The 286,232-nt window shown below is 41.7% G+C and overlaps 3 protein-coding genes across 3 annotated transcripts; 1 reads left to right on the top strand and 2 right to left on the bottom strand.

Annotated features, from left to right (window-relative positions):
- The first annotated feature begins 15,192 nt into the window (after positions 1 to 15,192).
- On the top strand, positions 15,193 to 177,645 carry FBXL7 (F-box and leucine rich repeat protein 7). Its single transcript, XM_088528146.1, has 4 exons — positions 15,193 to 15,291; positions 52,330 to 52,419; positions 170,952 to 171,563; positions 176,455 to 177,645. The coding sequence occupies exons 1-4, from the start codon at positions 15,255 to 15,257 to the stop codon at positions 177,189 to 177,191; spliced, it is 1,476 nt and encodes a 491-aa protein (XP_088384272.1). The 5' UTR covers positions 15,193 to 15,254; the 3' UTR covers positions 177,192 to 177,645.
- A 30,662-nt stretch (positions 177,646 to 208,307) lies between these two features.
- MARCHF11 (membrane associated ring-CH-type finger 11) lies at positions 208,308 to 235,037 on the bottom strand. The gene is made up of 4 exons (XM_088528150.1): positions 234,804 to 235,037; positions 233,744 to 233,899; positions 215,544 to 215,736; positions 208,308 to 208,960 (listed from the first exon to the last, which is right to left on the bottom strand). Exons 1-4 carry the CDS (start codon positions 235,035 to 235,037, stop codon positions 208,638 to 208,640), a joined length of 906 nt encoding a protein of 301 aa, XP_088384276.1. The 3' UTR covers positions 208,308 to 208,637.
- A 40,622-nt stretch (positions 235,038 to 275,659) lies between these two features.
- Positions 275,660 to 281,437, bottom strand: ZNF622 (zinc finger protein 622). The gene is made up of 6 exons (XM_010227293.2): positions 280,828 to 281,437; positions 279,081 to 279,335; positions 278,197 to 278,359; positions 277,471 to 277,583; positions 276,807 to 276,950; positions 275,660 to 276,192 (listed from the first exon to the last, which is right to left on the bottom strand). Exons 1-6 carry the CDS (start codon positions 281,435 to 281,437, stop codon positions 276,065 to 276,067), a joined length of 1,413 nt encoding a protein of 470 aa, XP_010225595.2. The 3' UTR covers positions 275,660 to 276,064.
- Between the last annotated feature and the right edge of the window lie 4,795 nt (positions 281,438 to 286,232).

The following is a 286,232-nucleotide window of genomic DNA, read 5'->3' on the forward strand; positions in this document are numbered from 1 at the left end:
GGCTGATAGTGCCTTTCTGACTTGCCTTTATACTGAAGTTTAAGAAATATTTGTTGAGTTTACAAACTCTGTGAAGTTTCAGTCTGTTGACAAAAGAAAGAAAAAATACAACTGAACCACATGCAATTTTGAGTCATCTGCTAACTGACTATAAATCTACAACAGTCCATTTATCATTTCTACCATGGCTACAGCAGTTTCAACAGGCAAGAGAATACAGCTGCCTGCGCCTGCATGCAGGGGCTAGAGCAGGGTCAAGAGCTGAGCGTAAATCAACAGTATGTGCTCAGAGGGACAACGGGGAGCGATGGCGGTGTGAGAAGCATCCTAGCCTATTCTATCCCATCCTACCTTACCTACACAGGAAGGCATAGGGCTTTAGCAGAAGCCGTAGGGCTTTAGCTGGACTAGTGTACCTAGTGCTGGGCACTGCGCTTCAAGAAGGTTATAGACCCAAGACCACTAGTGAGGATAATCAGGGATCTTAGAAATGTTGCTCACAAAGAAAGACAAAAAAGAAAACCCAGAAATGGGAAGACTGAGGGGGAGATACAATAACGGTGCTCGAATTTGTGAGAGTCAGCGCTTCATACCTGTGGTTGGTGCAACAAATGCTAGTGAGGGGCAGCAAGAAAGGTTCAAGTCAGGAATTAGGATTTAAAAAAAAATTCCTCATGATGAGCATGTGAAAGCACTTGAGAAGTTGCCTTCATCACCAAAAGTGTTTAAAACTGTACTAGAGAGGCATGTTCTAGGGATAGTTCATGTAACCGTTGTCCTTCCCAGGTGACCTTCTGAGACTCTTAACAGTCTTGAGACATTAGTTGGGAGGTGCTCTAAGCAAGCTCCTCCTTTCCCGACCCACAGTAATGCTGCAAGTTTTTCGCAAAGCTTTGCAGCAGAATGTTGATGTGTATAAAACAATGTATCAGGATGGCCTGTAAACGATGCTCTGTATCTCAGCACCCAGCCCCACTGCACCTTGTCCAACTATGCCAGGTTGTTCTTCTGTGAAGTAGTCTGAATTATAAAAAAAAAAAAATCTAGAATTTTCTTATTTAAAGATATACACTTACCAAAGTTTTAGCAGGATCTTCAGGTAAAGCCTGAGGCAGACACAGCCATTCTTAGTAAGAAGAGATGTGTCTCTAGATGCAGCTGTATCTTTTCCAGGCATGCCAGTCCTGAGATGGCTTGTGGGACTAGTCGCTTTGCCTCCATCAACCTATGTGCTATAAAGAAGTTCTGGTAATGCTGTCTGAGTGGTTATATTCCCTTGTGCTTTCCTAACTGTTTAAATTGAGACTTGCTCTTTTATCTTTCAAGGCAAACACACATATATTCTTCAAATTAATAACGATGCAATAATGAAGCTGAGCCTTGTTGATCTGATAACACGGGGTGTAAGCGTGCTGGGTGAGGAGTCCCGGGGTATTTGGAGAGCGCGCTCTTCCTTAAACTGCAGGGGCCTCATTGCTGGCTGATAGCTCAGGGTGCCAGGTCAGTGGTGAGATATCTTCTTTAAGTGTTAGCCAAAAGTTGTTGGCAGGCAGTAGGGATATGGATGGAGGACTTGAAGATCAGATGTTGTTCCAAGTGTGTCACAAGTACGGATGAAGGAACAGTTCTGTGGGGGTGGAAAGGGCTGAGACACTAGAATTAAGCAGGAGACTGGCGCCTGATAGCAGCACAGACAGGAGTGTGGATAAAAAGACATGAAACTGCAATGTTGTTTTTCTTCAGATTTCTGAAATGAAATAACTGTAAGACTGCTCATGATAGATCAACCTTACCCGAGCTCTATCCTGTACAGAAAGCACGATGGCATACTTGAATAGTTTTGAGGTGTATCTGCTGAATGTCATACAGATTTCTGATGAAGCAGTTAAAAGCAGAACAGATGTTAACTGCCTAAATATAGAAACAGAAGTACTCTAAATACAGAATCAGACCAGCGGGCCATCTCATCTGGTACACTTTCTATCTAACATCATGAATAACCATAGTTCCTTTTTAGTCAGTCTGGCTGTTTCCTCTGGACCATTTCACTTGCATTGCCCCAAGCCACCATTGCTGGTTTAGAGGCATTCAAGGGAATTCAGCCTATTGTCTTCCTGCTTAACCCTCATTCCCCTTCTGCTTATGGACCTCTTTTCCACAGATCTATACGATCCCTTTCCAAGTGAGCCGATGCTGTCTGTCCCCCAAATCTCCTGTGGTAGCACGAAATTTACGTTAGGTTTATTGTGAGTTTTCATGAGAGGGACCCCAAGCCTACCTTCCTGATCTCCTCTGTAGCAAGTTTTGATTCCTGCTTCTTAGTCACTTCAGAACTCTAGCTTTGAACCATCTGGAGCTGGAGATGGGGTTTTCCTTGTGCCCATCCATTTACACATATTTGTAGACTTCCTGCTGCTTACCGCAGAAGCAAAAGCATCTTCTTAGCCTGTTATCTATTTTCTTCCATAAGTTTTATCTTTAAGAGAATGTCCGTATTTCACCATCCAGTAGCAAAATTAGACAAAATATTAATTAAAATTGAAGCCTGTCCTGATTTCTTTAGATGTTTGTGGGGTTTTTCTGGTATTGCAGTCTCACCATTTAGTGTTACTCACATACTTGTAGCTAATTCAGGTCAGGATCACATCCTCCTACAGGCAGCTGGTGGACGGCAGCTATATGAAAGGAAAGAAGCAGTGAAGGGTTCTCCTCCTGGTATGTCCCTGTCTCTTTCAAGGAGCAGTGCAGGTGCCATTGCCCCCAGTGCAGGTGGAGGGTTATCCTCTCTTTGGTAAAATTCTGGGTCTCTCTGGTGACTGAAGGCAGCCACAGATGTGTCTGGCCTTGCCATGATTGCCCTGAAGCTGTGACAGGAAGAAAGGAAGGGTAAAAAAAAATGATGCCCTTGACCTTGGAAATTTGAGCAAATTAATTTTTTTCTGTGTCTAGCAGATATTCAAGTGCTTTTCATGTAACTGTTACAATGCTTTTCAGACTGTACCATAGCATAAACTGTGGCATAAGGTTCCTTTAAAGCTCAGATCTGGAGCTTGCAGCTGATTACTTAAGTGCATTTTGAGTTGTGGTGGGAGTTCTTTTAGTATTACTGAAGCCTGAAAAGAGATTAAATCCAAGAGATGGTAGAAAAAAACTCAACATTTGTATTTTTTCTGTAATAGACTCTGGTTTCTCTAATCTGAACAGGCCAGGTGTGGGGATGCAGACTTTTGTTTTCTACTGCCATCATTGACAGGTCTTTAAGTGTTCCAAGAAATAGTCAAAACAAGGAAAAAAATGGTATTAGAATGGTCAGATTATTGATTTTAAAAAGTAACTAAGCCTGATCCTTGATATGGCTTTATCCTTCCTTTTGATTTAAAATACTTTTAAAGTTAAAAAAAAAAGATTTAGTGGAACATATATGCCTTTAAATACACATATAAATATTTTTAAAGGGTTGTGTGTGTATGTGATATGTGTTTACATATGTGTATCTGTATAGAGGTGCACATTTCATTTGACTTGTTGATTAGTTTGTAAGGCTCAGAGGGCAAAATCTTAATTTTTTTTTTTTTTTGGTGCACCTCCTAAAGAGACCTTCTTTGCTTGGAAGCCTTTTTCAGCAAAACTGAGTAATGCACAGCTGGAAATGCTGCCAAAAGAGATGACAGCAGCGCTGTGTCGCAGTGGAAAGGCTTTGCAGCGTGAATCCTGCTATGCTTCTTCGGACGGGTGAGTAATGCGTAGTTGCTTTTGCCCCTCACTCCCTACTCAGAGCTTTCCTGAAATAAATGCCTTTCTCTAAACATGGGGAGATTTTTTGTTAATAATAAACATATAGCTCCACCTACTTCCTTTTCTATTTTACTCCATTTCTGCTTTCCAGTACTATTTAAGCATAAGATACCATATATTACAGAGTGCAATTCCTCTAACATTTCTTTAAATGCTAAATTGTTCAGATGCAAACTTAATGCTTTTATGCCTATTGGAAAAGCCCACATATGCTGAAATATATTGTAATTGTTGAATTTTAATTATGGCATACCAAATTATTATAATAAGACCGTGCCGACAGATTCCCTCTCCCCTCTTCTCAGACTCTTCAACCTTACCAGGAGTGTCAGAAAAAAAGAAGGGAGAACTGTGTGATACCAGTTGCATTGCTTATTTATGGTCCCACTCTTTTACTGTTTTATTTTGTGTGGATTCTTTTTTTTTTTTGCCGTTTTTTTTTTTCTTAGTTCCTCGCTGAAATAGCAGAAACATCTGTCTCTCTCTCTTCATTGAGGAGAATCATTTATGAGTCCCAGATTTACCAACAGTATCAGTTACATCCAGCAAACCTCACTCTTGGTCTTATTAATTACTTTCCATCTGCTTTTCCCTCAGGCATCTTGGTTAGCAGAAAAATGCTGACAATCAACAGTAATGGCTTCTTAAGTTAGTTATTTATTAAGTCAAGCCTTTTGCAGACACAGTTGCAATAAATACATGTATCTTTTTTTAGAAAAAGTCGTATTTGAATTTGTCGTAGTTGAAAATGAAAACGCAAGAATTGCAGAAGTTGGGAGAGGTGTGGGGGGTGATTATCTTTTCTATCTTTATTTTTTTTTTCAAGCTAATTAATGGTCTTAGTTTCTGCTTTGACCTTTCTAGCTGCAGGAAACCACAATCTGACTCAGTAGTTGCATTCTCAATCCATGGAAAAAAGTAGAGTCCCAGCAAATGTTGTTAGATCAGTTACTGTGGGTAACATGGAATGGTCCAGCTAAGGTTTGGGGGTTTTGTTGTTGTCTTTTTTTTTTTTTAAGTGAACACTTATATTCTTTTCCCATGACTTTTCTCTCTTTTGGCTAGGTTGCTCCCTTAGTCTCCTACCGGGAAAGCAGCATTGAACTTGCAGTGCTGAAAAGATGATTAATGATAGGCAAAACTGTATACAACATGCAGATTACTGCAGGGGGAGGGAGGGAGCGCACAGCATTTGAGAGGTCTGGGCAAATGGTGTGTGAAATTGCTGACAAATTGCCCTCATTAAGCTCCCTAAATGAGTGCTTTCATGAGAACATTGGCTTGATATCACCATGTGCAATGTAGCTTCTACTTGAAATTGCATGTGGTGCTATTCTGATCTTTTAAACTATTGTAACAGCTTGAAAGTAGCTACAAGGCTACCACTGAAGCTGTCTTCACTGCTTAGGACTTTGGATATAATGGAAAATTGCTGATGGAGATTTCCAGCTGTGGGTCTGAATTTTCAGTTAATTTATTTATTATTATGTACTATTATGAGTACCAGAGTTGTTAAATGCCAAGAGATGAATTTAGGAGGGCCTTAAGTTTCTGAGATTCTGTAACTGGAGCCCTGCCAATGACAGAGGAAGTTAAAGGGCAGCAGTCACAGAGGCCTCTGTTTTAGAAGATGCATCTTCAGATGCTGTTTAGCCTTGTTGATGGTAGAAAATCTGCAGAAAAAGGCCTAAGCATGATGGTGTTTAACAAACCAGTATGTTCACAGGCATTTGGGTATCATCATCATCAGCGTGCACTACAGACTTGCCTTACCAAGCTGAATTTTGGTCATCAGCCTGAGTATGGATAGAGCTGCTGGGGCAAATAATGATATATGAAGCCATTGCAGGGAGATTTGCTGAGACCTTTAAAGATGAAGGTGAGGCCATAACCTGGCATTAAGGCTTGTGCCATACTGTGCATTTGTTGTCAGGTTTTATCATAGTATAAAGGGAAAGCATCTGTGCAAAAAAAAAAAAAAAAAAAAAAAAAAAAAAAAAAGAAAAGGTGCCGCTAATATCTCTTGCAACTCTTTGGCAGATCCAGGCAAAATAAATAAATAATAAAATTTAAGTATTTTTTAATCTGTGGGCAAGTGAGCACAGCTAGTAGGAAAGGGAGGAAGATGGGAATGAGAGCTACCAATGTGAACGTTTTACCTTAGAGTAAGCAGTTCCCACAAGGAAGAAGCAAGATCACAATCAACTCATATTATATATATATATATATGTATATATAAAATCCATACAAGGAAATGTTGAAAAATCCCTGTCCTAAAGCAAATGTATAGCGTATAAGAAATGGCATGAGTGTAGCTACAGTACTCTCTGTGCTGAAGACTGCTGGTCGCAGTAATTTTGAACAGGAATTATAGTACAGGAAAAAAAAATGTGGCATGAATGAATTGTGAGCCACAGGTTTGCTTGGGGTAAAAGCAAATATAGCTGGTGCTTCCTACAGGTTTTACTGAAAGGAAGGCCTGGCTGTAAAAAGCTGTTCATACAGGAGGAAGAGGAAAAGTAAACAAGAGAATGGGGGAGTAGTTTTTCCTCATCTTCCTTCTCTATCATAGAATATGACTTCTCAGCTTGTGCTCTTACATGGCTCCAGGAGCCCCCTTTCCTTTAAGTATTGCTAGATAAGAGTGTGCAGGAGCATCTGGGAACCTGGGAGAAATTTCCTGCCCCTAACTTGGTCTTCCAGCCTGGAAAAGGCTGCATTATGTTGATTGGCAGTGCTGTGAACTGTGCTAGGAAATCATGTAAGTAAGTCTGGGCACAGCAGGGTTTGTGTGGGTGTCCTGGAGTCGGCAAACCAGTGGTTTCACTTATGGTACCTCTGTGGGTGCTAAGCCAATATTGCTGGCTTTAAACTCAGGTATCCTAGGGAGTGTACATATGATGCCTTTTAACAGGAACACCATGGCTGGCACAAGCAGATTGCAACATAAAGGTCAGTCTACATTTTAGCGCAGCTTAAATGGAATAAAGTCACCTAGCTCTCTCAAACTAGAGAGCTAACCCAAGTAGGGAGCTAACCCAGCTGGGTTAGTTGGTTTAATCAGTGCATTTAAATCCTTGTCTTCTGAGTAATTTTCAGACTGAATTTCCTTCAGTCCTTCAGGATAGAAAAAAAAAATATCTGAAGAGAAAACATTCAGGATGAAAAATGTTATATTGCATGCTCCTCTGCTGGTTGTTACCACCATCTGCTTTATCTATCTGCTCTCCTGCTCAACAGAAAGATAAGTTATGTACTTGATCTCAACTCCTGTAATTTGACAGCTCAAGGCCTTCTCTTCATTTCCCTCTATCACATTCTGAACAAAGGATCTACTTTCATCTGTTGTGTTCTTTGAAGTGTCACGAGACGTGTCTTGGAGCCAACTTTTGTGGTAATGGATAGATTTCTAGAGCTCTCAATGAAAGAAAGACATTGTTTGATGAAAAGGTGTCTCACAAAACAGGAATATCAATGCAAATCAAATTGAAAACCAATACTTCAACTGTTGGCCACTAAGAGATAAGATCCCTATGATATCTGTCTTGGCTGTGGAGGACATGTGCAAGTGATTTAATATGTATGAGCAAAAATATTTTGAATGATATATGTTGATGTTCAAAATGAAGCAATGCTACTTTGTTGTCCAGAAGCAACTGACTGATTTTAATTAAGACAGAAAGTTAATACATCAAGACAGCCTGTTAGATGATGGTTTATAAGATTTTGGGAAATATTGAGTGCATGCTAATTGTGCTGGCTTCACACGTGGACACTGTCCTAATGGTAGACTTCCAAATTAGTCATGGACGCATGGTAAAAGGCAGGCTCTTTGTGGGGAGGATGAAAGCTGGAGCAAGCAGTGGGATATTTTACTGAACAGGGATGCGCTGTGTTGTAGTGCCGCTCCGTTGGGATTTTTGCCCTGCTCTACTATTACCTACAAGCTCTCTTCTCTCTATGACTGGGAACGGCCAACGACAAGATTTTACGACAGGCCTGCGGGAAGTTCTTAGGGCATCAGACACTTTTTTTCCTCGGTAAACCTAGTTGTGAGATAACTGTGAATCCCCCATTGCAAAACAAGAGGAATCAAAGCTGAATATGAAGAAGTCCAGACTGGCTGTGAACTCTTGCAAAGGAAGATGAAGCATTCTGGCTATAGGCTGGTCTGCTCAGAAACCTTTGAAACAGAATGAAACTTTTTAACAGAAGAATGATGGCCCCACCCCGCTTTTGAGTCTCTAACTTGTACTGCCTCCATGAGAGGAAGAAAGAACTGGGAGGAAGCCCTTGAGGGCTGAGCTATTCAAGACTCAGGACCTGCATTTTCATAGGATATTATGCATTAACAGCAGTCTGGGGCAGAAGACTGCAACCAGATAAGGAGAGAAAGAGATGAGGAAAAGAAAGCAGTGGCCACAGGAACCAGTGGTCAAGACTGAATACAGAGAGAAAAGTTAGTGCTGAGGAGAAAAATTTTGTGGAAATGGGAGAGAGGCAGCAAAGGAAGCAGGATGACAAGACCAGCAGGGTGACAGGATATTTTGCTGAGCAGGGTATCTGAGGTAAATAGGGTTAACTGAGAAGTTGAGACTACAGCTAGGCACATATGAAGCGCAGGGTGTGGAATGAGGCATCGGTGGGTGTATGGAGTGGAACTGTTCCTCCTAGGAGAGCAGGCCACAGTGTGGGAGCATCCACCATGTGCAGCCCAGGCACAGATCTCATCCTGCTCTGTTTTTCTCAGAAAGGAAACCTGGCCACAACAGCTGAGCAATAAGCCACAGGCACACTTCAAAGAGGGAAGTCAATGTAGACGTAGCCATGGAAGATAGAAAACCTAGTGTTGTCATCAGTTCTTCTCACATAACTAACAGCAGTCTGTTTAGCAGAGCTTAGGTTTCCAAACCTGCAAATAATCTCTATAGAATCAATAGGATGTGTAAATATATCTACATGAGTTTGTTCTTTGCTTAATTTATTGGATCTTGCACCAGCCAACCCTGTGTTCAAAACACACAAACAAAAAACTAAATTAAAATTGCAAGGTCAGACATAAGTTAAGAAATGCCAGGATTTGTTTTGCCTGTACAGACTTACTATATCTCCATCATGAGTATGCGTTATAATGCCATGAATCACATGGTCACAACCTGCTCTGGGAATGGAGTGTTTTTGCCATGCTGGTTGTAGACCTCAGTTTTGTTTGCTGTGGAAGGTGAGCAGGGCAGGGAAAGTCAGGACAGCAGTTCTCGATTTGTACACAGTCTTCATTCTTGTGTTTTCTAACACTTACAAGCTTGAATTTGCAAGCTTACTCTTCGACCAGTTTTGTGCATAATGTGAAACATATTTCCACATAATCTGCAGCTTATTTATTGTTTTTTGTTGTTGTTGTTACTGGAAAGAGAGAAAAATCAGATCCAAGTGGTTTTTTCCTCCTTTAAAACTGAAAAATATGTTGGTAAACAAAATTTGTTTAAGATTTGAATTAGTTGATTTTCCAAACAAAACTGGATCTTTATTTGACTGAAGTGTACTTCATCTATTCTGCAATTCTCTCAGCACATAGCATAAGATAAACTCATTAAAGTCAAAAAATTCCTAAAATGTGAGCACCTCCTTGATTTAATGCATGTTAACCAAATCTCTTGAAGTCATTGCAGAATTAGAGCCTTCACTTGGCTTGGAGCAGCCTAAGCTCATGTTAGGGTATGCTATGAGAGTTCCTAGCCAGAAGAACAAACTCTGCTGAAGCTGTCTGTTAAAACACAAGCTAAGCTCTCCTTAGATCCTGTGGCATTTTAGCCATGCAGATCAACTCACTCTTAATTACAATAATTGCACTCTTAATTACAGTAAGGCTACTAGCAAATAACACGGCATATACTCCCCCAGGTCGTATGGAAATCAGGCCAAAACTTTTGTCCGTAATGTTAAGGAGAATCTAGATATTATTTAGATAATAATAATGAGTCATTTTGTAGTTAATAAAACAATATGCTTTGGATAATTGCTTTAAGTTGCCATTGACTTGTTAGTCAAATTTCTTTTGGATTCTTTTCCACTGTAGAATGCCCAAAAGCAGTCAACATAGATATTATCATGGAGTGCTCACAAAATATGTGCAGCCATATGAACATCCTGATTTAAAAGTAGAAATAATTAGAAAAATACCACTTGGCTTCTGCTGTCTTAAAAAAAACATACTGGGTAATGCTAATTTTTTCATCATTTTATTTAAATACAAAGTGTGAAAACAAATGCTTTAAATGTCACAAGTATGAAAAATCAAAGCTTCCTACACCAAATAGGAAACCACCCTTAGTTTTGTGGCTAGAATTTGAAGGCCTGGGATATAAGAGACTTTTTAAACTAGTTTTTTTTTGAGAGAGAAAATTTCAAATAAGAAAACTTCAGTCTAAAACTGAAGCAAAACAAACAAACAAACAGAAACAAAACAAAAAATAATGTGGCAAAAACTCCAGAGCCAAAATATCTAGTCTTGGAATTGCTGTTATAATGCCTTATGGAAATAGTTCAGTTGCTCTCAGATTTTCTCTCTCTCTCTCTCTCTCTCTCTTTCTTTCTTTTTTTTTTTTTCTTAATCCAGAATCCTTTGTTTGGCCACTTCTTCAGAAATTTCTGTGGTTTTATTTGTGGAACAGAAAAAATGGTGCATCATGAGACATGTAATGTACCACAAAGAGAGGCCCATCATGAATAGAGATGTAAGACAAACACTCTCAGGAAGAACTACAGCAACACATCCAGAAACATTTGGGCCCACAGCTTTTTTGTCCTTCCTCGGCTCTGATAATTTCTAAGTACCCACCCTTGACATGGGATGCAGATTTAGGAAAAAGGCAATGGTGTCTCCTGATGAAGAAGGAAAATGACAATATAGGAAAGCACATGTCATATAATAACAAATCTTTTCTATTATTGCAATAACAGTAATTGATATTACTCCATCCACTCTTCCCCTAGAAGGTGTCATACAGATCACATTAAGAGGCAACAGAATAGAAAGTTATTTTCATCTGTAAAGGAAACACTACATCCCCTTTGGTTGGTACAAAGATGACAGCAGGACTGAGATGCTTTCAGATTCTTTGTTCCATTTTGAAGACTAGTGAATTTTAAAGGGTTGTAAATAAAAATCATAGTTTCACACGGGAATTACATGATGTGGTTCAGGGAGTTGAACTCAGTCACACCCATAGTATTCCTTTTTGCCAGTCCTTCCTCTGTGTTTATGTGCAAATATATTTGTATTTCAGGCTGAAAAGTCTCAACATGAGCTGCTTACTATGAGCTGCTTACTACTAAGGCTCTGACCAACTGCAAGATGAGAGGGGGGAGAAAAAAAGAAAAGATTAAAAAAATAAAAGAAAGATCACTACATAACTTTGGCAGGAAGGAGCAAATCATCTCTGAAATTGCTCACCAACTAATATCTTCCTAGCATACATCCACGGTCACCAAAATTGTACTAAGCCCCAAGGCATATGCCTATGTGTAACAAGCCTGCCAGACTCCCACAGTGAATTCCACAGTGAACCAAAGGTTTGGTGAGTACTGAATGGCTTTGGGATGAATCTGTCCAAGCTGAGACTAGTAGGTCCTCTTTGAACTAGCATTTCCCAATTTTTCTGTTCATTTTGACACTTTGAGGCTTAAGAAGCTCCAACTTGGACTGTCCTAAATGCCTTGCAGAAAAGAGTTGCGTGTTTTCAGTAGTAGCAGCTGTGCCAAATGTGTTTGCAGAGATTTTTATGCCTTCCTACTTACGAGTTTGGTACTTTACTACTTCTCTGTATGGCCTCGGTTTCATTCTTCTCTGCAAAGAGTGCAATGAGATGTGCAGTAGAAATAGTCACTCCTTTATCTGAAAGCTTAATTCAGATCTCCTAAAACAAGTTGTTCTTTCCACTATTTTTCTTTTGGTCAGAATGTCAGAATACTCCTGGGCTTTATGCCATTAACTTGATAGGAGTGGTGACTTGTGTTATGTCTTTATTCTTCACAAAGCTCCACCTATGGGTGAACTTTGTGTCTCGCAAAGCACTCTGCTGTTCCTAAAAAATGTTCCTTGACAAAGGGATTAATTCCGATTGTGCAGCATTAAGTTTGGAATTTGGAGGGAAACTGCTGCTTTCCTTCTCATGGTGGTTCTGTTGCAGAATTCTGTTGCACCATTTAAATACATTTATGCACTCAAGTCTACATGAGATGCTATTTCCAATCCCAGGTCTTTCCTAGAAAGCTCCTCTCTTACATACAATAAAGGCTACTGGAATAAATGAACTACTTCTCAGGAAGTAGAAGAGGGTTTGTTAGCCTTCCTGGCCCTATGACCTGCACACTGAAACCTTCAGAGAGTTGGCTACCACAGGATGCACATCACATGACATAAGGGTCTGCCTAGGGAGTAGTTTGCAATGGCTACTCCCTTCTCTCCATTTCAGGATAAGATTAAACACAGCTGGGTTGCACATGGGGCTGGGAGGCAGCAGTGCTGGTTTCAGCCTTTCTGTGCTTTCCTACAGCTGAGGATTCACATCGCCCAGCAGCGCTAATGCGCCATCCATAGGGCGGAGATGAGTCTGAGTGACACTGCTAGGCTGTGTGTGTGTGTGTGTGTGTGTTTGTGTAGGCATCCTGGATCAAGACCAAAACTTCTTCATAAGGAGAACCCTTAATGACCTGTATTTGATGGGGTTAGAATCTAATTAATTTGTCTGTTAGTCGTGCTGCTGGTCCTCATTTCAGCTTCAGCTAGTTAGTCTATTCCTTCATGAAAATGCACATTTCTTTTCTTTCTTTTTAAGTTAGTTTAAGAAATACCCAAACTTCAGGGTTTTAAAGTGGCCTTAGCAGCACTGTCAGCATTGATGCTCTTTGTCTTCGCAGTCCCATGCACAATCTGCATATTCAGACAAAGATGTAACTTGCTGAAAACTACCTGTAGATGTGGTCCTTGCCTGGTGCAATATTTTTGGGAAGGTTGCCTTTTTGCTATACAAGGTTGTAGCAGGTTGGAGAGAAAAACAATCAACACAGATGCTTTCAAGCAGACTACAATTGGAGCATCTATTTATTAATGTCATGTAATTAGCTGGCAATCAGCGAACTATACAAATACTTGCAAAGTGTTAGTAAGCACTAACAGCTTTCTAAAGGCTCTTCTGTAACTAATCCTGATGAGTCCTAATTACATACTGCCCCAGTTACCTGTGCGCAGCTGCTATGGATTACCAGCACATATCCCCCCTTCCTTTGGGGCCATGTCTCCAGGGAGAGCCTAGGCTGCTCTGGCTTTAAGTGCAAACTCCGTGCACTGTCACTGGTGTGGGCTGCTGCTGGCGATGGCCAAGAGGTGACATCCTTTAGAATCATAGAATCATTAAAGTTGGAGGGGACCTTTAGAGATCATCCAGTCCAACCTCCCTGCACACGCAGGGTCACCTACAGATTGCATCCAAGCAGGTTTTGAATATCTCCAGAGAAGGAGATTCCACAACCTATCTCGGCAGCCTCTTTCAGTGCTCTGTCATCTTCACTGTCAAGAAAATTTTCCTTAAGTTCCTGTGGGACTTTTTGTGCTTCAGTTCCTATCACTGGCCACCACTGAAAAGAGGTCGGCCCCATCCTTCCCACTTCTTCCCTTGAGGTATTTATATACGCTGATCAGGTCCCCTCTCAGCCTTCTCTTCTCCAGGCGGAACAGGTCCATCTCTCTCAGCCTTTCCTCATAGGGTAGGTGTTCCAGGCCCCTGATCATCCTCTTAGCCCTGAGCTGGACTCTCTCCAGTAGTTCCACATCCCGCTCATACTGGAGAGTCCAGAACTGGACACAATACTCCAGATGTGGCCTCACAAGGGCTGAGTAGAGGGGCAGGATCACCTCCCTTGACCTGCTGAAGATGCTCTTAACACACCCCAGGATCCCACTGGCCATGAGGCACACTGCTGCCTCATGGTCAACTTGTGCACCATGACGTCCCAGGTCCCTCTCTGCAGAGCTGCTCTCCAGAAGGTCAGTCCCCCGCCTGGTACTGTCCCCTTGTACTGGTGTCTGTAGTTATTCCTCCCCAGGTGCAGGACCTCGCACTTGGCCTTGTTGAATTTCATAAGGTTTCTCACCTCCCAGTGGTCCAGTCTGTCCAGGTCCCTCTGGATGGCAGCGCAGACCTCTGGGGGTATCAGCTACTCCTCCCAGTTTGGTATCATCAGCAAACTTGCTGAGGGAGTACTCTGTGCCTTCATCCACATCATTGATGAATAAATTGAACAGGACTGGACAAAGGACACCGCTAACTACAGGCCTCCAACTAGACTCTGCGCCACTGATCATCACCCTCTGGGCTCTTCCATCCAGCCAGTTCTCAATCCACCTCACCATCCACTCATCTAACCCACACTTCTGGAGCTTGCCCAGGAGGATGCTGTGAGGGATGGTGTCAAAAGCCTTGCTGAAGTTGAGATAGGTGATATCCATCCCTTTTCCCTCATCTACCAAGGCAGTTATTCCATCCCAGAAGGCTATCTGGTTGGTTAAGTATGATTTCCTATGCTGACTACTCTTGAGCACCTTCTTGTCTTCCAAAGAACATTAGGCCATTAAGCACACTATTATTAAACATAAGAACGTGTTGTGTGTTGGGTGATGTAAGTAAAGCTGTGTGACCAGGTGCCTAGGAGACGTTTCTGGCCTGTGCCCTTGGCACCGACTGCTCATCCCCTGCCAATGTCCAGAGCCCGTGCAAGGCAAGAGGCGTGCAAACCCTCCCGGGGCAGGGAAAAGCAGCAGTTTGCTAGGAGAATGGAATTAAATAGAAGCATCATCTCAAAGCACAGGCCCTATGGGAAGCCCAGAGAATGCATTTGAAGGGGGGTGTAAGATTTGTTTTGTTTCTCCTCTCATAGGTGGTGATAATGCTGGGCACGATCCCCAGACTCTGCAGGCAGCCAACGGGGAAAAACAGATGTTTAATGTGATTTTATTTCTTCTTTTTCCGAGTCCTTGGTCACTGTGTTCCGCCTCTGGCAGGGCGGAGGCCGGGACCAGGAGCGGGACAGGGGCCGGGGCCGCTGCGCGGGGCGCCGGGAGGCGGCGCCGGCCGCTCAGAGCTGTGGGCGCCGGCGGGCGGCTCCTCTGCCCTCCCCGCCGTCCTCCCCTTCCCTCCGCTCCCGCCTCCTCGGCCGGGCGCGGGCAACAAGTGGCTGCGGCGGCGGCGCGGGAGGCGGAGCGGAGCGGCGGAGCCCCCGCGCCTGCCGCGGGGCGGCCGAGCCGGCGCCCGGGGCCCTCCCGCGCGTGGATTACAGCGGAGCCGCCGCGCTCAGCCCCGCCGAGCGGCGCGGAGCGGCGAGGCCGGGGGCGGCGGGCATGGGCCGGCGCCGCCGCGCTGGGGACGGGGCGCGCCGGCGGCGGCGGGCATGAGGCGCGCGCCATGGGCGCCAACAACGGCAAGCAGTGCGGCAGCGACGGTGAGCGCGGAGCGGAGCGGCGCGGAGCGGGCGGCGGGAGCGCGGGGCGGGCGGCGGGAGCGCGGGGCGGGCGGCGGCTCCTTTGTGGCAGCGACGTGGCCGGTGGGGCGGCGGGGCCGGGGCGCTCGCTCTCCTCCTCCTCCTCTGCTCGTCTTTATGTCCCCGGAGCTCCGCTTCCTGCTGGAGTGGGGGGAATGTGCGGCTCGTGTGTGTGTGTGTGTGCGCGCAGGGCGGCTGGAGTTAATGCTCTCCAGCTGTTGAGACTCAACTCCCGCAATTTCGCCCCGGCGCAACTTCGCGGGGTCTGGCCGGGGGGATACGGGGCCTCGTTCACCCTTGCGGAGACGCTCGTTTGCCCTCAGCTGCGAGCTTGGCCCCTTGTTTGGCTGCGGGGTGTCCCTTGTGTGCCTTGCCCTTGCAGTGTGCAGGCATCCACGTAAGTGTGCCGTAGCCGCCGCTTCTCTGGGGGTTTGCGGGCGGAGAGGGATAGTCCCACAACCGGCCGGATTCACTGGGAGTTGGGAAGGCCACTGCCAAAGAACACACCTCTCTCACATACAAAGTATGCGCGGAGATGGGGGAAAGGGAAGGAAAAGCATCGCTTTTGTACCAGATTCTGCGGTTCCTTTCATTTATTGCCAAATGAGTTCCGCCTTTAAAAGAGTTCAAGAAGTCAGGCTCTTGAAGCTGAATGTCTTCACGCTGTCATAGGGTTTAACTCGCTTCATGCCATCAGTAGGAGAACTTGTGAATGGATGGGCTGAGCCAGGAAGCTGTGATCACAAACCTATCTGGATTTCCCCTGCGAGGGAAAATCCTAATCTTGTGCCAGAGCTGAAAGCATAAGTATTTATGAAAGTTCTGGTTGTTTGCGGAAGTCACCGTGCTGAGGGGTGTTGAGCATGATGACAGGGAGCCCTGGCTGCATCCTTCAGCTTTCTCATGCATTCAGAAGAGTGCTTGCTTAAATTAATATGGAAATTCTTGGGATGGAAATGGTGGGTCCTGGCTGTAGCCCTCTGCAAGTTGGAGACAAGCCTGACTATTCCAGAGCTACTTCATAGTCAGCATGAGGAAGAGGGGGATTGCTGCAACTGGGATATTTCTACTTAATCCACCCGTTCTCTCTTGGAGTGGAGATCAGGCCTCAGAGGTTGCAGGCTAGTTGTGGTACATGTGACAAATTAATTTTTGCATTGCAGAGCATTCCCCGGCTTGGAAAATAATAGGCAGAATGTTGCCAGAAAACCCCAAGTCCCCAGTGCTTGTGGCCAAAACTTTGATCTTTCAGTTTAGGTACCTTGTTTCATGCATCATTAGTGTGCTGGTAGATCTGGCTTTCCTGGCAGCTTCTGTGTATCATCAATTATTGTGAAACTTGGACTTTTGTTCCCTGCTTTCTTTCTGCATAATGTGGAAGAGAACAAATCTATATCTAATAAAAAAGAAGTCTTTTTTTTTTATAAGGTACTTTGTATTCCCAGCTGGGGCCTTTGGTGCCTTTGGCAACTGAACTGTGTAATTGCTGTAAAAAGTTGCTTTTTAATAGGATGTGATTATGATTCCCAGTGGGGAGGTAACATTGTCCATCTCCAAGAAAGTGCATCCAATTCTTACATGCACCGAAAGCAAACCAAATGTCTGGGTTGAAATTCAGAGTGGTGTTTGTTGTTGGGTATGTAATTCTCAGCACTGGCTCTTCTCAGTCATTGCAGTGCTGTAGTCCGGGACGTTGTTTTATGGATGGAGGAAAGTACTGCTGTTTAGCTAAACTTCTTGACTAGTGCTATTTTATTAACTGCTCATTGATGTTTTACGTGAGATTTCAGAAAAACAAATAATTTTTAAGATGTTTGTTGTTCGTACATCCTTCTGTGTTATTTATCTTGTTTTTGTCCAGGGCTTTAGTGAGTGGAATTGTATTGAAAAGCTACAGGTTGCCATGTTAAGTGGGAGAGTTGGATGAGAATTGGAGTCTAAGCACAGATGGCTTTCAGATCAGATGAATAACTCTTGCTCTGGATGCCTCTCTTCACCTTTGAAACCAGAAGCAATCTGGGCAGACAGAACTGCAGACGGGTTGAGGTTGGAAGGCACCTCTGGAGATCAAGACCAACCCCCTGCCCAAGCAGGGTTGCCTATAGCACAGGATTGTGCTATAGGATCCTGTTGCCTATAGCACAGGATTGTGCAACACTTTCTTGTCTTAAGTGATCCTCCTTAAGGTCACTGATTCAAGCCTTTTTTTTTTTTTTTTTTTTTTTGGACTTTAAGAAGCATGCTTTGCTCAGTAGAGGAGCTGTGCTTTGTAGAAGCTGTTAAATATGTTTTTCAAGATTAGACAGGTTTTGAATATCTCCAGAGAAGGAGACTGGGTTGCTCTCTCTGAGCAACCTGCGCCAGTGCTCTGTCATTCTCACAGTCAAAAAGCTTTTCCTCAAATTCAGGTGGAACTTCCTGTTGCTTGACTTTGTGCCCTTTGCTTCTTGTCCTGTTGCTAGCCACCAGTGTAAAGAGCCTGACCCCATCTTCTTGACACCCTCCTTTAACATATTTGTTAAGATCCTTCCTCAGTCTTCATCAGGCTAAACAGGCCCAGCTCTCTCAGCCTTTACTCATATGGGAGATCCTGCAGTTCCCTGGATAATCATGTCGCCCAGACATCTTGTCAATATAACTGTTCATCTAGGTAATCCAAGTGGTGTATGAACAGAACTCTTTCTCTCTCTCTCTCTTTTTTTTTTTTTTTTTTTTTTTTTTTTTTTTTTTTAAGAAACAAATGACAACTTACCAAACTTCTGTCTGCGGTTTACCTATTTCTTAAGAGTCAGTTACTAAATGTAAGTTGATGTTGCTAGTCATAATGTTGCCTTTTTAAATGCTTCTCTAAGGGAGGTGATTTGTGAAATCACCCTGTAAAAGACTAGAGCTTGAGATTTCAGGTTTATCATACTGAATTAAGTATTATGGCTTAAAGTTAGTCTTTACAAACCTGTCCCAGTGGTCATGTTTGAACAGTGCAACTGAAGCTAATAGGTTACTGAAGTGAGAATTCTGTTTGATCATGAAGTGGTGTTTCTAATGCTTGCACCTGTGTAATGGAAATATAGAGGTACCTTAGCAACAGCACTTATTGTTCTTTCTTGTCTTAAGTTGTTCTCCTTAATGTCACTGATTCAAGCCTGTTTTTTTTTTTTTGGACTTTAAGAAGCATGCTTGGTTCAGTAGAAGGAACTGTGCTTTGTAGAAGCTGTTAAATATTTTTTTCAAGTATCACGTCAAAATATTTTAGAGGAAAATTGCAGCTGAACGAACAACAGGCAAAACTCATCTTATGGATGAGTTTGGATCGGGGTGTATTTCCCTTTAACTGCAGGCTACTTGATTGGTCTCCTAAATAGTTACTGTTTGCACTTCAGTACCTGCTGTTTCTGGAACAGGTCTGTGCAGAACAGCTTCATGTTTCCTTGCTGAGGATCTAGACCGGAGGCTGGTTATGGGGCCTGACACTGGAGTAAGGAGCAGCATCAGTCTACCCTCTTTCCTTTCTATGTACCTTTTACCAAGCAAGAAATCTTTGCATCCAAAAAGGGGAGGGGAAGACTTCAAAATTTCTGCTTTCTGTTTTGTGAATCTTGGTTTTGGGACACGAGCCAGAAAAGCAACCCCTATCCCGTCGGACAAAAGGAAACTGTGGCATCTGAGTGAAATGGCTGTTTTGCAGAATAATTTTTCAACACTTGTCTTCCTGTCCCAAATGACTTATTACTAAATTGGGAGAATTGGGAACCAGTCAAATTTGAGCGCAGCTAAGTGATGTTTCTTTTTCTTTTTTTTTTTTTTTTTGACAATGAGCAATGTTTAAACCTTATGTAGAAATATCTTTAATAAGTCAGCTGCCCCTGTGCCTGCGGTTATTCCTCGATTTCTTTTGGCACCTTGTGCCCTTTCCCTTTTCAGAGGCTGGATTTGAGATGGTCAGCTGCAGTGTGCAGCACCTCTGTTTGCTTGGCCCAAAGGCACCAGGAGGGCCTTGGTATGGTGGGGGGACCCGGCGTGGTGGAGAGCACAAGGAGGGGACAAGATGACCGGGCAAGGGCATTGGCCTCTTCCTGGGACTTGAATTCTTGCTAGCAGTCTGTAGTTTTGCTTCTTGGACTGGAGTACTTCATTTTGGGATGCAGGATCCAGCCCCAAAGCAGGGGCAATGTGTTTTCTGAGAGATGGCTTTAGTTACGATGGGGTGTGACCTGGGGCATGGTTAACTGAAGCCTTCTAGGAAATACACTGTGAGTCAGCATGCAGCGCTGTGGCAGTCTGTGATCATTTTGGTGTCCATCCCCCTCCTAAAATCCCTCTCTTCAGGAAAGGAAGAAGATTAACCCTGTTTTGCAGACCTAAGATTTCATACTTTCTGTCCTTTCTTGACAGTGCTTTTGGACATAGTAGTTACTTGTGAATGTTGCCTTTGATTTCAAGCTCAATCTCTCTGTTAATTTGATAATGGTAAGTGTCCAGATATGTGACATGCTCTGTACAGAAGTCTTCTACTCCCCAAACTCTGTTATTCAAGATCTATAGGCCTTGTTCTTGTAGGATTTATTTCCCCACAAACTGGTGGTAGATTAACTTCACTAGCAGTGTTTGTCAGGCCTGAAAAGCAGTACAAAATCACCATCTTGCACTAGGAAAAATTACCAGTATTAGCAATGGATGAGCTATTTTATTTAAATAGTTAGCCTTGATACTATAAAATGATATTGGTTCTTATAATCTGCAGAGCCTTGCAGGTATTTAATGAAGCTTGGGAGAAGGGAGAACAGTAAATTAGCTTTCATTTGAAGACTTTAATTACCCCATTGAGAATCCTGCTCTGAGGTATTGTATTCTCTAGGCTCTGCATCTTTGAAAGCAGAACAGTTTTTATGGTATTTTTTTTTCCTTTTTTTCCTTGCTTATGAGATTCCCGCAGTAGTGTGAAGGGCCTTGTGAAGGTAGGTGCCGCATGACTCTTGTGTTGCGCAGCGCACTTGCTTTGATGCCTGAGTTGTGTTTATGCATTAATATCTCATGGTCCACAGGAAGTTAAGCATGTAGCTTTCATCCTGTTCTTGCCTACCAGTCTGACCATTCACAGATAATATATATCTATGTGGTCTTGGGAAAGTCTTTGAATCTTTGGCCTCTTTCCAGTGGGGGCCACCGACAGAACTGGAGGAAACGGCCACAAACTGAAACACCAAAAGTTCCGCAGGAATTTAAGGAAAAAATTATTAGCAGTGAGGGTGACGGAGCACTGGAACAGGCTGCCCAGAGAGGTTGTAGAGTCTCCTTCTCTGGAGATCTCCAAGGCCCACTTGGACGCAGTCCTGTGCCACGTGCTTTAGGTGACCCTGCGTGTGCAGGGGCTTGGACTAGATGACCTCTAGAGGCCCCTTCCAACCTTAAGCATTCATGATTCTATGATTTGACTAATCCCTCTCTTATGTCCCCCCACATGTAGTTGCTGTAACTGAATGGTAACACCTTCCACAATAAATACTAATAAATATGATGATGCTACTTGGTGATACTTTGTGCACTGTGCTTACTTGTACTATGTTTTGCTTTCTGATGCTTGGCCGCCAGTGATCTTGCATTTTACTCATAGCTGGCTTTCACTTCTGTCCGCTGTAATTAAGAGCTGTTGTCTCTTAACAACAAGATTTGGGCAGGAAGGATGGTAAAACTCAAAATGTCAATCCTTTAAGCCATGTTGATATTTTTTTTTTAAAGTGAATATGATGAACTTGCACTCAGATGGTGGCCAACTGCTGCTGAGCAAGAATAACCTTCATAAACTCTGCTTGCGAGATTTTATATATATAGTGTGTATATATATATATATCTTAAACATAGCTTTCTACTGAGTGATGCAAACAGATTGTGTGTGTATGTTTACTCAGTTTGTCTCCAAAAAGTAAATTAATTCTAAGCTCAGTGCTTATGTTGCTTGTTGTCATCCCAATCCCATGCGTGGTGGTGGGGTGGGGTAAGGGGTCTGGCTATGGCAGTGAGCTCAACTGCTGTGCTGCTGCCAGTTTCCCAGGGTCTAGTACTTTCTTTCTTAAAAAATAGTGAACAGCCTATGTGCCTGCCTGTGTGCGCACAAATGTGTGTGCCCACACATATATACATACACACACTTTTTAATATACATAAATATGAAGTGTCTTAGTGTAAAATGGGAAGACTCCTGCAGATCGCTTTCAGTGGAGGTGCTGGGGGTCTATGCCAGGCGTATGTTGGACCTTCTTTCACCCCACAGGAGGCAGTAAATGAGATTGCTTTGACAAATTTCCTTAACAGGAATGGTATTTTTGTAGTCTTAAAAATGTGCTTCTGCTGAACTGGAGCTCATAAAATCCACATGGAAATTGATACTGCATCATTACTTGTAACAAACATCCGCATTTATTCAAGATTGGCCAATTGAGTTGAAGTCTAGCATTAAATTGCTACCTCAAAGATCTCCTTTTTTTTTTTTTTTTTTTGGCATTTTCAATCCTTTGGCTACTTCTGGGTTCCTCACTTCTACTAACAATTCCTAACTAGGAATTGTTTCGGCTTTTTGTGGGGTCTTGTTTGTGCTGGGAGAGTGATTGCCAGAAGGAAGTGGCTGACATTTAAAGGCTGAAGTACATAAGTGGTTTATTTCTGCTCTTTGTTAGATACTTTGTCCACATTTTTAATACAGGATGCATGCTTTGCTGAATTAGGGTGGCTGTTTCGTTAAGGAGCAGTAAGCTTGGAAACCTGAAAAATGGTAGTGGATGTCCTTAGAACATGTTTCTTTTCCATAAGAAATATAAGCAACAAGTCTTTTCCAAGAATTTACATGTGCAACCTTGTGACTGGATAGACTTACTGTGCAACTGTTCCTTCAAACAGCTTTTGGATGGAGTACGAGTCAAGTGTTGCTGTAGCCAAACTCAGGGAAAAGCTATTAGTTCAGTCTCACTATATCCCTCACTTAAGTTTTAAGGCTACCTGTGCCCTTTAGCATTGGACAACACATCAAAGACAGTTTTATACAGCAGACCTCCTTGGAAGATGTGACACATAGGGGAGCTGCAGTCACTTCGGTGCTGTATGCTGCTGGTCATTGAAGAAGCACAAGCGAGACTAAGTTGTACTGACCAGAGAAATATTTTCAAGTATTTCCTCTAAGGTGGTGTGACAGTGCTGCTGTGCTTGTGTTGCATAGTCTGAGCTGGAGAAAAGCCTAAAATATGCACGTTTTGTCCCTATATGTTTTTTCTGACTTCTACCTTAAACAAGTAAGTGAGGAAAAATTTGCTGGCTGCTCTTCCTGATAACCGTGTTCCTCCCGCCAAGTTGAAACCTGTTACGCTCCCATGTGGACCGACGTTTAACACGCGTCTGTATTTAGGCTGGATAATTACTACAGCAATGGGAATGGGAATCCTTTTCCTTCCAGAGCTCAGCAGAACTGCTTGCTGAAAACTCAGCCCCAGTTTTTATGCGCATGGGCTCGGAAGCGGAGGAGTCTGCAGTGGCATATTGGGTATTGCTCTGGTCTAAGCAAAGCAGATTTTTTGCTGTGTCTCAGGGGGTTGTCCTAGCACATCTGTTTTCAGAATCGAGATGTGAAGATGCATAGCGACTCAAAGCATTCAGAAACTGATGGTGTAGTGAAACTTTTGAGCTGGAGAGTCATGTATTTGGAGTTATGTTGCCTTGACATCCTTGCTCTGCTAATGTACACGTTAATAGAGAACTTAACCTGAGCTGTGTATTCCAGGCAATTAATGGCATGCTGTAGTAGTAAATCCTAACGGACCTTTCTGGAGTAAAGGGAGAAACAGGAAGTTCTCTTTCATGCTTGTGTTTTGAATCAGGAAATTCCTGTCTGCAAGACATAAATCTGTCATTTTAACATCTTAAATCACACAGCATTTTTCCTTCTCAGGGATTTGTGTACAAGCGTGTATGATAGCTGAAGGACTACTAAAGTCTTCTCAAACAATGTACTAGCTTAGAGGAAAGTGTTGTAATCATCTTCTCAGTAGACATATTCTAGAAATTATCTCCCTTAATTTCTTGCATTGCTCCTAGAGGAACATGAAGTAAACTCGCAGGTGATGCAAAAGGAGTAGTTGCAAGGTCAGCTGTCTTGTAAAAAGTGCAGAAGAAATGAGAAATACTAGCATAATAGCAGTGATAATTAACTAGGAAAATCCTTTCTGATCAAGAGCCAGGTGGACTTATATGACAGGGAAATAAAAATCTGGGTAAAGATGTCACATTGAAGTGTGATCTTGTTAGTTCATGAGAAACCCTGAATTTTAGCACTTCTGTACCCGCATGCATTGTGAAGAAGTCCATTTATTTAAAGCTTTGGTGCTATTTTAGTGTCACATTCCACATAATCCTCTTTCTGTGTAGGTCCAACTGGACAGGATTGAAGGATTTGACCTTTTTTTTTTTAAAAAAAATGTGTTTAAAATTACTTAAAGAACAATTTCAGTGAAAGAATATTTCATTGAAATCCTGCCCTTGAAACACTATTGGGGGAGTTGACCAACAGAAATTGCATATATTTGAGAGTTTACTTTGAGGGTTATGAGCTTCTATCATGAAATATATTGTTTTTGTCACTGCATGGTGGTGGTAGTACTTGATCTAACTCACTACTGGAGTGTAAGGCAAAAGGCAACAGCTGCTCTGCAGTGGAAGTACTGAACAGATAGTCTATTCTATAATACCTAGCAAAATATATTTCTACTCTCTTTATTATATTTGCCTTTTCTCTGACAGTTTATAAGAAAGTTGCTTGTAGCGTCAACATGACTCCTTCTCCCACTCCCAACTAAGATGATGGAAACAATAAGCTATTGCTGAAATATGTGGTGAAAACTGTTGATGTTATCCTACGACTCATGCTTTTAGAATTTTTGGAACCTTAGTATTTACTAAGAGAGGTATAAATAAAAGCCTTGGAGCTGAGGGGTTTCAATTCCAGTTAGCCGTGCTAGCATTAAGTTGATGCTAACAATATGCTCTTACATGTCAAGAAGATCTAGCAGCTGACCTTCCTCTTTGAGTTCATGTTTGATTGTGCTCCTCTGTAGCAGGCTCTCTTGAAGGCCCTCATCTGTTCTTAGCAGGACCTTGAACATAGGTGATGCTGCTGCAGGGCCTCTCACTGAGGAATTGTTTCCTTGCTCTAGAATACTCGACTGCCAGTGGAGCTGTTTACAAGCAGTAGGAGAACTTCCTTGGAGCTCTTTCTAATCAACCCATGGCCATATCTTGATGTGTACTTTGGAGCCTAATGTATACAGAAACAGGGAGTTGTTGAGCATGGAAGGGACCTCTGCAGATTGCCTAGGCCAACCTCCTAGTCAACGACAGCATGTTGCTCAGGACCTTGTCCAGTTGGTTTCTGAGCATCTCCAGGGATGGAGACTCCCCAGTCTCTCTGGGCAACTTGTTGCACTATTTGATCAGCCTTTTAGTGTCCCTTGTCAAGTTCCTTAATAATTTTTGTGACCCTTTTACTGAAATTTGTCCAGTACGTTCATGTTTCTTTTCCCAGATCTGGACACAGCACTCCAGATATGGTCGCAGGAAGCCTGAGTAAGGGGAAGGGTAGCTTTCCTTAACCTGCTCATTACATCCTTCTAATGTAGCCTGGAATGCTGTTAGCTTTCTTTTCTTCAAAGATGCTTTCCTGGCTCATGTTCAACTTCTTGTCCGTCAGTCCCCCATTTTTTTCTGCAGTTTCGTTTCAGCCAGTGGGCTTTTAGCCTGTACTAATGCATGGGATCATTTCTTCTCAAGTGCAAGACTTTGGATTCTTTTTTCAGTATCTACAGGAGATTCTTGTCAGTCCATCTGTAGCTTGTTGAGGACCCTCTGAATGGCAGCAAATCCCTCTGGTGTATCAACTACTCTCCCTGTTTTGTGTTATCTGCAGGCTTACTGCGGGTATGTTCAGTCCCACTGTCAAGGTCTCCTGTGATCTCCAATTAGACTTTGCTGCTGCTGATCACAACCCTCTAACCCTGCAGTTCAATCAATTTTCAGTGCATCTCACTGTCCACTTACCTAGCCCATACCACAGTAATTTTCCTATGAGAGTGTTACAGGAGATGATGTAGACAGCCTTCTGGAAGTTGAGCTCTCTCCTCATCCTTTCAGGTTGATCAGGCAAGACTTTTCCTTGCTAAATCCATCTTGTCCTTTATATGTTTGGAAATGATTTCCAAGAAGATTTGGCTGCATTGTTTTCTCAGGGATGGAGGTGAAGCTGAGAAGGCTGTAGTTCTTTGGATGTTCGTGCTCAACCTTCTGAGGATACTGGTGATATATATATATATTTTTTTCCCAGTCCTCAGGGCTCTGTCCCCATTGCCATTCCCTGTCAAAATGGTAGTGGCCTCACTTTGACATCAGCTGGTGCCCTCAGCACTTGTGCATGCATCTCATCACATCTCATGGACTTGTGTATGTGTAATTTGTTTAAAAGTTCTCTAACTTGATCCTTCTCTACTTCTGCTGGTTACTTAGATGTTTATGAAAGGTGCTACCTGGCTTTCAGAAGCAGTACAGTTCAACTGTAGCAGTGCTCCTTGGAAAGCAACGCTAGCACAGGATCACATTTTGCTATCCTAGAAAATAAAGATAGTTGCTCTAGTTAATGAAGTGAAGAAGTTATTTTTGTATTTAACACGGAGGGAAATCTTTTCTGCAGTTTCAAAGTAAATGTAGCCATGACTTCATCAATTCCTAGTTTAAAAGCACTGGAAAGTAACCCATATTATATTGGAATAAAGACTTTCTTCTTTCCATGTATTTTTTTTCTAGAATTGGATCAAAAAACGTTTAAATACCTCACTAAATTTCAGTGCCAGGTGTAGGGTAATGTTAAAGTTCAGAAGCAGCAGCCTAATTTCTCTAATGTTAAACTTATGAAATATGTTTAATTTTAAGCAGAAGATGCTAAACTGAGAAGGATCTAGTGCTGAGAAGGATCTAGTGGAGCTTTATCACCAAAAACTGACTATGCCATCTGGTAATGCGTGTTTTTTTAGAAAACTCACACAAAACAAAAACCTTTTTTTTTGTATTGCTATGTGTTGTATTATTTGGGTTATTTTTTGTACCAAAAAACTACCTTTAGATTTAACTCACCTTGAACATCTGTTCTGTGTGGGAGGGGAAGTGACTTCCCAGTAAGATGGGGTCAGATCTATGAAAGACATTGAGGCCAAAACTACATCCACAGTGCCTGAATTCAAATGCTCAGACATGAAAAAATGTTGCCCTAAAGTGTTCCTAAAATATTTCAAAATAGGTTTTCTTTGAGTGCATATGCACAGAGTATATAGTGTAGTCTGGTATGGAGTTTTTGTTGGCACCCATTAGGCACGGTCAAAATATTTTGCTTATGCCTTCATTCCTCTTGGGTAATTATTGGATTTATTCTCTTGTGGATGTGCCTTTTGTTACATTCTGTGTTTGTCTTTATGGAGGAACATGGGTGCTTGATGTAGGTGTTTCTCTCCAGGAAATGGAACAAAGGAACAAAAGCAAAACTTCCTTGCCCACAAACAGTTGTTAATCTTTTCTGTTTTTGCTTTGGTTTCTCATTGCTTCTTACAAATAGACCTTTTCTCCAATTGCCAAACTGTGAACAGGCTTGCAGGTTTTAGTCAAGTATTTGCCCAGGTAGTGGAAGCAAATGGAAGGGTTAATTTCTGCTATTTTGTCCAAAACTGTATTGTTTGCAAGTATTAAGCTTTAACACAGGGCTTTGGTGATCTTTATTTCTCACCATGAAATTATGTGATCTGTTAAGTTATATTTCTCCAAAAGCTGAACTGTAATCACTGTCCAGGATCTTAAGATTGACCCTGTGCTTCCCTAGTTAGTGAGTCAGTTAAGGAGGAGGACTCGAAGCATGCTACTGCTTCCGATTTTTGAGCATGGGAAGAGTGTTGGCAGGAGACGTTGGGCAAAAGTGAATGTCACAGACTTGCTCATTTCTGGGTTTCCTGCCTTCATTTTGCCAAGCCTCATTTTCTAGACAAAATTCATGCCCTTCTGAGAAAAAACTCTCCTCTCCCTATCCCCTACTGAAGTCTAGGGTTTCTTAATTAACTCTCTACACGAGCAGCGACATTCCTAGAAAGTGAAGTTAAACTTCCAGAGGATTAGAGTCTAAACCAGAGCGAGTCTAGTCAGACGCAGGAGCTTTTCAAGTAGGAGTGTCTGCTCCCGGGCGTTGTGTGGTTTGTCTGTTGGTGCTTTTTAAACACTGGTTATCCTATCTATGTGTTCTTTAATATTCCTCCTAACAGATACATCATCAGCACTTGCCCGAAGGGAGTGGAAAGGAGTTTTAAAGTTTTTTTTTTTTTTTTAAAAAAAAAAAAAAGAAAAGAAAAAGCACAGTCTTGTGAGGCTTGTTGTTGACTGGTTTGTTCCTGACATTAGCTCTCTGTGGTTTTGAGTAAATGTGGGCAGAGATGTAGACAAATTGTGAAGGATTCTGAATATTTAGGAGGTGTTTTCATCCGAAGGCCAAATCTCTAACCCTGTATGTGAGGAGAAAAATCGTCATACATTTTTCCTTTAACCCTGTAGATGCTGGCTTATGTGTTGCAAGCAGAGAGTGGTTGAAATACTAGTATAAGCAGTAGCACTCATTCTTTTCCATTTTTCTTTTATGATGTTAGTTGAGAAAATCCTCTTTTTAGACAACCCTGTGAGGAGGGTCCTCAAGTCTGCTGACTTGTATTCAGAACTGCCTGTTTAAGTCCTTAATGCCTTTTAGTAAAGTTTCTCAGTAGGTAGCATTCTTCAGAAATGAAGAGCTTAGCCCAAAGCCGCTCTGTTTCAGATATGATGCATGAGCCTCACTCTTTGGGATGCAGTTATCTAACCCCATAGTCCAAGATGGATAGTGAGGAAACCTGTTGTATGTACCCAAGAAGGGGAGGATAGTGAAAAGAGAGGTGTCTTTGGGTTTCTACATTTTTTCCCCAAAATCCTTAGCTCATAGGTGGCATGACCACAGGTCTGCTTTGTCAGTCTTGCACGACAAATCTAGTTTTGGTCTTTTTGTCATCTGTACCCCATTGGTAGTATAGGATGATCTATTTGTGAGCTGAAAGACAACTGATCTAAAAAAGTTACAGCCAAATGAAAACCTCAACCAACCGAAAAAACCCCAGGGTTATAATTCATTTGTAACCTGTTTTGATTTTAGCATGCTATCCAGAAGGTGTATGCTAATAGTGTAATCCTGCTCTATCATCCTTGTCACCTTTTACTTTCAAGAGCTTTCCTTCTTTCCTGCAGGAAGAAAAAATAAGCATCCTTCCTTCTTCCACTGCTCTTTGTGCTGTATTTTACCTACCTGGTATTTGATCAGTCTATATCCATTCATGTCAGATTCTGTAGCATCTAATGAAAAGTTTTTCTTTTTTCTTTCTCCATGAATATGGAGAAGTGCTGCTGTCTCGTTATTGTCCTCTTAGGGAGGCTGGAAACCAGACTAACTGTGCTTGAGACTGTCTATTCCACATCAGATACATAGGAAAAAACACTAAATCTTGTCTGTCTTCTGAAATGCATTGTTTGAATCCTGATAATTCTAGTAGACAGCAGATGAATAACAAATCAATTGTATTTTTTCACAGTTTACTTTAATATTTCCATAGCAGGAAAGGGATTTTTTTTTCTTATTTTCTTCTTTTTTAATGTGAGATTAAAAGGAAGTGTGGAAAAAGATTTGTACTCTTCAACAGATGAATCTCTGACTCTGGGTTTTATATAGTTTCTGCTATCTTCACCAGCATGTGCTCATTGCTGAAATGAGTTGGTGACCATCACTTGTTTGCACAGCAGGGGTGTCTTTAGCAGTATCCTTAGGCAGTTCTGGTCTTTAAGCATTCTTCTTACTTGATGTTAGCCTCTTTGGAAAGTTGGAAGTTAAAAGTTAATTCACCAGTGAAGTGCATTCCTTGTTTGCTGCCCTTGTGACAGGGCTGAAATGAGAAACTGTATTCAGCAGGCTGGATATTCCCTGGTGACTTTGGTGGGTTGAGTGTTCTGGATGGAGGAGATGGGCAGGCTGCATATACTCCTATAATGTGTAGCCGTGCTGTTGCAGCTTTTGTAAACGTATGCAATTTTGTTCCTCTCTTGCTTTTAGTAGGGACTTTTCCTCTTTCTCAAACTTGTACAGAAACACTGAAGGACTGCCTGACATGTCAGATCCCTCAGGTTTATTGGACTAAACCAAAGCAAGATAGGAAAGATATTAAGTTACTCCATCTTTCTCTACCTCTTGGGAAAGTATCACCAGTTTGATTTTCTTTAAGATTAACTCTTTGCAAAAGATGTGAGAAGACTATCACCTGTGAAAAAGATATGAGTAATGGGAAATAAATGGGCAACTGTTACTATCAAATGTTACGTAGTTGCTTTGCCATGTAATAGAGGGTTGATTCTGAAATTTTATTGCTTGTATTTTACTTGAGATATAACGTTGTACATATAGATGTATAATTTAGATAGCAGTGGCAAACAAGGTTTCTTTTTGTTTGTTTGTTTTTCATTTTTCTTTTTTTGAAACTTAGAATATTGTAATTGAAGCTGTAATTGAAGTTGTATCTGCCGTAAAGCTCTGGGAAGATGTTGGAGCAGTTAAGATTAGGTAAGTGAGATGTTCTCATTTTTCAGGTAGGGCTTTAAATGTGTATGAAGCTGAAAAAATAGGTGAAGGATCCATCTCAAAGCTGTTTGAAGGACTAAGGCTTGTATTTTGAGGTTAAATCTGATTAAGCACTTCCGGTGGTTAAGGTGTCCACCACTTGCTTGATAGTGCCGTTGCCTCTGAAGAGGAAGCAAGCATTTCTTTTCTGGTGTGTAGCTTGAAGGGAAGGTGAAGAGTGGGCACTGCGAGTGCTTCTGTTGTTTTGAAAATGCTTCTTGGGATCCAGACAAAAAGTAATGTCTGGAATATTTCTGTTTATTGTCTGTGAGAGGCAGAGGAAACAAGAAAGGCCAGCTAAACACAGCAGCGAGCATGCTTCTCTGAAGCAAAGGGAAAGCGACGAGTGACGGACCTGGGCCTTGCTGCTCCATCAGTCTCCGTGGCAATTTGTCATAAAACTAGTGACAGGCCTAGATCGAGGCTCCTTCATTGCAGAATATCTGAGGGAAAAACGAAGCCAGAGGTTCAGAGCTGGATTGCCAAGTCTGAAAGGGAGCGCCTTCCCTGCCCCACTTACACCTCTGTTTTTTGGGAAAGTTATCAAGTACCAGATAGAGGTAAATCTGTAGGTAATATTTTCTTCTGTTTTTCTTGCCGGGATAGAGCCTTGATTCCGGCAAATGCACTTCTCTCTGTGGAAAACTTACTGCAAGTTTCTCTGCCAAGATAAAGCCAAGGGAGTTGCTACTTATAGCAGACCAGGCCAATTGTGTTGTACAGAAAAGTGTGAGGTCCACCTTGAGTTTTGAGTTCCTGAATTGTGGTTGTGCAAATGGTCTCTCACAACAGCAGAACAATTTTGGGCCCATGAGTGAAGACAGGACGTGGGCTTTTTTGGTGATATTGTTGAAAATCCATTATGTTATGAGCTTGCTGGAGGATGTAGAGGTGTATGAGTGAAGGTCTTGAGTAAAAGTCTGTTTCCATGTATATCTCCTGGCTTTCTAGAGGCTTCAGTAGGCTTCTCTTCTGAAATAACTGTGACCCTTTCGGGTTAAGACTCCTTAGGACTGATCTGCTGGTGGGGAAGCATACCTGAGTCAGCTGGAAAGGATATTGTGAGCAAGCCTTCTCATTTTGCCTTTTGGGAGGATAGTGTTGCTGTTGAGGGGAAAAAATATATGTGTGTGTGAGTGTATATATTATATCTTTTATATATACACATACACATATTTTATATTCATATATATAAAATATGTGTTATCCTATATGCTATATATAGAGTATATATAATCCTATATATATATATTATATACACACACATGTTATCTTCAATTCTAACTTAATAAGAGGATACACTGGTGTGTGTGTGTGCGGGGATATACACACACACATGTATATACAAGGACAGTAAAGGCTGATGTACTATGTCAGTGTGCAGAAACGGATACAAAAAGAATTGAACAATTCTCTGTTGTCTAAGCTAATTGAGAATCTTCAGGTTTGGCAAAATTTCAGCTCATTTATTGTATAAATAAATAACCTGCCAGGTTCACTAAGTTTTCTAGCCTCAAGGCAAAGTTGTTCCTATTTTTGACTTCTGTTTTGTTGCAGCTGAAACTGTTCAGTCTTTAGATTAAACAGTAGCATGCGAAAGGGGAAAAAAAAATTTAAATCTGGGCATGTGGCCATAGTAAACAGACTAGGAGTTGCTGCTTCTTTGTATGTTTAATGACAATAAAATAAATTGTTGCAGAGTACTTTATGCCTCATTTGTAGCGGAAGTACCATTTTTATCACAAAATGCTGCTTAAACATGTGTAATGTGTAAATGTTATTTAGACTCAAATGTCTTTGGTTTTTGGTTGACACTGTTACCTCAAGTGGTGGTTGGTTTCTTGAGAATCATTAATATGCTTTCTGCTAACATGTACTTCACTTGAGGGTGCGCTGCTCCGGGGCTCTTTGCCTCTTTCTGTAATACGGGCACCTGTGAGCTTGTCCTGCAGAGCAGCACTCTCACGTGGAGTAGGACTGCATGTGTTGCACTGTTGTCTATCTGTCTGTTTTGCTGTTTAGTACTAACTAACTCTTGGATCCTATCCTAAAAAATGTTGTGTGTTGTGCAGATGACAATCACCTATTAAGGCTGAGAGCTCGAGGTTTGCCCAGGACCATGTGTCCATTGATTTATGATCTGAATTAAAAATCTTAGGGACAATTAACAACAGTTGTACAAGTAGGTATTTGAAGAAAAGGATCACATGAATTTGATTACTTTCTCTAAAGGGACTTTTAAGAACTGTCGTCGGACAAAGCATAAGAATGTACTGGGCAAGACCCAAGGCCTGGTCTCTTATCTTCCACTGGAAATGCAAGTGGATTTGGAAGAAGAATAGTGGTAGATATAACTAAATCTCATCTTAGGACATCAATTCTAATACTGGGCTTTTACATAGCGTTACATGAAAGGATTTTCCTTTAAAACTGTAAACTAGATTTTTTGTGGGAGTTATGACTAATATCTGAAGCAGGAATGAGTTGATGAGTGTGCTTTTCTTGTTATGTCTTCCTTTCTCCTTATTTGAATTATTACTGCATATTGAATATTGAATAAAAGTAAAATCTAGTCATATTTTTTGTTTAAAAGTAAATTCCACAAATTGTCATCATGTGTCATGTTTGTGTTCCTGACACCTTGTGGTTGAGCCCCAAAGCAGCAGCAATATGGGAAAGCTGTATTGCTCCACTTTTACTTGCTTTATAGCTCTGCTCTCCTAGTGCTACCTCAAACATGCAGTCTTGCTGTATGCAAATGTATTAACCTAGTTGTGTAAACGCCTTCTTCTCAAGATGAGCAAATTAACTGAAGCTCTATGAATTTGTGTTGAACTGTGGAGCAACCCTTCTAGCATTCTGGAAATTCAATTTTGTCACGTGTATAGTACCTCCCTAACTATTGGATTTATGGACCATAAGAAATAAAGCTGCCTTTTTCCAAGCTTTTATTTTTCCTGCATAAGCATTTTTATTGTTCATCTGTTTTCAATAGCGCTCAATAAGGGATGGGTTTTCTAAAACATTTTTACAATAAAAGCCTTGAAGCGTATCGTTTGAGTTCATCTTACCCTGAAATAGCTTTTTCCCCAAATACTTTCCTTGTATCATATGGGACTGTTGTAGCTCCAAGCCTTGGCTTTGACTTCATGGACCCAACTAGGACACCTTTCACTGCAAGTTGCTCTGTCTGTGAGTTGCGACCTACATTTGCATGCCGAAGGTACGCTTATCCCTCTGGAAGGTTCTCCTCTACTTGAGAAGAACTTCGAAGGGAGAGTGAATATATAGCAAGAGCTAATCTATCAAATGACTTTGTTGGCTAGGTAAGCCAACCTAAGCCCTCTTAGTTTTGTTTGGCCTATACTAGGAAGAGGCAATTTCTGATTTTCATCACTTGAGGAAAAGTACCATTGTTGGCTTGTATAATTGTCCAAACGGAGGTCCTGGTCCATGTAGAAGCTTTGTATGGGAAGACAGGTTGCTACTAATGGATGTTACTTTTTCAGTCCAAGTTTTTGACAATGGTCTTGCCTGTGGATTTCAAACAACGTGGGTAGAGCTCATTTATGGACTTGGACCCCTTCCAGAGGTTTAAGAAGAATAGGATTGCTGGGCCTATGTTTCATTCTTGGTAAGAATAGAAGACTGGCAAAAGGATACTTTTACTATCTGTGATTATTGGCTAAATCTTGTAAATAGTGGATTTTGTAGCCTGATAACAGCTCTGATTCAAAGCTGTGTAACTTGCATGTATCTGTTTGTAATCATCTGATCCTCCTTAGCCCTGAGTGCTGGTTTCTGTATAGTGGTTTAATGGTTTCTCTATAGCTTTCTGCAATATTGGACTAAATTAGCGAACAGCTCTGGTAGGTGCTTCACACTGGGGGACCTACTTTAAGGAAACTTGTTTTGCAGAGGTGTGGGCGGACAGGGAACTCGGGCATGAGAAGTCCTTTGACTTACGCCTGTGGAAATTTAAATGATCATTGTTGGTCAAGTAATTCTAGAAATAGAGAAGCTATCTGGCTAATTTAGTTAAATGTCAGGTCATCTATTTTTAAGCTGTTATTATTAGTTAGATATTAGTATTTGGGTTATTAGGTTTTTTTATTATTATTATTTTCTGTAGCAAAAAAATGCTATTGGAAATGTCAAGGTGTCAAGGTAATTGACCAATAAGAGCTGTTCCTCACTTTCCTCACAAATCAAAAATGGTTAAGATGACATGGGAAATTGAGAGCCTGAGTGGATATAATGATTTGCCCCAAACGCTTAGGTCCTCTCTTTTTTTTTTTTTTTTTACCCAGGTTTCTAGACCTCCTTTTGTTAGGCCTTCTTGAAATAATCAAGGTAAATATTTTGCCTTGCTTTTTTTAAAAGTAATATAAATTCTACCTCTTCCTTTTTACTTAGTTGTGCTATCCATCAGAGGGCCTGTGAGTTGAGACTTGCTATTGCCATGAGTTTGCTGTTCAAATTCTTGCCTAAATCATAGGATGTGCCAGTAGTAGGCCCAGGAGTTTCAAGACTCAGTGTTGTTGTGGACTCCACTAGTTGAGCTGGTAGCAGTCTACATTGGTCCCTAGTAATAAATTGGTATTCCCAGGCATTTGCTTGATTGCTACATAATTAACAGACATGTCAAACCCTGACCAGTTATTATGGATGATCCCTTTTTTAAACGTTATTTTGCCTGAAGGGCCATCTTGCAGTAATTGGTGTATATAAATAACTCGGTTATGATTTATAAAAGCCTGACTAAAAGTTGCTGTGCTGCTTTAATGAAATTATTGGAACCTTGAAAGAAAGATAAGCTTATAGTTTCCTTATGTTAAAAAAAAAATCATTATAGATGTATATTTTTTGCCAAATGAATACAAATAGCCATTGTTATTGCTTCTATGAGATCTTAGAAATTACATAAGGAATGCCTGATGTTTTGTGTGTGTGTGTGTTTTTATAAAGCAATTCTGACTTATGTTTAAGTAATAATCAAAAGAATGTAGGTGTTACTTGCAAGTATATATGTAATTACCCACTTTTGAGGTAAACAGACTGAGAAAAGAGGAATTTCCAAGGTAAGATCTGACGTCCCTACGTTGTTTCCTCTGACTGGCATAAGCTTTTGGAGATGCAAAGGTGGCTTCTCAGTTTTCCTTCCCCTGTGCTTTATTTTGCCTACTTGCCACAGTACTTCTCTCTGCTACAGACCTGTCAGGCTATTAATGGTCATTGGCCTCATACAAGCACAAGTATTTGCACTGGGTTATCATCTGTTGTCTCCTGCTTAGGTAGAGTGGAAGCTACTGCCCTAGCTATAACAGGAACTGTGGAAATACAGTTCGTATTGGTTTGAAACAGATGCAAGAAACATTCTCTGCCATTAATCCTGACGTTAGATTTTGTGTTCACGAAGTGTACCATCTTTCACAGTGCTTCTCTGAGGTTTTGAAATCACTTGCAATTTTATGAGTTTTGACAGCCTGTAGCTAGTTGAATTTCATGGAGAATTTTAGCTTCCATTATTAGATGGATACTTCTTCGGAGGTAAAACAACTGTGCGAATAAGAATTTCAAATCTTATTTGTCATATGAGATTAAATTTGAAATTTAGTGTTTGCTACTGTGTGACCTGTCGAAATCTAGTCTTTGCACATGAAGAATTTAAGAATGTTGCACTGTGGCTATTGCATACAGCAGAGATTTCTAAAAGGAGCCTAATTCCCATAAATAACTGAACATGAAAAGTGCTTTTAAAGACAGTCCAGCCTTGCATCTTCCATATAAGGTATTTCATCTGGAAGCTACCTACTATAATAGGTTCTTGTGACCAAATATATAAAGCTTTTTGAACATTTGAAACACTGCAGTGTTTATATACCCAAAATTGGGTATTCTTGAGAATGTGGCCTAAAGACAGTAATTTGACTTTCATAGTGTTTCTTCTAACTTAGATGCAGTAGTTACTACTTGTATTGATTTGTGTGTGCTTAGCTTTTCTTTTTTAGATATGTGAGTATGAATCTCAAATCTCAAAATTCAAGGTCATTTCCAAAGGGCTTGACCATAAATCAGCCCTGTGAATGCTCAATTGGTTTTTTTTTTGTTTGTTTGTTTGTTTTTTGTGGCAACCATTACTTTTTTCTTATGAAAATAATTTGGTAAAGGGAGAGGAGAATCCTTTGAATGGGTCTGTCATATATTCAGGGTCTTACTTTTTCTCTTCTCTCTACATACCATCAAAGATTTCTTAATAATTGACAGTACAAAAGTTTTGAGGTTCCTGACCTGTGAAGTCACCCTTTCACCCTATATGTGTTTATATTGAAAATGATTTTGCTGAATTGTATTCTCAATATTTTCTTTGGTAAGTTGAATTTTAAAGTGTAAAATCACCATCACCAGTATTCCTTGTGAATCTGGTTCTTGGCAAGCAGCATTAGAGTCTGAGCATGCATGTGTTAGTGCATCTGCTGCATTAGTTTGTCCATGTGGACATAGTCTAGTCCTCTGATATGCTTCCCTACAGGGGAAAAATAGGGATTGAACCAGGACTTGTCTTCCAGTGAACAAGATCTTGACTCATGTGAAGAGTATGACAAGCTGTTTTCAAGAGGGAGTTACCCCAATGAAGATGTTGCTAATATGCTCCCTTAGAGATATGTCTTGATTAATATTTTCGTTACCAGTTTTGAAGGAGAAGAACTGTAGTGGGTATTTGTGAGAGTGGTATAGCTGGAGATGGGGGGAATTTATATTAAGGAAGGTGTTTTTCAAAAAGCGGAAGTATTAGAACCTGTGTAAGAGAGCCTGTGTAGAGGGCCAGAGTCGGTCTGAACCAGAATATCTGTGGGAAAGGGCACTTAGAGTGACTCTCTAGAGAGAATGTGGGACCTCCACCTTCCACAGGGGCTTTCTTTAAGAGCGTGGCATGCCTAAGACTATAAAACCGGGAATGTGGCTTGATTCCCAGGGGTAGAGCAAAAGCTGTGAGCGGATGTGCTTGTTCAGTATATGCCTTTGGGGAGTCATCCTTAATTCTTCTAGTAAAGTGTGGGGGGATATAAATCAGTCATGAAAAAAACCTTAAACCAGAAGTTGTGACACTTGAAGTTTATCTTCCAGATCTGTGAGGAGGGGCAGAGGTTTGAAGTTAGAGCCAGGAGTTCTTAAGTTGTTACAGTGGTGTTGGTCATATAACCTGTGGCAAGAGTTGCTTTGTAGGTAAAAGTGCCTAGAGAATCATGACCATCAAGCTTGCTGTTGTGTCCTCTGTAAGTGTGTGAGGAAATGTGCCTTGGCTACTTTGGACCCTTTCTCAGAGAAAAAGAGGCATTAGGAAGGGTCCAGACTGTGTTTTCCTATCTTGGCCCTACAACTCTTGCTTACCTAAATGGGGTTCAACTAGTTTTCACTGTCTTGTAGGTGAGAGCAGCTCTTGGAGTCTGGATAGAGACTATCCTCTGCAGCCAGTGTACCCAGTGATCTGAATATTACTTCCCTGGTGTAGCAGGGTTGCTCACAAAGTCTGTACTGAGCCACAGGGAAATTGCTGCTGTGAGGCACGTAATGAGGCCTCTATATCTCTTGGTCTGGCCCACTGACGTTTTTGCTTCAAAAAAATCATGTAAATATATATAATGTAAATATCTTTGCTGATTTGGTTGGACTCGATCTTGAAGGTATTTTCCAACCATAATCATTCTATGACTTTTATAATGTTGTTCTGAAGGTTAGTCCAGTTCAGACTGGTGTATCAGTGCAAACTTGTTAGATGAAGAGTGGCATGACCACCTACTTTATCCCCTGATTTTTACAGCTTATTTAAAGGGAATAAATCATTGTGCAAGATAGTGGTATCACGACATTCCTTTGCAGGAAACCTGTTATATGTCACTTGGCAGTTTGTTTTCTACCCTGTAGTGGATATTTGACAAACCTGAAGAGAGATTTTTATTTTCTCTTCAGTAAAAATTAGAAGATTAACTGCTTGCTCTTATCAGCCAAAGGAGAAATTGAACTCTTGCAAAACTGAAATGTTGATTGAGGTGGTTGCTTCTGCAGCTGGACTGCAGTTGGACTAGTCTTCAGAACTTGTTGCCTTAAATGTGAAATGAGTTAAATGGGTATAGAGACCATGGCAAAGAGTATCTAGTATTAGTTGACATCAGAGATACCGGCCTATCTGTTGGTAGATGCTTTAGGCAAAGGGGAAGATCCGGTGGGCCTTGAAGCAGGAGGCAGCTTTGCAGAGATTTCATGAACTTGAGGAGCATCGTGGGGCAACGACTGGCCTGCAAACCGAACTGAATCCTGTGGAGAAGGAGCTGCTCGCTGTTGGGGGAAGAGCGGGTAGGACGGGCGCAGATGGCGCGGATGAGTCGGAGAGGAGGAAGGCGTGTGTGCCGACGGCCCTTTCTGCGGGACGTACGCCTTCCCCGCGGTCGGGCGCGGTGACCGGGCCTTCCCCGCGGTCGAGCGCGGTGACTGCGCCAGAAGGGCCTCACCGTCTGCTGCTGTGAGACGGTGCTCGGGGAGGGATTGACCTGTCTGCCCAGCGTGGCCGGGGCGCTGCGCGGTGTCTGTCTGCTCTGCTCTGTGCCAAAAGCACCTTGGCAGAGGCTTTTTGAGAGCTGCGGATGTTTTTAAGCATTCCAGATATTAGACTTTAATTGTATTCACAGTCACTATTGAATGGACGTATTTACCAAAGATCTTTTGGGGCTTAATTAATGTCTTTCTGTGCAATTTTTAATTTTTATGGGCATGCTTTCTGAAGCTGAATATAACTACTATGGCTAAAATCAAATTGTTTTTCACTTCAGCAGCGTGCAGTATTGGAGGCAAAAGTAAAGGAGCACTGCAGCGTAAATAGAAGTAGCATGTGAGAAAGCTTGCTGTGAAATGTGCACTGACATCTGAAATACAAATCACGAATTTCAATGAAGTGAAACGGGTGCAAGTGTAATCCTGCAAAACTTAATGGAAATGCTATTTCACTTATTTTAGATGCATGTTTGCTGGTAAGTGTTTGTGTGTGTGTGTACATACATGTGCAGAAATAAGTCCTTCAGAGTCTTCAAATGGGCATGGATGTTTGAATAGAATTTATTCTTTGGTTTTAACTGTGAATCATTAGCTCTGCAATACTACTTGCTCTATATTGCAAGACTTCTTGCCTTTTTGGCTGTGTATCTAGTAGAGCTGTCACAGAAAGAAATTTTCTAGAAAAGAAACAATAGTATTTTTTCTGTTTAAAAACCATAATAGTATTTTTGCCTGTTTAAAATTCTTCTCAGTGATTTTTTTTTCCAGCTCTTCCCCCATGCCCCTCAAAGCCACTTCCTTGGTTTAGTATGACCATTCCAATAGTAGGAGCATCTGTTCCACATTGTTGCATGTATAGTGTTTTTTTTTATTATTATTATCTTAGGAAAAAAAAAAAACAACTTGAATCATGTTATCTCTCTCCCCAACTTTATTTTATATATGTACCAACTATTTTACATCTATGTTAGAAAGCTAGATTTTTCTTGCAATCACCCCTTCACATTCTTTTCACCTTCTTTCATATATACCCCACTAGCAACTCTTGCCTTATCAATGAAATGTTTCATGCTTTTTAAACTGTATTTTGCACTAGTGTAGCTGCAGAGGAGTATCTTGAAATGTTCTGAAGTTGTAGTGTGATGGTGGGGATCAGAACTATTTGTTGTCACAGAACAGATGGTTTTTTGAAGTCTTCATTTTAAGAGGAGTATGTCAGGTTCTTGGCATGTCATGTAGCCTTTCTCAAATTGTAATTTTATAGTGGCATTTAGTCAAAACATACATTAGAAAAATAATCGTATGTGCCGTTAGCGCATACTCCTAAGTGTAGCTATCAAAGCATAAGCTGTCCTTTTAAAAGGATAATGTGGAAGTGAACACTGGAGCAAGCTTCCTGCACCTGGCTCTCTTTGACATCATTTGTGTTTTGCTCTGAGGTGCAGTCGTGGGCACGCCAAGACCAGAGAGATGCAGATGTTTCCCTCTGGCTCGTGTAAACTCTCCGCTTCCCTGGAAATTAAATGTAGGTTGCTATTACCTACAGCTACAAGAGTAGTATTAATGAAGGAAGTGCTTAGGTGTGACATGTGCCAAATGTCCCTAGACAAGACTTTTCAGAAAGCTGGGTGCAAAAGGAATTGCACAACTATGGTTAAATACCAGAATGTAACAGGACATAACTCCATAACTCTGCTCCATCATCTGCTCTTCATACAGAAGTCCTGGCTTGCTGTGGTCTCTAGTGAGAACTTGTAAAGTTCATGATTTTAGTAGTAAATTTGGTCTCTAGAAATCAGTGCACAAGTGGGCACAAACAGAAGAAGATGCAGGATAAGCCCCAAATAGCTAAATAGTCAGACATCTTTAATTGGCACTTGAAAGCTGCTTTGAGATGTTGTCTTGTTGGACGATTTTTGTTCGGGAAACAGAGCAGCCTTCCGTGGGATGGAGTTAGCAGTGATGAACTCCTTCAGCAAAAGGAGAATAACCAGGGAGCTGGAAAGAACTGGAAAATGAGTGCTTCTATGGGTGTACATTTTTGTCTTGTAACAAAAATGTTCACTCAGACACGGATTCTTTAGCTTCACAAGCCAGAGCTGCTGTTCCAGAGCCTGCTTTGTTTCATCTGGTTCATCAGGTCACCATCCTCCAAAGCCCCTAGGAGCGAGATGCTGACCTTTTGCCAGAGCCCACTGGGGCATCTCCCTTAAAATTGAGCTGCCCTTCGCAGGTGTGCCACACAACACAGCTGCTGTTAGGATGAAGCCAAAACCATTCAAATGATTAAGTGGAAGATCATGCAAGGAAAGCACCAGCCGGAGTGTGCCTAGACATTAGCCTAGTGACCACAGAGCTTGGCCTGTGATTGCCTTAAGCTTAGACCACTGTCTCAAAGCTAGTTATACTTGACAGCTGAGTTTGTATTTCCAGTTTCACTTGCAGGACACCAACCCCCTTCATTTTCACAGCACTTCATTGGTATAATGGGCTGTCTCTTGTGTTACCACTGCTGTTATATGCTCACTATCAATATTAGTAGCATTTCATATGCTAACTCTGAACCTGCAATATTCTTTATATTTGCTACATAATTTAGCAACCTTTTTTTTTTTTTTACTGGAGCATTTTGGGGAATATCTTTTTCATTTAATTTGAGGGTGGCTTTTGTTAGTGAAAACTAACAACCAGTGCTACTTAATTCCAGCACTAAATAGTGCTACTTAATTCAAAGGTATGTGTTAAAAGTAGGATCAAGAAGCAGAAATGCCTACTGAGGTTCCCCTGAGCATTTTGGGGTGCTGTTATAGTAGGGATGGTGAAGATCTGCAGCCCCATGATGGGGTATTAATGCAAGCTTTACGTCTTCCCCTTTTCCTCCTTCTGCTGAGTTGCATCAGAGGAGGAAACTTGCATTAATAAATGAGCTGCAAGTTACCAGGATGTCTGGCAGAGGATCTGGCACTGAAATTACATACTGTTGCATCTGGAGGATGTATTCTGACAATAACAAGTAATTTCTGTGTTAGGTTTGAATGGTGTCATCATCTTCATACTTAGTGGTAATTCCCAATGTTTTTATGAATATTCGAGTTACGTGGCTGGACAGAGGCAGGTCTATAGTGTGGCTGGAGCCAGCACCTCTGCAGTGGTGTCTGCCCCATGACTTGATAGTAATGACTTTCTCTTGGGTGTGTTGTGTGTTTGGTTTTGATGGCTTTTCTTCGTCCAGAAGAGCCAGTTGGTTCTTCCATTCTCCCATGGCTCTTGCCATTTACTTGGACTTAATCTGCTTCTCATTCTCTTGTCTGTGCTTGTCTTCACTTTATGAAGTCTAGGCTGGTTAGAGAAGAATTGCATGAACTATGCAAGCTGCAGCAAATTAAGGATAAGTAGTTGCTGCCAGTTGCCTGTCTTGGGTCTGGCTATTAGTTACTGTCCTCTTATTCTGCTGAACCTAAGTTCTGGTGCGGCTGTACCCTAGTGTGTGTTTTTATTGCTGATCTACTGTGATGCCTTGGAGTATGTATAATATAGATGAAGAAGTTCTAATAGCTTGTGGTTGATAATGTCTATGCTTAGCTTTTCTGAGATGTTGAGTGCCATACCGTGCCCTCTGAAAGGCAGATTTGTGTGGAGGATACCTTGGACATTGATAATACAGCAGCAGAAACGAAAAGGCTGAATCAGCTTTTACAGCCTGACTTGATCTATGGAGAATTACTGTCCCGCCTGTGTTTTGAGGGGGGTAGTTGAGCCTTTGGAAGGGAACTTATTCCCGTGTTCGTCTAGTAGTAGTGACAGCAGCTGCAGCAATTCGTGAGCACAGGCTGTGGGCAGAGTAAGCCCAGAAGAGAATTAAGCTTTGTAACTGGAACTACAAAGTGAATTTCCAATGGGAAGAATACGTTTGCTTCCATTGTAATCAAATAATCACTTATGACACAGCTTCGTGTTGCTGGCAACTTGCAAAATATCTGATAGCTTTGCAACTGATGCTGGATATATCATTGAGCATTTTTTCTTTTTAAGAGGAATAAGGTGGAGCTGGTCTTTTTATTGCTTGTTAATGTGGCTAGACATTCTGTGGTTAGTGCAGCTCCAGCTGCTTTAAGCTTCCTCCATTTTCCTTTGCCTTGTCTGCACAAATTCAAAGTTGACTCCCAAAAGTGTGATGTGAAGCCTTAATGTTTGAATTGCCATTGTAAATGCTGCTTCTTTCAGGCTCATGATTGGTTTTATTCCAGTTATAGATGCTCATGAGATGGTTTTTGAATCCACAGATATGCGGCTTGTATCTTTGATAGACTTGATTGCCAATAGAAAAATGTAAAGATATTTCCCAAGCATGCAGCCTGCCTCCTTTTAACTGCCTGAGTATACATTTTTTGCAAATCTGTCTTTTTGTAGTCTCATAGTCTTTCAAGGTCTACTTCTACTTGCAACCTCAAGTCACCACTTCCCTTTCCCCTTTTCCCCTTCCTGGTATCCATCAGTGAAGAAGAGGTGAAAGTGATTTTGCTTATCTAATGCAGTAAAGTGATGTGTGCCTGCTTCTTCCTCCATGCCAAACTCCCGGGTTCCTTTTCCCCAAAGCAGTTTTAGGTAGTCATGCCTGTACTGTGATGTGAGAGACTTTCATGTTGCTTTTCATGGCATTCACTTATACCTCAACTTTTTTCTCTGCTGTCTTGGTAATAATATTTTGCTTTTTCATTCTCTTACTGTTGACTGTAACTTAATCCACGGAGGTTATTTTATACTTGCTTACTGTGTGGTGCTACTGTGTACTCTGCCAGCAGAGCTGTTCTCTCACCACCAGCGCTGCAGCCATCCCAAGCCAGGGCTTCCTCCTGCTTCCCTGATACCTGGCGTATGTGGCTTAGCAGCTGTGCAGCTGTGGGAAGAATCTGCTAAATTTGCTGATGCTGTTTATAATGAACATAGAGGAAGTAGGAATGGCTTTCTATCATGTCAGCAATCTGTGCTATAATCTAGTCATGCCAATTTAGTGTCAGTCCAGAAAAGCAAAACACTGTAAGTGGCAGCTTCTACATGAAACTTTTGGCATGGTGTGCAGACCCTGTTAGGTTTCAGGTGACAATAACACGAGCAGTTGGTGGGAGTTTTCACATCCTGCAGAAGTGTGCAGGGATCTGTTACCTGGCTAAGCACATGCAAAGTCACGTATTTGACTTGCTTTGGCTCCAGCCCTGAGGAGGGAGCAGAGCTGTGCAGCCAGATTGCCTGGGTTGCTTTGCTTTTAGACCTCCTTTTGGGCATGACTAGCAGTGCAAAACTGTATTCAAGGAAAAGCTCTGCATTCCCTATATCTGCATCTTTCAGTGCTGGTTAAAGCTTGACACAAACCAGGCAGTGATTTATATGAAAGCTGTAAGCCAATGATTCAGGCCTCAAAAGGAAGTGAAAGACCAAGCTAAGGTGGTGAGGGTGAACTTTGGAGATGGTCTATGTGATAAGGAGGCTGTAGAAATCTGTTTTCAGAAGGATCTTGGTCACTGAAAACGGAAAGCTCACAGCCACTTCTGAGTATAGTGTGCCCATGCAGGCAACAGTGATCTATACCTTGTCTTTCAATTAAAAAGGGATTGAACCATAATTGCTGTTTCAATTGCCCTCAGAGTGGGTAAGGATGAAAGTTTTTTCTGGAAATAAGAAGACCATGCTACAAACAGCAATACTGCTGTCTGCTACTTCTCAGGCTGTTGCTTCTGCCTTCTGTTGCCACTTGTTCAATACTCTCCTTGTCTTGCTGTTACCAGTAAACAGAAGGATCCCAGTTCAACAAGTAGCAATGACATCCTTTCCATATGAATTAAGGTAATATATAAGGGGTCCTTGTGGAGGACAAGGCAGGAGCTTGGATCATTGAGACCACCAACTGGCGAAGGTGGTGGTGGCCTTCTGGAATAGACCACAGCCCCGAAACATTTAGGCAGCTCTGTTTTTGATACTGAATATAGCTTTCAGAGACCATGTGTGTTATTTAATTGAAACAGAACCTACTGGGCGATTAACCTTTAGGTTAACCTAAATGCTATGTGCATATAGGTTTTTGCAATGATTTCTTACTGAGTATTAGGCTGTAATGGTTCTTCCAGCCTCCCTGCTGTTAAAAGGAAGAGTCACTTCAAAGCTTGCTTTCATACAGGATTCTAGATCCATAGTGCATGCACTGCATAGAATTCCAATAAGTAGGTAAAAATTATTCCTGAGAATTTGTAGCTTTGGTGTTTTAAGAGAACTGAGCAGTAAAGATGGTAAAAATTAAAATTACTTAGTGCCTTCAAATGCCCGTAGTACTTGTCCTCCACTGGACAGGCAGTGTGCTCCATTTAGTTGTGCTGCCTGCTAGGTGCTATTTGTTAATTGATAAGCTGATCCCTATAACCGTCACGCCAGTTAATGGTGGACATTGCTATCACAAAGATCTTGTGCTAGTGAATCAAATCAGGCAACTAAAGCCCACTGGCGGTTGCCCCTCTGGATTATTTTACTGTCTCCTTTCATAAGAGAGTGCCACAGATTGTCACTGTCAAGCAAAATCCCAACCCGTGCCAAATGCCTGATGCATTCCAGTGTAGCAGTGGGCTCTGCCACCACTTGGGGATCACTGTAGGCATTTATCCCTTCTGCCCCGCTGTGCCCATGGGAATGCTGCTTGGGCATTGTGCAAAGGAAGGCTCTGCCAGCTGGTTTGGCGCTCGGCTGAAGAGCTCTTGCCTTTTCAGTGTATAAAAAGCTCTCCCGTTATTTAAATTCCAGTGGAGCTGGGGCGGGGGAACAAATTTGAAGCCTCTGTTAGCGGAGACCTTGGCAATGAAGTAACATTCTCAGAGATGGCCTGAAGCCAAAGGGAAAAAAAAAGAGTTTTCTTTTGGCTCAATCATGTAGATTAATTTCTTGTATTAGTTTAGTGGTTAATTTGGCTGGTTAATTGAATTAAAAGACCCAGTTAGGGTTAGGGAGGAAGTGTTAGAACAGTGTGTGCTAAGGAAACCAAAATTCAGAATGCTGTACCCTGAGTAAATACCTTTAAAAAGTTATTGGTGGCCTGAAGACAAATTGCAATGAAAACCCCAAATTTAATAAGTGAAACATTTTTCTAAGCAAATGATGTGATTGGGAGAAAGGGCAAAGTTTCATTTCTCCACTGCTTCTGGGACTCAGTTGAAGGCAACATAGTAGGACCAGCTTTTGGAGTATAGGCTAAGCCATCTCAGTGGAAGGTGAGCTTTGAGTTGTATTTTAAGACTTAACGCTAGTCCTGTCACCTCTATTTGCACGGCCACTTTGATAATTAAAAGGGGATGTTATAGATATCTGATCTTGTTTTCCAATTTGAAGTTCATAAACACATTTGCATTCTTTCCTACTCAGGCAGCGTTACTGAAAGAATAGGCTTAGTCTAGACTAAATTGTTTGTGGGTGCTTACCAGCCACGGAAAACTAGATCTTAACTCTCAGGGTGGGTGCAAAGCTTGGCTGCAAATTTGTGTTGCCTTCTGGCAAGCAGACTGCTTGGTAGACTTCAAAGAGAAGCCATGTACCAGAATAGTTTATGACACATTATTGCTTTGTTTGTATGTGGGGAAATAAATTAAACAAAGGTATTTTGCTGTTTGTCACTCTATATTGTGAAATGCTTTTATAAGCAAGAAGAGATCTATTATCTTCAAAAATGATGCAAGTAATTTTAGTTCTGTTAAACAGTTCCATCAAGCTATGGTGAGTAGTAGTCTGCGAGGGGTAACTCTTTCCATACAAAATAAAAAAATCTTACTTAGGTTTTACATTTTTAACTCAGCCTTGCGGAACAGGTTATCATGGTGACAATAAACGTTTATCTGGTAGACAGTTGTGAAGTATGTGTGTGCATTCCTATGCATATTTTTCAAGCATGTTGTAGTGAATAAAGCTTTGTGTCTTGCTAGTTACAGAATTTGCTCAGTCGTATTTGTCACACTTACTGTCATGCCTCATGGTCTTTGGTTTTACAGCCTTGCAAGTGATTTGTTGAATCTTGTAGCATTGATTAACAAAAGACAAAAATAGGCAGTTTCCAAGGCTTTACTAGTCTGTGTTGGGGATAAGTATTATTTTATTAATGTATTTTTTTTTTTTGCTTTATGGTCTTTACAAATGTTTCATGTTGGGGGATCACTAACTCCTAGTCGGTTGCCTGGCTGTCAAGAGCAATTTGCCTTTTATTGATGCTTCATATCCACTGCCTTGTGGCCTATTTCAGGATGTCTTTCAGATGGGAATCTCTAAAAGCAACTTCAACGAAGTGGTCAGAGTGCTGCCAGCAAGGGCAGATGGTAGATCTATGCAAACTTGCTCAAGGAGAGCTTGCCAAGTGTATGGGGATGGCAGTAGGAAGCAGGGAACGTGGCTGCTTCGGCTTGTGCTCCCACAAGAATACAGTGAATTTGAAAAGCAGCTTTTTGTATGCTTATGCATTCTGGTTTGCAAAAAAATAGTGTGGCTGTGGAAACCCTGTCCTTGGTCATCTGGCTTGGTGTGTGGTATGTCGACTATGTCTCACCTGAAACGGTTCTTTAATTTTTAATGGATATTAAGGATGAGTAAGGTGGCTGAGACCATTCAAGCGATGCTTTAGTGCATAACTAAAGCCACTGTAGCCACTGTAGAGTAATTTGACTTAGTGGAAGTATTTCTGAACTTCAAACTGAAGGTTGCCTACCACTTTATAGGATTTGAAATCTGCTGACTTGCTTAAACACCGTGTCCTGAACTCCTCCACTGAAGACAGGCAGATTATTAGATGTTTCTGCATTGATTTCTCTGACAAACTTCTCCAATTCTTTCTTACAGTGTAGCAACTGTAATAATTAACTTAATTACTGTCTCTTTTCCCATGCAACCGTGTTAGCAGTGTGGAGCATAACCATTTGGCTCTTATCTTGCCAGCTGGGTCCCTGTGTTGTATTTTGTGACTCTCCAGTGCAGATTTGTCTGTCTCTTTGGAGTATCTTTTGTATGCATTGGCAGTGATGTTACTCATCCTATGTTTGGGTGCAAAGTCTGTCATAATCCTCTGTATTAAGACAGATTTTGCACGTGTGTTTCTTTGAAAACTGATGTTTCTCTCCAAATCTTGGACAGTTATAGGTTGTATTTTCCTAAGTGAATTTAAACTGCATTACCTCTACCTTGAAGGACTTCTGATGTCCTTGGCCCTTTTTGCCACAGTGTGTGATGGACTGAACCCAAAGTTTGTTTTTTCATTAATTCCAGCTGTTTCCTTCTGAGTGTTAATCAAGTCCTTCCAATTTGGCTAACATGGCTGGTGTGTGTCGGTCTTAGTGGCAAGTTAGCAAGTTTTTAGTAGTCCTATATCCACTGAGTGAGGGAAAATGTTGCTCTACTAATATGTACTTGAAAAAAAAAAAAGCTGTAACTGCTTATACAAGGAACTGGAAAAAGCTTTTGGTTTTTTGCAGCAGTGATTAGAGAGTGAGAACAACCAAACCTTCTGGTAATGTTTCACAGCACAATCTGTAGGTTTTTTTTTATTATTATAAGTATAATAAAAATAACTGTAGCTATTCTGATTTGATAATTTTTAGAAAAGTTTTTTTGCATTGTCAGTTTTCCTAATGTTCTCATCAATATAACCATCTATAATAAAAAGAAAATGGAGATATTAGTTGGGTTTTACGAGGGGACCACATAGCTAGAGTTATCAAGCACACAGGCCTCATTTATGACCAAACAAATTTCTTGTGCTAAAAATGGAGGCTGAGAACCGTCGGAGCAAGTGTTGTGGCAGAAAATCTCTGTTTTTTCTTTCCCCAAAGATCAAAATCAAATATGTAGAAAACAGGATGCTGGACTGGATGGGTGGAATCCTGTTCCTGTGACGATGGTAGGGCTTTGGCACTAGTGGATGGAAAAAAATATCCATACTGCTCTTCTTTCAGAAGCAGGTCAGAGACCCAATTTGAATTGCAGTCGTGAAAGTTTGTTTTGTTTTTGCAGGTGTGGTGAAGTCCCTGCTATCCTTGCTCTTGTTAAAAAATAATATTGTATTTTTTAAACTGCTTTCGAACACTGCATTTACCTATTGCTTGTGCAGTGCAGTTTGCTTTCGTATGGAGGGTGTCTACTGGTTTCAGAAGCAAAAATTGCGAATGCAAAGTTAGGAGCATCTCAAGTCATGCTAGGGAAATATTTGGCAGGCCTTTAATTAGTATTATGAAGAATCACATAAAGTAAGATGAGGATTAAATATGATCATTACTACTTTAATCTCTGGCTCTACCCTCTGTTCAGTCCTTCTAGTTGTCATTCTGAAAAAACCTCTGCCACGTTATATTTACTTGCTGTGACTTTCCCCACATGTCTTCTAAGTTGAATAGTTGAGCTGACCTCTAAAGATTAGTGTTTTGTGGTGCACCAAATATTTGTGGTGGTGGAGAAATGGGCTAGCTTTGAATTTACAGGACCCAGGAGGCAGAAAATGCTCAAAGTGCTGCAGAGGGATCTGCTTCATATGACCTTGGGTCAATGTGTGACACCTGGGAATTCAAGCCACTTAACTGAATGCTTGGCAGTACTGGGCTGGATCATAATTTGCCTTTTTCCTTCTCCTTGCAGCATGCTTCCTGAAAGGGATAATGTGTTCTGGATTTGGGACTAGTGTCTTACCTAGCCCTGAACTCCTGCTGAATATGTTTTCTCTGAAACAGTCCCTCTAATTACAAGCTGTTCTTGATGTTGATTTGAGAAGTGATCTCTAGATGACAGTGAACTCTGAACTTTCTTGCATTTCCTTTTGCCTTTGGGGAGTTCAATTTAGTGGATGTTAGTTATGGATCTTGGATAATGGTTTTGACTAACTCCTAGGAGTCTGTTCCAGTCTTTGACCACCCTCAGAGTGGTGTGTGGGGGTCCGTTTGGCTTTGTGCTTTTGGGGGAGGAAGTTTTTGTTGTTTGGTTTTGCTTGTTTAAGTGCAGTTTCTTGCATTACGATTTGTGCTTCTAGCCTCTTGCCTCGTCACTCGATATCACTGACAAGAACCAGGCTCAGGTATTTATACCCTTTAAGTCCCTCCTGAGCCTACTCTTCTCCAGGCTGAACAGGCTCAGCTCTCCCAGCCTCTCACCAGGTGTCAGGTGCTCTCGTCTCTTAACCATCTTTGTGGCTCTTCTTGGACCTCTAGTCCCAGTGTGTCTATGTCTCTCTTGTGCTTAGAAGTTCCTCTCTACCCATCTCTGCAGCCCGCTGAGATGTCTGAGCATCAGCACAACCTTCTGGTGTACCAGGCCCTCCTCTGAGTTTTGTGCTGCCTGCAAACTGGCTGCAAGTGCTCTCCGTCCCTTCACAAAGTTAGTTAGGAGAATGCCTCCACGCTCCGAGCTGCTAGCCCCTACCATGCACCTGAGGTGGCAAGAGCTGTTATACCTCATCCATTGGAAGGGAAAGGCTTTGTTTTGCACTGCAAGAATAAAAATCTGCTAATGTATTTAAAGCACATGCTGAAATATGCTAAAAGCATCCTATGTATGAACACCTTACAATGAATAATGTATTTTTGGTTGTGCTCTTGGTGACTTGCCTGTCTATAGTGTAAATGTAAATATTCTGATGCTAGCAGGGGAGGTGTGTAGCTGCAGGAGGCAGTCACCATGTGAGAACAGGCCACAGATGCCCACCTGGCAACTGTGCTGTCTTTTGGCATTGCTGACTTCCTTTTTCCCCAAAAAAACTTTTTTCTTGCCTTACAGGAAATCCTGTTTATTTGCTTTGAGGAAATCACTCTTCTATTCTTTCTTGCTCCCCTCTCCCTCTTTAATTTTCACTTTTTTTTTTTGGTTACAATGGTATGTGCCAGTAGTCCTTGGATGCTTGGTTTTTGCCTCTGCCCTTGCAGTTCTTCACGTGTGGGGAGGTGCTGGCAGATTCAGTACTGCGAAAAACTCTTCCTCACTGTAATGTTCCGGTTGCTGGCTGTCACACATGTTCCCATTTCTGACTTCTTCTGGGGCACTTGCATTTTGCATCTATTCCTGCTCTCTTCTAATCTGCCTTTCTTCTAGCACAGCCCTGGCTGCCTTAGCTGGAAGGCTGCTTTGGGGCGATCATTTCTGTAAAGACCACAGTCCATTACTCCAACTCATATCACAGCATGAGAGCAGCCGAAGTGATATTCTAGAGGCATGACTCCTTGGGTTTGTTTAGCTTTGTAAAGCAATGTAAAAAACAGTTAGTGAATCACAGAACGTGCACTTTTTTTTCTCTCCACCCCACCCAACTACTGGCCTTAACCATTTATTTTGTACTTCCTTATGGCCTCTTTAATATCCTTTCACTTCACCCCCATTTCTCAGACCTGAGCACATTAACTTAAGCAACTTTTTGTGGAGAATGATCCTCTAGGGTTGGCTGACGGATTAAGTGGCAATACCTTGGTTGTGAAGCAACCTACGTTTGCACATTCTCCAGTCGTTTCCCATTAAAACTTAAATCCTTGTTCTGCTGTGGCACCTTTAAAAAGCAGACCTCCTCCTCACATGTAAATGTTATGAAAACCAGGCACACTGTAACCCAGAACCCCAAGGAATGCCTGATTGAAATAACAGATCAGAAAAGTCTCTTGCTAGCATTCCTATGATTATAGGTTTACTCAAGTGACAGAAACATGGTGTCAGCTAGCTTTCTGCATACCGTCTAATTTTGGTTTAAGAAGAAACATAGTTTTTAAAGGCTTCACACAGCACTGGAGATGTTAACAGTGGTGTTTGTGGGGATGGATAACTTCTCAAAATGTAGTGGTATTCATTGCCTTTCCTCCCTCCCGAATTATCGCATGTATTGCTGGTTGATGGGGTTAGTCCTGTGGAATAGAGTCTATCCCTCGTGGTATAGAGTAGCGTGAGTGAAGGGAAGGGAGTTGTTCATAGCTCCTCTGCTGCAAACAAGCAGACAGCTTTTGTTTTCTCCCGCAGCTCTTCCGAGGCACCTACTGGAGTTGGTCTGTCTTTGTAGTTGTATTTCCTCTCATGCCTGTCATAGGGGTCTGACTCACAGGAGGTAGGTGTGGGGCATTCTATGTGCAAAGAAGGCAAATAAAAAGCCTATTGTTCTGATTTCCAATTAAAAAAATGACAAGTAAAGGCTAACAAAGCATGTTAAATTCGGAATGGTATATTGTTACAAGCAGTGCTGTGGTGGAGGAGGAAACAGCATTTACCTTGCATATGACTTGAGCTCACTTGAGCATATATCGAGAGATAGAAATGCCTGCTTCTTTAAAGCATTTGTCTTGAATTAACCCTTCGTATTGATAATGGTCGGTGTTTCTTTCTCCTGATCTGCGAGTGGGGTATTTAAAGGAAAAATCTGATTATGGAAGTTCTTATGCTGTTAATGATAAGTTTTCCTTTTTTGGTGGCGCCTAGCAAGTACTTATGAGAGCCCCTGTGACACAAGAGGTTGTTTGCAACTTTAATACATAAAAAGATGTGTGTGCTGTAAGTTATAATACAGTTAGCTCATACCCCCAGTGTGTAGAAAATGAACATCAGCTGCTTTAAACTTAGTTTAAAGCTTCCTGGCAGTGTTCCAGGTTCTGATATGGAAGGTCTTTCTCCTTTGCTGTTAATACTCATGTTTGTTCTCCCTCCCTCTCCACTTCTTTCTCTTTTTGCAGGCAAAGGCAGCTCAAGCATCTCATCCGACGTGAGTTCAAGTACAGATCACACACCCACCAAAGCGCAGAAGAATGCAGCTACCAGCGAAGGTAGGCATATGGTATTCATTACGAAGGCCTCCCAGCATAATGCTAGCTCTTTCCAGAAAAGGAACCCCTCCTCCTTGTTTCTTCTGTGTACAGCATCATTGGCATACTAGAAATAGAGAAATAATTTTTTTCTCTGTGGATTTTTCACTTTTACCTGTGCACTATTTCTTCTCAGCTTGTGACCAAGAGTCAAAGTGTTTAAGGCAATTCTGCAAAATACAAAGTAGGGTCCTGAATCATTTGCATGCGACTTTTTTCATCAGAGGTTTTGATTCTTAAGATTGAATGTAATCTGATTTTAAACTTATTCATGAAGGGTATATTAAATGGACACTTTTTGGCATCAGTTGTATGTAAACCTCGACCTCATGTCTTCATACTATGAACACTATGAAAATGTGAGTTGTTTGTATGGAAACTTGTGCCAAGTTTCCAGAAGTGCAGCTATGGATGTGAAGAGCTGACAAGGATTTAATTAGATTGATGGATCTCACCTGCAGTTACTAGACTATGTGATCATCTGAGACTAGATGTTTAATGTCTTAGGGAAAGAAGTTTTGTGTGTCAGTATTAATATACTGTTGTATTCACTGGCCAATGAACAGAGAAGTGCTGCCCCTTCCCTGCTGCCTGATTATATGTGAGTAGGTGTGTTCTGTTAAATGAAAATATATTGGCCTTGGTTTTTACCACAGTGTCTTCGAAGGCTGAGAGGAAATGATTAAATTTAGTAGTGGGTAATTTAATGATGTAAGCTGAAATATTTTTATTTTTTCTTAATGGTGCATTTATGCCTTAATGGTGCATTTCTGCACAACTCAGTCATAAGACATCATTTGTACTTGGTCATTAGCAAATAATGATTCTGATTTCTTAGACTTTAGTCATGACAAATAAAATTACAAGCTCTCGTTGTTCTTGATCAGGCTTTATTTCTTATAGATTGAAGAAACCATAGGGTTTGAATTGTTATAGTTTGGCAAGTCTGGTTATGACCATGGAATCTGTGCAGTAAAAACAGCTTATATATCTAATAAATGACATCATAAATCACGAGAGTTTATTGTTATACATAATTCCATATCATAAAGGAAGAACTGGCACCAGTGAATCAAGAGAAGTTCTGGATTAGAATCTCTGCTTTTTAGTCTGAACAACAAATTTAACGGTAGATGAATAAGTGGTTAACCAAGTTAAGATGAATAGTAGACTTCATTTTTCTTTAAGTCGTAGATGAAAACATTTTAAGGTACCTGAAGGGGATGAATTGCCAAGAGAAGAAGTAAATTTAGGAAATGTATAAAAGAATCTTAATTCCTTTGTGTGACAGCCAGGAGTAAAGCAGAGGAGCAGTGGAAACTCTGAAGTCAGTATTTGACAATAGCTTGAAGTTTCTGTTTTTCCTCAATCTGTAGAGCACAGTTTTTTTTATTTTCAAATCAGATAATGCAAAATAATTGTTTTATTAGTCTCTTGGATTTGTGTTCTTAATCTAGTCCATTGCAGAGCCAGTGAATACCAGTGTTGACCTTGACATCTTCAGCACTGGTGTGCAGCTGACTAACTCATTAATAAGGGAAGCCTAAATGCAGACCAGCAGATGCTGAACATGAAGATACGTTTCCTGAGCTCTCATAAGGATTCAGAAAGACTTCAGAGCAATTGAGTTGTATGTTTTATACTCAGAGGCAGTTTTGGGTTTGAGCTTATTTTTGTGTGAGTGTGTGCTCTAGGTCTGTTTTAGACAAAAACATCCTTTGGCAGCAGCAGCAGCAGTCTCTTCCTCAGTTGATGCTATTGCTGCTTTGCTACCAAGTTTTCCTGCTGAGAAGTATGTATTAATGCAGATCAGTTTATTGTAATTGCCATAAGAGGAATTGCTGTGTAATATGACAAACTTCTTAACCTGACCTCACTGAAGAGGCTGGTTAATCACCCTGCTGCAAGACAAGTAAGGTGATGTGCTCGCAGGACTGAGCACTTTCAGACTGCTCACTTGTCGAGTAGCATCCGAGGGCTGTCTAAGAACAAGAGTCTGGTTGTGTTAGATGCTGTACAAACAGTAGCTGCTATTATGTCTTTTTATTGGCGTGTTTACATAACATTTTACAGCTGTTAGTTAATTCACCTTTAAAACACTCCATGCTCCACTATTTGCTTGCCACAATATAGTAGTACCTGCCTGCTCTACAAGCCAATCCTTATATATATATGTATGCTTTCCTTGACCTGCCTTTTCATGTGGGATGATCTTAATAGAGCAAGTGGAAGGCACTTCCTTTGTACCTCTTGAATTTCTAGTGACAGTTCAATTCCTGAGTGCCCAGCTCTGTGGAGAGCATAGGAAAACTTTGCTGTGAAAGCCTCCAGCCTCCCCAAATCCTGTTTTCCAGACTGGCTTCCAGCTTTGCAAGCAGATCTCTCTCTTTTGAGGTCTGCACAGTGTCTTCTCTTCCCTTCCTGTAAGGCCATTGTCACACCACCGTTGAACTTACATCAGTAGTAAGTGTTGAAACCACTAGCAAGGAAAGCTGTAGGACTGATTCCTGGCAGCCTTATGGTATTGCACAGCAGAAAGGCTAAAAGATTGCCAAGGAGGTCAAGCAGAACCCTTACCTCATGGGCAAGACGCCTTGGGCACTATCTCATTGTGGGTATTAGCTTGGTATCTGTATGAGTTATTGTGATCTGTCTACTGTACACACTTAATTTGTGAGTTTTCAGGGTGTTTTTTTTATTATTTCTGTGTAGGACGGATACCAGAAATGGATTACAAGACTCCTTGACTGCGTGCTCATGCAGTTTCCGTAGATGATGCTGTTGAAGCTAGGGCAGCTACCTCTCCCAATGGGAATGTTGTACGGCCAAAGTACAGCAGTACCGGTATTCGCTGCCAACGGTGGACTGTGAGCTTGGTTGGGGTTTCATCCCACATATACACAACATGGGCCAGCACAGCTGCATCTGCAGCACTGTGGGAGGAGGTTTTGTTTCAATGAGCCAAAGTTTCGCTTCTGAACGTGCCTGGGGAGACGGCTCACCTTGGTCAGGGAGCTTTCTTGTGGCGCTTACCTGCGATGCAAGGAGTATTACATCTGAGTTGGATGCTGCATGGGAGCTCAACTCTGTTTTTTAAACAAAGCATCGGTGCTGCTTGAGCTTTGCGTGTATATGGCTGTTAAATGGTAATCTAGAGTCAGCTTTAAATTAAGAGCTCATGTATAAGGTCTAATTTATTTGCTAGTTTCTGTAAAATCACATTGAAGGCCTAGGCCAGAAGTGAAATGCAGTTATAGCAGAAAGGTTAACTGCCGCAGTGCTCTCAAATGTATCCTGCAAAGTATTTGTATTTTTAATTTCGTGGAAATCCACTAAGATGAACTGCTGTATTCTGCAGAGGTTAAAATTATGTCTGCTTATAGTGGTGCTGATGACTCTTAGGGACCTTGAAAAATAAGTATTAAGCTGATTTTTTTTTCCTCCTTATGTTTGAGCATGTTTTTTTTTCATTATATGATGGCAATCTACCTTAAATTTGGTTTAAAATGATAATGTTTGGAAAACGGGCTAATGAAGAGATCACAACTTTTCGCATATCAGCTCTGACATGTATGTGTAATGTGGAGACTGAATGTTTTGGCAGTGCCTCTTCATACACATTTTGACAGGAGAACCTTCCGTTTGAAGGTTAGGTCTTGGTAGATGCTAGGAAAGTACCCAGGCATAGTTGTAAATCTACACTCTTCTCTGTTATATTTGGGCTTCTTAGTACTTCTGGGAGAAGCAGATCCTGTAGGCTGGTTGAACTGACAACATTTGTTGTTGTTAGGAACCCTTCCATCCATTAAATAATGCACCTTGTGGTCAATTATATGAAAATGCAGGGGTTTGTGAATGCAGAACGTTTCAGCTGTTCTCATAAGGGTGTTGCCTCATAGCCTGGGTGCGGTGACATCAGGCTGTGCTCCTCAGCATCCTTTTCTGATGGGTCCTTGGCCCCAAAACTTACAGAGGCGGCAATGGTTCCTTGACTATACTGCAGATTTTTTTGCTCTCCATCCTCTTGCCTCTCTGCACACATTCAATTCCAGAGAAGAAGGATGGCTGTGAATTAGGAGCTACCCTTGGCTATGTACTAATTTTCGTTCTGCTTTGTCCAAAGTTGCTTTTAAAAAAATTAAATATTGGAGTTCCAGCTTGCCTGAAGCTTCCAGCTTATTGGAGTTGAAGCTAGTTTCAAGTTTCATGAGTCTGAGCAATCAGTAAGACTTCTGCTATTATGAATGTAGAAGTACAGGTGTTCACTGATGTGTCTTTTAATTACAGAAATGCCAGCGACTCAGGGAGCTGAAATTGGTTTTATATTAAACTTAACAAAAAGAAAAGTGTAGTTGGCTCAGCTTTTGTAAGAGGAGTTAGCCTCTATTTATCTAATAAAGTCTTAACATGCACTTTGACTGTACTCTTATAATCATTGCTTACAAAAGTAATTTTTGAGTGACATTTATAAGTGAGACTTCGTCTGCTTCTACTACATTTCTTTATTCTACGGGTCTTAAGAGTATTAGAATGACTAATATCTTACTGGCAAAGCTAGGACCACAATGTTTGGTTTTGGAAAGACAGTCTGAGCTTTATCAATATGTGAAATTTCTCAAAGCAGAAGTTTTGCATCCTGCTTATTTGCTTGAACTGACAAGGAGATATCTTTATCTCTGGTTTTCATGTTCAGAAGCATAAAAAATAAACTGTAACTTGACCCCCTGAGAAGTTCATTTTACTATACAAAAGTGAGATTTATGTCAGAAAATTTTATAATGGTTTTACAGAATAAATAGGGTAAGTGGCAATACTTGAATGCAGAAAGGTTTATTTGGGTTGCTTGCTTTTCATATCACCTTAAAAGTGAGGGAACAAAGAAGACAAAAGTACCTATAAAGGGTTATCTATGGTAGAATGCCATGCTGCAACCCATTACAAGATATGATCCAGTAGGATGCCATGCATGATACGTGCCATGCTTTTATTATCTACTTGCATCCTCTATAAATGCATTTTTCCAAAAGGCAGTGCACCTGTAGACCCCAAGTAACCCTTAATCTATTCCCTGGGCTTGAGAAAAGGAATCTTTGCACTGAGCCGAAAGGTAGAGTGCTAAAGCTGGAAATAAGGAACAGGTCCTGCACTACTGAGTGCCTCTTATTTTTAAAAGAGCTTCCTGGTGGAGTGGCAGCTGAACTTGAGGGAGCTCAGAGGGAGATTAAAATCCCAGAAAACCAGCTTGCAAAGCAGGCAACAACATTATGGCTCAGATAATAAGGGAGATATGCTTGATACAATGGAGTTGAGTTGGAGCTTTTGAATTATTTGTGGATCTTTTCAGGATCTTTTGCTAATTAAGTGTTGTGGGGAAAAAGATTTGCTGAAAAGAGATACTGTTTTCTACCCAAGTTGTTTCCTGGCTGTCCTTTGGGCAGAAAGAGCTCCTTTGATTCCTGGCTGTGTCTGATACTTTTTAAGGAATCTTTTCCAACTTTGGTTCATTAATATTTATCTTTTCGTTTTCTTTAAATATTAGAAATTGATTAAGAGAGTGCCAAAACTGAAAACCTACGTGATTTTTTTCTGGATATATGTGAGCATGTGTGTAATCACTAACCCTGTTGATGGTGCTTGTCTCCCCACGGCTGTCCGCGCATCGCTTGGTGGGAGTTCAGGCAGTGCAAGTGCTGTCTCAGCAGATTCTCTGTGCATCGAGCCCTGTCTGGCTTTGATGGGAATTCATGAAATTGCCCCTGCTTGCTTTGAGCTGGGCGGCGAGTCAGTTGGCTTTGAGTGCGCTGTCGCTGGTTTGAGGTGGTGATGAAACTGGAGACCAGGTAAGTTCCTAGGGTTTTGTGTTGCTTTTCTAACAGTGGAGTTTGCTAGAAAAGTGAAATGCTGCATTACTGAATGTGCCAAAATGCAATCATTGAAGCCAAAAAGCCAGGGAAGGAATAAGAGGGTTGGGAGGCGTGACAGTTTATAAATCCAAAACTATAAACACTTTGGCAGAATAAACAGAACTCACTATTTAAATTCCTCTAACCAACATATCTGAAGGCATATGCAGATATAATCACCTCAGGCAGTTTGTGGAGGTATAAAGTAGCATGGAGGCTTGTTCTTAGGTACTTACTATTTTTGTGTCTAACCACATCTTGTTATGCTTTTGCTATCTAATAGGCAATGTTCCTGCAAAGCTGTTCAGCTAATTATAACAATACCACCGCAATCGGCATTTAAATCGCAGTTCAAATGCAAGGCAAAAGCGGTGGGGACGCTGGCAGGGGTAGAGCTGCAAATTGAAACCTTACGTTATTCTGGCTAATTTGTACTGAAATGCTATAGCCAAATGTTTAAAACTTGCCCAAACAATACTAGGAACAAATTGGAAAGGCACATAAAACTGCAGTCTTATTTGATCTGCTGCCTGAAATGTGAGACCTACCAGAGCAAATGCACCAGCAGTGTAGTTAGAGAGAAATGACCCCAATTTAAAAATCTGGTGTTACCTTTTCCAAGGTAAGGTATGATAGGAGTGCTAGGAGTGATTATATTTTACTCGATTACTCGTAAACCTGATTTTAACAAATCTAAGCATCCAAATGTATTTTTTTTTTCCATAAAATACTCTTCAGAAGTACTTTGTATGGTCTTATCACAGGCGCCGTGTGCTAGCCACTGTAACTGTTTTCTTCTCTGAATAAGGAAGAGTCATCTAGAAGAATCTTATTCCCCAGTGCCTTCTAGACTGCAAACCACCTTTCTTGAATGCTAGACTAAGTCTCTTGAAGGTAATTTGAAGAAAATATATATATATAAAATTCAATAATGAGTGCTTAACTATGTCAGGTTACCTGTTTTTCAGACTGAGACTAGTTACTCTGGCACAATTCAATTGTTTATTGACTGAAGGAATGAAATAAATTGGAGCAAGTTTTCGACTTTAGTTAGATAGTTCCAGTGAAGATGTTGAACTGTAGTTAAACTTATTGCTCACAATTTCCCATCTCCATTTTCTTGTATCTTACTATCTCTTTAGGTTGACTTGTCAAACAACTGTATAATTTTTAAGAAGGATATTACCAACTGTCCCAAATCATCAAAAAACTTGAGAAACAGATTTTCTGAGTGCTGGGTCACTCTGTTCTTCTGGCTCTTGTGTTGCCATTATTCCTGGTCCTGGAGGGTTTTTCAGTCACCAAAGCTGTGAATTCCCTTGTTTCTGCCAACATTTCTCAAATTTCGCTTAAAGTATGTACTGAACCTGGCAGCTAAAAATGGCTATTGCAGAATGGCTAATGGTAATTCTTATGGTGCTGTTAGTTTTGACTGCTGGATCATCATAGGTTTGGACAATTGAGGTTGACTGGGCTAGAAATAGAAGCAGAAGTTATGAACATGGGTATAATCTGGTGCTTAACAGTTTACACGTTTGCTGGGGCTGTAATTGGCCAGAGGTGGTGGCGTCGTGCCTGCTGCGTGTTCAGCAGCTATCCAGCCTCATTCCCGCTCTCATACTTACGTCTTACTTCTGCCTTGAGCCGTAGTGATGGATGGAGAGTTTGTCCCTTGAACCTCAAAATGTAATTGCCATTTTAATGTTTTTTTTTTCTTCTGATAGAAGAAAACAGTTGTGTACTTGGCACAAAAATGAGCTGTTATAATAGTCTCCAAGATCAAAACCGAATGTGACCTAAATGACAAAAGTGTAAGTGGGCTGTCTTCAGTGGGCTCCAGCTTGGCAAGCTGGTGTTTACTTGGCACTTTTTTACTGTGGGCTGAGAGAGACCATTAGCTTGGACTCTGCACTCTGAAATCACTGTACTCTTTGCTGCGGACCCTTTTGCTTTTGGCACGACACCGTTTTAGTCATTGTTTGTAAGATGAGGCAAAATTGCAGTCCAATCTGATTTCATTCTGAAGCAGAATCTCTTTGCCATTCCAGCAGCGTTAACTTTACGAGGTGTTTTTTGTTTGTTTTTAATACACTTAGATCGAGTTGTGCTGCGTGCTTTATGTCCTGCCTTGCACTCGTGTTTGGATGGTTCTTGCAGCATTGCAGAGCTGATGTGCCTGGCCCTGGCAGGAGGCGGCTCCGGCTCCGGCTGCATCTGCTTGGGCCGCTCCGGGATAAAAGTGCTGACATCAGTAGGTGGCGGTTGGCACTCTTGGTTTGTGAGTCCAGACAAATGCATTTTAGGGGGAGATTTCTTTAGAGGAGTCTCTCTCTTTTTTTTCTTCTTTCTTTCTTTTTTCTTTTTTTTCCTCCCTTTTTTTTTCCTCCTTTTTTTTTTTTCTCCGTTCTCTGCTGTTGCATTGGATTATTGAGGAATGTGCTTGTTTCCTTTGAAGTTCAGTGATGCTCATTTCTGTCAGTTTCTAGCTGTGGAAGTCAGGTTCTCACATCATTTTATATATAGTTATTTCGCTGGGCTATGCTAAGAAAATGTGACCCCCAAGTAAATTGCACCTGAAGCAGAGTAACCGCGCTACCACTCAGTTCCTGGCTTCAGATTATACCAATTACATGACTTGCTGCCATGAAAGCTCTAGTGCTTTCCTGTATTGGTTTCTTAATTTTGTACAACTTTTGTTTAGAGCATACACTTGTGTATGATTAAAGAAGAAATAAGCCTTTATGCATAGAAAATATTAATTCTTTGTTGCTGTCATTTTTAACTGATTTTTCTATGTTACTATTATGATACTAGTCTTTTAAAAAATATTTTTCCTAAGGGGGAAACCAGGAGGTCTTAGTGTTTTACCATTATAGACTCTGATTTGCAGAGCAACTCTATTAAAATATGTAATGTTCACTAGTGTTTGAAGGAAAAGAATTATGCAATAGCAACTAAAATACTGTCTTGACTAGTCAAGAAAATAATGTAGTTGACAACTGCAAATAGTAAAATCAGTAAAATGAAAGAAACGAGAAAAAGGGAACATATTTGTTGCAAAATCATAAAAGTACATGGTTAAAAGTGTTAGTGAGCAAACCTATCTATCCTACTTCCTATTGCTCAGTGATATATATGCTATGCTTAAAAACTAAGTAACCTCAGGTAGTGCAAAAAGAATGAGGTGTTTCCTTTGGGCCCCTTCATAGGGATTGTGCTTTTTGTCTGAATAGTTAACCAGTTCTGGTCTGAGAAACAAGCATTTTGTGGTGGATGGTTGATCCACCAGTGTAACAAATATATAGCAAATAAAACACTGGAGAATCTCTTGTGAAATTTGGTCATGCCTGGGAAAACTGATGTATCCTTTCAGGTCATAGCAGGTCAAAAAGCTACTCCTAAAACTTACATTCAAACATTAAGTAAATTCCAGAATTTCTACAGAAAGGAAATAGATGAGGCTTAAACAAAAGTCTAAGGTGTGGTTATCAATTGGTTTCAGTCTAAGGACCAAGGTTGCTTTTTTATGAAGTGTAACAAGCTACCTGTATTGTCAATAGTTCTGGTCTGTGTCTCAGCACACTGCTCTGTAGTAGATGACTTGTAGGTGATGCTTATGTGTTTGTATTTATTTATTTATGTTCATATTCACTGGTTTGTGTTGAAGAAATAAATTCAAAATCTATATGAGCTTCAGCTCTTCCTGTTTGTGCATGTATTGAAGATTTTAACAAAGTTGGCACGGGAGGATGGTCAACCAAAAATGCTTTGTAAGCCTTTGCCTCTTGCATTGTGTTGCAGCAGTCTGCAGTACATGTGCATTTATAAGGTTAGAAAGGTTGTGTTGCCTTGGTTGCTTTTTGAAAATAAATAACAGTAATTTTGTTCTGAGTCTGTTTTAATGAATAGCAGATCAGATATGAGCTGAAGTAATTTGTTTCTCCTTGGACTGTGATTTTCTTTTCACTTCTTGCCTAGCACTGTAGGCACATCTGTGGTGTTCTGTAAACAACTTCACGCTGCTGAGGATTAGATCTTTTACCTAACCCAGAACTTCTTATTTTCCACTTCTGTTTTATACTGGCTCACCTTGGTCATTCATTCCCACATTAATTTGATCCAAATGTAGCAGCTCGCATTTGTCTGGGCATTTGCCTAGGCAGAACTCCATGTGTGACACGAAGCCTCTGCTCGCCAGGTCAGATGTTTCAGATGCGTTCATCTTGATCAGGTATCCTGGTCAGAGCTCTTGCTGTCCTGCATGTGAAGCAGTGGAAAACTAGCCATTTTTTTCTCCTTGAGGGAGAAATGTAGACTCCCAGAACAGGGCCAGGGAAATCCAGGTATATGTTAATTGTGTCCCACCATCTGCTGAATCCTGTCTCCTTACTCCTCCATTCTATAGTACTCTTTGTATACTGGTACTCACAACAGCGATGTTCATAGATATATGTGTGTGTGTATATATAAAATAATAAAAAAAGTTTTTATATTTACCCTACAGGCATTGAAATGCATTGTCTGATGCTCGTGTTTGAGAATTGCATGGGGCTTTGTTGAAATACTGTTTAAAATTTAAACATTGATTAATAATTGCTTGTGCTCTTTTAGTTGTGTAAGTGCTCTTAGGTGCTCTCTCATTCATGCTTTTGCTCACTTAGTAAAGTGTGTGTGAACTTCTGCTGGCTCTGTGATTGAATCTGGTAACTCAAATCCTTGTATTTAATTTTGGAACCTGGATGGAACAGGTGTACTTAATAGTGCTACTCAGCTTGTGGCTAATGAGTCTGAAAGCACATTTGTTTATTTTTCTTTGCTGTTTCTTTGGTAAATATTTTGAATTTTGTTTTGAGGAAAGAAGGGTCCAGTAACTTGAAGACAAATCGCTTTGGAGCTAGACTGGGAAGAGAAAGCAGTGATGCTGAAAGATAATCGAGGTGGTAGACTGTAGCTTAGAAGTAAAACTTCTGTGCATTTAATTGTATCTCCCTACAGAAAGATTGGAAGACTTGATGAACTAATATCAGATAGTAAAAGGAACTTTACAAGTCAGAGGTAACGAGGAAGATCTGGAAATGCTAGTGGACCAGTACCTATTGGCACAAAAGCTGTGCTATTGAATAATTTTGAGTTTGTGCTCATTGGAGAATCTTTAGTTTTCCCTAGGCTTTCATAGAAACAAGCTCTGTATCCAGATGGTTAGGCTGTTTTCCTCCAGGCAAGAAGAGCTTTATGAATTGGCTGAACCTGGTGACTGTAGGTATAAACACAGGCACTCCGTGTCAGACGCATGCCCTCATGGATAGTCTGCTACAGAACGAGGAAACATTTGTGCTCTTCCAGTCTTTTAAGTCTTAAGATATTTGCCAAAATCCACTTTCTTAGCATTTGAATCAGTTAAACAAATGCATATTGGCTATGAAAAATGGCACGGATGAAATAAAGAGAAAGTCTTCATGTTTGCTTGGACTGCAGAAGTTGCTTTCCAGTGTACACAGAAGTTACACGTTCAGTATTACTACCACTATAATCTGCTCTTCATGAAGAACTGTTGGACTAAATTGATGTTGAGATTGAAATTTGTAGTACTTGTCTCAACTTTTCATTAAAAACTATAGTTCAGCATGAGTTCCTAGTTTTCTCATTGAAAAAAAAAATCACATAGGAAGTACTTAATAATTTCTTCAATGTGCTGCTCAAACATGGCAACCAGCTCGGCAAAATCCACTCTATTTCTTTCTGCTTTCCTGTGTCTACTATACCCCTTTGCAGTGCCTTAGTTTTAGCATGGGTTTAGCAAGCTCTGCAAGATGTTAGTAACCAATATGGTGATTTCCACTGGGTGACAGGAAACCCCTTGATTGAAGAGCTCTGTACCTGCCTTCTTCTCTATTTCATGACTGACTCATTTTTTTGTTGGGGCCTGTGCTCCCTTGGTCACCTGGATGATATCAGGCTCCATTCCTTTTAAGTGTCTCCTGGAAATGTGTTGCCATTCCTTATTCCTGCACTAGCCTTCTGCTTTCAGGGTGTGAGATGAAGCTATCCTCACTGCCAGCTCATTGTTTTCCTGAAAACGCTGGTCAGGCTGAAATGATATATATTCATTATATTGGAGGTTCCTTGCTGCCAAATTTTTGTCACATATATTGCTCGAGCTGAGAACCTCCAAAGCAAACACAGAGAGGAAATCAAAATTAAATTAATCCTCTCCAAGGATGTATAAAGTGTGGCTGCACTGTGGTTTACAAGCTGAGGGTGAGAGGGACCATTGGTTGGGTGGGAGTCAGAAGCCACTGGTATTTGCAGCCTCCTTCTATTGCATTGCTGCCCTGGGCTGGAGCAGCTTAACTTGAAGATCTTAAGTTTTTTTAATGATAGGTAGACAAATGACTGTGCAAAACCTTGGTTAACTATAGAACCATGGGGTATTCTTGGCAGTTTATCTTCACAGGATTAAGGACAAATGAGTCACCAGTTTCTGTGGAGCCCTCAGAGCTGTGTGTTCACTTTATGTAATGTAGTCAAAGCCTCTTAATTGAGGCTGAACAGGTCTCTGTAGGATTTGCTTTTTGGACATGGTGCAAGAGTTGCATTGGAGACCTACTTTCTGCTGTTCTTGGTTGAGAGAGTTGGGTTAGGGATAGTGCTACTATTCTGTTCCTACTGTCCCATTCCTCTGTGCTGTGTTTGGGATGGCCAGCATGAGAAATCAGTGTCTTGTGAAGATTTTGAAACCACTTTTCACCCAACTGGCATGACAGGTTAATAGTGTATCAGTGGAGCAGAACGACAAGTGGTTGCTCATAGCTTTCTTAAAACACCAAATAACTATACCTAACATGCTGTTGGATGAAATGAGTGAGTGGCTGTCTCAGGGAGCTTGAAATTAGCAACAGATCTTTGTACAATTGCAAGGTAGGCTTGTAAGACTTGTATGCTGTTTCATTCAGAATAAGTATTTTTGATGATTTCCTCTGATTATATCAACAGATTGATAGTTCTTGTTGTATAATTATTGAGAAGAATACCTTAACAAGTAAAGGCAGTCAGAAAGCACTTACTCTGTAATCTGTTTTTTTCCTAAAAGTTTTAAAGGACTTCAAGACTGTGAACCTAATACAGAACGTCCTCAGTGATCTCCATGACTTAGCCGCTGTTTGTTCTGAAATTCATTAATTTATGAAAAACAGTTAAGCTGTTGTCTGGGCTAACTTAAATATCTATTTAAACTGTTTTGAGAAATAAAGCCATAAAGTAAATGGCCTGATCTCGGTTGTTCTGGGGGAAATGGCCACACCTGGAATTGGTGAGTTCTGGAGTTGACAATGTTCCGTCTGTCCTGCTAATACATCTGATTGCACTCTTCCAGGGTTTTCTGTTGTCCGGGCTTTGTTGCACCTGCCTACTGCTCAAGACAAAAACTGCAGAGAGAAACAGCTAAGCCTTTCCAAAAGTGCTCCTGTGGTGGGAAGTTACCAGTGGGTTTTTTTCCTGTGGCAAATTATCAGTGTCCTCCCTGAGTTTAATCTTTGTAGAAGTCCTCCTCAACTAACTTCTGCTGATATGCAAACAGTTTCTAACGGCTATCCTACTAAATATGTCAATTTTGCTTACTGGTGAAATTCAGAAGTCATTAATCAAGAATACAGTGAAAGATTATGCATGTAGACCTGGAAGAGTCTGGGAGAGTATAAAAATTACTGTTCAAACATCTTGGTGACTGCTTGCCAAAACAGTTAATAGGGTTGAAGTAACGTACTGTGAATGTAAACTTGTTGATGTGCAGACCTTAATTTTTTTTCTCCATGGAGTACAGAATCCAGTGTGAATTTAAGCCTGTTGACAATAGACTTACTTTTCTTTGTTACCGTTGATGCTGGAAAAGTATGAGTCTGCTGGGTCTCTGACATTTCCAAATTAGGAAGAAACTTTTGATGTAAGAAGACCTCTGCTAGAGAAAAAAGAAAAAAAAAAAGTGTTATAGGGAGAGTCATGGTACTTGATTTTATTTATTTATTTATTTTTTTATAGGTCATCCTTTGGAGTTGTCATTTATTATCCCAGCCCTTCTCCTGGCACAGGAAAGACTGGAGGGCAGCTATCTGCCGTTGACAGAAACTTTAACACCATGTAAAAAAGGAGGTTTTTAAGTAGTGGATGTTAAACTTTAAAGGACTTTCCTATCTACTCTGTGCGGTATCCTGTAGTTAGTAAAGTTGTTTCTAATTTGAATAAATAGATATGAAGGTTACCTCAGCCTAGAACTCATGGAGGACATGGGCAAAGGAAGAAGGGATTGGCTTCAAATGCAGCAACTGGTCGGAGCTAAAGACTTTATATGATCATGGGCTATGTTTGGGAATTTGACTGTGTAGCAGGAGACAATACAGTAACAAGGGTGACATGTCCTACAGCAGTACGTAACTTATGTTCAATAGCATTGTCCCAGCTGCTTTAGGATCTGCATGAACATATGAACGGAGCTTCTTCCTTCCAGATCTTTAGGCATAAACAGCAAAAGTTATTGCAAGACAAGATCATTAGCGGAGAGAATTTGTGAGATGGCAAAAGCCCATGTCAGTGGGCAGGCAATGCTGCCCCATGCTTTTCTATTCTAGCACTTGCTTGTTGTAAGCATGAGTGCCTGCCAACTAGGCTGTCATGTGGAAGTCAAGGTCAGCCTCTAGTAAAAAGGGACTGTATAATTTTGAGTGGTTTATTTTTAAATTAATGAGTTAATAAAAGTTAATTAACCATAACTCCACTCTTTGTGACAACTTGATTGTGCTTTACTGAAATATCCATGAATATAATGGAAGCTGAATTTGGTCAAAGTTGAATTCTAAAATAGCATGGGGATTTCACTTCTGATTTTCAAGATTCAATCAATGACAGTGGTTAGCAAATTCATGTTTAAATTCTTTTTTTTTTTTCTTTTCCCACTTAGCTATTAAGACTTTTCTTTTTCTGCAGCTGGGAGATTTTTTTTACATAAACAGATTCCTGCCTGACAATTTGGCAATCATTTCCTGGTGGCATGCAAGACAAGCATATGCTTCTAAAAAGGCATAAAAACTAAAAACTTGGAAGGCTATAAAATGAAGTGTTCAATCACTGCATTTTATTTTATTTTTTATTTTTATATTTTATTTTTCACATTTTATTTTTCTATTACAGCATAGATGCTATTACCCCTTAGTAGAAAAAAGTGTGCACGCCTGGAACGTCTTCAGCAATGTTAGCAAATATGTCTGTCTTGGACGTTGTAATGAAGCCCTTAAGTGTGAAAGATGAGCGTATTTTCTAGACTAACCTGGAAATTATTCAGAGGTATTGTTTTTATTTTGTAGACAATTTCCTCTCTTCCTTCCCTCCCCACCTTCCCTCAAATAAATCTTCATATTTAGCTGTTGTCTTAGCACCTGAAGTGACATGGTTTGAAAGTAGTTTTGAGTCTTCAGATTACATTTTTTTTTCCTGTCTACCTTCTACTTTTGTGCTGCATACATAGAACTATAGTGAGAAAATTGTTAACAGTATTGAATTGCATTACTCTTTTCCTCCCTGTCTTATTTTAGAGGCCAACCTAATACTCCATCTAGGTAGACTTGATAGATGGAGTTGTTCCAAGTCTTGTGTGTGTGAACAAGGCAAGGATAGACTAAAGGGCTGAAAATGTGCCAAAACAAACTTGGGTGGAATAGCTTAGTTCATCCAGCGCTGCACTTTCTAACACCATGGGGCTTTTTTAAAGGTATTTCCGTTCTCAGATCTATATGTGGCCCATCGTGTATCGCAAGGGGCGAGTGCCTTTGTAATGAATGAATTCCATGTTCTGCGGCACTTAGGTGGGATTTCAGTCATTTTGGTATGGAAGAAAGGACTGAGGTAGGCCCAAATATACTGTTGGACACCACACAAGATTGTTCATTTTTGAAGTATTAAAAAAAAAAAAGCAGCTCTTACAGGGTATCTGATCATAGGAAGAAAAGTTAAAGCAATTAAAGTTCTTGTGTGTTGACCTTACTTCCAAAGAGAAGCTTGCTCCCACCAGGGAGCTTGCTCCTGCAGCATGTTAAGTATTGAAACTGAATGTACATTTTTTTTCTGGATTGAATAGAAAGGTTTCTTTTGAGATTGACTTCAATGTATTCTGCATTTTAAATTGCATGCCTTCTTTTAGGGAGCATCCTCGTTGTAGTGGTGAAGATTTATAGTTATAAATATATATAGTTCCATCAAAAAAGCACAGAGGCTGAATAATCTTTCTGGGCAACCTTCTTTTCCTCCTAAAAGTATCTCCTTTTGTATGCTGTCTCCTTTAAACGGGTGCCTCCTAGCTTCTCATTCTCTCAGCGTGTCCTCCTGAGGAGCCTGGGCCTGTCTTCTCGGTGACCTCCTCATAGGCCCTGGCAAGTTGCTGCTAGGTCCCCCTGGAGCCATCTCTTCTCCAGGCTGAACAAGTCCTGATCCCTCAGCCTCCCCTCATGGGGCAAGTGCTCCAGCTGCCGCTGCCAACTGCCTTGAGGGGCCTCTGCCGAGCTCATGGCAGTCAACTGATGTCCACCCTCTTCTGGGGTGCCCCAGACTGGAGGCAGTTTTTTAACTTACCTGGTTATCTATCCATCCAGACCTTAATGCTTGAACTTGGATATAAGGTAATTGTGGGAGATGGAGTAAAGAGCTGCTGAGGTAAGTGGCCTCCACTCCTTTCCCCACTTTCCCTCCCACCAAAATGCAGTCATTCAAACCCAGAAGGCACCAAGATGGGTTCATTTATCTCGGTAAATCAATGCTGAGTGTTTCTAATTACCTCTTTCAGTGTCCAGAAATGCGGTAAAGAGAACTTGCTCCCTGAGTTTCCGAAGGACCAAAGTGAGATTGACCAGCCTATAGGTCTCCAGGTTGTCCTTTTGGGCTTTTTTTGATGATGGTTGCTATCTTTCAGTAGCTTTTTTCCAAAATATGGCATTATTCTTGGTAAACTGATAAGGCTGTAGGCTTAGTGTAACAGATGAGATCATTAACAAATGTTCTGTAAGCAGCATTTTTTAATAAATATGTTGAATCTGCTAAGCCATGAGGATAACCTGTATACCATATAAACAAAAGCATAACAAAGAAGTTGAGTTATATCACTTCTTTTGTGTGCTTGTGGTATGAGCTGTTGATTTTGAGGTATTTTGGGGTAGTTTTTTAAGGCCTTTTTCATCCGAGCAGATTAGCTATTTCTTAGGCAGCTGACCAGGAAGACTATTTTATCATCATATTAAAATATTTTGTTTATTATTTATCATTTATTTCTGTAGCTGTGAAGAATGAAATTCCTGTCTTGGAATTAGGATAGTGTCTGTCAAAAACATATTCTTGGCGTGTCTATTGTGAAGTTTTCATTTGTTTGTTTGTTTTTTAAGACCCCAACAACAGAAAACATGGAAGATTCAGTTTCTCTGTGTTTTCTAGTAGTTTGCATTTCAGAGGTCTCCTGCCTCTTATCAGTGTAAAGACCAGGGGGTGCTCGTTGCTCAATGAGCTGCTGTGGGCCTGTTTGTGGTGGTGGTGGTGTCATTCTGACTGTGGTATCATTACTTCAGTATAGTTGAGATGTAACGATCTTGGCCTATTTTACTGATGCATTAAGAAAACTCTGGGCAGAATCAAAGCAAATCAAGCTTTGAGTGATCATTTTGAGACATACAGACATACACTTTTTGTTTTTTTTTTTAAATGAGAAACAATTTGTGCTTGAAGTGTAGATTCTAGTGGCCTGAGCTTCTGGAAATTAGACTAGATATCAGGCACCCTGCAAATGGAAAACGTGCAATTTGGGATCTTCTTGTAGAAGGATTGGTGTTGGGGTGGGTTGCGCACAAGGACTCTCCAGGTAGATGCCTGAAAAAACTTAGCAGTGGTCCACAGGGCCTTGCAACAGTGTGTTATTTTGGCATTACGCATCATAAGGTTTAAGTATCCTAAGTTTTGCTTTATGCATAAAAATGTGTGGCTACGCATTTTGCATACATATAGAAGGGTGGTCCCCAGCTTTTTGGACCTTTGGGGGCTATCTAGACTTTTGGTGTTGTGATCCTGACTGTTCCAACAGCAAATGCCTCCTGTGGACCTTGCTGTCAGTACAGCAGCCCCTTAAGAGTCTTGTCACAGTCCTCTTGGGGCAGTGTGCCTTGTGCATGCCCTGGGCAGGCTTCCTGCTTGAATGGTGAGTGTGAAGAAAACAGTATTTTCTCCTGTGAACTAGAGCTCTGTCGTATAGACCCACAAAGGAGAGGGGGAGACAGATTGACAAAGCACTCCTACTTGTTTTCTGGCTCCTAGGTGCTTGCCTTTACACATTCACTGGTATTTTTAAATGGCAAAAAAAATGTCCCAATACTGTTTTGTTCAGTCCTTATGGCAGTAGTAAAGCTAAACCTGAGCTTCAGGCATCTGAATTATGCTCTCAGTTTTGCTCTAAACTAACTGATGTCACGTGGTTTCTGCAACTCTGTTCTGTTTGCAAAATGTTGTATGCTCATTGAGGTAGCTTTTAATGTACCTTTTTAAAAGAATGTGATCTGTGTTTCTTATATGCTACATGTAAAGGTTTCTAGCTACTTGAATCTGTCTACTCTAAGTGATATGTGTCCATGACCAGTCATCAAAGTCCTATGTGTGAATACATTCTTATGGTGTTGTGCACAAACAGGAAATAAAATCCATCTGTAAGCTTCATGGCCATCTTAAAAGTGGTCCTATACTGGGAATTCTTCGGTAATTGTTTTATTTTCCCTCCAGTTCACTATCCTTTCCATAAACCTAGGATCCCATTTGCTGTGACCTCTATGGGTAGGAGAAAGAAACTAGATTGTAGTCTGCCCTAATACTGAACTTAAGCCAAGTAGTGACTAATGAACACAGCAGATGTTTCTACTTTTGAAGGCTTTTTTTGGAAGGAACTTCATTGACCAATTTATCCTTCCTCCCAGGAGAAAATGGGACAGCAGTGTAACTGAGATCTGACAACTCATTACATAACAGCAGAATATATTAATGCTGACCCTCGCTATGTTGACCGTAGGATTTGAATGTAACCTTCTGCTCTCTTTGCCCCCCTGTCCCTCCCCCCCCCCAAAAAAAAAAGAAACCCACATCCAAGCAGAGTTTTCTTCAAATCTCTCGGCTACTGTGATGTGCTGTGATGTCAGCCATATTTTAAGCAACTTAAAATATAATGAGCTAAACTTTTTTTTTTTGTTGTTACACTTGTGTGTGTGCAAGTGCACTCCATTGATTTCATAGCATTACTGCAGATATTTATTCACCTTACCGAGATTGCAATTTGACCTCTGGCTTTGATGAACAAACAAGCCGTGTTTGATTTGGTTTGCCTTTGGGATCGAGGTCTGTTGAGCTGGAAGGCTGAAGCGTATTCCCTCTCTCTGTTGCTGAGTGCTCAAAGACATTCATCCTGCATCTTAAGCAGGATAAAAGATTGCTCTGTTGAAGTTTCTTAGCAGAAAGTGCAAGACCTCTAGAAATGAAGTTGCCTGGAACAAGTTTTTGTGCTGTAGTGGGTGATCATCTACCTTCTCTTCCCTGCAGGAAAGTAAATAAAGCAACTACGAGGACTTCTTAGACAGCAAACAGCAGATGACTCTAGTTGAGTTGTTCATCTGGGTTAATAGTGAGAATTAAGCAAAGAGAAGAAAACTAAAGTGGTAACTAAAGTAGCACATGTAAATGGAATTGCTAATTGATCAGTAGGTATGCTTTAGGGTTTACAAAATTTTCAATTAACAGTTGTCTGGAGAGATAGTTTCAAGCTTTAAAGATGGTTTCAAAGAAAAATGCAATAATTTGACACTACCCCATCTTACTGTTTTCACTTTATCTGCTACTGAGATGGGTTTTCCCAAATGTTGAAAGTTGATTCCCACTATGTGAAAAATATAAAGAATTTCACATTTCAAAGGGACTAGGTTGTAATTCTAAATGAGTATTGAAATCAAATCTGTAGACTGTTTGACAAAGTTCCCTTAACTTTTAGTTAAACCACATAATTTTCCAAGGATACATTAGTAAAGTGCCATTCATGGATTTGATGTGTCGAAAAAGGGATAGTGTACACAGCAAAACTTATGTGTAAGGTTTAGAATGGCTACAGTTGAACTCCTTGTGTGAAGGAGTGTTTGTAGAACAAGCCTTTGGGTTCCATGTAAATCTCAGAAGCAGTTTCTTGAGAAGGACTTTCCACGTGCAAGCTCCTGAGTGAGCTTGTTTTGAGTCTCAAGTCCAAGAAGGCCAATGGGATCCTGGCTGCATCAGGAGGAACGTTGCCAGCAGGTCAAGAGAGGGGATTCTGCCCCTCTGCTCAGTTCTGGTGAGGCCTCACCTGGAGTACTGTGTGCAGTTCTGGGCTCCTCAGGAAAGGACGCGGAGCTTCTAGAGAGGGTCCAGCACAGGGCCACCAAGATGATTAAGGGACTGGAGCATCTATTTTATGAGGAAAGACTAAGCGAGCTGGGCCTGCCTAACCTAGAGATCAGAAGACCGAGAGGAGATCTGATCAACATGTACAAGTACCTGAGGGGAGAATGTAGGGAGAATGGGGCAGAATTCTTCTCTGTGATGGCCAGTGACAGGACGAGGGGTAATGTGTACAAGTCGAAACACAGGAAGTTCCACCTCCATATGAGGAAGAACTTCTTTACTGTGAGGGTGACAGAGCCCTGGAACAGGCTGCCCAGAGAGGCTGTGGAGTCTCCTTCTCTGGAGATCTTCCAAACCCAGCTGGATGCCACCCTGTGCCATGTGCTCTGGGTGTCCCTGCTGGAGCAGGGGGGTTGGACTAGATGATCTCTAGAGGTCCCTTCCAACCTCAACCATTCTGTGATTCATCTCCTGAGAAGATGCACTCTCCCAAGATCTGCTTATGCACAGTGAGGGAGCAGGGTTTTTCTAGAGGAAAAGAGCCCCTAAAAATTATTTTTTTGCAAGCTGTTATCCTCAAAGTCTTTTCTTCCATGGGAATCTGCCCTCCCTAATACTCCCTGCACCCTGCTCTTACTTCATACTCTTCAGTTCTGTCACCCTACACTCAAGAGTTAAGGATGCAAAGATATTTTGAGCAAGTCATGTTGGTAGTCTGTGCATTAAGGCCTATTACCTCACAAACAAGTTCCCTTTGATCCTTTTCTGTTCAGGAAATCTGCTCAAGTGCAAAGAGTGAATTCAAGAATGAGTCATCAATGTGCAGCCATTAATCAGCGAAGGATTTTCCAGGTGGGAATTAGTAACTACACTTTGTTATTCCCACATCTGCCTAGAATATGTACAATAAATTATGCAGCAAATCAAACACCTAAATGAATAGCATTATTTGGGGCATGCTTCCAGGGGGGAAAAAAAAATCAAACCCATTTCGTAAGCAGGTAGCTGCATCATTTTTACTGATTGCTTGCAGATTTCTACCAAGTCAGAGGACTGGATTAATGTGGGCTCCCAGACTGATTTGTTGTCTTGAGGCGTACAGATAGTGTGAGAAGAGTTGGCTTGGAAAGCCATTTTCTGTGAGTGTACTTAAAAGGTCACCAACTTTTCAACCTTGATTTTGCAGAGATTCAGCCAGTCCCACACTGAGATGAATGGGCGAGTTCAAAAGTTGGGAATGAGCTGTACTTGCATTTTTTTTTGAACTACAAAGTTTAAACGATAGACTGTCATTTGTAAAGTACTGTGGAAGAAGAGGCTGTTATCAGTGTTCAGATGGATCTAATTCAGTCCATATAATCCATCCATACCTCTGTGGGGCAGCATAAACTTCAAACTGGCTGAAGAAAGGAGATACTAGAGCACTCAGAGGACTCGATTTTTAAACAGAAGGGTGGTTTGCTTTAATACCTGGACAAGTTCTTTTATGTTTTATGTAACGATCCCAGTTACAATTTGTGTGTGTGCTGACGGCTCTCATGTGCTACGTGGGCTGGACTTCTTTCCAGGTGAAGACTTGGGAGCTTCCTATATATGCTGTTATTTCATGCAGAAGTTTCGTCTAGAACCAAGTTGATGCTTGGGGAGGTGAAAGGGCAGTGACTGACCCTTTTGTCTCGGGTTTTAGTGGCAGAATGCTGTAGCTCTGAGCTGGAAAGGCAAGGAACAGAACGCAATTTGGCAAAAATCAAGCCTGAAGGTTCATTTTGAGGTCATATTATATAGAGATAGCTTCAGTTTAGGTGCCCTATATGCCAGGACACATTTATATCTTTTGCTAAGCTATGAATCTGAGCCTTCAATCTCACTTGGGCCTTATTTTATGGCCTTTTTATATGTAAGGGGCAATAGTGATAACTTACTGCAGAGAGCTTTCAAGCTGTTGCTGTTCATGTGTGGCTTTTTGTTGCTTCATGTGATTTAGCTAAGAAGGAGGCTTCTGACCTAAATGCTGTGTTAATATTTCACTTGTCTGGCTGGTGTCTTCCTATGGTTGTAAGCATCCTGGAAGAGAAGAAGATAAAGATGAGCTCTGCATTCTCAGATTGTTTAGCTGAGCTTGGAATCTCTCTTGGAGCAATACAGAGGAGGAAAGAATAGTGGAGAAAAAAAAAAAAAAGAAAAAAAAAAAAGGCTGCAACTGAAGGGGGAAAAAGCTGGATGGGTTTTACAACCATAAATGGTAAAAGTAACCTTGCTCCACTGCCAGCGAGTAGAACGATGGAATAAGGTTTTGATTTACAGGAACAGCTCAGCAAGGGCCTTGTAGAGTGCTTCATGCCTGCTATAAAAATGTGATTAGCTATAAAATGAAAGAGATTTAACAAGAGAATTTAAGCATCGGCAACAGCCCTGTTTTGCACAGATTGTGGATGCCTGCATTCGGGATTCTGGGAATGCAAGCTGCTTGGAAAATGTCATATTTTCCAAAAAGTCAATGTTGGATTATTTTGACATCTTACTTGAGCATATAAAATCTTGGTTATTTGACCATTCGCTATGAAGGCTCAAAAATTAGGCAGCATTTATCCGTGTAATTAGTTCTTCAGGTAACTGTCTCCCAGGAACTACACTTGCGGTAAGCAGCCATAAGGACATGCATAAACGTATTGGAAGCTTTCCCTTAATGTTGCTGTATAATCCATACGGTCTGCCCTTACCTGTATGATTACAGGTTTATTTTAGGAAGGTAGTTTTGTTAGTTTTAAACTTATGTGGTCAGCTAAGTGGTAAAACTTCCCACCTCTGGACGGCAAAAGCTTTCCCCACTTCGGTGTTGCCCAGGCTCTGGCCCTGGAGCAAAGGAATCCTAAAGTTCAGTTTTTCAGAAGAGAAGGTACTAGAGTGAGCAATCTGTCTCCAAACTTGCCAAGAAGTGGGAGGGCTTGGGCGGAGATGAGTTTTTATGGATCTCTGATGTGATTCCTTGAGGGGACTCCACAGAGAGGTGCTTAGTATCATTGAGAAAAGTGATATATTGAATGGGTTGTGCAAAATTAGCTGTCCTTTCTGCAGATTGAGCCAAATGTTTCCTTTAAAGGACTTGCCATCTTTTTTTTTTTTTCAAAGACGTAAGAAGGGGAGACTCTGTGTTTCGCTGTTATGACTTAGGCCGAAGCTGAATGCTGAGATATCTACCTGTTACTTTTAATTAAGGCAAGCTAAGCACTCTGTTTATTGCCCTTGCACCTCCATAGCATTACTGATGTTTCAGATAGCCCAGAAATAGTTGGTTTTAGACTAAATACATACCTGAGAGAGCGTGACAAGCAGAGTTTCATTATTACTGCCACTTATGTTCTTTATATTAAAGGTCGATTGGGAATCAATCCGAAGATAGTGGGGACACCAATGTAACAGAATATGTGTGCCTATGAATTTATGGATATCATAAAGTATCATTTTTCTTTTTACTCTAATGAAAACTTTGGCTTTTCATTAGAGGTCAAGAAAAAAGTGGTTTTATGTTGGTTATTTGTGTCGATTGCCTGAAGACCATTGATGTGAAAGCCATAATATTTATAGGAACTTAGAGATACAGTTTAAAATTTGGCTTTGCATTGAGGATTATTAAAATTAAACATTTGAACTAATGAATTTAGAAGTCCAAGCATAAATTCAGAGTTGCAGTATCCTGTTAAGTGTGTGCAACGGAAACCTAGCAAATACGCTAATAACTTCAATATAAATATGTAGTTTGTGTACCTGTTGGTATGGTTATCCTAAACACACTCTTCTAAAAATCTGTTTATTCATTTAAGGACTCAATTTTTTTAAAGAGTTGTCATAGCATGCATGAGAAATAAATGCAGAGACCCTGTGTGTGACAATACACCTTCTAGTAATTTTACTCAAAAAATATTTGCTTAATCAAAGTAAGATGTTTTAAAATTTCCTTCTGTATATATGGCATTACTAGTTCAATAACATTTTTTTTTCCAATCACTAAGTCGTATAAACTCCTTGGCAGTAAAGAGTAATTTAGATCTTCTGCACAGGGTCGGAGGTGTGTTTGCTTTTGTAATACTGATGTACGATCACTTTGCTGGAAAGGATTGCTAAAGATTTCTTTCTGGGGGAAAAAAACAACAACAACAAAAATCCCATACCTGAAATAAACCCCATCCCCCTTCCCCAAAATCTCCCCCCAAAGGCTTTTTTTTTCCCTACTGCAAATTCTGTATTGTTCATTAGGATCATCATATACCTGGACATTTTTGCAGAGTATCAGTTTTATGACTTTACAGGTATGCCTGTGTCAGGATCAGAAGTTAGGACACACATGCAGAATGCAGAGTTGAATTTAGAATATCTTCTAATTTGGCAAAAACTTAGTTTAATTTCTCTCCCTCTGATCACATGTACAGTTTAAATATCAAAGTTTCAACATTAAAGCTCAAAGGTGCAGAAGTAGCTACTGAGTAATTATTTCTTAAAATGGCCATTTTGCCATAGGTTCTGAATGCACTTCTGTTTCTAATCAGGAGGAATGTTGTGATTACATACAGTGTGTTCACCCTCAAAGGAGGGATGTATTTCTTAAGTTGAATTTTTTTTTTTTTTTTTTGTATTTCAGAAGCAGGGAGAGAATAAAAATGCCGATAGTACTGCAACTCTGGAAGCTTAATTTATGGTTGAGGTGAATGATGCTCTTTTTGGCTTTTTCAAAACGTTTGGCTAGTCACTCCCTTGTGGAAAATGATCCTTAGAAACTGAAGAACAGAGTAAAACTGCTTTGGTGCTTGTAAAGTTGTAGCTGGACCCAAGCACATCCAAGATCCCATGGCCTGAGTGCATGCACTCAAGCAGTAACATCTTCGAATCAGATACTTGGGTGGAAATGCACGGCAATTTTGTTTTCTCTGATAAATTTGGCGGAGGGAGGGAATCATGTTTTAATTTTGCCTTTAAATGCACAGTACCCAGCATAGCAGACTTGTGGTGCTGCAGCCAAGCATCTCCTTCCTAGTTTGTAGGTGTTACTTCTCCCTGCTGTGAACGTTATCTGCTGGGTTCTTATATCTGTTCCCAATAGAAATATCAACCTCTTTCTCAAGGGAAAGTAGTAGATCCAGTTACTTAGCAAACATGTTTTTTTCCTGTCTTATTTCAAGTCATTGACTTTAGGATGGCATCAGGTCATTGAGGTCAGGGTAAAGAGGTGCCTGTTAAAAATCCTGGCTGCCTCAAGATTCAGCAGTTGGGAGATGTAAAAGGGAAAATGTAATCCCCAAACGATAATAACACCTCCATTTTCCCCCTTTAGACTCATTTCTTCTTTTTGCTAAGAAATTAATTGCTAGGCATTTCAAAACCTGACATCCATCCTTACAAGACAGTAGTCAGTTAATCAGTTGTTTGGGTTAGCTGACTGCTGTTGTGCAAGTGTTTATCCTGTTCCCTGATACTAGGGAGGACTTAAATGTCAGGGGCCTGCTGCTTCTTTGCACCTTTGCAGATGTTCAGTTAAATGTTTTGGGACTACCTCCTCAGCCCCAAATGCATGTCTTAAACGTGTTGAAGATAGGAGTCTTAGTCCACAGAATCAGTTACTTACATAAATCAAAAATGGGGTCATGCTTGGCATAGTGGTCCTACTTAGGATTTGATTAATGATGCTGTTTCACTGATAACAATCTGTATGCTTACAACAATCAATAGTAACAATCAATTGTTTTGCTGACAAATAGTAAAATGTATTAATATAGGGGATGAAAGAGGGATATCTGTGATCTTCTTTTATAAAAAAGACTTAAATGTAACAGTTGAACAATAGAAAACATAGAGCAACGAAGATGATTAAGGGAGTGGAGCATCTGTCATATGAGGAAAGGCGAAGTGAGCTGGGCCTGTTTAGCTTGGAGAAGAGAAGATTGAGAGGGGATCTGATCAGTGTGTACAAGTACCTGAGGGGTGAATGCAGGGAGGATGGGGCCAAACTTTTCTTGGCGGTGGCCAGTGACAGGACAAGGGGTAATGGGTATAAATTAAAACACAGGACGTTCCACCTCCATATGAGGAAGAACTTCTTTGCTGTGAGGGTGACAGAGCCCTGGAACAGGCTGCCCAGAGAGGTTGTGGAGTCTCCATCTCTGGAGATCTTCCAAACCCACCTGGATGCCACCCTGTGCCATGTGCTCTGGGTGTCCCTGCTGGAGCAGGGGGGTCGGACTAGATGATCTCTAGAGGTCCCTTCCTACCTCAACCATTCCTGTGACTCTATGAAATGCCAGTTTCACACAAAGATAACAGCATAAATACGCCATTTTATTGTTTTGTCATATGCTTCTTTTGCATGGCTTTGCCTCTTTTATTCATTTGTTCACATACTTAGCTCTATGAATTTAGCCTTTGCCTTTAACAGAGCATACTATTCTATAGTGTAGCATATTGAATTATTTGAAATGCTTCATGAGCTATACCACATGACTAATATGAGGTATAAATTACTGAAGTGCACTAAGAGCATGGATATTGCTAATTCATCATCTCTGTCTTTTTTTCAGAAGTTAAAAAGGACATGCCCCCTATGCTAAAAGGGGAGAGAGCTTGATAATTCTCTTGCTTCCTTTCCTCCTCTGATAGAGAAAAGACTTCTCAGGGGAATCTTAAGTAATTGCAGCATGTTATTTGAACATGCAAACTGAACTAGAGAAGGACTTCATTATTCACCACTGTAGTAAAACTGGACCAGAGATGTTTAGCAGTGTTGTTCCAATTTCAGAACTTTTTCCTATGCTGACTATGTATTACCATCTTTTGCTTGTGTCACAACTTTGGGTATCCTGTGTATTCATATTTAGACTTTGGTAATCTGAAGAAAATTAGGGTTGCTTTGTGGTGTATGGGCTTGTTTTTTGCTTTGTTGGTCTCTCTCTCTTTCTTCTAAGCGCCCTAACAATGTTTCACTTTGAAGGTAGTCCCATTGGTAAGTATTAGCGGGTCAGTGCCTTCACTGCCACTCAGACTTGCCTTTCTTGAGCATATTCTCTACTTCTCTAGTCATTTACAAGGAAGAGGAAGAGGCTCTGGATGCCAGCTTAGTTTTGAGCCCAGGATTATTGGCTCAGTACAAGGTGGGGAATTGCTCTAGTAGACTTAGCAACTCCTGATCAGTGCTATGAGAGTCAACCATTGTGCAAGAACATTACATTTTTAGGGTGAGGCATGGTCTGTCAGCACCTTTGCCTACCAGAGGGCATCTTTTGCTGGTGTGGGTGAGCATAGCTTCATGACTGTGCTGCAAAATGGACAGTTAGTACCCCTGGCAAAGCTGCCTAGTTTACAAGGGAAAGAACAGGGGTGATGAGCTCTTTCAAGCCTCAAGAACGTTCACCTGGAGAGAATGGAGCTTGTGCTGAGTTCCTTAATCCTAGAGAGAAGTTGTTACAGGACGAAGCGGAGGACACTTAAGTCCAGCTTTTATCCTAACCCAGTTAGGATATGTCCTCTGGCTAGTAACCTGCTTGTAAATATGTTGGAATTAATTCCACTGGAGATTGCATAGGGTACTTAGGGTGGGGAAGACCATTATCTACTGTGTAAAACTGCTGAATGGTTCTACATGTTGGACTTTCCCTTTTCATTCACATCACTACCAAAAGTTCTCTCTTGAAAGCACACCCTTGCTTTCAGGTATTTAAATTTGGCTCTGAGAAGTATAATGTAACTTTCTTTTTCACTGAATTTCTGTCCTTGCCTGTGTTTCCTTGTCCCTTGTATCTCATATGCTTATTGAGCTTAGCTGAGCCCTTTTGAATCCTTAAAATTCACAACTTTATTTATTCTTGTCCACATTCCATTTTATACCCATAGAAATTAATTTAATTTCCTGTGCATACCTGCCCCCCTTCTTTTTTTCCTCAATCTGCAACCTTGTGCTGTTTCTCATTATCCTTTGCTGTGAGGGCTGGTGAAAAGTGGAGAGGGTTTAACTAACTCTCCTGTTATCCCCTACCCCAGACACCCAGCCCTCCTCTCCCACTTCTTAGCAGATGTACAAACTATTAACCGTGATCTATTGTTGATGCAAAAAGACTTTTCTTGATTCTTTAAGCTTTGAATTTATCAATAGCGGACATTTGCGTAGGAGGAGTTTTTCTGCTGTACTGTTTTTGCTCCTTGCCTCTCTTTTCGTGTAACCATTGTTCCTTTTATACAGGAATTTGTGAAGCTACGGAAAGCTCCATTTCTCAGCAGAAGGGCAGTGATGGTGTTGCCTCATTTTCAGTGTTTTGCTTGGTTTGGTTTGATGCTGACAGTTTTGTGGGTTTGCATGGGGGTACTGCTGGGTAAAACTTGAACATTTTCTTAACAGTGCAAGCTTCTGAGTTGGCAGTCCAATACAAAAAGCCTTCACTGTAACATATGGGGGCTGTTTTTCCTTGTTTTTCCTTTTGATCCTTTTTTTTTTTTTTTTTTTTTTTGGTGCATGTGTCTCTGTGAATTAAGATGGATCTTTTAGGAAGCAAAATATCTGCAGAGTATGTCAACAACGTAGCTGCAGCCCAACTTGAAAACCCCTTGTTTGATAGTTCAAGGAGACAAGTAGGATGTTTTGACTGTGAAGCAACTCCACACAGACCTGATGTTTCAATTACAAACTCACATTTTCCAGTGGTCTCCTAGAGAAGCCTTGTCCTTTTCATGCTTCGGGGTGGGTGCTGCTTGCAAGTTTATACAAGTTCATTATTTACCCTATATTTGTATAAGTTTACAAAAAAAAAAGTAGCCCAGAACTTTAAATCTGGGTCAGTTGTGGGTAACTGCTGAGCCCACACAGGAGCCTGTTTACTTTCCAGTTTATTTTTGGAGAGAGTAGAATATGCAGAAGCACAAAAAAATTAAAAATAAATAAATAAATAAATAAAAGCTAAGATTACCCAAGGTAAATTCTTTGAAGTAAGAATTTGATAGTTACAGTTCCGTGTTGCTTTGGTTCTCTCCAGTCATCTGAGTCTCATGAGGTAGGTAGTGACCTACTGTGTATTTCAAACAGGTACAGACAAATTGCTGGTGGCAAATTGCATTTCGTGGCTAATTAAGGGCTACCTCAAAGAAGACAGCACAGCTTTGTGAAGAAACATGAGTCAGTGTCTAATGTCTAAAGTTTTGTGAAGTTTGATTCACAGATGGGTTTTGGGCAAAGCCAAGTGTGGAAATAATTGGATCCTCTCAGGGAACCAGAGTTGCTGTCAAGAAATGGATAAAATCCCTAAAAGGCTTAGGCAGACATGTCTCATTGCCAATGGGAGTGTTGGCCATAAAGCTTGACTGGCAAAAAAAAAAAAAAAAAAAAAAAGCCTACCATGTTTTCTATCTTTTTAAAGTTATATTTTTGTCAATTGGTCAGTTGTCTGCTTCTGGGTAGGTTGTTACCCCTAGGATTTCAGGCAAAAGAGCTCAGTTCATCATTTGTCTTGATGCTTCCTGAGGGAAAAATCATGCAACTCTTTTCCCCTCAGTTGCTACTGCAAATGAGTGACTAACCGCCCTTTCTGTCCTCCTTCTACCTGGCTACGTCTGGAAAGTACCTGGAACTTGTAAAAACCTTTTGTGAAAATAGAGTTGTGTTCTTCACTACTGTTTAGGTGAGAAGCAACCCTTTGTGATTATGTTGGTTGTTACTTGGAATCTGTTGGTTGTTACTTGGAATCTGTTGTTTATCATTCCATTCAGTTGATTTTGGAAAATCAAATTTTAGTTTTTCTAGCAGATAAAAAAAAAAAAAAAACTGTCCTTGCATTTTAGTGAAACACAAAGCAGTGAAGAGAGCACTACTTAATGAAATCTCCTGAACATTTTCTGAAGAGCTGCATGTACTATGCTTTTTCCTTGGCATTAATTGGTCTTTGTTTTTGTGATCTTCTGTGCTTTTCTTCACCAAAAATATTGCCATCCTTCTAGCCCTTATCTTTGATACCTGCTGACCAAGTTATTCAGGCTTTTCAGTTTTGAAATGATGCTGGAAGTTTTTGCAATTGCTTTAGTACAAGTCAGGTTCAGAATATTTACCTCTGAGTGGGCCCAGGATTTGTGAAAAATATCTGACCTATTCTAAGTCATCTTTAGTTATATCTTACTTATTCTAAGTAGTATTTAGTCATATGATTGCTGCCTGTTGGTAGCTAAAGAATGCCTTTGGGTCAGCAAAGGAGGAGTCCTGTTTAAAACCAGCACTACTCTTTTTGGTTAACAGAATCCAGTCTTTACGAATCTTCAGGAAGAAAAAGTTGTTTTAATATCTAATTTTTTAAACTTATTGAGAAAGTGTGATTGTTATTGCTCAGTAGATATGATTTTGAAGGATGCTTATGCTCCTCTTCCAATTGTTAAGAGTAAGGATATTGTTTTCCCCTCCTAGGTAGAACAGAGCACTGTTAGGGTGTCAAATGTGAACTGTATTAATTATGTCTTTGGAAATGTGTAAATGCTTTGAAGAGATTTTTTTTTTTTCCTATAGAAATGTCTTCGCTCATATTTACCTTCTTTGGAGGTGATTGTTTCACAAAACTAACAAAACAGTTAATAATGGTGATGATCAGACGTCTGTCATTTGGAAGTGTTTTTGTGTATAGAAATTATTGCTTTCAGCTGTGAAAATAGGAGGCTTTCTCTGCAAAGAAACAAGAGATGATGCACTTAAGTTTTTAAAGTAAATACCAATCTGTTTAATGAATTCTGAAAAACAATGACCTCTGTTTTAAGATCACACAGGGATTGCATAAATATTGCTTGCACTTATGGATGAATTATTTCATTAGATTAGGCTGGAGAAACATTTCTTGAAAAGAGAGCTTTTAATGTCAGTGCTGAAGCTGTGCTGATGCCTTTTAAATGCAACTTCTTCACCCCCCCAAAAAAAATCTTTGAGGCTGTACATATACAGAAGCCTCAGATTAAACTCTCTTATTGGTTGTACTGACATAATCTAGTAGTGATAATTATCTTGGAGTTGACAAACTGCCCAGTGCTTGGAGACACTTGCTATTTTTGAGCAGAAGCCTGCAGTCTCTCAGGGTGAAGAATGTTTCAAAACTCTGGCAATAAGGAGGTCTGTCTGGTATCTCATCCTGTGGCCTGGCATAAAAGTATCACTGCACTTTTTTCTCATGGTACCTGGTCTTGGTGTCCTGCTCCTCTGACGAGAGGAGTTCTGCGTTTTCCCAAGGTTTCACAGAAGTGTATTGTGACTCCGTGAAGGGAGGCATGAAGAAAGGCATGAGGAGAAGTCCTTCAGTGAGCGTGTGGCACTGGGTAGCTGACTAACACTTCTTGTTGGCATGTTGCTTCTCAGTTACTGAAGTGTTATTAAAGGAGAGGAACAAAGCTCTGTACAAAAGGGCTGCATGTGCCACCCAGTGAGCATTTTAGGTCTCTCCATGGGATAGATTGTTTTTCTTAAGAGCAAAGGTCAGAGTTCCATTTGCTTGGATTCTTCAGCTCTCTCCCCTTCCTCAGAAATGGCTCAAATTCAGTTGGAAATCTTGATGGCAGCACTGGGAGCTAACGCTGACCTGCTGGGCATCTCTGTTGTGACTTTGAATGCCTCTGTCCTGGCTGGGAGGGTAGTTTTCAGTCAGGAAGAACCAGCATTAAGTTGGTTTTGAGATCATTTCAGATGGCAAGGATGCAAACACTGTAATGTAGGGGTTATTTTGAATTGCAGCCCTTTGACTATGAGCCAGCAACGTGCCCTTGTGGCAAAGGCAGCCAACAGCATCCTGGGCTGCACGAGGCAGGGCATTGCCCACAGGTCAGGTCGAGGCAGCTGATCCCTCCCCTCTGCTCAGCCCTGGTGAAGCCACATCTGGCAACACCATTTCCTCATCCCAGGCCAGAAATTCAAAGTTAGCCCGGGCTGCAGCCGGCTGAAGGTTTCAAGGAGCTGTCTCCTCACAGCGCCTAGCACCAAGGACTGCCTTTGAGCTTGGCCTAGGTTCCATCTCAGCAGGCGCTAGCGGTTGAACGGAGTTTCTCTTTTGGGATGAAGTTAAAGCAGGCTTGAGAGACCACGCCTGTTGTATTTTTCTGTGGTCAAAGACTTGCAATAAACCGGTAGCAACTATTAACATACTCTGGTTGCCTAGTAATAAAGTTTCTGTTTATACTGTTAGTTTTAAATGGTGAATAACAACGTCTATGGTTGCTATTGCTTTCCCAGAACAGTGTTACCAAAGGGTAAGATGTGGGCCAGGGGAAAGAAGAAATGAGTACCAACTAGCAAAGGTTTATCTGCATGCTGCTTTTAACTGTTGACAAATTCTATGGCAGAGGTTAATATTACTAGGAAAATACCCATCAATCACTATCCTGTTTGCATTATTCCCCTACTTTTAGTGCTGTGGTTCCATGCAACTGCCAGCTGCTTTCCGCCTGCCTTTGGTTTCTTTTGGGCTCGTTTGCTTTGGACGGTGAGCAGGTCGCAGTAATTGCACAATTACGTTGTCATGTCAAGTTGTGCTTCCCATTGAGGTTAGGTTCAGATCCATGGGTGGTAACGAACAAGGAAGCCTGCATGCCGGGAAAAGTAAACTTTTGAGCAGCTCTGATGTTGAATTATGAGCTGTTCTTCTATTGCCCATTTCCTAGAGGAGACCAAGAGATACGAGAATCTCAGAGTCAAGGACTTTTCAGTCTGGAAGCCATCAGTTCTTTCTGAAATCTCTCTCCAGGTAGTGTTTGTATCAAAATAAATGGGAAAGGAGCTCATCTCTTGCACTGGATTTCAGATAGAACCCATAGATTGTGTGTGAACTTCTGGGGTTTCAGTTCAATCATGAGTCTGAGATTTGAGGCTTTTTTTATTGAAAAGGTTAATTTATTTATTAGTGCAGATTCTAATGGATACTGCTGCTGTGGAAATGTTGTAGCAAAATTTTGATTGTATCTTTTTTTCTGAGGTAATTCAACCTTGCATGGACCTGTCACGTTGGGTTTGACCTTCCCTGGGCTGAAGTGTGCCAGCAAATCCAGGAGCAAGCACTTAATGAATATTGCAGGCCACAAAATAACTCTCTACTGAGTGCTTATTCTTTTGCTTAGATGGAAGCTGAAATTGAGTAGCTGGTTTTAAATGACTCTTTGCCTAAATCAGTTCACAATCTTTTTAATGGCTTTTACTAATAAACTCACTAACCAGTGTGTTCTTTAAACTGAGCAAATTGAGCTATATGTAATTGTTCATATTTTTTTTCTTGTATTAAATGACTGACAGTCTTAAAATCTTATGAACTAAGTGTAAAGATGCAGCTTTACTCTATGACCTTACTTTGTGTTTTATAACTTGAAATTAAAAAGTGTGACTTTGAAGTGCAAAAGCAGAAGTGATTATTTGCCTTTATTTTACTCTGGGAAGTCATGTCGCTGATTCAGTCATTTCATTTTACTGACGTCACAAAGTGTCTTGAGATATGACATCAGAACGTGAACCGAAATAAAGCAAAATACTTGTTTTTCAGCATCGTTTCTTGCAAGTAAACCTCATCTTGATCTAACTTTTCTTCAAGTATTGGTCAATGTTGCCTCAAACAACGAAGCTGTGTTAACGTGGAGACCTGTGTTACAGTATGTGCAGCAGCTGGATAATGCGCTCTGACCATATATAGGCTGCCTAGGAAAATGTACTGTAGGGAAGGAAATATAAAAGCTACGGAAACTTAATCCTCTGGCTTCAAGAGTCTTGCTTTTCATGTTGAGAGGTCATACCTGCACACAACCTGGCAGAAAACTTACTTTCTTGCAGTAGTCGTAAAGATTTATTTACTTTTCTTGATCAGCACAGTGGACAAACTATCGGCAAGTTTCCAAAATACAAAGCTACATATATATACATGTATATAAATATGTAGATGTGTGTGTGTATATATATGTTATATACATAAAGCAATATAAAGCTCCAAAAATGCCTCAGTTTTGTTCAGTGTCTCCTGAGGCATTGCTTTGATGAGAGAGCAGAGTTTGACCCGTCCCCTCAGAGTGATGGCATGCAGTCTGCAGGAATTAAGGCATATCAAAATGTTGGCTCTGAATCTCATAACTGCATACGAGATAGGAACCATGAGTGATGAATACAGTGGTGCATGAAAAAAAAAAAAATCTGCCCAACAGCAGATCCATTCCTTCTAGTACATGGCATTTTTGCTTCTTGTGGAGGCCGAGCGCCATGACTCAATAACGAGCTGTGATTTATTTAACAAGGACATTAACTCACTGTCACAGGTATTACAGGCCAGGGGTGGTCACAAAAGCAGAATTCCGTGTGTAACGTTGTTCATCCAGGAATTTCCCAAGGAAATGTGTGCTTATTGGTCACTTGGAGCTGTCCCACACCTCTTAAAAGAATACAGAGTATATTCAGTTCAGACTTGAAAAAGCGTTGGTGAGCATTGGCCTTTTTTAATATAGTAGGTGTGATATTCCAAGTTGAGTGCTGCTTTCTGTGCATAGTGATGTTAGTGTGGTTCATCAGCTGATGCAGGGTGTTTTGCTCTATCCCAGTGGAAGATTGAGAGTGCTCTACTGTGTAAGTAGGTTATGGATCAACTGCTGGACCTTTTTGTTTTGTTGTTTTGCCCCTCCTGACTTTTCTCTAAAAGTTATCTGTATCTTTATGAAGGCAGTGTAAAGCTGTGATGTTGAGTACCCTTTTCAAGTCATTTTGCAGAGGTGCCAGAATAATGGGGGAAGAAAAAGTGTGTTTTATTTTTCTTTTTGAGACTTGAATATTGACTGAGTTTAAAGCAGTTTAAAGCTGCATTAGAAAGGAATTTTGTTGTGTTAAACTGGCGAACTTCCTAGCAGCTACTAGGAGACTTCAAAAGGGTTTACTGACAATAAACTGAGGAGTAAATGAAGCACATCCGTTCAGCAGTGTGCTGGCTTTTTTGGTGGGGGGGAAAAAGATTAAAAAAAAAAAAAACACATTTTAATGTGTTACTTTGCTGAGTCATATATAAGCAATATGTGTGTGAGAAGGGAAAGTTTTACTCAGTTTAAAGGCTGTAAACTCTTGCATTTGCAGTTCCAAGTCTTGCTTTGCATTATATGGTCATTCTTATTCTGTAAAGGATGTTTTTTCGAACCCATCTTTTATCTTTTTGAATACTGTTGGACTCAGTGGATTTTTATACCTATAATTCAAAATAACCAATGACTTCTTCAAGGGATGTAACATATCTACAAGTCTGAATGTTTTAATGATCTTCTAAGATATATATCATTAATAAACATAATTATTGCAACTTCAGCCTGTCTTCAGCAAATAAAAGGCAGTGAGTCTGCTCCAAATTAATGTCTACATTTAAAGCAAAGTTAGATTTCCTGCACACTTTTAAAAGTAATTATCTACAGGCAACAATATAAACAGTTCAGAGGAAAAAAGAATTGATTATAGCAAGTTTTTGTCTCCCTATAGAGCCTGTGATGTACACCTGACAACTTTGAATGATCCTTTTCTGGCTTGACCACTTGTGATAGCCGGTGAAGACATCAGTGCCACAAAATACCCTTTCAGTGTTACTTTCAAAGTGGTAATGTTTCTGTTTGTGTTCACTTGAGGAATATTACTGACCATCTTTCCATTCATGGAGACTCATGATTTCTCACAAACTTAGAGAATGGTACTTGGACTTCTCAAATGCTTCTTGTAAATGCCTTGCCTTTGTATTGGAAAGAGGCAGGCGCACCTCCAGACGGGTCTTAAAGTGGGAGAATGCTGCAAGACAAGTGCTTGGTCAGTGAGAACAGACGCAGTGGCATGTTGCTTCATAAGATCATCTAAATCTTGTCTTTGGAGCGAGTTAGTTTTTCTGCAGTATTGCCTCCTCGGGCTAGTCAGTAAGAAGTGTAGCTCTCTATATCCTCATCCCAAACCTTCCTTCTGCCCCTGGTTAATGCAGCAAAAAGGAGAAGACCTGCTACAGTGCCAACCAGTGTATTTTGGTTCAAATAGACTTGTTTGGTCAGTTGTGAGCCTTCACATTGAGTTTCAAAGCACTTGATTCACTTATGTCAAAAGGGAAATTCTTAACATATGTTTGCAAACATGCATCCAAGCCTCACTTTATTTTTAACTAACATAGACAAAAAAAAAGTGTAATACAATGCCTTTAACATTTGCAATTAGCCTTGTTTTAAAAGCCTGTTGCATAAAGCCTTGATGATGATAACTCAACTTAGTGTTTGTTTTATTACAGATTTTTGTTATTTCTTGGTCTTGTATAGCTTTGAAAATACTGGCCCAAATGTGCTTCTGCTGTATAGGGTTAAGTCATCCTTTTAGAAGTACCGTTAGTTCTCAAATACTGAAGCATGGTTAGTTTCTACCCCCACCTACACCTGTTTTCCTTTGCTTTAGAAAAACTTTTCCTTAAGTTTTTATCTGTCAAAAGGTAACTCTGGTATATCCAGGCAGAACAGCTTAGGCACATTTAAGACAAACTGCTGGTAAGCCTTTCCACTCATCCTCTTAAGCATCATGGTGCTTCAGTGAGTTTGTGACTTCATTTGCTTATTGATGGTCAGTAAGTACGAGAGGACTCTGATTTCTTGGCTCCTCTCGTACAAGGGGAGCAGGGCTGGGGGTAGACAGAGGGAGTAGGGCTTAGGGCAAACGGGGAAAAATACTTGTTGTTTTGGGGAATTAGTGTCTTTTTGGCTTTGTCGTTTTTTTTTTTTGTTGTTGTTCTTAATAATGTGAGATGTAATCCTAGTTCATTAGGTTATGTAGATAGAGATGCTCAGTGGCAGATTATCCCTCTCTAGCCAGAAACATGTTAAGAGAAAGCCAACTGAAAGCCCTTCACATCCCAAGACAGACTTAGGCTGTTCGCTTGAAGCAGAACAGCTGTCTGGAAATGTGCAACTGATTGAAATGTGAAGCGAGGGAGCGGTTCTCTTCTCTGCCTTCCAGGTCCTTTCTGCCTCCCTCTCTCAATCTCTCTGGTTCTTCTTGTGCTTCTTATTTTAAGGGGTAATGGGGTGCTGCCCTTGAACTTTACTCCTCTGCTGGTTCAGTGTTTGTGTGGGGTTTCTAGTAAGAATAGTTCTCTACCATGTTCTCCAGAAACGTGTCCATGTCTCTACTGCAGTATTATGTATCTTTGCCCATTTCTACGAGGGAAAGCTGGCATGTGAGCTGAAGCATAGGGCAAGTGATGAGATGAATATAAAATCTACATCCTAGAAAAATGTTTTGCATGTATTAGAGACCTTGCTGAAGAACATAATGGTGTGCTGCTATTTACCTGCCTTTTTTGTGTTAGGGGTAAAAATAGATAAATAATTTAAATATTTTGTAATGAGGTTAACATCCCAGTAGTAAATGCCACTTACCCATTATAAGGAAGTAGGTCCCAAGGACAGGATAGTATGGCTGGAGTTTAAATACATGCCTATCTTTTAAAGTCTTTCCAAGCATACTGTTAGTGTTCCACACTGCCTGTTAGTTTGTGGCAGCAGTATTTTAAATAAGCAGTGTGCCTGTTCCCGATAGCTGCAGCTTCTTGGTGGTGGTTGCTTAGAAGTAGTATCATTTGTTGTCTAGCTTCATTAAACATGACGTTGGAAAGATGGCAGATCTACAGATCTGATGATGAAATATTGCAGGAAAGCAAGCTGGGTCATAAGGAGAAAAATGAAGGACTTAAATTTGCTAAACAATTTGCAGATGCTAGGAGCAGAGGGGATTAAAATGAGAACAGCAAACTGAAGACCGTAACGAGTATGTGCGCTGTGGGCCAAGTTGCAGAGGCCTCTGCTTGGTAACTTACACCCACAATTGACTTATTGAAGCAAAATTGGAGCCACGGCAAACAAAACCTGAAGTCCTCCTTCTGTGCCCCTTGCAGAGGCAAATAGTGCTTGTGCTGTAAATCAGGTGTTTAATCATCTGAAGTAACTTGAACCTGTAAAAGCTCCCCCGCTGCTGGCCGTGCATTAGATGTGATGAATTTTTGATGTTTTTGTGCATAGAGTAGCCAGTTCTGAAATGAAGGTGCCTTGTCAGCTTACAGAATAGTTAAATGGCATTTCTGAACTGCAGCTATACAGTGTGGAGCTGAAAGCAATAGTGCAAAACAGTTGTGGCTATTCTCGCCTGTCCTCAAAACTGCAGCTCAAGTCCTTTCTCTGGTGAAATATCTGGAAATGGGCTTTCAGACTCCTAATTTAAAGCAGTAATTTTGGAATTCTAGGAACAAGCACTGAAGAAGTGTGAACTATAATGTTGAGCAGTATTAACAGCATGAATTTCTATGAATTTGTATAGTCAGGTACAGTAATAGAAATATCTTGCGTTAAAAACGCAAGGCACGTTGATTGCCCAAGCCAAGGGACAAAGTGCGTTTATATCAGCAGTGCTTTGAGGCTTGCAATAAAACCAAGTTATTAATGTGATGTTTTCTAGCTGTGGATATCAGACTGATGCTACAGCATTTTCATTTGTTCAGATGTCTTTCTGGGAGATTAGCGACAGCTGGAATATTCCAAAAGTGAGTCACTTATATAGATAGACTCCAAACCGTGGTGGCTGGCCAAAGATCCCAAATGATGAAGATGGAAAGACTACTGATTTAGGAATTTTCTGAAGGCCTTTAATGTGGTTCTTATTCCTTCCCCCGCCTTCCAGTAAAAATAAAACACTACTATTCTCCTCCACCAAGGCATCGCTTCCGCAGTGGAAGTGAAATATGGTTTTCTGTATTGTAGGATTGGTTGGATATGTTATGCTATACGAAAAAAAAGAAGAAAATAGTGGTCTATTGCTAATGGTAGTAAGAATCAGAACTATATTATATCTATCCTACTATGGTACACAAGAGTTGGATGAGACATGCAAATAAATGCTGCAGTCTGTTTCAGACTGTTCCAGACCATATGGTTTGACTTGCTTTGTATTGCCCTTTGGCTTCTAGAATGAGGACTTACCCTTGGTGACTTGGTGCTCCATCATATATGCTTTAAGCATTCTTAGCGCATGGATGTTGAAATATTTGTAGTGTGAAGTTTGTACAGAGAACATCTTATACTGGTATCTTGGGCGATTGGGACCTGACTGTTTCATAGTTGGTAGACTAATAGTAAGGCCTGTTAAGACTTCTGCGGATATTACCGCTCTGGGTAGAGCTGGCTGTTGCACAGGGTGAAGCACATGGGATCCTATGGGTTGGTGAGGGAGACGTGGGAGTCCCATCTGTGGCTTGCAATATGGCTAGGGATGGTTCATTCTTTCTGCATGGGCTATCTATGCCTGTAGGAAGGGCTGTTTGGATAAGTTTGTTGTTTATATATAACTAATATAAGTATGTCCTAGCAAATCTGATACACAGTGCAGCAGTGACACTCTCCTTATAGTGATCATTTTTGTCTAAAAAACAAATAATTCTGCAGATCAAAGAACAGTTCAGGTTGGAGGGCACCTTGGGAGGACGTCTAGTTCAACTGCCTGCTAAAAGCAGCATCACTTCCAACTGTTTTGTCTCCCAACCCTTCCTCTGCCCATTTGTTTGTTCACCCGTCCAGACCTTTATGACTTTATGTTCAAGAATTTTATGAACAGTATTGAAATCCTTGCTGAAGTCGAGGCAAAAGATATCCAGTGCTCTTCCTTGTCCACAAATGCAGCCTCTCAGTCACAGAAAGTAATGAGGTGGATCAGTGTGACTAGTCCCTATCCCTTCTCTTGCAGCATCCAGAAGTGTGTTACTTGCTCTGGTTAGACTCGCTCTAAATTTGAATTTCACATCACTTTCTAGTGGGAGAAGGAACTTGAATGGTGTCTGGATGGGCTCAGGTCAGAAGGTTGCTGTTTGCAGCCAATTATCCTGCTGTGGTTTCTCATACCAAGGACTTGCTCTGCAAAGATCTTCAGTGAAGCCACTGACAGCACTGAGAACTCGCGCTGTAGGGCTCCTCTCTGCCAGGAGCAGCAGCCGGGGCCCCTGGCAGCTCTCCAGGCCGGGCTCTGCCCCTGCGCTGATGCTCCTGCCCATTCCCCATCTGCTCTGGCCATCAGGACTCCAGCGCCCTTGCCGTTTTCACCATGGCCTTGTGCACCCCAAAGCGTGACTGAATGTTTCTAGCAGAGATGAGTAATTGGCTTAACCTGGCTCCTCCACAGGCCTTGCAAAGTCTGGGCGTTTTTATTATTCGTTTTTTACATGCAAACGAAAGAGAACTTCTAGTTTATGTGTGTGTGGTATCTTTTGCTTTTTTTTGTTTGTTTGTTTTTTAAATGCTTGGGTTTGCTGTTGGCATTGCATTCGCAGCTGCTGCCTAGACACCGCAGTTTGAACAATTTTTGCTGTGGTTTATACAGACTGACGTATCCAGGCAAGGAATGTAAGCCACAGAAAGCTGAAGATGAAACCAAGCAGGGACTATTAAACTGGTAGCAATGAGCAATTTAGCTGCAGTTTAGAAGAGTATTTAATTTATGGAGGCTTGAGTTACATTGTTCCCATTTTCACTTGACACTCCAGCAGCTGAAAAGGAGCCTTTTTCTATATGGGCCGTAAATCCCCAGGCCCAGCTCTTGCCGCTCCCAAACTGGCGTCACGAGTGCGTGTCTGCAGCGTTTTGCCATGACAGAAAAAGCGGTGCATTCCTGAGGACTTGCTCCACTTCTGCTTTTCCGCTAAGTTCTGCGGAGCCTGCGAGAGTCGGGTTTCTTTGCTGCGGGAGGAGAGACTTCGCGTCTGCTCCGTTCCTAATCTTCTTCTAGAATAGCTAGAAAGCTTTCAGGAGAGCAAATTTTATCTTAACTTTTTACAGAGGGATGATGCGCAGCACATGGTTAGAAAAATGGAGGAGGGCTGTTGAACAGTCAAAGAATATACTTAATATAGCAAGGTAGGGGTCAGAAATTTGCTGTAAGGAGGATTTACAGAATAAGGCTATTCCCAACAGGGAAAAAATGTATTTTTCAGATTTTTGAAATCTTTTTCCTGTCAGTTGCCTTCTAACATTGAAACAGTAATTTCACAAAGAAAACAAATTGTTTTTTGCAAATGTACTTATTGTGTAAACTTCTTCCTAAAATTGGGCAAAGGATGGAGTATTATTTCTGGGGGAAGTATTTCCAGAGAACCGCCTCTCACCAAAATACTTGCTGAAGCTTTGCCAACTGCCTGTCCGTAAACCGAGTTAGCAGGATTGGACACGTGTTAACAAACTGTGCCCTGTGCGTGTTTGAAGCACCAAAAATTCCATAGGAACTTAAGGAAAAATTTCTTAACAGTGAGGGTGACAAAGTACTGGAACAGGCTGCCCAGAGAGGTTGTGGAGTCTCCTTCTCTGGAGATCTTCAAAACCCGCTTGGATGCAGTCCTGTGCCACGTGCTCTGGGTGACCCTGCGTGTGCAGGGGGGTTGGACTAGATGATCTCTAGAGGTCCCTTCCAACCCTAAGCATTCTATGATTCTATGATTCAGAGTTGGGACCAACACTGTTAGTGATGGAGGAAATGCTTCTCGGTGTCTTTTCGTTCGCGGAGTAATTTAGGGTTTTAGCAATCTTGATTTACTGCCATGCAGATCCATTTTGGAACTGGATCAATTACATTTGGAGGGGAACAGGCTATGCGGGCTAATTTGTCAAGGCTTTTGTTCTTCAGCAGTAATGCTCGGTTACTATTTCTTCAGCTGGATTTTTTTTTTTTAACTTTTGTTCTGCATGTAGTGGTGAAATAACGTTTTGGAGGCTGAAAAAGGGTTGTAAATCACTACAGGGTGTGGATGTCATGCTGTTGGAATAAAGGTGGGCAAGGAGGATAGGCTTTGTCTGGAGGGGAGCAAGGCATTTGAAGGGACGTTGAAGCAAGGGCATGATTCAATCAATCTCTCGTTAACTTGAGCCCATCCCGAAAGTGCTTTGTATGCTGCCCTCCGTTTCTGTGGCAGACTGTTTCAAAGCTTTATTTCTCTGAGGATACAGAGTATTTCTTTCATTCAAAGCCTGAAATTGTTCACGGCCAGAAGGCCCATTTATTCTTAAGCAATGCTCTTGAGTTAAAACAGCTCTTCTTTCTTACTCTTACTTAACTCGGGTGCTCCTAAATGATTTTCTTCTGCGTTTCTTTCCAGAGAACATCCCTGCTTGCCTTTTCTTATATAGGTTCCAGAAGAGCCTAGTACTAGATGTCTTAACCTTTCAAGGTCTCGTTAAGCTTGTCTTTTGTCAGTTGCTGCCTTATGCTTGTGCTGCTTGACCTGTCATAGTTTTCTTTGCTGATTGGTGATTCCTTGAGTGTTTGTCCTTTATTTCAAGCAGATACCCTGATGCTGCTTCAGAAGGAAATCAGTGGTCACTGCTTACAGACCAAGTTTCTGTTACGGACTGAGTTTAATGAGATCCTTTGGTTCAGACAGCATGCTTGGAGCTCAGCAGATACTCATTTCTCGTGATACTTCATTCACTGCAAAGCTTTCAACTCCCTGACATTATGAGATTTTTTCTGGATTTCCTGTAGTCCAAATTCCAAGTCCTGAGTCTTCAGCAGCAGTTCCAGAGTACACTCACACTTCCACAAATCTAAGTCTCTCACAAGAAACTCATGGAAGACAATAGTATGTGTTGTGTCCTTTGCCTATTCTTAAAGAGTAGGGTTTAGCTGTCATCTTAAAAATATATATATATATATATAATCTTCAATTTTATATCTGTAAAACTGGTAATGCTTTTTTTCCTGTTGGTTTTGGTGGATATTGTGGTGTGAAGGTTACAACTTTTAACAATTAGTATACAGCTAAAACCATTAAGCTAATTCTGTTAAGGATACCAGGAGTTTTATTATATCTACTTTAGCTTGCCCTGCTTTGAACAAGGGGCTTGGACTGGATGATCTCTAGAGGTCCCTGCAGTCGTAATCACTCTGTCACCTCAATGCACCTCACTAAATAATGCACTGCTAAATAATATTAATTCCCTAGAAACAAGGATTTTCTATTTTATTTTTTTGCCTGTATCTAGGCAAAAAAATTAAAACATATTCAAACACAGTATTTCTAATTGGTACTTCAGATGCCAGTGGCACCTTGTAATTCCTGTGATGAAATTAGCTACCTTCTTCTAATTTTAAAATGCAATTAGTGATATTCCTCATACAATTTTGTGGACGAATATGTTCCTAGTTTTTCCAGTTCTGTAAAAGCTACCCTGTCATAAGGGTCACTCTTCTAGTGTCCCCTGAAAGCCAAGGAAAGAGACATGTTTCAGAGGACAGGTTGCTCAAACTTCCATAAAGAGTAGTTGTTTTCTCCAGATTGAATAAGAAAACGTAGATAAACGTCCCTTTTTAAAGGAAGGAATTGTTTTAGCAAAACTGAGACAATAACTTAAATTGCAAGTGACCCCTGCAGATCATGCTGTCCTCCTCCTTGCTCAAAGCAGGCTCAAGTGGATCATGTTACTTCCAAAGATGATTTCACAGCTGTTCCTGTGTCTGCTCTCATGGTGTCCGTGGCATCTCATCCTGTCACAGTGCGCCTTTGTAAAGGATCTGTCGGCATCGTTCCGTGAGCCTCCTGGGGCAGCTGGAGAGAGCAGGAGCAGGATGTGTCCCCTTGGCCTTTCTTCAGCAGAGTCACCTGAGGCAGCTGTGGCAACCTCTCCGTGTAGGTCCCGGGCTCTGTCTGTCTGCTCAACTTGCCAGTTGCTCCCGCGTGCCCACTGCAATGCAGTCCTGTCCTTGCTGATGCAGGGAGCTCACTATGGATCCTGTCCTGATGGTGGGCTGGCTCCAGGGTGGGTTGGAGCGTGCAGCAAGGGTGCAGCCGACTTGCCCCACGAGTGTTCACCGTGCTTAACTGGTTGTGCATTGGGCTGCTCACCTCCTTTTCGGCAAAGCTGCTTCACAAGCCATAGGTGATGTTGTCCCTGATGCCAGACTTGGTTTGTGTGTGTACTTGAGATTTGTTTTGGCCCTTTTCACTTTTAATCTCAAAACATGAACCAGTTTAAGAGGAGCAGTGGATCTGCTTCATGAGGTACATATGAAGCATAAGATGAGCACGTGCTGAGTGACTAAACTGCGTGATGCCATCTGAGCTATCTGGTTGCCAAATGCTACCTTATTTTTTGTGACAGTGCAGCCAAAAGTGTTTAAGGAGTGAATGCAAGGTACCTCCTGTCCATCTGGGATTTAGAGGAATCATAGCTGTAGCAGGTGCTGCTTACATTCCTTCAGATGAGTTGCGACTTTGCCTTGTAATTTACTGGGAAAGCTCCAGGCTTCAACCTCGGGGCCAAAAGGTATGTTTTTACTGCGCTGGTGTGAGCAACCCTCCTGCAAAGTCCTCCTCGCCCCTCAGTGATTTTTGTTGCAATTCGAGGGAAAATCGAATTGGGTCAGCAATCATTTGTGGCTCACCTTGTTTCGAGTCCAAGGCTACAGCTGGTGTCTGCAAGTGACTTTATTTTTTAAAATCAAAACAGTCACGAATTCCTACGGATGCAAGTACCTAATAATGGTTTTATGTTACAGCCTTACTTTTTTCCTTCCATAAATGTCTTCAGTTTTTAACATGCTGCTCTGAGACTATCAAAGTGTTAAGGCTGACCCTGGGCATTGTTAGGGAGAGCAGAGGTTGCTTGTATCCATGGGAGAAAATTAAATGCTGAATAAAAATGTGGGTAGATTTTTCTAACTTTTTTTTTTTTTTAACATTCAGAATTTAGGTACACTTCAAAATAGTAATTTGGGAGTATAAGGCATATGTGTAGGTGTGCACATGTGGTGTGGTAGAGGGTCATATCTGAAGGGAAGATTAACCTGTGCTCTAACAAAGTCAGTCTGTGGACGGTACATCCATGCAGTATATGCCTATAGGAAAATTAGTGAGATTTTTTTTTCATATCACCTCAACCCCAGTTTCCTAAGGTGAAATAGCTTAGTTAAAGTTTAAGTGTTTGAATAATTGTATCAGTTGATACAAGAGAAGTGCAAGAGTAGGTATTTGAAATAAATTTTAAGATGGTAATACATTCAAGTCCCTTCATATGCATTGCCTCAGCAATATATATTCTCTCTATATATTTTCTAAGATAACCTGAATATTTTTATTGTCGTAATTTTTGTCAGGCTTCTATAAAACTAGATTACATTACTGCTCTGAATGACAATTGTATAGGGCTTGGAATATGTGGAGAATGTCAGCAATGCATTTAGAAACAAATGAACATAATCTGTAATAGTTTTCCAGTATAAATGTAATAAGTCTCGGTGCACCACAAATGCCTTCCAGCACTTGGAAAGGGGGGAGTGTCAAACCTCTTGACAGTTTAAAAGCAACCCTCATGGTTTGCTAGGCCTGGTGAGTCAGAAACAAAAGCAGAGAACTATGCAGTTTAGGGCTTCAAATCCACGTATATTCATTTACTTACTCTGTTAACTTGTTTGTGAGGTGCTTGGTGAAAGTTTCTTCTTTGCCTGCTGTGAGAAGTTGAAGAGCATCAGTTGTGCGTTAAACAGCAGACCGCAGTTGGGGCTTGCACGGGAGTGTAGCGAGGATGTGCCACGAGGTCCCCAAACCTACTCCTGAACACCTCACTAGGAGCTGCTGACTGTGGGCCCTGCTCGTACAGGGCTGTTACTTGCTCTCCATCCACTTTTAAGAGCAGCGAGGAGATGCGTGAGGATGTTGAATGAGAGGATGTTCAAAGGAAGGGCTTAAGTCTTGAAGGCAGTTACAGAGAGAGCACAACTGCAGGTCTTAAAAACCACCCAGTTTTTTAGAGTCTTTTCTTTAATGGTTGCTTATCTGTCCTTCAAGATGTCATGACAGAAATCGGTCCCACTTGGTTCAGTGTTTTGAGAAGGTAGAGCGGTCGTGGAGGAAATAGGATGTTAAGCATGGGCGCATGTTGCAGTGACCTTGGATAGAACATGATTCCTCGATTTCCTCTCCCTTGGCTCAGCACACTGGTGAGTAATCTGCAGTATTAATTTTTTTAAGAAGGTAATTTCCTTTTCTGTCCTTCTAAAAATAATTGTAGCAGTGCCTGCACCAAAAGCCTAAGGTAGCGATGGAAGATGACAATGATGTGCCACAGCTGTCCAGCTCGGTGGCAGCAAGAATTCCTCGTGTGTATATGGGAGTGTGTATATGGGTTGTATGGGAGCTGGTTTTCTGCATCAGAAATAGCTCGGATTGTCCGGAACGTGCAAACATTTATTTTTCTAAACAGCCTATCCAATTGACTTTGTAGTAAATCAGCTGCCTACCTCATGTTGGATCTAGGAGTGACTTTGGCCTACTGTCTGGGAGAGAGCCCTGTAAGTCTTTAATTCATGTGTGTGTGTGTGGTCCGAGCAGTAGGGGTTTCTCTCGTGCGTGAAGTTGCGAAAGTTTTCCTATGAAATTGGGTTTTGACTGTTTCAGAAGCGAGCTTATAGGCTGTTAAAAGTAAGTAATTTCAAATAAGGAACCAGGCCCACTCTTCTGCAAGCAGCGAGCATTTTTCTTATGTGGCTGCTTAAAGGAAACAGATATTTTTGTAATAATTTTATTGAAATGCCAGGTGGTTTTCCTCAGATTAATAGGAACTAGGAAACTTGTCCTTGAGACATACTTTTTGCTCTTGATTTTCCTGAGCATGGAGTGAGAGTGGTCTCACACTTAGGAGTATTATAAGCGGCGTTAAAAATGAATAATTAGGTGTCTTATTTGTGGTTTTGTTTTCAGCTTTTTTCCTTAACAAGTGGCTTGCAGTACTGAAACGAGTGGTCTGTATGTTAAGACTTTGAGTTCACAGTAAAATTGGGAAATCAGGGCTACTGCTCAGAAGCTGACGAGAGTGAGAATTCTTTCTAGTGCTGTAGTAAAAGATGAACTCTTGTTACACATAACAAGTTTACTTAGGCAATGAAAGTAGCCATTTATTTATTTATTTATGAATTTTCTGTTTTGATATTTGGTAGATAACTGATATAAGGGGTGAACATCCAGGCCTCTATTGATGTTCAGTTAATTTCTGTTGCTCCCTCAAACCGCTACATGAGGAGACCATGTGAGTAAGCTTTTGTACAAAGTCAATAATGGCTGAAGGCTTGAGGTAACAGCTTGCACCGTTCTTGAACGTGCTCTCTCAAGATATTAATGGGCTAACATGTCCTCGTGTGCTTTTTTTCCTCTGGCTTAATATGCCAAGCACTTAAGGAGTATTATTCCCACATGATTTGGAGGTATGTTTGCATAATACGATTTTTCTTTCTAAAGTAGTGTGCTGTTTTTGTGTATGTGTGTTATTTTGTTTTTTGGCGAAAGAGGTCTGGATGTGAGTAACCAACCAAGCCTTAGCATCTCCTGTTGACTGGTGCCCATTCTCCCAAGACTTGTGGTCGGCTTCCACGGCTAGAGAGCCCTTCGAGCCCTGCTGTGTCTCACAGGAGAACTCTGTGTAGAGAGGCACTGCTTGGGTTTTCAAGTCTTTGTAGTATTCATGTGTGAGCAGCATGCAGCGCTGGCAATAGACACCCTTGGAGATTAGTGATCACCATAGTGGTATTCAGCTGGAGCCACCCTTTCCCTAGAGCAGCTACAGGAATCAGAGCTTTGTAAAATGTTCTTCTGTGCCATGTTCTCTGCCTCTTTTGAGGTCATAAAATGGCCTTTTCGGGAAGTGTGGAATTTGCTGCGCATCTTCTTTCTTAGGCTGCAAATTTAACATCCTTGGAAAGAAAGGAGAACAAAAAAAGGATTTTGTTACCATGCTAGAGTAAGCACCAGTTACTCTGTGAACTCTGCTCACAGATGCATCTAGAGGGCATTGCTTTGTACCAGGAGAGTAGCTACTAATATATTTTATGTTTCTTAGGCAGACAGGAACAGCCGTCACCTCAGTGAGAAAAACGTGTAATAGTTACAGTAGGAGAGCACATAGAAAAATTATCGAAGACATGTGTCACCATTTCCGAATATAGTGAAACAGCTTTGTTAGAGGGGACTGAACTGGTGGTAATTCATAAGAAAAGTCAGCCCTGATGGCGCTGGAATTTTCAGTTGGTTTATCAGGTCCGTTGATGTGTGTAAAATTTCACCATCCTGTTAAAGAAAATTTCTTGGAGAAGGTGGGCTAGGATGGGAGTGAAGAATAAACTGTGGATGCCAAGGCAACACTTGGCAGCTGGCCACCTAATTTAATCTTTAATTTTCTTCATGACCTGTTGTTGTCTGCTTGACCTTAACTTGAGCTCTTGGACTCTGGCAGCAGTGAGATCAGATTAGCTTAACTGCTTTATTGTTTAAAAATCACTAGACCAACATGCACAGCAGTTCTCTGTGCAGCTTCCTAACAAGGTTTTTCAAGCAAGATCCAGCCCGATAGCCCTGAACAAAAATCCTCATAATGCTACTCCTTGCTGCTCCAACAGCATAAAACTTTCAGCAGATTTCAGATGCATATTTGAAGGCTAAAAATCCCTGACTTGCCCTAGGCACCACTTCTCAATGTCGAGCACTGTTTAATAAATTTTATTTATCTCTTTGCTGAAAATTAAAATGCTCTCTTTCAGAAGGTATGGTATAGAGATTATTTATCTTGTTGCATCTATATTAAAAATATACTAACAAATTCTTCATTATTACTCCAGTGAAGTTACAGGGTTCAATTGCTTTGATATAATTGACAGCAGAACTTGGTTGGCAGCAAGTTGCTGGCACTGCTGAAGGCTGAAATTCCATGAATTTCCAGCAGCACTTGTCTCGTTGTTATGTGTTTTTGCATAGTAAGCTTCGTTATGAGAGATAAACATGTGCTAATGAGCCTTGCAAACGCCCAGCATGATGAGTTGTGTTGCGTTCTGGGGTCTGGGAGGACCTTTCAGCGAGTCTCGCGCTGTTCGCCCTGGTGGTGGTGCTGGCCCCGTCCTGTTCGCTTGGTGTCGCGCTGCAGCTCCTCCGCGACCCTCGACCGCCCTCCGAGCGCCCACCCTCTGCCCCGTAGGTTTTGGGGATGAGAAGGGCTGCCACGATGCAGCCGTCAAGTCTCAACCCCTTCAGTTAGGGTTCCCTCCGGAGAAACGTCCCTCCCGAGACCATGTGCGTGTCCTGGCTGCCGGAGCGAGCGGCTGCAGAGAACGGACTCGCGGGAGGCTCCTGTCGCGGGTTCTGGAGGGTCTGACCCAAGACAGGCTGTTGTGCCACCGGCGTAGGCACTTCAGGCCGTGCAGAGATTTCGTGGCGACTTTGTGCTCTGCCCCGTTCCAGGAGAAAGCTGTCCTTGCACATCAGAGCTGGTTACTTGGCAGCCTTGCTCTGGTCCCTGCTCGCCCGGAGCTTTTAAGCTGCTAAAGACTGGGCAGTTTCTCACTGTTAGGCAGAACTTTTCCCATTGTATTTTTATTCTCCGACCTTCTTGGTTTCTCCTGGTGTATCTCCTGTTTTTATAGCCATTAATAGGGAGGTACTGCGTCTTCCAGTCTGTTTCCATAGAAACACCCAATTAGAAGAATGATTTGAAAAAACTGGGGCACAGCTGCCAAAACTCCTAAAGAAAATGAGGGGGGAGAAGGGGGAGGGGAACGGGGAGAAGGTTTGTGCTGGCCAAGCACAGGCAGCATTGCCTGTGTTTTGTCAGCTATTTTCTAACGCCGGTCTGCGAGCTCGTATCTGACTGTACATCTTGCATCCATTTGTTTGGAGCGACATCTGTAATGTATTTAAAAGTATAATTGAGTCTGGTGCTCAGCATATGTGATGCTAATGCTTGGAATGTGAGAATGTTTTGTTGTTGCATTGCTGCTTTCTTGTATTTCTTTATCAGGCAGCAGCCAAGACATTTGAGAGCAAAAGGGGACGAGGAGAATCAAGGTGTCTCCCTTTGTCACAGCCTCACGTATGGACACACATCTCTCTCCTTTGGCACAGAGCTTGGTGTTATAGGTGCTTGTGTTTCCTGTGGATCTCAAAAATAAGTAAATAAATAAAACTTTAAGCCCATTGCAAGGCCAATCAAGGCAGTTTTCTAGTAGCCAGGATTAACTGATCTGTGTATCTTCTTGAAGCTATCTGGAAGCACTCAGCAGTGCAGTTGTTTTATAAGAAGAGAACGAAAGTGAAGCAGATGCACTGTATTAGGTGTATTTTTCTATAATTACAAAATCTGATGTTTGAACATTAAGCTTACCCCTTCCCCCCGCCCCCCCCCCCCGAAAATCTCTGTATTTGTAAGTGAAATTTACCTACTGGCTTTCACATAGGAAAGACAGTGAAAAGCTAGACCTGTTATGAGGTGTTAGCCTCCTCTTCTATGCACAGATCTACACTTTACCATTATGTGGTAAACCAAATCTGGCAAATCATTATTTGCATACACCATTCTAATTTCCCATGCTTTCTTATGTAGCGACGGCGTTCTTTTCAGTGTCCTTTTTGCTAAGTATCTTCTAGCCTCACTGCCATCATCCCTCTCCAAATCAAAAAATACCTCCCCAGACTAAACCACTTGTGAGGTTACTGTGATGCAGGGATGTCTTTGGCATCTGGCCTTCTTTAGGGAAAGCAATTGCAAAAAACAGCTAATATGAGGTGCTGTTTCCCACGTGGCTGTTTAACCAGGTGAGCAGGATGGACACTGCAGTCCCCTTTGGCGAGCAGACTGAGGGGTGAGTTGTGTAGTGTCCAGCACCTTTCTTTCCTCTCCTGGTGTGATGGCCACGATTCTGAATACTACCTGATATCCCCACTTTTCTGTGGAAACAGATTTGATAGTGGCTCACCTAGAAATCTCAGTCCCAGCAGTAGAATAAATGCCACCAAAATGTCTCCGAGAGTCTGGTCAGCTCCCTTTCCTCGGAAGCACCGTGTGTTGGGGTTGGCGTGGTGCAGTTTGCAGTCCCGCGGTGGTGCCTGGTCCGGGCGGTGGTGTTGCACTTGAAATGGGCTGTTTGTCCGTGAGCGACAGCCCCATCTGCAGGTAGGCAAGGAGGAGAGTTTGCAACCTCGCGGTGCAGGGTCTGGACCGAGCAGTGTGGTCTTGCATCCTCCCTCATCCTACTTCTGAGCCTTACTGAGGAAGAGGTGATGTCGGCAACACTTGAAAACTTCCAAATCCTCTCGAAACCCATTGTTTCTGACTGTTCAGGGAATTCTTATGTTCACAAAGAAGGGCTTTGAGGAGGGAATCCTTGTGTGATTTTTCGCTGTTCATGCTTGTACTGAAGGAGTCATAGTCCATATTAAAGACAACTGAGCAGTACGACAGCCTAGTCTGGAACATGAACATTGTTTTGCTCACTCGGAGGAGAATCAGGGTAGTGCCTGGGTTGAACGAGAGCGTCGAGAGGAATGCAGAAACCCCAGTGAAAAAGGCACTCCTCTGTTCCCCTATTGGCCTTATTTCTGTTTCTGACGACCACCCCTGTCTCGTGGCATAGCGAGGCAGGTGGGGTTAGGACCACAAGCGGAGCGTGTTGCTGCCACGCGCTCTGCCTCAGCGTCAAGCTGCAGCGTTCGTTTTGGATCGAGCGGAAACGTCTAAACTGATAAATCATCAGTGTTTTGGACTACTGGAAATGCTTTCCAGGCAACTTTCACTATGTCAAGTAAAAGCGATACAGTTTAAAAATTGGAATTCAGCTGACTGATGTGGGAAACCTAGGAAATTCCTGTGACTATCTTACTAGCGATGTAGATGCATCTAACCTGAGGGGAAGCTCTGTGAGTATTAACCTTTGGACTGAATAATGGTCATGCTGTCACTGCCTTTTTCCTCTAGGAAAAAAAAAAAAAAAGCATGTTGTTTTTCTTCATGTACTGTGTTTTGTTTTGTTTTGTTTCTTCTTGTTAAATTTGCATACCAGTCTTCCCACGGAACAGAGTTCTTTATTTTGGTGAACAATCTCAAAAATACAAATTACCCCCACGCCCCTAGTAAAGAAAACTGCCCCCCCCTTAAAACAAAGACACAGTCAAAAACACTCACTTAGAAACATCTGCAAGAAACATGGTGTGAATCGACAAACTTAAAATCTTCTTTTAAAAGGCGACTGACAGTATCATGTCTAGCACCCCATGTTTGTGTATACACGGCTGCGTACGTACATAGGACCCGACTCACCAGCCGCTCTGGCTAACATTGAGCCCTTGAGCAAAGCGTTGACTAGTGTGTGTACTTAATATAAGGTGTAAGCAGCCAATGGGCCACAGTCAGTGCTTGCTTCCTGTTAAATGGTTATCTCCAGTAGGGAGACGCTCTGCATTTTAGTTGTGTTTCAGGTGCAATTTGCTAAATGCTGCCTGTTTTGAGAGAAGTTGATGGTGCGAACTTTGTTACAGCTGCTTTCAAGAATAACTGTGGGTCTTCCTAAGGGTTCTTTTTGCCAGATGGCCGAGATCTTCCTAATGCATCAAGGAATATGCTGGAGATGCAGAGCCCTAACAGCATGGACAAGTAAGATCACCTTTCACAAAGATTTCTTTTTATGTTGATGTATTTGGTACGTTTAATCAGTGTAGCTCAGCCTTAAATGATTTTAAAAGGAATTTTCTTGTTGCGCTTAGCTTTTGATTGTGTTCTTCAAGTGCTTGCGAATTTACAAGAAAAAGATGCAGTTTCAGGTCTTGATGCTGCACCTGTAGTGAAACAGGAACTATGAAATAGCTTCCTGTAGCTCAGCCAGGCCAAACTTGCAAAATATAACAATTTGCCCCAGAAACAATCAATTAAATCATAAAAAGCAAAGTGCCTGTTATGAGTAGCCCTTTCACTGACCTTTTTAAGCATATTGTGTATTCTTGATATAAGTACTTGTTTTTCTGTGGCTGTGGATCCCTAATTTTTTGCATCTGTACTGCCTAAGCCATATCACATGAACTGCCTGCTTCCTGCTGCTTCTTTTTATCAACAAGGATTGTGCCAATGTCGGTCTTCCAAGTTTGCTTTTTCCTTTCCTGGTATTCTGATTAACTACAGCTCTGCTGGTTCTCTCTCTTTAGGTTTTTTTTTTTTTTTTTTTTTTTTTTTTTTAATACAGCGTTTATTACTGCTGCTTTCATAATGGAAAGTTTATGGCTTAAAACTAATTGTTAGATGATTTTATTTGGTGACAGTGATTTTGCTGAAAACTTCCCACGCAATTTTTTTTGGAGGCAACAAAAGCTTTTTAGTAGTGTGTTCATTAGCTCCTCCTTTAGTTGGAGGGCTGCAGCTTCCTTCTATGAAGGAAACGTTATGGAATAGGTGCATTTTTAATAAGAATAACGTATTTAAACAAACAGCTTGATTTATATTTATATGTCCTGCATTAACGACCGTGAGTGGCTCAGTGAAACCCACATTAGGTGAGGTCAAGTTGAATGGCAGGAGTCAGACTGGGTTCCGACTCAGCATCAGGACTTGATTGCAGTGAGCTTTCGTGCCATCCCGCTTCCAAGGGCAGCTTTCAAGTACGCCTTAGTGTTTGCTTTCCTCTCTTCCCACTGATGTGACTGAGGATACCCTGGAGCCTCTGAATCCTGAGTGGTAGGAGGAAAGAGATTGTAAGTGGGGATTTGAAGACAGGGACCTTAAATGTGGTGGAACTGTTTTGAGCCCCGTGTACACACCTGGCTTCTCTATCTGTGGTATTCACAGCACTGAGCATGTGTCCGTAGTTTGCTGGCTGTGGAAAAACGAAGCAGTGGTGAGATGTGTCATAAGTAACAGTAAAAATTATTCTAGATTCTTGCTGGTATGTAGGAATGTAATAACATGAAGCATTAAGACAGTCTAGAACAGGTTTTTGAGGAGAAGTTGCAGATTGTCAGTTCTGGAAGCTCATTCTTTTTCCTCAGAATATTTTTTTGCAGGTACTGGAAAATACATTGAGTTTATTTGACAAGTAGTGGTTGTTATTTGAAAGAAGTCACGTGTTAGAAAAGCAGGCGCCACTAAACAAGAGGACTTGACAGTTCCATCTGTGCTGTTTTTGCTGGCAGAGGAAATCGGAGAGCCTTCCAAGGGCTGTACAGCGCATGCTGCAAACCTCTAACACTGGAAAGAGCTTGAGAGTTTAATGTGTTCTGGCTTCACGTTACATAAACAGGGGTCCCTGTGGTCCTATATTGATGGGGCTTGTGTTCCACCACTGTTTTTGTGGGTATATGCTAGCCCATAAAATTGCATTTTTGTTTTTGCCTGCCAACTCTCTTCTGTTGCTTTGTCTCTTAGGCTGCCGGGGTAAGTGCTAGAGCTGAAGGATCCGGGCCCGGGCAGTCAGGCAGCTCTGCTGCAGGCTGCTGAGCCTGGGAGAAGCCCTTGGCGATTTGACAGTCTGGTAAATGTGTGCCCTGGCTTGCCAAAATTACTTGATACCATTCTGAGGATGACTGTGGATCCTCTGGTATCAGCACAGGCTGACACTGAGCGTGCTGCACGCTTAGCAGCATGCCTTCAACAGCATAGCCTGGTAAAAGGAGACCCCTGTTTGTAACCCAAAGGTAGGCAGACGTGACGTAAAAGCTCCTGTATTTAACATTATCTCATCAATTCCCTTGCTTACTTTTCAACTTTTTCTTTTTCTTTTTTTTTTTTTTTTCTTTGTGTACAGTCTGTTTTCTTCAGGTACAGTCAAATAGGGAAACCCTCATAGCTTTCTTAACTGGCTGACATTTTCTTAACTGGTGACTAATGCATTTTCACTAGCATTTCATCAGCATGGTTTGACAGTGAGGATTAGGTTCCACTTGTATGGTGGAATTTTAATATGGAGTAAAAGGATGAGGAATGAAATTGTTATTTCTCTTATTGAACTTCCTTGAGTGTTACCAGTGTGCATGTGAGCAAGGTAGTGATAGTGCTGGTTTCACTGCCAAGGAGTGAATGACAGTGGACTTATTTTTCGTAGGTAATGAAATCGTCCTATAGCCTTCAGCTACGGTGATACTTAAGTTATAACTAGCGTTCTTTATTTCTCAGTAGTTTCCCTCATGCCACTCTCAGTAGTACTTTATCTCAAAATAATCAATTCTTTGCTTTTTCTTTGTAAATGGGAAAAAAGTATCAGTCCACAAATATGTTTTTTTCTAACTATCTGCAGCTTCTACCTTCATGAGTGTGGCCTCTGCTCTGATCTCGTGAAGCTGCCATTTGCTGTGGTGTGGGGTGGCAGCTGTTACTTGAAAGAATTGGACAAAATTCAGCGTTTTGCCCTCCCAGAAGTCAAGCAAGAAGTAGCCAGGAGTGCTCAGATGCAAACGTTTTATATGTCCATCACACCCTAATACTGTGTCGTGTATTACTCCATTAAGTCAAATGTTGCTTAAGAAATGGGATTTTAAAATAAATTTATTTATTCTGCTGTGCTCCTAGCTCTGTACTGAAGTGAGACAATTTCCAAGAAGCAGCTGCTTTATCTTGGGACCTGTTGGTAAAATAGTTGTATAAATTGTAGAAGCATAAATTCATGGTATCATTTAAAGTTAAACTTGAAGTCTGTCCGGAATGTTTGTACAACCTGACCTTCTAATAGGATGGTGGGAGGCTGAATACCAGCACGCATCTTTTTTGCATCTGTGAGAAGTGCTTTTATTTTGTGTGCAGCATTCAGGCATACTTCTCACTGATCTCCAGAAGATTGGAGAAGGTGTGTATTGGAATTGCAAGATTAAGTTGTTCAGATGGGCTGATAGAGAAATCTAGGTTGAAGTTCCCTAATCTTGGATTCAAAATTCTGTGAAATAATTTTTAAGTATTTTTCTGTAATGTATTAATTTTACAGAATTTTTAAGAGCTGTATCACTTTATCACCCTGTTTTACCGTAAGTTAATTCAGATACTTTATTCATCTTGCATTCTCTTTGGACTGATGATTCTGCATGTAGTCTCACATTCTTGCTTTTGTTTTTCACACATGTCCTTTAGCTAATGTCTGTTGTACAGTACCTGAAGTCTACTCCACGCCTGTCAATTTCTTATTTGCATGTTCTCCAGAAAAGAACTGCGTTTTACCCTTGAAAATCAAGGTGCATATGTAACAATTGGCTTAAGTAAAAATGCTTATTTTAGCACTTAATTATTGTGCTAACATATAATAATAATATTATATTGTTTTGTGTTGCAATAATGTTAAATTTTTTAATCGGAATATATTGTTATATATATATTAGAATATACCATTGTATACAAAGGAGATATATAGGTATAATGTTGGTTAGCAGTATTTGGAGTTTTTTATCATCTGTTTTTCTAAGTGTGCTAGGCTGCTTACATCCTAAAACCACTGTTCATTGAGTAAATGCACGGCAAGGCAACTTTCTTTTTTTTTAAACTTGGTCCAAAGAAAGATGGGGGAAGCTCCTCCCAGATATGGGCTGTGCTGAGTTGGAATTTCTTGTCTTAAGGGCAGAGATGCTTTAGGACTGCTTCGAAGATTCTTGTTTGCTTCTGGTACATGGTTCATGTTGCATCAGTTGCATGCTTTGTAGGAGATGCAATCGAAAAGTTAAACATCAGTAACACGGTTGAACATCAGTAATACAGGAGATAAATTTTCTGCTTATGCCTTGTGGATTGGGCTGCTTTACTGGAAAGAAGTGGGACATGAAGGAAATATTAGCTGTGGAAAACCAGGAAATTACAGGAAATTACCAGGAATTACAGGAAAACCCTGCAGAGTGCTGTTGAGGCTAGAGCAGGGTCTCCGTTCTTGGGTTCTGCGAGACATCTATCTCAGAACCAAGCTGCTTCTCCTCCTCTTCTCCTTCCTGCAGCACATGAAGAAGACACTAACTTGGATTGCAAGTCCCTTAGCTGATCCAGTTCCAGCAGTGTGGGTGGAATTGAGCCTCTTGTTTTCACGGTGTGCTTGGGGTTATTACAGGGTATTTAACCTGTATGGCTTTGCTGGATTGAACTTGAGGTGCTTAAAAGCAGATCATGCCTGTAATGATCATATCTTTACCAAGAAGGATGGACATCATCCAACTCTCACTTTGATTTTTTGATTTTCATTTTTCCAAGTAGAGTAATTTGACCTTTATGGACTGGATCTGGGCTTGGGAGCCTAGGAATAAAACCACTTACTTGGTGTCATAGACCCTTCTCAATATTCAAGGACATAAAGTGACCATAATTATTAAAAAATCAACCCGCGGTGCAAATATTGTGGCTTTAGGTCCATGTCCTCGTTTCTGCTAAAAGCATTTACGATGGGAATAATTAATGATCGAGGCGGCCAAACACGACAGCAGCCCTTTGATGGAGGAAATCGCCTAGGGCAAGAAAAATTGGCTGGGGCCGCTGGGCAGGCCGCTGGGGCCTCCTGCATTGTTCGCGGGGACAATTTTGGTTATTGTTTGCCCAGGGCTGCTCCCCAGCCAGCCGGGTGGCTTTGTGGCGGCCAGGGCCGAGCAAGGTTGGGACGCAGGACCGTGCGATGATCACACCATTGTGCGCGGCCTCCAGCTCCTGTGTCCTCGCAGGGGAACAAAAAGGCTATTGTTTCCAGCCGGAGAAAAAAGCAGGAAAAAAATCACAAAGGCCTTTCCTCTAGATAGGAAGCTGGCATGGTGACAGGCGGGAGAGCGCGAGCAAAGAGTGTGTCTTCTGGAAATAGCTTCTGCAGGCCGGGGTTTGTTGCGCTCCGTCTTGCCGAGGGGTCGGGAGGCGCTTCGCGCCGCGGCCGCGGGGCCGTGTGGGGCAGACGCGGCCTTGTGGCGGCAGCGCGAGTCGCCTCACCCTGCGCGCGGCCCTCCAGCCCCGCTGCCCTTCTGGTGTTGGAGTGATCGCGTCTGTCCAGCGGGGGAGCAGCCGCCCATGAGGGTTTGTGTGTGGGCGCATGTGTTCCCCCTCAGAGCAGGGGTGGCTTGGGGAGGCTTGCTAGGAGCTGCGTACCTTGAACAGAAAATACTAGGGGCTTGCCAGAGCGTGACACGTAACGTGCATCCCTGCATTCTGTGGAGGTAAAGCTGGGTACAAAGCCGCTTCCAGGAAACTCCGCTCCAGGAGAGTGTCAGGGCAACAAAATGCCTCCAGTGTCAGATCTTTTTTTTTTTTTTTTTTTTTTTTTGGATCAACACAGCTCTGAGCAGAGTTACTTTTCTCTTGTAATTTCCTACTGCCCCTCTCCCACTTTCAAAAGGCCCTGAGCAGTATGACCCACGGAGATGTAATGTGTCTTCTCCTGGGGCACTCAGCGTGGTCACCTCCTCCCTGCAGGAGTGCAGCTTCACTGCTGTTTGCATACAGGATCCAGATACGGAAACTGCCTTTCTGGATCTTCCCCACTGCCAGTCTGGCCTCTTGTCTGGCCTCTTAATTCCGCTCTCGGTAGCAGTGTGTGGTGGTGGTCCGGTACTTTCGCTACCACAGCACAAATCTGTGTTTTGTGCTTGGGTAGAGTTGTTTAATTCCTGCATTAAGTTGCATGCAAGCTTAAGTCTGTTGCCATGAAATAATTATTTTATACTTTCTTGTACAAACAGTTGCGTGTTTGTATGTAGATGGGATCACTTGTGGCCTTAATCAAGTGCCTGGTCCCACCGTGTGAGATGATACAATCTGTAGAGTTGTCTGTGTTTAACAGCTGTTAGCAGTCTGCCTTCTGGCACAAAATGAAGTTTATTGGAAGAGTTGCACTAGTATAGTAAGAGGTGACTTCTTCCTGGAGCGATGCAGTAGTGAAAGCATACATATAAATATTCTGGCTTGTTTTTTTCAAGGGAAGAAAAAAACTACTTTTAGGAGTCAATGACCAGTGATTGCTTATTGAAACTAAACTTTAATACTTTAAGAATAAAAAAAAATGAAAACTTAATTAGCAGATGGAAAGTACTGTGATACATTTACAAAATAGGGTTTGTTTAGAAAAAAAAAAAAACTTAAAAATTACTACCAAATGTATTGAATATCGCACAGTCTTGCATTGCAAAGAAATCTAGAAACATGTGGATTGTTCCTTAATTATTTCCCCCACAGGAAAATAGAAATTATCCATTCTGATACAAGGTAAACAAGCATTACATCAACACAGCTCAGAAATGCTGCTTAAATTGAGACAATATTATAATGGATTTATAGTGAAGAAATTTGCTTTTCTAGCAAAAAGCACCACCCGTAACTTGGCCTACAGTGTATAACAAAGTTTCCACAATGACACTTTATTCAGGTATCACTAAAGGTCATGCCAGTGTGGAAGGGGAAAGCACTTGGCTTTTTAAACAAGTGCCCTTTGGCAACATCTGGTTTGTAGGAGTTGAAGCTGATCACTGCTCTGCTTTGAAATAGGGCAATATCCTTTGAAATACCTGGTATGCTAAAAGTTAGCTAGCTTCTTGCAATGTGAAAAATCTCTCAGAACAAGTTTTCCAATGTCCTATTCATTTTTTTCTCTCTCTGTCTTTCCCATGGATTAATTTAGGGAATGCAGCTCCTCCTTGATCCGCACCTCCCTCCTGAGGTTGGCGGTTGGAGGGCGTCTTGGGCTCCCTAGTCCCTCCGTGCCCAGCAGCACAAACGAGTGAGTTAAGCAGCGTCCTGGCCGCACTCACCTGGGGAGCCACTGGTCCGTGGGAGAGGATGTGCCGACTCTCCAGAAATGCCTTAACTGCTTGTGAGCAGCGCTCCTGGCAGTTGCCCTGTGCATGAAGGAAAGCAGGAATGGGATGGCCTTCCCTTTCTCTTGGTCCCTTATCGTGGAAAGAGATTGGATAAGCTTCCAGCAGTGCTCAGTCCTCATTTGAAACAGAGGAAAGTGCTACATATGGTCAGCAAAACACTGGAAAGTCTCCCTTTTCACTTCCTTCCAAGTAGAAATGTTATCTTCCTATTTTTCTTTGATTTTGACAGCCACTGAACATACCAGACAGTGTCAAAGGGAGAGCAACACAAGCTACACATGTGACGTGCTCTCCAAAAGGCAAATACTTTGCCTCAGAATATAATAGTGATGCAGCGTGCACATACCACGACTCGTAATGTAATCAACCCACTTTGATTCTTGAATAATAAGAAATGCTGTTAAAGCTGCTTTTTACAAAAGTGATGACAACGTAGCATTTTTAAATTGTTCTTTAGGCATGGCATTAATCCAGGAATTCCAATGTTTTCTGAAAATTTAAGTGTCGGAAATGGACAAAAGCTCTGAGAAGCTGCCTTTAGTAGCTGATTGGTAGTTTTCTACTTGTATTTGAAAGGAAAGAAAAAAAAAAGAAGGAAGATCTTACCTAACTTTTCTTTGCAAGTACAGGTAACTTAAATTATTTTGATTGGAATACGCTAAACCTGAATATGCTAAACCTCAGTATCGTGGACTGAATAATTCTGACGTGATCTTAATGCTATGTAACACGTAGAAACACACATGACAGACTACATAGAGAAGAAATGGCTGAAGAAGACAACACAGTTAGAAAGCAAAGAGTTTAATGTATAATGCTAATAATTTAGCTTTGGAATTAGATTTGCTAGTCCCAAATATAAATAGTGCGTCCCAAATTAATTTTATTAGCTTCACTTCTTTCTTTTACTCTGTATGGTATGGCCTGACTGGACAAAGTGGAATAGTTAAAAGTGTTCAAAAGCCTGATGGCCAAATCATCTGCATATTTTTCTGAAAGAGGTTGTCAGGTCTTGGCTTAGGCTATATGAATTTTAGGAAGGACTGTGTGTCTTCACAGACTGTGCAGTCCATTGTGTGTTGCTCATACCATTTCAAACATCAGGTCAGTTTAGGAGATTCCCTTAAAGTGGCCTGGCATCCAGCACTCACTGGCATGATGTGTAAAAGACTTGGTGTTATCATTGTGTCAACATGAACGAGCACTGACCCAACACATTGGCCTGCTGACTCTTGGAAAACATCTGTGGTGGCTTCGTATGGCCACTGGAGCTCCTTTTTGTGAAGGAAATGCAGAGGCTTAGTTTGTTTAAAGGCTTAATGTTTGTTTTTAACCTGCTCTTACAACACCATGGCGCGTGCTGGACTAGGCAGCGGCAATGTGAGCCCAGTCACAGAATCACAGAGCAGTTGAGGTTGGAAGGCACCTCTAGAGACCATCTAGTCCAACCCCCCTGCTCCAGCAGGGACACCCAGAGCACGTGGCACAGGGTGGCATCCAGGTGGGTTTGGAAGATCTCCAGAGAAGGAGACTCCACAGCCTCTCTGGGCAGCCTGTTCCAGGGCTCTGTCACCCTCACAGTCATGGAGCAGATGTGGGTCCTTCAGAGAGAGACAGTCAGAGAGGGCCGGCGCTCAGCCGCAGTACAGGGGTTTCTGCTTTTTTATGAACGGACTATATGAGGTTTGGCAGGTTTGTCATGGGCGCACATAAATTTAGCTCCAGTGCAGGCACGCAATTTGGTGCTATATCAAAAGGTCTGGGAAAGAGATGCACATATAAGACAGTGACCCATAGGACATATGTTAGCAAAAACCAGTTAATCTTGCATCAGACTGTCAAATAACAACTACTTCCTATTATTCTGTTTGTTCTTATCTTCTCAGAGTGAGGTTTTTTTTTTCTTTTTAATTTTCATTTTTGGATCCTTCAGTAGTCAAACCAGAAGGACCTTTAGTTCGAAGGAGGGGAGCACAAGGCTGGAAGAGCAGCGAAGGCCAGCTCACCTGATGAAACATGGAGGTGGGAGGTGGTTGTCCTGCTGTGCACAACAGCTGGTGGGATGCAAAGATTTCCCAGTGATTCAGAAAGATTTTCTTCTGCAGCTGATTTTCACTGGGGGGCTTTTGGAGAGCTGACTGGTTGTGAGCACTGTAATTGCAGGGAATAGTTGTTCTTGCACTGCTTTATGGCACAGCTCATGAAACAAAGACCTGAGACTTTAGTATTTCTTTGTTTCTTCCTGCAATCCTTGTTCTTTTTTTTTTTTTTTTTTTTTTTTTTTTTTTTTTTTTTTTAATATAGACCAAAAATCTCATCTGAAGTGGTGCCGACTGGCCTTTAGCTTCTTTTGATACTGTTATCCAGGAGATGGTTAAAATTTGTGACTGAATATACTGTGCATTGATTGTGATCTTCCACTCTGCTTCTGCCAAGAGACCATGTTATACCCTTCTCCCAATACGGTTTTAACACTGTCAACAGTTGACTAAAAATGACTGCTTTTTTGGGGCGGGTGGGGTTTTGTTTGTTTGTTTTTTGTTTTGAAACTGAAACCATTTTATTTTGAAATTTATTTCATTTGATCTTTATTATAGCCGTAGACATGCACAGAGTGATGTTTTGTTCTCTTTGAACTTCAAGTCACTCCAAGGCTTGCTACTTTTGATTGCCTAGGCATGCACATAAACCGCACTGAAGCAAAAAGATTCGGCCTAAACGAAGAGTTCTGCATGCGAGACGGTAAGCCGAGGAAGCCAGTGAACTCTTGAAGGCTGCTGGACTTAAAGCTTCCTCTTATAACCCGCTTGCAGTGTTACAGCTGAACTCTTTCCTCCAGTTTTGGCTTAACGTACACTGTGAGAAACCATACCGCTTTCTTTTTACCATTCACGCAGTAACTACTTTGATAAATTACCGTGTGATTAAAGGCCCTGGAGTTCAGCGCTAATGCCTGAAGCCTTGCGGTTTCTCCGCGTGCACTCAATAGCCATTTATCACGCCGTAGTTTCAAAGGGCCGGCCCGGCGGTCGTCGCAGCGCCGCGAGCAGTTGCGCTGCCTCTCGGCAGCCCTGCCGCGAGCACGCCCCGCCGTTGCGCTGGAGCCCGCTGGCGTTCGGTGCGCTGTGCTGCGGGCAGGCTGCTCGCGGTGTTCGCCATGGCCGAGCCCCGAGCGCCTGCGTGCTGCAGCGCACGGCCCGAGGGCACGTCCTGCCTCCAATGCCTCCTCTCGTCCACACGCGTTTTCCGATAGAAGCTGTTTGGTTTATGGCTTGCTCCGATCGCCCTCCCTTGCGGACTCCGTTTACAGTCCCCCAGACATTTGTGCGCAGATAACAAGCATGGAAATGTCCGTATTGTTTTAGTCTTAATGAAGGACTGTTGTTTTTCCTTCTGGGCCAGGTTTGTTATTTTTAAATGTTTCCCAGCCTCTCTCCTTTTTGGGAAGTTTTTTAAGAGCCATTAGTGAGCTGTGATAGCAGCAGTTCTGTAAAATGCTGACAGTAATTTTCTTTTTTTACTATTTCTAATGTAGTTGGAGCCTTAAGAGTCATGCAGACAGCACTAAAAGTGTGCAAGCATTAAAAACGAAAGGCTAGCATTATCTTCTTCCTTCAGTAGAAAACAAGATCTAGTGAAAAGCAAAGCTTCTTTCATTTGTAGCTTTTTTTCACAAGCTTCAAGCAAGAAAGAACCAAAGTTACTTAAATGTGGTAGGGCTGGGTGTTTTGCCTTTCCTTGCACTTGAAAGGAACTGCGTATGGAGAGATGAGCATGAGCATCTCCACTCCTAGCCAGGAACTGGTCTAGGAGCAGAAAAATCCCCATTTCCCTAAATCTGATTTAGAGAAGGCTGGGCCTCAGCCAAGCTCTGAGAAATTAGGTGACTAGTTGAGATTCCTCCTTGCCCGCATAAGCTCTTGTGTGTTCACATTTTTGTGACCCTCAAGTCAAACAGCACTAGGCAGTTCTGGCTCTTTCTGCTTCATTGTAATTCAGGTCAGAAAGCAGTGAAATGCTGGGAGTGGCGAGCCTGGGAAGATGCATCCTGCCAAGTTTCTTTCGGCCTCTGTTTGGGGTGCTCATGCACAACTGGCAATGGAGAGAAGTGCAAGCTGGCCTGGCTGCTCGTAGGAGAGCAGAGACTCGCTCTGTAGAGCGCGTCGCACCTGCTTGCGGGGTTCGTTTTTTGAGTTTTTGCAGAAAGCACCCTGCCCTAGAAGAGAAGGCAGACAAATGTAATCAGAAACCTGCGCAGTACGGATGGGGCAAAAGGATTTGGTAATCAGGAATCACAAGTTGAAGGTCATAGAAAGTAGGGGGATGTAAATGTGCTTACTTAGGCTTTGCTCTTAACTTTCATTTAATCCAATTTCTTAAGAGGTCCCAAAAGCTTAGGGTGTGACTTTGTGCAGCGCTGATTTTGCAGTGTGCCTGTTCTCAGATTGATTTTATCTGTTTGGATCCCTGAAGTCAAATCATGCTAAGCCAGTTTAAATTTACCAAAAGTGCCAACATTCATCACATCACAATGTGTCGTGCAAAATAGCATCTTTCTCCAAATTCGTTGGCAATATATCTTCTCTCTATACCTATTTAGAATAGCACCTATTGCCACCTATTGCCATGAACCCAGTTATTCTTTCCCATCTTGCTTTTTTGCTTGTTGGCTAAAATGAGAGTATTATTTTTCTGAGGCAGAGCCTGTGTGTTTGTCTGTTCTGAAAGCATGGAGAAGAGATGCTATAAAATAATGTAAATGCCTGAACCGGGAGGGAATGGATGAACTGATTGGAGGGCAGCAGAGGCTTTTCAGCAAAGGAATATATCTAATCTGCTTGCTTTGTGCTTTAGTAGGATCGTAACTTGTTACGAGCTTTTCTATAAAATATGTGAACTTCAAGTTAACAAGGTATATTTTGATTTCTGTAGTTAATTAGTCTTTTTGATTATTTCGTTTTATTTTTCTTTTGCTGTGGGAGCCCGAGTGCGGTGCAGATAGGCCCGTTAGTGCTGAGGAAGAGGTGGTCCTCTGGAGCGATCCCAGCGTGGCGGGGCTGAGCTTGGAGCTCTTCCAGGCTCCTGCTGGCTGCGCAGAGGGAGACCCTGGTAAAACGCGCAGGCTTCCAGCCGCCTGGTTTTATAGCTTCAGCTCAGGTAGCAGCAATCGGTCTTCAAACAGGTTAGCAGTGCTTTACCAAGCCTTCTCTTTCATCGATGTAGGAGGGACTTGTTGGCATATTAACAAATTCTTTTAAGACACTGTTCAACTATTTAACCCAAGCCTGGCGGAGCATTAAACAAGCTGGGTCTTCTGTTCCCCTGGGCTGTCGTTCCTCCACGCTGATCGTCCCCAGAGTCTGTTACAGGATCCCATCTCTGCAGCTTCTCTCACCCCTTTCTGAGCACAAGCTGATCACGAGGCAGCCACGTCCTCTGATAACTGTATGAGCCTGGGGTCCTCTTACCGAGCTGGGCTCCCTGTGACAGCATCACCTCCGCGCGTGCACCTGGTCTGGTCATCTACGGATTTCACGACTAGTTGACCTCATGTGACAACAGAAGTGTGCGGGTTTTAGGTGACTACGATTTGCACTAGTGTGCTCACTTGTTTAGAAAATCTGTGCATAGTTTTTACTGTTATCTTTCTGTTGCTTGTGCTGGGTGCACCTCTTCCACTCCTCTCTCCTGTCCTAGATGGAGACACTTTGTCCGTGTCTCATACCTTGTCTGTCTTGGCACTCGGTACTGCTGCAGCTACTTATCTCCTTGTGTAAATGAGCAGAAATAGAAACAAGATGACCCTTAGAGAGACAAAAACATTAATTAGCAGCAGCAGGCAGCTCCCAGATGAGGAATAACTTTGTTTTCTCCATGGGAACAGCATTCCTCACTAACTCTGTTATTTGCCCAAGCTTGTTAAGCCCTTTAAGGGACAAGCCTGTGAGGTGCTTGATGCTGTGATTTGATATTGAAGTCCCAGGGAGCTACAGGAGGCCTTACTTACTTGCAGGAACCTAGCAGATCAGCAAATGAGGCATGGGTGTATTTATTAAATTAGATAACAATATCCGTGTAACTAGAGCATGCTAAACGTAAGCAGGAGATTGATGTATTAATCTCTCTAATTAGAAATGCGGCATGTGAGGAAGGGAGGAAAAGTGTTTTTCTGTTCACTGAATAACAGCATGACGTGCCATTAGCATAACTTGCTATAAAACCCTGGCAGTTAAATCTCCCGGAGAATAGAAATGACGTTTAAGGCTACAGAAGTAGCTGGAAGATAGGCTGCAGATCCTTTATTTTCCTGTGTGCAGAGACATTGCCATGTATCTTTTCCTAGCTATACAAAGAAATTGTTGGCCTATGTTAGCTGAAAGTGCAGTAAATGAGTTTATTGGTTTGGTGCATCTTAAGCAGCAGCTGCTAGCAAGGTAGGATGGGAGTAAATGGAGAAGTAAAACAGGTTTGTGGTGAAGGATATGGACTTTGTGTAGTGTTAGATGAATGTAGGAAAAACATTTACCTTTAAGACTTCCACCAATGAGAAGAAGAAAAGTAGTGCTAGATTTAAAATGGACATTTTTTTGCTCAACTCTCCCAAAACTGAAGCTTCTAGGGACAACTCAGCCCCCTCTCAAGCTTTGCAAAGTGCATAATTCATAACGCTAAAGCAGAAGGTCTCCGGCATGCTCAAAGCTTCAGTTTGCTGCAGACTTGGGGCTGGTGTGCAAAGCTTGGCCCAGGCTTCCCCAGCGTGTTGGGTTTTGTTTATATATATTAAAAGAAAAAATCGAAGCCAGAGAACTGCTCTCTGTCAGTCTGTGCTTATATGGCCACACGTGTGCATCGCAGGCAGTGCGTGGAGCTGCTGCTGAAAAGTGTTTCCATTTCCCTCCTGCGGGTCTGCTGTGGCACAGATGGACCCTGCTTGGGAATTCAAAGGGCTCTCTATGCCCTGGTGTCCCACTGCTTGGATCGTGCCCTTTCGCTGTGGCTTTTAATTTCCCCCTTTCCCCTTCTTGCCAGGATTTGCTTTAAAATGTCTGTATACACGTACGCATGCTTAAAATAAAAACTGCTTGCACCCACATTGCTTGTGTTTGCCTCTGCTGGCCTCGGCCTTTGGGATGGATCAGGACGCCTCGGCAGGGGAACTGGAGAGGGGAGCGAGCGCAGATGGTTTGCACTGAAATGCCCCTTGCCTTCTGGATGGGCTTAACGGTCTGAGATGGGGATGCCGAGCGATGGGACTTGATCTCGGAGCTTAGCTCTGCGGCACGGCCGCCGATGAAGCCAAACATCCCTATTCAGAGGGAGTGCGTGCCTGTGCATTGCTGGAGCAGGGTCTCGTGTTTCCATTCCCTTTAATCATTGGAAATTTAATAAGGGAAGATAAAACACTTCAAGTAGCCTAATATTTTCAAAGGTGGATGTCAAGGGCACTGCTCTGCCTATTGATGCTGAGAACGTTTCCTGTGGGAGAGGCTTTCTCCTTTGGAAAACACTGACTTACTGGAATCAAAGCTGTTTTGTAGGAATATGTGTATCTGGGAAAACGGAAGAAGTGCCATCTGTTCTTGAAAGTTATGAAGGGCATTTGTCTGAGATGTGGGAGATGTGCACACAAATCCCAGCTCTGCTTTTGTAGGGCCAGTCTCAGCTTTCACGAAAGCATCTCTGAAGGGATGAGGCTTTATCCGTGTGTGAGGTAGAGTAACGCTCAGCTTTCTGAAGAGTTTGCTGAAGAAGTTTCACACCCAGTTCTACCGACTATGGGAAAAGGTCCTTTAAAACTAGCTGTTGGTAAAGAACTAGTATGAAAGCTCGCTTTTGGTTTAGCATGCCTCTTTGACTCCAGCTGCAGAGGTGATACTTGCAAATGTCCCCATTTGGATCTCTGAGACCATGTTCTCTGCTCCTTAATTTGAAAGGACTGACTTCTTGCTGATCTGCTCTGTTAAATGTGTTACTTTCTTCTGCCACTCTCTATAACACATGTGAAAAATCAGTATGTGCAGAAGAAAAGTAATACTGGCTTGGGGCAAATGTGAGCTTTTCCTGCAGCAGTTAAAAGGAGCCAGGAGAGAAAATGGGATTACTTACGATAATGTAAGTCCTATTCTTATTTCTGAATTCCTTCGCTAAAAATGGAGTGTAGAACACAATTTGCCAAGCGTTTGTCAAAGTTGGTCGCAGCAAGAAGAAGAAGGCAGGTTTGATGGAGCTTGTGTGCAGAATTCATCTTAAACCTGCCTGCTGCTCTGCGCTTACCTAAATGGCATCGTGTATACTGCAGCCACCTCATGTTTTTTCCCTGGCTGGTCTGTTTGTTGTGCAGTTACCTGCTGCTCAGGAATGAAGCCATCGCTGTGACGATGAGGAGCACATTTTGACCACGTGTTTTGCTCTCAGTGACTTGGTAGTGGGGTTGCCCAGGGGACCATGTTGAGAATTGGGATTCACTTCTATGAAGTGTTTTTATTTTTGCACTGAAATAAACTGCTGGAGAAGCAGGTCAATGTTGTTAAAATCGAAGGCTTCTCTGGAGCTTACTTGTCCCGCCTGGTTTTTCTCTTCCAAGGGAGTAACAGGTTTTTGTTCGCTCAGCTTAAAAGCTCTCTTGGAATTCACTGTGGTTTTTCCCCAATAGCTAGAAACGGAGGCATGTGCTTGTCCCTACTCTCATATCCAATTTAGCAAGCACTCACTTGGCAAAAGCTGGAGGCTCCTATTCAGGGAAAGTGAAGAGGAAACTTTTGTGCTGGTGCCTCTGTTATTCCCTACCTGCACGGTGACATTTGCTGTGGGGAGGAGATGCCAGGAAATTGCACCGCTCTGTAGCTTCGGCCTAGTGCTGTGCAGTCCCTGCCAGGCTGCTAGTGAAGCAGGTGCCAGCCTGGGGAAGGTCGCTCTGCATCAGGGGCTTGCAGTGCCAAAATTTGGGAACAAGAAGGATGGGCTCCGAGCGCATGGTAGGGAATAGCGCCCTGGGGTGACGCAGCACCCGGAGCTGCGGCTCAGCCACCCGAGGTCCCCGTGGTGTCCACGTCTGCAAGCCAGAGGGGCGGCAGTGCCTCCTGGTAGCCCAGCAGTGCTGCTTGCACGTTGCAGCCGTGTGTTTCTGTAGAAACATCCACTGCAGGTAACACAGTTGATTGCTTTTCATCCCATCCCAAAGCTCTCAAGCAGGGTAAGTATGTGAAGGACTGGACTGGAAAATTTAATTTTAATTCTCAAGTGAAAAGGCTTTGCTTAATTCATAAGATATCCCAAACCCTGCGGGGGCGGACTGTCAGATTTAATGAAGATTAGAAACATAAGCACTAGGAAATGAATTTCTTCTCATGAGAATGTCTCATACTTGCTATCAAGTACTGGTCTCCCAAGCAATCTGTAATGGCAGAGGGAACTACCTTACAAATAACTTTGGCATGAGGAGGGCAGTGCACCACTGCGAGGAGCTTCCCAAACGGTTATGGAAATCTCCAACCTTGGAAGTTTCCAGGACTTGGCTGTACAGGGTCACACTGACTCTTCTGTTTGAAGCAAGAAGCTGGGCTAGGTGAGCTGCAGAGGTACCTTAAAAGCAACTCATGATTCATTTTACTCTTCACTTTTGGAGAAGTTGCAGCCAGAGTAGCATGTTGTCTTTTTGGGTGCTGTATTTCAAAAAGTAAGAAATGGACTGAAGAGACTCTGGGTTGAGAGAAAAGAGAAGGAACAGAGATCCAGGACACAGGTCTTGCAAGACAAGACTGAAAGAAAACAAGTTCAGCCTGAAGAAAAGAGGGTTAGGATAGGAGAGAAGGCAGTAAGCTCTCAGATAAGTGAAAGGTTATTGTAGAAGAGGAAAGAAAAGAAATAGTGTCATCTCTATGGTGGACTCAACAAAGTAACAGGTTTAAATGTTAGAAAGATGATCATGTGTTGGATACTAGGAACAAGCTTCAGTTTTTGATCGTGAGCCATAAGCACAGACTGCCTGAATTGGTTGTGGAGTCCCTGTCAATGGATGTTTTTAAAAATTTCCGACCATCCCGCTGCAGTACCACAGCAGTAATAGTGCAGCTGTTACCCTGCATTGGGCTCATGCACTAGGCGCTCGTGGATTCTTTCAGCCCTCTCTTTGCCGAAATTGCAGCTGCATTGCCTTCCATTCACTAGGCAAGGCTTGTATCTGTGCTTCTTTAAACCAGTTTCATAAAGAAATGAATGCATTTTCTTAATGTTTTTACACTGGTTAACACTGGTATGAAATGCTATTTGTTATTTAAAAAATAAACAAACAAACAAAAAAAACCTTCCAGGTGTAAGCCTCTCCTGTATGATGGTCTATGTTGTGGAGAGCAGGGCTTAGTGGTCCTTTTTCAGTGATTTCCTCTGAAGTTGAACTGTGTGTCTGGTAGGAGTCATGCGTCTGCTACAAGTTTTGCTGTAAAATGAAATTTTGCATGCTGCAAAATGTAAATGTAAAACTCCTTGCATGTTCCTAGAGTCTAAAGAGAAGAGAGTTTGACCATTGCTGTGGGTTAGTATGGATGTGGCCTAGGGTTACAGAGCAACAGTTAAGAACCAGACTGATGTAGAGCATGGGATACAGCATCCCAGCTGTGAGGTTTTAACCTCTGCTCCTGCAACATTTACTGCTGTCATAAGAGCAACTGAAGGTCACATAGGATTTGCCTGTCAGCTTTAAATGACGATGTTCTGATGTCCGGTGGTGAGAAACAAGCACCATTGCCAACAGTCGCTGAGGGTTTCTTTCAAAGCAAGCTGCCAAGGTGCTTGTTCAGTAAGTATGAATTTTTGTTGTTGCCTTGGTTTTCCATTTTTAATTAAGAGTTTCAGGAGGCAGATCATTTCCGCTATTGTTTCATTTGCCAGCACAGACTTAATGAGCTCTCAATTTCTTCTATTGACATTGTGTTTTAATCCCCGTCCTTGAGGGCTGCTCCAGAATCAAAGATCAAACCCAGACGGAAACATGCCGTCAGATACCACAGTTTCTTATGTGGCTGCCCATTTTTCCATCATAATCATCCTGATAGACTATCTCAGGCTCTCACTTCTGTTACGGTCATTTGAATCAGGTCTTGGCATAAATCATTCTTTTGAGTTACAGAATTGCAGAGAATATGTAGTGTTTCCTGAATAAATTACAGCAACAGAGATTTGAAGTTGTGCCACATGGCCGTGTAGCTCAAGAAAACAACCCCCTGCTTGAATAGACACTGGGAGGTGTTTTCCTACCTAAGAAAGGATTTTAATGAGCTCAGTTGGTGTTTTAATTGCTTCTGAAGAACACGATGTGGTGTGAAGGAGGTTATCGGGCGCAGTGCTGGTGATGAGCAGCACCGCGTTCAGCTAGCAGCCAGTTAGCAGTGGCGGCCCTAACAGCTTGAGAGTTGTGTCCTTGCACTGGAGAAACCCAACTGCATCCTGGGCTGTAATAGGAAAAGGGAAGCCAGCAAGTTGAGCAAAGGAGTTCTTTTTCTTTATTCGGTGCTTGCAAGGCATTACATCTGTAGTACTATGTTCAGTTTGGATTCCCTTGTCTCAAGGAAAGCATTGCCATACTGGAAGCAGTGCAGGGAAGAGCCACCAGGATGTTCAAGGCCTGGGAGGTTTGCCTGTGAGGAAAGGCTGAGGGGGAGAGGACTTCTTTAGCCTGCAGGAAAGAAAACTTCATGGGGATCTTACTGCTGCCTACAGCTACCTAATGGCAGAGCGCATGGCCACAGTAAGCCGTACTCTTCAGGTTGCACAGGAGGACCGGGTGTGTGTGACCAAGATGAGGAAACTGGGGACCCGACACTAACTGTGGTGGAGGAGAACTTTCTTTTGATGGGGCTTGCCACTCTCTGTCCATAAAATGGATTAACCTTAATCCGTACTGTCACACTGCCTGTCAGAGGGACAGGAGTGAGCACATCTGCTGTGTCTCCTCAGGAGCAGAATCACAGAATGGTTGAGGTTGGAAGGGACCTCTAGAGATCATCTAGTCCAAACCCCCTGCTCAAGCAGGGACACCTAGAGCAAGTGGCACAGGATCACATCCAGTGGCCTTCGTGGCCTCGAGGCCATCCTGCTGCCTCATGGTTATCAACCAGAACTCCGTTGAATCCTACAGCTCCATTTTTGCCTCTGATACTTGGGCAGGGCATGGACTACCACAGAAAGGCTATTAAGGCTATTTTTTGAGCCAAAAGGTAAAGGTATCTTTGGTGGCCTTGTCATTAAAAGAGCAGCTACGTACCATCTGGTAATATTCTCATGGTCTTCAGGTGGAATTTTGCAGGTTCAGATGATAGACTAGGAAGTCCTAATCTAGCAGTAGTCCTAGGAAGCTTCTTAAAGCTGACCTGTTATACAAGGACAGATTTAAATGCATTTCCCCTGTGACTCTTAATTTCAATTTTCACAGTTTACACAAAGCGGTGCACCTGGGCGTGCTGCTGAACTTGAGTGGAAAAAAAATCCACTATACTGTTGCATTTGTGGCAGGACAGGGCAGCACCAACGTAAACATTGGTAGGAATGGAGAGCTGAAGTTACAATTCATCCCTCCTTACTCAGGTTAGAGGAAGGTAGGTGGGCTGCATATGGTTCCCATTCCTGTCACTACGTGTGCTGAGACCACTAGATTTACTGCAATGAGAAGTGGTTTCCCTTTGCTAAAGAAGCAGGGATAGAAGACCTCATGCAGGAATACAGAGCGCATACAGAGACTGTTAAAGCAGGAGCTGATACCCTTTACTTCTGAGAAGGGATTTGGCACCTCATTGCTCGTGCTGTTCAGCGAGTCCAGAGGCCGTGAAACTTTCAGGCTCTGAATGTCAGGTAGCAGTAGTATGGCCCAGATAGTGCAGTATCAGGCTCTCCAAAGTTACGGTTAAAATATCATCCAAAGACTACCTCATCTTTACTGCGGGAGTTCATTTATTTTGGCATGTGGCTGGATTTACCACTATGATCCTTAAATTTTCTCCTGAATTACCTACCAGAAGTACTGACCTTCCCTGCATCCGCCCCAAATGGGCTCTGTTCACCAGTGTTGTGGTTCCTGCCATCAACAGTTTATGCCCTTTGGTTCTGATTTGGGAATTCTTATGGTCGCTGGGGATAGGATTCTGCAAAATGGGCTCAAAAAGAGGTGAATTCTAAAATAAACTTTTTTTTTAAAAAAAAGGGTTTTATTCCAGGGCCTTTGTGCTAGCTGCTGCCCCAAAAATGTGCTGCTGTTGTGAAGTTGCACACAAAAAAAAGGGAGAAAAAGGAGAAAGAAATGTTTCTTGGGAGGAGATAATGTTAAAATAGAAACGTTGGGAGGACATTCAAGCAGAACATCTTTTATACAAACCTCGGCAACAGAGCAGGACTTACAGAGAAGTAACCAATGGTAAAGGAAGAGCATGTCTGGAAACAGTATTAGTAGTTGCCTCTATTCATTTCACAAGGAGAATCTTGCTATCTAAGGCTCACTATAATGTGCAAATACTAACTTATTTATTCATAGTAACAGGGATATCAGTGAGCATTACTAAATCTGCCAAGTAAATTGATTGCATATACTGAGTTAAGCAGTAACTGCTTTGGGTAGAAACAGAACTCGAGCAAAAACTTGGAAGTCAGCTCTGGGCTTCATCTTTCAGACAAGGAAACTGATGAATGAAAAATGTTGCAATAGAGTTATTTCCAAAATGCTCAGCATAATTTAATTTAAAACCTGTTTAGATTTGATCTATTAGACTAAAGAAATTTTCTGCATTAGTTTTGTCTTTAGAAGGTCAGTTTCTTTGTCCAGAGATGAAATAGTCTGAGGCAAGAGAGATCAAAATGCTTTTCCTGAATGTTTATATATTTTCATGGTGTGCGTTGTCACCTATAGTCACCTGTACTTTTCTTGGAGTTGGAGTTTTCTTTCCCTTAATTTATCAGTATCTTAAGTGATCTTTTTTTTTTTTTTTTTTTTTTTTTAATCCCTGTTTTTGGATGTTTTGTATTAGGCCCCATTGCTCCAAACACTTTTCACTTGCATTTTGCTTCTGAAGGGTACTTCTAACACCCTTTTTAATTTTTTCATCATCTACTCAGGTCTCTCTCCTGTCTCTCAAAAGGCTTGGGAAATTTTTAGCAATTTTGAATTCATTTTTTGAATTGCTTCTTCTGTCTTATCCATTCTGTCTCCTGATATCCATCCACTTGGTAGCATCTCTGTTGCTTCATATTTCCTAGCTAGAAAACCTGCATGCTGTCAGCTACTCCCGAATGTTCTGGAACTCCATCCCTCACAGTTGAGGAGAAAGCAGCATTTTCTGGTCTTATGCATGCTTCTCAGATTTTTCTATTAGCTTACAATTGACATTGCAGAAGTACTTTGCTGTACTTTTCTTTGGCAAGTGTAATGAAAAATATCAGGCAAGGGAACAATAAGAAATAGTACCATAATTCTCAGTCTTCTAGAGGGAGAAAAAAAAAGGATTTATTAGGAAATAAATATTAGTAAAAGTGAACCTTTTAGTAAGTAAATTACTGGCTATTGGTGGTGAATTTGGCAATATGGACTTTATGTGGCACCAGTAGAAACAGTACAGTGGTTTGAAGTAATATTGACACCACTCGTGGTCAGTTTCTCCTGGAAACCCCTATTGCCTATACATCTTGGTGTGTCTTTTTAGTATCAGCTAAGGCAGCTTTTGCTGCTGGTAGGGTTGGCCAAGCAAACTGGATGGGGAGCTTCATTTTGTGTGTTCCCCTCCTGGGATGCCTCTTCTCGAGGCTGCTGCCTGATGGATTGGTCCAGTGATCGTCTCTTACACGGTGTGCTGTCATCTTATCAGTGGCAGTTTTGCAGTTTTCTTTGGCACAATTTGATGAATATTGGAAACGTTAAAGAAAACCACATTTATAGAAAGCTAAGCATAAGTCAGCAGTAATTTTGAACAGTAGGAGTTGTTTTTACATAATGATCTTCGCCAAGCAAATTTCTGTATGAACACAAGGCAGCTTTGAAATGCTGCAGAGGCTTCTCACTCAGAGCAGGAAGGGGGGCATCCTGTTGCAGGACGCATGGTGGATGTTTCATGGTCCCTGTGCCTCAGAAAGATGCTTTTATTTCATTATTGCTGTTGCTTTAGCTCTTTTTAATCGGACACAAAGCAGGTGCTGCACAGTGTTGATGAAACATGGAGCCTTTCGTCTTTGTCAGTCCTTGTTCACTGTTATGATTTTAATCAAAATTGTGCTAAACAGTGTCAAATGTGTTGTGCGTCATGTTTGTTGACTCCTCTATAGCCTGTCTGATTTCCATAAGAAAGAAGGCCAGAGTGTGGAGAAAGAATACGGAAAACTTGCTTGCTTGGTAAGCTGGCATGAAGAAAATGGGAATAGAGACCTAAAATTTATGGGATGACTCTGCAGTGAACTGATGACAGAAACACTGCTGAGGGGTTTCTGGTTAGAAGTTGTTGCCGGACGTCCTCTGCTTCCTCGCTCAGTGAGTTTGCTTGAGACCATGGTTGTTCTACAGAGGCTTCTGGATTGATTTCTTCTTAAAATTTCTCAAGCAACTATTAACACACTTCGCGTAGGGGCATATTCAGGAGACCTCTCCTGAATCCTTCACTTAGTATGAATGGAAGTGAAGCTTTTGTGCAGCTCAGTTGCTAGCATCTTCCAGAGGATTCATGACTGGATTGCGCGTACAGCTAGAGGAGGTAACAAAGACGTAAAACAGAATGTTTGAACACACACCGTCTCTAATGAAGTACCGAGAATCTAATGTGTGCTATCATCCTCTGCAAGCACTGCTGATTCTTTTCCAGCTTGCTAATTTAAAGTGCTGACCTTTACTGACTGGACACCTTAAATCCTTCTTTTGGGACTAACCCTTGCAAGGTTAATCCCTCTTCCCATCTGTAATGCTTTCCAGAGAGCTTCCAAGCCTCCACAGGTGCACCGTGCAACTCCTTTATCCAGAGTCACCTTTTGGCTGAGAGATGTTTACGTCATCTGAAGTACTTAAGATTTGTGCATGTTCCTGAATTTAATTATTTTCCCTTGCTCACGATCATTAAAGTTGCAATGGGCTATAACACAAAGTAACAGGACATAACTACAAAACTGTTTAAAGAGCATGAAGGAATAGAAAAGAGCATTCAGCTGAGTGACCTCTATTGACTTGGGGGAACATGGCTTGCTCCTGGTTGTCTACTTTGTTTTCAGTGTGTTGCAAAAGCCACAAAAGGCTGCTTTATGTGTTCCATTGCAGACCGATGTGGTGTGACCAGCGGTCTCTTGATGCCGTTATCCAACCAAGTTCAGTTATCATGGATGACGTACATTAGCCATCTAAGAACTAGTTGAAAATTCTCCAGATTTGGCTCAGGTCTGTTAATTTGTTAAGGTTTATTTTAATTTTAGGAAAAAAATGGGTTCCTAGAATATATGAAAATGCATTACGCTAGGAAATAATGGCAGGAATAAGAATTTTCCGCTCGCAAATGACAGTGTTGGCTACTCTTGTCATACACATGGGTTTAAATACAAAACAGTTTTAAGTTGCACTAATTCTCTATATATGAAGTATAAGGAAACTTAAGCAAAAACAAAACTCTGCTGCTGTTTGTTTTGCTTAGATATTGGCAAAGTTTGAAGCATGCTTTTTCTTCCTCCGTTCATAGCTATTTCAATAAAGTGCAGACACAATTAACTAAGAATTACCGTGTCCCCCATAAGTGAAAGCAGGCGTCTCTGAACGCTCTATGGTTAAGGTATGCACACTATTAGCACAGTATAGAAGCTAAAGTGTAGAAGGTTATTTTCTTGCTATGGAGTTATTTTTTGCAACTTTGTTTTGGGGGAGTGGAAGGGGTTTTCTTTTGGGAGGGGAGGTTCTTTAGCAGGAAAAAAAAAAAGTTGCATTAGAAAAGACAACTAAAGTAAGTGCTAAAAGACTTTTGATCACAGCATCGGCAGCATCACTGTTTCTCCCCTGCCCTTCTATTCTATTACACCCTCGCCTAAAATCACTGTTCTGATTGAAAGGCAAAAATCAGTCTGTGCTACACTGACGCACTGACAGAACCTGAGAGCAAGCAGAATATGAAAAAAAAAAAGAAACTTCAGGCACAGAAAACTATTTGTTTCGTTATAGCTTGTGGCATGGTGTTTTCATGGTAGCCTTCATGTACCATCGCTGAGCAGTTACTCTGAGCCCCAAGCGGCTCTTTCCACTTTAACAACATGTTAAAAAGCACGGCCAGTACCTCAGATAACTGCCTTTCAGCTCCCTTCGGATCTGTGAATTGGCAGCTGAGGTATGTCTTTGCTTAAACTTTTTCATGATGAAGCTCTTAGTTAAAGGACCTTCATAAACGAGCCATTTCCTTGAGCCTTACATTTAGGGGTGGTGGACTTTCTCAAAAGCTAGAAGATGCTGTATTTTAAAATGCAGTTTCTTTGTTCCCCTACTTACAATATCTTTTGAATTTCCTACATTACTTTTGTCTAGCTTTTCTCTTAGCAGTTTATTTCCTTATTCATCACCCTTATATCTGAAATTTATATCTACTGCATATATCTGCATATACTGTTAATTCCTTAGAAGTTGCAAGTAATTTTTTTTCCATGGATGGTTAATTTTCATTAATGAAAAATTATTTTTTCATTTAGTGAGTAGGAGGACAGAAGAACAAGGTACCTTCATTGCAACTGCAGAAGTCTAGTCTCAAACCAGATGCTGTGCTGGAATAACGTAGTGGAGAATCAAACCCAAAATAATGATTGATTTTAATTTATTGTAAACATGGGATTTTTTTCCAAGCAGCAATTTTTTTTTGATGGAAAGTACCCAGAATGTCGGAATTGACTCTAGCATTACAGCCATCCAAAACATTCATAATAAAATCCAAAGCAGCTCAAACGTCCTTGGTTTTCAGTGTTTCATTATAAACCCTTAACTCAGCCAAGGTTAGCAAGCCTCTGAAAACCTGGCCAGAACCATGAGGGAACCTAAGAATGAGAGAATCTAGGTCAGTTGATTCTTTGTGGATGGAAACATGTAAAACTTGTCAGTTTTACGTGCTTTCAGCTTTTTAGGCAAAAATTCAAAGTTGAACTAAACTCCACAAGAGCAATACAGCTAAAATGAGTGGCCTGCTTCCCACATTTTGCCTACCTAGCCTTCCTCATCTTCTGTGGTTTGATTCAGGTTCTCCCAGCACAGTTCTTATTTATCCCCACCTCGTTTTGTTTCTGGTTGGTGTGAGAAAGATAGGAAGAATGTGCAGAAAATGTATGTTTATCTCTGTTCTGTTCAAAAGACTTGTTTCTAGCTGAGCTAGGGCAACATTTGATGTCATAAAACATACTGTTTGGTAGTGTTTATCATAGTCTTCATCTTCAAATCTTCTGAATACATTAATGGGTAGGTAGGATTATGTTATGGTGACAGAATGGTTGAGGTTGGAATGGACTTCTTGAGCAGGTGTTTTGGACTAGGTGACCTTCAGCAGGATCACCTAGACCATATTGCCCAAGACCCAGTCCAGGTGGCATTTGAATATCTCCAGCAGTGAAGACCCCACAACCTCTATGGGCAACCTGTTCCAGCAGTTTGTCACCAGCAAAACGAGACACCTCTCTGTCTTAAGAAGCATCTCTCCAACTTGTGTTCCTTGGTGAACACCACTAGGTAGAGGGCTCCAGCTAGAGTTTATGCCACTAAACACAGGCTGTGGAGCTCTATCTTTAAGCAACTTTTCAGTCCACCTCCTTTAGCCCATAGTTCCTTAGCTTGCCTAGGAGGATGCTGTGGGAAAGCCTTGCTGAAGTCAAGGGAAACAACAGTCACTGCTCTCCCTTCATCTCTCCAGCCAGTCGTTCTATCAGAGAACACTCTTTGGTGAGTGGCCCAGTGCTGACAACCAGTTACCCTTGCAAGGTTACTCAAAGCTGAAACAACCCACTGTGGAAAATACGGATGGAATGGCTGCTGTTCCTGTCTAACTCATATCTCCGGTCCCCTGTGGGTTATTTCACCATAGCATTTCTAAACCAAATTAATGTGTCTGGGTGGATACTGTTTGTCACATAGACATACACATGTTTCATGCTGAGTCATTATCCTGTGCAGAAAGAAAATATTCAGTAACAATTTCATAGTTACAAGTGGAAAATCCTTTCTTCTTATTAGCTTATACTGTAGCTACGTTGATTAATTGAGAGAACTTTGGAAGCTTCACAATACATGATTATGAAAATAGTCTTTCAATGAGGTCTATACTTAAAAACCATCATCCCCTATCATAAGGCATCAGACTGGAAGACAACTCCAAGTATATCCAACTCTGCACAGAGAATTACTTTGCTGCAATGTTAGTGCTAGAACATCTCTGTGAATCGGTCATGATTTACCTGCCGTTCTGGGAAGGCCTGGATATGTTTCGAGTGTTTTGGTATATGTGAAACAGACTCTTTTTCAGTGCTTGTGTCAGAAGTAGTTGCTTACAGACTCCTAGGACAAAACTTACATTTGGATAGAAATAGAGAAAGTGTGATTACAGGGTATATCGTGAAGGTAGTTTGTCTGATCAGATGAATATCGATAATCTTCAAATGAGTAGAATTTTTATATTTCCTATATACATAGTGTGTATACAGAGAGAGAGGGTAGAAAAAGATACAGCATTAGAAAGGCAAAGAGATGAAAAGATGAAAGATGAAAAGAAATGAGAAGTCAACTGAAACAGCAGTTGGTATCTCTGGTCTGGTTCTCAGTGGTTTAGGAGTTCATGCAATAACTGCAGGAATGTGTGGGATAAAAATCCATATCTGTACGCAAATTATAGAGAGAAGAGTATCCTCCATCTGCTTTACTTGAATACCAGTTTACCACTTAAAACAGCAGCCCACAGGCTCGAGTTCTGCTTGATAGGGATTAAAATGGTTTTGGCAATTCCATTTACATACATTCCGGTTTGATGTATGAGGCAAGAAATGCAGGGGAAAATATGGTGATAAAGACTTTCTTTCTGAAAGAAAGAAATGGGGCAAACCTTCATTCTGCTTTAAGCTTCCAGGAGGTGGTTATTTTAAGGTGGGGAGGCCCGATGCGCCCCGGGTGCCCATGCAGGGCGTTTGGAGGCCCCGTGAGGGGCCCAGTGGTCAAGGAGCTGGGGATGGGGCTTGCAAGCCCACCAGTCATGGGCCTCCTGCAGGGCCACGAGCGTGAGGAGCCCCCGGGAAGGCCACTTGAGTCCTTCCTGCTCTGTCCTAACCGTCCTGCTATTGCTGCAGGAACGGAGGGGCTTTCTGCTTTAAATTCACCTCCAAAAAAGCACGTGTGGGGCGATTCACCTACCCCAAGCTTTCCATTTATGGTTTGGTTACAGCAGCCCTAAATCTCATGAAGGGTAGAACAGAGAATCTCGCTGTCCACTTGAGGGTGAGTGTTGTTTGCTCTGGGGGGGTTTCCGCTGCCCCACTTGTTTTGTTTTTCCTTTCCTTGCTGGGAGGGGCAGGGGGGTCGCTCTTGGCATTGGAGTTCTGTGGGCTCCCCCTCGTGGCTAACTCTGGGGAGGGGGAAGTAACATTTCAGCGTTTCCACATTTTTGTTTATATATTATTTTTTATGCACACACACATTGTATATGTGTATAGCATATACCGTACAGAAATAGATCACTTATTTTTCTCACAATTTTTAATCCTGCTCTTAGCGCATCCTCTTTCCCTGCCACAGTTAGTCGTCTGGCAAGGCCGCAGTTGCAGCGGAGCGTCTCGTTGAGCAGCCCATGACTGGAAGGAAGGCTGCCTTCAGATTTCCTTGTGAGCTGTGAAATAGCAACGTCCCTCATGGCTCCAAGGCCAGAGCCTGCTTTCTTGGGGGCACTGCAGACCGTTTCACTAGGCAGATAAATACAACCGCTTGGATAGTGTTACATTGCAAAGGTTTGCAGAACTGAGCTTGCAGATGCTACCACTCTCCGTACTAAAAGCCTGCATTTCTTTTTCTTTTTTTTTTCTTTTTCTCCTTCCCGGTATCCCGAATTTTCATTCACTTGAGTTAATGCAGTTAATGTTAAATTGCAGGGAAAGGTTTCTGGAGTTTCTCTACATTTATGAGCATTCTTCACCCTTTTTAGCAACTTATCACAAATATTGTTATTGCTAATACAGATCCTGTAACTTAGGATATTTTGCTATCTGATATCTGTTTTTTAAAGGCTTAATGTTTACAAGTGGCTCTTAGTGGCCTGGCTTTTATTTATACATATGAAAAATACATATACACACACACATATATATAAAACAGCAATATGGGAATCTTTGCTCTTGCAAGCACATGTTTCCCAGGCTGATCCAAGGCACATGTGATTAAACGTGGTCATCAGATATTAAACGAATAGATTACATTGTCTTTGTTCTTAAAAGGCAGAATTAAAAACATTTTGTTCATCTGTTTTTAAATGTGAAGCACTGTTATCCCCATGACTGAAGAATTTCTATAGTTACAGAAAATTGTTAAATTTAAAGTTTCATTAGTTGTTCAGGGCATTTTGACTTTTTTTTTTAATACCAATTAGCATGTACTTAAATATGAAATATGAAATATGAAATAAGGAATAAAGAGTATCTCCTTCTTTTTTTCAGAACTTGTTTAAAATATTTGGTCAAAACCTTAACAGGAGTCATTGCAGTTAGCATAGGTTAGTGGTAGGCTTGATCATAGAACTGTTGGCTTAAAACAGAGAAATCTCTGTCCCCCTTTAACTGTTATTTTCTGCAGTCAACACAGAGAGAGATTTCCCTTAGAGCCACCTTAGATCTGAAGCCTTTCAGATCTAAGCTTAAGTTTCATTAGGTCCATCTGAGCACTTGTTCACTTAACATGGTTGATTCAATTCAATCCAGTGAGTGACAGCTATTAAGAATATATTTGAAATGTCTTGTCTCCTGAGACAAACCTAAAGCTGACGGGAGCTGTAGAGACAGTTACTCCTCTAGCGTATTTAGGTTTAATGCTTTTCTGTTTCATATATTCCATAATACTACAGGTCTTAGTCAACAGGACATGTCCATAGATACCAACATGAAAAGCTCTGTGGCTTAGCCCGATACATGACTGCAGTAGGAATGTTTAATTGGCTTTTATTTTGATCTTTCCTAGCTCAGTAGTTGCGCCAAAGAAAGAAAGAGTGTCACCTCACTTTTTAATCACTTTGGTTTTCGCCTTACTGTCAACCAAAATAGGGATCCAGCTGAAAATCGTGCATCTGGTTCCAGCTGGCCAGCATCCGTCTGGAGCAGAACCACTGGCTTGTCAGTCGTCTGATTGCCGAAAAAATTGATTCTCTAGGGGTTGTAGGAGACAACTGCTTAATGACTTTAAAGGGTTTTGGATGTGCATTTATTTGCAAAGCAACTGGCAGTTGCTTAACCTCTACGATCCTTACGGTCCAACACGTTTCTGCTTCTGAGAGTACACAGCAGTACAGCACAAGCCTGACTAGGCTCATTGAGATGAGCAGTAGCACTTAGGGCTGTTCACTGAGGCCTCCTTTTCTGGCAAGGAGCAAACCGTGTGTTCCTGTAAAGCACTGCGCCTGCAAGAGTGCTGGTACCAGCCCGCTTCGTAGTGGGGATTGCTCTGCCCTTTGGGATCGTGATGCTCTGAGATGCTGATGTTCCCTGGCTTCTTGGTTCAATTTAGGAAGCAAATGTGAAGGAAAAAAAATAAAAAAGAATATGCTTGCCACCCGCATATGAGTTGTTTTGAAATGTCTTAAATGTCTTCATGCTTATTGTTGTTGTTTTATGTCGTCAAAATTGGAATTAAGCATTTAAAAAACATTTTTGGGTACCTTCCTGCAGGGAATGTTTTTACATTTTATTCAAAAATGGAACAAAGCTAAACTTTGAAGTCATTTTTTTTAATGGAATGATTTGTCTTTTTTACCACCAATTTTTCAGAGCCGTGGGGCTTGTGTACTTTACAGTATTTTAGAAGTCCCTTGAATTAAGTAATTGGCATGACTGTATGCATCTTCAAAGGATAGGTGTTCATGCCTGACTTCTAAAAAAAAAAAAAAAAAAAAAAAAAAACTTAAATACACGTATCCCATGAGTAATATTAGAGTCATCACCCAGGCTTTTGATAGTGAGGCTGGGCTTGGCAGTTAAATGGCTTGTCTGACATTGCAGAGTGGGCTTTGTCAGAGCCGGACTAGAATGAATGTTTCTGACTGTTTCGCGTGTAGTGATTAAACCATCAAATTAAGTTCTGCTACCCTTGACCATGGATAACTTCTCATGTCAGTATGTTCTTAATGTAGCAATCTGCTGGGCAGCAGTAGAGAAACATCTATTTTGTTTTCCATAGTTTTGGCTTTGTGATGCAATGCATTTTTGTTGTTGTTGTGTTTTGTTTTGTTTTTCCCCTCACATGGCACAGTTTTGTGTGTTGGTATGTGTTTTGTGCATTGGTATGTGTAAGGACTGCGGTAAGGAATAGTGTGGGACCTGAGCATAGCATACACATCTTTCTGTTACGAGCCGCAGTTCATACACTTTAATTTCACAGGTCAGGCTGTGCTGGGCTTTTTTATTCCCCTCTCTTCTTGTTCTCTGTACGACCCTGACATCATTCTGCAAGCGGTCCGTTAAAGAGCCTTTTTCCTTTTGCACGTGGGGCTGTGCCGTGCAGCTTTGCTTGTTGCAGAGCACAGCTCGGGGAGCTATTACACATGGAATCAGCAGGGATGCCTTTCCCCCAGCCCCTTCCTGCGAAGAAAGTTGCCAGGTTATTATTTAAAAAAAAAAAAAAGAAGTTGTTTGTGTTCTTTTAACTGTCTATAGGATTCTGAATCAGTGGAGTAATTTCCACATACAGATGGTTCTTGGCTTCATAAATGGACCTACATTTTTCCCTCTGGATTTCTACAAGTCAATTAACAAACGAAGCTGTAAGTGGGTGACTGGCCAGCAGTGTGCTCAGCCTCGCTGTTCCTTCCCAAGCGCCTCGTGCTTTGCCGCTTTGGTCCCGTCGGATCGTGCCGGTGGGGAGCAGGCTTCGCAGCACTCGGGCTGCTGGAGACTCCTCTTAGCGCGCGTAGCCACGTGCAGCTTCCAAGCAAGCCCGGCCCGGCCAACGTAACAGGGTCCTCCCGTGCCATGGAGCAGAGGAGCCCCTCGGATGGGGAGGCAGCGCCAAGGCTGGCACTCTTCTTCCAACACGAGTGACTTTAGCCGTGTCCCGGGCTCACCGGCTGCCCGAGTGGCTGCATGTGGAAACACAGAGCTTTAGTCATCCCCTGTCGCCTCACCGAGGCTCCTGTTCACGGTGGATAGATTTCAAAACACTGGTGCAGATGAGCTTGGTGTCTTGGGTATTATTAGTAGTAGGTTTTTTGTTTTAGGGGAAGTCCAGTAATTAAATTTAACGGACATTTGAAGAGCTTGGTCAGGGACAGCATTCCTCTTCTACTCTGTGAAAATGGAAAGCTCTCTGTGGAGCGTCAGTGACCTCCCTGGTTTTTGCCAGGACTCTATTAGGATCTAACAAGAGATTGATGAGGGCCTATATGAAAATAGCTTCATTTCAGCCAGTATTAGCCACAGGGGGAAAGGCTCTGCATTCGTTCTGAGAGTTGCTTTCACGATGAACTTGAAACTGATTTCAGCTGTTGTTAGTGCATCTGCATCATCCCTTCCTTGCAAACCTCGCACTCAGCAATTCCCCTGCAGGTGAGGGTGGATCTGAAGTGGGATAAAACGAACAGCAAGAGAGCCAAGGAGAGCTGCAGCGCTGGAGCATGTGCCCTGTTTGCCAGGTTGCCCATTGCCCGTGCCCAGTTGCAACCATGTCTTACGGGGATGCACAGTGCACTAGGCAGGTGAATAATAGGAGGCCATATAGCTTTCCTTTCTCTCTGGGACTCTTTTTTTTTTTTTTTTTTTTGAAAGCCTAATTATTTCCAAGTGTAACTCTGTAACACATGGTGATTCCAAAAGAATTGCTTTAGAGATGGCACAGAAAATCTTTGCAATTTCTGTAAATTTAGTTGCACCTTAAGCCGGATGGGGCTTCCATATGTGCATTTTGCCTCCCACGTGGTTAGGAGCCACAGAACTTCCAATTGTCTGGGATTTGCAACCCTCATTTATATGAAGGTTTCCCTTTTTTTTTTTTTTTTTTTTTTTTTTGCATTTGAAATCTCAGCTAGAAAACTGATGCAGCGAGACCACCTCAACATTTAGTGAGCAGTTCCAGATCTTTGTGACACTTTATGTCAAAACTACACATCTTATTTTTAATAAGAATGTCTACTGCAAATTCAGCATACTGCTATGCCTAATCTTACCTTTCATAAAACAAACTGAGTGGTCCTCTGTGAAATTCATTTTTTCCTATTGGCATGTAAAGAAATGTTACCATGAACCTCCTCTTTAAGATAAATATCTAGAGCTGCTCACATTTCTTAGCCTGGCAAAATATGTTATAGTCATTCCTGTGATTCATCATTGATCTCTCTCTCATTTACCATGTTCAGAATCTGTGCTACTATATTAAGGGAGACAGGTTAAGTTTTTCCATATTATTTCTGTTATGGACAGCAGAACAGTGTGATCTTCTAGCAGAGGTTTTGTTAGTGCCAAGTAGAAGCAGTACAGTCTTCCCACTTGATATTTCCTTATCCATGTACCAAACCACAACTCTGCTGCGGTTACTCATGACAGATGGTAATCCTGGATGACGTGCACTTTCCATTGAACTAAAGAGGATGAAAATCTAGTGTCTTTGCAATTGTCGTTTTGGTTGAACCAGAGGGTCTTCTGAACTGGAGTGTGTAACAGACACTGGTCTTGTCTACATCGAACAGAGAGAGAGATTTGTACTGCATCCCAAGTGGATTATATTCCTTGGGTATTAAAGGAAGCTTCTTAGGATATAGGTGAGGCTATGCAGTTTGAACCCTGATGAGGGTCACCTGTAACAGCAGCCACCTTGGCTGGTGACAGAGGCTGAACTTCCAGAGTTGAAATCGATATTTTCCCAGTATTTAAGTGACAGGCTCTGAAGCGAGCAGTGATGTTCTCTGTGGACTTGTGGATGCATGGAAATAGTTGAGTCCAATTAGAGATGGACTCCATGCCTTGGACTTCACACATGTCCGTATATGTGGGCATCTGATGCCTCCATTTCCTAACCGAATGAATGCAGACTGTATATATATATATTATATATATATATATATATATATATATATATATATATATATATATATATATAACATTTCTTTTAAAAACTCCTGATTGCTCAGATCAAAAGTACTAGGCTGGGCAGTTCATTTGGGTCTGCAGCACAGGGACTCTAGAGCAAAGGCAAACCCGGCCACACAGAGCAAAGGGGCTGGAGCTGGATCAGTGGCAGCAGCTGGGCAGGACCTTGCCTGGGCACGCAGAGACTTGCAGCACTCTGAGGAACGGGCTCTATTTGTTCTGTTAGGTGGGAACTGCCTCTCCTGCTGCCGCGGTGCAGCCGGGTCTCTTTTCGGGTAGCTGGCTGCCACTTCGGTGCAGAAATTGGATGTCTGGAAATGTGGAACTCCTGAGCTTAGCTGTTAACAAGTGAAAGGAAATGCATGTATGAGGAAGGAAGAATTGGCAGAACATGTTCATTTTTCTGTCTGTAGAGCAACAAATTGGGTGTTTTTGTTTTTTTAAAAAAGGTTAAGTGAAACCAAACAGTCACATAATAGTGTTTGTTAAAATATATATTTATTGCCTCCTTGGGATAAGCCACATCTCCCTATGGGATTTGAAATCTTTCCTACCACAGTCTTATTTGACAGTTAGTCACGCTTTGGCCATGGGCTGATCCGTGTATTTAGCAAAGATCATCGCCAGTCTGGAGGACATCACTGATACTTGATGCCTTAATAAACAGTCTGGGGCTGTGAAAGGCAATATAAACAATAGAAAAGTTTCCTAAATACAAGCATGGAAAATAACCCACATTCCTTAAAGACCTTGTGCAGAATGAGTCATCAGCTCAAGTAAATCGTGCAGAGTTGAGGAGGGTCTGCCTGGCAGCGTGGAGCAGAGTGACATGGGGCTGGAGAGCAGGCAGGGGTAGGGACGCTGTGGCGTGGGGAGCCGCGCTGAGCGCTGGCAGCCACCTCGCCGTGCAGGGGGCAGCGTGCTCCGAGTTCCACAGGCTTGCGAGGAGAAGCCATTTATTGTATTTACTTTTTGGACTGAATCATATAGTTTGGGGAGGGGGCGGAGAAGCTTTTGGACGTGCCAGCCCTTCTGCAGATGCAGAAGAGCTGCAGCTCTTCACAACTCGTTAACAGTCTCGCAAGTGCACCGAGCTCAGATGGGCTGCCTTGCTCCAGGCACCTGACAGCAGAGGTGGCTGGGATCCACGGAGCCGGCAGGAAGGGTGGATGGAGGCTGGGATCTGGGGGGAAACAGCATGATGTGAAACTCTCTGCCCATGGATTGTGCAGGGACCAGGTGGGGGAGATGATGGTTGCAGATAAACCCAAGAGCAGCACTTCTGTTGAGCCTGTTTGTTTATTTTATCTTCTAGCATCCACCAGAACCTATGTGGATTTTAATTCCCGGAATCTCTTCTGAAAGGATTTTATAGATTTCTTTGAAGGAGCCAACACAATTTTTTGTTATGTATTTTTTGGGGGGAGAGTGGAGGGGTTGTTTTGTTTGCTTGTTTGTTTGTTTTTTCCTTAAGCTCGCTCTCTGGTAACAGGATATTTCTGCCCTCCATCAGCTCCCAAGATCACTCCAGAGTGTGCTGGCCGCTTGTTTTTACCCACAGAGTTTCCTGCGGGCGTTTTCTCCACCAGCTGACACACATTGCTTCTTGGAATGAGCAGGCATAGGCTTCAGCCATGTGTCTGCTTTTTTGTTGGGAGGGGAATTCACTGCTGTGATTGTGGAAAGTTGTGGAAAAATTTTACCTCGAGCACGGTTCAGTTCCTTTTGGCTTGCTTAGTTTGAAAGCAGTAGTAAATTTCTGATGTTGTGCGAATCAGGAAGCTGCAGGCCTGCTTAAATGCCTAAGTAGAGGCTGGGGAAGCTTTGTGGGACACTTGCTTTTGAGGTTGGTGCAAGTTGTGGTTGCAGCTCAAGCTAGCCAAAAGCAAACTGGCTGCACATCACTGCTTTGCCAGTCGGGAGTGAAATATTCAGTCTGCTTCTTGTCTGCCATCCTTTCCTTTGGGTTGTCTAGCAGACCATGCAGTGGCTGTAGCTGTGTCCAGAGCAGTAAGATGTAAGAAGATGCTTATAATTCTGCCCTGGTACATCCATGTTAATATGACCAGACCCATGTCCTCATGTTATAGCTTTTAGCAGGTGAGTTCCAAACACTTGAGTTAGGAAGTTTCATCCACCCTGTTCATTAGGTCTTCTTTCTTAAGTCATATATATATATATATATGGATGTACTGCGAACTAGTCTGAGTGATATCACAGTATCCCGCTGTGGATTTGAAAAAACACACCAGTTCCCACCCGCCCCCATGCTATTGGCTCCAAACTATATTTTTGCCTGTATTCTATCCAGTTGCCTGCAGGCAAGTTATGGAGAGAACTCACTCAGCCACTCGCAGCTGGGGAGCTCCCCACTATGATGGTGTTTACTTGGCCAGCGAGTAATTGCCGTTGCAGCCAGTGACTGCAGACATGAGGATGCAACTAGAAGCAAAAATGCAGTGGAGTGAGAGTCATTTGGTACCTCTGCACAAGGCTACACATGTACTTCCACCGTGACATCCAGCAGCAAAATAGCAACAATCACTGTACTGCAGGACTGCCATAGAGGTTACACTTCAGTTATTTCTCAGTCAGGAGAAAATAAATATACATCAACTGCTTAAAAAAATCTGTTTAAGTGTGTTTGGGAAGGCAATACATAAAATGGTACCCTGCTATTCAGCAATATTCAAGTGCTATGTCTGCTGTAGTTAATGTTGACTAGCCCACAGTTCAAACACCCAAAACTATACCAAGTTGGCCATAACAAATAGCTAGTTTTACATAATCCTCCTTCTTTTGTTCATTCTTCTGGAGAACGGGAGAGGTAAATTATCACCATTTGTGATAAATAGGCAAATTAGGGCATTTCTTTATGGAGTGCTATTTCAGATGTCCCCCATGGTGACCAAGGATGTGTTTCACCTCCTGTCAAGAACAGGTGGATATAGCCCAGGTGAGGCATGGCTTGCACTGCATCACAGCTCCAGGTAGAAGAGTAATTGAGCAGTTGGATGACAGATTTTTCAGCCCCAGACTTGCTTGAGACATCAAGAACAGACAACATCAGTCATCACCTGTTTGATATAGTTGGGAGCAGCACACCCACGTTCTGACTCCATCTTTTTCCCTGATCATGCTGTGCATCAAATCAGTTGTACTGACCAAGAAACGTTTTGCTAGGAGAAAAGATGCAACAGAGCTGCCTTCACAGCACCAGATGACAGAAAGGCAACAGTATGAGATAGGTGGTACTTGGCTCTGTTGCCTCTCTGAGAAAGGTTGGTGAAATGCCACCCCAGCAGAAGGCTAAAATGTGATCTGATATCTTAAAGCCCCCCTCAGGAGTTGGATTTACAGACCTTTAGCTCTAGAAAAGGGCAGTCAGCAATGGGATGTAGGCTGGTGCATCTTGAACCTTGGGAAAGAGCCTGGGAACCTTCAAACCTAGTTTCCCAGGACTCTTAAACCCCATTTGCTCATTAGGTCAACCAATAGGTTTTGGTGATTCTTGACCGTGGGATAGTGTTTATGCTGAACATCTGCCTGGCTTCAGTTAAAGCATTAAAAAAACATGTCCATGTTATCTGCTCAAAAAGTTTGTAGAGTGGACCCATTTATACGGCGTAGAGTTTATCTGGAAATAATGTGAAGCTTCACTCTGGAACATGTCCAGCCATGTGGAACATGTGCTCACTAAGCAAGACTGGGTTTAAGCATGTCATGAGTAATTTTTGTAGAGCATTTTCTCTATTTTGTTTTAATTCTGCTGGAGGATTTGTAACTTTATATGCCATGTTTCAAGAAATAGAATTAAAATTTTATGAATACATTTTAATGTATATACTTGTATGTTTTTAATTCTCTTGTAATGAGTGTCATTTTCTGTGCAGTAACAGACGTGGGAGCTTATTTTGTGTTGAAATGAGAAGGAGGCATGTGGGGAGAAATATCACAAAGATTAAAAAAAAAGTACACGGTGGAAGTGATTGCTTCTAACAGTCACCTGCAGGGACTAAACAGCTGAATGCCTCTGTGAATAGCAGGGTTGGTGTCTGGGGTAGTTACATGGCAATAGTACTTAGGCATTTCTCCCTCTAGCCTGCAATGGTTTCATGCTATTCCTTTAAAAGACATTCACTTTGGAGTAAGAGTGTACTATTTCATGTATCTTACAAGTCTGCAGAGGCTGAGACTCCTTCAGAACCTGTGCCTTCATCTTTCTTTTCCAACGTCTGGTTATTCTGTTTCTGAAAGCAAAGGTTAAGCACTGGAAATCGTTTGCACGACTTGTAAGTGCTTCTCTGTTGCAGTGTCTCTGTCATGAAGCCGACTGTCCACAGGTCTCTTCGGTTAGTTGATTTGTCAGTTTGTCAGTTCATACTTTGTTAGCTTCTTATTTCTTTCTTGCTGTACGATCTAAGGTGCCTTAGTAGCATACAAGACATTGTGGTTGTCATACGTCACTTGCAGTACCTCATCTGTTCCTTGCTAGGAAGGGAGCTGCTCTAACGTAAGAGTTATAAATCACGTCTGCCCCGTGATCAACCCTTGAGTTGCTTTGGGGCTCCAGCAGGTGGTTCTCCAGCATGCAGGGTGGTGGGGAACGTTACACCTATCAGCACACCCGAGGACTGCTTTTGGCCTCTGAAAACTGGTCTCATTTTGGCTGTGGGATGGTGCATACCATTGGGGTTGGGCGATCCTCATCTTCTGGCGTGCAAGAGGAGCGACCGCGGTGCTGAATTCCCAAAATGTGAGCGAGAGCCAGACTCCGGAGAGGAGGCCCTCGACAGCGAGAGTCATGCGGAGCGGTGACCCAAGAGGATGCTCTCAGATCTCCGGAGTGCTCCAGCCATGCAGCGAATGAGGCAACTCCGCTTGGAGTTGTGTCAACCCCGTTGACTGGGTGGAACCCCGTGAATCTGGCTCGTCGTCGAAGAAAATACATCTCGTAACTCCGTGCTCAGGCGTGACAGGTTTGCAGGATCCAGAAGAGCAGAAATAAGCTGTTAATCACAGACAGCTGCTATTCTGGTCCTTGTGTTCTGCAAGGAGTGAGAAATACCCTGGAATGTTTCACCTTGTCTGTCCCTCTGAGTTTGCAATAATTTCTGTGGGGTTGTATCCTATGGGAATACTTGCTTTGTCTTCTGTTCTGATTTTGGAGAACATCTCTTTGTGCCTGTGTGGGAGGAGCGCTGCTGTAGTTCCTCAGGGCTGAGCCATCTTCAGAGAACGTGTAAACCTGTGATTCCAATAAATTAATGGAAGCGGGGGGAAGCGCTGGGCACACACATCTGGCTTGTCTACAATCTCAACTAACGAGTGGAGAAATCTTTCAAGAACTGGTACTCTTTTTTCTTTCTGGAGAGCAGGAAAGGGCTGGTTTGTGCCCACTGATGACAGCGTATGTCGGAGATTAACCCATCCATACATTACTGTGTATGCAGCTTTTATCTGCTTTTAGAACTACAATAGCATTTAGAGAAAGAGAATTAAATTGATTTGCATTTTATTTCCCTTTAGAGATACGATATTCATTACAAGTCATTAATTTTCTTTTTAATAGCTGCTGTAGCTGGCTGAAATGTACATAAAAGGGTAATTTTATGAACTTGTAAAAATCTACATGTTTTATAGCCACCAGAAGTCTTTGCAGAAAAATTAAACTAAAATTTCCATAGGATAAGTACAGAATTTAGGATGGGCTCTGGGGTGTAACTATACTAAAATAATTCTATTTTGAATTGAATATTTGAATTCTATTGCACTTTTTTTCAGCACTGTCGGAACTGTCGGGCAGATAAAATTGCAGGAGATTGCAAATAAGCATAATAAATAAACTACGCTTTCAAGGAATGTCTTGCCCTTCTCTGGTTTGTGACAGTTTAAAAGAGTGCAAAGGTTAACCTTGTATATGACCTTTTATTTCCCTTCAAGTATCTTTATCTTTTGGCAAAATTTTAAAGATACAAAATCCAACTATCACTTTGCTAAGCAGTTTTATGCAGCACTGAGCTTTGCAGGGACGGGGGATAGTCGTTTTTCTTTTGTAGCAATGCAAAGCATACCTAAATTCAGATTGCAATGTGAATGACAAATTTTAGTGTTTGTTGCATCAGCGACAGCTGTGTCTTTTCTGCCTGTCTTTTTTGACGTGCTCCCTGGCCAGTTTCCTCCGAACTGCTGAGCAGCACTTGAAATCTTTGCTCTATCAAAGATGTGGCTGTAGTGTCTTAAGCTAAGCATGAAGAATTGGCAGCTCCCAAGTATCTGAGTACGGAGCTGATCCCTGAAAGCTTGGCTTTGTGCAATTTCCAAACAGGCAAGAGCTCTTCCATGTGTTCTCGGGAAAGACATGTAAATAGCAAACAGCAAAAAGTTAATGATATGCTAATCTAGCGTATAAAGTTTGTGGAGTCACCTTTAAAATATACTAAAGACATTATGGCTTGAGAAAGAAATTAGCATCTGGCAAATTAGAGGTTTGCACGTAAAGAGGAAAGTGCTGTAAAACGCAAGTGGGCTGGCAGGAAAATGCGCATTGCGCGTGTCTGTGCCTCGGATGGCGCGATGGGAAAATGCCCTGGAGCACCGCTGGAAACTGGAATGAGGAGGTTAGGAGTAAGAGCAGAGGATGGCAGGGTGCGAGGCTGCGGCATAAAGGGCAGAGCAGCGAAACTCAGTGAGCAAAGCTGGAGATCTCTGCGCGGTTTATACCACAGTTACCTTCCTGCTCGCGTTGGGCGGAATTTGGGCCCAGAATAGCACAAATGTGAAATTGCTTTTAACTCAGACTTCGGAATGGCTTCGTGGCCAAATGGGTCGTTCACTTCTCATGTTAGTGAACTGCCTTGCAGATACGGAATTTGAAGAGTAAGCAAAGAGGAATGCTTTTTTTGGTCAAGAAAAATTTTCCTGGACAGAGAAGAGTGAAGGCATCAGTCCAGTTTCCAGCAGAATCTGACACTTTTATTAGCATTTTACTTTATCTTATTTAGAACATGAAATATTCCAAGAAGCAATTGGACAGACTGATTAAAAATGGAAAATGAAACACCTGATTTTGCTGGTAGAATCTGATTAAGAGTTATTGGTCTTATAATAAAATTTACTATTTGAGAGAAGCTATTAAAGGTAAAATTGAATTTTTACTGTAAAGTTTATATGATCGTGTTTATTAACGTTGTTTTCCCTAGAGGCACTTATATTTTGCTTAAGCAAAATATATAAAAACTTAAATACGGGTCTGGCTGGGTTAAGATGATTATGCGTTAGGGTCCTTTCCTCATTATATTTTTATAAAGATCAAAAGTTTCTGTATTGGAGCAAAGGCCTATGTTCAGGAAAACTTATACTCACAGCAGATCGGAGTGAAAATGGAATATTTTTGCCCTTCTTTAATACAAACAGTGCTTTCAGAATGCAATACAGTAGGGATGTAAATTTTAGGAAAAAAGTTGCAAGGATAAATACTGGATTCTAGCTTGAAAATGTTTTATGCTGGCATTGAGAAGGTCCTGCACAAATGTTTTAAAAAAAAAAAAAAAAAAAAAAAGGAAGAAGAACAGAGAGACTCTAATGATTAAATTATTTAAAGTGGATCTTGCTTATCAGGAAAAGATTGAATCTTAATTCTTTGAAACTAAGATAAGCAACCCAATAAAATCTAAATTTTTAATAAAATCTAAATTCTTAGCCATTTATAAGTTCATTAACAATCACTGATTTAAGTACTTTAAAAAAAAAGGCAACAAATTTGAATTCTTTGCTCTCCTCAGCTTTAAATTCTTGATTAACTTTTTTTTTTTCTTTTTTTTTTAAACAATATGACTTGCTAAAAGAAGGGTTTTTTTTTCCTTCCTGTAGACAGGAGCAAATGTACTTTTTTTGACATTGCATTGTGCTTTCCCTCCCACCACATAGGAGTGGCTTGAGTGCCATGAATGGTAACAAAAGTGAAACCTTTTGCTAAGAACTAAAATTCTAAGCATGGCTCCATAAAGTCATATTTTAGAAAAAAGTGCTAACTAACTAACGCTGCTGCGCAACACTGTTTTCCTACTAAGAGGCACATAGAAAATTCAAATTTTAAGAGCTTACATAGTGCTGGGATGACAAGTGTTTTCAGTTAGAGGCAGCCAGTTTGACTTAGCATGTATGTTAGAACACATACCTTCGGCTTTGTTTTCCTCGTTATTGTTTCTTAAAAGGAAAATACTTTTTTTCAGGATGAGGCTCCCTCCCCTCTCCCTTAAAAAAAGTAGTTCATAATTCGGCTTAACCCATAAACTGGTATGTTGAACCATTAACAACATGCTTAATGCATTAGCCAGGAAGATGTCTGGTTTTCCTTTAGCAATTTGGTTTCTCCAGTCAGTTTTGTAATGTTTCCTTCCTGACTGTGCAAAGGTGATGGAGGCTATAAAAAGCCTGTGAGGCTATAAAAAAACGTGAGAAGATGAAACAGTGATACAGATTGGATCACCTTTGGAGCTCTGCTCCTGGGGGAGTTTTAAGATGAAGGGCAGCTATTTTTCCATTAGTCATGTGTCTGTTACTCCGCAAGCTGGACCCGCGATCAGAGAAGAACTAGTGCGGAATGCCGAGGAGAAGGAGGGCTCCTGCAAGAGCTGATCTTGGGCTAGAGGCAGTCGCAGGGCAGGAGCTTTCCCCAGGAGAAGGTCTGCATACAAGGCAGAGGAGAGGAGCTTGTGGAAAGACCTGGAGCTACGTGAGAGAGGAAGGTAATGCAGTGACAGTGATGGCCTGTGTCCATATTTCTTTTGGGAGATACTGCAGTGCCGTGTTGTCCTCTGCAATCCGTTCCCAGCAGCAGAGGGAAGGAGCTTAGGTTAGCGCATGTGTGTGCATGGTCTGGGATAGAGGCCTGACAGCTGATAGTAATATGGAAAAGGAGGAATCAGATTTTTTTCAAGATGTGTGCTAGTGATGGAGAGAAGGGCATGGGAATGAAAAGGTTGGGACCAAACAGAGCTTGGTTGACAAGTGTACTGTAAGGGTAGGCTCTTGTATGACCACTTAGGCTGGATGGTTGAGGTGGTCGAGTTGCAAAGGTTTGCATGAGAAAGATGAGGATTTTTCCCTTTCAGGAAATCTGTCTTTAATTTGTCTGCAGAGAAGATGATGACAAATACTGTCACAGTCCAAATGCACTTGTCCTGACAGCAGGATGGGTTTTCTCCTGTCCAAAGGTCAAATGATATTTGCAATTCCTTCTGTGCGGCTGAGTTGACTTGGTTCCTGCTTATGAGTTTTTTTATTGTTTGGTTGGTTGGTTGTGGGTTTTTTTTGTTTATTTGTTTAATTGTTCCTATTTTGAAATGAATTTTGGAATTATTTTGGGAGATCCGTGCACACTGCACTGGCACGAGGCCGGTAGGAGACCTACCCACACACCCGCTATGTACAGTGAGCAGCTGCGTTTCACCAGGGCTCCAGGTTTAAGATCCAAGTTGTAACTGATGCCACTGGAGTGAAATCCCCGATGCCTTTTGTATCTATTCCCCATAGGTGCTTGGTTCACTTCAGAAAGAATAATAAAGCTGTTAGATGCTGCCTGTTCCTTTTCAAATAGCCGAAAGGGAATGTAGTCCTAAGTTCATTCATTTATTTGTTTTAGGTAAGAGAGTCTTTATTTTCTGGTACATAGATCATTTCAGAAACAGCAGTAGCACTGAAAATAAATGTATACAATATACGAAAAGGGAATGTTGTTTAACTCTCTGCATTAAGTGGGTTGTTTTGCTGCTGTTCCTTAAGTTGGCTCCTCACCTTCCTCTCCTTCCCGAGCCCTTTCAGAGCACCTTGGTGGAGTTTCCTTGCTTTATCACTCGCAGATCCTTTGTGTTCTCGGCACGCCTGTTAAAATAAAGCGGGCGATAGAGCTGAGCCTAACCGTGCCAGGAGAATTAGAGCCGCCCCGAAGGTCAGCGCGCGCCATTCCTGCTACCAACATCACCGAAAAGCAACTGCTCCCATACGAGGTCGCGCTCACACGAGTGAGACCCCATATACCTGTTGCTCTTCATTTTACTCCTCGGAGATCCTAGATAGCTGGGAAAATACTCTGCTTTCTTCTTTGGATAAATTTTAATAAAAGGTGGTGTCAGATACCAGCCATTTTCTTCATGTTTTCACCCTACGGGGGAAAGGAGAATTTCCCTTGCTTCCACTGGAAGGAACAGAAACGGATCAGAACTCTTCTGTGTGATTTTTACAGATATTCCTTGGCCAAAACGTAAAACCTAAACCGCAAAACTCATGTCAACTTGAAGACCTTAAAATTCATTTGAAGTAACACTAGCCTGAGCTGCTGGCCAGTATATAGATGCTGGCAACGTTGCTTCCGGTTATTTTTCTCCCGCTTTTCTGAACTTCAGAAGAGCTCTGATGCGTTTGTGAGAATATTGAGCAGAAATGCTCGGTTTATGCACCACTTCTCTATACACACCATTCTTCTGAGTTAAATCACTAGGTCAGGTGTTAACCTTGTTCTTCCACCTGACCTCTGTGCTTTTGGCAGTGCCCATCTCCTGCTGTGTTTTCGTTACTCATCCCTTTGGGCTTTTCCGCATTCACATCTGATGTTTGCCTGCCTAAGCAGTTAAAGGCATATTACTTTCCAAGTTCTAAATGTCGGATTGCCTGTTTGCAACCTCAGCTTTCCTCGGCCCAGCTCACAGCCTGCTGCCTTGATTTAGGGCCCTCAGCAGTGTTTCACCACCGCTTGGCTCCAACCCTTCTGCTAGGAAGGGCAAGGTCTTTAGTTGCACCTCCTGGGCAGCCTGAAGGTTCTCACACACAACTTGGTTTTAATCCTGTTTGCGATTGTCCGTACAGGAGATGGCAACTCTTAGAACATTGCAGGGTCGTGTGTTTATTGGAAGTGCTTACATGGCATGATTATGTGATCTGGAAAAACCCATGGCTGGGGAAGGAGCGGGGCTTAATACGGTGAGGGAAGCGAATAACCTTACCTAGATCACTTATGAGAATATTGAGGAGCCCGTATCCTTCCTTTTACTGCAGGAACCAACTGTTAACTCTTACTTTGTTTTCTGTGTTCAAAATCCTTGGCCTTGGGAGGTCTTTGCGCTTGTGCTTTTGGCTGTGCAGTTGTGTTTAGGGTCTTTTCAGGTATTCTTATTAGAGCAGCATGTAGAAATTCAACTAGACTACATCCATAACCTCTTGCTTTCCCCCATGCTCACTGATTCCTTTGCAGGACTCCACATACACCTTACTTCTAGCAAGGCTGAAGCGTGGCTTCCCTCCCTAAGTCCTCACCTATGTATCACCGGTGTCACTAATTCTTTTCATGAATTTTCTGCTAACTTCTGTGCTACAGACATCAGGCCTACCAAGTGGTGGTTCCTGCATCTCCCCTGGAATTTCTTAGGGATTGGTTTCCTGTTAGCCATTTTCTAGTTGCTGGTACTGAGGTAGTTTTATAAAAAAAAAACCCATATACTCTAAAAATCTGTTTCTTCTCTGAGTCTTCTAGAACTCTTGGGGAGATATCACCTGGTTCTGCCAATCTAGTTTTTTTTTTTTTTTTTTTCCCCTTAACACTTCAGTTCGATTAAGCTATATATATATTATATTTACATATATATACTAAAAATACATATTATGTATATATAATTAATAATTTTTATGTACACACATATATATATATTCCAGCAAGCCACTGAAGTTGTCTATAGGGACATGCAGCAAGACTAACCCAAAGTTGATCACTGATTATGCATGTATATTTAGAGTTACTGTCCTAGTGTGGTATTATCAGTGATCTGCCAGCAATGCCCCCTTATGCAGCACAGGAAACACCTTCTGGCCTTTTTAGAGGTCAGTGTGGAGCTCTTGGGTTTAATGCTGCATTTTTCTGTGCTGTGTCATTTCTACTGAGATCAAATTAACTGTAGAATAAGGAAGAAGCAGATAGCCCAGCAGGAGCTGGCTTTTGAGGCAGGAATTGGGAGAGAGACCAAGAAACAAGTACTTGATTGGAATGACACATTGAACATCCCTTTCAACTAAAGGATGTTTGCTTGTTTGGCCTTATGTGCTGCATCTTATTGAACCGATTACTCTGTTGCAAATCAGATACATAATGCTTGTTTTATTTCATAAGGATTTTCCTTGTTATGGTAAGCTTTTTTAATAATATGTATTTTTTTTCTTATTCCTTTGTACTTCCAGTTGGTGTGTAATTTAAAAACAAGGTATTACAGCTGTTAATACTTTCTTCTTCTTGAGGCTTCTGCCTGCAGAGGTTTTGGTTGCCAGCTCCCGAGTAACCCTAGTTTTCCCATGTTTTGATCCCCTTTGCAATCGGCGTTCTCTAAGCTCTCGAAGCAGAGCTTGGCAGGAAGGGATGACAGGCGTTTTGACTGAAAGGCCAGTTGGTACAACCCGGGAACAGGGCAGCTTCTCTGCTCGTTGTGGGTGGAACTTGCATACCTCGTGCTCCCAAGCTGGGTAGCTTGAAAGCTGCAGGAGATGCTGGTCCCCGCGCTGTGCCGTGCAGCAAGATTGTTTAAAGCAGTATCAGTGGGAACGGGTCCAGGATAGTCTCTGCAGCACAAAAGACCTACTGTGAGCCAGATCTGTGTCCAAGATGTATTCACATTATGCAAGTATTTCCTGTTCAAAATGACTATTAATCAAACCAGACAGCTCTCCTACAGCAAAAGCTTTCTATAAAATTCATGTTTAGGACATGGCATAAAGTTACTCCATAAAAACAGTTGTTGACGGTTTAAGAAAAGAAGAAGAAAAAACACAAAACACTGCACAAGTTGAGGATCTGGGAGCAGAAGGACTGCTTCTGGAAAGTAGAATGCCATTTAGTTCTTGCATGATCTCATCTTCATGCTTTTAGGATTACTGTTTCATATTTCCACTGAAAGAAGACTGTGCCCGTTTAGCTTTGAACGCAGCAGCTACAAGAAGGGGAAGTTGTGCTATTGTTTCAGAGGTGCCTCGTGAGACTGTGAGGTATGAAGATCAACCCATTTATTATAATCTGAAAGACTGTCGCGAGGTCCTGTTACAAGCATCTCAGCTAAATTCGTGAGCTCTATTAAGCAGTGTCACTGGTTTTATAGTGGGCAGAATGCACGTTCAGCCTGAAAAAATGCTTTCCTATTTTCCGATTAAAACTTTGTATTTCAGTGAGCAAGGAGGGTGTTTTAGGTGATGGGCAGCTGCCACATGGAGAACAAAACAAAACAACCACTGAACTTTGCACAAAGGTTTTCCTTGTCAGTAATGGAGTCCCATAGTGTAAGAAACGTAATTCATCTCTGAAGTATCTTTTTGTTACGCTTTGTCAAAGACGACAACTGCAGCTTTCCTAAAGCCTTTTTTTTTTTTTGGTCCAGGCAGCTCACCTTTTTTTTTTCGGTTAAATATGTGATTTTTAAAAGGGTCATTCTTGGGTGTTGCCTCATGTAGCAGACGGTGTGGGATGCAAATTTGGGAGCAGAAAGAAGAGCAGCTTTCTTATCTGTAGGTAGTCTGTTGGCTGCAGGCCACAGAGTGCTTCAGGTCCAAACTCTCCACTTCCAAGAGTTACAGAAATGACATAGCCGGTGGCTTAGATGGTGCTTCTGAGATGATTAATAGAAATCCATCTATGATAAATGTTCGGTACTTGACAACTCGCTGGGAAGCATAGTTAGACAGCGAGGTACGCTGGACAGGTAAGTTTGAATGCAAACTTCAAATGTCACATAATAAAATTTAAAGAGGTGTAAGAGCGATATCTTGGTCTGTTCCTCCAAACAGCTCCCTTGCTAAGCTTTCATTTGAACAGGAACAAGGCTTTATCTCTCCTACCCGCCTTCAATAGTTATAATAGAGATTTCATCTCATTAAGCGAACTTCAGATGGAGCCCACCATCAAATAAAAACGCAAACATTTTGTTTCGCTTTGGGCATGGGAGGCATTTAAAATACAGGAGACAGACAAACAGCCTTTCTAAACAAACAAAGGCTAATTGCTCTCATAAATGTGGGTCCTCATAATTTAAGAGCAATAGTTTATATACTCGGTAAGTCTTATAAACAGAGAGGGGAGACAGGGCCATGGTTGTGTCCAATAAAAGGCCCAACGCAACGAGGCCCTGGCTTGTCGAGTTGTGTATTTCGGGAATCTCCGCCAAGCTTAGCTGCAGCGCTTCGCTCAGCGTGTTTATAGCAGCATGAAGGAAAGTGCTTTGGGAATTTGTCCGGAGCAAGTTGTGCTATAGTGGCTGTTATTTCCAGGGACAGGCACGCTGTCGTGGGGATGCCAGATCGCGCCGTTACCTTCTGTGCCGCGTGACGGTCTGGGTTCTGCAGGTGTAAGGCTCATCTGCAACAGCTAAACTGAGTGCATGTTTATAGCACAATGTTAAGTACTAACGTGAATGTCACGTACTAGCCAGATAGTGGAAACAAACAGTAAAAGCTATAACTTTATATTCTTTATATTTTCAGCCCTGGCCTTTGACATTAGATAACTCCATATTTTAAGGCAGGTTAATTTACCTGTTTTGATTTCTCAATTTTTAAAAAAGGTGTTAAGTGTTTCTTAAGGTGCCTTAAGAAGTTTAAGGGTTTTAAACCTTAAGTTTAAAGTTTTGCAACAGCTGTTTGGTGAACGTTAAGAAGTCTTTCCCTTAAACAGGCTTTGTTATGATTATTGACTCACTATTGACTCACTAACAGAATCCTGTTATGGAGCATGGTGTATTTATCTGAGCATGGGTGTACTTTATCATACAAGTTAACAAAGCTTGAATTGAAAATCACCTGTGTTTCAAATAATTGAGTGTTGGGGGCAGTTAATACCGTGAAGTACTTGGCAGATGACGGATACAATTTAGGTCCATGTCAGCTGGTTTGGAGAACATAGGTTTCTCAGAGAGCGCTGGGACTTCTTTGTTCCTTGAATGTTACAAGGAGCACACAAATGGCAGCTGCAATCGAGTCTGCTGAGCCCTTTCGTGTGCTGTAACTGGCTACACCCTCAAGATGGAGAATGCCAGCGTGAGCATCTTGGCAAGGTCCAGTGAAGCCAAGCTGCTGAGATGTCTTGTTCAGCTGTCAAAAGAAATGGACAACTTATCTTCTCCAAGTGATACATCTATCTTTGAGGTCTGTTGCCCAAGATCCTCAACATTAGCTTGTGAAATTGTGCCTAGATGTTGAACCACATGCTGGGAAAAATGTTAATGACATGCTTGAGGAATGTTGATGCAGTTGCTTTTGAAGAAGCTTTAATCAAGGTTGCTGAGGCAGTGTTCAGGAATCCTCACTGTCTCTGAGTTTCTTCTGTGTGTGTTGGGTAGAGGGAATCCTCAATTCAGTCCAAGAAAATGTTGCCCAGTATTCACGTGATGAGCATGAATGATATGTAATTATAGCAGAGATGCTTGTTGGCATCAGGTCCCTTCCTCATCCCTTCTACATGTGGACACACACAATGCACATGAACACAAGCCTCTTCCACGGGAGATCTCTCGCTTGATGCAGCAACTGGGGCTCCTGACTGAGGCTCTTGAGGGTAGCTCTGTGTCACCATTAACAATTATGTATTAGTGTGAGTGTTGCAATAGGGCTTATTTTAAAATACACAGTTATGTATAAACTGAAGTTCTTAATCCAGTTTATATCCATTAAAACTTAAGAATAAACCGTTAGCTTCATCCTCTGGCTCCACTCGTCCTGATCTGTAAGAGGTTTTCAGCATGACATTGCACAGGGGAGGTGCAGGTCTGGCCATGTGGCATGCTGAGGGGATTGAAAGAAATGGCAGTGCTTTTAGACCCTTCTATTGAAGCCGGGTTACTGCATGTAGCACCCTTAGGAACCAATGTATTTCCCATAATTTAGAAATGTGTCCCCTTTCTGCACCGTTTCTTCTGTAACTGTACCCAAGCCAGCTGTAGCCACTTGGACATACTCTGATTTCCCAGAGTTTGAAGTCCTGTTCCCTGTTAGTTCGTCCCCGGAGTGATTATTCCTACTGGTCGTAGCTCCCACAAGGACCAGGTACTCACTGAGATGTTTAGGGTTCGTCAGCCGTGTTGTTGCAGGACTCTGCTGAAAGCGGTGGCATGTTGATGACAGAAGAACTCAGTGGACAAGTGGTTAGGAACCTGGAAAAGACAGTGGTGTCCCCCCGTATGTCCGTACAACTCCATGTAACACAACTTGCAGGAGAGTGAAAAGGGCAGTTGCCTGGCTGAGCTGCAAGGAGCTGCACTAGGTGCACTGCAAGCTGTTTTCCAGAAGCGTAAATTTAGAATTATATTATTTCAGGACCTTGGAATCTTTAAGGCTTTACAGCCAATATCTCTGTGCAATGCTTCAGAAAAATGTCTCCCTTTTAAACATAGCAGATGAAACCTGTAAGTGCCCTTGTAATGAAAAGGTATATCAAATTCTTGTCAAAAAAAATAGCTGTGGCTTAACTAATGGTATTCTTTTCAGCATAATAAGCTAAATTTAACACAGCTTAAAAATAGCCATTCCCAATGTGCATCTCTTTTTCTTCTTCTTCTTTTTTTTTTCAGTGCTGTAAAGAATTTTTTCTATGCCATTTGACATTTGCCATGAAGGCCATTTCTTGAATCTAAATGTTTTCAGTCAAGAAATGAGAAAGAGGATAAACCTAATAGGACAAAATCTATTTCTCTTGCATTTGGGTGTTTAGAATATCCTCTTAGACACTTTTGTCCGTCAAAATATTTGATTTAACTTATCTAATTTTCTTTCATTTGGTTTTCTAGTCACATGGGTTTATATTTTTCAGCTTTCACTGTAGCATGTTGTAAATGAAAGGTAACCGTTCCATGCAGTCATGGCACTTCTGTGTGTTTTAGTAGTTTGTAATAAAATTGGGAGATGTCATTTCACTTCTGGCCAGCTAATTTTGGTAGTCTGCCTATAGATGTAGCTAAATATAGCTATATTTGGAAATATATGTACAAATATATATAGAGAGAGACTGTGATTATAGCACGGTTCTGATTCCTTGTCAGAAGACCCAGGATGCAAGTCAGCTGTTTCCTCCACAAGGTTTCTTCTCCCTGCTACAAACTTTCGTGCTTCCTGTATATTTCTTTTCAGGCTGACTTTTTACTTCAAAAATCTCTGTGTAATTCTCTTGTTGCTCTTTAAAAGGGCTGATGGCTGTTGTCACCTGCAAGATGACTAGTTGAGAGCTGGTGGTTGATTATCTTCCCTTGAACACGGTCAGTTCAGGACAAGCTCCCTTGAGTTTTATTTGTCACACGCTCACACAAGCGCATCCATATACCTCTGTTAGAAGGTGGTGTTAACCAGGCTCTTGGCCAAGGCTGAGCCTTGCAGTCCTCCCCAGATTTTCACTCCTAGGTTTCGTTTTGACATTGCAGGCAACCTCACACCCAATGGTAGGAGGTGGAAGCATGCACGCCACCCGGGCCTCTGCGTATCGCCAGGCTGCTAAATGCTGTTCAATGCAATGCTGGAATTGCTCCGTGTTCTTGGAGTCTGGAGGTTTTTTCTAGACAAAAATCCAAATCCTATGTAAGGATTAAGTAGCCATCACAGGCTGGTAACCGTTCTCCAGTGTACTGCAGTTAGGCGAGGCTTTTCCTCCTGTGTGTTCCTGAATGGTGTATAATAGCAGTTGTTATCACTACATTGGCTCAGATGTCCTGTAAATGAAATCAGAGTGAAGGAATGAGGAAATGTTGCTAAACTTATTTTTTATATAATAGCATAATAGTAGCTTAAAGGACTAGTATTAGCAACCTTGTCTCATGGCTTAATTCAGCATTTCTCATTCTAACTAACAGAGTATTATGTTACTGTACATGGTATGCACTGTAAATAATCCCAAATCTAGCATTAGTGGAATGTAGTCCAGCCAAAGGAAACGAGGGGAGTACTTTTCAGGAATTAATGATGTTTGCAGGAAAAGGCTCTGGCTGCAGATAGAGTCTGAGCCACCTCTGCAGTGTTTCAGGTCGAGCTGGGTGAGGGGAGTTCTGGTGCTGAGGGTCACTTGCTGCTCTGAGCTTGCACCAACCCATGTAGTGCACATCATGAGGTACGGCCATAACACAGTATCAGCCACCCAGTGATTTGGGAAATGTGCAGTCATTGCAGGTCTCTCAAATATTTCCCAATATAAATTCTTTTTGCCTCCTTGTTGGAAGTATTAAAAATGCGACTTTGTCATTTCTCCTTATTGGCTGTACTTTGTGTTCCCAAATTATTATTAAACTAATCATTTTTTCTTTAATTTCTTCTTTGTGCAAGTATTTTGCTTCAGCTCTTGTGCAGATGAACTCTTTACCATAACTTGTGCTTCTGAGAGCTTGGTACCTAATGGAACAGATGCACTGTGTTAAATCTCTATTCTAGAAGCTGACAGTCATTATGTGTACCTTAATTTGTATTACATAACCTCTAAACTCAACCTTGTCTTTGTTTTGTTGGTTAAATCTGAAAGGAGTATCCATCTGAGGTGCAGTTTTGCTCTCAGAACCTTAGCAGAGTGTACTTTCCATCTGTGTTTTGTTGTCAGCTAGTCTGGCTTATGAAGCTGGGCTTAGAGGAAAAGCGAAAGTCAAGGTGAAGGGGGACTGGGACTTCAGGTCACATCCATCACATTAGAACAGGGAACAATCTCCATAATGTGAATCATAAGTACATCTGCGAAAACTTGTACTGAAATGATGCTGTGACCTTGCAAGGGTTTTGCTTCCTAGCGCAAAATGGGCATCTGTGCCAGCTCAATGGAAAATAGTGGCACAGCTTCACTGATGAAGATAAGCACTGATTACACACTGTTACGCTTTTTACTTTCCTTGCACCCTGCCTGTTGCTGCCAAATTCATTCAATGGATTTTGTTTGTTTTAGAAAGGCGAGGATGGCTGAAAAATCAAGTCTTTTTAGTGATAAGGGTGGGAAAGTTGTTACATCATCTTTCCTAAACAGCATCTTAAAGCAGGATTTTTTTCATCGATGAATTCCTGTTTTTTTTTTTTTAATCTTGCTGCTTCTTAGAGAGCTCTAGATGTCAGTGCCAACCTCTCTTCTAGAAAGACTATGCCATGACCTCATTGTGTACTCAGGGATAATTTTCAACTCTCAACTGTGCTTTGCTGCTGCTCCTCCTTCTAATGCTGCTTCTCAAGTACAGTGATCTTGACTTCTATATTTCCATCAATTTTAGATTTGCTTTAATATAGCTACATTTTTTTTACTCTTGCAAGAGCTGAATCAAAAGAGGCTTGAGGGGTTCAGTTGGATTAGAAATGACCGAAAAAGTAGAGGGTTTTTGTTTGTTTATTATTTGTTTCTTGGTTTCTACGCATACCTTTATGTTCAAGTAAATAATAGAAACCTGATGTTATCTGTCAGATGTTGAGAGGCAGTTTTGAGGGTAGACTGTTTTTTCCAGTGAACTGCAGAAACATATGCCCATCTTTCTACAGTTAGTTTGGGGGAAAATCTCGGGAAGAAGGGAAAGCAATGCAGAACAAGTGTCCCCTGGCTCATTCTCACAAATGGCTGTGTTACCAGCTGGTAGTTTTTGCTTGCTTGCTTGTGCTGCAGTATATGCTGATAATGGCAAGCATTTAGTGTCTCAGTCACAAAAGACATTTTTGGATAGGAAGATCAGGTGCCAGCTGAGTCGGAACTCAAGGAGTTAGTGTGATGAAAACCCAAGATCCCCGTAGTGGGAGAGCACCGGGAGATGCCCAGGACCATAGCGCTGAGGTCCCTCCGTTACCAGTCTGAAAGTGATGCAGCTGCTATGAAGAGAATATGAAGTATTAAAGTTACTTCACATGGACCCCTTTCTTCTTGGGCTTTCCAGAGGAAAGAAGCTTTTTGTATTACTCAGCTGCCAGAGCTGTCCTGATCTCAAGTGCTGCCTATTCCAACAGATAACTTCATTAGCTGAGGTCATATTAAATCTGAAGATAAATGTGGAATTCCACATAGACATGGACATCAGGGATAGTGTTTGATACAAATATGTTAAGAGCCTGAGGGATTTGGGTAGTGCTCATTTTCAGAATTCTTTTTTTGAATAATCATTATTTCAGTGATTCTTTAGAAGGAGACAGCACAACTTTTTTTTCCTTACACATTTGTTTTGATTTCATCCAATCACAACATAAAAATCAGTGAATAGTTATGCTTGTCTCGTTTTAGTAAAATCTCAATAAATTAAAACAGAATAATTGCAGTCAGTTTAAATTTTATGTAAAATGAGGCAATTATTTATCGTGGCTTCCAGTAGACTGGAAGTTATTGGATTTGCCATAAATACAGAGTGCTGAATTCTTGATTTATTTGCGTGTGCGTACATCTGATACTCCTCAAGTGTCAGAGTGCCGTATGCCGCCGCGTATAAATAGCGCTCCGCAGTGCACGCGTTGCAAGGCACAGGCGCAGCACGGGGGAGCTCGGACCACGGGGCTGGGCTTTGGGGACTGCTCTGCTCTCGCAGTCGCAAGTCCCGTCTGTTTTGACAGTCTGGGCCCGCCTCACGCTGGCAGTTGTGAAGCCACGTGATTTACTGCGGTCGGGGCTGAGACAGTTACGTTTTCAAGCAGGATAAAGCAACTAGTGGCCGTGTCTCTTTCCCAGCCTAACTTCTCGCTTTCCCATGAACTAAATTATAGTCCTGTGGTCTGGTGTTGATCTTTTTAAATGATAAGGAGAAATGAGGAAGAATAAGCGCCGTGTGCTTGATCAGTGCATCATCGCTGTATGAACATTGCATGTGTCTGTAAGAAGAAGGAACTGCTGCCTGTAGCTCTAGGGTTCTCATAAAGCAAAGTGTCTTCTGTGAAAAATCCTTGTGTTGCGTATCTTTGTTAGAGGGGTTTGGGACAGGCCAGATTGTGTTTCTGGTCTGGAGTCCTATTTTTGATTTCTTTCATCTTCTCCAGAGCATTTCTCTTATTTAAGGTCTAAAGCTGATTTTGGCTGGTTCTTTGCTGAATACATTCCTTTCTCTATAAAAGCAGTGGTAGCACTGCGGATCTGTAAGAAACTTAATACTGGGGATTAACCAGAGTTTTCTACCAGCCTCCTGCAAAGCCCTGGAGAACAGCTTTGCTTTCTCAGCTTGGCCACACGTCAGAAGCCAGGAAGGGGAGGGATGCAACCCTCAAAATGAGGTCTTTGCCAGCAAAATGAGAGCGTGCTTGGCAGGATGCTAGCAGGTGCGTCTGAGTGCATCTCATTCCTAGGCAAGTAAATCAACTTGAAAGCTGAAGTGTAAATAGGTGTGAGGTGACCCACAGCAGGTGATCCAGCTTGGCCATCCGTTGCAGTTTGCCAATTCTGCTCTTTCCTGTAATCCACAGGCATCCCGCAGAGCCAGGTAGGGCTCTTCATGAAATCCATTCCAGTTTGCAAGAGTGGGTGTTCTGAGTAAGCACTTCTGCTTACCTGTGAAAGACTGGAAAACTGCAATCATCTCAGTGCGATTGCCCTGCAGGACTGAGAAGTGCTCACCTACCACTGGAATGAGCAACGTCGTGAGTGATGGGGCAGTTGTTGCAGCAGGTTGAGTTATCTCCTCCCTGGACAGCGTTGCTTAAGGTGTTTTATTATTACTGCCATGACTGGTAGCTAAGTTGGAGAGGGATGTGGCATATGCAAGTGGACTGAAAGAAGGGAGGGTGGCCCTGTTCATCCCAAAACATCTGTCTCACAGGAGACTGCGGCCGAAGCTGGGCAGAACTAAAATAAAGTGGGATTTGCTTTGTTAATCTCACTTAATACTCTTTTTAATAGAGACCTCTTCTTGTGTAGTGTACACGTCTATCTCATAATGTGGAGGGTTGTCCCTTCCCAGATTATTGGCTAAGGCTATGTTTACAAATCCTGAATTTATTTTAGGGAAGATAGTGGGACTATTCAAAATTAAGTTGACTTAATGAATCTCTAGCATCTAAACTTGAATGTTAAGAGAGGAACACAACTTGTGGCTTTAGATGTCATGCTCCTGTTCCAATTTCTTTGTAGTTAATGGCTTTCTGCTTCTTATCTCAAAATAGGAAGGTCCGATCTTGGGCCCCCTGTTAATTTGCAAAAGTCAGTCTTTTCTATGAGAGTAATGCATTTTTTAAATGCCAATCTTTGGTAATGAACAGCAGTTTTTGTTCTGCAAATATTTCATTTTTGTGAATAGGCTGGAAAGGGTTATTCTTGGGGAATTGTTTGTCTGCTGTAGAGTACTGTTTGCTACCAACTGGATGCAAGTCACCCTGATTACCCAGCTGAATGATCATACCTTCCTGTTGTCAGCCTTCCTCAGAGGCAAGCACTTTTTATATCAGAGCAATGCACATCTGACAGAGCAAAATTTCAGGTTCTGACAGTTCACTGGGTTTTGATCCACGTGAACAACTGGACACTTTTGAATATGTTTCCTGCCCATAAATTTGTATCCAACAGTTTGTCTTGAAGTTTTTCTATAATAACATAAAACGATAAAATCTTCATTCTAAGTCCTTCCATTTTAGAGAGGTGGAGTAGACCGGCTGACTGGATTCCTGCATGTTAAAGTTGGAATCATGGATTTGCTCCAGTTTTCCATACAAATTCCGAGGATCTGTTTGCTTCAGCTGGAATTTAATCCTAGCATATCACTCAAAGACAGAGTAGGGTCAGTAGGCTGCAACTCAGCATTGCTCCTAATGATTATTTCTGGTCAGGTATGGATTGTTTGAGAGCCGGTTATGAGCAATGTACATTCAACTTAAAATTATTTGAAGCAGGTTTTGAATGAAAAGTAAAGATCAAAATATAAAGATGTGTATCACAAAAATGTGAACGTTGCCTAGTCAGGCAAAAAAATGTTTCACTGCACTGAGTTTCAGCTCTGGCATGGTTCAAACATCAGAGTAACTCAAGGAAAAGACAAAACATAGTAATAATCCTGTTTCACCAAGTGAAGACATTATCTGACTATATTGGGAAAGTCTGTTGTAGTCACAAGCCTGGAGTTTCTGGGTCAGCTAAGTCCCAGCAGCTTGTCAGGTAGAGAGAGGTAGGATGTTCTTTCTATGGCTTTGGAATTAAACACACATGGGATCTTTTGGTTGTCTAGTTTTCTCTTGAACTTTTATAAAGAAGTAAGTTGAGGATTTTGTAAATGTTTGTTTTCATTTTAACCACAGCTGTTTGCTCCATTTCAGATTGTCTAACAGCAAAGAACTGAATCTCATAGATGTGGTAGTACAGAAAATAGGGGGAAGTGAAGCCAACTAAGTGCCAGGTTTAGTGGTGATCCTGAACTGGGAATTCATCAGGAAATGAGATACCTCCCTCTGAATTATGTGGGTAATGTTGGGAGCTGATAATGCAGGGGCTGAGGGCAACAGTGGGTGCTGGTTGTTTCTCGCTGGCCAGTGGGTTCATCTGCATTAGCATTAGCATCTAACTTCACTTTATTGCACTTCTGAAATGATGTATTAGCATTTTAGTTCACTTTATTGCACTTCTGAAACGATGCTCCCCTTACTCCCCACTTACCTTGCTTTAGTTTAAATTACAGGGTGTATGAACCCGGTTGCTTTCAGGTGAAACTAAGCTGAAAAATAGGCTCCATGGTGCTCCTGAAGCACAAAAGCCATCCCTTAGTGAGCATTCAGTTTTTGACATAACGCTAGACGTTGTCCAAAAGCTAAGAAAATTAACACCCACCTCCAAGACCTGGGCTTGCCAGGTTCTCGGCAGAAACAGCTTAGTTCTGCAGATCCCCTCCTTTTGGACTGCATTACTAGCTAACGTAGATACAAGCCAGCACTAGCTGGAGAAGCTTCCTGGCATACAGTAAGAAGTGTGGAGAGTGTCGGAGCCGAAGGTGTTTAAGAGGAGCTTGAACTTTAAGAGTGGAAGGAATTCATTTGGGGGTTAGATACCTACAAAATGTGTAAAAAGTTCACTATTCCACCCATTTCTATGTAACTTCCCAGCAATGATGCCCTGACAGACCCTTTTCTCAGAAATTACATGCTAGAGTCATCAATAGTGTTGAAGGAAAAATTAACATGACTTTAGAAATTAATGTGGAAGTTCCTTTTCCCCCCTTTATTACAATCTTAGTGTTTTTAGTTTGAAGATGTGGGGAAAAAAATAAGCCTACCAAGTGGCAAGGGACAAAGCCAATAGGAGGGAAGATTAATTCCAGCTTTGACAAATATATTATAAGAAGGAAGAATTATTTGCTTAATAAAACTGTAACAATTACTTCACTTGCAGTGCTGTTTGACATTAAGCATCTAGTGCGAACATGCCAGGAGTGCAAGATCAGCTCTCTACATGTGTTTAAAGGAGCTTATGGACTAAAGAAAATGGGAGCTCAGCATCATAGGGAAGTTAAAGCAGTGTAATCCGAGGTGTGACATGTCAATGGGTTCTACAGAAATTACTGTGAAATGGTTTCAAATTGAAGGCAACATAACCCTCTTCCACTTGGTCTTGTAACAGTTTCTTTAAATTTGTAGAACAGATAAAAATTCTTATTACATTCTATGGGAGCTTTTTAAAAACTATTAAAAATTATTATTTTTAATTCTTTGGAACAATTCATTCCAGAAGCATGTAGATGTGTTTACTTTATGAACTGTGACGCTGCTAACTTTTACGTTGAAAACTCAAGCTTTGTCATGAGTCTTGAAAAAAAATGTATTACATGACCTGCAAGATATCCCAGGATAAGAAACAAGTTTTCATCTTTGCCAAGGCTTATCTTGCCTTTTTCGTTGTTTTTCTTAAGTTTTCATTCGGATTGTGTAGATAACAAGTTTCCTAATAGGTGGGAAGCAGTAAATGGAACATGCATCAGGTTCATTTAGTCTTTTGCCTGTCTTGTGGCAAGCCAGGGAGATAAAGAGTAGGTGAAATCATCATCAGGTGGCCACAGGCAGAGCATAGGTATCACTGAGTAGTTGTCTGATGTTTCAAGTGGGAACCTTCAGGGATCTGCCCTACCCTACTGTTTTCTTCAGTAGTGTATGTAGATGTCCCATCCCTCTCCAGTAGCTCTCCTTTGTCTGAATTGCACTGAAACCCCAACTAACAGTATGTGAAGGAAGAGATGAAATTCTAGTGCACTGGAACAGTAGTATGTTTGGAAAACCGAAAATGAGCATATTTTAAGAAGGTTGTTCAGAAATCAATGCTTTTTAAAAAAGAGAAGGAAGCAAGGAAGGAGGGAGGGAAGGAGGGAAGGAAAAAACTCAGTAAAGGGACAGGTTTGGAGAAGACGAACGGAGTGTATAAGTGTGAATGGTGAAAATAAATGGGCGGCTGTATGTCACATGAGAATCTAGGCAGTATACTGAATAACATACCAAATGCATCATCCTTCTGTGGCTTTTGGGATCTGGAGCTTATAGGATGTGAGAGGGAAGGACTCCAGGCAGTGGTGAGGCTTTGAGTGCTATATTCAGTGCAGATATTGATTGTGCTTTGGGAGAAATACATACAGATTGGAAAAGGTTTAAAGCAGGGACTAAAGGACTGCAAATTGTAGCTATGTGACTAGGAAGAAAGGCCTGAACTTTATTTGCAGGATAAAGTCTTGTAGAAAGAGCAATGTTCTATTGTTCTCCCAGTCACTAGGAGAAAGACAAGAAACAGCTTCTTAGCGGAGTTGGGTAATAGGAAGAACTTTGAAACTTGATAAAGTGACAACACTGGAACAGGCACCTCGGTGAGCTGACTAATAGCTTTCCCTGGAAGTTAAGAACAGGACAGACAAATTCACATCAGAGATTGTTTAAGTATTCTTGGACAGAGACCTCAAGAAAGTTAATCCAGCCCTGTTTCTGATTCCTTACATTCTTGGTCATAAAAAGTTGCAAAATCACATAGGTATCTGCTGAGCAATCCTTTCTCTCCACTGCGCTTCAGGGCTTCAGCCTCCCACCCGCCACACCGTGAGTTTTGTTCCAGCTGCCTCTCCGCTGTTGCAGGCCCTCAGGCGCCTTCCAGTCTCCTGGTGTGGTGAGGAACCTCAGTGAAACCTCAGAGGTGCCTTGGGCTGAAAGAAGTAAGTGAGGATACTCATGATGTAGGAGTCTGTCTTCTAGGCTTCCACATTTAGGGCTTTGTCCAGGTTCATAGACTGAATGATATTATTGGAGCCTATTGTCCTCAGTCTTCTTTCTTGTTTTTCCAAATTTTCTGAGAGGCCACAGAGCCATGTTTGACATCAGCCTCTCAAATTCAGGAGCGCCTCCTCTTACCAGCTCTTACTGCTCCCACTGTAGAGACCTGTCAGTTGCTTCTATTCCTGTTTGCACCTCATGCTTCAGTTCCTCCAGCCTTTAAGCTCCTGATTTCTACGTTCTTAGGTAAAATACCTCTGTGGTCTGTGTAAAACTGATGGTGCTGTGGTTAAATTAAAAAAAAAAGGAAATCTGTATTATCCATACACTTAACAAATATGTAATGTCCATGCAGCACTATTGTTGCTGTAAAAATGCTAAATAAATGACAGAACTACATTTTAGCTGATGTTGGAAGGGGCCTCTGGAGGTCATCTGATCCTCAAGCAGGGTCACCAAGAGCACATCACACAGAACTGTCTCTGGTCAAATTTTGAGTATTTTCCAAGGATGGAGACTCCACAATCTCCCTGGACAATCTTGGGTCCATCTTTGTCCTAAGGACACATTGCTGGGCAATATTGTACTTGGTTTCCACCAGGGCTCCCAGATCTTTCTCTGCAAAGGTCCACTTGAGGTGTGCTCATGCTTAGGGCTATTCCTCTCCAGGTGCAGGACTTTGCACTTTCCTCTTTGCCCATTTCTCCTGCCCCTGGAGATTCCCCTGAATGGCAGCACAACCATCTGTGTATCATCCATACCTTCCAGTTTTGTAACGGTTGCACATTTCAGTTGGCCAAGTATGATTCGCTTCTCTTAAATTCCTGCTGACTCCCCCAATCACCTTCCTGTTCTTCACGTATCTGGAAGCACTATTCAGTCTTAGCTGCTCTATCACCTTCCCAGAGGGGCTGGCTGGCCTGTGCTTCCCCAGATCTTCCTTCTTGCCTCCTTCTAGATATTTGTTTTCTTCCATTCCTCAGATCCTACCCCAGTCATCACAACTTTCCAAAGACTGTTGCGGGTGGTCTCTCTGTGACTTTGGCAGGCTTCCTCAGCACTCAGAGGTGCACCCTGTTAGGGCCTGCACACTTTTCTGTACAGTTTGTGTAACTGTTCCCTACCTGATCCTCCCTCACCAAGGGTAATTCTTTATTGCTCCAGGCTTCCCTTCAGGTCTCAGGGGCTTGAGATTCCTGAGGGCTGACCTTACCATCAAAGACTGAGGTGAAGAATGCACTGAGGACCTCAACCTTTTGTGTCCTTTGTCACCAAGGCCCTGGCCTGTTTAGCAGCAGGACCACATTTTCCCTAGCCTTCCCTTTGCTGTTTATGTACTCGTAGAAGCTTGTCTTGTTGCCTTTCACATCCCTTGCCAGTTTCAACTCCAGGTGGGCGTTAACTCTCCTAACCCCATCCCTGCGTGCTTGGACTGTGTCCCTCTATTGACCATTCCATATGACCTTTCCTGGGTCACCTCTTGTGCACTTCCTTTTTATGTCCGAGTTCATCCATGCAGGATTCCTGCTGCCTTTGCTTGTTTTCCTTGTTGGGATGAACCATTCTTGAACTTGGAGGAGGCAATCCTTAAATATCAACCAGTTTTTTCTGGAGTCTTCTTCCTTCCAGGCCCATATCGCATGAAATTCTTGCTAGCAGGTCCGTGAAAAGGTCAAAGTTTGCTCTCTTCAAGCCCAGGGTTATAATCCTACCTTTTGTCCTGTTCTCTTCTTTCAGGATCCTGAACTCCACCATCACATGGTTGCTCACATTCCCAAATCACATTTCTATACTGTGCTTAAATGTTTCTTGTACGTATTATTTTGCATGTAGTATTGCTGACAAAAAATGCCTGATGCTTTCTATTTCTCAGCTGTATTAATCCTTCAGATCCTCAACATGGTTTGGCTTAATTCTTGCCTTACTATTACTAGCTGTGCATCAGTTCCAAAAAGCTCAGTGGTGAGGGCAGATCACCTAGGAGGATCAATTTTAGCTGCCTGAGGAAAGAGTCTGAATTTTTGTCCATCTTTTTTGAAAGTTTCAGTTCGCTTTTGTAAGCTTGAGAGTCTTGGTACGCAATTCACTTTTAAATACGTATATATAGAGTTTCGCAGTGCCACGGCCTGGTTGAATGGAGTCACGCATTAAGCATGGGGAGTGTTTCAGTCTTTAAAAGTCCACGCTGCGATCTGGACATCAGGTGTTCTGGGTTAGTGTCCACTGCTGACTTAACAAAAGTTTAATGTTGTTTTCCTTGTTCTGATTCTGAGTTCAGAGACTACAGATTCTTATCAAGAACAGAGTGCACAGAGAATAGATTGGTTTGAATCGTATACATTTAGGCTTTTTTTTCCCCAGATGTATGTATTAATTGGGAAACTGAACCAAAAAGAAGAAAAAAACGAGAGCTTTTGAAATAAACCAGATTCCTAATGGAATAAGAAAACTCCCTCCAGTGAATTTTCTCCCTCTATGTCAGCTTTTATAGCTCTGTTTCTGGCACGCATCTTTTGAGATTTCTTTAAAGATTGTTAAGAAATTTTCTCTTACATCAACAAACAACCCTCAGAGCCTGAGCAAAGCCGTAATAAAAAGCATCTTGCACAAAAGCCTTGGTAATTGGGGGAATAAAAGAAGTTGCGGGGAGGGAAGAGCGGGGCTGCTTTGCTTTGCAATATTATTTTGCTTTCTAAGATTTAACAAAATGTAAACTTGCATTTTGGGCATGTAGGCAATACTTTTTAGGGGAGAAAACAGTGCTTGTGTAGGGTGTGTATTTGGAACAATTTTATTGAAAACAGCAGCATTCACTGTTAGGATGCTAGGATTGCATTTATTGATGTCGCACTGTTATTAAATGCCTCTGTCTTGGATTCACCCAAATAGTTAGCTAGCACTCAATAAATGCTGAAGGACAAAATTTGAAGGTAGCACTTAAATGGTTCAGATAAGGCTATGGGAAGTCGCCCTTGGCAATACTTAAAAAGCAGGGAGAGCATACAGCGCAGCAAGTGTATTCCTGAAGCTTTAAACGACAGCAAAAAGCTTTTGAAGTTTTGACTAGTAAAAAGCTCATGGACTCACCTGCTGTTTTTTCCCCTTAAGGGAACCGAGTGAACAGTAAGCTGGAATATCTTTGTAAAGAGTCCGCTTAAGCCACCCACAAAATTCCTGTCCCGTAGCATATTGCGTTAATGGACTCAGCGGACCAGTTGTGCTCTCCTGAGTGTCTTGTGTGAGCTCAGTGATAGTGCTGTGATCCTCTCCCAAAATATTGCGAGGGTACCTACGTGCATGGCTCTTGTGGAGGTCTGGATTTGTACATAGCTGTGTGGAGGTCCGTGGGGGAGCAGGTTTCATGCCGAGCATCTTCCAGATTAAAGGTAAAGGAAATACAGGTTGCACATGTGGAGCTTCTAATGGGAGAAGGGAGCATGAAGTGAGTGATACTGAGTGTATCCATAAAGCAGAAGGTCTTCTGTTGTAGATTTTCAACCATTTTTTTGTCTTTCAGCTTTTAGGTACAAGTTAAAAAATGTATTTTGGTAATTCATTAGGCACCCAGAATGTCTAAGGTAGTCCGTGTTCACGGCTTGCAGTGGGAATGCCACTTTTGAACTTTTGATCCGAATTGCCTAAGTGGGAAACTAGGAGTAGAGATTAACCATATTAGATTGATGCTTTGATCACAGGGGTTTTGGTGGGCTTTGGGGAAGTATCTGGGAGTACTAAGCACCCTCTTTCCCTCTCTCTCTTTCTCTCTTTCCTTCTCTCTTTCTTTCATTTGAGTAGCAATGGATAGTAGGTGAAAATAAGTTTGTCGAGGATGTCAGGCTTTTCTGTCTAGAAATGTGTGTGTTCAGGATATGCTGGGAGACTGTCATGAAGGAGACAATCATATTCCTGCAGTAATAAAAAATGTTTAAACCAAATTAATGCTTTTGGGTTTCAGTTTTTCTTTCAGGTATTTAGCTGTACAGAAACAACCGTTTGATGTTTTGAGTATTCCTTCCCCTTTTTGTGCAGGCTTGTGCAAAACACTTGAATGAAAAAGTAAACAAAAAGGAGAGAAATTCACATACAAAATACATGTATTAGTGGGAGATATATCCAGTACTGAAAAATTGTGTTAAATAATGCATTCCCTTTTATATTAGAGGCATGCTCTTCTTAAAATCTCAAGAAAAGAACAAAAGAGTAAAAGGCTCCAAGTCTGCCACGTTTTATGCACATGTTTAACTTCAGGCACTGTCCTTGGTTTTGGTGGTAATGTGAGGAAGGTCAAAGAAATGGTAAGTCCTCGCAGAAACCAGTCTAGGGGACTGTTGCCTAACTGGCCTTTGGAGTCCCTCCTTGTCTGCAAGAGTTTAATGCTGGTGGGATTTTTCTTTCTGTCCAGCTGTAAATCTAATTTTTACAATACCAAAATATGCTAGATACTTTCCAAATGCAATTGTTTGCAGTAACTGCCACTGGGATGTTAAGAGATGTAGATGTGAAAAGGAATGTCTGCAAAGTCCACTCTGTATTAAGATACAGTCTGTTCTCAAAACTATGCAAATCCGTGGGTTAGATCCAAGCATCCATAGATGAGACTTAGATGCCTTGAAGAAAATGTATTTTCCTGTCACCTGTTGAAATGCTGGGTTTCTGTCACAGAGAAACAGGATACAGAGAAGGGAGAAGGAAGGAACTGTGTGCTGTAGCTTTTTTATTCGACATAATGGCTGTGAGCTCTCTTCAGCAGAACTAGTCATCTTGGGCACGTTAATGGACTTGGTGCCTTTTCTTTTTTTTTCAAGCAATGTTGTGCATCTCGGCCTTGCAGATGTGCTGTGGAAATAGTCAATAGGGAAATTTATGTGTCAAAATTATTTAAAATACACTTGGCTTACCAACTCTGCCCACCCCTGTCTTTGGGTGGGTGTGATGAATGCAGTTCTGGGGGTGCCCTGCTTAGCCAGCGCCTGTGCTGCGGTGGTTGCGGAGCCAGTGCTTTTTAGGGAGAGAGTTTTTGTATGCTTCCCTGAACCGTCTGAACACGAAAGTAGCATGAGTAGACACAAAATGGAGGAAATCTCACTGCCTTAAAGCTGTTATTGTTACTGCATTCATATTATTTGTTACTCTATCGGGTAATTAATTTTGGTTCCCATGTTCATGTTCCAAAGGTGCTTTTCTTCCTAAAGGATTTCTGTTACGATAGACACTAAGAGCCCAAGGGCGGAATGGTTGAGTGAGGCTGTGGCATTGGTCTCATCTACACTGACTGCATCTTGTGTAGTTTATTGCCTAAGTTCCTCTGGGTCTCTAGAAGTACAGCCGATGGCATTTTCTTGCCTATCAAAACTATATCCCAGTTTTCTTCCAGTCTTTTATGTGCTGTTTTGCGGAACAGCTGGAAGAGCTAGAAGCAAGAGCTGTGTTTCCTGGTGGTTTGGTAATGTGGGAATGACTCTTAGGCAGCAAGAGCAGCATAGAGATTTTTTTTTTCTTTTTTAGATCTTCAAAGCAAGCTTTCCTAGTAGTAGAAGCCTTTAAGTTTCGTCTTTTGTGGGTTGACTGCTTTTGGAGTAACCATTAGCAGTAGTCAAAATATCATGCAAACATGGCGCAGAAGCGCTGCAAACAACTTCCAGGCATGCTGTGTCTTTGCCACTTGCTTCTCTGGGCCAGTTCTTTCAGTCTGACTGAAGTTCATTTTAGTCCACGTGCTTTTTCAGAGTGTTTGCAGAGGTGCAGCCAGCCCCGTTTTAGGGAGTCATTCTCAGTTAACCTGCTGAGTTGGGAGCCCCAGTCCTTCATTTGCTGGGGTTGCTGTCATAGCAGAGCTACGAGTGCCACTCAGTGCTCCTGTAGCCACCACGAGGGTGAATGGTGCTTTCAGAATATACTCTGACTTAGAATATAGAATATATTTTAGAATATACTTGTCCTCCCTCACTCTGGTAAGAATGACTGTTTAAAAAAAGGAAAAAGGAAGGAAGGAAAGGAGAAAAACCAATACACCCTGAAGTGTATCAGGCTGCGTTAGTGAATGGTGCTGGCAGGACGTCCCGCTCCAGTGCGACGCTTCCCATGCCACGTGCCATTCCCTGAAATCCTGTGCTTTGCCTTCCAGATTCCGACCTGAGCATGCGGACGCTGAGCACGCCCAGCCCAGCCTTAATATTCCCGCAGAACTCCCACAGTTTCCAGAATGGCAGAGGCTCCTCCACTTCCTCGTCCTCCGTCACCGGAGAGACCGTGGCCATGGTCCACTCGCCGCCGCCCACGCGCCTCACGCACCCGCTCATCCGCCTGGCCTCCAAGCACCAGAAGGAGCAGGCCCACGTAGACCGGCTGCCGGACCACGCCATGATCCACGTGTTCTCCTTCCTGCCCACCAACCAGCTGTGCCGCTGCGCCCGCGTGTGCCGCCGCTGGTACAACCTTGCCTGGGACCCGCGGCTCTGGAGGACTATCCGCCTCACGGGCGAGACCATCAACGTCGACAGGGCTCTGAAGGTGCTGACGCGGAGGCTCTGTCAGGACACCCCCAACGTATGTCTCATGTTGGAGACGGTAGTAGTTAGTGGCTGCAGGCGGCTCACCGACAGAGGACTCTACACCATTGCGCAGTGCTGCCCCGAGCTGAGGAGGCTGGAGGTGTCGGGCTGTTACAACATCTCCAACGAGGCGGTCTTCGATGTGGTGTCGCTGTGTCCCAACCTGGAGCACCTGGATGTGTCAGGTAACAGGTGACGCTTAAGTACCCGTGTGAGGAGGCAGCTGGGAGGCTCTGCCAGCTCCACTGCTGGTGCCACCTTCCTAAGTAGGACTCTTGTCAAACGCTCCAGCGGTGTGCAGGGCATGGCTACACTCTTGGTACCCCCAGTGCCATTAGTACCTCTTGAGTGGGCCTCCTGGCTAGCAGAGATGACTTGTTAAAATAGTGAGGCATTTTCTATAGGTTTTTGCCCAAAGCACCCTTATGGAGGTCCAAGTTGCAGTCATTAGCATATTGTTTAGTAGCATATTGTTTAGTGAAGGTGAGCTACTCGAGTAAAATTTGTTTTACTATATATATTTTATGTGTGTATGTGGTATATAATGTGTATGTCTGTAATCTCATTTGATTCATGGCTTGAGCAACAGTCCAGACTCAGTGCTAGATTTCTGCCTAGGTGCAAATCGCCATCTCTTGCTGAGCTTTGTGGTCCTTTGGTTTCCATCAATGCTTTAACTAGGCTTCTGACCATGGACTGTGTGTGTGTGTGTGTGTGTGTGTGTGTGTGTGTGTGTGTGTGTGTGCTTAGGGGCTTTCTTCTTTTCCAGCAGTTACGTATCGTGGTTAAATAAACAGAGGTGTTTTGGACAGTTTTCCCTAGATGTGCTCTGGGAATATAAGGTGTTCTGGCCCCCAGGTTCAGCCGCACAGGATTTCCCCTCTGCAAACACACTGGTGCTTAATTGTAAGAATGCACCTAAGCAGAACACTGAAGCGTAGCTGGCATTCAGTTCATATTTTGTAGTTTCAGTGTGTTCCCAGGCTAATGTGTTGCTAATCAACTGGCCAAGGTTTGCCCTTGAAGAGGTGTTCTGATGGCTGCACAGCACACAGGGCCAAGTGGGGATGGAAAAGAGATCCTGTTGAGTCACTAGGACTTGTGTGAACATGTGAACTGATTTTTCCAAGTCTCCCTAACTGTTTTTTTTTTTTCCCCCCCTCTCTCTCTCTCCTTAGCAGTCCTTGCTTTGGAACAAATGAAACAAAAATTCTGTTTTTGAATGGTATCAAATGAGCATGTATGGCTTCAGAGATGGCTCTTCTAGCGTGTACCTGTGTATGAATTTCAGATTTGAGCCCACTTGTAGTTCTAATGTGGGTAATTTTTGAGAATACTTTGGAAACAGGATCCCATTTTCCCCCTTCCTTCTGTCTGATGAAATAAAATATGTAAAAATGGTTTTCACTTCTTTTCAGTTGGACCCTGTTTTGTTGAAGGGCTGCTGGGAAGTTTGCCAGCATATGTAACGACGATCCGGTAGTAACATTACTGTTCTTGTATTTCACATACGATGCTGTACTTACTGGCATGCTCAAAGGGAGAGGAAATGAACAGAGCTAAACAACTGAATGCTCTCTGATAGGGCCAGAAATGACCTCAGTTATTTGTAGCGAATCCCAGGTTGGTGTACATGAGGCTTTGTCTTTGGATAAAGAATGTGTCTGATTCATCTTCTGGGTATGTGTCCCAAGGATTGTATTAACATCACAAGATGTTGCTCCTGGAGGCTGCTGCCCATGTGAAATATGGAGCTCACTCTTTAAAAAATCTGGAACAGGAACTAATTTAATCCATCCAGTTATTTCTTATTCCTTTCTTCCCTACTGCAAGGGCAGGACATGCCCTTCGTGAACATCATGATCTTCAGTGAACAACGACTCTTGGAGTTCTACCAGAAAGGCACCTCAGCTCAATAATAAACTGTAGGATCAGTGGGGAAGAGGCATCTCAACACCAACACAGGAAAGCCAAGTCCAGCAAGGATTTTGTGAAAGGAACAGAGAGTCTGTCAGAGAAAGAAAGTGTAGCTGTTTTGGTGGACAACATCTCGGGCTGGAGCAGGAGAAAACCGCAGTCAAGCAGCTGCTGATCCTGTTGTGCACACTCAAACGTTGTCATTAAACCTCACTTTGTCCATCTCTAGGGTGTTTCCTACAGAAGGGAGTTTTATTGCTGTTGTTTTTCCTCTCCCCCATCTCTCTACTTTCTCAAATAGAAGGGAAGAGTAAGGCTTGGATCTCATGTAGGAGTGCTTCTTGGACCTGAAGAGGTCCCCTGGTCAGGTATCTTATCAAGCAAGAAAAGTCGGACACATGTGCTGGAGGATAGCACTAGACTTACAGCTACATAATTAAAACCCAGTTTCTCACTGTACATCTATTTGAATCCCTCTCTCTCTTACTCTTTAAGACACTTACTTGGCAGTGATAACATCAGAATCTTTAATGTCAGAAGCAGACGTTCATATTAACTTCCCACTTTTCCACAGCATAAATTCTCTTACTCTCAGCATCCACTTTGTGGGCAGCTCTAAGGTATCCCTAGAAGCTGGTTGAGGTTGACTGCAAGTTATTATTTAGCATGCTAGCCAACATTTATTTAAATCTTTTTGGAAGTTGATCCTCCCTTTTTAAAATCAGTTACATTTCCTTTATGGAAAATCCAACTACAAGAGTTTTGTTTTTACATTTTTATTATTTAGGGCAGAGAAGTTCTTACAGACCTAGAAACCTGTTATTTTACCTAAAAAAAAAAAAAAAATTGTTCGTTTGTTTGTTTTGATCAACATGGACACTTTCCTGGTGCAACTATTTTGACTACTCTTCCCATAAATATTTTACATTGTAGCTGAAATAACTAGTCAATAAGAGGATGTTGCCCTTGTCAAAACAGTGATCACACACTGATGTACAGGGGCTGCAAACCTTCTGTGAAACTTGTGACTTTATCACCTTTTAATCTCAGTCATTAAAGCTGCCTCCTCCTTGACTCTTCAGTAAATGGGATATTCTCCTTTGCCACATCAATCCTTCATTCTCATTTAACCAGTTTTACAAATGAGTTCTGGACAACATGTAAAATATTGATACAGATTCCTTAATCTGACAACCCCCTTATGCAAGTGCAAGAGCAACAGCCACGTCAGGTCTTGAAGACGTCTGCAGAGCCTTGCCTAGGTGCCAGCCTCTGCGATGAGAGCTCAGCTCAAGTATGGGGACTCCTGTTGAGTATTTTGTGTCACCTATTCCAAAGCATGTAGTAGAGGTGAAATCCTGCACCAGTGAAGCTGAATTATATTCTTTCCTGTTAGAAAAATTACCTTGTACTTTTGAGCCTTGATGTAGTTTTTATTTGAAGGCAAACATATTGCCAAAAATCCCACTATGAGGTAGATGGATCTGCAACCCAGTCTGAAGAGGAAATAGCAGCAGTCAGTTTTAAGAAGAGATTGTACATTGAACAAAGTTCTTAGCTTCAAGGTTCCTGAGCTTCTCCGGGATCTGTGGACAATTTGCCAGTTTCATTTTGTGTGAGGCTTACGGTAAACTTTGCGTCTGCTCCAATAAAGTGGAAGCGTAAATTAAAACTCCAGTAGCAAAACTCTTGATGACGCATGTAGGAATCTAATTGCAAGTGCAAACTATTTCAAGGCCCTACTCCAGGCTTCTGCGGGCCTGCTGGTTTATCTCACATTTTTTTTCATATTATTTCAGTTTTTAAGAACTGAAACATACTCACACCTGCCACTAAGCTTCTAGATAAGAATTTGTTGTATCTTTGGGAGGGTTTCCATGCAAAGATGGTCATGCTCTTTATTTCCAGACTACAGGATTTGCGCAGCATTTCTGATCCCTGCCAACTCTAAGCTTGTCATCGTAGCTTTTTTGATTTTCAGTGGATTTTTTTTTTTTTGGTGGCATTTGTGTTTGATGTACTTTCCCTAGGGTTCAGGTCACTTCATCTCTTCCTGTTGCCCAGTTTTTCCAGCAACATGGAGAAGCTCCTTTTTGTGTCTGAGGGCAGCCCTTTAGGTATGTGCTGCAGAATTTGTCTGAGTAAACATTTACAGCTAAAAACACTGGTCAGGACCACAAGCTGGTAGATCTCCCCTTCTTCCCTGCAGCCATTTCTAGTCAAGCCAATGCATGTTGCGTCACTGAACGTGACACAGGTAAGACTTTCCCTTCAGGAGCCTCAGATTACAGGTTTGCCATGGAGCAAAAGGAGCCTCTTCCAGAGCAAGCTTTCATTCACCAGCATGTGCTGGGCAGAGGGTAAATGGGAAAAGTCTGTGAACATATTTTTCCCTTTAATCTAACTCTTAATCTTCCCTTCCAAGGTTGGTCTGTCTCCTCTAGTCTAGCTACCTCCATTTGGAGGCAGGCCTTCTTGCTTAAAACAGACCCTTTCCACGTCTGTGCATGTCCTCCCATGCCCTTACAATTCTCTTGGCTCCTGCTGACTCTCCATTCTCCTTAGATTACCCAAATCCCCACCCTTCTGCAAACACAGTCTTGCCATACTTTTGTGTCCTTCCTAAATGGCAGGCTTGGGGCAGGATAAAACATCTGTGCCCCAGATGCTTTTTGGAGAGTGGGTGAGGTTTGTCTTTTCCATAATGGGGTTTGATGGTGAAACAGCCTCACATGTTGTCTGATGCTCTCGAAGAGGCTGCCTCTGCTCAGAAGGCTGTGTTGGTTGTCATGTAGCACCGTTTTCTCAAATCGTCACTGCGTTAATATTGCAGGGAAGAATTAGATTGTCCCTAGATAAACCTAGGACCATCATTTCGCATTTGGGATGTTGACAGAACTGTTTTGTTGTTTTGCTGGTGCTCAAAATCCCAAAGCAGCCTCAATGGCTCCAGTGGACTTAGGTAATATTTTATGAGTGTAGGGATGCATCCCAACAAATCCAGACTACTCAGGGCGTTTCTTCTCCTGCAAAGTGAATACATCTGCATCACCTCAAAAATGTAATTTCATACCTGCCCTTCCAGTCTGATGAGTGTTTTGTTTGTTTGTTTTGTTTTGATTTACTGCTCACTTAAATTTGCTGTGTCTTTCCACCCAGGCTGCTCCAAAGTGACGTGCATCAGTTTGACTCGCGAGGCCTCCATCAAGCTGTCTCCCTTGCACGGGAAGCAGATCTCCATCCGCTACTTGGACATGACAGACTGCTTCGTCCTGGAGGACGAAGGACTGCACACCATTGCCGCTCACTGCACTCAGCTGACCCACCTGTACCTGCGTCGCTGCGTCCGCATCACCGACGAGGGTCTCCGCTACCTGATGATTTACTGCACGTCCATTAAGGAACTGAGCGTGAGCGACTGCCGCTTCGTCAGTGACTTCGGCATGCGGGAGATTGCCAAGCTGGAGTCTCGCCTCCGGTACCTCAGCATCGCCCACTGCGGTCGCATCACAGACGTGGGCATACGTTACATTGCCAAATACTGCAGCAAGCTGCGCTACCTCAACGCGCGGGGCTGCGAGGGTATCACGGACCACGGCGTGGAGTACCTCGCCAAAAATTGCACAAAACTCAAATCGCTAGACATTGGCAAGTGCCCTCTGGTCTCAGACACCGGCCTGGAGTTTCTAGCCCTCAACTGCTTCAACCTGAAGCGCCTGAGCTTGAAATCGTGCGAGAGCATCACTGGGCAGGGCCTGCAGATTGTAGCTGCCAACTGTTTCGACCTGCAGATGTTGAATGTGCAGGACTGCGATGTCTCCGTGGATGCTCTGCGGTTTGTTAAACGGCACTGCAAGCGCTGTATTATAGAGCACACCAACCCTGCCTTCTTCTGAACGGACACCCCACAGCTGTTGTTACCACACAGTATTAAAAACACTGATGTATAAACACACAGTCCCGTACTCGGTAATGCTGTCTTTTCTCTGGCTCACAGGAGTCAGCTTTTCTTGTTTGTTGTTGGCAGGGGTGTTTCTAGAAGACTATTTTGTTTGCTTTTTGTATGATCACTTTTTAAGGTGCAGTGGCCTCTTTGGAGAGGCTGCCTTAATGCAAAAGCAGTGAGTGCTCAGTATCCCCACTGTGATGCCTTTTCCATAGCGGCCCTGATCTTGTCCCAGGCTAAAGTAGCTGACTCTAAAGGGAATAGCACATAATCCCTCCTTTGGAAATGTTACTAAGCTGTGTCAAATACATCTTAATTCCAGCAGTGCTCATGAATCTGACTATGCAATATATGTCATGTTCCCCAACTTGTAATAAGGCTGATAAAGCATACCCTTATCTCCATGTAGTTTCTTCTTGGTGGTCATTCCTTGTAATTCCTAAGGAAATACTGGCAGGTGTCTCCAAATGTACCTGACTGGGTCAGATGAGCTGCAGGCTATTGCCAAGTGCTGTGCGGGCTGAATTTGGAGAACGTGCCCATTCAGGGTTTCTCTTGGAGAGCCCTCTCCCAGCTCACTCGTGCATCACCACCCGTCAGTTCTGCATGAGCCCCCTCCTGCATGTGCAGTCCCACCCTCTGGTAGCCAACAGGGACGTCTGGGTCTTGTAAGCAGTGACATCTTCACTTCAGTGAAAGAAAACAGGTGAGAGCGTGGTTGGGCTGGCAAAGGGAAAGGGCAGCGGATCAGCCGGGGAAGCCTTTGTGTGTCTGCAACAAGCCGAGCTAGAGCTGTGTCCTCCGTGCGCTCTGACGGTTGTGGGCTGGTTCTGTGGGGCAGGGGCAGCCTCTGTGCTGCCCTGCTGTCACCATGAGGTCGGTCTGCGTGCCTTCACGGTGCCTCCTCAGCACACACTGAGCTGGCTGGGCGCACGCGTCGGGGTGTCTTCAACATGTGCCTTAAAACGTCCCTTTGCTGCGGCCTTCCAGTTTAAAGGGCGGATGGCTGATCTCAAGGCTTTAAAGACATTAGCCTGACACGAGATCACGCTCATGGGGAGAGAGAAGGGCTTAGGATGGATGGTGTTCACATTAGATTTAGACTTTTGTGAAACCTTTTGTAAGTTCCTTAAGCCTCAAGGTCCTTCAGCATTCCTGGAGAAACAGCTGCTGCTCAACAAGGAATTAAGATGTCAACCTGGCCTTGCGACACCGGGAGCCCTTGGTAGCCTCACAGTTGCCTTGTGCTCAGGCAGGTGGCTTGGAGGTTGCCCCGTTGCGTTGCCTCCTTCCCCAGAGCACGTGTTCGTTTCGTACTCGCTTCCTTCCCACTGTCCTGGCAGCTCTTTCCTCTGTGTTTCCACATGTAACGCTCTGGTCTGAAGGCCGGGCGCGTTAGGAGCGATGATGTCCTCAGGCAAGGCCCCCCGCATGTCACCAGCAGGTGAATTTGAACGTTCAGCTCCCATGCTCTGAATGTCTTGGTGGAGGATGTGAGAAGGGAAGCACCACGTCTGGTTTGCGTGGCTCCATCGTCTCCAGGCTAATAAAGTCCTCGATACCAAGTAAAAATCCATATGCTCAAGAGAAAAAAAAAAAAAGTAATTTCTGAGGAAATATCTGTAGCAAAACACTCTCAAATTACCAATAATAATAATGTCTTTGCACATCCTGGAACAGTAACTTGTCCTCCTGTACAAAAAGGTCCTGTAGCTTGCACATATTCCTCCAGTTGTGAATTTGGTAACTTTGGGGGTGTCATCAGTGCTTGAATTATAAACAATGTGCAAAAGCAGAGAGAGACAAGGAAAATTGATCTTTTATTGCTACTACTGGTCAGTGCCTAATGGGGGTGATACCATCCTTTGACCAGTTAACATCTGTGTAGTTTCCCTTTTTGTATTTTTAAGATTGGCAGTTTTCTTCAGCATGCAGTACTGTATCCTTTATCTCAAAATGGCCCCAAGAATGTTAAATGTTAAACCCTGAGGGTGGTGCGATTTTGAGCCATTTGCACTCATGAAATATGTCTTACTAGTAACATTTAACTGTTTATTAAAATTTTAAAAAGCTACTTTTCTGGCTATGCTAAATTGAGTGAATAGTGCTACATGGTTTCTAATGTTTAAATTGGCCTGTACTGTACAAATCTCACTATAAAGCCTTAATTTACTACCAAGAAATAAAGCAATATATTGGTAACTGATGAGCATGCATGGTCATTTACACTAAGTGATTAGCTTCTGGCCAAAGCAAATGGGAAGATGTGAAATATTTGTAGAACTTTGTTTTCTTGAGACTAGGTAGGTGAATGAGCACATCATCCCGTGAGGTAGGTGGATGACTACAAAAATGATTTATTATAGGTTATGACCTGATATGTCTGTCACCGTATAAATTGCTTTTCCTTGTGCGATTCTTCTCCATCTTAAAGCATAACTGCTACCTGGAAATGTATGTAAAAGAAAAGCCAGTATGTAAAAGGCATATGTATAGGGAGTTCAGGCAGGGCCTCTGCATTGATTTAAAGGCAAGTTAACGATTTTGATGTGAAAAGTAAAATGGACCGACTGAAAGACTAGAGTGCTTACTAAGTGTAATGTTTCCTTTTGAATGTTTTAAAACATCCACTCTGGGGTCACTAGTGGAAAATGAATAAAGGTAATTTTTCTAAGCCAAACATTTTTAAGTATGATCTTACAGTCTAACATGATCTGTTTTGGCACTCTGAAACTACCACTTATTTGAAGAAAATTTGAATTTAACTTATTGATAGAGCTTGCTTGTTTTGACTTTTAACCTTTCTCCTGTGGCTGCTTGCAAACTGACGTGACAAGAAAATAAATCAAAATAGTGCATGTGGAGCTGGGTTTTCTGGAGAGTTTGCAATATGCAGATGATATAGCTTTGTTCCAGTTTGCCTTTGACAGAGACTGAGTTTCCCAAGCGAAAACATCGTTGATTTTTGAACTGTAAAACTCAGGCTCAAGCACTGAGGCTTCTTCCACTCTGCAATAGCACAGAGTGATCTGATCAGAGAGGGCAACCAGGAGTCACGTCAGGTTGGCGTGCTGCATCGCTAGGGTAAGTGTGCAATGTAGAAGGAGGTCTCCTAGAGAGGTACATCTAAGCCTGTGTGCCCTCGGGTTACAGGCAAAGCTCTGTATATACCTTCCTCATCCCTTGGATTTTGGTGAAAAAAAAAATGCAGCTATATTTCCTATATCATCAGTATGAGGTCGATGCAAAGTGTAACTTTTTGCCTTTTTACAGTTGCTCATTTGACTTCCTAGAAAATGTAAACCAGCTTCTCCTGGATGTCAAAACCATCACCCATATCACAGCCTTCCAGCAGTGGCTTACACAGTTTCTGAAAACTTCTAGCCTTTGAGCTGGAAAATTTAAAAAAAAAAATAGAAAAGACTTAAGTTTAGCACTGGCCTTGAAACAGGTCCAAACTCTCATTAAAAGGAAACAAAGTGGCCATTTTGACTGTAGTCTGACTGCCCTGTAGCTTTCAGTGTTAGTTTGAAGGGGAAAGAAAATCTAAGACAGAGTTGGTAGCATAGGTTCCTTTTCCTCAGAGTTCCCCAGAAAAATATCTTGCTTTCAGTTTTTTATAACTTTTCAAAATTTAACTGTAGACTGAATCTCCCCATGCTGGGCTTGGAAAATGTGAGTTGAAGTGGTTCATCTGGTTCTGTAAATAACTCTGCGAGGAAAATCCGTTTTGCTCATGTTTAACTCCCAGGGACCTTCCTCTTTGAAGAAGGTTTGTTGTCCTCTGTCTCCCTCCAAAGCCTTCCGAGTGGAAGTGTGAGCCCCACTAGGAGCTCAGCTCTAAGACGAGGATGCATCTTCCTGATCTTCCTGCCAAGATGCATCCAGATTTAGTGGCACGGTCTGTCTTTGAACATCTCCAAGTCCATGGTCAGTAGGAAATGAAGTTGGCATCCAGAAATAAAAACCTCCCAACACGTGTTCATGGTCATGCTCATAACTCTTAGAAGTTTGTAGTCTGGCTTGTTGCTCTCATGATGTGAAGAGAGAATGACTAGAGTTGCATGGAAGTTGTGCATGGAATCGGGACAGGGGAGAGATGAAAGATAGAGGATTGGAGGAACTGGGAAAAGAGGCAAGGATGAAGGAAGCTTCCTGGGCTGCCTGGACTACGAGAGAGGCATGGAAAGGAGAAATTGACTCTTTGATTTTTAGCTTTGCAAAGCAAAAATTAGGAGATATGGATTTGCCTGTGCAGTTGGAGAGCTGGGCCAGAGTGGGGAAAGTCAAGTATTGAAGAAGAGTTGTTGGGGTAGCAGAAGGAAAACGGGCTCTATGATATGTAAATAAAGCACATCCCCTGCAGGGAAAGCTGAGGGAAGGGGTATTTCTATGAGTGTGTCTCACAGAGTTGAAATAGTCTTTTAAAAATGATAGAGGAACTTGGAATTTAAGGCATCCAATACCTGCCCTTTCTCATATCGTGCGAGGTGGGACAAGCTTTACAGGCAGCTCTGTGTCCTTCACCAGCCCAACCACGTTGGTGTCCGAGGCATTGGCAGCATCAGGGTCCTGCTGCCACCTTTGCACCCACGGCCTGTGAGAAGCACCAGGCAGGGCAGGTTGGTGAAACGCTGCTTCCTTTTGCCTTTTGGTTCCGCAGCAAGAACACTTCTGTTCTGCTGAGGTGCAGGCATCAGCCTGAAGTCAAATTCATGTCCTTATGGCTGCTAAAGGGCCTAATAGTAGGTTCGAGTTACTGCCAGGCAGTAGACATCAGAGCTCAAATCTAGCGTAATAAAAATACATTTAGCTGAGCTGCATTACTGTGTAAGCTATTGCACAGATTAAATCAATTTTCTCTGTAAAATAGTTGAGGGTTGTTTATTTTCTTGCACCCCTGCTGTATAAATGTGTGCTTGAGAGCAGGGTTTTTTTCTGTCTTGTGTGAGAACTGGACATAAATATCAGGTCGTTTTTTCCTTGTCCTCTGAATGATCAGAGAGGGACGTCTTAGATTTATACTGGTTAATGGAAATCTTTTCCAAGTAGGCTCTACTAATACAAATTAAAAAAAAATATTATGAGTGCAATAATCCAGTTGGCAATAGATATATCAAATTAAGCCACTATAAATATAAAAGTTGCTAAGCAGACACTGTAAAGAGAGACTAGAAGGAAGGATTTTTTTTGAAAAAAAAATAAAAAGAGTTTTTATAGATGACCCTTATACTTTTAATGTGAAACAGAAATCTTAACCATTACTTCTAGGGCTAAAGATACTGTGTTTGTTGGCTTAGAATGAATTAATTTTCCTTTGTTTTTTAAAGAAACATTACATGCTGAAGCCTCAAAATCACATAAATGACAGAGATGGAAAAATTCATCTTAAAAAGATGACAGAGAATGCAAAGAGATTTTTGCCAAAGAAAAAAGAAAAAAAGGAAGAAAAAAAAAACAGGAATGAATACTTTAACAGCTTCATGTTGCACAGTCTGCTTTTGATGTTGCCTACATTTTTTTTTTTTTTGTAAATCAAGTAAACGACCACTTTTGACAACTTTCCATTATGTCTTTAATATCACTCATTCATACATTCGTCTTAGTAGGTAGATATCTGAACTTTAGAAAGACTGAATTTCCAGCTACAAAAAATAACTAGCTAATTTGTGATTTACATTTTGTCATCTTTATCAAGTGTTTTCACATATTTTATCATTTATCTCATATAAAGGGTGTATCTTAAACCTTTATGTGGGTAACTGTTTACGTATCACTGTATGTTTGATAATAACCAAAAACTTTTCATTAGCCCCCATTTTTTGCTCTGGTTTACAGTTTGTGCTGTGTTGTATGGCGTGAATAGGATTTTGTCTGGACACAGATTACCCTGAGGCCCATAATGGCAGTGGTATGTGATGGTGGCAAAGATGAACTCTTGCTCGCAAGTTAATAACCATGTGCTCCTGCAGCCCGGCCCTTGCTTCCTCCATCCACTTGCATCCCATATGTCCTGCTTCCTTCATGGACAGAGAGGACCCATGCTGCTCAAAACTTCTAAAGAAACATTTAACATCGAAAGGCTGAAAGAGCCGGCCCCGTTTTGCCTAAAGAAGAGAAGGACGAGAGGGGTCCAAATCAGTGTGTATAAATACCTCGAGTGAGGAGGATGGGGCCAGCCTCTTTCCAGTGGTAACCTCCGACAGAACAAGAGGAAATGGCCACAAACTGAAACACCAAAAGTTCCACAGGAACTTAAGGAAATTTTTTTAACAGTGATGGTGACAGAGCACTGGAACAGGCTGCCCAGAGAGGTTGTGGAGTCTCCTTCTCTGGAGATCTTCAAAACCCGCTTGGACGCAGTCCTGTGCCACGTGCTCTAGGTGACCCTGCGTGTGCAGGGGGGTTGGACTAGATGACCTCTAGAGGTCCCTGCCAACCTTAAGCATTCTGTGATTAAACAAAGGTCATTCACTGGGTTTCCAAAGAGGGCTGAGCTAGGAGGAGTTTGTTTTGCTAACTGAAGTTAAAGTCAATGAAATTAAGGTTTGTAGGTATCAGATATGTATCAGATATGTATCAGATATAGTATGATATTTCTTAATTTCTTTTGAAGTTATTTATCACTAGTACATCCGCCTCAGTTTGCGCTTCATGAAAACCTTTCCACTCGAGCACTAGACACCCATCTCCATTTCACCCCCGCCTTGGCAGGGCACAGCCCTGTATATTGAAATTGGTGGAGCCTGCTAGCTCACACTGACTGCGCTACCTTCAGCGTTGCCCCCTGCTCCCTTTTTTAGCTATTGAACTAACTGAAGTAGAACACAGTTTAGTCGCCTTTTCCTGGTCTTTCAAATCTCCAAGCGGTAAAAAGATAAAAAAGCAGCTTCAAATCTGTGTTTGGAAGGACTTGTCTGCAATTTTGCTCCCAAACATTTACTCCCCAGTCTGTTGCACTCATTTTCTTTACCAGGCAACCAGGGACAAACCAATGGATGTTGCTAGTGGTTTCTTTTCAGTATTTGCTTTGAATACTCTGAGGTAATGCATCTCATGTGGAGGTGCAGCTTTTGTGACAACTGCTGGCACACCAAATGGCAAACAAGCAAAAAAGTAATGTTTAGTCAGGTTTATCAATTTTGTCTGTTTTTTTTTAATCTTTCTCTTTTGCTAGATTTGCTATGAAATGACAAGATTCTTCTAAAGAGCTATATATATACATTATCATTTTCTGCATCTTTTGAAATTTGTTTGTGAAGCATATAAGGAACTATGAAACTATTATCTTATATTTGGGAACTGGTTGCTAAGGTCTAGCATGAGTGCAGGAAGAGAATCATTTTTTTCAGCTGTGCTTGTAGAGGAATTGGAGACTGATTAGGCCAGTGGAAGGGCTGGGAGAGCTCATGGGTTGGGAACTGCTGGCGCCCACTTCCCACCTGCAGTGCTCAGCATTGGCCCCAGGGCTAAGTCCGGAGAGCAAGGATGTGAATGGGATGGGCAAGGAAGAGATGTGTATCCACAGTACAAAGATGAAGAAATCCTTGATTGCCAGAAGTGAGAAACAGTATTCACCCTGTGACCCTGCAAAGTGGCTACTTGAATTTGGGTAGAATTGCCTCCTGAAATGCACATGTTAGATATAACAATTACCAGAGCACAGACCTCTTGTGCAACTGGCCACAGTGGGTCTGAAACCACCTTTCTGCAGCAGTGTCAATACCTTTATAGTGATCTATTCTTTCACCTTATGAAGCATCTTCAGTTCTGTTGTCTGGAAATTATGGGGACAAGCCCTTACTTCAGCACCTCCTTTGGTGAATATCCCAGCAGGGGTATGATCTTTTCTCGATATTGTCCTTTTCTCTTCCTGTCATCAAGAGTTGTCTAAGCTCCTGCAAGAGTCCAAGGCCTCTGTAGACAGGCACAATACACGTGATTAATGGTCTCTGTTAACATGAGAAGCAATACCGTTTTAATGGCAGGCTGTCCAGATGCCAGAGTGAGATGATTAACAATAAGTTAGTGACTATTCAGTGACCGAATCTTACCCATATTTTTCAATGAAGGTGGGAAGTACATGCATCAATTTCAGGAAGAATGATGTGTTTTGGACAGTTGTTCTTAGCATGATATGTAAGGGGGGTGAAGGGGGAGGTTCACCACATTCAAATCATCTTTGTCAAAGTAATTTGGTAGAAAACTGTGCATATGTCTGTCTTGAGTGTCAAGAGCTTCTACTGATTTGTGCATAGGATATAGTCACTGACAGATTTTTATAAAAAGACGAGTCATTGCTCAGTGATGCTCCAGTGAAGGTGTTGAGCTCTCCTAGGTGTTACATAGCTGTGCCTGCAGAGTAGAGAAATGACCCCATCCATCTCTCTCTGCCTCTCCCAGATGACACGCAAGTTTCAGTGATTTGCTTTATATTACCCATGCCACCTCAAGCCTGATGACCCCTTTCTCATTGCAAAAAGCTCCCCTTCCTGCTAAGGGGAAACGTGGTGCCACGTGGTGCCACTGCCATGGGATTTCCAGAGCCCAGAGCGAAAGTAGAGCTCAGGCAGGGAAAGAAGTGTTTGCAGGGCAGCACAGAGATGTGGAGCCATGGACAGGAGGGATAGGGAGGCACATTATCAGGGAGTAATGTTTTAGAAATGCAGCTTCAATAAACTGGCCAGAATGCAATGGAAAATCTCAGGAAGAGATAGCAGGTCCTGCCCTGAAATTGTACATTTATGTTTCTTATGCCAGACAGAGAGTGGTGCTGTTCCTCATGCATCTCAAATGTGCACATTTGTATATGCAAAAGTGCCACTAGCTTGTTGTCACACCAGAAGAGCATCTGATTTCTGAATGTTGATTTACTTTCTTTGCAAGGCAAACCGATGGAGGAACAAGAGGGCTCTGCAGCCTCATAGAAACTCCTAGAACTCTGGCAAGTTAAATGTGACAGCATGGTAAAGGGGACTTCCATTCCCCTTGCAAAAAAATAAATACCTGATGGGAGCTAACTGAAGGAGTCTACTTGAATTTTCAGAAAGGTTCCCTCATGGAGCATTTGTTAAGGGACCTTGTGATGCCTTGGGTAAAGGGGAGAAACCTTGCAAGGATAGATAAGTGGATAAAAAGGAAAAATTAGAGGTTAGGCATAAATGATCAGTTCTCAGAATGCAGCATTGCAACATATTCATAAATACTTGTGAGGAGATGCTGCTCTCTGGCAACAGCAGCAGTAGTGATGAGCACCAGTTATGGGAAACCATGGAGGTGAGTGACTTGGTGATAAAATGGCAGACTAAACATAGCATGAATGAAGGGGACCAGGCTAAGTGTAGACTAAGATGCTTTCATATGGGAAACAGACAGCATCTGCCAGATGTCAATGAATCTTGGACAGCGCAAAAGAGAGAAGGGCTGAATATTAATAAATAAATAAATAAGAAGTGGCCGTCAGATGAAGCGGATTCAAAGCAAGGTAAAGGAAGTAGCTCTTTGCTTGCTGGGCATTAAAGGCTTGGACTCTTGCCACAGGATGTTGTGGATGGTAAATGTTCACATGAATTCAAGAAGAGACTGGACAAGTTCATGGTGGAGAAGTCTACGCGCGGCTGTTAAATATAACAGACCACCTCTGGCTCAGGAAATGCCTGAGGCAGAAAGTGTTGGAGGCTGGCAGCCTATTCTGGGAAAATATGCTCGCTCTGTTCTTGCGCTCCTCTCTAGGCATCTGGTTTTTGGCTACTGTCAGACAGACTACTCAGCGACACGGACCTTTTGTCAGCGGCTGCTCTCATATTTTGATACCGTCTTCGCCCACGCCGACACAACACACTGCTGCTTCGTGGTCGCTCTGAGCTCTTCAAGGGCCCCCGAAGTGAAAACTTCTGGTACGCTTTTTTCTAACACCCTTGTGCTCCAGAGTGCAAAACCTAATCCTGCCAGGAGCTAACATCCTCATCTACTGAATTGCCAGGGAGAAGACATGTGAAATTTTGCTAGGGGCTTAGTACCTATCTATGCCTGGTTGCTCCAGGCCTGCAAAGACTGCATTTCTGTATTGAGATGAAAAAAGGAAGGAGATGATACTTTGCTTCCCAAGTTGTTACGTGCCTTGCTTAACACTGTGTTTCTGTACGGTTCTCGACGGAGAGTTGTTATATCTCTTACCTGCTAGCCCCTGATCACAGGGAAGTTGAAGCGAGCTGCTTGGCTGTCTTCCAAAGAGCTCTCAGCACGGGAAGACCTACCGTCATGGACTGCCTGCAGAGGTGTTGTGCTCCACAAGGTCCCCAAGTGCCACGGGGACAGGAGAGGCCCTCCCAAACCGTGGACTGTCTTTAAAGCCAGTGGAAATCCATAGTGTAAACACTTTTTTGCAGAAATACTGCATGCCAAATTTTAGCTTAAAAAAGACAGGCTAGACCCAGAGCAAGAGCAAGAGAAGCAGAAGAGGTCGCCTGGCAGATGCTAATGGTGAGGAAATTGCTCACATGTGCTCTATCCCACTTGGTGCTGCAACCATGCCCAGGGCATAAGCCATGACTTGGTGTCTATAGCTTTATGGTGATGCCCAGCTAACTTTTATGGCAGAAAGTTGTGGTAATGCTGTAAAAGATCTCTCTTTTTTTTTTTTTTCAGTTTCATAGCCTGCAGCTTTGTCAATTAAACTAATATGGTGCCACGTGTGAAAGACTGCCTAGACAAATGTAATGAAGACGTAATTCCTCTCTTTTCCATAGTTCAAGGTTTTACTTGAACAAGGCCAGCAAATTGAAAATAAGCATTAGACAATAAAAAGTGGTTTTGGAAGAGGTTTTTTTTCCCCATAAATCCAAATCTATTCATGTTTGTGTCTTTTTTCATTATTATTATTTTCTTAAACTGTAGTTAAGGAAAAATCACTAGGATATGTCAATTGCTATGAAGATTCAGGCATTGAACATCACAGGTCAAAAACATAGGCTGCTTTTTCAAGTTCCTCTCATACCACTGCTCCTTCAGGGAGAATCTGGGACATCCTGGAGTACTTTATGCCTTTACGATAACTGTGCTGCCTCTTTGTAATCAGCACCAGAACTTGCCTGTAGCTTGTGCTCAGCCCAAGGAGTCCCTTCCAGTGGAGCACATGGGCCTCTTGGTCTCTGCTTCCTTTAACTCATTTTCAAATGAGGCTGTCAGTCGCTCTGATCATCTCAGACATAAAAGCCCATATAAGGGCAGTGTACGGCTCAGGGAGGTATTTAGCAGTACTTAAATAATCAGCTCTGATGTATGGTGAAAATTAAATCCCATTTCGATGACAGGAAGGCAGAGCCTGATCAGCAAATATAGATTTGGTGCAAATTGTACAGTCACCACGTGGCAATTTGTGGCTGTGTGAGTAATTCTGAAACTAACCTGAAGGAGGCAGAAATGTTGTCCAAATGAGCAGTGTAAAGTCACTTCTTTGGTGCTTGAAACCTTTTGCCTACTGCTGGCTGTGGGCCCACGCAAATACCCAAACACAGCAAGGAATATAAACTCACAAGGGTCTCAGCTTTCATAATATGACTAAGTTGTTTTGATTTAAGAGTGCTCTTCTTGCCAAGATTGGAAAAAATTAGTCCATTCTCTTCACGGCTGGATGTCAGAATATACCAAGGTTTTCAGACAAATGTCCCAAATGCTCTCACTTAAAGGAATGACTGGACCAAGACGCAAGTGTTGGAAAACTTAACTCTTTCTTAAATTTTGTTTCTCAGGAAGCTGGAAAAAAGTAGGAACGACAAGGCTGGCAAGTTTTTTTCCTTGTTCTGTTTCGAGGCTGGAGACAAATTCAGTCATTCAGGTCCCCTTCCGTAGGGTGCAGAGCACTGGCAGAATTTGCTACAGAGCAGCAATGCTTCATGCTTGCATAGTGCACATTAAAAAAAAAGGTATAAAAAGCACTGTTAGCATTTAAGTGTATTCTGTGTCTTCTTTAGGATCATCAATTGCTACTCCTTGGTATGTAATCTTAGGCCTCTCTGTTTTTAATAAGCTCTTTTTCCTATAAGGCCCTTGCAGCTCAGTTCAAATATAGGTTTATAGTATGGAAAATCAGAGCAGTATAGCAAAGCAGCTTTTAGGAAGACCTGTCACTGCAAAGGAATCCACATGTTTCTGGCTTCCTGGCACATCTGTAGGCCTATGTTTATTCATTATTAAAGCTGGCATTTCTGTTTTCATCAGGAGAACCGTTAAGGCTTCAGGGGTCAATTTAATTGCGCATACACTGGCATTTGACACCATTAAAGATGTGCAAGGGTGTCCAGGGCATCCAGAGAAAACAGGCAGAGGTGATAAAGTACCTGAATAACCCCCTTGAATGGGCAGAGATAGACCAAGCAGATGCCCTCAAACATCTCACATGGTTTTAATTGTCCTTGCTTTGGCAAACATACTCCATGTGTGATAGGGAAGATCTCTGTGGTGAAGGTCAGACAGGCTTTTCATTGGGCTACAAAGACACAAAAAACAAACCACAAGGGCTTACTGGGCAGAAAAGTCTAGAAATGGCTGCTGTGTGATGGTATGGTCATTCTGTCCTGTTGTAGTTTTTATGAAAACTTCTTTTCTCTTACACAGACAGTTCATGCTTCCTTTTTAAGAGCAAAATGTTTCTCACGTCAGAAAAAAAATAAAACAAAAAGTGAAACACCTTGTTTCTTACTGCCTAGCCTCTGCTGAGGGTCTCTGGGCCCTTCCCCGGGGCGCAAGTGAAGAAGCCAATAGAAACTGTAGCACTGGCTCCCTCCCCAGCAGAGGGGCAGGGGGATATCTCAGGCGCAGCCTGAGAATGGCTGAGGATATCCCAGCGCCTCCCACAGCTGCGGGACACATCTCGGCGCTGCCTGAGGCTCTGCTGCAGGAGCAGCATCTCCCGTGGAGCCCCGGAGCTCGGTGAAGATGCAGAGAGTCCGTGGGCGACGCCGCGAGGCCCCCCAGCCGTGGCCGCGCGTGCCTCCTGCTCCCGGCCTTGCCAAGATGGCCCCCCGTCCTGCGCGACCCGCTGAGAGGGCGCCTGGGCCCACGAGCGGAGCACGGGCTTCAGGCCAGGGCTGAAGAGAGCTGGGGGACCCGCAGGGCGCCTTTGGTTTCTGTATTTAAACCCCGGAGCGGCTGTGCTTCATCTGGGCCACGTGGGGACCTTTACGTGCTCTACAAGGTAGCGAGAAGCTGCGCTGCTGCCTATTTTTTCTGCATCATGTCAGTTGCTCTTCCTCCTTGTTCCAGCTCTTATTCCCTTGGCATTTTTGCTTATTTTTTCCCACCGTTCCTGCTTCTGTAGTGCCTTCTACACCTTACCTGTTACTTTTGGGGTTGAAATCAACATATTTTTCTTCTGCCAAAAAGAAGATGGCAAAGAGCTCTCGGAAATCCTTGTTGCTTTTATTTGCTCCCTCAGATGGTCAAATTAGGAAGATTATACCATAAACCATTGACTGTATGAATAACAGAGGAATGAGAGCCTTTCTCTCCATGAATTCAGACTATGAAATGTTTAAAACTATCCATCAAATTGTATTTTATTTGTGATGGTCTTTTTCTTTTCTTTTTTTTTTTTTTTGGTCATTAGCCATAGACATTTAATAGATCCTTGGAAAGTACAGGCTGATTTGTATGGAAAAAGCTGGTAGCTGATGATAGCATTGAATTAATTTACTTTTGTTTTGTACGTGGAGGTTTCCTGTAAAAAAGTAATCCTGGATCATTACCCAAGGTGAACAATTCTTTTGAAAATGAGTGTTTTGAAATTCATTGCTTGTGATATCCGTTGCAAGCAATGCCAGCTAAAGTTGCTAAGCAACAATATCCCACTAAAAAAAAGTAGTCATGCCTCACGTATATCCTCATGGCATGCAGAAAGGTTATTCCGTGTTTTATTTTGTAAGAGAGAAAGGTCTTAATGGATTTACTCTGAAGAGGACTTTCCCCATCTGTCTTTTCCAACCTTTCTAATAGGAGTAAGTTATTTTAATGAACAAGATGATTAAATTTCTATTTTCCTTAAGTAATAAGATAAAGGCATGTATTGGCACAAAGATTAAAAAGCTGTAGCTTCTACAGCATTCGATTTATTCTAGTATTAGGCATTTAAGGCACTAGAAAAAAAAATCATATCACCCCTTACAATATATCAAGTATTTAAAATTCCAAATCATAGCAGCACCAAAGCACAAATGCATTAAATAAGTATTCTGGTTCTTTTGAGCATTCATGTCGGTTTTGAAAACTGGATCTGCTGTTTCCATATTTCTGATGGGTCTCCGAGGGCTTCCGGCTGCCTGTGCCTCCCTGAGAAGGGCCCCGTTCGAGACAGCAGGGGAGGCTTCTTCCAAAGCGCTCATGTCTTGAAAAAGTGATTTGTGAGCTGATCCCTGCAGCCTGAGCAACCTTTACTCAGCCCTGCTACGTCCCTGCACCGTACATGCCTGGTTACAGACTCACGAAGGATTTGTTGATATGCGGTGGTACATTTGGAGTCCTCCTTTCTGAAGAGTACACTGGTTTATCAGATTCACCAAGATCCAGGGAAGGCAGCGCAACATTCAGGTGGGAACTCGGGAGGTTCAGGTCAGGCTAATGAAGAGTTTAGGGCGCTGCATCATGAAGAGCTAAAAATGATTTTGCAGTATTGTGTGAAATTTCTTAATTGTGGGGTCTCAGACTTTATGCTCACCTTGTGTGAAAGGGGTTTATTCATCATGCATCTCTTTTCATCATGCTATCTAATTAAGGATATTAGTTAATGTCACAGTTCTTATTTTTCATGGACTGCTGTTATATTTCCTTGTAGTCTGACCAAATTCAAAATACAGAGGACTTTCTTGTACTGAGACGTGCAGTTGTATCTGCTCTTTTTGACAGCATCTGTCTCAGCATTATAATCTAGTTCTCTGCTACACTGGCAGCCAAGAAATATGATGCTCCAGGATCAAAAATACTTCTGGTTGTGCCTTTGAGAAAAAAAAAAAGATTAATTTCACTGACACAAATTAAAATATTTTCAGAACAATTCAGAATACTTTTTTTATGTTGCACTTTTAGTCTTGGGTTTGGTACAACCTGTGTTACATTCCCTTCCTTCCCAACCTGACCAACTTTCCTCCAAAAATGTCCCAGTTCACTGTTTGAAGAAAAACACTTAAAAACAACTAAATGAAATGATAGCGACTTCCAAGTAAAACATTTGGGCTTCATCAACATGTATCATTTTACTGGGTTTAGCATGATTCATTTTGATGTATAGCTCCATTCTGCGAACACTTCCAAAACTGTTTTCTCCTAGTTCAGGATAAAACAAAATTTGAAACCTGCAGTGTTCTAGAGAAAAAAATGGCATTTGCAGATTTGGGTTGGCTCTTTTCAGGAGCCTCTGGCTTCACATGCTCAACCACTCACCATTCCTCTTGTACGGATAGCAGAACATAAGATACAGGCCACCTTTACAGGCATTTGATGATCAATAAATGAGTCTTACAGAAAGGCCCACTGTTAATAGCTCTGATTAGCCAGAAGCACTGATAGGAAATTGGATCTAAACGCTGCAAGATTTTATGGGTTCCTGTGGAATGCAATCTTTTCCTGGAAAGGGCTGTGGTTACTTGACAATTCAGCTTACATACTTTTTATATCTTTTCAGCTCCCACTGTGATCCTGATCTCCCATTAGGTCAGCAGCGAGCCGTGGGCCTTGTTCTGGGCTTTCTAACTACCCTGGCTTCCTCTAGAGCTCGCTAATAAAACCAACGTATTTCATATAAATCTCCTGGAGTGAAAAATCACGATCTGATAAGATTGACAGAATGAACTGTTGAAACCTGATGCTGCATAAACCGACCTTCCTCGAGGAGCAGCCGTGCTGGTGCTTTGTTGAGCAAGAGCTCCATCTAACGGGAAAGGACTAAAATCCTCACCGAGGCAGCACCGCAGGCTTGAGACGGGAAACACCCGGGTTCCTCATCTTCCTGATTCACTGTGAACTGCTGTTTTGCAAAAACACACTGCCAGAAGAATCTGCAAAGAAAACAGCTCTAGCGCTAAGCAGGGCAAGTTGGGCACCATAGAAATGATGATACTAATGCAAGAGGCTTCGTTTTCTCCAGTGCTAAATTGCAGCAGTTTTGGGGATGGCCTGGAACCAGCTCCAGCAAGGGATGTCTGAGCAGTTCACACACACATGTGGACAGGGACTGTTCCTTCGCATGGCTCTGCGTGCGTGTGTTCGCGCACTGGTCCCTCTCCATCCGGATTCCCACTCTCCCTCGTCCGGTATGGTGGTGCCATTTGCATTGTACTTGGCAGAAGGAGCACAGCTTTTGCAAGCATCCCCTTGCCTTGGCAAAGCCTCTTCAATCTCCAGGCTGTAGCAGCAGATAGCACTGCAAGATAGTTTCACAGCAGCAGTGTGACAATGTGGATGCTTCGGGGAATGCCTTGCGTGATTAACATTTTCTCACAGCTTTCATTCATGACAAATTGGCAGACAGTTCCCTATTACTTTTTTTTATTACCTAATGTAATTTGTCTGGGAGCTGTCATCTTCTGAATATAAATATGGCTAGAGACAGCCTCTCTGTCTGGCGAGAGGGAAATGTGGATCTCCAGCAGCTGCCTTCTCTTCTGCCATTATGAGAGCCTTTCTGCTTTGTTAGTACTGATCATTCTAACCCTATGGATTATTCCCGCTGACCAAAAGATGTCTCCTTCATTACTGCGTATATCCAGTTCCTTCTAACTTTAATGAGACTCATCACAAAAGAAAGACGTAGGGAGCGCTTGCACCGCTGTCCCCCTGTACAGACAAACATTTGCCTATGTTGTAAAACATTAACACTGTAGCCGTTGGTGGTGTCACTGCACCGTTCCCCCATAGTGCTACCAGAGTGAACACTGCTGTAATAGGTATCACAGGAACTCTCTAGGGGAGAGAAGGCTGTATTGTCGTAGAGGAAGGTTTCCTCTGCCTGCTTGCAGCACTGCTCACATCACGTCCTCCTGCTGCACTCATTAATTGCTCTGCTTTTACCATGATTAGCATGTTTGCCATTGGGGCCAGCAGGCAGCTGTCAAGCAAAGTTCAGGCAGGGTAGGCAAGGAGTAATTGCTTTTGTGATGAGTGACATTTGTTTTCTATGGTATCGGTCTTATGCTTTTAGTTATCATCCCCAAAAGATGCTAGGTCCAAGTCTGCCTGTCCAGCTTATATTAAAAAACACCTTTCTGTGCAACTAATGGTACCGGCTTAACTGCCCTAGGTTGAAGAGGACAATGCACAGCAGGAGAATTTCATTAACTCTATTTTTTTAAGAAAAAAAAAATGCAATTTAGATGGAGGATTTGCTTACGTTCAGTCAACATTCAATTGCATCTGGCTCTAGAGTAGAAAACATCAAACAAATTGGCTATCATCTCTTCACCTGCTCTGAAACGCGTACCTCAATATCGACTTGCAGTAAGGCAGGATGCAGGGGAGAGGGAGTGGGGAATTTGTTTTCTTAGAAATGTTTGCATCAGCTCTTGGAGGGAGCAGACAGAAAGAACATCCAGAAGCACCACTGGAAAAACAAAGCAAAATAAAACTTGTCTTCTACTTCTTTTGGAAGTGGAGTGGGAGATAAATTCTGTGACTGTTTTGAGAAGTCTAAATCCAGAACATGGGCTTCCAGTCCCCATATTATGCACCATAATTTACTTTTATGGTCCATCTTATCTAGTGCTGCTTTATATTGTTGTTCTGTTTTTGTTTTTTTTATTATTATTATGTTTTTGATATTTTTTCCTCATTGCTGGTAGTGAACTTCTTTTCAGGGAGAATGACTGGAGAATGTCTGGCATATTATGGTTTATTGAGGTTAGATTTTATTCTGATTTCAAGGATGAACAGATGTGTGCACTGACTCTCAGTGTATAACTGAAATTTGGGAAGGTCTCCCTGGCCACTCTGGATTTTGTGAGGATCTGCTTGGTCATTTGTAAGGTCTCCTTGGATGTCTTTGTTTTCAGACTGTAAAGACTGAATTTCAGTTTAGCAGTAATTTCAGCACAGGCAAATTCTTTTTGGGAAATTGCCCATGCCCTGTGATATGGAGGGAAGTTATACTACCTAGTATTCAATATCTGTTTGTTTAATTGAGTTGATTTATGGGGAAAAGAAAAGCAAAAAAAAAAAACAGCCAGCACATGTTGCCTTAACACATTGTCTCATGCTCTCCATTAGTAGCTTTCTCTACTAAAACTCAAAATTTATAGGAACAAGACATTTTCTGAGTGAGTCCTGGATCCTAAAGAATAAGAACACACCTTCAATGTCAGGAAAGCAATTGCAGTTTTGGTCTAATAGTTTTGACTTGTGGGATGTAATCTAAGGAACGTGAAATAGCCCAGAAAGTACAGTATATTGGACAGAGTCTGAGTATGTCACTGTCCCGATGTAGCAGGTGTGCAGAAGGCTGGAATTTTACTATTCTTGTTTGGCAAAAGTTTTTAAGACTTGCTAAGCTTATGACACCAAAGAAAATGATGTCTCCGAGATGTGGAAGTGCCTGACATCATTGTAATTAATGAGCAAGACAGAGAGTAGTATTTTCTGGGCTAAATAATGTAGCGTTATGCTCTGCTTGTCACCTCTGAGGTCATTTTTTCCCTTTATCATACATACATGCCACCATTGTGATCTTCTAGATTCAGGTATTTAAAGCCTTCAGCTTCTTGCAGAGATAATAGCGAAACGGAACTGGCGGATTTGGACAGGAACACTTCAGTTCTTCACTCATGTTCAGAGTCAGAGTCAGAGCCTGGCCAGAGCTCAGGTTTTCATAGGTGAATTACTGCATTACCTAGTTCTCTTTAAACAAACCTTGCATTTCAGTATGCTGTGATTTCCTGAAGGCTCTCCAGAAAAATCTAAGCTCCCCTTTGTCCCTAACATAAGAAGAAAACAATTTAATCCCAGCGCCCTTCAGTTCCGTGCATTTTAAAACTCCCGTGCTCTGGGTCAGGAGATCAATTCCTGTTTGGTTTGTGTTCCTGAGCAGCATCCCAGGTTTCTGTTTTGCAGAGCAAGCTGTTACATTATAGGCAGTGCTGAGATGGTATGCAGAAGTCAAGCTAACAGCCCGCAGCAAAAAGACCAGAGAAAAATAGCATATGAGAATGTAGGAAGAAAAATTGCATAGAGGAGCCAAAGCACTAATATTTCTCTGATTAAGCATCACCTATTGCCCATTCAACTTTATGCAATGCTTTTTAAAATAATGATGTCCCTTCAGCATAATGAATTTCCTCCGGCTCATCTGAAAATCTCTTTATCTGGATGTTTTGGCTGTCCTCCACTTTGGCTATGTAACACTGTTTCGTCTTTGTGAAATCCCAATTGAATTTAACTTGAATAGGACAGATAAAAAAAGCTCCAAAATAGCAAATGACGGTTTGAAAGAGCAGGAATGGCCCAGGCTGGTAAAAGCAAAAATGCTAGAGTATGTGTTTCTGTGTGGCACTTGAAGGACCATTTTTTGGAGTTGCACTTCTTGTTTTAAAGGGCAACGCTATAAAAATCATCTTTTTTTCACACCAAAGCTAGCCCAAATCAAAACCACTGGTTTTATATTTTCTTTGTAAAAATTTCTATATGGCTACAGTGCTATTCATATAATACAGAACTATATTCAAACCTAAAACCACACTAAAACGGAGCTGAGGTTTTTGGCTTGACTCTGTAGCAGTGTGGAAACTCCTGATTCCAGCTGAATCTCCATGCTCAGTTTCTGTTTTGCTAAAACACCCAACTTGCCTGGTTTTGCAGTTGTCCACCTCCCTTCCTGACAGGCAGGGACAAGGAATCCCAGGCTTTCCTGCAGGCCTGAGCTCTCACTCTGCCTGGCCAAGGTCTCGTGAGCGCTGATCCTTGCCAGCATTGGGATGGCTACTAGCTTTGCCCTCTTCTCTGCCACCAGTACAAATTTCCCTCTTGGTCAAAGTAAGGATGTTCTAATTCATGCAAACTGGATTTCAGTTTGCAGTTTTGCTCTGTAAATATTTCCCTGGAAACAGCCAAGAAGTCTGTTTTACTGAATCTGCATCTGTTTATTTTACACTGCATGTTTAGAACTTCACTTTTTGAATTAATTGAATTCAAGCAAACATCTAATATTGGATTCATATTTAGTAAAGGTGCAATATTATCCTCAAGATTTGGAGAGCTGATGCTGCTATATTACATTATGCTACATTCACATAGGCTTATGAAGTCCCTACCAGAGAGAGCAGAGGCCACTTTTAATATGTTATATATACACAAACAATGAAGAACTCATACACTGAAATAGAAAATGAAAGAATCTACAATTTAATCTAATGAAAAAATCTCAAATCTAATCTAATGGTTGATCTAATGGGAGATTCAGGCACAGAGAAGCAAAACGACGTAGTCAAAATGAGAAAAGCAGTCAGCAGAGTGGGCATGTAAGCCTAGGTTCCCGTGTTCCTTTCCACTGATATTTGCTTTTTCCTGTACTATATCTTCCCACTGACCAATGGACCTGGAGAGAATTTGGACTTTATTTGTGATTTCTTCAAGCAGAGGATGATTCACCCTCTGGCCGTGCTAAGGTTTTTTGTTGTGGTTTTTGGTTGGTTGGTTGGTTGGTAAATATGCAATTAACAACTTTACTGGAAAACAATGATACTTTAACACTGCTAGAATGATATTTTTAAAAATGAATAGTCCTTAGGTGATGGACATTAAATGACCTTCAAATGTAAATGGAAAGTATATCCAAAATAAATTGTACTCACAAAGAATGAGGACCAGAAAAGGCATCCTTCTATATTTCCAAGGAAAGATTGGTACTGATAAAAATCCCTTTCTCCTCCAAATCCACACTCTTTTGTTTTTTTTGAGATGATTTCATTTAAAATGAAGGAAGTTTTTGAGTTCAAGAGAGGACAGCCAAGAAGCTAGCCCTTACTTGTACCTCTTATAATTGAAGGAGATTTTTTTGTGTGGCTGGAACATAACACTATGAATACCAGGAGCTTAAGAGTTTTCACATGCTTCCATGTCCTGCAGGCATTGGATAAACTGTATTATGGCACATGCTGAAAACTGTACATCTGGCAAAAGAATCTTTGCTCATTTTGAAGATGCTAGTTATAATTGGATGCCGCATTTAAATGGGGATAAGACCTCTAAAACCTGCCCGGCTCTTTATATATAGTGAAATGTTCAAGAAGATGCACAATAATAACCTTTAGTATTAATATTTCACTTCACCAAAACATATGTTTCCTAAAACCAGGTGTGTTGCTCACTCTCAGGGTCTATTTCGACAGTGTCTATTGCTCAGATTCAGCTTTGAGAAGTGGTTTCAGCTTGGTGGTGTTGACATCTCCGAAACCTTACAGCAAAATCTATAAATATCCACAACCAATAGTGTGATCCCTCTGGTTAATGTTCTTATCTAGAAAGATGTATAGGAAGCTCCATTCGACATGCAGCTAGTACATGCTCTGCAGTTTCTGAGTATTTCCATGCATTTTCTTCTGAGGTGAAGAAAATCATCAGAGAACAAAAATTAGGCTAAGATTATTCTTGATGGTTAATCACTCTGCCTTCCAAAATGATTGATGTTATCATAGATGAAGAATAAACAAAGAAAATAGGAAAGAGAAGGAAAGAGACATGAAAGAAATATAAAATGCAAATATAAAAACATTGTCAATCTTAAAAGTTTGGGAGCTTTCATTTTTGCCCATCTTCTACCCTACTCAGAAGAAAGGGATATTCTGTGACTTTCAGGTGGCAGTATATAGCTTACAGATTGACTAGGGTCACACAGTAATGCAGGTTTGTAGCCCACTTGTTCCCTCAAAACCTCACTTTAAGTCCCTGTGTGTAGAGGGATGCGATTTGGTAGCTTCCACCTACTGCCCATGGGAAAAGCTTTCTTTTTTATATAATGGAAGGAATAGCAAAGCTTCATTTCCCTTTTGAGAACATGTTCAAAACTATCCATGGAAGAGTTTTAGCCACTGTGAAGATAACAATGAACTGAAGGATGAGAAGTGTTGTTTTAAGTATCTGGATTAGTTTTGCAATTAAAAAAATGGTTCAAAAACCTCTTTTCATGAAATAATGTGATTTTGGGAGAGGGGAAGCTCAATACTTGCATTGATTGCACACACCCTTTATTTTCTTGCTATGTTTGAGGCAAAATGGAAGAGCTTACTGCTTATTTAAGACATCTCCTTAAAAGAACAAATTGAATCCTAGCTTCCCATGACAGGGAGGAGTGAAATAACGTCAGAGCTGCTAGGTGTCTCATCCCTTCTCAGTCTGGTGGGAAGACTTTGAGAATATTTACCGCATTCGGCCCTCCATGTGAGGGAGGGGGAGGAAGAGCAACCTGCGGTTTCTGATGGGACTCGTGCACAAGCTTTGCTGTGTTGCTCTCTCTGACTGGTGTGACCTGAGCAACTCTGTCTAAGACAGAGTTCTCAGCACCAGTAGGCCCTCCCTGGCAAAGACTAAGGTGGCAAATGTCCCTTGTGTGACAGCCGAACAGAAACTTTCTAGACTTGCTTACTGTGAGAAGGACTTGATCACCCACTGTGAAGTATTGGGACCCTATTGGGACCTAAGTAGGCTCTCTCTCAGCTCATTGCTGTGCTTGTAGTTCACAGGTTTATTCAATTGTTTGCTTCATTCTAAAATAAAACGGGCTGTTTTTGTTCATATAAAGGAGCTAATTGTTGCTGAAGAACAGTGGCCAAAAGTAGAGCGACTTTGAAAGAATTACTTCACTCAGCATGATTGAAACTCAGCTGTGTTGTGGAAAGTAGAGAAGAGTTTTCTGATGAAATGAATATTAAAAAACACATGGATTCAGAAAGAGGGAGGGAGAAATTACTCTGTAATTTAACGGTCACTGTGAGTGAAAAAGCAAAGACATGATTAGAAAAACTAAAGTGGCATAAAAGTAGGGTTAGAATTGTGACTCTATGAACCTCTAAGATGTCATAAAGACAGAAAGTTTGGAGACTGGAAAAAAAAAACCTGTTTTTATGTGTTGTTGGTATAATAGTTAACGGTAATGGTGAATAGCGTTTGTAAGGCATTTCTCCCAAATAAATCAGAGCTCTGCTGTGGACACATCTCTGGAGAGCTACTTTGAAGCTTTTGTTTCCTCACTGTGAGCACCGCCCCTGCAAGTGGGGAGATTGCATGAACTGCTCAGTCTCCTTGATGGACAAGAGCATACTACTAAAGCTGGACTTGTTTTGCTTATTGCAGCTTACTAATGAAAGATAAGGACAAATACATATCCCAAAGGGACACAGCGTAGAAGGGAAAGTATTATATTTATGTAGAAGCAAAGGAAAAAAAATCCTTATCCAAGTTTGAAGGGATACACCCACAAGCACCGAGGGAGCTGGTAGACGTCACTGCAAGGAGCTTTCCTCCTCTGAAAGGAGCAGGCTTGTCCCCTACTCCCATCTGCCTCAGCAGAAAACTGACTTCAGGCTCCTGTGGGGAGGGAAAGGGCAAAAACCAGGATCACAGTGCTGGAAGTGAGCACACTTTGGCCTCCTCACAGAATCATAGAATGCTTGAGGTTTAAAGGGACCTTTGGAGATCCCACACACCCACCGCTCAAGCAGGGACACCTAGAGGACGTTGCACAAGATCACGTCCAAGCAGGTTTTTAATATCTCCAGAGAAGGCGACTCCACAATCTCTCCAGGTAACCTGTGCCAGTGCTCAGTCACCCTTACAGTCAAGAAGTTTTTCCTCATGGTGAAAGGAAACTTCCTGTGTTTCAGATTTTGCCCATCGCCTCTTGGTGACCACTGGAAATAGTCCAACCTCATCCCTTTGACATGCTCAAGATATTTATATACACTCATAAGTTCCTCAGCCTTTTCTCTAAGCTGAGCAGACCCAGCTCTCAGGCTCTCCTCATATAAGAGATACTCTAGTCGCTTAATCATCCTCATGGTTATCTGCTGCAGTCTCTCCAGTAGCTCTGCCTCCCTCTTGTACTGGGCACCCCAAAACTGGACACAATACTCCAGATGTGGCCTCACCAAGGCTGAGGGAGAGGATCCCCTCCCTCGAACTGCTGGCAACACTCTTCCTAATACACCCCAGGGTACCATTAGCCTTCTTGGCCACAAGAGCCCATTGCTGGCTCATGGTCAACATGTTGTCCACCAGTACGCCATCGTCTCATGATCACTGAGACCAAGGCTGTACCCAACCTTCACACCTGCAAGCAGTCCTCCTTTATTTGCTAATACAAGGTCCACAGCACACTTCTCTTCATTGGCTTTCAAAAACTTATTAAAAATGATCTGCTGGATTGTTTGTGCCTTGCTGTGTTGTCTTTCCAGCATATATGAGTGTGGTTGAAGTCCCCCATGAGAATCAGGGGCTGTGATGCCTGGGATGCTCCAGAGCAATGCACAGAGAGAGCAGTTGGGTGGCCACAGACCCCTGGGCCCAGAGCACCCAGGAGGCGCCTGAAAGCGCCAGAGCAAAGGGGAGAGGCAGGAGGAGCCCAGGGGAGAGGGAAGCTTGTGGGTGGGGCTGCAGTGACCTAGCAGCGGTGCCGGTTGTGGTGTCAGGGCAAGCACAGCAAGCTGATTGGCCAGCAGCGGTGCTGGTTGTGATGTCAGGGCAAGCACAGCAAGCTGATTGGCCAGTTTGGTGGAGCTGCCTTGTGAGGTCCCGGAGCGCATGCCCACGTGCGGCTCTTGCGGAGACAGGCCTGGCAGGGTGCAGAGGTGGCAGGCAGGGGAGCAGGAGCGCCTCAGAGCCCCGGGGACCCTATTGGTGGGGAGAGTAGGCTCCCGCTTTGCCCAAGGCTCTGGAAACTCTCAATCCTGCAGGAAACCAGCCTCAAGGGCAAAGGAGCCAGTGCAGCTGCTTCCTCTGCACAGCCAGCCGCCTCTGGGAGCAGGAACAGCCCATCAAAATGACCAGTGGGAATTGGAGAAGATCCTGCTCCTCGGCTAAAAACTCCTCACCGAGCTCTGACCCCAGAAGGACACCTGTGGAGGTGGGGGCCTCCTGTGGAGATGGGCCTGGATCCCTTGGGAAGGTGACAACAACATTTCCTGAGCTCCCAGGGATGACATGGTGAAAGCTGAAGCCCAGGCGGGAGGGAAAGCAGTGCAGCACGGGAAGAAGCCAGAGGGTGTTAGGGTGGCAAGTGTGGACAGAGCAGGGCCCCACGACAGAACCAGTGAGCTGAGATGTTTGGGAGAGAGATTCTCTCTCTCTTAGTCAGGAGGAGGTAGCTGCAGTGGAGGATCAAGGCACAGAGCCAGAGACTCCTGTGCTCAGCTCGCCTTTTCAGCAGAGCTGGCACCAAGGCAAGGCAGGAAGCTGAAGGCAGTAGAGAGAGCCCACAAGAGGGACACAGTTCTGAGTCTTGCAGTTCTTATGCAAGGACATAGGTAGACCTTGCAGTAGTGCTCTTGGGCCCTCATTGGCTGTCAGTGGTGCTGTTGGAAGTTGGTGGGGACCTGATAGAGGATGCAGTGTCCTGGTGCAGCTCATGGGAGTGTTGCTCATCTAAGGTTCCTGGTGCAACAGAGCTCCCGAGGGAGCATGTGGTTCCTGAAATGTTGCTCTGCAGGGAGGGCCTGGTGCTCCTGCCTTGGCTGAGCGCCCCAGCACCTCAGGGATGGACCATGTGCCCTGAGGAGTGAGAGGAAGGAGGTGCAGGAGGGGCTGAGCAGGGTGTGCTGCAGCAGGGACGTGAGCAGCATCGTGGCAGGATGCTGACAGTGACACAGCAGGAGCAAGAGCTGAGGCCTGGGTCTCCAGGGGCAAGGCTGAGAGAGGATAGCAGCTTGGAGGATAGTGACTGTGCCCAAGTTGCTCAGGAGTGCTGGGAGGTTTTGCAAGGGAACCTGCTGCAAGCACTAGCTTGGCCGCCCTTTGGGGGAAGAGCTGCAGGCAGCCCAGGAAAGCAGATAGATGAAAGTCAGCTCTGCAGGGAGCTGCAGTTGCGGAGGAAAAGCGTGTGAGAGATGGCAAAGGGGAGAGCATTGCAAAGGGGAAGACATGAGTGTGCAGAGGTGTCTTTGGGAAGGCAGAAGTTCTTCTGGAGCTGAAGGGAGGCCACAAACCACTGGAAAGGCTTCCATGGGAACACCGCTAGGAAGGCGGCTGCCAAGGGAGCTGTGCTGGCCAATGGGAGTTGGTAGATCTCCATAATCTTGGAAAGACTATGGTGGTCAGGAACGGTGCCTGAGGCCCGGAAGAAACCAAATGTCACTGCAGGCCAATATAGTTCAGTATCCTTAGGTGGGATTGCTACACTGGTGGGAATGCTACAATGGACAGGTGTATTTTTTTTTTCCTCCTGTGGGACAGAAGGTCTGATTTAGATCTCATTGGTCAGGATCTGAGCAGAGGCCTGTTAGAGGGTGTCAGCACGATGGGAGCCTGTTACTGCCAGTGGGGTGGGGTTGGGGAAGTGGATGAAGCCTTCCTTAGATAACTCAAGGAAATCTTGGATTTGCAGGCTGTCCTGCTTCTCGAGGACCTGAAACTCCTGATCACCAAAAACAACATGGTGCAATGCAAGCAGTACCAGAGATTTCTAGAGGGTGTCAGGCACAACTTCCTGATGCATGGCTTTGTTTAGGTCAGCCATGGCTGTTGTACAGTTATATCTGCTTTTTACTCCTACTAAAGCACTGGCTAGGGACACAGTAATCCACAGCAGCCTTGACTGTAGTGCCCATGAAAGAGTGGAAGTGAAGATCCTAGGGGGAGTGAAGAAAGTCTCAGAGGACAGACCCTGGACATCAGGTGAGCACACTGAAGCTCTTTAGGGAATGCCCAGATCAGATCACAACTGAAGGGTAAAGGAGATGCTAGAATCTTTACCCTTGAAGTGGCAGAGATGTGAAGAACATGAAGACAAGAACAGTTTCTTCCTCCAAATGAGTCATAAAATTCAGAACAATCTCTGATCACTGCTGAGTGGGATTTCTGCTGAGGGGTTTTTGTGGCAGTGGACATGGATGAGACCGAGGTCACTGTTGACTTATTTTCCCTAGTCTTCACCAGCAGGATGAATCAGGCCTCTCTCCATAGTGAAGAGCCTTAGGGAAGGGAAGAACAACCAGTAGTGGGTGTGGATCAAGTTATCTATTGCATGTAAGACCTTGTGTAGATCAGGGCAAAAGTAACAGTTCCAAAATACAACCTGGAGTCCTAAAGGTCAGTCTGCCATCACATTGTCCTTGGGAAGTTAGGGAGTGAGTCGCTTGCAGTGCATTTCTGGACACATGCAGGAAAAGTTGACTGGGAACAGCCAAGATGGATTTAGCAAAAGCAAACCATATCTGACCTGTTTGCCTCCTCCTGGATCAAAGGACTGCCTTTGTGGTCAAGGGGAGAACAGTGGATGTCATTTACCTCAACCTTCCTTGTTCCCCAGCCTATCTTCACCACAGAGGTCTCCCAAGTCTCTGTGCTTAGTGAGGTGGCTCAAGGCTAGGAATGACCAACTGTGGGTGAGAACTGGGTCAGAGATTATGTGCAAGAATTCAGCCTCCCAGAATCAGTGGAACCCATGGGCTTCACCCACTGGTGAGGAGAGAGCTCAGTGACACCTTTTCAGGGCCACTGTGCATCATCTTTGAAAGCTCTGTAGATATCAGAAGAGGTCCTCAGCAGATGGGAAAAGGCAACTGTTGCATATATTCCCAAGAAAAGCCCAAAAGGAAAAGTCAGGGAATCACAGAGCTGCCAGCTCTCACTTTTGTCCCTGGGAAAAATCAGGAAGTGAGCCCATTTTTTTGCACATAAAGGAGGAGACTGGGAAGATCCAGCATGAATTTACCAAGGGAAAAATCACGCTTGACCCCTCTGACTGCCTTCTGCAACTGAAGGATTGCCTTTGTGGACAACGGGAGAACAGCAGATGACATTTACCTCAACTTCAGCAGATATTGCAGTGTGTCTGCTGGGAAGTGTCCTCTTTTACACCATTATCAGTAACCTAGAGGAAGAGATGGATGATGCATTTTTCAGGTTAGCAGATGACACCAAACTGAAGGGACACACAAAGTCAGGGATACCACCTGGAAGAGCTTGGCCAGTTTGAGGAACAGGCTGAGAAGAACATAATGAACTTCAACAAGGATAAAGCCAAATACTGCCCCAAGCCAGAAATCACTCTGTGCTTTAATCCAGGCTGGAGCCTGCCTGGGGAGCAGCTCTGTGCAGAGGCACCCGGGACCTCAGCAGGGACCAGCAGTGTGCTGCGCTGCCCAGATGGCCAACAGCATCCTGGGTTGTGCTCACAGGAACACAGGAGACTGAGGAGTGGGATTATTCCATTCACCTCATCACTCAGTAGAGCACATCTGGGACACCATGCAGCTCGGTGTTGGTTAAACTGTAGCCAGGTCAATGGAGTGCCCCCAGGATGGGGGATGACTGGAGCTCTTACCCTGTGAGGAAAAGCTGGGAACAGGGTTGAAGAAGAAACACTTTTGTGGGGTCCTCACAGCCTGGCCCTACTTATGAGAGGATTATCAAGAAGATAGAGCTACATCTTCTGGGAGGATAAGAGGCAGAGGTCTAAGAAGAAACAAGAGATTTATGCGGTCTGAAGACCTGAGGACCACCAAGCAGTAGGGCAGGTAGCCCCGAGAGATTGTGCAGTCTCCAGCCTCAGAGATTTAAAGACCCAACTGATAAAGCACTGAGCAATCTATCCTGAGCCCATAGGAGACCCTGGAGGTTGGACCAGAAGGCCTCTGGCCCCTTCCACCTAAATTGTTCTATAATTCTGTGAATATTTTAAAGCTACCCTAAACTTCCAGATAAATTTGTGACCTATTTGTGTCCTTGAATTCTTGTGTCAGTCATTTTCTTACAGAGCTTTTAATCTGCAGTTTTGTAACTGAGAGCAGTGACATTCATTCTCAACCTGTTTCCTTAAGCAGAATAAGCCATGCTAATTTCCTCATGTGAAATCCAGTTCCTATCCCTTTATCCTTCTAATATCCCTATCAGCACTCATCCCAATTTCAGTTAATCTGTCTTTCATGTAGATGGTGACACTAATGTAGTAATTTAGCAAATCTAAATATAAGGTCAGTAAAGAAATAGTCATACTCTGCACAAAGCACTCTTGCTACTGAACACAAACCTCAGTGCAATACACCCAAAGATCTCATTTCTTCCACAGCTACACCCTGCCTGCAGGAAAACAGCAGAGGAGCAGGCACCAACCTTGAGGCCCCCACAACCTCTTCTCCATCCAGGGTATCCCCTTCTTCTCCTTAGGGGTCTTCCCAGGTGATCCTTATATCCTCACCTCTCTACCTTTACCACAGCCTTCCCAGGTGCTGCTTATATGCCACCAGGTGTTCCTTGTTAACCTCTAATGGTTGGCCTCAGAAAATCCTTTTATCCATCAAGCAGCGAGCATTATTATCTTCATCTCTGGCCAGCCTTTCTTCCTATTCCTTATTCGTACACTATTCCTTATTCCTACAGCTGCTCATACTAATCCAGTCACTGATTATCATTTCCTGATTCTGCTTTCTATTTACAGAAATATATAAAGGCAGACATATTAAAAATTATTGTGCTATAGAAATAATGAATGCAAATCTTGCTATTAAAAAAAGGCTTTACTGATACTTGCCCTATACTTATCCCTTACTACTTTTGTTTTTCATTACTCTTTGTTGGATTTTTTTTTTCCTCTCAAAAGCTTTTATTAAGCATTCTGGGCCCAGGTGACTTTCAAATATTTTTACACAGTAATATTGTCCTCTCTTAAATTAGATCTATTGATCTTTTTTGATGAGTGATTTTTTTACAGCATCCTAATTATCTATTAGCTATTCTGGAAGTGAATTCTCATAGTTCCTCACTGAGATTGCCAGTTGTATGTTGGTAGTTTGTCACAGAGCATAGGAATTGGCTTTTATTGAGAGTTGTTCATTGTATAAATATCTTTTTTTTTTACTCTTAAGCGTTTAAAGAGCACTAGTTTGTAATTTAGTAAGTTTAAATTTGAATTTGTGAAACTGATGCAAACTGTTATGTCCCATGGAGAGCTCACTGAACGCTTATGAATATATAAAGGACTTCATAACTCCAATCTCACTTTTTTGTGTAGTCACAGTAGTCTCTTTTATCCTCCCTAAGACACTCATGTTCTAAAACCAGACAAAAACTGAATCCAGTATCATCTTTTTGACCCCTGAAAGGATATTTTCCAGGCACAGTACTTCAGTTACTGCCCAATGTATGTCTACCAATATTCAATCACTAGTTACAATTTATTTTGAAAGACAAAAATGAGAAACTGTTGTAAGTTAAGTGAGGGCTATTAGTGTCAGCCTTCCCTTTTCACCTGGATTTCCAGTAGGCTAAATTATTCATTTGGAAATAATCTGCAATTCTTTCTGCTTATATGGTGTTGGAATTTGTGCCATTAGATTAAAACAGAGAAGACTGTTTTATATCCTGTTTTGCTACCTGGCAAAATTAAGCGTCTGAGTTCAAGCTACTTCCGTTTCAGTGAGGATTCATTATTACTCCCCCATCTGCAAGATATATCTCCTTTTTACTGCAAACAATATGGGTGGCTAATGCCCTGTAGTCAGGATGCTATCGGACATTCACGGGCTGCCAACAGCAGCCCCACTGTTTGGAAGGCAGTGCTCTTTCTGTAGGGTATTTTTCACAGCCCGGCAGTCTCCAGTGTCCATCTGCCATCCTCCAGAGCCACGTGGGAGAGCTGAGAGTTGGCATTTTCCCTCATGTTTTGTAGAGCACCTGTTGAACTTTTCTGCTTAATGTAAGGGACACTATGGCCCCTACTTATTTTCATAAATCTGAACTGAGCTAGAAACACCACCACCAACAACAAAGCTATAGGAAAGAAACAACACTTAACTTGAACTAGCCTGTTTTTTTTTTGAAAGAAGATTGTTGAGTTCAATCCTCATGGCAGTTGGAAAATAACAGTAGTGGGTTAAAATCAGAGTTTAAGAAAATACATTTAAATATATTTTTACTTAAAAATGAGTGAGTTTATCATTCAAAGACCTAAGACTTAAATTATAAACACTTCTGGTACAAATTGACAAAAAGATCTAATAAACCAGACTATATAAAAAGCAAGAGATTTTTTTTTCAGAAAAGTGTATTTGTGATTTAACTGATCATATAAAAAGCATTAATTTTTTTTAAAAAAATGTGTGTATATACTTTTTTTCAAGTGTTAATGGTTTCACCATTCATGGTAACTACATTCCAACGTCCTTAAACACCAGGGCCTATTATCCTCATCTGCGCAGGGCAGTGAGCGTACTCTTTACACTGAGGTTACTCTCATCACCACTTCCCCGGAGCTGTTGTCCTCTGACGCGTCTTCCTGAGGTCTCACGCGGTTGAACAGATGTAACAATACGTAGCCACACTGAAATCTCGGTGAGGTCAGCTGCGTTGGGTGAACTAAGCTTCTGTTTCTGAATGCAGTCAGCGGCAACCACAGTGTCCTTCCTGCTGAGGACTCTCCTCGATTGCTCTCCTCTATGTCTGTGGCTTTATCATAATTTAACACATCCCAGTGTAGATTGACAGCCCTCCAACGCTTAAACACTCGATAAACAGATGCCCCTTCGTGCATTATCAGTCCTGAAATTAAGAAAAGAATTATTAGTTTGCACAGAATGTCACTGGGTACCATTTTGACAGCAAATAAAGATGTAACTTCATAATGCCACATGAATTAAATAATGCCACAGCAAATGAATCTGGCAATTGCTGTCATATTAAGCAGAGCTCATTAAATTTTTGGCAACTGATAATTCCTATAAATTATACACACGCAATATGAACCACTATTTATGTGTTTAAGATTAGGAGAAAAAATTGCATTTGGCATACATCTATATTTATAATAATTTTAAACCTTTCCCTCCTATACTTAATCAGAATCCAAAATTTATACAAAATACCCCAACCTCATAGTTAGCCCTTCAAATCTCTTCAAATGTAAGCTCAAGATATATGCCAAAACTGGCATTACCTGAGAGTGCCTAATTTAACAAAATATGTGGGTTTAAGTAAACCAACACTAACCAGTTTTGCCAGCAGATTTGTAAACTGCCCTTTTATATGAGTGTGAACATTGTCCACATTTAATACATTTTAAAACTGTTCTGTATCTTTATAGATTTGTAGTGATTTAACTAGATCTTTAAGTAAGTAGGATTTTCTATAGGGGACAGAATGCTCTTAAATTGATTTAATAATGTTTTGTAGTACGTTTGGAACAATTTTTTATCAAAAATTTTATTGTTTTCATATTTTTGTTCACTTTGGGGTCATAGAACGTTTATGACAACTTGAAACAGCTGTAAGAAAAATGCCTTCCCTTTCTTGCTTCAGAATAGCAAGAACAAAGAGATAAATGTCATTATTAACTATGATATTATTAGCTTTGATAAGGATGGCAAGGATGATAGGCCTCATTCTTTCTCTTCAAAACTCAGTAGGGAAAATTTGAGAAAAATTTCTAAAATGTCCTTCAAGCAAACTATAGATTATCTAGAGTGCTAGAGTCTAGAATCTGCTTTCATCTAGCTAATATTAATGTTTACTCAAGTGTGCAAGCAATTCTGTTAAATGAAATTCATATTTTTTCATATTTTTCCATATTTTTATGTATATATGTACAGGTATATATATGTACACATATCTAAATATGCACATATACATGCACACTCTTCATATGTAAGTTTTTCAAATATGGATTTATTGAAGAGTTTCAGAAAACTTCAGCCTTCTTATTAGGTTTTTCTTCTCAAAAAGCCTGGCAATTTTTATATTTCTGAGCAATGGCACATGTTCTTTCTGATTCCCTGCTTTGGGAGGAGAGTAGCTTGCCTAGCCAAACACATTGCTAAACTACTTGTCCAGTGTGTTTCTTGTGCATTTTTTTTTCAAAATTCTATATTATTATCTATGATGTCTTAGGCTATGATTCTTTATGCTAAGGGACTGTATAAAATCTGGTCCTACAGAATGAACTTGTGATTTAAGAGTTTAAGGAAATACTGGAAATAAGGCATTTGAGGAAAGATGATTTAAGTAGAAATTATGGTAAAAAATATTTATGTGAATAGCAAGCTTCATATTCAAGTGCATTGATTTGCAGGTAGGAATGAATACTCTAATACATTTTAAAGGTCGTTACATTTAAAAATGGAATAACACAAAGTGTGTTTTCAGAAGCGCGTTATAGCAAATGTTTCTATTCTGTAAGCCTTTTAAGTTTCCTTGAATTACTGAAGAATCCAATGCACTAAAACTAAGAAAATATAAACCTAATGATATGTTACATTTTGTAAATTTGTTTTGTAGCAACATAGCATTCTAATGTAAAAAAACTTGATTGTAAGATGTCTAACTCCATCTTTTCATTTATACGTAAGCAACCCACTCCAAATATTTAGCAGACATGTTCATACATAAACACACCATCAGACTGTCTGTATCATCTTTGAAAGGATTCATATGCAAACTAAATAAATCATGTTTTTATTGCTGTGGCTATGATCCCTTTTTTTTTTTCCTGTTAGATTTTTTGTGGAGTGCCGTAGGGGTAAAGGCATATCTGTGCATTCCTTGTTTCTGTCACTGGATCATAGCACTGTCTGGCCCCACTTCTCTCAAAACCGATGAAGCAAAACTGAGAACCCATTTTGCCCAATGTAACGATTTCTGATACCTGCCTGTTCTCCAGTGCAACCTCTGCATGCAATATATTTGAAACAGAGAAGGAATAAGTTGATAAAGGATACTTTGGGCCTGTAAACTACAAAGTACATTGAAACTGTCCAAAAAAAAAAAAAAAAAGAAAAAGAAAAAAAAAACTAAAATTATGGAAGAGTAAAAACAACTCTTTTTTTAACTACTTTTTTTTTCTTTCCTTTTTTTTAGCTTTCAAAATTTACTGAAATTAGACTTCCAGTCTTTTCTCAATGATGGCAAGGAAGAGAATTTTTTCTTTAAAATGGACGATGTTACTCACATATGCTCAAAAAGAGCAAAGGATAAAGGATCTAATATTGCAAGGCTTTGAATAAGCCTTGGCTTGAGCAATGCTTAATGAGAGAAAAGTAATTTCATAATTCCCTCTAACAAAGTAGGTTGATTTCCCGTCTGGTAAAACTACCGATTCAAAAAGATCTGTATAAAAGAATTCCAAAAGATCTTTGAAAGCTATTTTCAAAAAGAGAAATAATACTGTTTTATTCTACATATCATGGTTTCAACAGCACACAGAGCATTCTTGCACAATCCTAGGCTGGAGGAAAAAGTAAAAAGTACAGATCAGCCAAAAATCTTGTGTGAACTAAATGATCCCAAGAGAAAATGGTAGAATTTGGTAGGCTATTCTGATGTTCTGGCCAGTTCACATGTACTAGGAGCAGGCTTTGGAGTTAACAGACCCGCCAGAATGTCCTAAGGCTCTGCGAAGACTTTGTCTTCAGGGTTTGTTTCTAAGATGCAGGGAGTACAGTGCAATCGAGAGAGATCATAGGGGTTTTCTTCTTTTGCTTTAAAGTACTATGAGATTCTTTCTTGGGCACTGTCCAAAGGCTTTCGTATTCTGAGTCACAAGTATACTCAAAATTTTTCATACTGAATGTCTTTACATGAAGGTAACTCCTCACAGCTGAGATGTGGCATTAAATTCCACTAGTGTCTTACCACACTGTTCTAACCGAGAGCCCTTTCCAGGAGGAGGCCTCATTAGAATTTCTTGCAGATCCAGAATTCAGAGGAAATATGTGGGCTTACAAACTTTTACTGGGGAATAAAAGACACTTTTCTGTAGCAGTCTCTAACGCTGAACAAAAATGTCACTTCTTAATCCTATTCTGTATCTAGGTCCATAAAGACAAAAAACAATCAGGAAATTGATAAAAGCATTGAAGTGAAACATATCCACCCTAAAAACAGGAATACTCTTTTAAAATTATTTAGAATTAGAACATGAAAGAAGGCTTTCTGAATAGAGAAATGCTAAGTGCATTTCGATGGGTTAGTTAGAAATTCAGTTTGTTCAAATTTACCACTTGCAAAATGTTACTAGGCATGAAATTGCCCAGGGAGCAGGGAACTGGATGACAGTGCTTTATCCACACCTCGCATTGGCTCTCATCGCTTGCTCCCTTGCCATAGTATTGGCACCACTCACATTTCCAGTACAATGTTACAGTTGGTTTTCAGGTGCCAGAGAAGCTGCCCAGTTGTCCTGGGATTGCAATTGGGCTGTTATTATTTGCAAGAGAGATTGTCCACTTTGGAACCTTGTATGACTAAAGTTTTGATTACTTTCCAAAGCAAATATATAAAATAGTATGACTCTAGTGTTACCAGAAATAATCATTAGGCCTACAAAGCAGAATGGCAAAGACTTTGCATGCTGGCCTTCAGTGTCTAAATAAGAGGTTTAGATCATTCATTCCTTTCATATTAACTCGTCAACTCACTGCCTTTGGTAATCCCAACATGGATGTTCTGATCCTACCACTGCACGTAGCTCTGGACCTATTAAAATAGTCAAGGTTTGCCTTCGAGCACATCTGTCATCAGCAATATCTGCAGAGAACAGCTTTATGCTGTTTTATACAACTAGAGACTTGTGGGGTTGATATTGACAAGTAAAAATGACAATCCTGTAAAGAAGATATTAGAATTCTGGATGAGTTAAGAAGAGAATGAGTAAAATAATTAATACAAATATAATATGTATGCTGGAATGGAATGCTGGTGATCTCTAGTTTCTGAGATATTTCTTTTCGTAAAATGAAAAAGAAGACCAGGAATTAAAACATATGTTACACATAATTTACTTCATAATGAAGTGGATGGTATATTACCTATAAAATATAAGCATCTATGTCTTATGGGATAAAAATTAGCCATTGGAAAAATAGAAATTAGTATGTGCAAGTTTTTAAAGAGATCACAAGATATGTCATATCTTATCTGCTTTTAAGACTGGCCACAACAAAACTCTTCAAGAAGTACAGATTTTTATCCTTCCCAAAAGGCTAAAATACTTGTACTGTACCAACTGAAGGCAGATGGAATACTTGGTCATATCACCAATAACTCAAGCATTTGTCTTGAAATGTGTGCTGCTAAAGCAAATCCTTACATCTGCAAAGATTTTCACTGAAATAGATTCTAATACTAACGTGGGTATTAACTTATGGCAAATCTTTTGTAAGACCAAGATCATGGAAGACTTTCTACAAAAGGAGGAAATGACAGCAGAGGAAATTTTGGGTGGGAACTTCACCTACCTGTAAGTATTACAAGCTGTGTGATATAAGATTACATGTAATAAGCAATGATAAAATTGTATGTTCATGCCTTCAGAGAGTTATTAGTAAAATGGACAGTACCATGGGGAACTTTATTCAAATGCTCTCTCAGTCTAAAATCTTTCACTTTATGATGAAAGTAAAATGTGAAAGAGAATAAAATAGATACTATTAACAAATGTTCTTAAAAAATTATAGTGTTAAAAATATTTAAATTCAGTGTCAGGAAGCGTGGCCAATAAAATAGATAGTTTATTTATCATGTGACTATAAAACATGCACATATGTAACTGCAGGCAGGTCAGTTTATCTGGTGGCTGAATGTGGATGTACCAGATGCAGGTTGCTCCTGCATGGTGCCAGTCAGGCTAGGAGCCCCATGGCTGTGTGAGGAGGGGCTCGGCCCTGGCTGGCTTGGAGGGCAGCACATGGCTGCATGTGCGAGTCTATTGAAACCATGCCTTAAAAGAGTTTGCTACTGTAGGTGAACTGGTTAGTCCAAAATAAAGGACATTTTTGGCAATTGTCTATGCCGCACCTGGAATTCCATATAAGTGCGAAGTTTAATATGCCTGAAGCTAAACACTTCTGTCTCCATTTAGAGTTTTTTTCTTTTTTTTTAATAAAAGAAAAAACATCAGAAGTTAATTGTTAAACAGGAACAATTAATCAAAAATCAGCACGTAAGAGTGTACCTGATGCACTTATTTTGTTAATTTAAACACAAAGTATTTGTCTAGAGTTAGAGTTCAGTTAATTTTTATGTTTAAGAAGATTTAGGTTCACAGAAGAAAGCCTGTGCTATAAAATATTCCAGAATGACCTCCTTTCATAGAAATAATAAAATAAATAGAATTAATGATTTAGCTGAAATATAAATAAATTCTCTGACTGTAGTGGAATGCTGTCAATAAAAGAGGATATGACTTTGTGGTTGGACCAAAAGCCTGGATATTAAGACTCACTCTGTTTCTTTGCACCTTATTGAACAGAATTCAGAATTGCCATATGTGAGACCGGGGTAACATCAACATTCATCATTCCAAAATTTCAAATCAAACATGATACGATATTTGACTGCTGAATTTTCTTGGAATTGCATTTCTAAGAATATGGTTTAATGCTGATTACTCCAAGTTATTAAATTCTCTCTACAATTAATTGCAGCTATTGTAACATTCAATAAAAAAAGAGTTTACAATAAAAAGATTTATATTATATTTAAGTATTTTTGAATGCATGTATTTTCAGATAGTTCAAAACTGGCCAAAATAGCTTTGTAATAAATAGTATTTTCCTTTCTAAGACTGCAGCTAAAGCTAAATAATTTGAGATTACTTAATAGGATATTATGTTATCCCACTTAACACTAGTGTTTGTTTAAGTGTTTATGATGGACAAAGAACTCATGCCAGCCTTTTGTTATTCTCCATTACTATCATGATAATCCATATAATCTGTATACTTTAATTTTGGATTTATGGTTGGATTACAACCTCAAGGGCTTTTTGTGTGCTTGATAATGGTACAATCTAACGCAATGTAGCATCAGGGGGAGATAATTTTACTAGTTCTTTTAATAAAGTCTTTGTTATTTTCACCTGTTTAATTTCTTGCACTTTGTTAGCCATCTATACTTTCAAGTAATCTAAACTGACCCTGTTCCCACCACTAACACTGGGGGAAGCTTTGATTAATCTGAATAAAGCCTCTTTGGTTCTTTTCTCTTTGCAGTATTTGCAACACTTTACAAAGCAGTATTTGCCAAAGGTACCAGCTGAGAATAAATCTGCAAAGAATTGGAACGACCAATTAGAAAAAATAGTCATAGTTTTAAACCACAGTCTATGCTGTTTAACATTTTTTGAGCTTACCTATGCACACTAGATCCATAAAACCATACATTCCATAGCAGATTTGAAAAAGGATGTCCTTTCTTTGCCATACTGCATAAGGGCTGAAGGCTGACCATAGAAGCCAAGTCACACTTGCTACTAAGAACAGAGATCCTAGGATTACAGCAACCATCTGCACTTTCTCAACCAGTGTTATAGTAATGCTTTGCCACTAAAAGAGAAACAAAGTTGTATAAGATCAATATGTTATTTTCTGTGATTGTACATTCAACCCCACTTTTTTTCCTGAAATGAATAATTATTTTAATATTTGTACATATCTTCACAAATGTTTATTAGTATTAGTTATTCACTTTTAGTTAAAGTGAAACTAATAGTCCCCAACCCCACAGGTATTACTGTCATCTCCATCTAGCTGTGAACTTCAGAAGAGCTATCCTTATTTTTATTTTTCCTTTCATTGCAAAGTCAAAAACATATTTAGTCTCAAAAATGGAACTCAGCCTTTCACACCTGTATGATAATGGACTGAATAAAAACAACGTGGGGAAGACAATCTTAAGTAACTTTTCTGTCAGTGTGAAAAGTTCAACCCCTCCAAATCTGAAGCCACTTTTCCATTTTCCTGCTGCACATCAGAAAAGCTCCAGGCTACCTCCAGGCATACCAAGAGAGCTGCGTGTCTCTGCATAAATCAGCATAATTAGCAGTCTATGAACAGACACTTGCGTCTTTGTATGGAAGAAACCTGGAGACTCTGGAGGAGCCCTGAACATAGGAAACACACACATTTCATTTCAGTGCGTCTTAATTCCATCTGCTTCTCTGGGGAAGACTTTATACTTTGTATGTGAGTGACTCAGATTTATGATGTGACAAGATATAATTTCAAAAGAATACACTTACTGAATTCTATCAAGACAAGGATAGAAATAAAATTTCATTATAACAAAGAGTCACAAAAGCAAATGAAAGTCACAGCTTAAGGAAAAAAGCGTTTTGGATTACACCTATCTTGTATACTCTTTTCTGGCTAATTCACTCCCTGAATTGGCTTGGCTGACACTCCATTCTAATTCCATTACCTGCTCCAACATTAGTATGGTGTATAATTTTTAGTTTGACATCTTCCTTGTTCCTAATTTTGAAAGGCTAACCCCTCTCAGGATTGCTATGAGGAAGATGAGGAGAAAAAGGAACCAAGAGCTCTATTACCTCTTTCCCACCTGCAAATATTTCTTCCTTGCTACTATTCCCTTAGAAAAAGCTTTTTTTTTTTTTTTTTTTTTTTCCCCTCAGCAGTTGAGCATGTAGTACTGTGTGATTATACGTGATAGAATAATTCCTGTAACAAGAGTCTGCGGGAGGTCTCTAGTCAACTTCCTGCTTGGAGCAGGATCAGCCATGATATCAGACCAGGTTGTCCAGGTCTTTATTCAGAGAGATCTTGAAAACCTCCAAGAATTGAGACTGTCCCACTTCTCTGGGCAACCTCCCTCCAACTCTCTCTATATTCTATAGGGATAATACGTATAAGAGCAAAATTATTTCTCAGCGGAAACCACATAGTGTTGGCAGAAAACTGTCAAAAATGCTCTTGGTTATGTGCTTTTTCCTGTCTTCCTTCATTATCAATGTGAGGCAGACTCTTAATAAATTTGTTCAGAATGCCTGAAGTCAAAGTACCTTTACATGAAGTGAAATTTAGTTTTATGCCTTAACTGTCACAAAATATTAAACTGTCAAATTCATGGAAGAGGCTGGCAATAAACTTTAAAAGCTATTATATACCTGAAATAAACAGCAAGTCTTTCACAGTGAAATTCAGGAATGTAGAAGTTCTTATGTCATATTATCAAATTATTTGGATTTTTTTTTTAATTTAGATTATTCATAGTTACTCTTCAAAGATATCACTGAACAACAGAAAGAAAAGGAGTCCAAACATCTGGGATAAGTAATGTAGCATTGCTGAATAATGAATGTACATGCAGTCCAAACACAAAGACCACTCTCATTCTGGAATTGCCTGACATGCTAATTTCTTTTCTTATCTCCCTCTTTCAAGCAGAATCAGCCACTCCTAGGAACTTTCTCTATGACAGGCTTCAGTCTGATGAGATATGTCATGTTAGCTTTTCCCAATTTTTTTCTTCCTAGAAAAGCTTGATCATGAACAGTCTGAAGAAACATGATCTTCACCTTTTCATAGCATCTTCTTGAGAATGTGTTCTAGTTGCTTTGCTATTCTCGTGATCAGATGAATTAAGTACCTGTAAGGATTATATGTAACTCAGTCCCTCAAACTCAGCAAGCTCATCCAGCCCAGTGAAAGTCCAAAGCCTTCTACAGAGAGCAGTTCCTACCCCCTTTGATTTTAAAGGCCTTAGAACAGATAAAGGAGTTCAAAGAACTCCAAAGGGGCAGGGGAGTCATTAGGCAATGAGAGGAACTATGTGGGGCTGTGTCTTCCGGTGAAATTCCATTTCACAACAAGACTTGTGAAGAGGAATCTGAAATGTGGTCCCATCACATTTTTTTTTATCCAAACTCTTATGCAAGGTGCAGATAATATGTGTCAGCATACACAGAGAAAAACATTTAGGAACAAAAGACATTTTTAAAAGAGTAAATTCTATTTATAGTATGCATCTATTTAAGCCTGATTTGATTTGTTCTGACCATTCTCCTCATTCCATTTTCCATTATATGTTGCTACAATCACTTCATCTTTTAATGCCAAACTAAATGCTTACTATAATGAAGTCACAACAATATTGTTAAAAAAGTATTATTATAATTAATGTTGAGTAAATGCATTAATAATTTTACAGACTGAATTATTTAACATTCTGAACTGAATGGTTTCATTATTAGTATGTCATATTCATTTAAATCTCTTTTTTCCATAAATACATTTCTCATTTTCGACATACCACAGAACTCTTAACTTGCTCATGATCTGAAATTATAACTTCCTAATTGATGTTGTCATTTGCTAGCTATACATTCTTTAATCAGTAACAGTTCTCTTAGCTAAGTAGTTTGACAGTTTAGAAAATGTCTATATAGCTTTTGCCTAATTCCTACATTTTCCCTTTTACTGTCAGTTCATTATGTTTGGTTCTTTTTATCTTCTATTTATCATTGGTGTGCATTCCATGAATTCAGGGGGAATCTGGTACATTAATGGCAAGCTGTAGTTCTGTTGACGCCTCCAGAACCATTGCTCCTCTTTTGTTCTAAGTACTCTGTCAAGAGGAAGTTTTAATTTTTTTAAAGTTAAGATTTCAGGTGGGTTGGACTAGATGACCTCTAGAGGTCCCTTCCAACCTTGAGCATTCTATGATTCCATGATTTCCAGAAATTGAAAGAAACATATTGTTTTGAAGGACTAATTGCAAAAGAATAAGTTAGTACAGTTATATCTATGCTCTTTAGAATGTAAAGACAAATGTCATCTTTGAGATAAATCCATATTAACTTAGCTTTTTTTTTTTAATGGTGCCTTCTAAAAGCCCATTGATTGCTGTAAAATGCATGGCAGACAAAATAATTTTAAAAGTATTGATTGCAACTGAAGCAGTGCTCAGAATACATTATATGAAAAATGACTGCAATAGAACTACAGGATTTTGTACATTCTTAGTACAGAACATATGAATGGTCCTTATGGCTCCTCAGATTAGGTGAGACCGTAGCCTTCCTACATATGGCAGCACCAGCTCATGAAGGCAAGTGATAGATAAAGAAATAGGAGGTGTGCATGCATGGGGTGTCCCGCATGTGTGATGGGAAACATTATCTTTCACTTTATGATACATTTATCACTTACTTAATTTGCGATACAATTAGAGATGGGTTTTTCAAGTATGTTGTCATAAAAAATGGGCCACATTTACATTCTGTTTAAAACAGTAAAGTAACCCTAAGGCCAATGAAACTAAGGTTCTATATTCAGAACAAATAAGGAATAATAGAAAAAAAAATCAAAAAATCATTTTAAAGCATGATCAGATGAGTAACAGCATGCAGGTACACAGTGTGTCCATGATTCAGTTGGGCCCTATATTAAGTGCAATTTGGAGCTGCGCTATTCAAACTATACTGGTCCAAGGCATTCTTTTTCCCTTCTAACTGAAGTCTCTGAAGATACCGATGCTCTCTGATGAGTTCTGATGAAGCAGTTTTACATCATTGTCCCCTACCAGAAGCAGTCCCCATAGCAAGCATAGCAAAAGGAAATATGTCCATGCCTCAACTGCTTACCAGAGACAAAAACACGTGTCCTCTCAGGAGCACTGCTTATTACGGCCATTGCCGAAAGAAGACTCCCTCTAGCCAGTCTGGAATGCACACTTACATAAAATAAAATAAATAAATAAAATAAAAATAATAGTCGGCAGGGGACTAACCTGATGATGACCTATTATAACGTAGTATGATGAACCTGAAGATACATCAATCACATGACTTCAAGAAGTTTTTGTTAGATTTTTCTAATTGCTTTGATTGCTAGAATTAGATAGCTCTGATAGGAAAAATAGTTTGTTAACACAGTCGTTTATTATGCATAATAGGATTTGCAATCTGCTTATGTATGAATAAAACTTACAAAAAAAAAGTGATTTGCTTAAAACACATATGCTTATTTTTATCTTATCTTGTTAATAGTCTAAATGACCAAATAATTAATTTTTCTAATGTATTTTACAAGAGGCACACATGAACATCTCACATGCTTCATTTAGTATGCAGAAATCACACATATAGAATGTAGCTTACTGACCAACCTGGAAAACATTGGATAATAAATGTGTATTTTGGAATTCACAGGTAAACAGTTTTAATTATAGGATTCCATTTTTATGTCTTAATAGAATCAATGCCACAGAAATCACAGCCCACCTCCAATGCTTATCTGTTCTGATAAATTATAAAGTCATACAGTGCCTATAGTCATAGTATACATCATCTTTTCATTCTGTATATCAAACAGATCATGAATAGAAACATTCTGGCTTGTTGGCTTGTGTTACTTCTCAGACTGCTTAGAAAGCATTAGCAGTATTTACTTGGGACAACTAAAACTGTAGATTTACTGTGGACATATAGTCCATCTGTGCAGCATATGTGCAGTGAGTTGCTTGTTCCTGGAAATGTTGGCTTATTGCATGTACACGATTAGGCAGAACTCACACATTCACAGTGGGAACATCTCAGATTTCTGATTGCCCCAAAGCTTGGAACAAATGTACAAAATTTTCAAATTCTACTATATTACAAGCTGGGGAGGGTGTGAACATCTGGAGAAACCTGGTACATGGTAGTCCTGCTTTTTTCAGTTGTGGCAATATAAAAAGCTGTAAAGTTGGCAGAAAAAGCCATAAAGGAGTGTCTCTGTTGTAATACCTCATTCAGCATACAATTGCCAAGAAAGGACATTGTGAGACCACTGATGAACTAAGCTCTGGAACAGCCCCTGAATTTCTCTGATGTTGAACATAAGGTGGCAGAGTTCTGAAGTAAGACCAAATGAAATGTTGAGCTCCAAAGAAGAGGAAGTTTGTCTACTCCAGCTCATTCATGCCCAAAGTTCAGCTTAAGCAAAGCAGAGAACTGACTGGAACTGCCAAGGTTCTGTTTTTCCCCAGGACGAGTCTTCTTTTTCAGTTTTCTGCGATAAATCTGGCCAAGAATTTAGTAAATGCTGCCTATGTATGGGCCCTTCAGCTTCATGCTAGCTCTGGTGATGGAGTTCTCTTTCTGCACAGTCAAATGAAGAGGTGGGCTTGAGTGCTTGCACTGAGCACATGCAGGAGACAAAGATTCCTTATTTATCAATGGGAACATCAATGAATTAGAGGACATAGAAGCAGCATTTGGGGAACATAGACCTGCACAATATAAGCAAGCAATGGAAAATTTAAGTTTAGGGTCTTAAAGGACCTGAGTGGAATTGTTCATGTCTGGAGCATAAGAGCAAAGTAGAAGATCTAGTGGCGGGACTAAGAACAGAATGGATAAAGAAGGAATTTGGCATATGAACAAAGAGAAACCAAATGGTGTCTCAATCAGCTTAATTTATACTATTTCTTTCAAAGGTTTTGCCATATCTTCCACTATCATTCACAAAAGCTATTTAAAGGTACATTTCTGATATCATTATTTTAATTTGATATTTTAAAAATATATTTTGTGTCACTATTTTGGGCAGCAGTATCTCATGATATGCAGCTGTGTAAAGACACAATCCTACAAAAAGTTCAGGTTTATTGCTATACCTTAATCAGACTAAATGGAATATGGTTAAAAAAATACACTGGCCAAAAGAGAATGATAAAAGTGTAAGCAGAAGCTTGAATCTCTCCGTGTTGGTGCATTGGCAGCCATTGCAGTCATAAGCAATAAATTCAGTACTTGGCAGAGAAAACAAAATCTATGTCATACATTCAGTGGAGAACATAAAGATCTGTGAAAATTGTCATCTCACAGTTGGAGAATTTCTATTTTTAAAAGGATAGAAAGCCAGTCTTTTAGAGCCAATTAAGAAATGTACATTATTATACCTAATTAAGGGTTTTTTTATATAGAGTGCCAAGTTTGTCTTAAGCACTCAGAGGTCCTAGACACAGTAGCTTCAAGTGCCAAGGATTCCACAGTGAATGTTCAAGGAGAGTCATTTGTATGGCGTGTGTGCAGCAAGCCCACTATTGGAGGTACTGGCTTTACCATCTGTACGCCAAACACCGCACATGTCTAGTGTGGCTTCACCTTCTTCACAGGTGAAGTCTGTGGGATCTGAACTTCTTAAGGCTGTGCCTTAAGAATATATCTTTAGATAGCTTGCTGAGGGCTTAGTTTGAAATCCTGGTATACATCAGTTCCTGAATTTTCATCTGTAATATTTGTCTTTTCAACTTCATGTTTTTTTATTAAGAATGAGTTTTATATGAAGTTGCATAAACTCTCAGTCCCCGATAAAATCAGCATTAGCTTTGTATTCATTACATTGAGAAAAACCTTTATGCATTTGTCTAGAAGAACAAAACGATTAAAATTGCCTTAGATTGCAAATCTAAAAGAACACCACTACATATTTCAAATATCAGGATAATACTTGGTGCAGGTGAATTCTTGCAATTCACTTACGTTATTATTCAGTTGGTTACAATCTCTTATGAAGGTGACTTCTATTTCTGTAAGAAGATGATCTTTTAAAATCATACTCTTTGTTGCACATTCACTGTTAACCAGTAAAGTTTACTTTTATCTTTTTCTTTAATTGTTAGAATTGCTATGTGAGAACACAAGAAAAGTCGTGATAAAAACTGCATTAACTTAGGGATTTTTTTTGGATACATTTTGAATTACTTGGAGTAAGATTCTAGTTATTCTTGGCTACTGGCCAAAAAAAGAGAGAAGAATGAGGCAAGACTTGAGGAGAAGTGTGATTGTTTTTACTCTCTTTGAGACAGAAGGTGGATATTCAGTACACAGAGAGTAGCTCTCTACCTTCCTTGATGCATTTAGTTTCTGCTAAACACCTACTGATTTTCACTATTAGAGTAAGGACTGCAATCATATCCACCCTCAAAAGAAAGGTTGACCTTTCAAACAAGCATTCCCAGATCAGGCATCATCCTTTAATAATTAATATGGCATTCTCAACACCTAGAAGCATCTGAAAAAAAAACATGAAACCTGCTAGATGTCTTGTTTGTACAAACTACTATTTCTTTCTAATTCCTAATTTCCACTTTTGATTATGAATTGGCTATCAATCGATCAGGATCAAATGCTGCCCAAAAGACATAACGGAACATTTAAAAGTCAATGTATGATAGAGATGCACCTGAGGAAAAGATGTAATATGAAAGTGCTCTGTTCTCCATTCAGCTTTTAACTTCTATGAGAATACCCAGTTTAGTTACAAATATCTATATTTGTGAACATTCTTTGGGCATGAGTGCATTTCTTGAAAGTCTATCTATCTAAAACTAACACTGTATTCAAATAAATATGAAATATTCCTATTGCAAAGTAGGAACTTTCCTTCTCTCTTGCTGCTTTAGTGGAAATAATGAATTTCATTACAACTTAGCTGTGCTCTTGATAGCATTACCTGACAGTTAAGTATGAATAAAGGGAGGAAACGGAAGTGCCCACTATGGTTGTTGCATTCTCTGTAATCGAAAGATGATCTGTAATATAAACTGAAAACTTCATTCCTGCGTAGACTGTCATGGCATGGAGAGGTCCCAATCCTGACAAAACGTCAAGGAAAACCTATTCAATATGATTACTCACAGGACGTAGAAGTCTCAGCAAGATTATGAGAGAGTTCTGTGAAAGAAGTATTAACAACTGTCATGACTATCAAGTCACTTAGGAGGGTTAAACATGTTTTGCTTATGCGACTCCCTTTGGACACAAAAAGACAATATCAAAAGGAGTTCCGGAGATTATTTCCTTCTCTTATTGAAGGGAAGGATCTATTTGTAAATTTTGCCAAAAATGTTAAATATTTCTAACTGGAAAAAAATGCTGAGTTTGAAACTCAGAAATAAGATATTATTTCACTCACCAAAGATGTGAAAAAAAAATGCTCAGCATGAAGGGATCAAACAGGCCTCTCTCAAAAAAATACCCTAACCACCAGTCAGTTTACACAGGAATTCTCTCTCCTTCATCCTTCTTGTTGATGTCTTCTTGACTACCTTGTTTTCTCTTAAGTATATAAGTATTCATTCCAGTTCAATTACTGAAATTCACATTTCATTTACTAGTTGCACATTCCGAAGATATTGGTTGCTTGTTCTTTCTCTGACACCTGGAATAATAAAATATTTTTTTTCCAAACACACAAAAGAAAAGATAAAGTGTGACTGATGTATTCACTGGTGAAAAACCTTAATTCAAATCCACTGTTCACCTAAATTAAAGCAAGGTTTTAAACTTCCACCTCTCAAGACCTTCTTTTAATGACTGATTTACAAAGCATTTAGGATACAGTACAGTAGAACGCCTTCAGTGTCCTTTATTGGAACACTTCCAATTCACGTACAACATACACATGTTCACTGAACCAAAGAGAAAGCAAATGAAATTGATTTTTTTATTCACATCACCTCCACAGGGATGAGTAAGGAGATGATATTAGCACTATGCAAAGCACCATGGCCTATTTCTGATTCTGACCTATTTCAATGGTCTGTGGAAAAGAACCATACCAATGGTGTGATGGTGGAAGAAGTGTGGAAGATATGCCATATAATTGGAATTTTAGAGTTCAGAGTCTCCACTATACCAAAAGAAGACTGAAAGAGGAGTTTTCTATACCATTTAAGTACTGTAAAAAAAGAAAAAATGACAAGCACTAATGCACTTTCCAAGCCATGCACCATACAAAATGATGGCAGGATGATGGAGCCAGACAACCTAGACATAGAAACAAAATTGACTGGATAAGCACAGCTAGGAAGTTGCAGAATATCGGCCACCAATACTATGTGCCCCACACGTAACTATCAGTTATGGCAGTCCTGGACCACTAGTTAGACAAAAACTTGTTCCAAAAGTCAGTTAGAAAGCACTGGAGATACTCAAGAAATCTTCTCTTGAAAAATAAGTCCTAATTATAAAAGATGAAAAATTGGCCTGCTAGAAGAATTGTTATATATATTACATATAATAATAATAACTTTGTGTTAAAAGGCATAATGAAATTGTAATTACAAATAGTACCATTGTGTATGCTTCTTACAATTGTCAGTGGCAATTCTAAATTATTTAAAGTTTATTAACTATAGGAATTTTTTAAGTAGCAAAATTTTTAAAAATGATTCTTTAAATAAGTTCTTTTGAAGGTACATCCTTGCAGGTACTGTTACACAATCACGAGCACAAGCTAGTAGCAGCTATTGTTTGAATTACTTGTCTTTTTTTTTTGGTTGTGGTCACTTACTCGTAAAACTGCATTTCTAAGCTCTGAAATCATGCAAGATGCTGGGCTTAATTAAACAGAGCAGCAAATCATATGTAAGTATTATCATGTATATTGGTGCTGTATACACTATACCAGGAACACACTGTATCTGTCTGCATATATCTTGAATATGTCTGAAATACTTTGGAGAAATTGCAGTAAGTTGCACAATACAAACCATGTTTTCTGAACACTCAAAATACCTAGCTTTCTAATTTGTTTTATTGTGTGTGAACATTTCCAGCGTTGCAAGAAGCAATGGTTATAATACCAAAAACTGTACTAATTATTCATATTGTTGTTTTTGGAAAACCTTAAAACATGGTTTGGCTTAATGGTGCTTATAGGAGTCATGCCTAACCCAAACACCATTTCCTCTGGTATCCATAGAAATAAAAATGCCCTCCGTTTCTTTCAATTCCAGAAGCACCTAAGAGAGAGAAGGGTAACTACAGGAGGTACATACAGAAAACACACATTTATAAGAACTACATGCTGTCCTGCAAATTGTCTTTCTTTTTCAAGTGTATGTCCACAAACGCAGACATACTTCGGTTGTCCTCCTCTAGAATAGATACAAGTAGACCATCAGATCTTCAAAGGGCCCTGGTTCTGCTCTTGCAAAGAATGAAAAAGGCTTTAGACAGCCATTGCATGCAAAATCTAACTATTTTATCCGTATGTTTGCCCAGTCAGAGCTGGATGACTGTTAGGAACTTACCCAGCATCCAGCTCTGTGATAGAGAATATTGAGTATTGAGCAATAAGATCATTATGGCTGAGTGCAGATACATGTGTTACAATTAACAGTGATGATAAAATACATTTCCCAAGGAGTTGATGGATGGGACAAAAGCATTAGAAAATACTACTTCCTGCTAATCAGAGATTATGGTATTGTAGAAGGTATATTGTCCACATCCAAATTTTCAGGAGCCACATTTGCTGCTTGGTGTACAGAATGTGTAAGGGTGTGTGTTGCTTTGCCACCCCTGTTTTCATGGGAGATAGCTGAAGAAACAAGAGGCTAGACAGCAATCCCACAGAGGACAAGTCTTACCAGAAAATGAGTTCAGAAAGACTCAAGAAACCAAAAACACTGCAGTGACTATCTAGGAGCTGAAAGTATTCATGAATTTCTGAAGCAGGGCCACAATTTTTTAGCAGCATCTAAATAGCTGCTATTTTAGAACTGTACATGCCGAGTGCCACAGAAAGAATGAATAGCAGGATCATGGCTTTCCATCACATTCAGAAATTTTCAGAAAGTGCTCTGATCCTTTATGAAAATAAACATTTGATAGAAGCAAACTAATAACTTCTTTGAAATAACACAAAATCCCACCTAAATTTGAGTTTATAAACAAAGTTATTTAGCTTTCCAAAGTCATTTCTTTCTAATACCCTAAAATATTTTTGATAAACCTCTTTTCCTGTAAAGTGAATGGAATTAGTCCTTTGATCACCAGAGGAAATGAGATACTTCAACTCCCACTGAAGCATATTTCTATCCCAAGAATCTGACTTCTGTTAAAATCCTGGAAAAGGATAGCTACTAAAGGAAGTAGAGGAACAGTGACAAATTATGTGTCATAACCGTGGGTCACAACCTTATGGACTCACATGACAGGGACAATAACTGCTAAAAGCTTGGAAAATCTGGCAAATTTATCATTAAATTTAGAGAAAGATGAAAAAGCAGAAGAGAGCAATATTTTGGCAAATGTAAAGCATCTTGTTCATGCTGCAGAGATGCTAATTAGTGGTCAGAGGACTTAGAAACATGGAAATGCTGGTTGTTTTTTAGGTGAATAGAACTGATGCCTGTCCAAAAAGTCTGATGCCAGACAAGGAGGAAGGGAATTTGGGGAAGTTATCATGAGGTCCTGATATATGAGAGTTGTGCAAGGAAGATTCCTTTGTATCGCATGATAAACACCAAGACATCTGAAAGGAACTTTGAATTAAGACTGCATCTCTTCTAGGCTAGAAGCCTAAAGTCATAAGACTTTGGTCATTTGACTTTGTAGGTCCTGAGTGCTCTGGTTAGGTTCACAGCGATCGTATCAGCAAGACCTATAAAAGTGAAAAGGGAATGCTCAGGGGAAAGATAGGTTTCTAAAACCACAGCCATAAACTATTTTCAATGAATGCACAGCATGTTTTCCATAAATCTCTAAACATACTGAAGTACCTGGCAGTCATAGTAGACACATTTCCCAAGTATAGACAACTATTCCACATATTTCTAATCTTTTTGCTAGGGCTACAGTAAGAAAGAGACAGCTGAAGTAGAGGATTTCAAAATTGCTCAGAAGCATTTGATGATTTCTCTCTGATCCACTGAGTAGTGGATGATACGAAGATGTTTCCTTTAAGTTTGACAGATAAAAGACTCAAGGAAGGTGTCAGTAATTAATCAAGTCACTCTACCTATGCAAGCATCCAGAAAACAGTGAGACAACATGCAAGTACCCTGTAAGTGCCGCTTGAGCAGGAAATGATCTTCCTCATTAAGGCTCATGGGGATTTAAACTAATCACTATATACACCAAGTAAATTCAAAGTGTCTTTCTTGGAGGGGTGAGGTTGAATTTTAACTTTTATGCTATTTATCATATTCTGAATAGAGCCAGGGGCTGTTATGTTTATTTCTTCAAGCAAAATATACTGGATTTTTTTCCTCTTACAAAACAACAGCCCTGAAAGTTAGATGCAGAATACAGTCATCAGAGGGAGAACACAATGTGCTGGGAGTAGCCACAAGTTACAGTGGATTGTAAATTGCATGTTGTTCAGGTTATAGCAGTGAGAGGTACACAAAATGTCCTTGAAGAGGCAGACTCTCTCTGTTTGCTCTTCTCTGGGAGGCAGAGGGAGCTTCCTTGGCACAAAAGAAGGAGGCATACTAAGGTTAATTCTCATTTTATCAAGACACACCTTCCTGAATGCCAATTGTATGGAATATGATTTTTTGAAGATTATTGTAGTGAAAAAATATTCCATAATTAATGAAGCAGTTATTTGAAGAAGTATGTGTGAAATTTAAAAGTATTTCTTAAAGAGGAAGATTCATGACTTTCAGTAACTACTAAGCAATATTTTTTGGAGTTGTATGTGTTGTTTAGGGCATAAAAGGCCATAAAATCAAGCATTATCTCAATATAAAGTCTCCTTTCAATAATACAAATATATAAAGACAAATAAAAGAAAGGTGCAATAAATTAAAGAAAAAACGAAGAACCCTATAGTCTTGCAGGCAAAACTCACAATGCCAAGAGAGTGTTCTGGCTCAAGCAAGGACTTTAGAAGAACTGAGGTCACATAGTCCTTTCATTATTGTGCTCTTGTCATACAAGAAGGCAAGGAGTACACTACCACAGAGTAATACAGAATTGTTCTCTATGCTACATAAACACATTTTTTTGCCTAATTTATTTTTTACTGATATTCCCCTATCTTAGATAGACCAATGTAAACATAAGGGAGGCCTGCCTAACTCCCTGCGTGCTGTAATTGATGCTCTGGCTAGAATGATGCAGCCTCCTGAGGGAGACTACAAGTAAGAGATAAATCAGCTGAGATATATCAACTTTGATCAAATGCTCTATCTAGCAAAGCACTAACACACAAAGACCCTGGAAAACTGATCTCGAGTGTTTGCTGGTGTTTGTACAGCTGTTCTAGCAAAATTCTAAATATTAATTTTACCTTCTGTATCTCCACTTCAATCTTCATCCATTCCAACTAGAGAAGCATATTTTTTGTCACATAATGTTAAAATCCTAAATAAACTAGGAACCTTCAGGTCTCTGAATTCAATTATAGATTTTGAAACTTTGTTTGCCCATTTTTTGCAGTTCTGTCCTAATTCTCTTTCCAGCTTTATTTCTCTGCTTTCTTATAGGCCTCCCTTTAACTAAATCAATCCCCTTCTTTCAAGGTTCTGTGCACTCAAACCATCTCTATTTCAACCTTACCTTCCAATTTTAATTCTTAACTGTCTATTCTCCCATGTTCATTCCTAATAACTTCAAGTCCTATGCATGTGACCATTCTGATTCCTTAGAGGAATGTTTTCTCTCCTCATTGGACTTACTCATTGGATTTTTGACATAAGTTTAATGTAAATTAGGTTTTAAATCATGACAGTCTCCGTATTCCATCCTTTCTCAAGCAGTATGGATTCACTCTTCAATCTATCAATCTGTTCTGTAAACCAGGTATTATCTTAAATTTAAACTTCTGTTTGGATCTTCCTAAAACTTGTGGATGCTTTCCAGAGAACATATCTAAGACTGCTCACATATACAAATTTAATTTCTCATCATAATTTTCATCTTATTTCTTAAATACTGTAATATAATTTTATAAGCTCTTGACAAATATGATTCCCTCAGCAGCCACAAGATTGGTCCAAATATAGTTTTATTTTAGTCCATTACTTTGACCATGTTATTGCCCTCCTTTCATCCCTGTGCTAGTTGTCCTGCTCCCCAACATATCACAGGAAAGACTTGGCTACTCTAAAAGTCCTTGCATGAGTTTACTGACCTATTAACTATCTTTTAATAATGACTACTGAGATGCATCTCTCTTCTCTCATCTGAGTACATGATATCTAGCTCAGATAGGTATTACATTTTCTACCAGTTCTCCCAGATTGCCTTCTCATTTAAGAGTTGTCTGCAAAGCCTCATTATTTCCTTTAAAAGAGGCATTTTAAAACTCATCCCCATCTGAGATGCCAAAAACTCAAAATTATTAGTGTACAGAGACTGCTGCTCTTTTGATGGGTTTTATATAGCCCTTGTCTCTACTCCTTTGTTTATACTTCTTTATAAATTGACTAAGGTTGGGACCATCCTTTTTGTTCTTTCAGTGTACTGACATAGTGCATAGCATGAAGTATCTTCCTGGATCTTAACTTCAGGAACTTTATTATCAGTAATATAAGCAAACTACTGTTAGTAGATAGTTTAGGTTTAAAAGTACAATTCACTATTTGAGCCTTCTCCTCCTCCTCCTTTTTCAGTTGTGCCCTACAATAAGAAAATGTCTGTAACCAGGTGAGCACAGTCATTAGCAATAGCTATGAAAATTTTCTAAATGTTTTTCTGAACACTGACCTCAATATTGAAATATCTGCAGACCTCTACAACTTCTGCATTTTTACTATAAAGCATATACACACACGGGCTGCTAAAGGTCTTGCTCCCAGCCATCTAACTTATGCCAGTGAGCTAACTCTAATGAGTGAGAACTACTCAGATTAACAAGAAAAATTGAACATGCAGTTCACAGAATTTGTTTAACATATTGATTTTTATGCCAAATATTCCAAATGTTAATCACATTTAGGACCATTGTAAACCACTGAACTAATGAGCTACATTCCACCTCAAGTAACTAAAAACTTGCTAAAATAATCGTAACTACATCCTGCATTTTATGCCTATATTCAAATATCAAACTGAATAATTAAAGATTTACTTTTTATTTAAATAACTCCTTATTTTGACATCTTCCTGATGCCAAGAAAGTATCAAATTGTCATATAATGAACTTCTAAATTAACAAATCAGCACATTATATCACTTTTACAACAGGGTCCAATTCACCTAAACTACCAGAATATAACGTGTTAATGAACAGAAGCACAGGATGTGCTAAATATCTCACATAATTATGACTGACTACAGTAAGAGTATAAAAATAACATTATTTAAATATACTTTATTTACATTTTAATAATGATAGCATTTAGCATCAAAGATATTTTTTCTCAACCCTTTTATAACTATATTCCACTTCAAGTATTATTTCTGAACCTTATAATAGAATTGACACTCTGCAATTTACAAGACTGCAAGTCTAGTGAACTAATTTACTAACAGCTTAATAATTAGATGGCATAAATAAAAAGAAAGCAACCTATTTATATGCCCTTTAAAAAGAGAAATTCTTACAAATTATAATGGCATAGCAAATTAATATCAAAAACATTCTTGATGGTGCTGTTTTATCTTTGTTAATATAAAATAAAAATTTAGGTAGTTTTAATTTCCAAGACAGACATTTAAAAAACTTTTATTTTTAAGGCATCTCAAAAGTCTTTCAAAGCTCCTGGCCCAAAACAGTGTTTGTTTCATTCTGGCCTCATTAGAGATATTTTCTTGTTAGGTCTTAACAGAAGGTCCGGTCTATTATTGGATCAAACTCTGTCCTACTCTAAGGACCAAGTCCAGCAAGAAGAACAGGTGTTTTCGTTAACAGATTAGTTAACAGTTATATCTATCTCTCTAATAAGATATGATCCTGAGAAGGATGCTGAAAAGTTCATTTTGCTTTTTTCTATGAAGCAGCCTATCAAATGTCATCAACTTGTTTGTGCGCTCATCTCCCACTGGCAGCCAATTGGTTCATTTAATTATTTTCATGTTTTAAGATCTAGATCTATATTATGAGCCCACATGTTTCTAAGATTAGGTCCTTAAAAAGTAATTAACTAGCAGTTGCTGAAATGTACACAGGGACAGTGAGAAGACTTCCATAGGGAGAGGTCACTTACCATAATAAATTTTGTTCTTTGAATGTACTGCTTCAAAGAGGCCCCCATTTTGGGATTATTTTCTCTACTATACAAAATGTTAAATATTAGATGGAATCTTCACATGTATTCCAATACTTTGGAAGAAAATGTAGAAAAAAAATCTACTTCCAAACTCCCTAAGCATTGCCAGATTCTACAAACATTTCAAGTAAAAGTAAATCTGAAGCTGGTGTAAATCTGCATAGAGAACTAATTTGAGAAAAAGTTACTTTGGTAAATAACCTCCTTTTTAGTTCTTATGACACTGCCTACACAATCTAATTAGTAAAAGATCAACAGTGGTACTTCTAACGACAAGGGCTGAGGCACACTGCTAGCTAAACTATTCCTGTCCAAATATTGTGTCTAATACAATGTAACTAGTCTTGCTTGAGAATTTTTAAGTGCATTATTTACCTAATTGTGTCAATAAAAGATTTGTAAAATATCTCCAGATTATAATTATCAGGTCATTAGTTTTTAACCAAAACCTAAAAGGACTTAATAATACTTTTTTTTTCTAGTAAAGCAAATGATCCAGTGTCTGTCCAAAAGCTTACTAAAGGAACTGTTAAAAATAGGCAATACTAATATAGTCAAGAGTGTAGGAGAGAAGTGAGGGCATGTTAAGATTAATCGCCGTTATAAAAATACACACAGGACTGCAGTTTTGAGACTTCCTTGTAGTTACTGTAACTACAAGAAGAAAAATTTTCAGTGATAGAAGAAAGGTACTACTGCATACCTCCCAAAAGTTGCATGACCTTTTGAGTTTCAGACACACAATGTGTGAGGGCAGGTGTAACCTATTTGAGTATGCAGCTCCATGAAATCTTGCATGCTATTTTATCAAGCATAATAAAGGACAGGCAGATTTAAATACAAAAAAAAAGAATATATCTAAGGTTTAGAAGAAATCAAGTCTTTTTTGATCTACCCAAGATCTGAATCTATTTAAAAAGAGACACCCGAATCTACTGTTTTAAAAAATGCAATAATCTATGAAGGGAATGGCATTATTTTTTGTCTCTTCAGGTTCCTACTTCACTTGCAACTTGGCCGTAAATAGTTGCCTACTGTGTCACCCATTGAAAATTTATTTCTCTTTTGCTTCTGTTTTCCACAGGAGTGGAATAGCTGCTCTTCAAACTGGGGCTTCTTCTGCTGTCCACAGGTATGTATGTAGCAACACTTGAGATATACTTTGGTATCCCATTCATCCTGCAGCTGCTGCTCCAGAATCTCCTACAGAATCTCTGTGCTATCCCTGCCATCCCTGTGTAGATATTTTGACTACCTTGGGGCACCAGAAAGTTTAGACCTAGAAGCAGGTGGATCCAAGTTACTCTGTGTTGTGCTCTGTATGACTTATCTAACAAAAGGGTTTAACAATCTCCAAAGGCCATTTCTTTCTCAGCCAAAAGCTAAAAGAACCTTCTAGAACCAAACAACTGCATAGCTTGAATACGGCTTCTCTTAAAAACTAACTTCAAGTGAGTGCTGATGCTAACTGGTAAAGTACTTAGGCTCTGCTTAGATTTTTCAAAAAAGATATGAAAGTAAGTAGTATTTCATTTTTTAAAAAGACTAAAAATAAGTATTTTAAAAAATATACAAGCAAATAAGGAAAGAAATTACCTGGCAAGGCTTTTTCATTTTAATTGCTATAACATGGTATCTGTAACAGCAGAGTTCACAGGTCCATGACCCTCTTTCACTTATCCACTTTAACAGGCAAAGCTGATGTGTGTACCGTACCGACCCATCGCAGCGGCAAGGATTTAACAATTCACCCTGGAAAGACAACACATCAATGTCAATTTTAAAAGAAACTTTAAAATCACGTGAGAATCCAATACCAAAATATTTACAAGTGTGTAACCATGGAACAGTCTCAATGTCGATACATGAAATAATAAACACACATTTTTTGTTGCAAGAACATTCAGTAATTAAACTATTTTAAAAACAGTTGAGTTCTCATCACCACACCAAACCAGATGCCTATTCCTGTGGGTGTCTGTATGCATGTGAAACGTGTGAAAGATTACCATGGGACAAAAAGTAGTGACATTAGGTGTTCCACACGCCTCAAGTAAACTGTTGGCAGCATTTTCCCCACAGTTGTTCGTCACTACCGCTAAGGAAGGAGCGGGTGACATCACAGGGAACTGTGTCCTCTGAAGAAGGTTCGGTGTTGGTCAGAGTTTGGTTAACAGAACTAAACACATCCACTGATGCTGGGTTTCTGCGTGGCATCAAACAGCTATTCTCCTATTCCCTTGACAGGTTTGTTTTAGCTGAGTGAAGCCACACCGTATAAGACGCTCGTTACGGATCCACTGCTAGCACCGGGTCCAGTGTGGGTGTGAGAGCGAACACACCTGGATGCGTTTGTAAACTCGCACCTTCCTTTGAAAGCACAGCAGAAGCCTGAGAGATCCGTGCTGCTTAAAGCCTCTGCGGGCAGAGAGGGCGAGCGGGAGGGCAGGCAGATGCAACCCCCCATTTTGCGGGGGCTCCCCGCGCCCCGCAGCGCCCTGGGCACGCAGCGGCCCCCGGGCAGGGGCGGCGGGAGCGGCTGCCGGGCGGGAGCGGCGGCGCCGAGCCCTGTCCCTGGTGCTGATCGCTGCCTCCGCCGCCGCGGGGAGGAGACGGGAGAGGGGCCCGGGGCGCGGCGCGGCCGCCCCCGCCTCACCTGCTCGCGGCCCTGGAAGCAGATCTTGCAGATGGGGCCGGCGCCGCCGGGGTTGCTGCCGCTGCCGCTCTCGCTGCTGCACACGGAGCGCGTCTCGGGCTGCTCGCCGGCCGCCGCCTCGGCTGCCGCCGCGCTGGGGCCGCCGCTCTCCGCCTCCTCGGCGGGCTCGGCGGCGCCGGGCGGCTCGCGGGGCGCGGCGTGGAGGGCGCCGCTGCCCGCCGCGGCGCAGCTCATGCCCGCGGCGGCCCGGGGGCGGAGCGCGCTGCTGCCGGCTCCGCGGAGCTCGCCCCGCCGCCCGGTGCCCGCGGCGCCCGCCGAGCCGCCCCGGCGCTGCGAGTGCGTGTGGCGGCGGCGGCGGGGCGGAGCGGGCGCGAGGGGCAGGCCCGGCACGCGCCGGGGCGCCGCCAGCCGCCCAACGGCCGCCGCCGAGGACCGTTACCGGGCGCGCGGGGGAGGGGCAGCGCCAACGGCCGGAGCCCGCAACGGCCGCAACGGCCGCAACGGCCGCTGAGGCGCCCTCCCGCGCGGCCCCCGCCCCGCGCCCTGAGGCGCCGCCGCCCGCCCTCATCCCCGCGGCGCCCGGGGCCCCTCCACACAGGCTCCCAAGGAAAACTCCCCTTTTCTCGCTTTTTTTTTTTAATTTTTTTAATTGGGTTTTCACTGTAAAAGCTTATGGTTGCGAAGGCATCAATGAAGCAAGCAAGTGTTCAACAGCTGTAATTCTTAGGGTATAGAACAGATAGCTCGCCTATTCTTCCGTGCTGGCTCTTTTTCTGTCTTCACTTTTTTTTCTCCAAGTTCATTACATTACCTCATTTCTAAAATTACTGTAAGTCTGCTAAAAGCATCGTGATCATGTGCCTTCTAAAAAAAACCCAAAAAACCAATAAAAAACACGCTGGTTAGAATTTCTTTAAACTTTGACTGTGGTTGCTGCAAGAAAAGTGCGTGCGAATTTCAGTATCCAAAGCAGCACCCGTGCAGACTGCGTCATCGCATGAGAAAGGCAGGAAGTGTGTGCACGGGGAAAGGGGAGGGAAAAAAAAAAAGAAGGGAAAGGATGGCTGTGAAGCCATATGCTCTTCCAGAGCCATATTTAGATTAAAAGCATGGTGAGCTCACCCAGTCTTATCATCTTCATTGGCTGCTCCGTATTTCACATAAAAGAGGCTGCTCCATGTTTCGTATCAAGAGGAGAATATATGTGGATGAACTCTGCAACCACTGTGACCAGAAGTGTTCTGATAGTAGTGGCCTTCTTGACGTGGATGTTGTATTAGAAGACTAAAAACCCCTTTTACAGCCTGCACCTGTTACGGAGGCCATGCAATAGGTACATTAATACCCAAGAAAAGCACACCTGCCTGAAAAATTTGCTCCAAAAGAGGTGCATATACAGAGGTTGACTTCCTACAGTAAACTAAGAGGTATCAGTATTTCTTATTATCATTCAAGTGCCTACTCTCATGGTTACCACAGACAAAGAAGAAATCTAATCTTTGGGATGTTCAGGCTGTCTAAGCTTTACATATTTCAGAAATTAAAGTGTTTTTCAGCAACTTCTTTCTAATACTTTTACAAAGCAACAGCAGAAGGTACAATACACATACATGCTCTGTTCCAAAGCATCTGTTCCTACATATATGGGAAGGATGGGAATGGGAAGGGTCCCACACTGACAGTGGCATTTGAAGGAGTACTGATAATGTGGAATTGTGAAGATCTTCTACCTTTGTTTTTCTCATTGCAAGTAACATCTAAAGAGGGTGGTAGACTAAACAGAAAAGAAGATGGAGTCGTACAAGTAGAGTGGTTCTAAAGAGAGAAGGGATGATCACAGACAACCAAAAAAAAATAGTAATGTTGAAACAAAAGATGAGTCCAAAATAATGAGTGAAAGAAAACCAAACAGAGCTACATACAAGTAAAATGCAGTCAAACTAAACTGGTGAAATGAGTGATAAATAGTAAAAAGTTACACTCGTCTGCGTCAGAGAATGTGTGTGTGCTATTGTCATTTCTTACGTGTGGGGTTTTATGCAATGCTTTTGTTTGTCATAAAGAAAATCAATAAGTAACATAGCTTTCCAAAATAATATAAAAGGAAGATAAAAAGTCAACACAGAAATGGAATGACTTCCTTCTTAGTATCTGAAAAAGAAAAAGGTGACCAAAATACAAAGAATAATATGGTATTTGAGAAAGGTTGATATTTTCTATTTAATCCTTCAAAAATATGTGAACAAAAGCTAATCTAATCTCATTTAATAGGTTTTGAAAGAAGAATATTACTTTTTAAACGCAGTAATTAATTTAAGAGTTGATTGCAAATGTGTGTTTCACAGACCTCAGATCTTCAGTACATCCCCTGTTTGTATGCTTATTAACAGCTGCAGATACATCAACAAAAATAAGAGGGCAAAGCTATTGATCCCCATGTTTCAGAGCGTGTTACTGTTATTCAGCATGCTCAGGGTGGGAGGCGACGCCAACAAAAGAGCAGAAGAGGTGGAGAACGTTATATAACACGTCCTCCAGCCAAGGAAACATTCAGCCTTCTGCCGAGTGAGAGATAGAGATAGGAGCCAGAAAAAAAAAAATTGAAGCACAAAGAAGAAAAAATTAAGCAGGAAAGAATATTCTACTTCATAACAGCAGTAGTGTAGGTGGCTAGGAGAAAGGAAAGAGATGCTGTAAACAAGAAAAAATAGTTTGATTAAGACAGTGAGCCAGCACTCATGGGATCTATGTTCAAGCACAACGTTGCCACCTTGAACAACCTTGAGCGCAGGACCTAAAGCGGGCTAGATGGAGACAGGCAGCCCACAGGTGTCCGTGCTGCTTGGTGCCCAGCAGTCTCCAGAAGAGCTTGGCGCTGCTCATCCGCCACCTTCTCTGGGTGTAGGAGGGCATCTCAAGTGGCATGAGCTCCCCAGGTTGAGGCACAGCCCCCTTCATCTCTCTCTGCCTTGTTCTCCACATAAAACCCGAACAGTAACGTTTGCTTTCTCACCTTGAATTTTGCCTTTCCTACTAGAATTTGCAAGGTTGCGCTGGCAGAGTCAGGCCATATTTTTAGAGTCTGGGTCTTGGCTGAGCTATCCAGGCATTGTAACAACGCAAATAACAGGGAACAATGGTAAAAATAACACCAAGGTAATAAGACTGTGAAATGAATGCCATTTTTGGCAGGCACAGGAGAAAGCAAGGGTTGCCCAATCCTGCAAGAGATGCAAGTTGCCTGCTCTCTCTTCTTCTCTGTTCTGCTCCACGTGCATCAGCTCCCCAGGAGCTTCTCTGGTCTATCAATCAGCCACTGCCCTGAGTGCAATAACAGAATAGCCTGACTGTAGGTTTATTCCATCGTGATACTTCCTGTTAGCTCTAAGGAAAAATGTGAAACAGTTTAAAAATACTGAGAGAAGAGCAAAAAAAAAATCACTTGCCAATGTAATTTTTTTTTTTTAAATACTAAAGAGACGGTAGAATGCTTAAATAACAGTAGAGAGTTTATTATTATATTTACTGAATAGCATGTGTAAGTCTTTCAAAAATAAAGTTCAGACTGATGGGAGATCACCTATAAACAAATATAATACATTTTGACTATAAGCAAATGCTTCTGTTTCATTTAAAATGCACTTTACATGTTTCAAGTAACATAAAATGTGCTTCTGAATAATACGCCCATCTGTTAAACTTACATGTTCAATTCCACAACACTAAAAATAAGAGCAGATGGTTAACAGCAACGCTAGGGATTGTTTATTATTTTATTATTCATAGCATGTGACTGCATCTTGTTATGAACACACACTCATCCTGCAATGGAAACTTTTACAGTTATGTCAACCAATTAACATCTCCTGTATATAGAAGCCTATTGTCTAATGGAAGTCATTATTTTTGCATTGCTTTCTTGCATTTCTGGGTGTATGAGTACGCGTTCCTATCCAGCCCAGCATTGCTCCACAGCGGCAGATGTCTGAACAGCAAACACTTCTGGCCCTTGCATCAAGCGTCATCTTGTCCTCAGGCTTTCCTGGGAGCTTTACTTCAGAGCCAGGGCACCCCCTCCCCAGGGCTTTGGCTCCTGGGCCTCAAACTCTGCCCAGCTAAGGCCTGTCCTCCCCATGTGGTGGCCGGGGACAGGGTGCTCAGCCAGGCCTGGGCTCATCCTCCTTCCCACCGCAGTTCCTGGCACCTGGGGCGCTGGGATGGCTCTGCTGGCCAGGCCTGGCCCTGCCGAGCCCCGCAGCCCTGCGGACACCGGCGCCCAGCGTGAGTTCTCTCCAGCTCCCTTTTTCCCTTCCACATCATCCAATGAGGACCATCATTCCCACAGGAGCCTTATGAAAAAAAAAAGTATCCACTAATTACTTTAACAGGCTTTCAGATCCTTACATGGGTCATGATATAAAAGCTTCAACTGTTATTATAATTCAGTTCTTGGAATATTATCATACCTTTCATAATTATTCATGCCTTATCTGCCAGTATGACATTTTTCTTCAGAGCAGCTAATTCATTTTTAAAACATTTAAAAATACCTATAATTATTTTTTCTCCACCATAAAATGAAAATATATTTCTGCTTCTGCTCTTTAATTGTTTTGAAGTAATTTCTGAAAAAGTTTCCTTATATCAGTAGTTCGAGGGGAGGGAGCCTTAACATGGTTTCCAGAATGAGGTAATCACTGTTTAAAAATAGATTTAGTTCTTTAGTTTATTTTAAATCAGCTGTCACAGATTGTAGAGGGCAGCATCACTGAGCACTGAGTTCAGTTTATTGAAACAGAAATGACAGAATGTCAATTATCTTTTCCACTATGTGTCATATGAAAGAAAGAAATTGTGCAAGGCCAAAGGGAACTTATTTTAGTATCAGCTGTATAGCTCATTTGTAATCTGTTTGCAAAGAGAAGAAAAATAAATCATTTTCTTCTGTCCACATAGCAGTCACATGTATTTTCTCTGTATTTTCTTGCCCATAAGTCTCAGAATGACTGCCATATGCAGTGCGGGCAACCTCACATCTTAAAAAGTAGTGGTTAGACATCCGAAATAACGTAACATTATCCACTGCTTTTCAATCCATTCTCTAAATCTCCACTGTATGTCTGACAATTTAAACTATCCAACACTTGCAGCAAGCCAGTAAAATTTGCCTTTCACTACTGAGACTCTTTCTAAGTGGTGCGACCGTGATCTGGGCCTCCCGATGGTCAGCGCTTCTGTACACCCGGAGCAAGACGCAGAATTTCCCCTCAAGCAGCTGCAGACAGGTACAAACCACCACAGCGAGTCTGTGATGGTGGGAACTGAAGCTCATCACGGTCACATCACGACATCAAAACCCACATCAGATCTCCATTAAATCAGAAGGGATGTTGTTCTTGATAACCCAAACCACAGAAGGTAACAAAATGTATGATTCGCTGAAATAGGCTCCATTATTGATGTGCTGGAAGGAAATGGGTAGGCATTCAGATTTGCGATGTTTATTGCTGGCTCAGGAAGTGCCGGTCAGGTTGTTTCCCACACCATAAGCAGTTCTGGACTGGTTCATCTCCCGGGGCTCTGTCTCCAATTCTGAAAGTAAAAACACGAGCTCTATCATTTGGGCTAAAGCCCAGATTTTCTGTCCTTGCTGCTGCAGCAGTTATAAACCTTCCCGTGTAGTCCCAGCCACAGACAGTGTCACAGCTACGATGAATCAATGATGTAGCTTGCAGAACTACTCAGTTTAGTAAGCATTTTCAGAGAAATTTTGTGGGATGTGGTTTTGCCTCTGCTAGGTCTGGGAGTTTCCAGCTCTACCAGAGGTGACCAGTGGAAGTTAACAGTAATCTATTACATTATCTACTAAGTAAGACACCAGGTCCCACAGATAAGAATTTTGCTTCCTCAAGGGTGCCAAAACACTAACATTGGTTGGCATAAGAGTGGGAGGTGGGACTGATCATTTCAAGGTTGCTGCTGACTCTTCTGGCAATTAATCTTCACCTTTCTACCCACCAGCTCTCTTAAAAAGAACGGGGAAAGGGACTATTTCATGAGAATGCTTCCTGTGATAAATTTATTAAAAAAATAAATTACAGTCATTGCAGACCATGCTGGATTAGATTAGGAATGTGTTACATCACTCAAGCAAATCTTCTAGTCCTTGAAAAAAACCCACTGTACTGCCCAGCAAAACTATTTCACTTCACAAAGACAGATAAACCAGAAGAAGGACATGTTAAAGAAGAAGCAATAAACACGCTGTTCCTACCGAGTTTAACAGTTCATAGAAGCAGAACTGGAGAAATTCTGGAGAAAATTTTGCCTCTCCCTGCCACTGGTAGTCCTGCCAGGTGACTGCACCTTGCCAAAATGAAATTTTAGCTAGGCCTGTCACTTCAGTCTCTTTGGTCTTTTTTTCTTCCTCTGAAGACATTTGCTAAAATGTGAGATAATGCTGGTGCTCATGCCCCGATGTGAGAAAGGGAAGGGGAATGGCTGTTCTTGGTGGGAATTTCTGGCTGTTTAATCTAGGTCTGAGGCCTGAAATCTACAGTAAAGGAAATAGAGGATTTCCCACGTCTTGGTGGTCTTGCAGGTGGGGTTGAGCAGGGAGAGAGTTTATGCAGAGAAGAAGTGAAGGGGAATTTTCAGAAAAGATTCTTCATTTATGGCACTGTGATACCATGCCAGTGAAGCAGGACAGGGCAAGGAGAGAAAAGTAAATCTTGGATGTGCCTATTGCTAATGATAGCGTGGAGCTGGAAATTTTACAGATGCAAATATAGAATCCTTCTCCAGACGCTTTGCACAGTTCATACTGCACATAATAATGATCCAGCTGCTGCAAGGCTACACAAGGCGTATCCTCCAGTCCTGAGCTCTCCTGAATGTGGTTGTTTTAAGAGCTGCATCACAGTCCTTTGCTCAGACGGAGCACATGGATTATATGCGGAGGTATAATGGCTTATATCCATTTCGCTAATTTGCGTGCTATTATTTTTCCATTTGGAGGTCACTGCTGCAGAAAGCCGCTATTTCCGCTCATCTTCCTGCTTCATGAATACTTACATAGACCCAGAGAATGGACTGTGCAAATGCGAAGAAAGAATCTGGTCTTTCACTGCTTTCTCTGAAACTACAAATGAAGAAAGCAGAATGGACTCGGGTGAAGGTGTGCTGGGTCCCTTTTATAGAAATGGTGCCCTGAGAAAGAGTTTCACAAACTGTGCCAGTGACCTGATCAGAAAATTTTGTCATGGTGACTTTAATGACTGCAGCAATCTCGCGTTTTAAAACTGGCATTATCTGTGCAGTGACACCCAGAGCTGACATGCGGCAGAAGTTACTGTCCTTCATGGAGCTTTATTCGTGTACTCACAGCACCCCAGCTACCCAAAGCGGGAAGCGCAGACCCCCTGACACCCGATTCCTTCGTGCCTCACTTTTCTCTTTCCCTCAGGAAATGTGTGCTAGGCATGAGGGCTCCTGCCAGCAGATAGAGCTCTGGGGGCATCCACAAAGTTCCTGTGTTTACTGCAAAGAGAAATAGGGCAAAATACGTCAAGAGATCTGCAGAGCTGGTGTTTCATTAGCTGCCCTTCCCTGGCGATGTGTGCACTGTCCAAATTGAACCTGAATGCCAAATGGCATAAAATCTCCTTCAGAGATAAACACATGTGCTAAGCACATAGGTGAGCCTTTCGAAACACAGTTGCAGGAAAAAAACACACTCAAGTTATTCCTGCAACCAATTTGAATGTTCCCTGACAGATAAAGAGGCAAAATGAAACATGAGTGGGTAATACTGGCCATTTTGGAGACCCTGGAACAGGAGCGGCTTCAGATTCAGTCCTCGACATGTCAGTGAGGAACTTAAGGTGCTCAGCTGAAATCTGTGCCCTTGGGAGGCCGGATGATCCAGTGGCATATTCCTGCCATTGCTTTTTCTGAGACACGCACAGAGCATGCAGATAAACCACAGAACCAAAAAGGTACCTGTACCCTCCTGCAGCAGCATCTGCAAGTCAAGCTGGATATACCAGAGCATTCAAAACGGCCCCAACCAGCCATGTGCCTGCATTCAACTAATCATGCGCTGGAACTCTCTAAATATGGGTGAAACAAAGCTTGATGGCACTTAAATGCATCTCAGACCCTAAAATCTTGAGAACTAATGTATCGCCACTCCCATCTGCATCCTGGCAAAGTTCTTTTCCTCACTGTCATTTAGCCCTCTGGGGTGGTTGGGGTAGAGAAGGGACAATTGGGAAATGCTAAACAGCATGAACAGGTCCTGGATACGACTTCAAAAATGATCTTAGAATAAAACTATTGCTGATAATGATGTACCATTAGTAAACTTGACCCTTCTTCTCCCGGTGACAAACACGTCTCTCTGGAACAATTGCCTGAAACACTGAGCAATTACCTTCTTCTGTACATTTGATTACTAATTTCTTACCAGAACAATAAAAAGCAAGTCACTTATCTCCCAGTCCTCATATTATAATCTCATTTCTGCTGCCAAAGCGAGTCTGGCTTCTGCGCTGTGTATTTGATGTGCAGCTGTGGTAGGAAGCTACAAATAGCAGCACAGCGTCTTTGCGGGCTGGGCTGCCAAGGGCAGAAGGGCCCTGCCCAGCAGCTATTCCGAGGGAGCCCTCTTAACTCTCAGAGCACAGGTTGAAACTCAGAGCACAGGTTGAAACTCTCAGAGCACAGGTTGAAAGGTGCAGAATCAACCAGAAAGCTTTGCTTGTTTGTTTTTCTCCCCCCAATTTTCCACTCCAGGAAAAAGTAATATATGTATATAAATAATATCTTTTGGCCAATATACACACAAAAAGATCAATACTCTTTCTCACTACTTTCAAAGGGGCAATAGATTATTCTAGGTATGTTGTATATCAATGTGGGTAAGAGGCAGGAAAGAAGCACTGCAGCATCTATCGCTGTTTGGTGTTTTATCTGCTGTAGTAGATGAGAGATGCTGACGAAGCAATTGATCTTCAGTTTGCCTTAGGATTAACTCCAAGGAGCTTTTTCGTCGTCTAAAGTGAGGATGGATACATGGCATTTATTTAACCAATAAATGTTACACACTCAAAGAGAGGAAGGAAAGCATTTTTAATCTGTGCATATTAGAAACTAATTGCTATCCCTTACTGAAGGAGACTGCGTGCATATGCACGGGGGACTGTGTTTGCTTTTGAGGTGAAGTAGGGTAGCCTTTATAAAGCTTACTTGATTTTCTGTGAGCTTTTCAAATCCTGCATGTTCCACAACCTCCCGGCCCCTCTCAGCTGGATACTTGCAGCACAGCACTACTGGAAAGATAAGCCAGGGCATTGGATTTCAATTTTGAAAGAAGATATTTCAATATGCTAATTTAAATTTCAGACCCTTATCTATTTTCTTCTCATAAATGCTGCACCTGACATCACTGTCTCTTTCAAAATTGATCTGCTCTTGTTTATCTGTAATAATCATTCCCAGCTCTCTCTTGATAATACTGCATTGAATCTTTTGGAGAGTGGAGTGAGATGGATAATTTGCTCCAGAGTAAATTGCAATACCCAGTGATTTTTATCTTGTTTTGTCTGGGGCATATTCACCTGAATCATGGGAAAAATTAGTTTTACCATAATTAATAAAAATGTTCCCCTGAGATGTGGAGCGAGTTGGCAATGATTGACAGCTACAACATCTGATAGGGCTGTGAGAAGTTACCAGCTAACCTTAATTAGCAATTCCGAACTCTAGACCATGGAAACTCGTACAGTCAATGAATCCTTTTTTACATATGTACCTCATTTTCTCATCTCCACATACAGTCACTAGCGGCTTTGATATTAAATGAAAACTAGTGGGCAAACATTCTTACAAGACTGCACAACTGACTTTTTATCAAATCTGATGTTCTGTTTTGAATAAACATTATGAAAACTGCAGCATAAAAAATCTCCAGTGGATTTCAGGGCAACTATATGAACAGAAGCCAATTGTTTCTGCAAACATTCACAGGAGCATAGGTTTCAACAAACCTGAGCAGATCAGGGGTCTAAATGTCGAGATAGATAGTCTGCCCCTGCCACTGCTCTTAAATGATCTTTCAAAGAACGTATGTATGGCTTATTTCCACACTTTGTCAAGCCTATTTGGCTAAAAATATCTGTTCAGATATTAGCCCCGTGGGTGATCTGTCTGTGCCCTAAAGCACTAGATTTTCTTTCCTAGGTCATTCTAATATGAGTTTGCTCTTCCCACTGTCCTCTTCTACACTCCTTTAATGTAACCTTTGATATTTAGGAGAAAAGTCAATCCACAAAGTGAGATTTCTTAGGTAAGTGCTTCCGTATGATTCTCCTCCATTTATTTATTTGTTTTCCATTAATACATTGGTTTCCCAAGAGGACATGGAAAAATTCAGTGACACGGGATTTAATTACTGCATTTGTTTCTCAAGGCATCTTCATTGCAGACACAGTATTACTACTATTACTGCCTTAACTAATAGCTAATAGGGGCTATGTTCCAGGTTAATAGCCTGCAACAGCATTATAGAGAAATCTGCAGAACTAAAATAGTGAATACTGCCAGCTAAAGATCCTAAATACAGCAAATACCCAATAATGGTATTTGCATGCTGATGTTAACATTAATCTCAAGTATCAGTCCATTTCACTCTACTTGAGTTTATTTGCATCTATTCTGAAAAACAAATCAGATAAGGAAACAGTATGTTGGTTAAGTAATTCTTCCACAGGAGGAAGAGCAGGAATTTCTGAAGTGATCAGCTGGAGAGAATGCTGTTCAAACTGATGAACTACAGGTGGTCTCAACCATCGCGATGATCTTCACTTTAGATGCTTTTACAGTCGCTGCCCCTACAGACTTTGTGAAGACATTTTTGTCTTTTGTTTGGGGGAAAACAAACCACAAATCCCATCCTTGCTTCCATAATATTTTCAAGTCTTTAACAGAGAGACATGCAAGTTAGAAATTCCAGGCTCCTGCTTAGATGAGTGGCTGATTACTGACAGGTATGATCAAGTGTTCAGAAGTATGTTATGCTCAGTCCCTGTAGAGTCCTGCATATTCTGCCTGCATTTCCATTCCTGTCAACCTGATAGCCAGATACATCCATGTGTGCCTGCTCAGCTGCCAGGCAGGAGCAGGCAGTAAGAGCTACTTGGAATTAAAGAACAACCTTTATGCTACATATAGGACAACCTCCTGTATGTAGCTTACTCCTATTGCTCCGTTGACAGAGTCTTCTCACAGCGGCTGGCGTCTGACTTCACAGTTCACTATAACACAAACAACTGGGGATTTTGCTGTAGAAACTGCAGTGCATGGCCATGCTGGTATAGAGGATGAAGCTGCCAAATGTCTCTTACTAATCAGAAAGGGGCTCAGAAAACGTACAAGGAACTGAACAGAAACTTCAAAATGAATTCCTAAACCCATTGGAACTGTCTTTAATGTGCTCTTTTGGATTTAGCTAAAGGGATTGTACAGTTTTGGCTTTGCATATTTGCCCATTAGAATGTTTTCTGTGGAAGAAGCTGTGATTTCCTTGCTTTTCCAGGCGCTCTGAAATCTGAAGGAACAGCCGTTCTATGTAACAGTGCATCCAGAAACTGTGTTACTGAGATGAAAACATAACACTGTTGGAAATGTGCCAAAGAATGATACTGAATTAAGAAAGAATAAGAGAAGGCTGGAAAGAATGGGGGTTATGTTGGCCATGAAGTGGAACTGAGAAGTTCTTCACACTTACTCACAATGGTCCTAAACGAGTCCTTGCCACTGAGAAGTCCCTCGGTTCTGAGTATCGAAGTTGATGTCGATCCCTGTGCAAGCACAAGAGCCTTGTTACTACAAGCCCCTCTGCAAGTGTCTGGTTGAGTCTGGCAAACGTTATGGCTCCCTGCTTCCCTGCTCGCCTACCTACCACATGCACAGCCTGCTCCGAGGCTGGAATTATCTCTGGCTCCCCAGGAGAGGCAACACAGCCAGCAGCAGGCACTGACCTCACCCACCGCACACTTTCCACTCCGCAGTGGGAGAAAGTAGTATAAAATGGGAACAAGGGAGGCACTGCACCACTAATTTGCTTGTCTTCTGTTTTTGCTGTGTTTTACAGGTTTTAGTTTGGTATTTTGAAAGCACAACACATTAGTTTGCAACCCACCGATTTGGCGGCCTTTTCCTTTTTCTTTTCCTCCAGGTATTATTTCAAGGCACACAAGCCTATGATTGCTGTCCATTTACAATTATGCCAAAATCTTTTGTTAAATTGTCATTATTGTCTTTGGACAGTGTTTGAAAACTGCAACTACTACAGGAATCAATTATGTGGCATGTTATGTGCTCACACAAGCAAGCAGAGGGACTAACGTGATATATGGGATTTCATTCAAGTAGGTATTAGCATTCTGATTGTTTGAGAAGTTCAGAAATGCTGCAGGGAGTATAAAATGTCAAGAGTATCATTTTCCAGGACAAAGCACATACGTATGCAATGGATTATTCATTAAAATCATTGTACCTGGCATAGAAATGAACACATATGGCATTGCTAATTTCCCTTGCCCCAAGTTCCTAGTCTAATATTATTTATATGAGTATTTTCTGGTTGTACAAATTAGTTTGCCAGTTTCCAGAACTTTCACCATATGGAAATAGTCACAACTTTACAGATGTTGCACAGAGCACAGATGGCCACACACAAAAAGGACGCTTGCAACATTTACATCTCAGGTACTTTCAAAAAAGTTCCATCTTCTTTAACCTTCACAACCTGTACTCTACAATGACTGTGTAGCTGCTTAAAGTCTAATTGCGTTTTCTGTACATTCTGCATTGTTACAGCTAAATGTTGCAATCTGAGGTAGCAGAGAATAGGAATACAATACAACAGGTTTTATCCCACAGTATAGACAGGTACTTACACCCTGTTGCCGCAAGGTGAGAATGAAAAAAAAGCCACAGCTTACCCAGGCGTGCGCGTGCCTTTCCTCCTCACCATCTTGGTGGCATTGTCTCTGCCACAGGATTTTTTATGAGAAGTGTTGGACTTGCCCCTACAACGTCTCAAACCTGCAGGTCCAGAGTGCCTCCTTCAAGGCATCAAACAATGGCCACAGGGGTCCTATCAGGTCCCCAGCACAGTATGAAAACCTCATTCTCCTACAGCAGCTTTTCTCAGTAGGTTTGATGTGAAGGTAAACTGTGACAGATATGCTCCTTCCCCAGCTCATCCTGACTTCTCACATGTAGCCCTGTTCAGGTGTTAACTACCACATTATCTGATCCTGGTAGTTGCCTCTCTCATTTCTTCCCCCACCCAGACATTAGCCTTCAATAACAGTCCTGATGGCCCTATCCTGATGGGGAGATGAGGCTAACTGTGAGTACACCAGCCAACAGTCATTTCTGAATTGAAAGAATGACTATCAGTCAATCATCTTATCCCATAAATACGGAGACAGCCCAAGAGCCCATTGAGCTCTCCTTGCATGGCAGCGGGCTGCACGCCAGGATCTCCCCTTGAGCAGGGACGCCTCTCAAGGATACTCCTCGAGGTTGAGAGATCCTTCCCACTGCAGATTTGTGGTAAGTGACTATAGCGCGCCCGTCTCTTTTTGAATTTGTAAACTTTACTTTGTAACTGTGCACAAATCCCTTAGACATAAACCGTTGACCAGGTCTGGGACTACGACTGGATCCAGATGCACCCGGACTCCTCTCAGAAGGAGTTTGGAAAGCAAGGGGGTCCAGTCTGAACCTTGTGACCCAACGGGAGGGTGTCCTTGATAATTCTGTGTGTATCATCTTGAACCTCCATGCAGTAACTAATAAGTGACCTTGCCACAGAATCTCGTGAAGCCATTGTCATTACCAATAAAACCTATTGCTATTTCTTCCCCACGAGTGAAGTGCATTGTGTCACTCACCCCCCCAACACCACTCGTTCTGTGACATAAACGTAGGTTGGTCTGCAGGTGAATGACCCTTGTCCTAGCTCTATGAACCTCCATCATCACCAGACTGCTGGTTGACTTACTACTGCCAAACAACCAAGCCAGCTTAGTTAGCTGAGCTGCTAGTGCGCAGACCACTATGGCAGCTTTGTGTGCTAGGACATACAGAACTGGCTGATTAAATTTCAGCAATACTAAAAATTATCTTTAAGAGTTTAGGAAGAAGGGGTGGCATTGGAGGTAATGAGGGAAAGGTAAACATTTCACTGAGTTTTAAGAGGAAAGGAAACAGAAGTTTCCTTTCCAGAAGTACCTGGAAACAGAAGCAGTGAAACAAATAGCTAGACAGACTACTTGGAGGATGAGAAGGAGAGAGTAATAAACAACATGGCTCTTTTTGGAGAATAGATCATATCAAAATAATCCACTTTCCTTCTGTGATGGGCAACAGACAGAGCAGACAAAGGAAGAGCAATTGCTATCTACTTCTTGGCTTTAGGAAGCCTTTTGATGCTGTTCCTGACTTAGAAAATTAGAAAGCATGATGTAGATGCATCTAGAAGAGAACAGACATAACTTGTGTTACAAAAGCCATTCTCAGCAAGAGAGGGATTTCTAATGGTTCACAGTCAAAATGAAAGTGTGTATTGAGTGGGTACCACGAGGACCTAGCGATTCTCAAGTGATATTCTGCAGCAAGCTACTGCAGATTAGATCCTCGGGAAATCTTTCCTGGTAAGGATACTAAGCTTCTGGCAAGATGATAGCACTTCCATTAACAGAGGTCTTAAAGAACATCATGGATAAGCAGCTGGGTACCCTAGCTTCTCTTAGCATCCATTTTAACTGTTTGCTTTGGTACTCAAAGACTTAGACAAGTGCATCTCAAAGGTTTGTTTAGCTTAATTTCTCATCTGCAACAGTGACCTGTGACTAAAGCCAGTACGTAAGAAAACAAGGCATATATAAAGCAGTGCAGACTCTCAGTATATATCTCTGGTTCTGTTTCTCAACTTCTAATGTCTGTTTAAGGCCTGTTTAAGGCTTTCTCGGTTTGGAAATGACAGCTAGAACTCACAGTTCCACATGCATCCATGCATTTTCCAAAGTTCTTTTCAGCCTGTATGTAGTTTTGGAATCACGCCATGCAGTGACATCTGCAATTTAGTAACATGTGAAAAAGTATTTCATTTTGTTTCATTTTAAAACTGTTGCCTGATACTTTTATTGAGGCAATTTAATCCTTATAAGAAACAATAAATAATGGAGTCATGACTTACTTCAGGCAGAGATTCTGGAGCTACTGCTATTTACTCTAGATGTGTAAGGAGAAGTGACTCTTTGCATTGCATTTTTTCAGTCTTTAAGAAATACTCGTGCACATCTGATGGCAAATGCCATCCTATCAGCTAAATCGGTGGTATTTTCCAACCTCATTTTTGCATTTCTTACTCCTCTGTCTCACAAACGAAAGTCTCTCTTTCTGAGCAGCATCCCTGTGACATAAATAGTTGGCCTCTAGCCTAGAGCAGCTCATCTAAAGGAGCCATGAGTAGCAAGGAGGATCAGTTGTTCATTGCGTCTTTCAGGGTAGGAATTAGGGAATATTGAATGAAATTAGTGTGAAACATTATGAGAGCAGACAAAAGGAGATGTAAGTACTTATGCTGGCTGTGGAACCTCTTACCACAGGATTTTGTGGGTGTTTGTTAAAGCTTTTGCACTCATTCTAGAGATGATGAGTCTGTATCATGGAAGAGAAATCCACTGAGGATTAAATAATAGACAGGAGTCACATTTGGCTCTGGGGATGCCTGACTCATAAATGATTAGAGGCTCCTGTACTACAAGGTGTCATATGAGCTTGTCCAGTTCTTATACTCTTCCCCTGGCACCTGCTTTTGATCAGAAGCAGAGGGAGGCTATGGGGCAGAAGGACCTTTGGTCTGAGCCCTTATGGCTGTTCCTGTTTCTGCAGATTGGTACAGAAGCAAAGAAACCAGTAGCATAAAAATAATCTTACTAAATAATCTAGCAAACCTAAGCTCATTAGAAAAAAAGATAAGGCAGTATTTCTATTATTAGCTGTAATGCACAGGAAAAAAAAAAGGAATGAAAAGAAATTCAACAGAGCAAATTAAGTAGGACTGATGTTAAGAAAAACTGCAGCTCTTCAGACTAGTTTATTGCAAGTGTAGAACATATAGTTTCAGTTTAATAGCAAATCTTAAGATCAAATATGTACATCATATCACTGATTCTTACTAAAGAACTCTATAAATGTTACTGTAACGTTGATTGGCAGTTTCTCTTGGTGTTTCAGTTTTAGGGCCTTTCTACCAGTAGTTCTCATATTGTGGTTCTGTGCTTGATAAAGAAATTTGATTGATGGGCATGTGAATGAACAAGTAAATAGCAAAAACAGTATTATTTTTCATTCTAAAATTAACACATTGCTCTTGCTACATTTTGCAATCTTCCTGAAATAGTGGAAGAACCGCAAGCAATAATTCAGTCCATAATAGCTTATTCCTGTCCCTGTTTCCTCAGAAATACTGTGTGATTGTTTCCTAAATGATTCCAATGGCTCTGTGAACCCTCACCTGGAGTGTATGTCTCCATGCAGATGTTTATGGCAGCCTAAGAGCACTCTGCAGAGTGCTCAGAGTTTCCTTTCTAAAATTAATATTTATGCTCTTTCAAGATTCTTCCCCACAGAGCAGGACCCCACCTGGGCCCCAGTTTGGATATCTGCTGCCCAGGGATGCAGCAAGCACCCCTTCCCCGTGCCCCGTGCCCGGTCCTGGGCTGGTGTCAGTGGTGGGGCGCAGCGCTGCCCTGGTGCTGCTCATTGGTGGTGCTGCTTGTTGGTGGCTCAACGGCCACGCAGTCCTGGGCAGGCAGAACTGCAGAGCGCCCTTGCTGCTCGCAGCAGGCAGATGCTGCATGACTCCTTTAACTTCAAACAGACAACATCAAAAGCTCCGGTTTGGTATGAAAATCAGGCCTTCAGTCAAGCGCAGGCCACGCTGGTTATTAATGAAATCATCTTGTGTGAGTTTGAAGGCTCTGGTAACTAGTGAGTTCAGAAACTCCAAATTGAGTATTTAGTATGTTGAGGCTGGAGACTCCTTCTCTTTTCTGAGTCCACAGAAGTGGAGAGAAGCTGGGTTTGTGCACCCGAGGAGCTCTGTTTCCAGCACCCCTGTGCTCCCTGAAAGCACCAGCAAGCAGTGGTGCTTCCTCCCCAAGGAGCACAGGCTGCGGGGAAGAGGCAGCTCCCCTGTCAAAGCCACCTTTCTACCTGGGGCAGCACTGGGACGCATCCAGTCCTTGGCCAAGGGGACTAGGAAACTTTGATGTGCTTCCATCTCCTTGTTCCTCAGAGGAAGTTTTCAGCCGTACCATAAAGCCGTGGACACAAGGGGCGATAAGGGAAGCTGATGTTCCTTGAACACTCACGTGTCACTGGGCAGTCCCCAAGACTCCTGGCCCTTTCATTGCTCCTATCCTTTAGGCATTGTGGTTTCGTGGAACGGCCCCTTATACATAGAAGTGCTTTCCCTCCACACATGTAACATGGCTGCTTTGAGGGCTGTAAATCCTGCCTCATTAGATGGCCACCTAACTCTTAGGCATTACACCCCTGAGTTTCACAGCACCATGTACTTCAGCCTAGAAGCCTGAAATCATTAAAAAGATGTTAAGTTTCTTTAATGGTTTTGGAAAGGCTCTCACTGTTAATCATCATCTGAGTAAAGCAGGACTACCCGTGTCAGAGTTTGCAGGATCTCCATTATGCAGCTCCTGCAAAACTGACTCTTTGAAGTTTGCTGTTGTCAAATAGTGTTCCCAGCCAACATGAAATAACTCAGTGAGAAAAGAATGGTTGAATGCCAGCTGACATAGAGTATCAATGAGTTTTATTCCCGTCTTTGAATCATGTGTTAATTAGAAAAAGATGTGTAAGATTGGTGACAATGTGGAAAATGCTGCCTGCTGGACTATTCTCTAAACTAATAGAATCTATATAGAATTAAAAGACATGCGCCTTCATTTAAGCTTGTAATTGCCAAGGGCAGTTCACAGGCTCTCTCCAGTTCCCTCCAGTTCTCTCCCCCAAATCCATGGGTTGCAAAATTTTTACTGGCATGTCTTCTGTATTACCAATTTCAGCAAGACTCACAGAATCTTCATGTTGTGAACAGCAATATCACCTCATATTACACCAAAGGTACATTCATTAATGCTAGAATAATGTTGTAATGTCCAATTACATCCTTTCTTTAATAAAGATCTTGGTATGTCAAAGTTCACGGGTGAGTTCTTCCCATCTGGTACATTTATACGGAGGGAATTCAATGCAAAAGCTACTAATCTGACCAGACAGCATCTTGCAGAGGCATCAATGGCTAAGGTAAGGTACTTGGTCTGTTTTATTAACTCAGCACATATAACTTCTTTCACCAGGGAAATTCCCTCCCAGTTGTAGCAATACTGAAAATTAGTGTGGAAATGAAAATCAAATGCCTTTACCAAACATCTAAGCCTAAACTGAGCATGATAAGGTAGCAGCTAGGAAGCTTTCCAGGAAAATCTGTCATATTCCTGATGATAAAAATTTAAAAGTTTCATTTTTCTCCTCTTGTTTTATTCCTCAATCATCTCACTGAAGCAGGTCTTGTCATGTAAGTGCTTGCAGAACCTGTTTTAGGAAGCCGCTGTATCCCTGACTCTTTGTAACCTGGTGTTATCAAATATTGTCACTGACCAGCATGAAAGAACTAACTTCAAACCTATTCAAATCTGAGATTGGATCTGCTTCTTTATCCTAAGCCCAGGTAATGCAATACTATTTTTTTTAACAGACTTCCAGAAAATCTTAGGCTCTTCTATTTTCCTCATCATTTCTTCAAGGTCTGTGAGCTGCTGTCACCTTTTCCTTCAAGTACTTCTTCCATAACATGGTGGTCAAGTCTTTCCTTTCTTCAGCACTTCTCCATCCATCTTTGCTCTGAAAGTCGCCTGCAGAAATGCAATAGTAGCCAAGGGGCAGCCTTGGCTTCCTAACTAGGTCTTTCTGGGCTGTGATCCTCAGCTTACACAGAGATGAAAGAAGATGAAAGATATTAGAGTCCTTGAAAACTATGATCCTTGGCTTGCACCCAATTTGGCAGCCTCTGTGGTCAGTAGTTCCCCATATCACAGTTCCATAGATTCTGCACTATTCCTTTGAATACAAAAATAAATTGGCTTCTTTGCTATACTCTTCCCTCATCCAGTTCTTTTAAAATCCATGAAAAGACGTTTAGTTACACAAATACAAACAGGAATGTATGAGTATACACACACATGTATACATATAACTATATAAATTCATTCTCTGAGACACTCAAGACTAATTTCTGAAAGATAATATTAGGACTTCTGCTAGCTCTCTGCGATTTCATCATGTATAAAATGGGTAAGAACAACTGCAGTGATGGTGCAAAATTAGTAAACTATATAATTATTGCTATACAGTGGCAGTACGTCGCACTGGTTAATTCAATAGAAGAAAAGAGTAATGCAAAGAGTTCTACTAAGCTCAGCGATAGGGACAGCTGCATAATAATTTTCTCTGAACAATGCCTGGAGCGGGGCTCTGTGTTCCCAAAAGGAAAACTGATATTATTAGATTAAATTTGGTAACTCTCTCTGCTACCTGGCTTTAAATTACCATCATTTACTGAGAAAATAAAAGCATATGTGGCTTCTGCAACTTTCCTCCCCACTTTTCCCCATCCGAAGTGAGAAAAACAGTGATTGCATTCAGTCTGCCCATGTGCCTGGACATGGCATCGTCCCAGTAGGAAAAAATTTAACCTGAGTTATAACTGATTCTGAAGCTGAGATAATAAAATCCTAAGTACTTTAAGGCAGCTATTGCAACAGGAATATGGAGAAGAAAGCAGTGTGATGAATAACTCCATCTGAATGAATGTGATGGAGTTGGTCAGTCAAAGCCATCCTAAATTACAGCTTCTTTGTTGTAAGCAATGGGATCACTTACAAAGTAAGGTATAATACTACCATAGGGAATGGGAAACTAGTTGCTGCAGGAGGCAAGAGACTAAATTAATCTAGTTTAGAAGTTATTCATTGTAAATCATTTTCTCAGCTAAAACCATGTTTTTTATTAGTTTCTTTTGTTAAATCTGTTAGAATATTTAGCTGATGAGTGCAGTATATAGAGGAAGTAATATGTCTGGTTTTGTTTTTAAAGTAAATTCTTTCCAAAGCTCTGTATGTGGATCCTGGAAAAGAATGGTTCTGATTTTCCCTTGAGAAATAGTCTCAAGCAGTTTTGTCAATAGACGTTCTTTTCAGATAGAAACATAATTCACTCTGGCCCTACTAAATGGCTTCAGAGCCATGCACCCTGGCAGCAATAATTGTCAGCTTTACTCTCGTATGAAATTCACACTTGAGGAGCTGTAGATGATGAATTTCAGATTTCTGTAACCCCTGGTGCTCTTTTCAGATCTTGAGTAGCTCCTGCAAGCTAGAGGAAAAGCTGCTGCTGGACAAAGGAAGTTGATAAAAGAACGAGCCTTGGGGTCATTTATTAAACATTATATACATGCATATATAGGCATATAGGTATATAGGCATTGTATCAACTAATCTGTAGGTAGCACCATAGCCTTGTTCTAGGCCAGGGTGTGTTTTAACTCTGTCCCTCTGATATTTTAACTCTCTCTTCTTTTTTATGCATTTACATACACTATATATATATATATATATATATATGTATATAGTTCAGAAATCTTCAAAAAGAATGTCAAGAATATAATGTCGATTAAATAAGCGAAGAGGGGATCAGGTAGTCCAAGTTCCAGGATAACTAACTAAGACATCAGCAAGTAAACTTCAATTTTAATCCGAAACTTTAAAATAACATAGTATTTTCTTTCGGTTTGGTATGCGCTGATCTTATTGGGGAAAAAAGGCAAATTCACAGCTTTGCACATTCATATGTTTTGAACATTTAAACGAGCAGATGTACCTATTCAACATAAAAATAATACTTTGGAGGCATAACTGCACTGGGCTTTGTACAGTGTCCTTGGGCTCTGTATTTATTTCTGCGGAGAAGGCACCAGAAGGGCAGCTCGCTGCTCACAGGCAATGATGTGATCCAGGTAAGAACCCCGCGCAGGGGAAGCACCGCGCGCAGCTCCGGCGAGGGGTCGAGACAGCGCGTCAGGGACGGTTCTGGCACAAACAGTTCAAGTACAATGAGGGAATAGAGCTTTTTCCGAGGAGGAACACGCATCCTGTTTCAGGACCCCTGTGCATGCTGGCACTCCTTGCCTGTAGGTAGTTTTCCTGGTTGAGCTGCTGTAATTGCTCCCTCTTGAGCAAAACTTAGATTATGAAAGAAGGAGTGGTGTTTTCGGTTCTTCCATTTGCTAATGAAACAGAAGAACAGAATCAGAAAGAAATCAGACATTGGGAATATATGTTTACCCTAAATCGCTGTTCAGCAGCATTTTTCCCCATTCTTAATGCAAGCCACAGACTCCAAACCTTTATAAAGTCTACTCAAGTGGTCTACTCACCAGAGATGTCTTCAGAACTTAGTGTTGCTATTTGTTACTGGAGAGTGAACTTCTCAGCCCCGTAGGAACATGAATGGATCTCAAACCCCATACCTAAAAGTTATAGTTTCCTCCTTAGGACTCTCGCTCTTTTAGAAGTATCCCCTGCTCCTGAATAGACTGGACCCAGTCAGCATTTACACCTTAAAGACCTTATGTTGAACATAAAAAAATGTTGATAGGTTTAGGATTGCCCAACTAATTCTAAATTAAATAACCTCAGAATATTCACTATTTAATATGGCTTTCTCAAGAGAAGATGAAAATAGACATGACAACATCATTGCAGCATGATCACAGAGAGAATTATACGGTATGTTTCAGTTTTGAGGAAATGAGACACAGTGGGATAAGAAAAAAATCCCTCAGCAGTAGGAACCAGCTGTAGCAGCTATAATGCAGACAATAAAATCAATGGTGTCTGACAAAAAAAAATTGTTAAGTATAAGGGCAGAGGGTTCTTTGGGGTTTGGATTTCTTTTGTAGGCCTGTAAAGTTTACTCTGCACTGGCACATCAGAAAGTCCTCTGGAAATATTCCCTCTGAACCTGAAATAAGCAGGGTAGATGCTTCACATCAGGCTCTTCATAGCTTTCAGTTTCCTTTTACAGTGCTCAGTTCTAGCTGTGATGTTACGTGGGAAATACAGAAACTGAAGTCACAAACAGGGTGCTGGTTTATACCTGTTTTGGGCCCAGCGTAGACTGTTGCCCATAGAAAGTGCACAAGGGAAACCTTCCTCACAGCCTCAGATTCAAGTAACCCAAACAGTGAAGAAGACTACAGCGTGTTCCATTGCCTAAACCTATTTCTTAAATGTGGGAGCAGCCGAGTTCTCTCCACACCAGACCTGTAAAGATAATGCAAAGACACAGAAGTTTCCTATGGTTCTGCATTCAGCAGGTGAGGCACCAGAACCAGGCACAAGTGCCTGGTGCCTGGCTGCACTTGCAGGCCAAACAGAAGGACATCCTGTCACTGACGTTATTTTCATTCACTGGTATGTAAGGTTTTCCCACAAAGTGGTGCGGGATGGATGTCCCAGGTTTTGCTGGTCACCCGCAGCGCTCAGGGATCAGACACCACCAGGGCTCAGTGACGAGGGGTGCACAAGAGCCGCACGGCACATTCCGGTGCGCAAGGAACGGCCCTGGCCATGACGATGGCTCATTGAGTCTCCCGGCTGGAGACAGGAACGGAGCAGCAGCAGGACAATACGCACTGAATGGCTGGCTCTCGTTTTGTGGTTTTTCCCCTCTATGTTTTAGCAGAATGTGGCTGTTTCTATTATTTCCCGATCTGAGGCCTCTCTGTGTGTAAAGATGTTGCTAATGGCTAATTGTATCCGTACAATTCTATCAGGGAATGCATTTCAGCATGAAATACACGGCGTATCCTGCATTTATTCTTAATCAGGAAGCTTTACTTTTAAGGAAGTGTGCGGATATATCTCCCTTATTTTTGTGCCTGGAAACATTTGAAAAAAAAGATTGGCAAGAACTCTTTACTAGTCTGCAATTTTAACTCCTTCAGAGCCCAGCATTAGGGAAACATGAATCAGTTGGAATAAGAAAGGCTTTTTTATCCTTCATTTTCCACACATGCAGAAATCTGGCAACCTTCTGTGGGTGCAATTTCACAGCAATGTCATTTCTGATTTCAAACACATTTGAAAATGCAGATATCACCAACTTAGTCAAAACTGAAAGACTTTAGTGTAAGAATTCCCAGTCTAAGTCTGCTGGCTAGGTTTTCTGATGAGAACTTCAGTTCTAGCACTGAAGTTGAGCCATATCTCTACATAGTTGATCCATCCCCAGAGAGATGTACACGAGCTGAGGAAATCTATATAGCTCATTTTTTAAGTCAGACCTTGTGAATCTTTCAAGAAATACTGAATGGGTCAAAACCCCCAGAAATCAAAAAGCCACTGAATCTTAGTGATTTCCCTGGCACGATGCCATGATTCACCAGCTTGCAGATAAATGCTGAGAGAAATGTGTCTTGTGAACCTTTTGTGAGCATGCCACGCATTTATTGGGTGTCTAGAAAAGTATTTTTCTTAATTAAAAGTGGGCTGGAGCGCAACTCAGAGAACAGGGATTGAACCCAGGTTCTCCTGAAGTCATAGGGAATTCTACTATGGAATTCTGTGAACTTCACAACAGGCTCTCAGCTAAAAAAGAATATTAAAGAAAGAAAAAAACTTAAGATTTTCCTTGGCATGATGCAATGGTAGATCTATATGTTTGCTAAATGCCTCCCTCCTCTCCCCTCCTCTTTTATTTTCCCTCTTTTTTTTTTTTTTGACTAAAAGATTAAAACCAACACTGTCACTTGCAATTAACAGAATTTACATCTTGAGGCATATTTTTTCAGGTCACGATTCACGCAGATTTCTGTCTACCACATTTGCTTGGTGCTTGCTTCTTCTTATGGAGATACACTTTGCTATGATTATGATCAACAAGTTGTTGATCCTGTTTTTGATTCTCCCTATGGATTTCAGCAATTCTTACAATATCTCACTTAATCCAGCTAATTAATCCAGCTAAATCTATTACTAAATTACTCCAGCTAATTAATATTTATTCATATGGAACTCAAAAAGTGAACTTGTGTTTAAAAGGCCTCTATTTTGAAGCCGAAAGTTTGATATCTGGTAGAAATATGTGCAAGTCTTCTACTTGGCAGTTACTCATAAAAGAATGGCCTGAATTTTGGTTTTGCAAGCTCATGTGAATACATTGCTGCTGTCAGCTTGAGTCTCACCTCTTAAGGTAAGGGATTGGAGGGAAAATGGAAGCTAGAATTGCTATCTCTTTCCAGTTTTTCTTATGTAAACTCAAAGAATTATCAAAAAAACCCCATGTCTTTAATAATGTTATGCTTTCAAATATTCATTTTGGCCCTATGAGCACATATGACAATTTTTAGCTCTGAAACTTTGGGTTTCACTGTTTTTCTATGTGTGGGGTCTTTAGACATAGGCACTGATCAACAACAATACAGAAACTTAAAAAAAATCAGAAGATTGTTTCAATACCAGTTAAGTTGGAATGGACAATGGTATTATGTAATAATGTTCCTTTGTACTTAAAGTAATTAAGAGCAAGAGAAAAAAATAGCTGGACAAGTATAAACACGTACAATTGTGTACCCTGCATCCATAATAAAAACAGCTATTTTATTCTTACTGAGCACAGGGAACATTTAAAAAGTGAATTAAAATACAGAATCAAAAGCATCAGGCTGAAAAACCTAAACAGTTATGCAAATGTTTCTTGGAAAACTTTTATCCCATACAAGCATGTGCAGTAGCAGCAAGAAGAGTTTCTAGGAAAATCTCTGTAGATATGCTAATTTTTTGGAGACTCCATAAATCAAATTTAAAACAAATGTTTCTTGAATGTGCTCTTTACAAGGCCTGTTTGTGTTAAATTTGAATTGCAAACAAAATGACTTAGAGAACAGTATTCCTGCAGAATTATGCAGGCAAGTCAAGAAATAGCCTTGATAGGGCTGTATTTCAAAATGCAACTCATATCAGTAGTGTGTATGTGAAAGTATGTGCAACTCCGTATATACACACAGCTGCATATTATGCCTTTCATGCAGATCAGGAAATCCAAATCAATTAGAAAATACCTAGGGATGCAGAAAGGGCAGAGATGAACATACTGTTTTACAGTCTGTGTGAGTGGGCCACATAGCCAGGTGAGGAAATGCAGTTAGAGAAGCAAGACTTTCAGGTCACCCAAGAAAAAACGCACAGCTTATTCTGACTTATCCCAATGTTTAGAAAAGAGTTGATTCAATTTGAGATGTAGGAAGCTATAAATACTTCCTTTACTTGCTTAGGACAGCAGAGAATCAGAGCCATTGCCTTTTGATTATTTAACAGTATAATTTCCACTGGAAGATTTGCTAGGCTTGAGTAATATAGGCATATAATAATATAATGATACATTGTCATGAACTCTTCATAAAACATGCATAATATGGGGGGAGATATATAGACAGCACAAGTGCCTGCACACAGAACAACCCATCATCCTCATAGTGGTTCCTAATACAAAAGCAAAACCCAAGATAAGTCATGCTTTGGCTGATAATCATATTAGTATTTATGGGAATTGCTGTGTAAAGTTACACATAGTGTTCCTTGCCAAAGGATCAATTTGATGTTCTGCCCTTAAGGTGCGTTGGTTGTCTGAACAGTTTCCTCTTTATAGATCGGGGCAATATGAGACTGCATTTTCAGATATTCCTAGCTGGGCTCCAGTCCAGGATTCACAAATACATTAATTCAGAGAAGGAAATGAGAGAGAGGAGAAGGAACGGAGGGGAAGTACAGACCTGGTGGTCAGTGTCAAATAGACAAAATCAGTCATTCCATACCTGCGCTGGAAAGACAATACCACTCAAAAAATATATCTTAAAAATGGCTCTGAATTACTGAGTTCTGTTTCTAAGTAACCAGGAAGCGTATGTTACTGTGACGTTCATTGACTGCTTTAAATTCAGTGTTAGAAATACACTTCTGATTGCGTCTGCTACTCACCAGATCGGGAGCTGTCAAAAAGAACCAGCCTTGGGTCGTTGGGTGAAGCATGCTCCCTTCCTCTCCCAATCCTCTTCTTCAGTTGCATTCGCCAATATTTCATTTGGGTTAATCTACTTGGCGAATCTCCCTCAGGAGATCCTGAGGAGCGCCCCCTTTTTTTTTTTTTTTTATAGTTGCTCTGTTTGAAGTGGAATTGCACTAAAGACTGTTGCTTGGCTTCCGTGTTCGTGGCTAACAGCCCACTGAAGCTAACTTATCAATCATCCTCACTTTTCCCCAGTAGTCTTTACCTCTGCGAAGGACAGAAGGTCGTGATACTGCCTCTACACAGTGCCCTCAGAGCTAAAACAAGAACAGTATTATTATTGATGAATTAATGAATTAAGAGCGGGAGATATGTTGATATATGCAATATATTTCTAGGGAGGGAGATTGTCATGAGTCGGAAGACTTCATTTCTGAGAAGTCAGAGTCAGTGTGAGAGTTGCTGTGAGAGTCATGAGTCAACAGACTCTCTTCTGTAGATTATTTGCTTTTGGTGGAATCCATACTAGCAACCTCCCTTTCCTGCTGTTCTGCTCAGGTGCTGGGTCACCTTCCGAGTTGCTGGGAAATAAGAGAATGGAAGTGCTGGTTTTTCAGCATCCCTAGGTCCAAAGCAACTTTTGTGATCATGGCCGTAGAGTTTTATTTCCTTTCATAAGTGGACAGACACTACATTTCTGAGAGTTCTAACATCACTGAGATTCATCACCACACAGGACCATGCTAGATTTCACCATAACGTGCCACTAATGGTAAAAATTATTTAGCTCAGCTCTCCACCATGTCTCACTTGAAGCTCTTCAAAATAGGAAACAAGCAGAGTTTGATGCTTAACTGCTTAGTTAGGAGAGGCCAGTGTACAACTAACTCACCAGAAAACCTTGTATTAATAAGGGAGAATCAAATGAATAATAATAATAAAAAAACAACTACCAGTTGTTGCCAAACGGTATATGAAAAAATCAGACCCCTTAGATACGTTTGTGAGGTGCAGCTGAGTCATCTGTAATATATAGCACTTGCTGCCTGACATGGTGCCAAGTTTTAGAGAACCCTCTGAAATTTTAAGATGATGCTTTTTAAAAAAATTGTCTCTCGCTCATGTTTCATGGGGGAGTCAGGGAAAGTAGAAGGACTTTCTCCCATCTTACCATATGTTAGTGTAAGGGAGAAGTACAATCTTTTGTTCAAACACTTCAAGTGATGTATTTGGTATTTATATTTTAAACATAAATTTCATGACAGATATTTTCTCTTTTCACAGGTATTTTCTCCCTTACATCTGTGTTGATGTTGCCTATTTAAAAATAGATACTCTGCAGATGAGCAGATGCATATTTCTCCTCTGACTAATTGCTCTTGCCACCAGAGTTGCACATTCACCCTCTGCTGGAAGCTGGACTGCTTCCATCTTCTGGAAACTGGACTATCATTAGGTTTAATACTGTGGTGCTTTATTCAGCCTGCAGCTCCTGGAAAGAAAAAAAGAAATGTTGTAGCATGGAGAAAGCAGGAAAATGATAAAGAAAAATACATATAAATTCCAGGTCTGAGTTCATCCAGATGAGCTCAAAGAGAAAAATAACAGGGTTCTTCTTTCAGAAAATGCATTGCATGCAACATCCTGTCTTTGGCTATAAAATGGCACGAGCACTATAGTTACGTGCATCTGCATTCAACTAGAATTAGCAGAGTGGGAAAGGAAGAGAAAGGGAAGAATCTCTGAAACTGAAAAAAAAATGAATTTTGTTTATACTTCACTAGACTTCCTACATTATCAATGTCCTGCCCCTTCTCTAAAGTATCTCCCAGGGTGAACAAACAGGTTCAGGTTAATAATATTGCCTTCAACTAACAGCACTGTTGTACACAGACATGGCTTCTGGGCTTTTCACATACTTGCTGCCATCTGCTAAAATGACATTCAGACAGCTCAGAAATTTGTGGGTTTGTTTCATTGATGAACATGTGCCAAATAATAATAGGCAGGCTATCACCATCCTGCAAGTGCTCTTTCTCCTGTTGGAAGCCTCAAGGAAAAGACTGTCACCCACCTGCCTTACTTGCTTGTAAGGTGCTTTGGTACTGTGGTGATGAAAGCACAGAAAGGATCAAATGTTGCTCTGCTATTAGGTGAGAAATTAGGGTCCTTTCAAGTGAAAAAAAAAAAAAAAGAAAAGTCCATACCATCAAAATAAAGACTTAAAAAGTACAAGCACATCTTTTCAATGTATGGTCTGATTGTGGAGCCCCATTGCGAAGTTATTTCTTGCTTTATTTCCCAGGATTGCTTTTATAAAATCTATAGCCTTATTTGAAGGAAAAAAAATAAAAGACTGCTTTGCAAAGGCAGTAAATCAAGATTAATCAAAGGAAGAACATTTAATAAAAGATCAGTCAAAATACCATAATGTATCCATCAAAACAGAAAATCCTTTATACAGGCCATTATTTGAAAAGAGTGAATTCTGTATTAACCACGAGTGGTCGCTCACTAATCAAGGCATGGATATAGAGGCTCTTGCACTGGTCTCCTTTGTGGCCACCTTTGGTCTGGTCCAGCTTATTAGCACTTCCTCTAGGATGCAGGGCATCCTAATGGGAGGGAAAGATCTGCTGTCGTAGGTCTGCCTCTCAGCTCCTATTGCACCAGATCTGGTCTTGCAGGAAAGAGGACCTGCAAGGATCGGAAGAGGAAGGTGCTGTGGTAGGTCTGTTATTAGACGCTGAGTTTGTGGCAGCTCAGAGGCCAGTGAGTAACTTGCAAGTAACTTGCCTGCAAAGGATACTGAAGCTTCTCGCATGAGAACAAGATGGCTGCAAAGCAAGTCACGTCACATGTAAGTAGGAAATTAAGAGGGTTAAAAAAGAACTTAAAGAATGCAAAGGAATTTATGCTTAAATTAGGATGGCAAAAAAAATCTATTAAAATACTGAAAAGCAGGAAGGTAGTTAAAGAACTGTGAGATAGTTGGGTGAACACGGTTTAAAAGAAGTCACTCAGCAATGAAAAGGCCACAGTAGAGAAGGGAATTCTTTTCATCTCTTCTTGCTACTGGCGTTGGGGAGATTCCTGCACCAAACTCACTGTGGGTAGTAGATGGGTCAGGGAAGCTCCCTGGATATAAGGTAAACCACCAGGAAGCATTTTATCAAATGGATGAATTAATATTAGAAGTCACCAGGACTTGGTGGTGCTCGCCTGTGTCCTGAGGGAACTCCGCTGCGCCGGGCAGAGCGGGCCGCTCGGCCGGCAGCGCCACAGGCCCGCGCCGGCACGCAGGCCGCCTGGCAGCGAGACACCGCGGAGATGCAGCCCGGGGGCACTGCTGGAACCGCGGGCTGGGGACCGCCTCTCCACCACGGCAAGCGGCAGCCTGGCTCAAAAACGAGACCACACGGACCAAGAGAGCTTGCTGGGAAAGGGCCACCATGGCCCCAGTGCGGGACGCCCGCTGCACCAACCTACCAGAGCTCCACAGTGCTGTCAACAAGCATGCGGATGAAGGGGATCCATACACATAACATAGTCTGGTTTTCAAAAAGTCTCTGACAACAAGGACAGCTGTTTAGAAATGTTCGAGTGGTTTGAAGGAAAGGTCCTCATCTGGATTTAAAGGATATAAAGCACGGGGCTAGCTTACTGGTGACTTCTTAGGATGCGCTACCCTTGGCAGGCTCACCCAAGGGCTCACCAAAGAACCAATACCGAAACTGGTTTTATTTAACATCTTTTTTTAGTCCTCTGGAAAAGGTATGTTGAGAGCTCCAAGATCACTAAGGTAGTAAGAATCCTTCCGGTCGTGAAATCCTTTGCTGATTGTGAGGACCTTGTAAAACTGCATACGCGTAGGGTGGGAGTGGGAACAGATGCGCTTCAGCATATATGTAAATAGCTTATACTTCTGTAGGAATAATTGATCTAAATCACATGTACATGATGCTGAACTTAAAACCAGAAGTTGTAACTCAAAAAACAATCTTGGAGTCATCATTGACAGTTCTCTGAAACTGTCTTTCTTTGGCTGCTGCACATTTAAGCAACAAAATATGCGGTGGGATCTGTCAAAAAACAAGTAGATGATAGCAACAATTGCCCAGCTTTATGAAGAAGCCTTAGAAGAGACAAAACCTACTTCACAACAGTTACACAAGAGAGGGTTTACCAGGTGAGTTGTCTGCTTCTAAGATACTCATCTTTATTCAGCTGCCTCTAAGACCAGCTATCCATTTGATGAAAGCCTTCAGTTACATGAATCTTTTCCAACTGCAAGGAAGTCTGTGTGGCCAAAGACATGGTTTAATTCCTCAAATCTTTTTATTTAGTCTGAATGACTTCCAGCTCTTGACAGCTTCACCAAGTGCTCTGTTTTCGCTGTTGTTAATGCAGGTTGCACCCTCTCCAGAGAAGTGTGCCAGACGGGCAGAATGACACAACTGGCACTGTCTTGATTCATGCTGGTCTATAATCACAGCTAATTCTGATCACATGCCTTGAAAACATCTGTTGCAAGTAGGCGCACTCAACCATTTTAGTGAAAACAGTATTATTAGCTGTAAAATTCAATTTAGGAATGCCTGAAATCTCTAGAAACTATTTTCCAGATTTCCACTGAAAAAGAAAAAAGCCAGAACATCTAATCTCCGCTCCATTGAAGCAAGCGTTTCAACACTTGTTTTTAACACACATGAACCCTGCCATGAACATCAAGTTTAACAAAATCTTACCCTAATATGAAACCTTATTGGTTTCATATTTCATTTTGGAAATACCAGCAAACCTTGTTTTTAACTGAATCTGAGGCATAAAATATAGCTGAAGAGCAACCCCTTGTTTTTCAGTACATCTCTCCCTCTCTTCATTTGATAGGGAGCTCACTTAAACAGGAGGCCAGCTGCCCTGCAGCAACCATCACAGTGTCCGTCTGAGGAGACTGTCCTCTCCTCAATGTTGTGCAGCCACCGCACAGCTGAGAATCAACTCCAGCATCTTGAGGATGCTTTCTCCAAGCAGCCTGCTGCATCTCCAAAGCAGTGTTTGACTCCTGCAACACAGCCACTGCCATCATGCCTGAGCAGGAGGATATTTTTGGGACAACAAATTTTCCATTGTCCTGGAGCCAAGTAAGTCAACATCTTTGATTTATTTATTTTTTTTAGGGGGGAATTGCAACACAGTGAGTGTGAGAAAGCGGGTGAGCTCACTTTCTGCTGGCATCTGTCTCTGTCCGTTAATAGGACAAAACACCTGTTGCATTATTAAAAAAAAAAAAGTCAGTTCTTGCTCACTTCTCACTTAGCTGCATGGCTTATTTGCAACCTTTTAAGTGCCAGCCCTGCAATTGCTCTTCTTAAGATTTCAAGTCCCTAGTAACGGCTCATGAAGCACCACATTGCAAGGCAGCTACGGTGAGAACAGATATGGTGAGAACAAGTTTGATGCCTGCTGGCTTTCCTCTTTTGGTCATCTTTCGTCTTTCAGTCAAAGGGACTAGAAATTGGTTTCTTACAAACCAGCTTAGCTACATCATCCTGCAGTGAGCACTTAAAGTTTGTGCACTGCTTTACCTCTGTACTTTGAAATACTGAGGTCAATGCCCTCTTTCTCACTGATAGACAGATTATAAAATGGTTTAGGTAAATTACTTGAAAAAGTATCCTTAATCTTTCCCTAATAAAGGCATTTGTTCACCATCTCCCCATCCTTATGAGGGGTATTGTGCATATGAATAACAGCATAATGTAACTTGATATATTGGGTAGGCTTGGAAGAAGGTGGAAGGTGCTAAACTTGCTGTCCTGCTCAGTCAGAAGGGTGACTCAGGATATCATCAACTTTCTCAGCAGCTACCAAACAGATCTGGAGAAAGAACCAAGTGAAGAAGAACTGTGAAGCTGGTGCAGAAAAAAGAAAGGGTGTTTAGCAAAACTCCAGCAGCAGAAATGTTTTGAGTGCTGAGGCAGGTGTGGAGCAAAATGTGTAAGATATTGATTTTGGAGCAGAGTAAGAAAGTAAGGAAGGGACCTAAGGCGGAAAGAGAATCAAGGTTATACACAAGCTTGAATGCTGCTTATAGAAACTCTTTGTCAGGCTTTTTGTGCTGCCTATATAACTGAGCTGCCAAGATTCAAAATCCTGAGGCTTTTAAATGGTTTTCCATTAATTCTGTTCTCTCCTTCAATATCTTGTAGAGTTTCATGAGTCACCCCTGCGAGATGACTGCCATTTCCAGTTATAAACATGAAGCCTGATGAGGAAAGCTGCCAAAAGCAACGTATTCGGCTGCTCCAGCTTTGTGTGTGGGTAGAGAGGGAAAAAGAGGGGGTTGTTCCATAAAGCTAAAGATTCGTGGATTGCTGTAGCTCCAGGGGGAGTCTCCATATCTTACTGTGCGTGATGGGGTTTAATGCAAACTCTTGCTCCCTTCATCACAGAGAAGCTTGAAAACACAATCCATATGCACCATAGAGGCTCCCACTGGGGAAAGATCAGGATGGATTTGCCTCCTCTTGCTGTCAAGTGGGGTTTGGTTTTCCAGACAACTCATGATTTGCATGAAAATCTGTCCCTGTGTCATGACACTTCTTCCATTCTTCATGTAAAAGAAAAAAAAAAGACAAAACAAAACAAAAAAACCCAAATCCATTAGTCCAGCTATGCATGAAAATATTTGTAAAGATTTCATGTGACACCTTATTTGCTGCATTTTCTTTTTCTCCCCATTAAAAAGAAAATCATTAGGAGAGTGGTGGAAAAGATGCTATTACCACAGTCCACCTACAACCACCCATCATGACGACGGGCACCAGATGCATCACTGGTCTGTGCAATATCCACTCTAATTAGCCTCTGCAGTAGTGGCAGAAAGAGGAAAACAATCGTTCAGAGTCTCTTTTCTGAAAGTATTGTGTTATAAAGACTATAATGTTCGACAGCATGGATTAGTCCATTAAGACAAGAGCGTAAAGTTCTCCTCATTTAAAAGGAAAGACATGAAAACCAAGTTTGGACCTATCATTCAAGCTGCAGTACCAATGCACTTCAGAGTAGACTGTAATAAGGAAACAAATATTCCTCTCCCTCACTTTGGCATTCGCCCAACTGCATATTAAGCCTCAGGTCTGGTCTTCTGAAGAGCAGGCTTTCTACACAGAAATACCTCGCATGCAATTCACTACATGAGGTCGATTCTCCTGATCAGCTTATTAATTTCATCCTGTTGATTGATAATCATGTCTCTTGACATTCTGCATTATCTACCAGGGAAGTTTGCTTGCCAGAAGCAGCCATCAACAAGCAATTCCTCTATGGAAATATGTTAATGTACTGCAAAATGTCTGGGGCTTTTGGTTTTGACTTTGGCCAAGTTCTCAGAGGACAATATTCTTCAGTGGGATTGAGGGCATTTCCTGTTGATCCTAAGAATTACCCGACCAGAGGCTGGATAGAGCCATTTCTCCAGTACTTCTTGGCTTCCCCTCCTCACCCATCCTCAGAAGTTTTACACCTTTATGAAGGATGCAAAGGAAAGTTAGAGTAGTGGAGCTAATAGCTCTGCTATTGAACACGGGGCTGCTTATTTGCACAGATGGTGGACAATACTCTCAATAATCACAAATACAGTGTATTCAAAACTGCACTGCTTAAAATGTCCACCGAGTCTGCAATACTGTGCCTACTGTGATATATATTTAGCACAATTCCCTTTCACAAATAATTCATGCTGATCACTTGGATCAGCATCATTCTTGATGTTCTGCAAGCTGCTCTTCCTCCTTTCATTCATTAACTGCTTTAGGTTTGTTTAACTATGCAAACAGTGTACAATAAAGTTCTGTTTACTGGGCTATATTTTCAGTACAAACCCTTTTGAGTTCATTATCACTTGCAGAATGTGGTTCCAAGGGAGATTTAAAACTTCAGCTCATTAATATCGTTAATAAAGCTCTGTATATTAACAAGCTGGGCTTTTGTACTTGGAAGCCAAATAAAAGGCAAATATATGTGAATCAGCACAGACTATCAAGTTCATGCATAGTGGCACCACTGATTCCTATCTAATCAGAGAAGATGCCAGTACTGAGAGGAATTAAAAAGGAAACTCTGTCCTGTGCAGGTGCACAACAAGTCTAAAATCTGTCACAGTTCTACTGGAAGGCCAGAAAAATTCCACAGGTTTTATGACTACTGGATTTGGAGCATTAGGTCCAACTGGCTACTTCTCTGATCTTGCAGAGACTGCTTGGAATACAGAAGCCAACCTCTGTTTTCCCTGGGCTAAACAATATCTAGGAGCTTGATGCTTGGCTAACCGGTAAGAGCAGAAGGGAGCGGGGCTTTCACCCTCGGGGGAGAAGGACGGGAGAGACGCCCGCGCGCGGCTGCAGCCGCCCAGGGGCAGGAGCCTTCGGCCCACGGGCCGGTGCCGGAGCGAGAGCAGCAGCGCCTGGAACGCGCCTGAGGCTCCTCCGGGCACGAAGCCTCAGCCCTTCCCTCCCATATGATGCCTGAGTTAACGCTGCAAGTGCTCTGCCTGGGTGAAGCGTCAGCTCAGGAAAAAGAAACAGGGCTGTTCCTAACACACGTTAAATCCTTCATCCCCTTGCCCCCGCGTGCCATCTGCCCCCTTCGACACCCAGGCAAGGGCAAAGGGGAAGCGATTCCAAGGCAAACAACCTACTCAAAATGGAGAGAGCAGAGCATGATCTGTGCCCAAGAGTCTTGCCGGTACCTTTTGTTAGATTTGTGCCATCATTAACATTTTTATTTGAACTCTCTCATCCCTAAAGAGCCGCTCTCTATTAACAGAGCAAGTAGCTTGGTCTGCCAGGCAAGTATTCTTGTGTCCACAGAAAAGCCCATCAAGAGAAAAGGCCAGTGTGACTAACCTGATGCGCTGGCAGTGTCTCTGCTAGGTGGCGATACAGTCATTTAGTAAAAATAAAGGTTTTATCAGAATTCAGACCTTTCAGCCTGTGGCTCTTTCCTTGCTTGTTTTGCTCTGTTTATTCATTTACCCAAGGCCCCTCAGGGCAAACCTCCCTTGCTGGAACAGTAGCTTGTGATTCAGTGCTGCCTTTAGGCATGGACTCCTTTCCACTTTCAGCACAAAAACACCCCGGTATTAGGCAGCAGATGCCGTGGATTCTGGCCCGGTGCGTGCAGCGCACGGGCCCGCGTTGCGAGCAGCGGGAGCACATCCTGCGCACCCGCCTCGTCTCAGCAAGGTGCATCAGGGTTTCCTGAGAGCCGCAGGGAGGCGTTTTGTCTCTCTCTCACACACACACACTCGGCAGCAAAATGGGCTGTGACAGAAGCTGGGTTTCTGCAAAAGCTGTCCAAGCTCTTATCACCTGGAGAAGCTGGGTTCAGCTGCTTCCAGTCAGTTGGTTGCAGTTAACTTTGGTTGACTTCTGCAGACAACTTATTCCTGAGAGAGAGATGCTTTGGATTTTTAATAACTGAAATGCAGTTCACTGCATCGTGAAGGCTAGTGGTCTGTCCTGGCATTCCTACCGTGTGCAATTTCCAACTATTAATTTCAAGCTAATCTGTGTGTTTGCTATTGGCTGTGGAGAGAAGCTGGCATTTTCCACCACACCGGTGTTAGCTCCCCTGCTTGACACCTCTGAGCACAACTGCAACAAGTCACCGGAGGTGAGAAATGAAGTTCCATCTCCAAGTGAGGCACTGCATAGAAAGCAAGCAATGGTTTGTGCCCCTTGAAGACCTTCAGAATAGAGTGGCTCCTTACAAAGACCCAATAACCTCTGTGAATACACGGAGTAGGAAACTGCTAGAGGTGAACACGGAGCTTCAGGTGAACACGGAGGCTGCTGAAGCTCCTCTGCCCATGGCACCGACCCCATGGCTGAGCCGAATGAGCAAGGGTTCTCTGGATTCTCATCACCAAACAAAGGAGTTATGCAAGACAGCAAATGTAGCTAAAACATGCAAGAGTTTTGCAATATTTGCAATTAGCCAGGAAAAAGTCAGTCCTTGACGCTTGCTGGAACTGACGCTGTTGCCTCCTAGTCTTCAGTCAGCACATAAAATAGCACGTGCAGAGGGAAAAAAGCAAGTCCTGTGCATGTGATGAAGGAGGCAGCAGAAAAGTTAAAAAGGAAGTAAAAAGCAAATAAATTACATGTCTCTACCTGATAGCCATTCACCTTTTAATTCCATAAAGATCCAGAAAATGCTGAAGTGGCTACAGTTCGTGTTTTTTTCAAAAGTAGAGCCATTACACGTGGCTTTGCAATAAATTTAGTTAACTTATAGCTCACCTGCTTCTTCAGTGTACTTCTCGAACATCAAGCAACTACTCTGCAAGATGCTTGGTCTCACTGGACTCTTCTGCAGGCTGCAGACACGCAGTGCAGCACACGGGTCTTCAACCACGCAGCATCATCTCCCCTGGCCACATTGCTCCTTGTTCCTTTTTCATTCGAAACTGTAAAGCTGGGCTGCAGGTTTTTTTTTTTTTTTTTTTTTTTTTTTTTTTTTTTTTTTGTCTTCTGATAACCCTGGCTGGGTTTTTAGGCAACAAACAGAGAAAAATGAAGCAGAATGATGTTCATAGTCCTCAGGGTACTCACAGCAGCTTCCGCTTGGGATGTTAGCCACACGCAGGCCCCAGGAATGTCCATTTCATCGTTATCAATGAACCAGCAGAACACTCCGCAGAAGGACAGGGGACGTATTTATTCTCTCTACTTGAGTCATTTGGTGTTAACAGCTGCAGTTGTCACTGACTGAGCCTGAACACCAAAATCCTTCCTTAAACTGCCGTGAGAGAACAGGAGCTGTGAACTGCTCACGTTGACACAAACTGAAGGCAGAGTAACACATTCAAAGTTATTTTCACTGGATTTCCTTTTGCTGTTTGCCAAAGTTATCTAGATAGATGTTTACCCTACCAGATCAAACCTACCTTACCCAGATCTCCAAATGAAGATGGGTATCCAGGAACACAGCACACATTTGGGACTACTCCATCGAGCTCTGGGAACAGCTGAGAGCAGCTTAATTTCTGAATTTGCCAATGCTTGGTTTACCTGGGGGACTCCTAAGTCACACTGAACTTGCTGTTGAGACGGGATAAATGTTTTAGGTGGGCTGAGTGCAGTTGCTGACACTAATTTCCTGTCTCCACGACCCTGAATATCTTACGCATGCACACACAGCTTTGGCTGCAGGCCAGGCCAGAGGACCTCAGCTATTTTTAATGGCTGTACTGGGATTGCCTACTGGAGCTATGCCACAGCACAGAGCGGGGAAAAAAGGAGGATTCACAGGGCCAAAAGCCTGAGTCATTTAAAATAAAACTTCAAAAGCATCAGGCTGACATCTGTATTTAACTGTCTAGTGACAAAGAGCTCAAACAGCTGGGCTATTAATTAAAAACAGGAGCACCCCAGTGCAAGCACTTGAGCAGTGAGATCAGCTTGGGTCAGGGGGCTCGCAGGAGAGCGCTCTGGGGCGCTGCGGGCTGCTCTCAGCAGCGCCCTGCAGGGGCAGGCGGCCCAGCGCACCGGGCGCCGATCCGCCCCGTGCCGGGGGAAACGCTTCTGCATGGCCCCAGCGCACCGGGCGCCCGATCCTCCCCGCGCTGGGGGAAACACTTCTGCATGGCCCCAGCGCAGCCTCCCTGCGCTGGGGGAAACGCTCCTGCATGGCCCCAGCGCAGCCGGGCGCCCGATCCTCCCCGCGCCGGGGGAAACACTTCTGCATCGCCCCAGAATGGCAGCGCTTCGCCGAGGACCGATTGGGGTAATTTCAGTTGGTACCACTTAGGACTTGCAAAAAAAAAAAAAACACACACACAAAAAACAAACAACAACAACAATAAAAAAAAAAAAACAAAAAACACAATCCAAAAACCCTCCGAAGCTTGAAATTCTTCATCTGTATTTTAGAAGAATGCACTTCATTAGCATGCACACCTTCCCTAAAAAAAAATGACAACTTGAATATCAGAATTGAAAAACTGAAATACCAAAATTTTAAAGAACTGAGTAAGATAGGTAGGATTGGACCTCCATCAGACATTGGAAACTATATGGATTTTAGAACATTATAGATAATATTTTATCAAGAGTTATCCATTGTAAACACATATAAGTGCTCTGACCATTAAGGCTTTAGCAATGGTTGCTGCAACAGAATTGCGTGAGACCAAGGACAACCTTGCCAAGGGAGGAAAAATAAAAAATGGATTGCTTCCATGGCTGCAAACAACTGAAATTTAAGGGGGGAGAGCTACCCAAGGCAGGAAAAGGGATGCCGACATTCCTATAAGGAATTATAGAAACATCACCGACTCTTTAATAAGCATTAACAGTGATGGGAAATATGGAAGTGCTTTGGTATGGTGGGATTTAGCTCAGGTGCAGCAACATTAGGCAAAGCAGCCCAGATGTTTACAGGCAAAACAGAGGCCCTCTTTTCTATCTTAAAAAAATCCAAATAACCAAGGAAAGGAAGCCAAGGTCACCACATTCAGGCCTCAGCTTCTATTTGGGGCTGCACTTGTGTTTGCTGCAAAGATGCTGTAAGATATCTGCTTGCAAAGCTCTCCCTGGCTCTATAAATGCTATATTAATAGCAGTTCAACTTAAAGAAGCCTAGTGCTACTCTTTAGTCGTGTTACCAGTGAATTTTGCTTTCCCTACCAGTACTCTGCATGACGTTCTCCTACCAGACATTTTTACCATCTTTCGCAGGAACTCTGTAAACAGCTTTCCTATGCCCTCTGCCGGTTTTGTAAGGCACCCTCTGACAGCTCAGAGCTCAAACTTGCTTTAATGCAGGAGCAGATTTCACTTCATTTTTGCTTTGCATGCAAAGACAACGTAGCTTGTGCGTAAGACCCTCTCATAGTAGTCTTTCCAGAAAAGATACAAGCAGTTCCCAGAGCCAGAAGCTGGAGCCCGACATGGAGGCCAGGACTATCCTTGGTGCTAGAAATCCATACCAGAATTCAGAAGTTCAGGTATACACACACCCCAGGGCTAAGTCATGAGAGCAAAAGGAGCTGATGTCTTAGCATTCCTGTTGCTTGAGTCACACACCTGAGACTAGGGCTCCATCTGCTACATTTGAAGATAAAGCCCTTAATAACAGAGTACACTTGGCTCTAGAATAAGTTCAGATGTGAGCTAGACGCAGCTATGGCCACACACGGGTCTTAAGTCTGTCCTGTCAGGGAAAAGGAGGGTGAGCAAGGAGTATTCATTCATCAATACAGCTTCAGGTTAAGGTTTTGGATGTAAAGACACCTTGTCTTTATAAATAATGTTTTCTTTGCTTCAGTTTTGCCGCACTCCAACCTGTAACACACGTGGCACACCTAATAAAGATGACTCTTCTCTCTTGTATGGTAAAATTCCTTTCTGAGGTGTGAGTCACCGAGATATGACACAGCAGCTTCCTAATCACACCCTGCATTACAGTTCAAACTGTCTTCTCAGGAAAAAGAGCAGCAAAAAATTTCCAGTGTAACAGAACTTACAAAATGAGAAAAAGAAAAAAACAAAATGCACAACATGGACAAACCCACACAACAACAATACATAGCCTGGACTTACATTTTTAAATTATCAGTTTCCTAGGAGTTTTATATAAATGAAAATCCTTTCAAATGTTACTATGACAGCAGTACTACTGCTTCTGAACTTACTTCATAGGGAGAGCTTCGTGTACTGTTCTAGAACACCAGAATCAACTCAACTCTAACTGACAAAGTTCATAAAATTGGCTCCTGCCCTCCAGTGATACTTGTGCACATGCCATTCACAGTGGGAGAAGAAAACTTACATAAAAACCCCGTCAAATAAAGCAGCTACTAGTGATCCTGAAGGGGACTAACCAGCTGCCTTCATGATGACGGAACAGGCAGTTCAACACCAACATTCCTGTGGCACAGCCTGGTCCTGTTCAGCAAGGCCCAGCTCAGGGGCTTTCGGGGCTGACCTGCACCTTGGTGTGAAACTGCTCATCTTACACGAAGGTCACAAGAACCAGACAGTTTCGTGGAAGTTTTTAGCATCAGCAGCACCAGGAGCAGCACCAGGGTCCCAAGCCCTGCAGTAAGGGAGTTTGCTCTCTACCTGTCTGCAGCAGATCACATACAGCTCTTCCCAGGACATGGGGTGTCCGGCGGGAAGGCACCTCCTCCTAGTTGCTGTGTTCCAGGTCCCTCCAGCAAACTCATATGAAACACCAACACACGCTAGGAAAAGCAAAAGCTGACCTCAATAGTAACTTCAGAGTTTTAATCAGCAGATCTCACCCAATCATCACAAGATTAGAGTGACAAAGGCCTAAGTGTTACGGCAAACTGGAACAGGTTTTAGCGCATAAAAATTCACAAAATTCAGCATGACCTGTGTATGTTACTAGTGCAGCCCTGAGCTAGAGCATTAAGAAATCAAGGTCCGTTTCACAGGACAAAATTAATCCTGCACTTACATTTGTCAGTTTGTTTCAATTAACACTCAACCTTTTCTTAAATTTTCACTTCAACAGTACCAGCTAGAAGTCCACCATACCCAGTTAACGTGCCCGGCATCAAACACTTTCAACATATTCCCCTCAGGCACCTAGATCTAGGACCTTCGTTTGGTCTCAATCATTTTGCAGAATTGGAAACTGAAGTTACTGAAAGACAGGGGCAGCTGTCCCAGAGACTCCTATGGCGCAGAGACGGGCAGTAAGAATATCCATGCATCCTTATGCACAGCACTGGCTACTTTGCCACCAAATTCCTCTTTTTCATTTTTAATTAATTGAATGGAATTTTTAATTGAAAAAAATGTTAAACTCAGCCAAGCATCATTTCACTGGAGGAGACAAGCTCCTTCAAGGTACCTTCTCTGGCAGGAAGGTACAGCAGCATACACACCACCATTTGTTAGGTACCCAGTGCATTTTAATACGAGGACCCGCGAACCAGCAGTTATCAATGCCTCCTCTGCAAGACTGGCTGCATTTTGAGCTCTCTGGGGAGCTCAAAACCTGACTTGCATCCGGAAATGCTTCTGCTTGGTAGCATTGTTGTTCATTCCCATCTTGAGCATCCACTTTGACTTCATCCTCTGCACATACTGCATATCACGCTGCTGAGCGGAGGCTGCCCCTTCAGGGAGAGAGAGAGAGGAATAAACATTTGTAGGATTACTACTTATCTACAGAACTATACTGTTAAATCAGCAGTTTCCAATATATTTTCCTCCCCATACTGGCCCATTCTCCCTTTTCTCTGGGGATAAAACAGCTTTCTTCATGAGTACCCACAGCTGTTGTTAGAAGTAGAAGTTTATTTGCACTCCAGTGAGATTTATTTATTTCCAAAAATGGATATAAATCACACCACTATTTCTCAGCTGAAAAATCATTCAAACAGACAAAGAATGAGTTATGCTCTATATTTAATGGCAAAAGTAGTGGTTTTGACAGGCAGAGAAAACAGTATTACCCCAAAAACAGATCTTAGTAAGTTGTCAAATATAAATTTGGCATCCAAAGGAACGGAACGGATTGCAAAGAAGCTGAAATGGATTTTAGGCACGAACAACCTTCTACAAGCTGAATGCTTGGGGTACCAGAAATGGAAGAGACTTAAAGGCAAGACAAACAACTTCATCAAAAACAACAACAACAACAAAACATGAAACAAGTTGAACCTATTACTGGTTGAGTGTTGCCACTCTAGAACATCCTTCTCTAAGAAAAGTGAAATGTGTCCCTTACCTGTTTGGCTTGTCCAGCCCAGAGCTCTGTACTGCTGCAACACCCGGCCTACTGCTCTCCTGTTTTTTGCAACGGCCACGGTTCTTGACAAACCAAAGCGCTGCTTGTAGTACCGCATTAAGGAGCGGTGACCAACCCTCGCACCTGGCCAGAGGAGAAGACATCTTATTTGAAAAGCAAAGCAGCTTTGCAAGGCATGTGCAATGTTCTCTAGGGAAACTAGTTTTATCAAGTTAGTTACTAGTGTACAAGGTCCCTCTATGCAAAAACCTACATTACATTCTCAGTTATACTCCCTTCAAGTTGTAATACGCAAACTCCTTGCATATGCTATGTGAATCATGAATTAATGAAGAGAAAATGTAGGCAAAGGAACCCCCCAGTCCCAAAGCTGCTGAAGAAGTCCAGTTTAAAAAGAAAGTTCTCAGGGATTTGAAGGCTTTGAACTACCTGCATAAGTAATTTCAGTGATAAAACAGACATGTCTACAAACTTGACATGTTAAAGTAACAGAATATAGTGGCAAAAAATAAATACAATTAGGTGTACAATTACTTTTTTGTCCCCTTGCCAAGGGAAAAACACTTTCCTGAAGTGTCTGTCATGGAGGTAACAGCTGCAGTTAAGAGAAAAATATATTTCTTAGCACAGATCCTAACCCTACCTGAAGGAAGGATCAGTTCCATGGTGTCGTCATCATATTCCAACTCTCGATCTGCTGGGAGCTCTCCAGACATCTCCACATCTTCCCCTTCCTTGTGATCAGGGTAACTGCTCCTGTGGAGAAGAAGCAGAAACAGCTTTGTGGCCGTGAGCACTGTCATGTTTCACCCACTTGGGTTTGAGAGGCCTTTCCAGTAATGCCCTCACCTGAATAGAGACTAAGAGAAGATCACCTTTCTTCTGCCTGTTTCCCTAACCCAGTGCATTTCTGTCGCTGTACATTTTAATAGCTACTTATGGTGAAAGCCATTACCCCATAACCCACCAGCTCTGCACAGCTTACCGAACAAGCACCCCTAGAAAGGTGCTCCAGAAAGATCCACACCTTTTATCACAGTAACAAAGCTATTTCTGATGAAACTGAACACAGCTTCAAGTATTAGAACAAGTTACATAAAGTTCAACAAGAGGTCTCTGAACTGTAACAGTCCTGTTAGCTGCAACTACTTAAAAAAGGAGGGAGTTCACCAGGTGTTTTCACATAGGACTAGTACTAGTGATCAGAGCAGAGGCAATCATGAAGTTACACTTACCTAGAAAAGCTGCAAACCAGCTAGGCAAAATAAGCACCAGAACCAGAAACAGGACATTTTAAAAATCAGTGCAGATTTTGATTTAATGTTCATCTGTCCTCCTCTCTGCTCCACCAAAGGAAAAGTGTCCTTACCTAAAATCATAGAAGTCTGCAAACTCCAGGGCAGCATCTCCATCTGTGAAGAGCTTGCAGTGGCTTTTGTCATTCATGTGAGCCTGTACTGCTTCTGTAGAGTAGAAGGATTTCCCCTTTTCATTGCACCAGAGGCAGATTTTCCCAACACCAACTTTCTCTCCTGCGGATAAAAGAAAAAATGACACTTATATTGGACTGAATAGAGCCTCCCTAATCAGTAACTAACGTTTCTGTGATGTAGGCTTCCCCAGGCTGCAGGCAGAGACTGAGGAAAGCCATTAGCCCTTCTCCTAATGCCCTGCTATCTCTGCAGCTTGACCATATGGATTTATCAAGACCAAAGTCATTTTAAGCATTGAAAGTACAGTTTGTATGACAAGCTGTGGATCATTATATACTTTCTATGGGAAATTTCACACTTCCAAAACAAACCTTTATCTCATGCATAAGTTACATTACTGTCATTACTTGTAGAACTGAAGGAAGACCATTTTTTCCCCTAGCTTTTAGCTCTGTTCAACGATGCAAACACATGTGATGCATCAGTGGAGATGCAAAATCTTCTCCAGAGGTTTTGCCAGTCCATGCACACACTTCTGGCTATTGAGTTTTGACCTAAATTTCATGCCAGCATTTTCTTGGCATTCAAAACAAGTGTACCTACAGGGTATGTGGTCAAATGTTTGCCCAGAAGGGACTTCTCACTCTCCCAAGAAAACCTGTGACACTGACAACAACCTAAGCACTGAACTAGATGGCCCTCAGGTCTTACACTAGAAGTGAATACACTAAGTCATACTCAAGTGACAATAAGCAATACCTGCTATTTAATCAGGGTATATAATTACCCTGATTAAAACCAGGGGGATTTTAAGACATACCTAAGTACTTAATTAGGCCTCTGAGATCAACAAGATACTCGATGTCTGGAATGAAGAAACTGTGGGTTTTTGTCATGTGGGCTACATTCTTCATGAGAGATCTTGAATGGTGGGGACAGAACAAGCAGTCTGTGACAGGAATGGCCCCCGCAGCAGGAGAGCTCCCAGCTGCTGCCTGCTCCTCCTCCTCTTCTCCCACACTTTCCATCTCTTCCTCAGAGCCATTGTCTTCATCGGAGTCTATATCTTCCCAGCCTTTTAACAGAAGTTCAAGATGTTTATTTACGTGATTAATTTTTCTAAACAGAACATGCCCCAGCTAAACAAATAAAAACACCAGCATGCAACACTTGTTAAAATACACAGCAAAGCTCACTGCTGCTCACTAACAAGCTGGCAGATCCGATGTTTTTCCTTCATTTTCCCAACTATGAACAGTTGGCTCATAGTTGAGAAAAGGCTTTGATTTGTCATAGCACAAGAGCCCACGTGATAATTGTAAATACTTGAAAGATTACTGCAGTGCTGAACACCAAGTATATGCAACAGGATTCTCTGCAGGTCCCGACAATAGACTTTAGACAGGGCTCCACCTTCACAGAAAAATGCTATTTTCTCCTGTCCCCACTTTGGCCTTCTGTAAGAGCACAAAACCACTGCCACCTAAGACAGATACCTAAAGTTCAGAGCAGCAGATTATGTTTCATCTGCGTCCTTAGTAAACTAAAAGTGCCTTTAGCAGCTAACTACCTATTAGAAAAATGAGCAGTCAAACAGGGAACCTGATAGCACTGCTATAAAGCTCTGCAAATCTTCTAAGGTGAGCAGATCTGGAGAAGTGACTACTTCCAGTATCCTATTTCAGTGAGTCCCCTTCCAACTGTCACACACACACAGTGTTTGAGAATGGGGAACAAGGCACTTTCCAGTGATGTAGGCTGCTAACTGGAGAACTTTGTTACAGAATATAGCTTTAGAGATTTAAAAGTCTGAAACAGAATTAGCAGGACTTGTAAGAAACATTCTGGGCAAGGACTTAAAAGGTAAATTAACATTCAGGAACCTACTGAGATTTAGAATTAGAGCTTATGACTAATACAGCAACACAAAAGAGGTGCATGTCGGCTCCTTCTTTACTACACAGGCAAAGCTAAAGCAACAGCGTTTGTGGTGGGAATTCATAAAGCAGTTTTACTTTAGATGCCAACAGGCTGAAGAGCTGTACTACAGTGTTGAGGTAAGGATCGAACTTCCTCTGCTCCTTATGGGCAAAGGGAACAGAAGAAAAATAAACAAAAAAACCCCACTCCTACCTCCAGATCAGTGTAATGATGGGATTTTTTTTTTACTTCATCTGCTTTTCCTAAGTAGTTTTAGGGCAATCTTCTATGTAAAATTTTGCCCTAAACTTTACAGGGGAAGCACTGCTTGTATTAATAATAGTGTTCATAACCAACATTCACAAGCGCCAGTATTTTACAGAACTGTCCGAAACAACACTTTAAGACCTGGGCTGCAAGCAGGGGCCTACACTAAGGCCTTTTTAAGCTAAAAACTTAACCAATATCAAAGGGTTTTACAGCAAAAAATGGTGTACTAACAGAGTGACAACATGCTGGTCTGCACTGAGCAATGCAGTAATCTTTCAAGGAGACAAAGATACACCAATACACTAACAAAAGTTTTTACACAAAATTAACGACTACATAGCCTAACCTCTCTGCTGTCAGCATGTTTTCTGCCTCACCTTCTTCCATATCCTCCTCCTCTTCCTCTGCTTGCTGTTTGGCCAGCTTCTTCGCTTGCTGTTCAAACCACTGTAGCCTCGGAGGTTTTTCAGATCGCTCCCTACTCTGTGATAAACTGGTGCTTTCCGTGGAAACCGGAGAGCTGCTTGCATCACTGGGACGTACAGGGAGCTTCTTTGGAGAGGAAGATGGCTGAGCTTTGATGGCCTGTTGAATAGCTGTGTTCATTGCATCCTTATCTACACTCTCCGAGGCCAGCCCCTTCTCCAGGTTCTTTTCATTCAGTATTTTCACCTTCTTGCTGACAGCTTGAACAGCCTTTTTCTCCAGCTCCAGGTGCTTCTTGGACTTCAGGTGATTGTCATAGGCATTGAAAGTGGAGAATCTCTTGCTGCAGACGGTGCAGTAAGTGGCCGTGATTTTGTTCTGCTCCTCTGCTACGGCCCTCTGCGCTAGGACCCTCTCCTGGAAATTCTCCGCTGTGACAGGGGGCATTTCGGCGACCTTGCGCTTCAGGTTGTACCTGTGCCAGTCCGTCTTGTAGTGGGCACGCTGCACATCGGCGTCCTTGAACGCCACGCGGCAGGTGATGCACGTGTAGGTTGCCATTGCTGCAAAGAGGGCGCAAGAGAAAGAAGGGAAAAACTGTAATAATCGTGCTAATAAAGACAAATAACCCTGGGGAAGAGCAGGTCAGAACAACATCAGCAAGGAGCTTAAGGGAGAGGTTCTGGCACAGGTTTGTGCACTAAATACATACCAGAATGAGCAGGAAAACGGAAGGCTCAGTTATTGCTATGAGACATTACTCACTCTGAGCAACCCCGTGGTGACCCAGCACCCACTGGGCTTGTCAGCTGCCAGGCACAGGATGAGAAAATGGTTCCTGGTCCAAAGGACAGCACGCAGAAAGCTCTGAACTCTTCATCAAGCATCACAAACTGAGGATTTCCACAAAGCCCGCATTACCCTAACTATAGGCTTTTCGAGAGAGCAACGGTTACATCAACATCAGAGTAAATGGGGGCGAAAAAAAAAATCACACCCGTTTTGGAGCAGCGTCTTGTGTGTTCAACACCACCTTTTACCCCTCAGCATTGCTAGCTAGGGTTAGTGAGGCACTTGCTCACAGACTGGTTGAGGTTGGCAGGGACCTCTAGAGATCATCTAGTCCAACCCCCCTGCTCCAGCAGGGTCACCTAGAGCACGTGGCACAGGGTGGCATCCAGGTGGGTTTGGAAGATCTCCAGAGAAGGAGACTCCACAACCTCTCTGGGCAGCCTGTTCCAGGGCTCTGTCACCCTCACAGTAAAGAAGTTCCTCTTCACATGGAGGTGGAACTTCCTGTGTTTCAATTTGTACCCACTACCCCATGTCTTGTCACTGGCCACCGCCGAGAAAAGTTTGGCCCCATCCTCCCTATGTTCAGGTAATTTGTATATGTTGATCAGATCCCCTCTCCATCTTCTCTTCTCCAGGCTAAACAGGCCCAGCTCGCTCAGTCTGCCTCTGGCATCTACAGCAAATGGCCATCCCACCCTGCTGCATTACCAGGACAACCACAAAACACAGGCAGAGACAGACACAACAGAACGAGTCACTGGGTACTTTCCCAAACTCCAGTTCCCTGAAAGAAGGGAGCTCCTGCTTTATTCCCTCTCCTATCTGCACATATAGAATGACAGAGAATGCACTAACAAAATGTAAAAGACACGGCACCTTATTTGAAGCACAAAATGAATCCATTATTTTGAATAGAATTTAATAACTAAAGGGGGACAAAAAGGTATTTGTTGTCAATTCACAAATTCCTAGTGTTTTCTAAAGTATTTCCCTCCCACCGACACATTTCCCTATTCAGGCACAAGGGAGTATTTACTGCTACAAATCAACTGATGCAGAACCATGACTGCAGTCAGCATCACGAACTCCTTTCAGAAACCCCTATATTTGGTCTATTCCAATATATTTGGACAGCAGCTACACAGTTCACAGAACAGCTTTGGAGTGAGCCTGAAAATCCTTTGTCAGATTAAAAGAATAAGCACATAACATTGAAAAAAGAATCTAGAAGCACCAGACCTCTACAACTGAGCAGCAAGCAGGGAAACAGCGTTTACAACTCACACTACATAGAGCAGAAGGGAGCAACCGCATCACGTGCTGTTATGCCAGCGCTTCCATTATCCACTTTTCTTTCTGCCCACCGTTTTTCAACCCCAAAGGAGCCCACGGCACAGCCAGGAGCTCCTGACGTTAGCGAGAAGCAGCAACCCACCCCTCCTCCCCATTAAAATTACTAAAATTACTAAAAATTAAATAAAAATAAGAGAGCCCGCGCGGAAGCGGCGGGGTGCGGCCCGCTGCTGGCAGGGCCCAGCGGCCCCCGGCGCCCTCCCCTGTGCCCGGGCCCCGCGCGGGACACGCACCTGCGGACGCGCGGAGCAGCAGCGATCCCGCACCAGCCACGTCCGCGCGCGAGGCGCCGCGCAGGAAGCGGGGGCGGGACGGCACGGGAAGGGACGGGAACGGAAGGGACGGCACGGGAAAGGACGGAGCCACCCGCGCAGCGCAGCGCCCCCTCTGCCGCGGAGGCCGCGCAGAACATGGCGGCGCCCGCCCCAACCGCCATTTGGTCCCGTTTTACCCGCCCCGCTAAGGGAGCCAGCAGCGCCCGACGCCAGCGTTTTCCTGGGATTTTCTTTCCTGTGGAGCGGGGCAAGCCGAGCTCCGCGTCTGAAAACGACTTCAAAATCATCAGTCCGCGGCCCAGAGCTAGGATTAATGTTTATTCAGTACGACCCGACACACTATTAAACAATGGTTCACATCAGATTAAGAAAAGGAATAAACGAAATGAGTGGCAAAAACCGATTTTTTTTCTTTGCCTTTTTTTCTTCCTCCGATTTCAAGAACAAATATACAATTAGATATAATGAAAGATAAAAACTAACATATTTATTAAATGGTTTTACAAACAATCATCATAATAATTGCATGTTTATAAAACAGTAATCAGGTTAGGTAAAGTGCTGCAAAGTATTTTAAATAAAGACATTTTGTAGTTTTCCAGTTTCCGGTTACCTGCATAGATGTTACCTGCAGATTGTTACATTGGTTTTACAAACAGACCACAGTGAATTTGTTCTGAATGGTTAGATAAACAGTCTGGGAAAAGTGCAAAACGACCAAAAAGCAAATAAAACTCTTTTAATATCTTGATATACTATTACTTTGGGTTAAAAAAAATCCCCCTCCCCTTTCATGGTGCTGAATAACTTTGTTCTAGAACAAACCAAAGGATTTTAAGTTAAGTGCATATAGAGCACACACATACGAAAAAGTTCTCTGTGTTTAAAGTAGGTGCTTTTATTCTGGATTTAACACAACTGACGCCACCAAGTGCACAACCATTGCTCAGCCTATAGGTGTAATCATGCACAGGGAAGTTTTTTTGAGTCTGAAGGGTCATAGATCCTGTCCTAATGTAGATGTAAATGTAGGTTTTTTGCATACTGGATACATGAAGAAGCCATGTAAAGCAAGGGAGGGTGAATGTTAAGCACACTATTGGAAAAAAAACTACTACATATATGGTATATATATATGGTATATGGTATCTTCAATTTACCACAAGAGCAGAGCAGGCATGTATGCAGGTACGGCACCCTACCCATCCCAGTGCAAGATCCTATCCCACATCACCTCATGGTAATGCGCTCGTGTACCCTTTTTTCTTCCATATGCACCTTTTTGCTGAATGGTCTGGTTTTCACCCAGGATTGTATCAAAGCAAGCTGGCCACGTAACAATTGCACATTTTAAAACTATGTACCTCGTACTTGCTTGCCTTTTTCCCTACCCTTTTATTTAGTTTTGGGAGATGAGAACGTTACAAGACTCCTTTGTGGGAAGGAAGCTGTGGACCATCGGTGGATTAAGGAACAGGAATATTTCAGCAACTGCTATTTTGTGGCTGCTGTTAGAATACAGCAAAATTAAGGTTCCTCAAGTCATTTCCAAACAGACACAGTGTCGAAGGGCTCTTATAAAGGAAAGAAACCTTTTCTTTGCTTTAAACTATCAGTAGTGGAATGTATTATATCTGAGCAAAGTGTTTCTATGTGCAGTTGTTTGAGAGGAAAGAGGTAATCTCAGTAGGCATTATTGGCAGAAAATTAAGCATCTTTCTGCTATTTTAAGAGGTATATTAAATGTTAGGAAATTACCTCCTTCCTATTACACAGTATATGGGGGCTTGAATAAAAAATACTATATAACAACTACCATGAAAACAGGAAAAGAAAATTCTGAAGGACATTCCAATAAGAAGTTATGCCCCTAAACTTTGATGATTTGCTTCTTAAAGTTTTGCTTAGTTTTACTTTCTGTAATGATTTCAGAGTCATCCTGGAGGAAAAAAAAATCTATGTTGAAACCAGAAATTGGATCATTTACAAAAAGTCTGAGAAACTCACCCAACTACTTTTCCTTCTTGATGGAAATTATTATTCTAGAAGAGTGCCCCTGCACTATATCCTTTTATAATCACAAGTAGTCTTTGTAAAACAACACTAAAGTGCATGCTGTCCTAACGCCACTATTGACAGCAAGGCAGTAAGCCTCATCGATCCACTTAATAAACACCTTTTTAAGGATTGCTCCCTCCACGATTTCTTCCTGTCTTGCAGTCTACTTAACCTTCTCATACCAGTATGCTTGTACAGCAAACACACTCGGTTTAGGTATTCTATGAAGTTTCATCAACAACTTATACTTTTCTAAGTGTACAGATTGCTTGAAATGCACAGCAAGGAAATGCTGTTTTTAACTCATCCAAACAATGTAAATGGCATTACACTCACTGATTTCCCAGCAAACCTGCTTTTATTTAATTCTTCAAATGGGAAGGACAGACAGGGGAAAGGAAACTTAATAACTAACACTGCAGAAGTGATGTGGCCATATTTTTTAATCACTTCCAGATACTTGCATTTCATGTTATGATGATATAATTTCAAAAGCTGCATCTTGTGGGCTCTGGATCCAGCTTACACTTACTTCATAATAGAGTTGATAATGAAGGCACAGGCTCACTTTTGTACTGATGAAGGACAGCAAACACAGTCAATATGCACTACTGACACAAAAGCACAAGCAACAATAAAGCTAGTGTCAAAAAACTCAGGATTTTTTTCCTTTAGCCACAATATTTTTGGCCATCTGCCTACTTTTTCACCTCAGAAAGCAAAACGAATTTAAATGGACTCAACTTCAAACACAGGTTTACCTATACATATGTTAGTGGAAGATTTATATAAACTGGACTGTACTTTCTGAGGGTCCTAGATGACATTAGTCACCTCTTAAAATGCCAGTAAATGGAAAATCACTTCAGTAGTAT

The sequence above is a fragment of the Tinamus guttatus genome, unplaced genomic scaffold (genome assembly GCF_059628265.1).
Source record: "Tinamus guttatus ecotype Peru unplaced genomic scaffold, ASM5962826v1 Tinamus_guttatus_pri_ptg000302l, whole genome shotgun sequence".
NCBI classification, from domain to species: domain Eukaryota; kingdom Metazoa; phylum Chordata; class Aves; order Tinamiformes; family Tinamidae; genus Tinamus; species Tinamus guttatus.

What these genes read in the sequence shown, in the direction of transcription:
- MARCHF11 (XM_088528150.1), bottom strand. Translation starts at nt 235,037, where the DNA reads ATGAGCTGCGCCGCGGCGGGCAGCGGCGCCCTCCACGCCGCGCCCCGC. An exon ending in AAATGAAAAAGCCTTGCCAG is followed by an intron (nt 215,737 to 233,743) that starts GTAATTTCTTTC and finishes TTTCTCTTTTAG; the next exon opens with TGGCAAAGCATTACTATAAC. An exon ending in TATGGATCTAGTGTGCATAG is followed by an intron (nt 208,961 to 215,543) that starts GTAAGCTCAAAA and finishes TCTTAATTTCAG; the next exon opens with GACTGATAATGCACGAAGGG.
- ZNF622 (XM_010227293.2), bottom strand. Translation starts at nt 281,437, where the DNA reads ATGGCAACCTACACGTGCATCACCTGCCGCGTGGCGTTCAAGGACGCC. An exon ending in GGAGGAGGATATGGAAGAAG is followed by an intron (nt 279,336 to 280,827) that starts GTGAGGCAGAAA and finishes TTCTGTTAAAAG; the next exon opens with GCTGGGAAGATATAGACTCC. An exon ending in GGGCTGGACAAGCCAAACAG is followed by an intron (nt 276,193 to 276,806) that starts GTAAGGGACACA and finishes CTCTCCCTGAAG; the next exon opens with GGGCAGCCTCCGCTCAGCAG.
- FBXL7 (XM_088528146.1), top strand. Translation starts at nt 15,255, where the DNA reads ATGGGCGCCAACAACGGCAAGCAGTGCGGCAGCGACG. An exon ending in CAAGCAGTGCGGCAGCGACG is followed by an intron (nt 15,292 to 52,329) that starts GTGAGCGCGGAG and finishes CTCTTTTTGCAG; the next exon opens with GCAAAGGCAGCTCAAGCATC. An exon ending in GGAGCACCTGGATGTGTCAG is followed by an intron (nt 171,564 to 176,454) that starts GTAACAGGTGAC and finishes CTTTCCACCCAG; the next exon opens with GCTGCTCCAAAGTGACGTGC.